The following is a 288358-nucleotide window of genomic DNA, read 5'->3' as shown; positions in this document are numbered from 1 at the left end:
GTGGAAGAATTCTTGAGCTGATTATCAGCCCGTTGAACCGTATTATGAAGGCCCCTTCCATGGCCAACAAGTCCTATCATTAGTGAGTTTGGCACAGCCATCTCCCTCCCTCCCGTACACTTCCCCCTGCTCCGGTGTGATGTCGCACCAGTGTGAATCACAGCTGCTCTATAAAAATCTAAGCCAGGCCCAGCAGTAATGAAGGAGAGTGAGGAGATGAGTGCAGCAGGGGATTTCTCAGCAGCTGCCATATTGCAGGGTGGAGTGAAGGGAATTTGCATGGGTGTTGGGGTTTGGGGGAGGCTTGTGTCCGTCAGGGGGTCTTCAGGTCCAGGTTACCACTGGCTTGGGGCACCTATTCCCTAGGCTGCGGACCAATCCCAAGGGATTTTGTATGAGATTGTCTACCAACCCCACGAATATCACTCTGGTTGCCCTACTATCCATCAGCTGGATAGGCCCTGCGGCTGACTCCAGACTTCACATCCAGGCCTCACTAACAGTAACAAGTTCTGTCAGCAATTTCCCCAATCAAAGGAGCTCTGCAGGTGTTAACGGGGCTCCTCACACTGCACGGATTCTAGAGTGTTACCTCAATGGGAACCCATCCCGTGATAGTCACACAGCTGCCCTGTCCCTATCTGAACTGCAACACATACCTGGAAGGCAATGCACCAGACATCCAGGTGGGTGCACGCATACATATACCTCAAGAGTTTGCAATGGGGACCCCTCACATCCACCTTTATGCTTGCTGTGCCTGCCATGGCAAGGATGTGTCAATGGTAGACAACCCATTGAGGTGGTACATGGATGACAGCTGGATGGTGTCAGTTGTTAGTGTCCAGGCTCATGAAGACACTTATTGGTGAGAGGGGATGAGGGGCCTGGAATGAATAATCTTGCTAACTGGTTCTCTCTCTCTCTCTGTCACCTTCTCCCCCTCCCCCCACCTCTCCCCTTGAAGTGCTAGTATGGATTTTGGATTGGCAGCAATAGTGATGGCAATCTTTGTAGCAGCTGCTGAGGAGGAGGCGGAATGAAATATCTGGCCACTGCAAGACCAGCCAGGGCCAGAGGGTCAAACGACCTCTATCGCGCAGCACGACATTCTGTGCCTCTATGTATAGTTATATATATGGGCCATAGTCATCTCTGTGGGGGGAGAATCGCATACAGATAATTCACAACTATGGGGTCATCTATAGAGTCACAGAGTCATAGAGTCACAGAGGTTTACAGCATGAAAACAGGCCCTTCGATCCAACTTGTCCATGCCGCTATTTTTTTAAACCTATGAGCTAGTCCCAATTGCCGGCATTTGGCCCACATCCCTCTATACTCATGATACCCATGTAACTGTCTAAATGCTTTTTAAAAGACAGAATTGTACCCGCCTCTACTACTACCTCTGGCAGCTTGTTCCAGACACTCACCACCCTCTGTATGAAAAAAATTGCCCCTCTGGACACTTTTGTATCTCTCCCGTCTCACCTTAAACCTATGCCCTCTAGTTTTAGACTCCCCTACCTTTGGGAAAACATATTGACTTCCTTGCTGACCTGTGCTCCTCATTATTTTACAGACCTCTATAAGATTACCCCTCAGCCTCCTACGCTCCAGAGAAAAAAGTCCCAGTCTATTCAGCCTCTCCTTATAACTCAATCCATCAAGTTCTGGTAGCATCATAGAATCATAGAAAAATGACAGCACAAACAGGCCCTTCAGCCCACAAATTGCGCCGATCTTATCTCTACCTACTAGGCTTACCTATAACCCTCAATCCTATTAAGTCCCATGTACTCTTAAAAGACCCTAACGAATTTGTCTCCACCACCATCGACGGTAGCTGATTCCACTCACCCACCACTCTCTGAGTGAAAAACATACCCCTGACGTCTTCTCTGTATCTACTCCCCAGCACCTTAAACCTGTGTTCTCTTGTGGCAACCATTTCAGCCCTGGGAAAAAGCTTCTGACTGTCCACTCAGTCAATACCTGTCATCATCTTATATATCTCTATCAGGTCCCCTCTCATCCTTCGCCTCTCTAAGGAGAAAAGATTGAGCTCTCTCAATCTATCCTCATAAGGCATACCACCCAATCCAGGTAACATCCTTGTAAATCTCCTCTGCACCCTTTCAATGGCTTCCACGTGCTTCCTGAAATGAGGCGACCAGAACTGAGCACAGTACTCCAACTGGGGTCTGACCAGGGTCTTATACAGCTGCAGCATTATCTCCCGACTCCTATTCCTCGATTGATGAAGGCCAGTACACCATATGCCTTCTTAACAACATTCTCTATCTGCGAAGCCGATTTGAGAGTCCTATGAACCTCGACCCCAAGATCTTTCTGATCTTCCACACTGCTAAGAGTCTTACCCTTAATATTATATTCCTTCATCCCATTTGACCTGCCAAAATGTACCACCACACATTTATCTGGGTTGAAGTCCATCTGCCACTTCTCTGTCCAGTCTTGCATCCTATCTATGTCATGCTGCAACTTCTGACATCCCTCCAAACTATCCACAATACTTCCGACCTTCGTATCATTGGCTTACTTACCAATCCATCCCTCCACTCCCTCATCCAGGTCATTTATAAAAATCACAAACAGCAAGGGTCTCAGAACAGATCCCTGGGGCACTCCACTGGTGACCAACCTCCATGCAGGAAAAGACCCATCTACAACCACTCTCTGCCTCCTGCGGGCAAGCCAGTTCTGGATCCACAAAGCAACGTCCCCTTGTGTCCCATGCCCCCTCACTTTCTCAATAAGTCTTGCATGGGGGACCTTATCGAACACCTTGCTGAAGTCCATATAAACCACATCCACCGCTCTTCCTTCGTCAATGTGTTTAGTCACATTTTCAAAAAACTCAACCAGGCTCGTAAGACACGATCTGCCTTTAACAAAGCCGTGCTGACTACTTTTGATCCTACTATACTTCTCTAAATGTTCATAAATCTTGTCTCTCAGGATCTTTTCCATCAACTTACCAACCACTGAGGTTAGACTCACCAGTTGATAATTTCCTAGGCTACCTCTATTCCCTTTCTTGAATCTAGGAACCACATCCGCAATCCTCCAATCCTCCAGAACCTCTCCCGTTTCCATTGATGATGCAAAGATCATCGCCAGAGGCTCTGCAATCTCTTCCCTGGCCTCCCTCAGTAACGTGGGGTACATCCCATCTGGTCCCGATGACTTATCTATCTTGATGCTATTCAAAAGTTCCAACACATCCTCTTTCTTAATGCCCATCCTGGTAAATCTTTTCTATACTCTTTCTAGTTTAATAATATCCTTTCTATAATAGGATGACCAGAATTGCACATAGTATTCCAAGTATGGCCTTACCAATATCTTGTATAACTTCAACAAGTTGTCCTAACTCCTGTATTCAAAGTTCTGACCGATGAAACCAAGCATGTCTACCTGTGACTCCACTTTCAAGGAGCTATGAACATGTACCCCTAGACCTCTTTGTTCTGTAACTCTCCCAAATGCCCTACCATTAATTGAGTAAGTCCAGCCCTGGTTCAAGCTACCAAAATACATCACCTCGTAATTGTCTAAATTAAACTTCATCTGCCATTCGTCAGCCCACTGGTCTAATTGGTCAAGATCCTGTTGCAATCAGAGGTAACTTTCTTCACTGTCCACTATGCCACCAATCTTAGTGTCATCTGCAAACTTACTAACCATGTCCCCTATATTCTCATCCAAACCATTAATATAAATGACAAATAACAGTGGACCCAACACTGCTCCCTGAGGCGCACCACTGATCACAGGCCTCCAGTTTGAAAAGCAACTCTCTACAACTATCTTCTAGCTTTTGTCAAGATATTGATGAAACTAACAGTGGAATGACATGAAATGCTGATATTTATCAGTGCTATAAAACAGATACGTGGGATTCTAAATGTAACTAGTGCAGTCCTTCACTCTTATCTGCTTGTTATCTGATCTTATGTTAGAAACTCTCAATCTTATGTGGCCTACTTCTTTGTCTAGGTGCCCCCCTCCCCCACTTGATGCACATCAGAGGTGGAGGCAGTCAGCTGTGCTCCAAGGGCATCACAAGCCACTTTATAGCTTGTGATGCCCTTGGTGGGCATCCTGCAGGGTGTTAAGACCTGGAGGGCTCTGGACATCTTTCGGATGACACTGATATAGCCATGCTAGTCTGACAATTCCACTGTCCTTGAGATGCTCCAGAATCAGAAAGGGGGTATTTGGAATGTGTGGATATCCAAGGTCTCCAGGCTCGAAAATCCCAGCATTGGCTCCAGACATTCCTCCTCCCTCGGGGTGCCCATAGGCCCGGGGACTCTCCATGGAATAGCAGGGCAACTGGAGTGAGCTCCAGAAGCCTCAACATCACCTGATTCTGCCAGTTCTGGATTTGCGTGTTCCCAATGGCGTTCGATCCATTGGCGCTGACCTTCTGAGATGGGGCCAAGCTCTGGAGCTCTGGCCAGTGTTGTCTCCAAAATACCTCCGAGACTCCTGGCCATGGCCCATTGCCACTCCAGAATGCCAGCGACACCTTCAGTCATGGCTCATTGTGTCACCGCTGTGGTCCACTGTGTTGTCAAGATGTCCTGGACCCTGTCACCCATGGGAACCAGTTCCTGTCCCAGGCTTTCCACTGTGGATGCCACCTTTGTTGACCTGGGTACAATGTTGTGCTGGCATCACCTCCTACAACAGAAGTCTGTTGGACTCCTCCAAACAGCCTTGCAGTCAATGTATAGTTGCTGACAGACCCTCCTCCATTTCCTGGCTCTGTTAGTACATCTCCAGCAGCTTAGGGATGACCGATCCCAGAGACCTCACACCTGGCTGGAGGTCTGCTGAATCAAAGAACAAAGAACAAAATCAGCCCGGGAAACAGGCCCTTCGGCCCAACGAGCCCACGCCACCATCTCAACACCACCAGTCCCCCTCTCCACCCACGACCCCTGTCTAATGTTTTATGGCCATCCAGACTGAGGGAAACTGATTTAGGGACAATTTATTCCTGCCAATCAGCCTAACAGCACATCTTTGGGGTGTGGGAGGAAACCGGAGCACCCGGAGAAAACCCACGCAAGCACGGGGAGAATGCGCAAACTCCCACAGACACCGGCCCAAATCCATGTGTCTGCACAGCAATCAGCGATAGTCACTGAGCTGTCGTCTTGCCCAGTATCTTGTCCAGTTTAGGCACACACTAACGACATGAAGCACTAGGCCAATCTCGAACAATCAAGAGCAGCCCCAGTACGACCCATCGAGTGTATGCCCCTCATTAGACACGAGGTGGACCGACTTAAAACCTGTGAATGAAAAGAGAAAAAACATTATTATCATACCATACCCATTTACATTACCAGGGACGCCCCAATGCTAATGACCTTTATTTAAAACAATCTCCTATATCCACCCATCTCCAACCCAGTCATGAGCCTAAGTTACTCTTAAAGGACTCTAGCGTGTTTGCCTCCACCACCTTACTTGGCAGAACATTCCATACCCCCACTACCCTCTGTGTGAAAAACCTCCCTCTAATACCTGTGTTGTACCTCTCCCCCCTCACCTTAAGTCCATGGCCCCTTGTCCTACGTGTCTCTATCATAGGAAATAGCTTACCTCTGTTTACTCTATCTATACCCTTCATAATCTTATATACCTCTATTAGATCCCCCCTCAGTCGGCGTCTTTCAAGGGAAAAGAGCCCCAATTTCTTCAATCTTTCTTCATACCCCAGTCCTTCCATACCAGGCAACATCCTGGTAAACCTCCTCTGCACTCATAAGAACGTAAGAACATAAGAAATAGGAGCAGGAGTAGGCCATCCAGCCCTTCGAGCCTGCCCTGCCATTCAATAAGACCATGGTTGATCTGTCGTGGCTCAGTTCCACATTCCCGCCCTCTCCCCATAACCCTTAATCCCCTCGCTTATCAAAAACCCATCAACCCGTGTCTTAAAAATATTTAGCGAGGTAGCCTCCACCACTTCAACGGGCAGAGAATTCCAGAGATTCACCACCCTTTGAGTGAAGAAGTTCCTCCTCAACTCCGTTCTAAACCCCCCCCCCTTTATCTTGAGGCTGTGCCCCCTCGTCCTACTGTCCTTTCTGAGCGGGAAGAGCCTCTCCACCTCTATCCTATCCATCCCATTCATCATCTTATACGTCTCAATGAGATCTCCCCTCATTCTTCTAAACTCTAACGAGTACAAGCCTAGTTTATTCAGCCTCTCCTCATAGTTCAACCCCCTCAACTCCGCTATCAGCCTAGTAAACTTCCTCTGCACTCCATCCAAGGCCAAAATATCCTTGCGTAAGTGTGGCGCCCAAAACTGCACACAGTACTCCAGCTGCGGCCTCACCAATGCCCTATACAGCTGCAGCAAGACCTCCCTACTTTTATATTCAATCCCCCTCGCTATGAAGGCCTCTCCAGAGTCTCCACGTCCTTCCGGTAGTAAGGCGACCAGAACCTCCAGCAGAACGCCACATGCCTGAGGCCTCGTGTGTTCCTACCTCCACCCCATGTGCATCTACAGCTGTGTCGTGGGCACCTGTAAGTGATCTAGAAACTAATTTGTCGCACCAAAATGATCATATCTGCACTGTGTGGTGGAAGCCTGTGTCGAATGGACGGTGCTGGCCTTGGAGAATTCCTCTGGAGCAACAGGGTAGTCAGTGACTCCATATGAACTGGGTGCATCAGGGTCATTTCCTGCAACAAAGGACAAAAGATGCAGTGCAAGGGAGGGGCAAGTGTCTGGGCAGCAATCCACTTACTTGAGATACATCACACGAATGAATGTTTTGCGGATGTTCACTTCCATATCGCATTCCAACCTGGCTGAGATTCACATTTCTACCCTTGCCCTCCCCTGCCAGCTCAAGTGCATGCTCCTCAAAGATGGTGAGGAGAAACAGCTTGGTGGAGATTTAAAAGGGATCTTAGGGATAACTTCTTCACCCAGAGGATGGTGCATATGTGGAATGAGCTGCCAGAGAAAATGGTTGAGGCAGGTTCATTAGCAACATTTCAAAAGCATTTGGATAAGTACATGGATGGGAATGTATTCGAGGGATATGGGCCAAATGTGGGTAATTGGGATTAGCTGGGAGGGCACCATGTTCAGCATGGGATGGTTGGGCTGAAAGGCCTGTTTCCACGCTGTATTGCTCTATAATTCTATGACCCCCCCCACCTTTGGTATTGCTCTGTGCCCTCCTGTCATGGGTCCTCTTATCTTGCAAGACAGAAAGGAAGATTGAAAGTCTGATGGCTGGAAGGGCATGGGTGTCAGGTGTGGCATTGGCTGGGCCTGTCCCTGCTGTGCCTTGGCAGGTAGAGGTTGTGATAAAGGTTGCAAGAGTGGTTGGAGGAAGGCACTGAGGGAGCGGTTGTTGGAAGGCTGCAAGGTGTCAGGGGGTAGGTCGACATTGCAGGCTCAGCATATGGGACAAATATCAGGACGGGTTGGACACTCACCCTTCCTGGCTGAAGGAGGTCATTCACCTTCTTCCAGCATTAGCCACTGGTCCTCTCTGCCTGTGCACAGGCACTGACAGTTGTTGCCACAGCCTCCCTGGCTGATTCCAGCCTGACTCGGGGTCACCACCCATTTGGGGATAGATTATTGCCTGCCTCTACTCCACAGTGTCCAGCAGATGGCCCAGCTCTTCCTCACTGAATTCTGGGGCACTTCTTTTGGGTGCCAAATTCCTGGCATGACTGCCTGTGTGGCTATCATTAGTGCTTATATGCAGCTCTCACTGGTTAACTCTGTACAGCTGCAGTCACTTTGAGCGAGTCCTGCGCTCAGATGGTCCATCCGGTGACAATACCTGGCAGCTCTTTCAATGCATTAAGTGTAAAAAAGATGAGGAAGTGGCATGTTGAAAAAAAAGCATGATAAAGCTCCTGTTTTCTCACTCATTCAACACTTAGAATTTGTGTGGAAAGATCACACCCGCTGCGTCAGCTCTGACTCAGTGGCAGTTTCTCACCTCTTAATCAGAGGTTTGTTGGTTTGACTCCAGAATCTTAAGCACACAATCAAGGCTGAGACTCCAGTGGGGAACTGGGAGAGATGTCACGAAACACTAAAGTGAGACCTGGTTGTTCCTCTCATTTGAATGTAAAAGGAGGGTTTATGCTATGGATGATTTAACCTAAACTGTCAGACAGCTGGGCTCTGCGTTATAGAATTAGTAAAGAGAGACCAGAACCTTTGCTCTCCACCTCTGGGTTTTAGGGTGGTGCTGAGGGACTTATAAAATTCAGTCTGTGGCCTTCCACCACCTACCTGTCCATCCCCAACCTATATGAAAATTCATGGAGGCACCAGGAAGCTCATACACTCATATGCCAATTGAAACCCTTATGTGGCCAACTAATGGGATGAATGGGATGGCCACATAATTTTTCAGTTGCCTGGAAATTACGCAAGAATTTTTCCTGTAATGGCTTTTGGAAATGTATAGAGAGCACCAATAGATTGTCCAGAGCTACAACTTTTATAAAAGCTCAAAGCCCTCTCCATGTGGAACTGAGCCACACCAGGTTTTAGTCCAACCGTTTTGTTTGATGGTGCTCGCGGGCTTTCGAGGGGACTGCCTCTTCGTCAGGTGAATGAGGGGGCGGTCCCCTCGAGGGCTTGTGAGTGTTGTCAAGTGGGGCGGTTGGACTAAAACCTGGTGTTGTCAGACTTTTTACTGTGTTTACGCCAGTCCAACGCCGGCATTCCCACATCAGAACTGAGCCACGACAGATCAGCCATGATCTTATTGAATGGCGGGGCAGGCTCGAAGGGCCAGATGGCCTACTCCTGCTCCTATTTCTTATGTTCTTATGTTCTTATAATGGCCACATAATGGCCGTGTTCTACCTCCACCACTACTGTAACAAGGAGAGGTCCCACATCATATGGGAAGCATTGTAGTTTTAGCTGTGTGGACCTTTGTGGGGCAAGGGGTTATCATTTAAGCCCCACGTCCATCAGAGAAAATCCCCCCCCGCGATCACACTTCCCTTGTTACCGCCCTACATAGACTCTTAAACTCACACCACCATCCCCTCACCAAGGCTGGTCAGCCTGACCCCAGTGAGGCCAACCTCCCTATCTTAGAGTCTGGTCCCAGTGATATTCTTCATCTGGGACTGCCGAGATTCCGAGCAGTGGTCAATGCTCCCTTCTGGCTCTGCTGGGGCGATAGATCTGTCAGCCATCTGAGAGGTTGGCATCTCACTGAGGCTGGACTTTCTCTCCCTGAGGGGGGATAATCTAATTTCAGAATATTAATGGCTGTTAAATTAATGTTGGGCAAATGCTCTCCCTGGACATGCTCCATACTGACTTTTCAGTCCGGGACAGGGAACATTGCACCCCATAAAATCCAACCCAAGAATAAAAGTGAATAAAGTGAGATTGTTAAGTATAGGGAAAGTTGTAGTCTGTATTCGATAAGGGCAGACTAAGGAGAACTATGAGGTTGCAAAAAGATAGAATTACAATGCCTGTATGTAAACACACAAAGTATAATGAATAAGACTGGTGAGTTACAAGCACATATAGCACTGTGGAAATATGATGAAGTGACAATATCAGAAATTTAGCCTAAAAACAGCGATGACTGGGTGCTTAATATTCATGGATACTAAATGTTTAGAAAAGATAGTGAAATAAATAAGGGAGGTGAGTTGGCAGCACTCGTTAGGTTCTGAATATTATTTATTATTATTATTGTCACATGAATTAGTATGCAGTGAGAAGTATTTTTTTGTGCACTATACAGACAAAGCATACCGCACATAGGGAAGGAAAGGGAAGGATGCAGAATGTAGTGTTACAGTCATAGCTAGAGTGTAGGGAATTTATGATTTATTATTGTCACATGAATTAGTATGCAGTGAGAAGTATTTTTTTGTGCACTATACAGACAAAGCAAACCGCACATAGGGAAGGAAAGGGGAGGGTGCAGAATGTAGTGTTACAGTCATAGCTAGAGTGTAGAGAATTTATGATTTATTATTGTCACATGAATTAGTATGCAGTGAGAAGTATTTTTTTGTGCACTATACAGACAAAGCATACCGCACATAGGGAAGGAAAGGCTAGAGTGTAGAGAAAGATCAATTTAGTGTGAGGGAGGCCCATTCAGATGTCTGATAGCAGCAGGGAAGAAGCTGTTCTTGAGTTAGTTGGTATACAACCTCAGACTTTTGTACCTTTTACCCGACAGAAGAAGGTGGAAGAGAGAATGTCCGGGTGCATGGGGTCCTTAATTATGCTGGCTGCTTTTCCAATTACTCCGATTTGTAGTGTTGGAAAGAGAGGGTGACTTTGAAGGGCAATAACAACATCTATTTGGTTAGAGTTGAGAAGCAAAAAGGAATGATCATTCTCAGGGCATTTTATGGATCTCCAAATAGTGAGAGAGAAATAAAGGAGAAAACTGCCAGGAAGTCAGAGAGATGTTCAAGGACTATACAGTGGTGATATTGGGGGACTTCAATCACCCAAATGTCAATTGGGAAATGTTAGCATAAAGGGTAAAAAGGAGGAGGAATTAAGAACTATGTCAGGAGCATTTCCTTCACCAGCAAGTTCTTGCTTCAGCAAGAAGGAGGCAGTGCTGGATCTGGTGCCAGGAATGAGGCGTGCTTTGGCATCTGGTTAGATGAGAGCTTTTGTTCTCTGGATGTTTGCTGAAAGGCTCAATAAGCTACATCTCCATTTCTGAATGAGTGCACGCGCTAACATCACCTGCATACCAGAGCTCAATGAATGAAGCTGGAGTGATTTTGGTTTTGGATTGAAGGTTGAATAGTTTCCGATCTGTTCTGTAGATTATCTCCATAATTGTGGCTAATTTGCTGGAGGTGAGGGTCAGTATTGCAGTGAAGAAATCTAAGCATAAGTATCAATTCAGTTAATAAGAACATAAGAAATAGGAGCAGGAGTAGGCCATCTAGCCCTTCGAGCCTGCCCCGCCATACAATAAGATCATGGCTGATCTTTTCACTTTACATACATTATTTAATGCAGCCCACACCAAGTTCCTCTATCAAACCAGGCTGCCTGTGCAAAAAGTGATTGGCAGCCCTGTTTCAAACAGGCCTGGTCCTGATGGAGAAGAGGGTTGGTATGAGTACACAAACTTTTTTGACCCCAGTCTTTACTGAAAGTGAGTCTGTGGTGCTTCTGCTGATGAGGATCACGGTTTGCATATCATCATGGAGTAGGCAGAGGATAGCTATAGAAGGCAGCAACATTTCAGATGAATTTTCCATCCACATCCACAGTTGACAGAGTCATAAGGTGGGATTTCTTTGCTCACCCCAAAACCAGAAAATCACCCAAGGTCAGCAGACTTTTCTTTGGTCCGCTCCTTGCCCAGTCCAATTCCCGTGGCTGCAGGCTAGTAAAATTCACCCCATATGATTTCTTGAACTGAAAAATGTCCTGCATAATCTACTGTACTGTTCCTTGCATTTTTCTTGGCCACTCTGCACAGTGAAGATCATGTCCATGGCTCCTCTCAATGGGTGAAAATTGCAATGTGAAAGTCCAGACTATTTTCTGTATCTTGGGAGCCTCTTCTCAACAAGGGGAAACATAGATGCTGATATTTATCATTGCCTTCAATGTGCCAGTTCAGCTCTAGCCAATTGAGGAAGTGAGTATTTGAGGACTTTTGATTTTATTTGTTATTATCACATGTATTAGCATACAATGAAAAGTATTATCTCTCGAGTGCTCTGCAGACATAGCATACCATTCATAGGGAAAGAAACGAGAGAGTGCAGAATGTAAGTGTTACAATTTTAGCTAGGGTGCAGAGAAAAATCAACTTAATGCAAGGTAGGTCCATTCAAAAGTTTGACAGCAGCAGGAAAGAAGCTGCACTTGAGTCGGTTGATACGTGATCTCAGACTTTTGTATCTTTTTCCTGATGGAAGAAGGTGAAAGAGAAAATGTCCAGGGTACATGGGGTCCTTAATTATGCTGTCTACTTTGCCAAGGAAGCGGAAAGTGTAGGCAAGGTCAATGGATGAGAGGCTGGTTTGCATGATGGTTTGGGCTACATTCATAACCTTTTGTAGTTTTTTTGTGATCTTGGGCTGAGCAGGAATCATACCAAGCTGCAATACAACCAGAAAGAATGCTTTCTATGGTACATCTGTTAAAGTTGGTGAGAGTCGTAGCTGACATGCCAAATTTCCTTAGTCTTGAGAGAAAATAGAGGCATTGGTGGGCTTTCTTAACTACAATGTCGGCATGGGAGGATCAGGACAGGTTGTTGGTGATCTGATAACCTAAAAACATGAAGCTCTCGACCCTTTCTACTTTGTCCCCGTTGATGTAGACAGGAGCATATTCTCATCTACGCTTCCTGAAGTCAATGACAATCTCCTTTGTTTTCTTCACATTGAGGAAGAGATTATTGTCATTGCACCAGTTCACCAGATTCTTCACTTCATTCCTGGACTTTGTCTTGTCATTGTTTGAGATCTGTCCCATTACGATGGTGTCATAAGCAAACTTGAAAATCGATTTGGAGGGGAATTTGGCCACATAGTCATGGGTGTAAATGGAGTATAGCAGGGGGCTGAGAATACAGTATTGTAGGGCCCCAGGTTGAGGATGATCATGGAGGAGGTGTTGTTGCCTATTCTTTCTGATTGTAGTCTGACAGTTAGAAAGTTCAGGATCCAGTCACAGAGGGAGGAGCCGAAGCCCAGGCCATGAAGTTTGGAGATGAGTTTTATGGAAAAAATGGTGTTGAAGGCTCAGCTTTAGTCAATAAATAGGAGTCTGACATTGGTGTCTTTATTACCTAGGTGTTTCAGGGCTGACAGGGCCAGGGAAATGGCATCTGCTATGGACCTATTGAGTTGGTAGGCAAACTGTAGTGGATCCAGGTAGTCTGGGAGGCTGGAATTGATTTGTACCATGACTAGCCTTTCAAAGCATTTCATAATGATGAGTATCAGAGCCACCGGACGATAGTCATTGAGGCACACTGCTTGGTTTTTCTTCAGTACTGGGATGATGGTCATCTTCTTAAAACAGATAGGGACCTCAGATTGTTGGAACAAGAGGTTAAAGATATCTGCGAATACCCCCGCCAGCTGATCCATGCAGGATCTGAGTGCTCGTCTGAGTACCTATCTGGACCAGTCGCTTTCTATGGGTTAGCCTTCGAGAAAGCTGCTTTTTCATCTGCAAGTGTGATCTCAGATCCAGGATCATCCAGGGTGGAGGGCATGCTCTCGCTGACCCTTGCTCAAAAACTGAGGCTAGGGTTATGTTTTACTGGGCATCAGTAATCATCAAGCTCTGATATGCTTTAGAGATTTAGACAACCGTTATAGGTGGCATCTCAAAGCAATAGACAAGAACGATTAAAGTGGTGCCTATGAAAAATCCTCCAAATCTGGGGGCAAAAATGGCGATATAGCAGCAGCACTCTCTCCCAAGCCAACAAGCATCAAGGCAGTGGGCATTCAAACACGGCTCCAGTGGGCAGAACATATTGTTGGTATGCCTGACATGAAGCTCCCAAAGCAATTGCTCTACTTGGAACTTGGTTGGAACAGGGTATTTCCATAAGTAAAAAGTCTGACAACACCAGGTTTTAGTCCAACCTATTTATTTGATAATATTCTCACTAGCTTTCGAGGGGACAGCCTCTTCGTCAGGTGAATGGAGAGTTCTGGCCTCAGACAGAGCATATAAAGCACAGACAGTTTAGAGATTACTGATTAAAATGCGAATCCTTACACCTAACCTGCTGTTCAAGACCTGAAGTGGCTGACAATGTGAGTGGTAGGAGCACTGATCACAGTTTAAAGAGATGTGTATTGTCTCCAGACAGTACAGTAAGTGAGGTTTTGCAAACCCAGGCAAGTCACGGGGGTTACAGATAGTGCGACATGAACCCAAGATCCCTGTTGAGACCGTCCTCATGTGTGCGGAACTTGGCTATCAGTCTCTGCTCAGCGACTCTGCGCTGTCGTGTGTTGTGAAGGCCGCCTTGGAGAATGCTTACCCGAAGGTCAGAGGCTGAATGCCCGTGACCACTGAAGTGTTCGCCAACAGGAAGGGAACAGTCTTGCCTGGTGACTGTCGAGCGATGTTCATTCATCCGTTGCCGTAGCGTCTGCATGGTCTCCCCAATGTACCATGCTTCGGGACATCCTTTCTTGCAACGTATCAGGTAGACAATGTTGGCCGAGTTGCAAGAGTATTTACCATGTACCTGGTGGATGGTATTCTCACGTGTGATGATGGTGTCCATGCAAGACTGTTCCCTTCCTGTTGGCGAACACTTCAGTGGTCACGGGCATTCAGCCTCTGACCTTCGGGTAAGCATTCTCCAAGGCGGCCTTCACAACACACGACAGCGCAGAGTCGCTGAGCAGAGACTGATAGCCAAGTTCCGCACACATGAGGACGGTCTCAACAGGGATCTTGGGTTCATGTCGCACTATCTGTAACCCCCGTGACTTGCCTGGGTTTGCAAAACCTCACTTACTGTACTGTCTGGAGACAATACACATCTCTTTAAACTGTGATCAGTGCTCCTACCACTCACATTGTCAGCCACTTCAGGTCTTGAACAGCAGGTTAGGTGTAAGGATTCGCATTTTAATCAGTAATCTCTAAACTGTCTGTGCTTTATATGCTCTGTCTGAGGCCAGAACTCTCCATTCACCTGACGAAGAGGCTGTCCCCTCGAAAGCTAGTGAGAATATTATCAAATAAATAGGTTGGACTAAAACCTGGTGTTGTCAGACTTTTTACTGTGTTTATGCCAGTCCAACGCCGGCATACCCACATCATATTTCCATAAGAACAGAGGAAATACTTTAGAGATGCCCTCAAAACTTCCCTGTTGGCTTACCTCTTTCCATTTATTATAATTCATTGCGCTTCAAAAGTTACTAAATCTGTATATTTCTTTGGGGTATTTTGAGATTGTGAAAGAAGCTATTGAGATGCAAGTTTTGTATTTTCTATTTGATCAAAGGGGATTACAACTGTCGTTGTCTTTCTGGCATTTATAAGATTGTTATCCAGCCATCAAAACAAGGCATCTTTGAAACAGGGCTGTCAATTGCTATTTGCACACATCGCCTAATTTGATATCCTGGAACTGAATGTGGGCTGCATTCAGTAAATAATATAAAATTAAAAATAGATGAAGATTAATTAAATAGACATTTACATTTCACATTCACTGCTACTGGTATCTTGCACCACCATTGCCTGTATACGTCACATCCAACAAGTTATCCTACACCTCTTACTTTGAAGCACTGCATCTGCATTTGCAGTGAAAGATTAGACTGAGGTCAGTCCTGGATAAAAATATGAAAATAACTTGTCACTACAAAACTTCTTTGCTTCAATCTCTGACCCTGGAAATGAATTCCACAAGTTCCCAACTCCTGTATAAAGAAGTTTCTCTTAATCATTGTCCTAAATCACTTACATTTAATGTTGCTTTTATGACTCTTCATCGATTCCTGGAAGCAACTATTTCTATTTAACCCATCCCACTTTCTATCATTTTTTACTTCTATTGTATCACACTGGAATGTAGTTGAATATGAGGAGGAGATGTCCTAACAGAAAGGAAACAATGTTAAAATGAGCATAGGACTGAGTCCTCTACCTTGCTGTTTTAGAAACACTTTTGTCTCATTTGATTTCCTGTGTTGTTGAATTTAGGCAACCACAATCGCTGACTTAGTGATTATTCACTGTAAACCAGAAGCACAACACACTCAGCTGCGCTCATCTTGTAAATATTATTTCTGAGTCCTCTACAGTGAAGAGGAAAGCTTCAAGAAGATGGGACCAGAGCCCTTCCCTCCCTTGGTAATCTGTGTGTTTTACTTTAATATTGAACTGTTCAAATAAAGTATCTCCCTTCGAGCTTTCATCATGGTTTCTGTGGTAGTGTGGCCCCTTTAAGGGGATGATCCTTTGTGAGCTTATGACTGGCTGGAGCCAATGCAGAATGAGAGCATGAACCTGGGCCAACGGAGAGTAAGGGTGAGCATTCCTGGGCTAGCAGGCTCTGGTTGGAGTCAAGGCATTGTTAGGAGAGGACCTGTATAGTTGTGCTGTTAAACCCTTCACTTAATATAGTTATTCTTATCAATGAATCCTTTCGTTAGTTACTTGCCACATTGAGTTATTAGAGTTTCTTTGGGGGATATTTTGTCCTCTGCCTTGGATTGACTCTTGCCAGTTGAGCTGCATCACCAGTAACATTGCAATGTTTGTTGAAACCACCACATATCCTGAATTTCATTAGTTACACTTTACAATTTAAGGCTGGTTATTATTAGTTAGGACTGTGTTAGTTGTTGGGGATGAGTAGTCGGGGTTGGAGACTAGGATTAAAAGAGTGAGGATTATGGCTGGAATTAAACTTTAGAAAGCACTGGTTACAATGGCATTATCATCAAATGTGTCCTTTCTCATTTCATGTTTAACCTCATGCAGACAATTCACAAAACCAGCTCCTGAATCGATTCTCCTAGACCAAGTCTGATTCCCTTTGTTCGTATCTGCACATTTCTCACAGTAAAAATTACCCATACAAACATAGAGATTATGAGCAGGAGCAGGCCATTTGGTCCTTTGAGCCTGTTCTGCCATTTGTTATGATCATGGCTGATCATCCAACTCAGTGTAACCTATTCCATTTTCCCCCATATCCTTTGATGCCTTTAGGCCCAGGAGCTATATTTAACACACTCTTGAAAAAATATATGGGGCAAAGTATCAGGGTCTGATTGAAATTCAGTACATTCCTGTCCAGAGGAGCAGGCAGGTTTTCTCTCCAGATTATCTCACACTCTGTCAGAAAAAGCCAAGTGGGTGATTTCAAGCTGTCATTGTTGAGGGGAGGGGCCTAAACAAGCTGCTAAAGCCTGGCTGCACTGAGAACAGGGTACTGGTTTTATAAGGCACCACGAGCAAAGTGAAAAGTAACCTCCCCGTCACCCCAGCAAAGGAGGTCTCAGGGCCCACCCATCACCCGATCAGAACGCGCATTTCCCTCTACTTCACTCCACCATCCACCCTGCCCCACCGCCCCCAACCCGGTGAAATCAGGTTCACTCCTATTATGGGTATGAAACTGACCATGTTGCTGGTGAGATTTCTGATTTCCGGGTTTCACCAGATCTTGAGCCCCTGTCACCAACCCTGCAGATAAGATGGTTTGAATCCAGGACATTAGTCACTGGAACAGGCAGGTTGAGGTGTTGTTCTGGCTGTATTCAGTCACCGGGCAGCTTGACAAAGGTTGCTCATAATAACCCATCACCAGTTGCTAACAGCGTTTGTTTCTACTATGATCTCCTCACACATTCCCCCTCTCTTTGCCTTTCCTGGTCTTCGTTAGAACTGAGGTGGGACCTTCCAGCCCCGCCCTCCACCAGGAATGATTGGTCCCACCAAAAATCAAAGGGCGTTTAGCTGGGCTTCTGAATCTCCTCTGTGGGTCGCACACGACAAGGCCGGAAAATCCGCTGACCTTTCCCCAGACTGAGGTTTTCTGGTTCCCATTTTACTGGCTCAGGGGAAATATTCCCTGAATTTGGGCAGAGATAGGTAGCTCATTCTCTCCACCTTTATTACCCCAATCTGTCAGCTCCCCCTTCCCTGCTCTGCCTTTTATTCTCACATCTCTCCCATTTCAAAGGGCGTTGATCTGCAGATCCAGTTGAAAGCAGTTGGAGGATGGCTGCCAGATGATCGCCAAAACTCTCAGAGAAAGCACAAGCAGCAGCAAAAAGTGTGAAAGGGGAAACCTGTGATTGGAGACTCAGAGAGCAATGCAGGAGGATGAGCAATTTGTTTTTGGGAAGTGATGTCACTGCCTGTCTCTAATTGCCCTTGAACTGAGTGACTTGCTATACCATTTCAGAGGGCAGGTAAGAGTCAATCATATTGCTGTGGCTCTGGAGTTACATGTAGGCAGACTAGGTAAGGATGGCAGATTTCCTTCCCTAAAGAATATTAGTGAAACAGATAGGTTTTTATGTCAATCAACAATTGTTTCATCATTAGACTTTTAATTCTAGATTTTTCCTGAACTCAAGTTCCACCATCTGCCATGGTGGAGTTCAAACGTGGGTCAGCAGTCTTACGCTGGGTTTCTGGATTACTAGTCCAGCGACAATACCACTCCGTTACTGCCTCCCCCATGGGGTAGGGTCAGGGGAAGAGAAACCGTGATCAGAGGGGAACAGAGTGGAAGGGGAGGCTGATTGGGAAATGAGAATCCCCACCAATTCCCCTGCCCAGAGTGAGAGAACAGGGAGAAAGGGGAGCTGTGATTGGAGACTTAGTCATTGCAGGGGAGAGAAAGCTGGATTGTTGGATCAGGGAGCACGGAGAGAATAGGGAGCTTGTGATTAGAATATCACTGCCAACGCAGAATATTTACAGAAGCTACAGAGGTAAGGAAAATGCTCAGATTATTAAGAAATGACTTATTGTGGCTTCATGCTGGTACAAGAGAGAAAGCCAGATCATGAGACATTGCACATCACTTCATGATGTACACTGTCTCATTAGCATGTTGCACAGTTTGAATTAATCCCTCACACCACAGTGATTGGTGGATCAGCGAGAGGATGTGGATGTGGTAATTGGCCGTTTAACAAGCATGCATAAGGACTGGGAAAAGGCTGTTTTGAGGAATTCTAGTATTTTGGATTCATCTATGGGAATATTGAACACTCAAAGGAAGTTCCTCATTTCAATCATCGACTCTGGGAGTCAGATTCTGCTCCCAGGCACTCTATTACAACCTGTCAAAGCTTTTCATTTCTATGTTGCTGTATATTTCTGGATGTTTATTGATGACATTATCAGTAAAACTGAATTTGTGGCAATGACAGAGCTTGACAACGAGTAAGAGTTGAATCATCCTCACAGGAATGCAGCCATCGACCTTCCTGTCATTTATCAAAGCATATACTAAAAAACGGATACAGTGGATGCTGGGGATTGGAAATAAGAACAGAAAGTGTTCAAAATACTCTGCCAGTCTGGCAGCTTCTGTGGAGAGAGAGTTAATGGCTTTAATTTTCACAAAAAATGTCATTTTGGGCAAGAAAACAGGTGAGAGTCAAAGTGCAAGCATCCCACATGCAGTCATTTTCTGGGAGACTGGGGAGCTTTGCGTCGCTTCTGTGAGGGACAGCATAAACGCACCAGTAAACCTGGCTGCAAAGCACTCGGGCACCATATTGAAAGGGTGCCCTGATCTCTTAGCGCACTGGGAAAACCTTTCCCTCCCCCCCAGGGAGATTGGCATCACGTCCACACCCTCATCAGCAGCATGTTTCCCCACCCCATCCCCAACATGGATCTCCTGCAATGAGGTCCTCCCAATGGGCCCCCCTTCATGAACTGTAATTGACATGCCCCCTCTTCAAAGGACCCTTCTTCATAGTCACCTCATTATAGCCTGCCTGTTATGCCCCACATCATCATGACCTCACTTAGGTTCCACCCCCCACTCAGTTCCTACCTCTACTCAGGCCCCAGCTCTTTGGCATTGCCCTGGCACATGGCAGTGCTTATCTGACACTGTCAGTGTGCCACGTGCGCACTGTCCAGCCATGTCCCCAACCACCCAGAGTTTCAATGGACTCCGAGCCCCCAGTGTGGTCTTTGCGCCTGATCTCCGCTGTTGGAGACCAGGACTGATTTTCACAGGGTTATCACTACACCCAAGGGCTGGCAGATCCCAGGAACTGGGAGAATCCGGCTAAGCATGTTTAGATGCTACTTTGAAAATGTTAATCAGCCCCAAGGGTGCAATCTGGTTTGCGTCAGTAGAAATGGTCCAGGATGATTGCAAACTGTTTGGTGCCAAGTGCAAAATCTGTTTATAGGATTGGTGCAAGCTACGCAATCTGCCCTTGGCACATAGAGACTAGAAAATCCTGGCCAATAACTGAAGAGAAATAGAAATATGATGCATCTTGCTTTCATGACTACATGTCCATCCTTGGGCAACTGCAATGCTCCAGTGAAGACCAATGCTAGCTGGAGGAGCAACATCCCACGTAGACACTTTGCAGCCTTTTGGATTCAATGCTGAGTTCAACAACTACTTGTGACTTTTCTCCTCCATCTTAAACTCCCTTTCTCTCTCTTTTTTTTAATATTCCAAACCTATGTTGCCTCAATGTAAACCTACCTCCCCCCCACCCCAGAGTATATATTTTTGTTCTTAAAGTTACTACTTTTTGTTGCAGTATCTACATTCTCCCTCCTTTCAGTTCTGGCAAAGAGTCAAAAGACTTGAAATAGTGACACAATGGCATAGTGGTTAGCACTGCTACAGCACCAGGGACTCGCATTTGATTCTAGCTTTGGATGACTGTGTGGAGTTTGCACGCTCTTCTCGTGGCTTTGATTTCCACCTACAGTCCAAAGATGTGCAAGTTAGGTGGATTGGCCTGCTAAATTGCCCCTTAATGTCCAAAGATGTGTTAGGGGAATTGGTGGGTAAAGAAGTGGGGTTATGGGGATCGGGTCTGGGTGAGATGTTCTATCGGAGAGTTGGTGCAGACTCGATGGGCTGAATGGCTTCCTTCTGTACTGTAGGGTTTCTATGATTAACTCTGTTTCCCTCTGAATAGATGCTGCCAGGCCTGCTGTGCTTTTCCAGCAGACTTTGTTCTTGTTAAAAATAGTGGCTTTATACTTCTTGCAATTGCAGAGGAAGGTGCTATGGGCAGGGGATGAGGAATTGGTAGTAATGGAGACATGGACCAGGATGTTGTGAAGGGATCAGTCCTTTGGAATGCTGATGAGAGAGGATGATGTGTTTTTTTTTGTGACTTCACAAGTGGAGATGGCAGGAATGGCAGAAGGTGATCCTTTGGATTTAGATGTTGGTGGGGTGGCAAGTGGGAATCCTATCGCAGTTCTGGGAAAGGAAGGAAATGATGGGAATGGAAGCGTGGGAATAGGTCAGACATGCTAGAGAGCCCTGTTAACCAGTGTAGTTAACGTGGACTTACAGGAAGCAGGGTGTGAGGAAGTTCAGTCCAGAATGCTAAATATCAGTGGGCTTAAAATGAATATTTGTTGACAGTCCTATTCCCATAAATGCAGACAGAGGAGTTGAAAAGATGTGCCCATAGTGGACCATGTGAAGGTGTAAAAAAGGAGGAAATTAGAAGCAATGGTGGAATTTTCCAGTTACGAGCGACAGCAAGAAATGTCACCAATCCAGCTGTCAATGATGAAGAGTTGGGGAGGATACTTGAGTAGGACTGGAATGAGGAATGTTCCACACAACCAACAGCAACACTTTTTATTTAGAGGAAGTGAGGTGAGTAAAAGGAGGCTGATGCCACCATTCTCCATAGCTCAGGAAAAAGACAATGGAAATGAATAAACTGACAGCTCTTAAAGCAGCTGAAATGCCCTTGCAGCTATTCAATTTGCACAAGAGCTCTAGCTATTGGCCTTGGATTGTACATTTCTCTGAAAAGACCTGTGCTAGTTGGAAGGACATGTTTACCCTGTGGCCCCTGTGTCTGTGTAACATTTGCTGCAGAGAAAGAATAACCTCCTTTGCAATTTGACAGAGATAGAAGGTGAATGCAGTGCAAAGAATTGTGTGTCTGCTTCGTGAGCTCGCAGTTTTAATTGAAATTCCAACAATCGGTAGAACAGGACACTTAGAAAACAACTTAAAATATTTGCACGTAAAGGCATCTCTCAACCACTGGCAAAGTGCAGGCACCAAGTGTTCCTATCAGCAAAGAGGAACATTCCCTCTCCCTTCAGCCTTTCATAATAAATTGTGAGATCCATTAAATGACATTTCAGCAGTTGAAATTACAAGGAATATTCGGCCAACCTCTGGATTTTTAACAATTCTGGATGAGAATGATAATCAGGAATACTTCAGACAGATGATAGGTCTGGAATCCAGTCAGACAATGCAATTCTGGCATTAATAGCAAACATATAGTGAACCTCTGATCAGTCACAGTAACTTGATGTGAAGGGGTTGGAGACGTGTAAGTCTCACTGGGAAACTGATGTTAGATACAACTCGGCAGATTCCACTGGCTATTGATCAGCCAATCGTCATCTGATCAAGACCTCCCCTCAGCAGTGACAATAACTCTGAAATGCATCCAGTCAACCCCAGGCAGATTCAAAAGCTATCCATTTGTGACAAAATGGTGTCAGAGCTCTCATGTTCTGGTTATTCTGGTCTTTAGCAATGCTTATTGGTGCAATGCTTTACCATGAGCAGAATGGGGGTTTCAATTTTTCCAGCCTGTATTGAGTACAATCAGATGCACCACGTTGATGGGTTTCACACAGCAACTCATAGGTAGGTACCCATTCCTCCGAACCGGAATCAAAAGTTGCAGGTTGTTAGTCTAACTCTGTCAGAGATATTAAATTTAAGCTAATGCAAAACAAATTCACTGCATGTGAATGAAGCCCATTACGTTAACTTCCTCTGGCATTTTCCTTGAAGATAAAAACCTCAGGCCACAATTTCCCCCAAAAATATCAAGTCTCATAACAGAGGGAATGCAGGAGTGATCTGCACTAGTCTCTGTGCCGTGATCCAGATTGCAATTATCCCACGCTTAAGGCACTGAAAGGACTCCACTGAAAAACATAGCAGTATGGAGTCCTCCAGGCATTGACTCAGCCAAAATGGCTCACAGCTGTACACTGTTAACAAGGGGGAGCTACATTTAAACTTTTCCGTTTCACTCACAGCCAGTCACACCAGGAAGGTGGCAGACCAGCTCTGTGCTTTATGGAAGCAGATCTTGGAAGGCTTCCAGATGCAGGGGAGGAGGGGCGCGCTACCTGTCAGTGCCCACAGTCTGACACTGAGGACTGGCTCTCAATGACACAAGAAAACGAACGACAAGATTCGACCTGCAAGGGTGACCCAATCCTGACATCGATCCCATCTGTCACACATGGAATGCCCACAAAAATTCTCTCTGTGACACCGTGCAGCAGTGATCGTGGGGCATGCAAAACCAGAGAATTCCGGTTTAGATTTATTGGGCCACAGGAAATAGAATAGGCAAACAATTGGATAATGGAATTTAAGAGGAAGAAGTACATGGTGATGTATTTTAGCAGAAAGGACTGGGAGCTACAATATAGACTTAATGGCAATGGGACCAATGAGCATTTGAATGTGGCAGGACATATTAAGAGAGTAGCTAGTAACATGCGATCTTGGGTTTCATAAGTAGAGGTATAGAGTAAATGTTGCTGATGGTAGCTCATCATACAATGACTACGGGACATGACCTTAGAGTTTTAGGCAAGAAATGCAGGGGAGATGTGATGAGAAACATATTTACGTAATGACGTTAAAATCTTTGTTTAAGAGGGTAGTGGAAGCAGAGATGGTCGATAATTTTAAAATTAAATTGGATGCCCACTTAGAGCAAATAAACACGCAGGGGTTCAAGGACAGAGTACAAGAATGGAACAGACTGGATTCTTTACAGAGAGCTAACAGGGACTCAAAGGACTGAACGGCCTCCTCATGTGTCATTATACCTGAGACCTTTCTTGGTCAAATCACCAACATGTGAGCCGTGTTCCACTTGAGTGTTCTTTTTGCAGCAGGTGCCTTCATTCTAAAGTTTGGGTCCAACCTACTTTCCATAAATACCCATTTTATTTTTTTTCATTAATTCATTGGATGTGGGTGTCACTGGCTGGTTCAACATTTATTGCCCATCCCTTATTGCCCTTGAACTAAGTGGCTTGCTAGGCCATTGCAGTAGGCAGATATGAGTCAAACATGTTGCTGTAGGTCTGGAGTCTCACATAGGCCAGATCATGTGAAGATGGCAGATTTTCTTCTTGAAAGGATATTAGCGAACCAGATGGGTTTTTACGACGATGATTAATTCCTGATTCTAGATTTTTAAAAGTCTGTAAAGACTTGCATTCTAATCAGTATTCTGTAAACTGCGTGTGACTTTATATGCCCTTCTCTGATCAGAACCTTCCACACACCTGACGAAGGAACTGTGTTTCCGAAAGCTTTTGGGATTGCTATCAAATAAACTGGTTGGACTTTAACCTGGTGTTGTGAGACTTCTTACTGTGTTTATCCCAGTCCAACACCGGCATCTCTATATCATGGGATTTGAACCCGGGTCTCCAGAGCATTACCCTGGATTTCTAGATTACTAGTTCAGAGACAATACCTCTATACCACTGCCTCCCCGAAAAGCATTGTCTCCCCAGCTTTGAACAGAATTCCCCCAAGAGGTAGGTTACTTGCTGGTCTTCTGGATTCTTGTAATGGAGTGTTCAAAGCTAGAAATCGCTGTTTTTGCTTCTGTAACATAGGTGCAGCAGAATAAAACCTATACCAGGCCACAGATCTGACAGTAGCACCACAGATCCCAGCAAATATTGTGTATTTTTCAGTAGCAAGGCCAACATTTACTTCCCATTCCTACTTGCTCTTGAAAGATGCTACTGGGCTTTTTTTTGAACCACCACAATCCGTGTCCATTCTCTACTGTTGCTTTGTCCCTTTGGTTTCCTTTCCAACTTCTTCTTTTTCTTTCCAGTCTTACCTTATCAGTCTGGCATTTGTCATATTCACTCTTTTTTCTGCCTCATCCCACCTTTAACTGCATCATTCAGGGAGTTCTGGCCTTGGGTGTCCTCCCTTACTTCCTTGCGGGAATGTAACTGGACTTGTCCAAGCCAACCCTCTCTTTAACAACCACCCATTGCTCCAGTACATTTCAGTCTTCGACTCCAATTTACCCTGGCAGATCCCTCCTCAACTCTTAAAAATTAACTCTTGACCAATTATGTATGTTTATTCTAGATTGCCTCTTGTCCTCCGTAATTAACTTCAACTTGATTTTATTTTTGTCACTATTCCTGGGTTGCTCTCCCATTATGACACTATCCACTTGACCCACATCATTTCCCACAACTAGATCCAGTAATGCTTCCCTTCTCATTGGGCAGGAGACTGACCAAGGAAATTTTCCTGCTGGCACTTCAGAAATTCCTCCTCTTCCTACCATCTCCACAACCATTGCCTCTTTCAATATTGGGGTAAAGATTCCTATTATCACCATTGTTCTTGAACCTCTTTGCAATTTCCCAGCAAATTTGCTCCTCTATCTCCTTCTTATGATTTCATGGCTTACAAAGTCCTCCAGTGTGCTTGGCCAAATGCCTTTGAGGTGTCATCACCCACATCAATGTTCAATATTGAATATTAGTTTGGGAGTGTCCCATAGGGTGGATTCCTGCAATCCCTTGAATTCCTACACTTTTAGCTGGCCACTCACTTGCCACTCTGAACTTCATCTAGTCCTGGGGTGGCCACCTCCTAGAGTCTAGAAGAATCCAAGAAAAATACACTGCAGTAAATTCACCTGCCCCTCAACTCAGGAACCCTCAGCTAAAGGCACTTCCTGCAAACATGGGCCTCCAAGACACATGAAACCTCCTGAAGTTGGCATACAAATTGTCAGCTATGAGTCAGAGCTGTCACTTAATTTTAGTTTGGAATTAAAATTAAACTCCATAGACATGAGGAGAAAAACTTTGATGGTATGACCAGTTAGATTACCACTCCATTGTTTTTAGTCTTAAATTAGTCCAGAAATTCTCATTTCTTACCTATCTTTCTGATTCAGGCCTGGTGTGAAAAACTTAGCATACCAGTTCTTGGAATTCTTCTGTATTGGGTAGCAGCATCAGGGGAAGTGAAGCACACTCCCTTTGGCAGCACTAGCTGCTGTAAAGCAGATAAGTTTAAAGGCTCCAGTTACTTTAACAACCAGGGAGAAGGTAAGTGTGTAAGTCAGTAGGATGGGAGGTCAGGTTTGGGTTGTATGGGTCAGGGGGTCAGGTGGTCAGTCGGGAATGGGCAGAGTAGTTGGGCGGCAGTTTGGGGAGCAGGGGTGTAGCCAGGGCAGTGCAGGGAGAGGGGGGTTTCTAGGAGGGGAAGGGGCAAGGGCAAGGTAGTTGGGGGATCGGGAGGGTAATCAAGGGTTATGGGGAATGTCAGAGATAGAAAGATAGTCAGAGGGAATCAGGAGCATAGTCGGAGGGTAGAGGATAGAACATAGAACATTACAACACAGTACAGGCCCTTCGACTCTCGATGTTGCGTCAACCTGTGAAACCAATCTAATGCCTACCTAACCTATACTATTTCAATATCATCCACATGTTTATCCAATGACCATTTAAAAACCCTTAATTTTGGCGAGTCCACTACTCTTGCAGACAGGGCATTCCACTCCCTTACTACTCTGAGTCAAGAACCTACCTCTGGCATCTGTCCTATATCTATCATCGCTCAATTTAAAGATATATCACCGTCCAGGAAAAAAGACTCTCACTGTCTACCCTATCTAATCTCTGACCATCTTGTATGCCTCTATTAAGTCACCTCTTAATCTAACGAAAACAGCCTCAAGTCCTTCAGCCTTTCCTCATAAGACCTTCCCACCATACCAGGCAACATCCTAGTAAATCTCCTCTGTTTCCACATCCTTACTATAACGCAGCAACCAGAACTGTACGCAATACTCCAAGTGCGGCCCCACCAGAGTTTTGTACAGCTGCAACATGACCTCATTGTTCCGAAACCCAATCCCTCTACCAAAAAAGCTAACACACCATATGCCTTCTTAACAACCCTATCAACCTGACTGCCCATCTTCAAGGATCTACGCACATGGGCATTGAGATCTCTCTGCTCATCCACACTACCAAGTATCTTACCATTAGCCCAGTACTCTGTATTCCTGTTACTCCTTCCAAAGTGAATCACCTCACACTTTTCCGCATTAAACTCCATTTGCCACCTCTCAGCCCAGTTCTACAGCTTATCTATGTCCCTCTGTAACCTGCAACATCCTTCCGCACTGTCCACAACTCCACCGACTTTAACTAACCCATCCTTCTGCGCCCTCATCCAGGTCATTTAGAACAAAGAACAACACAGCACAGGAAACAGGCCTTTTGGCACTACAAGCCCGTGCCACCCACTTTAACGCTCAGTGAGTGCCTCTTTCCAATCCTTCTTCGACCTATGACTTTTGTCTACATCTCGTGGACTCCACAATAAAGGGGTGCAAATTTAGGGAATTATATGTGCACCAGATTAAGGGAGATCCAATTTAGGGTCAATTTATTAACACCAACATTTATTAACTTTAATATTAACATTTATGAAAATGACAAACAGCAGTTGCCCCAAAACAGATCCTTGTGGTACACCACTAGTAACTGAACTCCAAGATGAACATTTCCCATCAACCACCACCCTCTGTCTTCTATCAGCTAGCCAATTCCTGATCCAAACTGCTAAATCACCCTCAATCCCACACCTCCGTATCTTCTGCAATAGCCTATCATGGGGAATCTTGTCAAACGCTTTACTGAAACCCATATACACCACATGAACTGCTTTACCCTCATCCACCTCTTTGGTCATCTTCTCAAAGAACCCCATAAGGTTTGTGAGGCACGACCTACCCTTCACAAAACCGTGTTGACTATCCCTAATCAAATTATTCCTTTCTGGATGATTATAAATCCTATCTCTTATAATCCTTTCCAAGACCTTGCCCACAACAGAGGTAAGGCTTACTGGTCTATACTTAACGGGGTTGTCTCTACTCCTCTTCTTGAACAAGGGGACAACATTTGCTATCCTCCAGTCTTCTGACACAATTCCTGTAGACAATGACGACATAAAGATCAAAGCCAAAGGCTCTGCAATCTCCTTCCTAGCTTCCCAGAGAATCCTAGGATAAATCCCATCCGGCCCAAGGGACTTACCTATTTTCACACTTTCCAGAATTGCTAACACCTCCCCCTCATGAACCTCAATCCCGTCTAGTCTAATAGCCTGTATTCCAGTATTCTCCTCGACAACATTGTCTTTTTCCTGTGTGAATACTGATGAAAAATATTCATTTAGCACCTCTCCTATCTCTTCGGACTCCACGCACAACTTCCCACTACTGTCCTTGACCGGCCCTAATCTTACCCTAGTCATTTTTTTATTCCTGACATACCTATATATAGCAAGCTGTAGGGTTTTCCTTGATCCTACCTGCCAAAGATTTCTCATGTCCCCTCCTGGCTCTTCTTAGCTCTCTCTTTAGGTCCTTCCTGGCTAACTTGTAACTCTCAAGCGCCCTAACTGAGCCTTCACATCTCATCTTTACATAAGTCTCCTTCTTCCTCTTCACAAGAGATTAAGTTTCTTTAGTAAACCACGGTTCCCTCGCTCAACCACATCCTCCCTGCCTGACAAGTACATACTTATCAAAGACATGCAGTAGCTGTTCCTTGAACAAGCTCCACATTTCAATTGTGCCCAACCCCTGCAGTTTCCTTCCACATCCTATGCATCCTAAATCTTGCCTAATTGCATCATAATTTCCTTTCTCCCAGCCTTAACTCTTGCCTTGCAGTATATACCTATCCCTTTCCATCGCTAAAGTAAACATAACTGAATTGTGGTCACTATCACCAAAGTGCGCACTTACCTCCAAATCTAATATCTGGCCTGGCTCATTACCCAGTACCAAATCCAACGTGGCCTTGCCTCTTGTTGGCCTATCTACATACTGTATCAGGAAACTCGCCTGCACACATCGAACAAAAATTGACCCATCTAAAGCTCTCAAACAATAGGATTTCGAGTCAATATTTGTAAAGTTAAAGTCTCCCACAACAACTACCCTGTTACTTTTGCTCCTATCCAGAATCATCTTTGCAATCTTTTTCTCTATATCTCTGTAACTTTTTGGGGACCTATAGAAGACTCCCAATAGGGTGACATCTCCTTTTCTGTTTATAACCTCAGCCCATACTATCTCAGTAGACGAGTCCTCATTAAATGTCCTTTCTGCCACTGTAATACTGTCCTTGACTAACAATGCCACACCTTCCCCATGTAGCCACAGATGTTTTAGGGTAGTCAGGCATTAGGAGGATAGTCTAGATGGGTGGGGTGAAGGGCAGTCGGTGAGTCTAGTGGGTGGGGTGAAGGGATCATTAATCTGGTTACCCAGGAGTTTTAATCCTTCTAATCTTTCCTGGCTAACTATTCTACACAGTAAGAAGTCTCACAACACCGGGTTAATGTCCAACAGGTTTATTTGGTAGTAAGTGCTGCTAGCTTTCGGAACACTGTTCCTTCGTCAAGTGAGTCACCAGACTTCTTACTGTGTTTACCCCAGTCCAACACCGGCATCTCCACATCATAACTATTCTGCAAACAGAGTTAGAACTGTTAAAAGTCTCTGATTTAAGTCAGATTATTGGAAGGTTCCCAGTGCAAGGTAACTGTGCATCAGAACTTGCATTTTCCAGGAAATTCCCATGCAGTCCTTGTTTTGGGATTTCAGGGGATCCTAGCATGTCGTCTGGGGTGCCTCCCAGGTACAATCCATCTGGATACAACTCACTTGAAATTGGAAGTTCGGGATAATTCATATAATTGCTGTTAAATAGATCGAAGCTGTACTGCTCTATTTCGTTATTCAATCTTCAATGCAAACTACTCAAAACTAATTATTTACTCAAGTACAATAAGAATCATTGAGATACTAAACACAAAGAACCTTGAAATTTAATTACTTCACCTGGCTACTGGTCTTAGAACCTTTGAGTTCTAAAGCCCAGAGAATGATTCATTGAACCTTGCAATACACAGAGAATATTCAGCTCATCCCTCCTGTCTGGAAGATTGATTGTACTATCCAATTAATTCCATGCTCCTGTTCTTTCCCTTCAACCCTGGAAATATTTTCCCTTCAAATATTTATCCAATTCCTTGTTGAAAGACCACTTCGAACCAGTTTCCACTATCCTTTCAGAGAATGCAATCGAAATAATAGCAACTTGCTGTGTAAACCTTTCTCCCTACATGTTGTGATTGGTCCTTTTCCTAATTACCTTAGATCCTATGGTTAACAAAACAGTTTATCCTTACTTACTCAAACAAAATCCTTCATGATTTTGAACAGCTCTATCAATTTTTACTTAACCAGCTCAATTCTAGGGGGAAGAATCCCAGTTTTTTTCATCTCTCCCCATAACTGTACTTTTTTATCTCTCATATCACACTGGCCAGAAAATTAAAAGCTCATAGGATACAAAGGAAAGTGGCAAGCTGGGTCCAAAATTGGTTCAGTGGCAGGTACAAAGGGTTACAGCTGAATGGTGTTTTTGTGATTGGGAGGTTGTTTCAAATGGAGCTCCAATACTGGGTGCCTTGTTCTTTTTATTATGTATCAATGATTTAGGCTAAAACGTAAGTGTCATGATTAATTAGCTTATAGATGGTTTGAAAACTGGTTTTGTAGTTTATAATGAGGAAGAAAGCTGGACACTGAAGAAGGATATTGAAAGCCATGGCAGATGAAACTCAGTCCAAAAAAGTTTCAGGTATGTTATTGGGGAAGGCAGATAAGGCAGGGGAACAAGCAATAAATTCTGAAAAGTGTGGAGGAAATGAGGAACATTGGAGTGAATGTCCACAGATCCTTGAAGGTAACAGGGCAGTTAAAAAAAGTGGTAAAGAATTCACACTAAATCTTTCCTTATTATTGGGGTCAAAGAGTATAAGAGCAGGGTGGTTGTGCTTGAAATATATAAAAAGCAGCTAGCGTACAGTGGACAGTTCTGGTCACCACATTAGAGGGAGGATCTGATCACACTTGTGAGGATAGAAAGGAAATTTATGAGGACATTGTCAGGAATGGATAATTTAAGCTGTGAGCTTTCACCATTCAAATAAAGAGGATGTTCCTCACATAATTTTCAACTTTAATGTCACTAAATCCCAATTTTACAGTGGTTTTGCAGGCGATGTATAATGTAACGCAGGTGCATGATACTTTGAGTATGATCTAACCAAGATTTGATAGACATTTAACATGGGTTTTTGTGTTTTGATTCCATCCTGCTTTGCTTCCATCACTGTTTGCTGTGCAGATACATGGATTTGGGCCAGTGTCTGTGGGAGTTTGCACATTCTCCCCATGCTTGCGTGGGTTTTCTCCGCGTGCTCCGGTTTCCTCCCACACACCAAAAACATTCTCTTTGGCTGATTGGTGTTAACAAATTGTCCCTAAATTAGGTGTCCCTCAATCTGGTTATAATTCCTTTATTGTGGAGTCCAATAGGCGTAGACAAAGGTCATAGGTAGAAGAGGGGCACTCACAATGTTAAAATGGCGGCACGGGCTTGTGGGCCAAAGGGCCTGTTTCATGTGCTGTGTTGTTCTTTTGTTCTTTGCTAGAAACACCCCTGAGCTTTGTTTGCTTTTCAATGGTTGTTACTTTAAATGATCTATGCATTTGTATTTTTTTTTGCTATTCCATTTAGGCACTTATTTTCCAAAAAATTATATGTGACCTCCTAATTCTTCCCACCAAAATATGCCTTCATAATTATCTGTATTGAAGAGAACTTGTCAATGAGACATCTATTCTTCATAAAAGCAAATTACTGTGGATGCTGGAATCTGAAACCAAAAGAGAAAATGTTGGAAAATCCCAGCAGGTCTGGTAGCACCTGTAATGCGAGAAAAGAGCTAATGTTTCAAGTCCAGATGACCCTAAAAGGCATAGAAAGTGGAAGATATTTATACTGCAGAGGGAGGGAATGAAAGATGAATCATATCCATATAAACCAGGAGAAAAGACTGCTAATGGCTGTCCATAGAGAGAATAAAGTGTATGAATGGCCAAACGGCAGAGAAGCTGTAAGCTTTGACAAATGGAAAACGTGCTGCCACCACCAAACACATCTTCCCTTCATTCCCTCTGTCAGTGTTCTGCAGAGACCGTTCCCTCCAGGATAACCTAGTCCACTCCTCCATTATATCCAACACTTCTCCCATCACTCATGGCACCTTCCCTTGCAATTGCAGAAGGTGTAACACCTGCCCCTTTACCTCTTCTAGGCTCACCATCCAAGGTCCAAAACATTCATTCCAGGTTAAGCAGCATTTCACTTGCACCCCTTTCAATTTGGTGTATTGCATTCGCTACTCCCAATGTGATCTCCTCTAAAGTGGACAGACCAAGTGTACACTGGGAGATCGCTTTGCTGAGCACCTTCAGTCTGTGTGCAATCAGGACCTTAATCCTCCAGTTGCTTGTCATTTTAACACATGATCCTGCTCCCATGCCCACATGTTGGTCCTTGGCTTGCTGCAATATTGTAACCTGGTGTTGTGAGACTTCTTACTGTGCTTACCCCAGTCCAACGCCGGCATTTCCACATCATTGCTGCAATGTTCCAGTGAAGTTCAAAGCAAAGTGGAGGAATGGCATCTCATCTTTCGGCTAGGCACTTTACAGCCTTCCGGTCTCAACATCGAATTCAACAACTTCAGATGATTTGCTCTACCCCACCTCGGCCTCCTTTGTTTTCATTCTACTTTATTTAATTTTTCACTCCTCTCTTTTACTTCTTTATTGTATTTCTTCATCTTTTTCTTCCTCCCTTCCACTCTTTTCCCCTACTTTATCCCTTACATTTTCTGCCCCCCTTGCCACTTTTCTATATTCCACCTCCCTCCCCCTGCTACCATCACCATCACCACCACCACCAGCCGCACCGTTCCCCCCCCCGCAAACCGAAATATCTCCATCTGTCACAGCTTACAGCTTCTCTGCCGTTTGGCCATTTGCGCCTGTTATACTCTCTGTGAGCAGCTATTAGTAGTCTTTTCCCCTGGCTTCTATGGTTATGACTCATCTTTCATTCCCTCCCCCTACAGTATAAATATCTCCCACTTTCTATGCCTTTTAGCTTTGACAAAGGGTCATCTGAAATGTCAGCTCTTTTCTCTCCTTACAGATGCTGCCAGACCTGCTGAGATTTTTCAGCATTTTCTCTTTTTGTTTCACCTATTCTTCATGTTTATTGATGTCTTTCTGTGTTGTGTCACATTATTCAGAATTAACTCCATATCTCGGTGCTGGGTCCACTATTAAGTAACACTCACACCACACAAGTGCCAGGCAATTACCATCTTCAGTAAGAGAGAGTCTAATCACCTCTTCTTGACATCCAAAATAGCAAGACGGAATGATAACAACACAGAACCAAGCCATTCAGCCCATCATGCTCATGCTGACTCTCTAAAGCAGCAGTTCACCTAATGCCACTCTCCCACAATCTCCTATAGCCACTTCCTTTTCAGGTAATAATCTAGTTGCCTTTTGAATGTCTTGACTGATTCTGTCCCCACATACACATTCCAGATTCTAACCATTTGCTGCATGAAGATGCCAACTTATTTAAAGAAGAATACACTAGCATTGGAGGCAGCAAAAGTTCATTTGGCTGAATCCTACCCCACCCCCTCTTATACAGTATGAGATCCATCACATTTCTCCCTCTTTAACTCTGAAGAAGAGTCACATGGACTCAAAATTCTAACTCAGAAAAGAATACTGGTTTTTGAGTGGGATGCATCCAGGGCACTATTGCAGTACCTGCCTGTTTCTTTTTGACAGTCTGGTGGTCACCTAACCTGTCTCTCCTTGCACACAGTTAAGGTGCAGAGTGCCCATATCTATAAATGTGTATCCAAGATGTCCTCAAGTTCATGTATTCACTGCAGTGAGGCCAGCTGTTGACCTATCACTGAAACTTGGAGCTTGAGTGGTGCAGCTGACGCTACTTTTTGTTATTCAGGACATGGGAGCTGCCTAGAGCGCAGAATGTGTACTCAAGAACTGTCCTGCCATCCCCCTATCTGTTAGATAATAAAGCATCCTGATAAATATTACTACTTAAAAAAAGAGAAAGGCTCACCAGCCATTCATTTCCCTTGTGCTATCATCACTTAAATATTGGAGAATAGAATGTCTTACTTAATCCTTTTTTACTTTAGCTAACACTCTAAATTTGGAGAAGGGGAAACAAAATGGCAATAATTACCAACCAATCAACTTAAAGTCTTCCTATAAAGCCACGGTTTGATTTTTGTCTTACTTTTTCAAACTCTGCTGCTCCTCCCAGTCTGCTCCAGCACCTGATTCTCTTTTCAGTAAAGTGATAGACACTGAGCCTGGGCCTCAATTTATTCACAGCCTGGGTTCACCCAATTCCTGTTGGGTTAGCTCCTGCTGCTGGCTTTCTCCTCAGTTAAATGATAGCGACATTACAGAGGATGGCACGATGGCACAATGGCTAACACTGCTGTCACACAGCGCCAGAGATCCAGGTTTGATTCCTGGCTTGGGTCACTGTCTATGCAGAGTTTGCATGTTCTCCCTGTGTCTGCATGGGTTTTCTCTAGGTGCTCCAGTTTCCTCCCACAGTCCAAAAGATATGCTGGTTAAGTGCATTGGCCACGCTAAATTCTCCCTTAGTTCTCCTGAACCGGTGCTGGAGTGTAACTTCCAGTAACTTCCAGGGGGTAATATTGACAAGAAACCTAACTGGATGAGTTGGACAAATGCTGTAGCAATAAGAGCTGATCAGAGTCTGCGTATTCTGTAGTTAATAACTCACCTCCTGATCAATGTTCTCTTTAGTTCCACTTAGCTGTGAACAGCCCATAATTTACACTGTGTGGTGTCTTTTAGCTTGCTGCGTGGTTAAACGCATATGTACTGTACAGGACTATGGATTTTTTGCAGCCTTTTTATTCCCTATGTGATCTGTTCCAACCACACACCAGCAGAGCTGAGAGAGAATGCCACTCCCAGCTCTCTAAAATGCTTCCACCATCTACAAATCATAAATTAGGAGCATGATGGAATATTCTCCACTGAGTGAGTGCAGGTCTAACAACATTCAAGAAGCTCAACACTATCTACGAGAAAGCAACTAACTTGATCAGTACCCTATCTACCACCTCCAGCACACTGCAATAGCAACGTGTAAGTTATATGGAAATATATTGTTGTTCCTTCACCTTCACTGATTCAAAATCGAACAGAACTGGGGTTAAACTCTCACCACATGTAGAACTGCAATTCAAGAATACAGCTCACCACTACCTTGTCAAGAGCAATTAGGAATGAAAATTAAATGCTGGCCTTGTCAGCGATGTGTCCATCCTTCAATAAGAAAACATATGATTTAAGAATCAAACAAGTACAGTTACTTAATCAACTTTGAGCTTGCATGTTTTGCCACTTAATCAAACAACCACTTGCAGTTGATTTCCTGTTAACTACCATTGACCTTTCAATTTCATTTAAGTTTCCAGAGACCAGCCCAATTTCAATCTGATACCACTTACCCAATAGCTACTTACCTAATACCCACCAGTGAGTTCCTGCCATCACTAAATCCTTCAGCTTTCATTGCACAACTGTGATTTGCCCAGCTTTCTTTCCCAGGTCTGTGCCAAGTTTCTGAAATCATGGAAATAAACAGCAAGAAGCAGCTTCAAAATTTCTCTTGAAGTGCATCACATTGCAATCAAGTCATGTGTGATCAGTGATCAAGGACCGTGCTTCTGGAGCAGAACCTGGGTTGCTAAGCAATAACCAAGTTAGCAGCTTAAATATTCAGTTGTACACTCAATAAAAGTCCCAAATGCCTGATTGAGGTCGACAGAGAGATGACTACAGCTCGCACAAGTGATAGCCTAAGACTGGCACATCTGGCTGTTGTATTATTTGTAATTAAGGAGCCCTTTAGGGTACCCAATAAAGATTAGAATTAGAACAAAAAAATACCCTGCAGGAACAATCAAATGTAATGTGCTTTCTCCTGGGAAAGCTGGGCAACAAAGATTTCAACTGTTCTCTTTCTGTCCAGTTACTTAGAACCGATGAGAGAACAATAGGTTTACAAGGTAGCATCACTCACAAAGCCCCTGCAGCATTATTTTTGAGATGCTTGCTTTTTCAGAACTAAATAGCTGATACTGCTTGTTGGATGTGACTATGACTCTTTAATAGTCCAATTTATTTTTCAGTCTATTTCTATTGATTTTGCGAATATTTTCATTTAAGCGAATGTCAGTTGCATCATCCGAACATATTGATCAGCGAAAGTTACTGAGTCCAACACCATTGAGGATTTCAATCATTGAAGCTACGTTCATCAACCATGAATTGATTTAGCACTCATTATTTTTAACCATGTATATTAATACAGCTGCCCCACACTGTTGGGATCACTCCAAGATGTGTTTCACCAGTGGTTCCTATCAATCTATTGCCTGTTGCAAGGGAGGAAAACAATATTTCATTCAGTCATAAAGATTAGAGTCAAGTGACAACTCACCTTTTGCAGTTAATCCTTACATTCCATTTTGTGATCATTCCATGGGCCTCAATAATATTTATTTAAAACCCTTCTCAGAAATGTCACAGCTTCATAAATAACACATCCTGTGACAAAAAAAGCCTTAAAAATCTCCCCAAAGTGCAGAATCTAATTATTTCAGAGCTGACAGCTTAGAACAACCATTGATCAAAAGGACCAGTGTTTGAGATTAATGGAAGGGAGTTAAGGATTGCAGGTCAATTCCAGGTCCTGATGACATTACAAACTACAAGAGGTTCTTGTAATTCCTGGAGGAATTCCAAGACTGAATTAAACTTTTACCTGCCTGTTGACTTTCCATTGTATATTTAGATACATTGCAAAGAGACTCTGAATGCATTGCTGGCACTATGGACTTCATTTTGGCACAAGTTCTTCAATTGTGATTTCACATGATGGATGCTCACTTCTTTGAGAAAAAAAGAAGCAGCTCTTTTATTGAAAATTCTGCTTTTCATTTCCAAAGATGTTCTGGATTCTTCTTAACAGTCTGAGCTCACAGTTCTGCTTGGATTGCATGCTTTCCCCTAACTAGAGGTTGTATTTCCCCCTCCACTTATGGGTTCGAGGATTTGTGGGTGACTTGTCTCTACTGTGTGCTGTGATTCCCAAGAAGAGGCTAACTCCTTTCATGGTCTCTAACTTTCATCACCTGTAGATATGAGTCATGGCCCAGACTCTAATACTACAAGGCCATTGAATCAACACTCCTCTAGAGACCTAGGTACATGACCTTAGCTAATATACCAGTGCAATGCTAAGGGAGTGCTGTATTATCAGGAGGTACAATCTTTTAGCTGATCAAATTGGATATACATCACAGAAATAAAACATTCAGCAAGTATGCCAGTGTTTATGCCCCACAAGACTCGCCCCCATCTTTCCTTATCTAAATCAATCATTCTATTTTTTTCTGTTATGTATTGAAGTTGCAGATTGCTTTAAAGTTTGATCACATGATTTGATGATGCTGTCATTAGGGTGCTGTTTTACTTTCAGCTTATACACTGTGCAAAGACCATCTCTTTCAATAAACCTTTTCTTGTTATTTTGACTCCACATGTGCAAGCCACATCTTTTCTTTTTGTTTAAAACCCACAAACCCGAATATGGTTAGGACATTTTCTCATGTACTTGTCCATCTCACCCTTACATTTATCTATACTATTCAAAGCAAGTCATGCAATGTTGCTCTGAGGAATTGGATGATCTCATAGATTCATAGCACGCTACAGTGCAGATAGAGGCCCTTCGGCCCATCGAGTCTGCACCAACCACAATCCCACCCAGGCCCTACTCCCATATTGTTGCATATTTTACCCACCAATCCCTCTAACCTACGCATCCCAGGACACTAAGGGCCTATTTTGTCATGGCCAATCAACCTAACCAGCATATCTTTGGACTGTGGGAGGAAACCGGAGCACCTGGAGGAAACCCACGCAGACACGAGGAGACTGTGCAAACCCCACACAGACAGTGACCCGAGCTGGGAGTCAAACCCAGGTCCCTGGAGTTGTGAAGCAGCAGTGCTAACCACTGTGCTACTGTGCCGCCCCACCTACCTCCTATGGGACTGCTTAGAGTCCGTGGACTGGTCAGTATTTAAAAACTCTGTGACCAGCCTGAACGAATATGCCACTACAGTAACTGACTTCATTAGTAAGTCTGTAGAAGACTGTATGCCAAAGAAGCAAACCTGTGCATTTCCCAGCCAGAAACCATGGATGAATAGGGATATTCACTGCTTGCTGAAGTCTAGGTCTGAGGTGTTCAAGTTAGGTGACCCTGCCCTACGCAAGAAAGCCAGATACGATCTAAGGAGATCTATCAAAGGTGTCAAAAGACAGTACCAGACCAAGCTAGAATCCCAGGCTAGCAACACAGACCCCCGCTGACTATGACAAGGCTGCAAAACATAACAGACTACAACATGAAGATATGTAAAATCACCAGCTTCAATGCATCCCTCCCTGATGAGTTCAAAGCATTCTATGCCCATTTTGCGTAAGAGGTCAGTGAGAATATGCACTCCATCCTGGAAGCCTCAGATAAACCTATATCTGAGATCACCATTGCAATTGTCAGAGCAGCTCTCTCAAAGGTCAACCACAGAAAGCGACTGGCCTGATGGGGTAGCTGGATGAGCACTCAGATCCTACAGGGATCAGCTGGCGGTGGTATTCGCAGACATCTTCAACCTCTCTTTACAACAATCTGAGGTCCCTATCTGCTTCAAGAAGATGACTATAATCCCAGTACCAAAGAAAAACCAAGCAGCGTGCCTTAATGATTATTGTCCAGTGGCTCTGACATCCATCGTTATGAAGTGCTTGAAAGGCTAGCCTCCTGGGCTGCCTGGATCCACTACAGTTCGCCTACGGCCACAACAGATCCACAGCAGACACCATCTCCCTAGCCCTGCATGCAACCCTGGAACACTTCGATTACAGAGACTCCTATTATTGACTACAGCTCAGCCTTCAACATAATTATTCCTATGAAACTCATTTCTAAACTCTGTGGTCTTGTCTTGGCTCCTCTCTCTGCTCCTGGATCCTGAATTTCCTAATCCACAATCAGTAAGGATAGGCAACAACACCTCCTCCATGATGATCCCCAACACTGGTGCCCCAAAAGGCAGTATTCTCAGCCCCCTACCATACTCCCAATACATCTATAACTGTGTAGCCAAATACCCCTCCACCTCAATTTTCAAATTTGGTGACTTCACTACCGCAGTGGGTCGGATCTCAAAGAATGATGAGACACAGTACAGGAATGAGACAGAGAATGCTGTTTAGCTTTGACAAAGAGTCATCTGGACTCGAAATGTCAGCTCTTTTCTCTCCTTACAGATGCTGCCAGACTTACTGAGATTTTCCAGCATTTTCTCTCTCAGTTTCAGATTCCACCATTGCAGTAATTTATTTTTATTTTTATAGAGAATCTGCTGAACTGGTGCGGCAACAATAATCTCTCCCTCAATATCAACAAAACAAAGGAGATTGTCATCAACTTCAGGAAGCACAGTGAAGAACATGCCCCCTGTCTACATCAATGGGAACGAAGTAGAAAGGATTGATAGCTTCAAGTTCTTAGGTGTCCAGACAACCAACAACCTGTCCTGGTCTCCACAATGCCGACGAGATAGTTAAGAAAATCCACCAAAGCCTCTACTTTCTCAGAAGACTCAGGAAATTTGGCATGTCAGCTACCACTCTCACCAACTTTTACAAATGCATCATAGAAAGCACTAATTCTAGCTGTATCACAGCTTGGCATAGCTCCTGCTCTGCCCAAGACCACCAGAAACTACAAAAGGTCATGTATGTAGCCCAATCCATCACACAAACCAGCCTCCCATCCATTGACGCTATCTATACGTCTCACTGCCTCAGCAAAGCAGCCAGCATAATTAAGGACCTCACAGATCCCAGACGTTCTCTCTTCCACCTTCCATCAGGAGAAAGATACAAAAGTCTGAGGTCACGTCCTGACTGACTCAAGAAAATCTCTTTCCCTGCTGCCAACAGACTTATGAATGGACCAACTTTGCATTAAATTGATCTTTCTTGACACCCCGAGCTATGACTGTAACACTACATTCTGCATTTCCCTCTCTATGAATGGTATGCTTTGTCTGTATAGCACATAAGAAACAATACTTTTCACTGTATATTAATACATGCAACAATGATAAATCAAATCAAATCAAAACTATTCATTCCCTGTGGTAGCGAGTTCCACATTCTCACCAGTTCTTGTGTTTTTTTTCTGAATTCCCAATTGCATTCTTTGGTGACTATCTTTTGGTGGAGATCCGTCCTCCTCCATCTGCACAGAGTTTCTCCTCTCTCTAATGTCTGCTCCACCTAACTGCTATGCTGCAGGCAAGATGTAGTGTAACTAGAGTCTCATATCTTTTAAAGACTTGGTGTGGGCATACCTTCTTGCTTCCCTAGTACAGGTGCATCAACTCACCACAGCACCGATAAAAACACCCCACAAATCTTGCTGTAGCAGTCAATAGTTAGAAACATCTCATCTCACCAAATGAATGGCTCTTTAAATTGCATGAGAGATAGGGGAGGTCATAGAAACACAGAAAATAGAAACAGAAATAGGCTATTTAGCCCTGTGAGCCTGCTCTGCCATTTTGATCATGGCGCATCACATTCAGTCATGCCTTTCCTCCATATCGCTTGATCCCTTTAGCTCCAAGAGCAATATTTAATTTCTTCTATAGAAACATTCGGTATTCAGTGGACCTGGTTAGATAAGTTTCATACCTATGGCTAGGATTCTCTGATGTTGTCCATACCCACACTAGTGCATGTAGGGATGGAGAATTTGACACTCAGTCAAAACTCCACTCACTGCAGTAGCACCGGAGAATCCCAACCCCAGACGAGATTGGAGTGCATGTGTCATATTAAGTGAATTTAAATGAGGAGCTCCCTTAGCCACATGTGTGTAGACAATGACTCCATGAATCATGGAACCCCTACAATCCCACTGCATCTTAAAACCTATTGTCTGGTTGTCTCTGTCAAGTGAAATGTAGTCATTTCTCAGAGGTCTGAAACCCCAGAGATCATCCTCCGCAGATGTATAGTGAGGATTATGAAATATGAATTATATCAGCTGTGGCACCCTGAGAGGTCACACTAATACAAAAATAGGTGCTGTTCTGATCTTGAGCACCAGGGGCAATAAATGTGTCACAGTGATCCTTATGGAATGAATCTTCACCATAATTTCAAAGGAACAGCTCCCCAAAAGGAAGAGGAATAGCCTGAACCAAAAAGCAAAGTACAAAGGAAACTTAAAACATCAAATTAAAATGTGATTCTCAGGATCTATAATACACCCAGCCACTGCGGTGCCCAGTGGGCACAAAAGGCATCAACTGTGCCCCTGGACATTGCTTGCTCCCTCTCTAGGGATACCTGGCTGTAAATATAGCCACGGTAGAGGGGCAGACAGTCAGGCTGGATGATCCTGTCGAACACCCGCTGTCTGGATCTGTTGATGGCACGCCTCGTGAAGCCCAGGGGCAGGTTCACGTCAGGTAGCTCTTTTGCATACCGAACAAGTAAACAAAGTCAAATTAACTCAGGGACAAATTAAAAGGGGCAGCCCCCCAAAAAGGAAGGGGGAATGGCCCGAACAAAAAGCAAAGCACAAAGGAAGCTTAAAACATTAAATTAAAAAGTGATTGTCAGGGTTGATAATACACCCCAGCACCTGCGGTGTCCAGCAGGCGTGAAAGGCATCAACTATGCCCATTGACACCGCATGCTCCCTCTCCAGGGGCACATGGCCACAAATATAACTGCGGTAGAGAGGCAGAAAGTCAGGATGAATGATCCTGTCGATCACCTGCCGCCTGGCCCTGTTGATGGCTCGCCTTGTCAGGCCCAGGAGTAGGTTCACATCAGGTTCATCATGTTTAGTTAGAATTTAGAATTGAGTTTATTAGTTATTGAAGATGTAAAGGAGTTGAAGGGGAAGGATGTGGTGATTGTCCCTTTAAGGGTACACAGCAGAGTAAATGTCACCTGGTTTGGGTGACCAATGGGGTCTCAGAATGAGAAATCACCCCAGTGGTTGGTATTTTCTTAGGCAAGGAGACATTTGGGAGTTAGTAACAATAATTCAGCTGCTGTAGAATTCTTATTTGTGAATACTTTTCGTGCTCACCAATGAAGCCTGTGAAAGTGCATCTTTACGTTAGGTACGTCACTTACACTGAATGACTTATATCCTACGTTGCTCAAAGAAGTGAGAGTGGAGATAATGGAAGGGCTTACCACAATCTTCCAATCTATTCTCAACTGAGGAAGATGTCCAAGAGTGGCAAACGTGACACGAAAAGCTATTAGGTCATTAATAATTGCAGACCAGGCAGTTAATATCTATGGTCAGTATGTGTTTTGAAAAAAAATCGGTGGGGGTGGTGGTGGTTGGTGAGATGGTGGTGGTATATGTGGAAAGTTTAAGTTAATTAAGGAGGGCTAGATGGATTTCTAAAACGTGGGCTCTACTTAGTTAGTCTAACTGAATTTTCTAATGAAATAACAGAAAAGATTAATGAAGGGAAAGGAATGAATGTTGGTTATGTGAATTTTAAGAAAGCATTTAACAGACTGCTTCATACAAGGCTGATTTTCAAAAGTAAGGATTATGGAATAAGATGATCAGTGTCGGCTATATATTTCTAAAAAGATTGCTAAAGGGCAAAAACCAGTAAGTCATGGTGAATGGTTATCTTTCAGACTGGCAATGAGTTGCTTTCTTGAACTGTTGCAGTCTATGTGCCTTAAGTACATCCATAGTGATTTTAGGAAGGTGTTCCCATGTCGGAGAGGATTTTGAACTAATGACAGTGAAGTAACAGCAATATATTTCCAAGTTGGGATGGTGTGTGACTTGAAGGGAATCTCACAGGTGGTGGAGTTTGAATGTTTTGCTGGTGGATACGATACCTGTAGAATGGGCTGCTTTGACTAGAATGGTGTAGAGCTTCATAAGTCTTGTTTCAGCCATGCTCATCAAGGCAAGTGGAGAGCATTCAATCATACTCCTGACTTGTGCCTTGCAGATGGTGGACAGATTCTGCAAAGTTAGGAGGTGAGTTACTTACAACAGAATGTATAACCTGTGACCTGCTCTTTGGCCACAATATTTGTGTGGTGGGTCCAGCTAAGCCTCTGGTGACAACACTGCTCCAGAAATGTGATTGAATATTAAGGGCAGAATTCAGATTCTTTCTATTCTTGGAGATGATCATTGCCTGGTACTTGTGCGGTATGAATGTCACCTAATATTTATCAGTCCATGCCTAAATATTGTCAAGGTCTTACTGCATGTGGGTATAGTCTGATTCATTATCTGAAAAGTTATGAATGAAACTGAGCGCAGCGTAAACATCCCGATTTTATGACCTTATAGTAGAGACGTGGTTATTGATGAAATATCTGAAGATGGCTGAGTCAATGATAATTCTTAGATCTTTACTGTTCTGAATAAATAGATGTTTCTGAAAGTTCTTCCTCATTATGTGAGGTTAAATTTTCTCAACAAAACTCAAAAAAAGGCATGCGAATGGTTAATTAGCTTGCTCATTTTTGGCACATCTGCTCTGGGCTGGAGATGAACTTGCAATGGGAGGGAGAGGACCCGTTTGTCGTGATCCGTGTAGGTACCAACAACCAAAGATGAAGATTCTGCATAGTCAGTGTGAGGAGATTGGCACCAAATTGAGAAGCAGAACCTGAAAATAATCTCTGGATTATACTTGAGCCACATGCTAATTGGCACATGGCAAATCAGATTTAGAGAGCTGAATGTATGGCTCAAGGACTGGTATGGGAGAAAGTGAGGCACTGGCACCAGTACTGGGGAATAGGATCCATTGGGTCTGTCTAAACCTGAACAGAGCTGGGATCAGTGTTCTTGCAAGTTGCATATCTAGGGAAATAGAAGGTTTTAAACTAGGTAGTGGGAGCAAGAGGTTAAATCTGGGAAGTGTGGTAAATTACAAAAACAAAGTGAAAGAGAAAGGCGTTATTAAAGAAAATGAAGAACAGACCACGCTAGGAAGGGATTGAGAGGGCTAATCTAACAGTAAATCAACAAAATGAAATTCGACGTTATCAAATGGATAAAATTAAAAGGTCTGTATCTGAATACATGAAGCATTGGAAACAAACTCAGTGAACTGAGAGTGCACGTAGAAATAAATAAATACAGTTTGATAGTCATTATGGAGCATGGCTGCAGGGGATCATGGATTAGGATCTAAATATTGAATGATGCAGGATATTTAGGAGAGGCAGGAAGTAAGGAAAAACGTGTGGTGGAGCTCTGTTAATTAATGATGGCATTAACACAATAGAGAGGGATAACTTATGTTCGGGAAGCCAGGATGTGGGAAAGGATTCATGTAGAGCTGAGAAATGATAAAGGCAAGAAGTCACATGTGGGAATTGTATACATACCCCTAATAATAAATACACGGTAGAGTGGAGCATAAAGGAAGAAATAATTGGAGCTTGCCTGAAAGGCACAAGTGATTTTAATCTCTATGTGGACTGGAAAAGCCAGGTAACAAAGGTAGCCCAGAAAAAGAGTTCATAGAATGTTTCTGGGATAGTTTTTTAGCCATAATGTTTTTCAGAACAGCAAGTTCTGGAGCTAACCAGGGATCAGGCTATACTGGGCCTGGTGTTGTGCAATGAGAAGGCATTAAATAATTATCTCTTTGAAGGTGTCCCTAAGTAGCAGAGACCATAATATGATTGAATTTTACATTCAGTTTGAGGGAGAAAGGAGTGGGATCATGACTAAGTTTTCAACTTAAAGGAGGGCAATTATGAGGACACGAATGCAGAAATGGATAAAGTGAATTGATCAATGGAGATGCAGTGGCAAGGCTGACAAGTGCCCAGGTCCTGACAGACTTTATCCAGGGGCTTAAAAGATGTAACTTTATAAAAATCACTGGATGAAGGAGCAGTGCCCCGAAAGCTCGTGATTCCAAATAAACCTGTTGGACTTTAACCTGGTGTTGTGAGATTTCTTATCTTAGTTGTACCTTACCAGTCCAAAGCCAGAAATTCCACATCATGGCCCTTTATAAGAGAGCAGTTTCACTGCAAATAACAAAATTTGCAATAAATTGAAACTGTCAATCCATGGGCCAGATTTTCGGCCTTCTCCATGGCATTTTTCCTGTGGTGGAGGTGGCTTGCCATTGGCAACTGGCGGAATCTTTTGGTTCTGTTGATAGGAAATCCCACTCCACGTTTATTCAAATCAACATCAACAATTTTCACACATTTCTTGCAGGTCTTTCATTTGCTTCATTGATCTTGTTGTCCTACCCATGTCCCCGCTGGCTCAGCCCATATCCTTGTTTTTGCCCACACTTTGCTAGCTCTGTTGCCGTAAAAAATCTGTGACGGATGGAAATGCAGGGGGTGACTGTGTTGAATGGGTGGTGAGGGAGGTGAGTAGGAAATATCTCAAATGTGTCACAGAAATATTATTACAGTGAAGTTAATCAACCTATTTCCACACTGAATTGGCAGTATATCCAAATGGTTTTTATTTCATCGCTGAACCTCGAAGTGTGAGAATCTAGTCACATTGGTGCTCTTCTACCTTTCTACTCTTTCGGACTCAGTATTTGGTAAGGTTTCCTTCTGTAAACTTCCATTAGAGAATTTTCCCAGGAGGTACACATTGTTGTACTATTTAAAATGTTGAATTTGAAGGTGTGGCAACATTTGAGACTGAATATTTAACATGTTGACCGGAAATTTCCAGCTGTTCGTGTTGATGGGATCTTCTGGTCCCGTTGACAGAGCATCCCTGCCACAGGTTTCCCGGTGGTGATGATGCATTTCACAGGAAACCCTGACAATGGCAAGATCAGAAAAATCCCACTATCTGCCAACCGCTGTGAAACACTATGAAAAATCCTGCCCACCGTATACCTGTCTTTGATCAAGGTAGAGATACAAACACATTCAAAGTCAAAGCTAATATGCATTTTAGATGGCTACATAGTGGTAATGTTCCTCGGCTCTAATCCAGAGACTCGAAAGCTTTGAGGATGTGGGGTTCAAATCTCACTACAGGAGCTGATTGAAACTGAAAGCTTGTCTTAGTAATGGTGGTCAAGGAACTTTACTGGTTTGTCATATTCCATCTGGTTTATGAGGGGAGGAAATCTGCCATCCTTACCTGGTCTGGCCTATTTGTGGCTCCAAATACACAACAGTGTGGTTAACAGGGATACGCAGTGGCACAGTGGTTAGTGCGGCTCTCTCACAGTGCCAGGGACCAGGGTTCAATTCTGACCTCAGATGACTGTCTGTGTGGAGTTTGCATATTCTCCCCAGGTCTGCGTGGGTTTTCTCTGGGTGCTCTGGTTTTCTCCCACAGTCTAAAGATGTGCAGGTTAGATGGATTGGCTATGTTAAATTGCCCCTTACTGTCAGGGGATTAGCAGGGTAAATACATGGGGATAGGGCCTCGGTGGAATTGTTGTTGGTGCAGGCTCGATGGGCCAAATGGCCTCCTTTTGTAGGGATTCTAAGACTCTTACTTGTCCTCTGAAATGATCCTTCAAGCCACTCAGCGCAAGGGCAATTGGAGATGGGCAACAAATGCTGGCTTTGCCAGTGATAGCCTCATCCTACAAAATGATTAAAAATATGCACAGAAGATTAAATTACAGGGAAATAGTGATGAGTCAAACTCAGATGATGCAAAAATCTAGTTATGTCGAAATTAATCATTACCTCAGGCAGAGGAGAAAATCCCATTGAACAGTGACTGTGGTAAGCCAGAATCCTGTTCTTGTCAGTTAACTCCGGATTAGTTAAACTTCACGTTGACCAACCAAGTTAGATCAGTTGTGGAGGCTAGGTAAGACACTATTTGATCTACCTGTGAAAAGGGAGGTGCAAAGTCTGAGAGTTTGACTAAAACTGTAGGAAAGTTAAAAGCATTGTCAATTAGAGAAGAGGTGAAGTTGATGCAAGTGGAAAATCGTGGGGTGAAATGGAAAGGGAACATTGTGAAGGAGGGGAAATTCCACTATCACGTTTGTCCACCATTATGAAATACAAAGCGAATATCTTAAAACAGTTCGACGAGTGGACATTCTCTCCAGCAAGGAAGACAATGAGAATGCCTGCCTATCCTGATGTTGAAGAGACTCTGCTAATGTGATTCAAGGCAGCTTGCTCAGAGAACATTCCCATCTTTGGTCCAACCTGCAAGAAAGGGGAATCACCTGAGCGTAGAAGCTGGGTCACGCGGTTAACTGCAGTGATTGGAGTCTGATCCAATTCAAGACAAGACGCAGCATTATCTTCTTTGCAGTAAATAGTGAGTGTGCAGCACTTACAGCAGGAATGACAAGATTAGCTCCAAAATGGTCTTGCCTGGTCTTGAACAAGTATTTGCCAAGAGGCATCTTTAACGTCGCAGATCGTTTTATCATATTTCACCAGTAAGGTATGATCAAAGTTAGTTCAAAAAAATTTGAACATATTTAATCCTTTTAATGTGTTTTCACTTGGCACTTGAATCTGTTTTTGACAGGCTGTGTTTGGAGGCATGTCAGGTTACATAAAGACACAATCATGTGGGAATGAAATCTGCTCAGCTATTATGAAGCTTTGCTTAACACAAATTTAAAAGCAGGTCCCCTGGAATTTGACTCATTGAGGTTTCAATTAAAATATTTGTTTGCTATGATTCTAGTTGCCATGCTCTAAAACCAAATAAAACATTTTTTTTTACTTTGAATTTCTTTACATCTGTGGAATACAGTTTTGATTCCAATTGAGGCTGTTTGGTAGCTGGTTCACCTCTGAGCTAGAGAGGATTTGATATTCTTTTGTGGGATTAAATCCTGAGATTGGAGTAGCTAATTTGGATTGACACTCCAATGCAGTATGGAGGTAATACTGCATCATCAGTGTTCTATTCTTGCCAATTCGTTCAAATTAATTGGCAGCCAATCCAATGCCATCTACTTTGTACCCACTCCCAAGATAATTTTCTACCTTGCCATTTTTTGGGTGAGATTTTAACTGAGGCTCCATCTGCTTTCTCTCTCTTTCTCTCTCTGTCTCTCTCTCTGCTAGATGTAAATGATAACATTGAAGGAGAGTTCTCCTATATACAACTTTGGATAGAGTGAGGAAATTTTAAATATCTTACAAAAATCTAATATTGTTTTGTATTTATGTTCAGCATTTAACTGCAAGTGTTGTTTAATGTGTAAATGTCATCCAGGGATCTAAAGGGTAGAGAATCTGAAAGAGTTAATTAATGAGGGAAACTGGTTTGAAATGGCCTCTGCTGCACCAGGAATTGGCTAATCCCTTTGTTTAGGACATACCAATTCAAAAACTCTCTGAGCAATCAGCACTGAGTGCAGCTTTGGATAGGATGTGGACATTTGAGAGGAGAGAATGAGGAAGGGGAGCGAGTTTCTAACTTCAGCCTGTAGGAATTGGTTTCTGCTGTTCCACAGGGGAGGAGGTGAGCTGTAGTGAGTGTCTGGTGAACATCCAGTAAGTGGTCAAGATCTATTTTCCAAAGTTTATGGTAAGATTAATATTGCAAAGGAAATAATTAAATGAAATAACTTAGCAATCAGTTAAAAGTCATTTGGCAGGACAGGTTAGGTTACGTATCAAGGCTGCAGTGTGTGGGAGCTCCTGGATAACATTATGACTCATGGCAAGCACATTAAAATAGACAAGTCCCCAGGGCCTGCTGCAAGATACCCCAGAATACTGAGAGAGGCAAGGGAGGAAATTGCTGGGGCCTTGAGAGAAATCTTTGTATCCTCACTGGCTACAGAGGAGGTACACACAGTAAGAAGCCTCACAACGCCAGGTTAAAGTCCAACAGGTTTACTTGGATGGACTTTAACCTGGTGTAGTGAGACTTCTTACTGTGTTTACCCCAGTCCAATGCCAGCATCTCCGCATCATGACTACAGGGAGGTCCCAGAGGATTGGAAAATAGCCAGTGTTGTTCTTTTGTTTAAGAAGGATAGCAAGAATAAACCAGGTAATTGATGGCCAGTGAGCCTTACATCAATGGTAGGGAAATTACTAGAGGATTCTTCGAGACACGATTTATTCCCACTTGGAAATAAGTGGATGTACTGGTGAGAGGCAACATAGTTTTGTGAAGGGGCGGTCATGTTTCACAAACTTGATCGAGTTTTTCAAGGAAGTGACGAAGATGATAAATGAGTACAGCATTGGATGTTGTCTACATGGAATTCAGTAAGGCCTTTGACAAGGTCTCTCATGGTAGACTGGTGCAGAAGGCAAAATCACATGGGATCAGAGGTGAGCTGACAAGATGGATATAAAACTGGCTCAAAGGAGACAGAGGTTAGTAGTGCAAGGGTGCATTTCTGAATGGAGGGCTGTGACAAGTGGCGTTCCTCAAGGATCAGTGCTGGGACCTTTGCTATTTGTAATGTACATAAATGATTTTGAGGTAAATGTAACTGGTTTGGTTGGTAAGTTTGCAGACAACAGAAAGATTAGTGGATTTGCGGATAGCGATGAGGACCACCAGGGGATGCAGCAGGATATAGATTAGTTGGAGACTTGAGTAGAGAGATGGCAGATGGAGTTTAATCCGGACAACTGTGAAGTGATGCATTTTTGAAGGTCTAATATCTAATACAGATAGGAAATATATAGTAAATGACAGAATCCTTAAGAATATTGATAAGCAAAGGGATCTGGGTGTACAGGTACACAGGTCACTGAAAGTGGCAATGCAGGTGGAAAAAGTCATCAAGAAGGCATACGGCATACTTGCCTTCATTGGCCGGGGCATTGAATTTAAAAATTAGCAAGTTATATTGCAGCTTTATAGAACCTCAGGCTGCACTTGGAATATAGTGTTCAATCCTGGTCGCCACACTACCAGAAAGATGTGGAGGCTTTGGAGAGGGTACAGAAAAGTTTTATCAGGATGTTGCCTAGTATGGAGGGCATTAGCTATGAAGAGAAGTCGGAGAAACTTTGTTCTCGCTGGAATGACAGATGTTGAGGGGCGACCTGATAGAAGTCTACAAGATTATGGGCCAGACTTTACCATTGCGTCACGCCCATTTTCGGAAGTGAAAATGTGATAAAGTCGGGTGCGAGGCCATTAACGCGATCAGCGCCTGTATCCGCATAGGTTGCCACTTTACCAAAACCCGGGAATGGAACTGCTCGCCCAACTTTATCAGCATTTCCCCCTTTGGCAAACGCAATGGTAATCTGGAACCACGCCGTAATGGACCTGCTAAATAAAAGTCTGAATTGGACGCTCCAGCTGCTGAAGAGCACATTCAATGTTTCTAACGGCTCTCTGACTCAGATCAGTGGTGTGTGGGGGGGTGGGGGGGGGAGGAAAGTGGGCCTGATCATTCTTTGGTTGTGGGGGGGAGGGGAATGAGGCAAGATCATTGTCTGGTTGGTGGGGGGAGGAGGAGGAGGAGGCGGCTCAGGTCTCTGGTTGGGGGGGGGTGGCTGATTGTTATCTAGTGGGGAGGGAGGAGGAGGTGATTCAGATGTTTGGCTGGTGGGGAGTGAGGTGAGACCAGACCATTTCTCTGCGGGAGGGACTGAGGCCAGGGGGGAGAGGAGGGACACCCGATCACTCACTGGTGGTGGGGGGGTGGAGGCAGGTGGATCTCCAGTGGGGAAGAGGATCAGATGGATTTCTGGCGGGGGGCTGGGGGTCCGCTGCCGCTCTGCGGGCGATCGGTGGAGATGGGCAGGGGTGGCAATCGGACTGAGTAGTGGGGGTGGTGGATAAGGGGTCATTGATGTCTGTGGGTAGTGGGGGGTTGGATAAGGGGGACAGCGATGTGAGTGATGGTGCACACACACACACTCCCGTTTTTCACTCCTGGGCCGCTTTCTCCACTTTCTGTGGCCAGAAGCAATCTGACACAGGCGTGCTTCTTCAAATCTTTTTTTCCAGCTGTGCATGTGCAGTTCAGAGCTCCGATCGTTTCAGCCACGCTAAGCCCCACCCACAGCGCAAATGGGACTGGGGATTTTTTTTCAGGCTGCGTGTGTTTGGGGGCATCTGAAAGCAGATTTATAAGTTGGATCTGCATTACCTCCAGATTCAGCACTTAGTGTCTGATTTTACCATTTTCGCTCTGAGAGGCATGGACAGAGTGAATAGTCAGAAGCTTTTTCCCATGGTGAAGAGTCAATTACTAGGGAGCATAGGTTTAAGGTGTGAGGGGCAAGGTTTAGAGGAGCTGTACGAGGCAAGTTTTTTTACACAGAGGGTGGTGGGTGCCTGGAACTCGTTGCTGGGGGAGGTAGTGGGAGCAGATACAGTAGTGGCTTTTAAGGGGTGTCTTGACAAACACATGAACAAGATAGGAATAGAGGAATATGATCCCTGGAAGGGTAGGGGGTTTTAGTTAAGTCGGGCAGCATGGTCGGTGCAGACTTGGAGGGCCAAAAGGCCTGTTCCTGTGCTGTATTTTCTTTGTTTTTTGTCTGCTGTGAGTGCGTGCGACTTGAGGAGCTTTGGCTCAGAGTTATTCCAGCTGAACTACAGGCACTGACACATTAGGGTGGGAAAGAGTTACCTGGTTGCTTTGTTTCAGAATGCAGCCACACCTCTTTAGGATAGAACCTTTTGGTTTGGAAGGCAGTCGGGCAGGAAGATATGGCTGCAGCCGAGGCAGGTAAGGGGACCCAGAGGACAGGAGTGTCAGCCTCTCCAATTGTCCAACAGGTTTGAGGTTCTTTCAGCTTGTTTGGATGAAAATGGGGGCTGTAGGGTTGATGAGCTAACTGACCATGGCACTGTGGTATAGGAAGTTCAAATGGTGATGGGGGCGGGGGGGGGTAAAATAAAGAAGGTGATAATGGTAGGGGATGGTATAGTGACAGGGATTGACGTTGTTCTTTATAGCAAAGTGTCAGTGTCCAGATGGCTGTGTTACCTGCCCAATGCCAAGGTTTGGAACATCTGCTCTGGGGTGGAAATGAATTTGCAGTGGGAAGGGGAGAATCTGATTGTCACAGTCCAAAGATGTGCAGGTTAGGTGGATTGGACATCCACTATTGTCCCTTAGTGTTGAGGGGGTAAATATGTGGGGTTAAGGGATTAAGGCCTGGGTGGGATTGTTGTCATTGCAGTCTTGATGGGCTGAATGGCCTCCTTCTGCACTGTAGGGATTCTATGTAGGTACCACCGTAAAGGTAGAATGAGGAAAGAGATTCTGCAATGAGAGTTTAAGGAGCTAGGCACTAAATTAAACAACAGAATCTCCAAAATTAAAATCTCTGGACTACCTGAGCCACATCTAATTGGCATAGTATACATAAAGTTAGGTAAATGAATATGTGGCTCAAAGACTGATGTGAGAGAAGTGGGTATCAGTTTGTGGGGTCCTGGGGAATTCAGGGGTTGTACCATTTGGATAGCCTACATCTGAACCAAGATTGGACCAGTGTTCTTGCAAAACAGCATAATCAAGGCAGTAGAAAGAGCTTTAAGCTGAATAGATGGAGAGATGGGTCTAGAGACAGGATATGTCAGCTTATAAGGCAAAAGCATATGGCAGCTATTTAGGTAATAATACCGAGAATGTCCAAAGAAAAAAAAATACATACACATAGGGTCAAAAAGTGAAAAAAAAGGCAAAATTAATGGCTTTTTACTTAAATGAATGTAGTATTTGGCACAAAATTCAGTTACAATAATAGGAGCTGGCCAAAGTTGATTGGGAGAGGAGCCAAGCAGGAAAGACAGTGGAACAGCAATGGCAGGAGTTTCTTGGAGTAATTCGGGAGACACAGCAAAATTTCATCCCCAGGAAGAGGAAGCATGGTAAGGTGATCATGACTGAGGGAAGTCAGGAACAGCATAAAATCAAAAGCGTACAATATTGCGAAGATAAGTGGGAAGCTTTTGAAGATCAACAGAGGACAACTAAAAAAGAAATAAGGGGAGAGAAGATGAAATATGAAGATGTAAGCTAGCCATTAAATGAAAGATAATTGCAAGCATTTTTTACATAATAAAGGGTAAGAGAGGCAAGAGTGGACAGTGGACCACTGGAAAATGATGATGGAGAAATAATAATCAGGAACAAAGGAATGGCAGAGGAACTGAATATGGACTTTGTGTCACTCTTCACAGTGGAAGACACCAGAAACATAGCAAAAATTCAAGAAAGTCGGTGGCAGATATGAGTATGATGGCCACTACTAAGGAGAAGGTGCTAGGGAAGCTGAAAGATCTGAAGGTGGATAAATGACCTGGACTGGATGGATTACACCCCAGAGTTCTGAAGGAGATAGCTGAAGAAATAGTGGAGGCATTGGTGGTGATCCTTCAGGGATCACTGGAGTCAGGGAGGGTCCCAGACGATTGAAAAATCACTAATGTTACAGCCCTGTGCGACGGAGGCAAAAGACTGGAAATTACAGGCCGGTTAGTCTGACCTCAATCATTGGTAAGATTTGACGGTCCATTATTAAGGATGAGATTTTGGAATACTTGGAAGTGCGTGACAAAATAGAGCAAAGTCAGCATGGCCTCATCAAGGGGAGGTCATGCCTGGCAAATCTGTTAGAATTCTTTAAGGAGGTAACAAGCAAGTTAGACAAAGGAGAGCCAGTGAATGCTATCTACTTGGGTCTCCAGGAGGCCTTTGACATGGTGCCACATTGGACACTGCTAAATAAGATAAGAATCCATGGTGTTAAAGGCAACAATAGAAAATTGGCTGACTGGCAGAAGGCAGAGAGTGGGTATAAAAGGGTCCTTTTAAGGATGGCAGTCGGTGACTAGTGGAGTTCTGTGTTAGGACCACAATTTTTCCCTTTATGCATCAAAGATCTGGATGAAAGAACTGAGGCCATTGTGGCTAAATTTGCAGATGATACAAAGATAAGTGGAGGGACAGGAATGTACTGCCTGATAGGATGGTGGAGGCGATTTGCCTCACGTCCTTTAAAAAGTATCTGGATGAGTACTTGGCACATCATAATATTCATGGCTATGGGCCAAGTGCTGGCAGATGGGATTAGGTGGGAGTTCAGGTGTTTCTAATGTGTTGATGCAGATCAATGGGTGAAGGGCCTCTTCTGCGTTGTATGATTCTGTGGCAGGTCATATTGAGGAAGCGGCGAGGATGCAGAAGGACTTGGACAAGTTAGGAGAGTGGGCAAAGAAGTGGCAGATGGAATATAATTTGGGAAAGTGTGAGGTTATGCACTTTGGAAGAATAGAGGCATACTTTTCTGAATGAAGGGCTGTGACCTAGTGTTGTTCCACAGAGATCAGTTCTGGGACCTGTGTTCATAATATACGTATAAATAATTTGGAGGAAAAGGTAGCTGGTCAGATTAGTAAGTTCATAGATGACACAAAAATTGGTGGAGTTGAGGATAATGAAGAGAATTGTCAGAGGATATAGACCGGTTAGAGACTTAGGTGAAGAAATGGCAAATGGGGTTTAATCCGGACAAGTGTGAGATAAGCATTTTGGAAGGTCAAATGCATGAAGGAATTATACAGCAAATGGTAGAACCTTTGGGAGTATTGACAGGCAGAGAGATCTGGGCGTACATGTCCACCAATCACTGAAAGTGGCAACGCAAGTGGAATAGGTAGTCAAAAAGGCATATGGCAAGCTTGCCTTCATCAGTCAGGGCATTGAGCATAAAAATTCATAGGTCATGCCGCAGATGTACAGAGCCTTAGTTAAGCCTTATTTCGAATATTGTGTATAATTCTGTTTGCAACCCTACCAAAAGGATACGGATGCTTTGGAAAGGGTACAGAAGAGATTTACTTGGATGTTGCCTGGTCTGAGGGGTATTAGCTATGAGGAGAGATTGGGTAAACTCAGTTTGTTCCCACTGGAGGTTGAGGGGTGACCTGATAGAGGTCTACAAAATTGAGTGGACCGAGTGAATAGTCAGATGCTCTTTCCTGGGTAGAAAAGTTAAGTATTAGGGGACATAGGTTTAAGGTGTGCAGGGAAAAGTTTAGAGGAGATGTGTGAAGCAAGTTTTTTACATGGAGGGTGGTGAAAGTCTGGAACATGCTGCCGAGGGAGGTATTGGGAGCAGATACAATTGCAGCATTTAAGAGGCAGCTAGACGAATACATGAATAGGATGGGAATGGAAGAATATGGACTCCATAAGTGCATCTGGTTTTAGTTTAGGCAAGCATCATGATTGGCACAGGCTTGGAGGGTCAAAGGGCCTGTTCCTGTGCTGTAGTTTTCTTCATTTACAAAAAACAATTTTCTAAGTAGAGAGAGAGTTCAGAAATGGGAAGGACAAAGGAAGTTGGGAGTTCTGGTTCAGGACTCTATTAAGGTTAACTTGAATGTTGAGTTGGTAGCTAGGAAGGCAAATGCAATGTTAGCCTTCATCTTGAGAGAGCTAGAATACAAAAGCAGGGATATATTGCTGAGGCTTTATAAGACTCTGTCCAGACCACATTCAGAATATCGTAAGCAATTTTCAACCCTGTATCTAAGGAAGGGTGTGCTGGCCCTGGAGAGAGTCTAGAGGAGGTTCACGAGAACGATACCAGAAATGGAAAGCTTGACATATGAGGAGCATTTGAGGACTCCGGACCTGTACTCAATGGGGTTTAGAAGGTTGAGGGGGGATTTCATTCGAACTTACAGAATAATGAAAGGCTTGGATAGAGTGAATGTGGAGGAGATGTTCCCATTAGTAGGTGAGACTATGTAAAGGGATGACCCATCAGAACCAAAATGAAGAGGAATGTCTTCAGTCAGAGGGTGGTGAATCTACAGAACTAATTGCCACAGAAGGCTGTGGAAGCCAGGTCATTGAGTATATTTAAGACAGAGATAGATAGGTTCTTGATTGGCAAGAGGAGCAAAGGTTACCGGGAAAAGGCAGGAGAATGGGATTGAGAAACGTATCAGTCATGGTTGATTAGGGAGCAGATTCGATGGGTGGAATAGCCTAATTTTGCTTCTATATTTTATGGTCTTAATGTTTAAAATAATTGAATTAGTGGCACAAATTGAGATTAAATGTATGATCTTTCTTGCCATTACAGAGACGTGGTTACCAAAACATCAAAGTTGAAAACTAAATGTACGTGGTTATTTGACTTTTCCTTAAAATGGGAAAGTGGAGTTGAGGATTATCACATCATACCCGATCAGTTGTGATCTCACTAAACACAGAGCAGAATCAAAGAATAGCTCATTGTTCTCAGGAGCAGTGTACTTGATGGCTGTGGCTGTGGTGAGTACCTGATTTAGTTGGAATCGCTTTGTGACTGTACTTCCGGTTCGCGGGGTTTGTGAGAGTGTAGTTTACTTCCGTACCGGAAGTTAGGCGAGGGGATTGTCAGGAAGGGGGAGCGGGGGGTATAAAAAAGGAGGTAGCGGCATACAGCGGGCAGCGTCGGGAGCGGGCAGCGGAGTGAGTGGGAGCTGAGTGAGAAGGGCTTTGGCTCGCTGGGCTTAGGTGAGAGTAGGCTTAGAGAAGGGAGTTGCAGTTTTCTACCTTTTGCCACATACAGGAGGTTGGGACATGGCAGGGGCTATGGGGAGGAACATAAGCTGTGTTAGCTGCCGCATGTGGGAGATCTTGGTGACGTCACGTCTCCCCAAGGTCCACATCTGTGCTAAGTGTTTAGAGTTGCAGCGCTTGAGGGCCCGGGTCAGGCAACTCGAGGGGCGTTTGGAGGGTGCGTTTCTGGTCAGGGAAAACGAAGAGATAATGTCTAAGAACCATGAGCAGGAAGAGGTCCTAAGGGTTGAAGAGCAGGAAGGGTGGACGACTGTTAGGCGGAAAAAGAGGAAGAAGAAGAGTAGTCAGGATCCCCCGGCCTCCCCAGTGGCCCCCCAAGATTCATCGACAGGGGCACAAAAGGATAGGCAGGAGGGCCAGAATGACTTAGAGGGACAGAAGGGGGCTGGCAAGGTGATAGTGGTAGGGGATGGGAGGGTCCAAGGCATTGACAGGAGGTTCTGTGGGCAGAGGCGTGACTCCAGGATGGTGGTCTGCCTCCCTAGAGCAGGGGTACAGGACGTAACAGAAAGGGTAGAGGGAATTTTGAAAGGGGAGGGGACCCAGGCAGAGGTAATAATACACGTAGGGGAGGGGGACATAGGAAGGAGGAGTCGGGTAGATGTCCGTAGGCAATTTAGGGAGTTGGGGTCCAAACTGAAGAGCAGGACCTCCAGGGTGGCATTCTCTGGGCTGCTGCCTAGTACCAGCAGGGCTAGAAATAACGAGATCGTGCAGCTGAATGCATGGTTGAGGGATTGGTGTAGGGTAGAGGGCTTTACTTTTGTGGATCACTGGGAGGTATTTATGAGAGAAGGGCAACTGTACAGGAGGGGTGGGGAGAATTTGAATGGGAGGGGGACAAGTGTCTTAGCAGGGAGGTTAGCTGGTGTGTTTAGGAATGGTTTAAACTAATAGGGAGGGGGGGTGGGGATGTGGCTGGGAGAGAGTTGGGTGAAAGGAAAATTATCAGGGAGAAGGCGGTTCCGAGGGACACTGGTGGGTTGAACTGTGTCTGTTTCAATGCGAGGAGTGTGACAGGAAAAACGGATGAGCTTAGGGCCTTGATGTTTGTGAGGAAGTTAGATGTGGTGGCTGTAACGGAGACATGGTTACGTGAAGGGCAGGACTGGCAGCTAAATGTTCCTGGGTATAAGTGTTTTAGGTGTGACAGAGGAGGGTTGAAGAGAGGTGGAGGGGTGGCACTGTTAGTAAAGGAGCACATCACAGTAGTGCAGAGGGAGGACAATATGGAAGAGTTAGGGATTGAGTGGCTGTGGGTGGAGTTGAGGAATAAAAAGGGAGAGATTACGATGCTAGGGGTGTACTATAGGCCACCCAACAGCCCGACGTCAGTGGAGGAAGGCATTTGCAGGGGCATTTTGGATAGGTGCAGGAAGAATAGGGTGGTTGTAGTGGGTGACTTTAATCTTCCTGGAGTGGATTGGAGGGGGCCTAGAGCTGGGGGTACGGAGGGAGAGGAGTTTGTGAAATGTGTTTTGGAAGGGTCCCTAGAGCAGTATGTAAGTAGCCCGACTAGGGAAGGGGCTATACTGGATTTAGTGTTGGGTAATGAGCCGGGGCAGGTGGTTGAGGTTGAGGTAGGCGAACATGTGGCTAACAGTGACCACAAGTCCGTCTACTTTAGGATAAAAATGGAAAGGGATGAATGCCGGCCAAACGGGAGGGTGCTGAACTGGGGGAAGGCGCGCTATAGCCGGATTAGGATGGAGCTGAAGGACACTGATTGGGAGGGATTGTTAGCTGGAAAGTCCACAGTTGGCAAGTGGGAGGCTTTTAAGGGCAAACTGAAAACGTTGCAGGAGAGGCATGTTCCAGTTAAGCGGAAGGATGGGAAAGGTAGGATTAGAGAGCCGTGGATTACAGGAGGTATCGAAGACTTGGTAAGGAAGAAGAGGGAGGCGTATGTTAGGTCGAAACAACTGGGTACGGACAGTGCGCTGGAGGAATATAGAGAGAGTAGGAGGGAGCTAAAAAGGGGAATTAGAAGGGCGAAGAGAGGGCATGAAATGGCTTTGGCTGGTAGGATTAAGGAAAATCCAAAGGCATTTTATTCCTATATTAGGAGCAAGAGAGTAGTTAGAGGGAAAATTGGTCCTCTTAGGGACAAAAGTGGGGAGTTATGTATTGAGTCAGAGGGAATGGGGGAGATCCTGAATGAATACTTTGCATCGGTATTCACGAAGGAGAGGGGTTTGGTGTCGTGCAGTGTCTTGAAGGGAGCTGTGGATCAGTGGCAGGAAATATCTATTACGAGGGAGGAAGTGCTAGGGCTTTTAGGTAGCGTAAGGACGGATAAAGCTCCGGGGCCTGATGGTATTTATCCCAGGCTGCTTAGGGAGGTGAAAGATGAAATTGCTGGGCCTCTGGCGCAAATCTTTGTCTCTTCGTTGGACACAGGTGAGGTCCCAGAAGACTGGAGGGTAGCAAATGTGGTACCGCTGTTTAAAAAAGGTAGTAGGGATAACCCTGGAAATTATAGACCGGTGAGTTTGACATCGGTGGTAGGGAAATTAATGGAAAAAATACTTAGGGGTAGGATGTATGAGCATTTGGAGCGTTGTGATCTGATTAGGGATACGCAACATGGCTTTGTTAGAGGGAGGTCTTGCCTTACGAATCTGGTAGAATTCTTTGAGGAGGTGACAAAAACGGTTGATGATGGGAGAGCCGTTGATGTCATCTATATGGATTTCAGCAAGGCGTTTGACAAAGTCCCTCATGGTAGACTGGTAGAAAAGGTTAAGGCGCATGGGATACAAGGACAGGTAGCTGGGTGGATTGAGAACTGGCTGGGCAATAGGAGACAGAGGGTAGTTGTTGAGGGGACCTTTTCGGGCTGGAGGCCAGTGACCAGTGGTGTGCCGCAGGGCTCAGTATTGGGACCTCTCCTCTTTGTAGTATACATAAACGACTTGGAAGAGAGCGTACGTGGTGTGATCAGCAAGTTTGCGGATGACACCAAGATGGCAGGGTTGGCGGATACTGAGGTGGAATGTCAGGTGATACAGCAGGATATAGATAGGTTGGTACATTGGGCAGATAGGTGGCAGGTGGAATTTAATCCTGACAAATGCGAGGTGATGCATTTTGGAAGGAATAATGCAGAGAGGAACTACGTGATAAAAGGTAGACAGATTAGGAGTATAGAAATACAGAGGGACTTGGGAGTGCAGGTTCACAAGTCTATGAAGGTTGCGACACAAGTGGAGAAGGTTGTGAGGAAAGCTTATGGAATGCTAGCCTTTATAGGAAGGGGTATAGAGTATAGGAGCTGCCGTCTAATGCTTCAGTTGTACAGAACGTTGGTTAGACCACATTTGGAGTATTGCGTCCAGTTCTGGTCACCTTACTACCGGAAGGACGTGGAGACCCTGGAGAGGGTGCAGAGGAGGTTTACCGGGATGTTGCCTGGCATGGAAGGACTGAGTTACGAGGAAAGGTTGGAGAAACTGGGAGTTTTCTCCTTGGAAAGAAGGAGATTGAGGGGAGACATGATAGAGGTATATAAGATACTGAAGGGAATAGATAGAGTCAATAGTGAGAGACTGCTCCCTAGACTGGGTACAATTACGAGAGGTCATGATCTAAGGGTGAGGGGGGAGAAGTATAATTTGGATGTGAGAGGAAGGTTTTTCACACAGATGGTCGTGGGGGTATGGAACGTGCTACCGAGTAGGGTGGTGGAGGCAGGAACGTTGGACTTGTTGAAGGTTTGCTTAGATAGACACATGAGCGAAACGAGGATGGAGGGTTATAGTAGGGGGTATTAAATAGGGTCAGAGCCTCGGGAGACACCGGAAATGCAGATTTATATGTTAACGTTTTTGTCTTTTTATTCCGCAGGTGGAGGTCCACCTTGTTGTCAAACAAGGGGCATGCACACGGTGGGTCATGCGTGGGCTGCTCTTGGAGGTTCCGGGAGTGGCCTAGTACTTCGTGCCGCTGTGTGTGCTTGATCCTGGACCGGTAGACGGGCGCCGCAACAGCTCAGTGACTAGCACTGCTAGCTGTGCAGATACATGGATTTGGGCCTGTGTCTGTGGGAGTTTGCGCATTCTCCCTGTGGTTGCGTGGGTTTCCTCCGGGCGCTCCGGTTTCCTCCCACACCCCAAAGATGTGCTCTTAGGCTGATTGGTTTACCAAATTGACACTATTCTCCCCTGAATCTGGCTAAGTTAGGGGTTCCACTCGCAGACACGCAGGGCAGGGTAGGTGTAGGAGGATGCGGCGGCGCGGGCTCTTTGGGCCAAAGGGCCTGTTTCCCGTGCTGGGTTGTTCTTTGTTTTTAACCAAATGGCTTTCTTCTGCTCCTATGTCTTATGGTCTTGTGGTGGCCTGGATAATATTTATCCTTCAAGCAGCATCACAAAAACTGATTAAATAATCATTAACTATTTGTGGCTCCTGCTCTCCTGCGTGACTACAGTTCGGAACAGCCTTGTTGGCTTCAGATAGTTTTGACACATCCTGGGGCAGGGCGGATGATGGCATCGTGGCAAAACCTCAGGGCTTAATCCAGACACCTCTGCTAATACTTCAGGGTCAAGGATTCAAATCCCTCCACGGCAGCTGGTGGAATTTAAATTCAATTAAATAGAATTTGGAATTAAAAGCTAGTCTCAGTAATAGTGACCAGCAACTATTCTCAGTAATAGTGACCAGCAACTATGTTGTCATAAAAATTCATCTGCTTCACTATAATGTCCTTTAGGAAAAGAAGTCTGCGTGGCCCACATGTGACTCTGGGCCCACAACAATGTGATTGATTCTTAACTGCCCTCTGAAGTAGCCAAGCAAATCACTCAGTTCAAGGCAATTAGAGATGGCCTTATCAAGGCATCCACCTTCCATATAAGTATAAAAAATGCAGGACTTTGTTTCGCTTTTAGCTGTTCTGTTGGTGATCAATGATGTGAGTACACTGCTCTCAACTCCAGGAGATATATCATTGATTAACCCGTAAGGTGTTTGCGGCATTTTCCAAGTGATTATAATATATATTAAGGAGTATTGTCAGACTAAAAATGGTATTTGACATGCTGCAAAATTTAGCAACTGAAGCATCGATTATATACGTGGCACATAACAGGAACAGGTCAGGACCGAGGAGGAGGAAGTGGTCAGTGAGGGGCAGTGAGTACAGGAAGCCAGACTGGTGTTGCCATATTGAGGTCTGATAGGAGCTGCGTACATGACAGAACTGCAACCTATTTCCTTTTAGCTTGCTTTTTTTTTGTTCCTTTTGGTTTGGAGTATTATTAGGTGGTGTTGTCTGCTTTTGCACAAAGAGATGGTGGTGTGGTGTTGTTACTGCTGGAATAGTGATCTAGAAACTCAAGTTAATATTCTGGGCTAAAAGTACTAATAGAATTTTATTCATAGAATCCCTACAGTGCAGAAGGAAGCTATTCAGCCCATCGAGTCTGCACAGACTCTCCCAGCAATCCCATATATTTACCCTGCTAATCCCCCTAACTTACAGATCTTGGGACACTAAGGCTCAATTTAGCATGGCCAATCCACCTAACCTTCACATCTTTGGACTGACAGAGGAAACAAGAGTACACGGAGGAAACATGCAGAGACGGGAGTGAGGGGAGAACATGCAGAGTCCACACATACAATCACCCAGGGCTGGAATTGAACTTGGGTCCCTGGCACTGTGAGGCAGCAGTATTGACCACTATGCCACCATGCAGCCGTGACGATGAACATAAAACCATTGCCGTAAAAACCCATCTGGTTGACTAATGTCCTTTAGAGAAAGACACCTGCTGTCCTTATCTGGTCTGGCCTACATATGATTTGAGATCCACGGTAATGTCCAACTGCTCTTGTGAATGACCTAGCAAACCACTCAGTTGTGACAAACTGCTAAAATGTCTCAAAGAAATGAAACAAGATGGACCATCTGGCATTGACCTATGCGCTGGAAATAGGGAAGGCAAATTTAACCTTGTCAATGTTGCAAAGTCCTCTTTACTAATATCTTGTGGCATGTGCCAAAATTGGGAGTGCTGTATCACAGAATAGTCAAGCAACAGACTGATGTTGTCACACTCACAGAATCATACCTTTCAGATAATGTCCCAAGCAACATCGTCAACGTTCCTGGATTTATCCTGTCTCGCTGGCAGGACAGACCCAGCAGAGGTGGTGGCACAGTGATATGCAGTAGGAGGGAGTTTCCCTGGGAATCCTGAACATTTACTCTGGACTCCATGAAGTCTCATGGCTTCAGGTCAAACATGGGCAAGGAAATCTCCTGTTGATCACCATATACTGCGCCTTTTATGATGATGAATCTTTCTGCCTCCATGTTGAACATCTCTTGGAGGAAGCACTGAAGGTAATAAGGATACAAAATATACTATGGGCCAGAGACTTCAGTGTGCATCACAGAGTGATCAGTAATACCACCACAGGCCAAGCTGGTTGGGTCCTAAAGGACGCGGCTGCTAGACTGGAACTGTAGCAGGTTGTGAGGGAACCAACATGAGGGAAAAACATGCTTGACCTCATCCTAACCAACATTCCCCAGATGCATCTGTCCATAACAGTATTGGTCAGAATGATCACCACGCAGCCTTTGTGCAGACAAATTCCCATCTTCACATTGATATCCTCTCATTCTGTTGTGTTGCCATCGTGCTAAATGGGATAGACTTCAAATACATCTAGTAACTCAAGGTTGGGCATCCGTGAAGCACTGTGGGCCATCAGCAGCAGAATTGTACTCAACTACAATTTGCAACCTCCTGGTTCAGCATATCCCCCACTCTACCATTTCCACCATGCCAGGGGAGTTCAGGAGACCTTTCCTAGAGCAACACCAGACATACTTAAAAATGAGGTCTCAAGCAGGTGGAGCTGCAACAGGAGTACTTGCATGCAAAACAGAATAAGCAACAAGTGATAGACAGAGCTAAGTAATTCCACAACTAATGGATTAAGTCTAAATTCTGCAGTCCTGCCAGATCAACCCATGAATGGTAGAGGAAAATTAAACAACTCACTAGAGGAGGATACTCCACAAATATCATCTCAATGATACAGGAGCCCAATACATCAGTGCAAAAGATAAGGCTGAAGCATTTGTTACAATCTTCAGCCAGAAGTGTCAAGTGGATGGTCCATATTGGTCTCCACCTGTCCCCAGCATCAAAGATGCCAGTTTTCAACCAATTTGATTATCTCCATGTGATACCAAATAATAGCTGAAGGCACTGAAAACCACATAGGATATGAGCCCTGGTAATAGTACTGAAAACTCTCTGCATTCCAGAACTTGCCACAGCCTTAGCCAAGCTCAATGTGGAAAATTCTCAAGGTATGCCCTAAATACAGAATGCAGGAAAAATCCAACCCAGCCAATTATCAGCCTACTCTCAAGTATCAGGAAAGTGAGCAAAGGGATCATCAAAGGCACTATCAAGCAGCACTCACTCAGCAATACTTTGTTCACTGATGCTCAGTTTGAATTCTGCCAGGGTCGCTCATCTCCTAATCTCATTACAACCTTGGTTCAAACATGGATGAAAGAGCTGAATGCCAGAGGTGAGGTGAGAGTGACAGCCCTTGACATCAAGGCAGAATTTGAATGGGACATCAAGGAGCCCAAACAAAACAAGGAATCAAATGGAAAACTCTCCACTGGTAAGTCACAACTGGCACACAGGAAAGATGGTTGAGGTGGCTGGAGGCCAATCATCTCAGCTCCAGAGCCTTATTGTAGGAGTTCCTCAGGGTAGTTAGTGTCCTGGGCCCAACCATCTTCAACTGCTTCATTAATGACCTTTCCATCATAAGGTCAGAAGTGGAGTTGTTCACTGATGATTGCATTATGTTCAGTACTACTTGCCGCTACTTGGACACTGAAGCAGTCCATGTCCAGATGCAGCAAGACGTGGACAATATCCAAGCTCACACTGACAAGTGGCAAGTAACATTCACGCCAGGCAATGACCATCTCCAACATGAGAGGACCTAACTATCGCCCCTTGACTTTAAAGGCATAACCCATCACTGAACTGCTCACTAGCAACATCCAAAGGGTGACCATTGACTAGAAACTGAACTGGACTAGCCAGATAAATACTGTGGCTACAAGAATAGGTCAAATACTTGGAATCCTGTGGTAAGTAACTCGCCTCCTGACTCCCCAAAGCCTGCCCATCATCTACAAGGCACAAGTCAGGATTGTGATGGAATACTTTCCACTTCTCTGAGTGAGTGCAGCTCCAACAATACTCGAACTTGAAAACATCCAGAACAAAGCAGCCCTGCTTGATTGCTATCTCTTCCACACTTTTTCTCTCCACCACTGGAGCTGCTGCCATGTGTGCCACCTACAAGATGCATTGCAGCAACTTGCCAAGTTTTCTTGGGCAGCACCTTCCAAACCCATGACTATCTAGAAGGATCAGAGCAGCAGATACCTGGGAACACCACTTTCACGCCAAGACACTCATCATTCTGACTTGGAAAGATATTGCTGCTGCTTTTTCACTCATTGGGTCAAATTCTTGACACTCCCTCCCTGACAGCGCCATGGATGTAACTACACTAGAAGGACTGCAGTGGTTCAAGAAGACAGCTCACCACCACTTTCTCAAGGGCAGGTAGGGATGGGTATTAAATTATGGCCTGGCCAATGAAGCTCATATCCCTTTTGGATGAATAATCAAACAAGTACTCCTGAGGCTGGAACAGTGTGAAGTAGACCATGAGCAGAGGGGGGAGCACAGTGTGAGGCAGGTGGATGGGGTGCAGCGCTGGCTGAGTGGGGCAGTCTGGGATCAGATCAAACTGTGACCCATAAGTCTGAATCAAACAGGAGGGGGGCAGGCAGGAAAATAATCACAATGTGATCTCACAGAACAAGGAGTCACTTGGAACTAGTATACTTGTAAGTTTTGAATTTAATTCTGTCAGCCGTAAAATAAGATTCGATCGATTAATCGATTTAAACGAAAAGCTAAAACCAATTTAATTTATCATATAATTAACATTAGTGCTCAATTAATCAATCAGATTGATAAAATAAAAGTAAAATTAAGTAATATTAAATCTGAAGAAGTCCAATTTTTCAATCAGTTAAAATCTAAGAGTTTTTAAATAATAGCTGAATAAAAGCATTTAACCACTATTTGAAATAAAATGATGTCAACGCTGCAGAAGCAGCAGGGGGCTGCTGGTGAGGAGAGCGAGGGAGCTGATAAATCTATTTGGGTAGTAATTTTAAGAAGAAAGAGACATGGCAGGAGAGATCTTATCTGTGCAGTGCTCATTCTGTTCCATGTGAGAATTCCCAGATGCTACTACTATCTAGGACAACCACATTGTGCAATAAGTGTTGTCTGTTGGAAGATCTCCAGTTCCGGATTGCAGAATTTACACAGCAGCTGGATGTACATGCACATAAATGAGAATGTTCTGTATGGTACACTTATAGCTGTGAAATGGTGGAGAAAAGGGTGGTGAGGAATGAACAGCCAGTAGTTGTGGTCCACATCGGTACCAGTCAGTAAAGCAGAAAAGAGGATGAGTTACTGCAAGCAGAACTTTGGTAAGCTTGGGAATAACTAACAAACTACCTCAAAGATAGTAATTTCCAAATGCTGGTGAGTGTAGAAGTAAGAGCTTGGAACAGATGAATGTGAGGCTAGAGTAATGGTACAGGAAGAATGGCTTTAAATCCAAAGGACATTGGGACAAGTTCTGGGGGAAATGGGACATGCACAGGATTGCAACTGAACAATGAGAATAATGTCCATGTGAAGTGATCTGCTAATATTATTGGGAAGGTCTAAACAAACTTGGAAAATGTGTGAGAATCAGGTGTTAACTTTAGAGCAGAAAATCAAAATAGAGAATTGGGAAAGACAGCTTGCACTACAGAAGCTATTAAGTGGGATGAGAGTGAAAGAGAATATATTAAAGTCTAAATAAGTTTTACTGTGTATGTACATTAATGAGTAAATCAAGTTAGGGAGCTGATTGCAGTGATAACCACATGGAAGTATAATGCTGTGGCAATAACAAAGACCGGACTCAAAGGAGGACGGGACTTGGATTTAAATATTCCTGGTTACAAGTGTTTAGAGAGGAAGAGAATAGAGGGGTGGTAGTATGAATTAAGGAGAGAATGGTGGTGATAAAGGATGTCTTAAAATAACTTAAGTGAGGTCAAGTACAAAATTTATTTAGTTAGAGCCAAGAAACAATTAATGTAACATTACATCACTGGGTATGTTATCTAGGAGACTGAATAGTGTAAAAGTTGTAGCGGTTCAGATATACAAAGAAATTCCACAGAAATGCAAGAAACATAGAGAATTATGAGGTTGTGCGGTTGTGGGGGTGTGGGGATGGCCTTGGCGAGATGTTCATCTTCATCGATGACATATTGAAGGCTCCACAGAACCTCAAACAGACCACTGTCCGCAGCAAACTGCCCAGCCTTCAGGAGAACAGTGACTACGACACCACACAACCCTGTCACAGCAACCTCTGCACGATGTGCTGGATCATCGACACGGATGCCGTCATCTCACGTGAGAATACCATCCATCAGGTACATGGTGCATACTCCTGGCCAACGTTGTCTACCTGATACACTGCAGGAAAGGATGTCCCGAGGCATGGTAGACTGGGGAGGCCATGCAGATGCTACAAGAATGGATGAATGAACACTGCTCAACGATCACCAGGCAAGACTGTTCTCTTCCTGTTGGGGAACACTTCAGTGGTCACGGGCATTTGGCCTCTGATCTTCAGGTAAGCATTCTCCAAGGCGGCCTTCACAACACATGACAACGCAGAGTTGCTGAGCAGAAACTGATAGCCAAGTTGCGCACACGTGAGGACGGCCTCAACTGGTATCTTGGGTTTATGTCACACTATTTGTAACCCCCATGACTTGCCTGGACTTGCAAAATCTCACTAACTGTCCTGTCAGAAGACAATACACATCTCTTTAACCTGTTCTTAACCCTCTCTCCACTCACATTGTCTGCACCTTTAAGACTTGATTAGCTGTAAAGGTTCGCATTCGAATCATTATTCAGTAAACTGAGTTTGTGTCTTTATATGTCCTGTTTGTGAACAGATCTCCCACTCACCTGACGAAGGAGCAGCGCTCCGAAAGCTAGTGGTGTTTGCTATCAAACAAACCTGGTGTTGTGAGGCCTCTTACTGTGTTTACCCCAGTCCAACCTGGCATCTCCACATCAAACCTAAGAGGCCAATACAATAAAAATCATCCTTATTCTCTCAGAAAGGTGGCTGCAAATATAAATATGAAAGCTTTACACTTGCACATATATAAAGACAAAGAAACCGTCTGTTTGCAAATCATATGAAGTTAAAAACTTAAGACATTTTCTTTCCTCATTTCGGGAGAGCAAAGTCATTGATGATGTCTTCAAATTATAAGCTATAATGTTTATCACTGCCAACTCACATTGCTTAGGGCAGATAGCTTTCCTTGCTGCACTGTTGTCCACTGTTCATTCTTGATGTTTTTCAGTTGTAAAAGTGACCTTTCCCCTGAGCAGTTTGTTAACGTTAGATTTAAAAAAAAAGCTGCAATGTTGTTTAAATTTTAGAGAATGGCGACTGAATCTTAGCTTGGATCATGATTTAATTAGGCCCTGGAGGCTTAAATGTCCTTCATCTGCATAATTTTCATTAATATAAATATGCTTTATTTCTCCAATGATGTTAACATCAACATCTTCAGGGTAATATTTCACATAGGTATTTTTCCAAGGCATTTCAATCAAACAAATTTGAAATTTGCGTGTTTTTGGAAGTGATTGCTCTATTTTTCAATTGGTTTTAAGGGATAAGGGAATTCATCTGAAATTTGTCATTTGATGAAATTATGTAATCAGAATTAGGTGCATCACCATCAATGAATTGATTCTCATCCTTTTCCATTTATTTACACACTTGTAGTCTACATGAGGCAGGACTTCTTTTGTTTTGAGTTTTGTTGAAACTCCCACATGTTTCTTTTAAGAATTGAGGTAGTGACGTGTAAAGTTTTGCATGTACAAAAGGCTATCTGTGCAGCCAGTCAGGTGGAGCTAATTCATAGAATCGCAGAAGAAGGCCATTCAGCCCATTGAGTCTGCACTGACCATAATTCCACCAAGGCCCTATTCCAGTAACCCCACATATTTAACACCCCTGACACTAGGGTCAATTTTAGCATGGCCAATCAACTTAACCCGCACATCTTTGGCATGTGGGAGGGAACCAGAGCACCTGGAGGAAACCCACGCAGACACGAGGAGAATGTACAAACTCCACACAGATAGTCACCCAAGTCGGGAATTGAACTCAGGTCCCTGGCGCTGTGAGGCAGCCATGCTAACACTGTGCCACTGTGCTGCCCAAGAAAGTACGTTGTGAAGAGGACACAGGAAAGTTTTTAAAAAATGATTAGCATCACAAGTAGGCTCACCCTAACAGTGCAATGAAGTTACTGTGAAAAATCCCCTTGTTGCCACAGTCGGGCCAGCACCTGTTCAGATACATTGAGAGAATTTAGAATGGCCAATGCACCTAACCAGCACATCTTTCAGTCTGTGGGAGAAAACCGGAGCACCCGAAGGAAATGCACGTAGATACAGGAAGAACGGGAGATACGAAGAAGTCAGGAAGTTACTTGGACAAATAAACTGGAAGGAGGCGTTCTTAGGGAAAAGTATCGAAGGAAGGTGGCGGATATTCAAGGAATGTTTGTCTGGAGCTATGCGTGACAACGTTCCAATGAGACAAGGGGGTTTTGGTAGGTCGCGGGAACCGTGGTGCACGAAGGCTGTGTTGAACCTAGTCAGGAGGAAAAGGAAGGTGTACAAAAGGTTCAGGGAACTCGGAGAGGTTAAGGATCTTGAGGAGTATAAGGACTGTAGAAAGGAGCTTAAAAGGGAAATTAGGAGAGCCAGAAGGGGTCATGAGAAGACCTTGGCGGGTAAGATTAAGGAGAATCCCAAGGCCTTTTATAAATATGTGAAAGGTAAAAGGATGAGAAGAGAAGGGATAGGACCTATAAAAGGTGAAGGGGGTAAGGTCTGTGTGGAACCAGAAGAAATGGCAGAGGTGCTTAATGAGTACTTTGCCTCAGTATTCACGGTAGAAGCTGATCTGGGAGATTTTGCCTCTGATTTGCAGCAGATGGAAAAGATTGAGTTTGTGGATATTAAGGTGGAGGATGTGTTAGAACTTTTGAATTCTATCAAGATTGATAAGTCGCCGGGACCAGATGGGATATACCCCAGGATACTGCGGGAGGCGAGGGAAGTGATTGCAGAGCCCCTGGCGATGATCTTTGCGTCGTCAATGGAGACGGGAGAGGTTCCGGAAGATTGGAGGATTGCGGATGTAGTTCCTATTTTCAAGAAAGGGAACAGAGATAGCCCGGGAAATTACCGACTGGTGAGTCTGACCTCAGTGGTTGGTAAGCTGATGGAGAGGCTTCTGAGGGACAAGATTTACGACCATTTGGAGAGGTTTGACATGATCAGGAATAGTCAGCATGGATTTGTCAAGGGCAGGTCGTGCCTTACGAGCCTAGTTGAGTTCTTCGATAATGTGACTGAACACATTGACGAAGGAAGTGCCGTGGACGTGGTGTACATGGACTTCAGCAAGGCGTTTGATAAGGTCCCCCATGCAAGACTTCTTGAGAAGGTGAGAGGGCATGGGATCCAAGGGCCTTTGGCCTTGTGGATCAAGAACTGGCTTGCCTGCAGAAGGCAGAGAGTGGTTGTGGATGGGTCTTTTTCTGAATGGAGGTCAGTCACCAGTGGAGTGCCCCAGGGATCTGTTCTAGGACCCTTGCTGTTTGTCATTTTCATAAATGACCTGGATGAGGAAGTGGAAGGATGGGTAAGTAAGTTCGCTGATGACACGAAGGTCAGTGGTGTTGTGGATGGTCTGGAAGGATGGCAAAAGTTGCAGCAGGACATAAATAGGATGCAGGACTGGGCGGAGAAGTGGCAGATGGACTTCAACGCGGATAAATGCGTAGTCATCCATTTTGGCAGAACCAACGGGATGAACGAGTACACTATCAAGGGCAGGAGTCTTGGTAGTGTTGAGGAGCAGAAGGATCTTGGGGTCCGGGTCCACAGGACTCTTAAATCGGCCTCACAGGTGGAAGAGGTGGTCAAGAAGGCGTATGGTGTACTGGCCTTCATAAATCGAGGGATTGAGTTTAGGAGTCGGGAGGTAATGCTGCAACTTTATAAGACCCTTGTCAGGCCTCATTTGGAGTACTGTGCGCAGTTCTGGTCGCCTCACTATAGGAAAGACGTAGAAGCTATTGAAAGGGTACAGAGGAGATTTACAAGGATGTTGCCTGGACTGGGAGGCATGCCTTATGAAGTTAGGTTGAGGGAACTGGGTCTCTTTTCCCTGGAGAGACGTAGGTTGAGAGGCGACCTGATAGAAGTTTATAAAATGTTGAGAGGAATAGATAGGGTGGATTCTCAGAGGCTATTTCCCCGGGTTGAAATGGTCGCTATGAGAGGACACAGGTTTAAGGTGCGGGGAGGAAAGTACAGAAGTGATGTTGGGGGTAAGTTTTTCACTCAGAGGGTGGTGAGTGAATGGAATCGGCTGCCGTCAGTGGTGGTGGAGGCGAACTCGCTGGGGTCTTTTAAAAGACTTCTGGATGAGTATATGGGGTTTTATGGGATTGGGGGTTATAGATAGGTGTTGATGTGATCGGCTCAACTCGTGGGCCGAAGGGCCTGTTTGTGCTGTAGTGTTCTATGTTCTATGTTCTAACGTGCAGATTCCGCAGACAGTGACCCAAGGTGGAATCGAACTTGAGCCCTGGCACTGTGAGATAGCAGTGCCAACCACTGTGCTACTGTGCCTTTTACAACTTGTTTTGACATGTTTCCAGAGTTCTAACATGAATGCAAACTTTTCCTCTACTCTCTTCAGTAGAATGCCAGCTTTTCTCCTTGCATCATTTTTTTACTATCACCAATATGAAGATGATTAAGAGCATCAATAATTGACCCATAACTATCAGCCACAGCCTTTGCTTCAGAGCCAAACATGTTGAACTACTGAATTTACCTAAATATTCAATAACATAGATACATTTTGAAAAAGGCAGAGGGAATGTTGGTAACACTCAGACTGAGGAATAATGGGCTGCCATACAACTGGAGCCATTGAGTAATAAACGTAGTGTACAAGTTAAAATGTCAATGTGGGGCATTCTTAAGATGGAAATAATCATTCCATGGGTAGCAGCAGGGGAATCCTTAATTTTATTTGGCTCTGACATTTTTCAATGATTTTCACACAATTTTGAAATGAACTCCTGCACAAATATCCTTTATCTATAAATTCTGCATTGTTTTGTTGGTGAACATGTCAATATCCTATATTTATTATTCAGTGAGACATCTTAACTTTCCTGCCATTTTATTTACTTTAAATGAAACAATAGTCTAAGCCAGAGCTAGTTAATGTAAGTTTATTTGCAGTATTTGTAAACCAATATTATCTGAAATGTAATTGGTCCCAAGGATTTTGGATAAAGAATACTCCTCTGCCTGTTTTGTTGTATCTGCGCAAGTTTTTATAGACTCAATATGACTAGTAACTGGTGGCTATATATTTTTGTCATATTAAATCAAAAGTTACATATTTCAAGAATTGTTTTCTCATATTATCTTCATTTAATAATCAATTATGTTAGCTTGATCTTGAGTCTATTTGTTTTCTTATTTAGAGGCTCTTCGTTTTGTGAAACGCTCAGCTGTCGTTTAATTAGTTCAAGTCTAAATCCAGCACTGACATAAATTTGTGACGATATCATGAAACATTATATTCAGCAATGCTGCTGAAATATCTTCATAACTTACTAACATATCTCCACTCACATTTGCACTTGACAGCCACTTTCATAGAGCGCTTAGCACTGAATCCAAGATCTGGCTGTATGTATGTTACTTAGTAGATCTCTGTGATCTAAATGGCACAGCCTCCGATCCAATTTTCTGTGTGTTTGTGAGTCTGCCGACAGTGCAAGGAAGTAACACTTACCAATAAAATCCAAACTGAAACAACTCCAACTTGACAGCAGTTTCTGACAGTTATGTGTCAAACTAAAATAATTGTCAATAGTCTGAAAGTATGCCTTTGTTTAGCTTACTTTTGCAGAATGATCATTTAGATCTGAAATATTAGCTTTGTTTCTCTCCCCGGATGTGGCCAGACCTATTGAGTTTATCTAGCATTTTGGGACTTTTTTTCAGACTCCAGCATCAGCAATATTTTGCTTTGATTTTAGCTTGCTTTGTTCTCTTGGTTGCAATCATTGTGATGAACTCTTTTTAAGGCAAGTTCTGCTTTTGGTCTTTGCCTTGACTGAACTGAACTTTCTTCATATATTTTTGAAATCCCAAAATTCCTTATTTTGCATAAAATAGCCAGCACCTGGAATCCAGACTGCTTATCTTGGTTTTAGGGAGATAAAATCATGATCAGGTCGATATTGTTATGTACTTTATTGAGTGTTTCATGTCATCGTGATGGATTGGTTCTGGAGCATCAACTACCTTGTTGACATAGAAATGATTTGCTTATGCCATCTTGTCTTGCTTGGAAATAGAGACAATTATTTGAATTGACCAATCATAAACACTGGGCAGAATGTTACATCTCCTAGAAGCAGGCTGGCAACTAGGTGGGATGTAGAATTAGGTGCCATGGTGATGTGCCATACCTGTCCCCTATTCAGCACCACAATAAGCAGTGGGTCTCTGGGCTGTGCTTTAACCTAAGTAATCAGTAATTATAAAGAATATACGGCACAGAAACAGGTCCCAATTAGTCAAAGGATGACAATTATTCTGGTGCATGAGGAAGCCATTTGGCCCATTTGTATGCAATGAGTCTCCAAACAAGCATCATGACTTAGTGCCATTCTCTGCCTTTTCCCCATCTTTCTGAACATTGATCCCATTCAAATAATCATCTAATGCCTTCCTGAATATCCTGATTGAATCTGCCTAAACTGCACTTCCAGACAGTGCATTGCAGATCTGAACCCTTGAAAAGTTTTTTCTCATATATTTGCTTCTTTTGAAAATCACTTTGTATCTGTGCCATCTCATTCTTGATCCTTTTATGAGCAGGAATGGTTTCTCCCCTTTTCTACTCTGTCCAGCTGCCTATCAAATCTCCTCTCAGCTGCCTTCTCTCCAAGGAGAATAATCTCTCCAAACTATTCTCATAACTGAAGTTTCTCACCCCTGGACCCATTCTTATAAACCTCTCCTGCATTCTCTCCAATGTGTTCACATCCTTCCTATAGTGTAATGTTCAAAGCATTCACAGTATTTCAGCTGAGATCCAAATAGAACCTTGTATAACTTCAATATAACCTCCTTGGACTTGTACTCTATGCCCTTGTTAATAAAGCCCAGAATATGATATGCTATATCAGCTGATCTTTCCACCTGCCCTGCCACCTTCAATGATCTAAGAACGTATATACCCAAGTCCCTCGGCTCCAGCACCCCCTTAAGAATTGTACCCCTTATTTTGTATTGTTCTTCCCACCAAAATGCATCGCCTCGTATTTCTCCAAATTGAATTCATCTGCCCACTATTTTCCCACTCCACCAACTTATGTATGTCCTTCTGATGATCTACATTGTCCTCTTCATTGTTTACAATATTTGCAAGTCCATACTGCTTACATCATTTGTGTTTTCCATGGAATTTGGAGCAAAGAAGGCAGATGGCTCACCCAACTCTCTTCACTTGCATATTTATGTAAAATTAATCAGTTTGATTACAGTTTTACCTCATTTCAAAAAAGTACTTTTGATCTACCTCCTGTAAAGATGGAAGTGTGATACAACAACTGCCATATATAGAAAGGGTTCTATGTTAGTGTCTCCTGGTCATTCCATATCAGGAAGATTATTTAGAAACAAACATTAACTCTGTTTCTCTCCACAGATGCTGCCAGACTCGCCGAGTTTATCCAGCATTTTCTGTTTTGATATGCTTATGTTGTAATTATGTATAGGGCAATAGATGGCACACTCATGAGAATGTGAGGTCCACTTATTGGAGTGACTAGTGACGCTAGATCCAAGTAAAGGTCTAATGCAAAGCCTGTGGTATTTATTTGGTAATAACTTTTCTTCTATAACAGTTTTCTGTGTATTGAATACTAATTGCTCGTGAAAAGAATAATGTGTGTAGGATTAATAGGCATCCGACAGTGAAAAGGTTAATGCAAGGTATTGTGTGTGTGAATCCAAGCATTGCACGATGCACTTTCTATTTACGTTGCTAGATTATAGGGTCTGAATAAGGACATTGTTGCAGTTCGTGCCTACTGTGTATTAAGCCACTGTGCTTCCCAACTGCATTTCAGTATCTGCCCCATGGCTAGGCCTCCTTGTGAAATCAACAATTTATTTTCCTTTGTGTTCTGTTTCCCACACATGACTTCACCAACATGGATGAAATATTAGAAACAAGTCTGTTTGATATCCGAGCAAGAAATTTTCTTGTCTGGCAGGTTCAGATGCCAAGCTAACCTTTTCAGTTGTAGAAGTCTCCTGCATCAGCTGAGGATTTGGGCACTGTGATTGCTCTTTTGAATATTTGGGACATTTTGCAACTCCAAGGGTATCATCACAAAACCTGACTTCGACCAACAAATGTTGATTAAGTCACAAATCTGCACAGTCCCCAGCCCATGTGCTGATTTTCTAAGCGCTTCAGTAGTTGCTGAAGAAATGATTCACAATGATCAATGAGTCTTGCTGCTGATTAGCTCCTCAGTTGTACATTAGCTACAATCTTGAAATCCGCCTACAACACTACAAGCTAACAGGTTGTAATACATGGAAATAGAGGTTAAAGTCAAGATCCTCACCCTCGCCCAAGTAATGATCTTAAAAGCAATCTTTCTCCCACAGAGAAATCTAGAAGCTTGATGCATATTGGGCCATAAGATTCCAACAACTCATGTTTTTAATTGGCTTTGCCACTTTTTCTAGATGTTAAAAGTGGAATCCCTGAGCTCGCTTTTAGTTTTCTCTCAAAGTTTTCTTGTAGTTTTTGGATGATGAAATAACTTTCAAGGGGATTTGGAGAGTCTAAGTGGGTGGGCAGAAATTTGACAGATGGAACACAATGTGGAGAAGTGTGAGATTATCCACTTTTGCAGGAAAAACAAATACGGAGTATTCCTTAAATTGTGAAAGATTGGTAATTGTATTTCAAAAGGATTTGGCCAAGCTTATTCATGAGTCACTGGGAGTGAACATGCAGACAGGCACAGCAAGCAATTAAGAAGGCAAGTAGCCTCTATAATGGGAGGCTTTGAATATAAAAGTAAAGATGCCTTGCTGTTATTATAGAGGGCTTTAATGAGACCACATCTGGAGCATTGTGTGCATTTTTGGTCTCTTTACCTGAAGAAATATATACCTGCCACAAAGGGCATGCAATGAAGGCTCACCAAACTAATTCCTGGAATGGAAGGATTGTCCTTTGAAGATAGATTAGATGTCTGAGCTTTTATTATATATGAGCAAGGACTTGAACTTTAAATTTGAAAAACTTTATTTTTTGAGTTTAGAAGAATGAAAGGTGATCTAATTCAAGTGTACAAAATTTTTACAGAGCTGGATGCAGAAGGATGTTCTCCCTGGTTGGGGTGTCTAGAACACAGTCTCAGAATGGAGCAGGCCATTTAGGACTGTGATGAAGGGGAATTTCTTCACTCGGAAGGTGGTGAATTTTTGGAATTCTTTGCCCCAGAGTGCTGAGGCGGCTCAATCATTGAATATGTTCAACACTGAGATCGATGGTGGGTCTCTGCATATTCAAAACGTCAAGGGAAAATGTTATGAAATAGAAAGTCAGTCACAATCTAAATGAATGATGGAATGGGCTTGAAGGGCTCAATGGGCTATTCCTGTTCCTGTTTTTTTTTTATGTTCTCATCCTATCAGTTCCAAAATACAATTACTACAGGTATTAAATTTCATTAGATTTTTGTTGCTGCACCTCTATAACTTTGGTGGAATTGTAGGGGAAATGGGAATTTTGACGATGCAACAGCAGGCATACAGGCCAGCAATGCTGTCTATTCATTGGTAAGATGCGTAGTAACCTTCCCACAGTGTCGCCGATGATTTGCTGCCCATTTTGTTTTTGTGAGCATTGTGTTCTGGCTCTCTGATATGCACAGTCACCAGGTGGGGTTCCCAATACATTCTCATCAGATCTTTCTCTGCATCCTCTGAATTGTCTACTCTAGTATCATCAGTGTGGACAAATGTCAGCATCAATATCAATTAATAAAATAAAAAGCAACAGAATCCAAAAACTATCTGTTGAGGAATCCTTGCACAAGAATAAACTCCACTACGTCCCACTCCCTCCCTCAATCACTATCCAGTTTCAACCCTGATAAGTTGGTGTTTCACTTTTGGGTCAGAAAGTCATGGGTTCAAGCCCCACCCCAGGAAGCTAAGCACAAAATCCAAGCTGACCCGCCAGTGAAACATCACCACAGTTCCAGATGACCATAGGCTGCTCTTCTCTTTGAGAGAGAGCTGACCGGTGGTGACTTAACCTCAGGATCACCTCACCTCAAGCGAGGGGTAAGAGTAAGAAGGCAGAAAAGTTCATGAATAACCTCAGTTGGTTCAGGAATTGAACTTACGCTGTTGTCACTATTCTGCATCACAAATCAGCCATCCAGTCAACTGAGCTAACCAACTCCATTCTCCAGTAGAATATCCTGGAAGTGCTAGCTCATAGATGAGCCATTAAAGTAAGATCCCATCTGTCTTCTCAGATGCAGCTTAAAGATGCCGAGATATCCTATCGAAGAAGAGTGAAATTCTCTCGGCTGTCTTGGTCAATGTTTATCCCTCAACCAACATCATTAAAACAGATGATCTGGTGATCTTTTTGAGAGCTTGCCTTGTGCATCCTGGCTGTTGTATTTCTTGCATTACAGAATTGACTACAATTCAAAAGTACTTCATTGTCTGTAAGGCACTTTGGGACAAACTGAGAAAGTCCTCAAATAGAGGCAAATTCTTTCATTTTCACATGTGGTTGTCCAGAATTTCAGCTTTTACCGCCCAGCAAAGGCAATTTAGCATTGATGAATCTTTGGAATCTGCATGATCTGGAGCTCTTGGGAGTGTAATGCCTGAGGTTGCTGGCACTGATCAATGTTGTGTTACGGGAGGGTGAACAGATCTTTCAAGGAGTTACAGATCAATTTGCTTACCATTTGTTATCTGGAAATTACTGGAGTCTATAATTAAGGACAGAATATCTGAACACCTTGAAAGTTTTCAGCTGATCAAAGAGAAACAGCGTGAATTTGTGAAGGGTAGGTGATGCCTGGTAAACTTGATTGAATTTTCTGAATAGGTGACCGATGCTCTGGACAGGGGAATGTTGTTTAGATGAATCTCTAGAAAGCATTTAATAAAGTCTCTCAAAAAAACATGGCAGCTAAAGATGATTCTCATGGAGGCAAAGACTAATTATTGGTCTGGTTAGGAACTGCCCGAGTGAGAGAGGAAGCAAGAGAGAAAGGATAATGTGCACATACTCTAATTGGCAGGTGTGTCTGACGTTCACTAAGATTCTGTGTTGGGTCTTCAATTGTGAACCTTTTTTTTAGCTGATTAGATAAAAAGCTACATATCCAAGTTTGCAGATGACACAAACATAGGTGACATTGCAGACAGTAAGGATGATCACATAATATTTACAGAAAGATAATAGTACATGAAGTAAATGGATAAAACTGTGGAAAACGTATTTTAGTATTTACTATAGGTCACTTGCTTTGAAGCAGAAGTGACAAAACTGAAAATTTTTTGAATGGTGAATAGTTAGAAACAGTGAAGTTCCACAATGACTGAAGGGTTGATGTACCTAACTGATTAAATACAGCTAGATACATCAGAACCAGAATCCAAGGTGCAGAATCTAACCTTGGTCAGATCACACCTGAAGCATTATAAGCAGTTCTGGGCAGTACACTGTCAGAAGGACATAGGACAGTAGAAGTTGAGAATTCTTTTCTACAAACAGCAGTTAATATAGACAAATGTTAATTTTGTTAATCAAAAATATGAAGGGAAATGGGGCAAATATGGACATAGAATTAAGTCATAGATCAGCCATGGTCTCATTTTCCTCTGGAAAGGACTAAATAGGACCCCCCAATTCCAATCTCCTTGCCTCATCTGGTGTTCTTCATTATGTTCACAACATCTCATTAAGGATTGTTGTGCACATGTGGCACCTTTCCTACAATCAATGATGTATTAGCCACTTCTGGTGCTTTTTGTGGATTGTTTGATAACAATTTGACTTTATATAGCATCTTTGATGTTGTTAAACATCCTGGTGTACAACTTACGAGTGTTATGAACAGACTTTGGCACTGACATAAGACAATATAAGAGCAGTTGAACAAATGACTTGAGAACAAATATGCTAGGATTTTAACATCTTAAAGGAAGGAAGAGAGATATAGTGGGTATAATGCCAGATTGGGAAGGAATTTCCGAGTTTAGGGCCTTGACAACTGAAAATACATCAGAACAAGGAGTAGGCAAATCTGCCCCTCGAGCCGGCTCCGCCATTTAATATAATCATGGCTGATCTCATCATTGCCTCAACTCCACTTTTCTGCCTGTTCACTATGGCCCGATTTGCTAATTAAAAATCTGTCCATGTTTTCCTTAAATTTACCCAAAATCCTATTATCCATTGCACTCTGAGGTAATGAATTCCACAGACTCATGACCCTTTTGAGAGAAGTAATTTTTCCTCATCTATTCTTTAAATCTGTCACCCCTTATCCTAAAACTATGACTTCTTGTTCTAGATTGCCCTACAAGAGGGAACACCCTCTCTACATTTACTTTGTCAACCCCTCTTATCATCTTCACACCTCAAATAGATCTCTATCATCAACCCTTTGATTTGGAGTGAATAAAACCATTGATGCTCAAGGGGCCAGAATTTGCAGAGTGCAGATATCTCAGACGGTTGTGAGGAGACAGTGAATTATTGAGATAGGGAGGGATAACATCATGGAGGGCTTTGATAAAGAGAATGAGAATTTGGAAAGCGAGGTATTGCTTATAGAACTCAATGTATCAGCGAGCACAGGGGTGATGGGTGAGGAGTGATTTGTAACTTGTTTTGAGTTAGGACATGGCCAGCAGAGTTTTGGGCGAACTCAGGAGGATATTATATGGAGATGCTAGCATTGGACTGGAGTGGGCACAATAAGAAGTGTCATAGCACCAGTTTAAAGTCCAACAGGTTTATTTTGAATCACAAACATTCCACTCACCTGAGGGAGGAGCAGCACTCTGAAAGCTCGTAATTTCAAATAAACCTTTGGGACTTTAACCTGGTGTTGTGAGTCTTCTTACTCAGGAGGATGGAATGTGGGAAACAGGAGGAGCTGAATAAAGTTAAAATAAACCGAAGCTTCTCTGGTCCATAACTAACTGTATGAGGGTGGATAGGTGATCAAAACTAATCCTGTAAGTAACCATGTGTGAGATGTTAAAATGTAACCAGTGATAACATTGGGTCTGTTGTAATGTGACCAATGGTAACAAGTAAGGATCAGCTGACCCAGTAAACCATGTAACCAAAGACAGAATGATGTGATGATCAGCTGACTCAGTATAAATAAGAAACTTTTGGGAATTGAGAGTTTACTTGGAATGGCCCAGGATCAGGCTCAGGTTTGGAGTAATGAAGTTTCTTTATTAAACCTTTTCTTTGATTTATAAGTTGGAGTAAATTTTGTTATTTTTTATTGTCTATACTGGAAATGTTCCTTTGGATCAACATGAGAGAGGATTTTATTTTTGTAAAAATATGTTTTATTCTTAAGATATCAGATGGAAACCTTACTAAAATATTTTGCATTGTCATAACAAGAAAATGCAATGATATTCACATTTACTCCAGAGATCAAGATACACTCTGGGATATTTCAATTCAGTAAGGAGAAATTACAAACTTTTCAATATTTTGAGTGTACAGTTCTTTTGAAATGATTCACATTGCTTATGATGGACTCTGCAATGCTTCAACAGTTATATACAGTTGGATTAAGTACACGGTGTGAGGGGTTTTACCCAGTTACCATCCTTTGGTGGCACCAAGCTTGAGTGTGTCCCTCAGCATGTAGTCCTGGAACTTGGAATGTGCCAGTCGTGCAACACTAAAACCAACTAGTTTCGGGAAGACCAAACAGCATCTTTCACCGAGTTGATGATTCCCTAGCAACATCTGATTTTGACTTGGTGGGCATCAGGATGAACTTGATCAAAAACCCACTCTTCTCCCTCCAGACCTTTTTCGCACAAGCACATACCACAAGGAGGTGTCTGATTGCCCCCCTCTTCCCCTCCTACATACCCCATAGCCACTTTGAGGGCAGCGTGTGGTGGTGCAGAGACTCGGGACATGCATGAAGGATCTGACGAGGAGGGCCTTTCTTACCACCAACTAAGCTTGGGTTGGTGCTTGTTTGAAAGTTCTGGCAATGAGGCATGTGCCAAATGACTCTGACAATCTGCTCTGGGAATCATCTGACAAGATTCATCATCTCCTTTTCCCTCAGGGCTCTGAGGACATTACATGCAGAACACTGCTTGATTGCCTTGTGGTCAAAGGTGTTTTTCTGAACAAGTCTTTCCATGATGGACAGGTGGTGTGGCACAGTCCAACTACTTGGAGCTTTCCATGGCAATGCGGCTAAACCCATCCCTCACAGCACTGGGGACAGGAAGAACCTCAATACGTAATAACACTTGGTGTTTGCATACAAGGATCTATGCATAGCTTAGTGCAGGCACACATAAACATGGCCAACAGGATGAGAGCAACATTGGATATGTTACTCCCTCCCTTATCCAGAAATTTGTACATGATATCCCTTCGGACATGGTCCATCTTTGATCTCCAGATGAAGTGAAGATGCTGGGTGAATGCTGTGGCCAAACAGGCCATCTAAAATGGCAATTTGCAAAGCACTCTGGGACAATTGGGCAAAACTAAAACGACAGACTGCAGTTTAAAGACAAAGACAAACAGGCTGCAAACCTGACGAGTGAATAAACAGGATATGGGTCATCTCCAGGATGAAAGAGACTTTCTGGTCACATTGGGTTGTTTACCAGACATGAGGATGCCATGGCCCCTTGTTGGGAGAAAGGTGTGAACTCTGTGCCTCCAGCACCTACAGGCATGGCCATTGGGTAGACACCCAAAGATCAGTGTGGCAGCACCCGATTGGACTTTATCGATCAGGGTGATCAAGTCCTGATCGATTGATTGGCAATGGTCAAAAGGGGCATGAAACCCAATGGGTATAAAGGGTGCTGCACAACCAGGAATCTTCTCTCTCTCTCTCTCTCTCTGACTCCACAGACGAGCTACAACAACGGTGAACATCACCAGCGACGACCAGCACGAGGTGAGCCACCTCACCTGAGGAGGAAGGAAGACCAGAGCCAGAGTGGCAGACCAGACTAGAGGACCAGAGGACGACCAAGACCGATGTACAGGTAAAGGCCAATATCTGCTTGGGTATTTGCCAGTCATGCAAAGCTAAGTTAAGGTCTTGTATTGGACTTGAACTCTAGTATTTGTAGGATAACTAATTATTGGTTGGGTGGGTGATTATTGATTGTGTGGGTTTAAATAAATATTGGTTGTACTAACAAGACATCTACTCAGTTATTTGCCCACTGTATAAGGGTCAAAACAGACTGTGTGGCAGGCACAACAGTGCTGAAGTGCAGGATCGGGAATGGTCCAGACCTGCGCCATGTACAACAACACCAAGAGCACCTCACACCTGAGATTTGTGTTTGGCTTTGTGGGATGGGATTGGCCTAGATCTACTGAAAGCATACAACAGTCAGGATCCACAAGGAAAGGCATCATGACCTTTATCTAAAAGTGGAAGGCGGAAAAGGAAGAAATGGCATTTGATGATTGAACATAGATTACAAAATTCTAGCTAAGGTCATTGTCAAGTTTGAAGTGTTTATTTATTAGTGTCACTAGTAGGCTTACATTAACACTGCAATGAAGTTACTGTGGAAAATCCCCTAATCACCACACTTTGATGCCTGTTCAGGTAAACTGTGGGAGAATTTAGCATGGCCAGCATGAATTTTGGACTGTGGGAGGAAATGGAGAACCTGGAGGAAACCCATGCAGACATGGGAGACCATATAGACTCCACACAGACAGTGACCCAAGCTGGTAATCGAACCTAGGTCCCTGGCACTGAGGCAGCAGTGCGAACCACTGTGCCATCCACAAAACCTACTGCACCTGGTATTTCCAGGCAGTCTCCCATCCCAAGGCCTGAGTCTATGTAGCTTCCGAGATCAGATGAGATTGGGCGTTAATATGGCTGTCAGCTGGGTCAAGTCTACTCGGCGATCCATCCTGAACAGATCTGTGCTGTACCCGGCAGGGAGATCTCTGATAGTTTTGTTCAATCAGGGATATAATCATCTCTGTGCAGGACAGAAGGATGGATATCTGCCCCATTAGCCTGGGCCAGAAGAAGACATTTGACAGAATTTTGCACAGCTACACGATGGGTATGCCCTCCAAAACTGGGTTTGGGGAAGGAATCCGCAGTTGGAACCAACTGCTCTACACAAACATCAATAGCGCGGATCCAATCAATGGGTGAGAGTTGGAAAGCTTTCCAATTAAATCTGGAGTCCGGCAGAGCTGCCTCTTCTCCTCTCCTGTTTGTGTGGTGTATTGAGTCCTTTGCCAAGTCCATCAGGAAGGATCCAGGCATGAGGAGTGACGATCCCAGGAAGTGAGGGAACGCAGATCAAGACCTTCCCGTACATGGATGACATCATCATCTTCTGCTTGGATCTGATGTCAGGATCCTGAACAACTGCGATCAATTCGAACTGCCCTCAGGAACCAACATAAATCATGGCAAGAGTGAGGCCATGTTCTTTGTGAACTTGGCTGACCGATCCTTTGCCCCCTTCAATGTCAGGTCGACTTACCTGAATGTTCTAGGTATATAGTTAGATGTGGCTGTAGTATGTCAAAAACTGAGGGTGTATTGCCAAGGTTAAGCAGGAACCCTGTGTGTGTGTGTGTGAGAGAGAGAGAGGTTAGGTGATCAGGACTAACCCTGTGAGAGTGGTCAGAACTAACTCAGTAACTAACTGTGTGTGAGGATAGGTGAGCAGAACTAACCCTGTGCGAGTGGTCAGAACCAAACCAGTAACAACCCTGTGTGTGAGGATAGGTGATCAGAACTAACACAGTAACTAACCCTGTGAGAGTGACCAGAACTAAAACAGTAACTAACCCTGTGACAGAGAGAGGATAGGTGATCAGACTTAACATCTTGTGTCAGATCAATCTGATAAAAGTCTGTTATTCCCACTGTCAATGGGCTCTCTTTCCTATCTCTCCAATGTTTTACTGATCGGATCCGCTTTTGGTTATATCTCTGACGGCTAGGACATGCAAATGATTGCTTGGTCCCCATCACATCCGCATTTGAGTGATGCAGAGAGAGAGGGAGCCTGCAGTCAACGTGAGACTCAGAGCTGTTCCTGAGCCAAAACAAACTGCAACGCGTGTGCCTCTCCCTCTGCAGTGTCCGCTTTCAGCTCGCCTTCCTCTTCATGCTGCTATCGGAGCGGCTGGAGGGCAGTCCCGGATCCCTGCACCATGGCTGGGAAACTGCACCCAGACATGTGCATTTCCCGGGATAACCGCGAGTCCGTTTCCTCGCTGGACTCAGACAAGTCGCTTCACCCCGAGGTGGGAGAGGAGTCCTCGGACAGCGATGGAGAGCAGGAGGGTCCCCAAAAACTGATCCGGAAAGTGTCCACCTCCGGCCAGATCCGCAGCAAGGTAGGTGACCCTGGGGCGTGAATGTGACCCCAAGGGGACGAAGAGGTGAATGTGAGTCTGGGGGCTGAACGTGACCCTGAGAGCTGAAGGCGACCCAAGGTTGAAGGCAACCTTGGGGATGAAGGTAATTTGCATTCCCACTGCTCTGGCTCTGAGGTTGGATGTTCAGGTGTAAATTGTAAATGGGAAGCTTATCCCATGTGGAATTTTTCCCTAGTGTCCAGCATTCCAGAATTGCAGCCCCTACCTCAGATTCTGACTTGCAGCCCAGACATTGGTAAATCATTTCAGCCAATTGGAGCAAATGGTTTTTGAAAATGAGAAAGAGAGAGAGGAAAGAATGGATGTAAAATATATGGATGTGAGCGTAAGTAAAAATATAAATTGCGAGGAAAGAAAGAGGAAGCAATATATAGGGGTTAGAGAGAGAAATAGAGAGACATGGCATGAAGACAGACAGGGGAGTGGATAGGTGACAGAGAGGTACAGGGAGAGTAGATAGAGCAGGCGTAGAAAATTGTAGAGATTGGACAGGGAATAGAGAGGGAGAAATGCAAAGGAAAGAGAGAGTAAAGAGCAGTAAAGATTAGAGAGAGCACAGGAGAACTCCAAAGACTGACAGGTTGGGTTAAAAGAGAAGACAATAGGGAGAGAGAGGGTAGCCTGTGAGTGAGCAAAGAAAATAAAGAGGGGGCCAAAGAAATACAAGGAGGGTCTCAAGAGACAGGAAACAGGGAAAGAGAAATTGTGTCAGAGAGAGAGAGTGAGAAAATGGAAAGGATGGAGGAAGGTGAGCGAAGGTTTTACCTGACCAATGTCCAGAAATGATTTAGTAGCAATTAGGCCTGTGACCTAGAGTCAAGGACTAGCTGGCAAAAGGATGTTTGCATGGTCTATATATCTTGGGGGTAGGGGTGGGGAGAGTGCTTGATGGGGTGTGTACGTGTGTGGAGGTATGTGTGCATGCAGCTGCGTCTGAGCATATCAGTTCAATTTGGGAAAATGTCAGTGGGGCAAAGATCTCACAATACAATAAACAATAGCATTGACCTAATAATAAACCACTTGCATTAATACTGACCCTAACAACCCACTCAGACTGACCCTAACAACCCACTCAGACTGACCCAGACCCTGATAACCCACTTGCACTGACACTGACCCTAGTAGCCCATTCGCATTGACCGTAACGACCCACTCGCATTGACCCTAACAACCCACTCTCGATGACCTTAATAATCCAAACGGACTCATCCTAATAACCCACTTACACTCATCCTGGCCCTAAAAACACGCACACACTGACCCTAATAACCCACTCATACTGGCCCTAAAGACATGCACACATTGACGCTGACCCCAATAACCTACTCTACTGACATGGACACTAATAACCCATTCACACTGATTCAGACCCAAATGACCTACTCACACTGACCTGAGCCTAAAACCCCACTCACATAGATCCTAAAAACCTTTTCACATAGATCCTAATAACCCAATCAGACTCACATTGACCCTGGCTCTAATAACCCCCACACAGATCCTAACAAGCCACTCACCCCGACCCTTGTAACCCACTCGCGTTGACCCTCGTAACCCACTCGCGTTGACCCTCGTAACCCACTCGCACTCAAATGGACCCTAACAAGCCACACACAGAGATGCTAATAACCCACTTAAACTGACCCGAATGACATACTCACACTGACTCTAAAAACCCACTCACACTGACACTGACCCTAACAACCCACTCACACTGACACTGACCTTAACAACCCACTCACACTGACACTGACCCTAACAACCCACTCACTTTGACCCTAATAAATCACACACACTGACCCTGGCTTTGACGACCCACTCAGACTGACGTTGACCGTAATAACCCACTGATAACTGAATAACCTACTCACACTGACCCTGACCCTGGATGACCCACTCACATTGACGCTAGAGACCCTATTAAACCACTCATACTGATTTTGACCCTGATAGCCCACTCATTCTGACTCTGACCCTGATAGCCCACACACACTGACCCTAGTAACCCACTCACACAACTTAATAATCACTCATACTGACATTGACCCTAATAATCCACTCACACTGCTCCAAAGATGAGCCTAATAACCACTCGCATTGACATTGATCCTAATAATCGACTCGAGCCCACTTGCACTGACTCCAAGAGCCCACTCACACTGGCACCGACTCTGGTAAGCCCCTCGCGCTGACCCTGGTGCCTCGTTTACTGTGACTCTACTAATCTGCTGACACTGACCCTGTTGATGCAATTTTGAATGAATACTGACCCAGATACAGTCTTGATTGTTTTGATGACAAATCCTTTTCACCGAATTTGGTCATCCATCTTGACCGGGTTGCCATTTTGAATCAAAAAGCGATGGGGTGTGGAGCCATCCCTCTAGCCCCACCAGATCGGTTTAACCCACTGGATCTCAACCCAATATTCGGTGTCTATAAATCCTCATCCCGGGAATCTTTGGCGTGGGGATCAAACATTGCAAATTCTGACTCATTGAGATGGCAAGGCTACTACTGAGCCAAATCTCACTCCGATACTGATTATTACTCACTCGTAATTATAAGCTGCAGATATACTGCATTTAGTAACTGCATTCAATAGAAAGCACTTGCGTTGAGAGGTGAATCACTTCAATGCTGACAGCAGCATGTGGCCATGTGAGCCCTACACTTTCCATCAGTGTAGCAGAGGAATGTGCTGACATTAAACAGCCTATCAGGGACTTATTTATTTCATTGCTCTTACAGCTAAGTATCAATTTTAAACACAAGTTTCACTTTAGAAATAATGAAAGTAATTATTAACTGTTAAGTATTGACACTTGCAGGGGTGTTCAGTTCTGGTTATAGACAGTAATAACTTTGGGAAAGACAATTATGGAACATGGCTGGACTAGTGACCTATCCTTTGCCAGAGCTGTAGTCCAACTGCTTTCAGTGTGTAGAAGTAGCAAGGACCCCTCCAAGTGTAGGAGCCTGCACTCTGTGTGATGCTGTGAATCATCGTCTATAATGAGAATGGATTGGATAGGGTTGGAGCTAGGGCCTGTGAGCTTTCATGTTAATACCTGTGAACCTGCAGTGTTTAATTTGAAGCAAAGTTTGTTTGTTGGCAACATGTAGTTTAGCAGCTGCAGCAAAAGCAGCCACAGGTTCTGATATTGAGTGAAGAAGCAGCAGATTCTGGGATTGTAGCATACCAACTATTTGAAAAAGCACCCAATTACAGGGTTTCAGGGTGGCAGTTATCACCTTACTAAATAATCAACTTGCCATAGAATATAGACAGTGATTGGGCTGTTCTTGAGTGTGTAAAGTTTAGAGGGAGCTTTACTCAGTATCAAACCCCTGGGACTGTTTGATGGTGACAGTGGAAAAGGAGCAAACTATGTGTTGTACCTGTCCTGGGAGTGTTTGATAGGGACAATGTGGTGGGAGTTTTACTCTGCACTTTATCTGCCTTGGGAGTATCTGTTATGACAGTGTAGAGGGAGATTTATTTTGTGTCTCAATCACACTGTAGATACTCTTGGAATTTTCGATGAGACAATGTAGAACATTGTAAACTGAGCTCTATTTTGTATCTAACCAATGTCTTAACTATCCCTTAACTTTATCCTTGTATACACAAGGAGCTTGGGCATGCCTTCACAATTTGACATGAGATTTTTGTAGAACTTGGAGCCCACCATTTTCTGTTTAAGCATGGTGACTGATCCAAAGCAATTGTGGACCCAACTGCAGCATCTGACAGCCAATTTTCTAGCTTCCATCGTAGCAAAACAAAAACCACTCAATGCTTGATGCTGCAGTGAAGCTCAGGCTGAAGCTCAGCTTATTGCTATGGAAGATCGGATTGCTCTCATGCAAGCAGTGCTTGTTGCCATGGAAGCTGAGAACATTACTATTTTGACCATGGATACCAGGTTCAAAGGGGCTTGCAGGTTGTCACAGCAGTTCAAATGATTATTGATTCCAAATTTCAAAGAATTGCTGAGGAGCTGACTTGGGAGTGTGGCAGGGGTCCCATGGAGCAAGAATCTGCTGTCCTCTGATAGAATAGTAAGAAGTTTCACAACACCAGGTTAAAGTCCAACAAGTTTATTTGACACTAGCTTTCGGAGTCTCAGGCTCCTTCATCAGATGGGTGAGAACTTGTGTTCACAAACAGGGCATATGCAGACATAAACTCAATTTATAAGATAATGGTTGGAATGTGAGTCTTTACAAGTAACCAAGTCTTAAAGGTACTGACTATGTGAGTGGAGAGAGGGCCAAGCACAGGTTAAAAAGATGTGTATTCTCTCCAGCCAGGACAGTTAGTGAGATTTTGCAAGCCCAGGCAAGTTGTGGGGATTACAGATAGTGTGATATGAACCCCCAGCTTCTGTCGTGACTCAAGGACTTCCTACAAAAACTCAGCGCACATGGAGCAGTTGAACCAGGAGCACTCCTGGTCACAATGGATGTCTCAGCACTCTATACCAGCATTCCTCATGATGACGGCATTGCTACAACTGCCTCAGTACTCAACGCCAACAACTGCCAATCTCCAGATGCAATTCTACAACTCGTCCGTTTCATCTTGGACCGCAACCTCTTCACCTTCAACAACCAGTCCTTCATCTAGACACACAGAACTGCCATGGGGACCAAATTTGCACCTCATATGCCAACATCTTTGTGTACAGTTTCAAACAAGATCTCTTCACCACACAGGACCTTCAACCGATGCTGTACACTCGATACATCAATGACATTTTCTTCCTTTTGGACTCATGGTGAACAATCACTGAAACAACTATACGATGACATCAAGTTCCATCCCACTATCAGAATCACCATGGACTACTCTATGGAATCGGTTGCATTTTTGGACACACGCATCTCCATCAAGGACGGTCACCTCAGCACTTCACTGTACTGCAAGTCCATGGATAACCTCACGATGCTCCACTTCTCCAGCTTCCACCCTAAACATGTTAAAGAAGCCATCCCGTACAGACAAGCCCACAGGATCTGTTAAAATGCGGTGCATCGCAACAGACACCTCCAGATGCTGAAAGACGCCCTTATAAGAACAGGATATGGCACTTGTCTCATCAATCAACAGTTCTGACGTGCCACATTGAAAAACCACACCAACCTCGTCAGAAAATGAATACAGGACACAGTGGACAGAGTATCCTTCGTCGTCCAGTACTTCCCCTGTGCGGAGAAGCTACGGCATCTTCTTTAGAGCCTTCAACATGTCTTCAATGAAGACGAACAACTTGCCAAGGCCATTCCCACACCCCCACTTTTTGCCTTCAAATAATTGCACAACCTCAAACAGACTATTATCCACAGCAAATTACCCAGCCTTCAGGAGAACGGTGACCACGACACCACACAACCCTGCCACAGCAACCTCTGCAAGATGTGCCGGAACATCAACTTGGATACCATCATCTCGTGTGAGAACACCATCTACCAGGTACACGGTACATACTCTTGCGATTTGGCCAATGTTGTTTACCTGATGTGCTGCGGGAAAGGATGTCCCAAGCATGGTACATTGGCGAGAGAATGCAGATGCTGCGACAATGGATGAATGAACACCACACGACAATCACCAGGCAGGAGTGTTTCTTTCCAATCGGGGAACACTTCAGCAGTCACGGGCATTCAGCCTCTGATCTTTGGGTAAACGTTCTCCATAACTGATAGCCAAATTTCGCACACATGAGGACGGCCTCAACTGGGATCTTGGGTTCATGTCACACTATGTGTAACCCCCACAACTTGCCTGGGCTTGCAAAATCTCACTAACTGTCCTGGCTGGAAACAATATGCATCCCTTTAACTTGTGCTTGGCCCTCTTTCCACTCACATTGTCTGTTCTAAGTCTTGCGTAAAGACTCACATTCTAACCATTATCTTGTAAATTGAGTTTGTGTCTGTATATGCCCTGTCTGTGAACACAAGTCCTCACTCACCTGATGAAGAAGCCTGAGACTCCGAAAGCTAGTGCCAAATAAACCTGTTGAACTTTAACCTGTGTTGTGAGACTTCTTGCTGTGATTACCCCAGTCCAATGCTGGCATCTCCATATTCTCTGATAGAATGATAGCAGTCATTATGTCAGCAATGCCACTGGCTTGTGGTTGCATCTAAGCCAGCTTGCTGGCGCCCATGCTGAGATGGTGCCACAAGATGCCGAGCCTCATGGGCCAATGCTGGCTATAGGTCCTGTACAGTCTTCTTCCACTGAAAACCTTTCACGTACTATCCTGCAGCCACAGGAACAGGCAAAGGCACATGGAAGATAAGCATTGAAGGTTGTTGTATGCAATATGGCGTGTTTTGATTTATACACTTAGTTTGGAATGTTTATTTTGTGGTGACCTTTAGCTTTGCATTGTGGCCAAGCAGATTCTGCAAATGGGACACCCAGATATAAGGTGCAATGTCTGCAGCCCAATCTACTAACTCCTTATTCATCTCAAATAAATCCAATAAGTTGGTCAGACCTGACTGATCACTCATAAACCAAGGGCTGTCTGTCACTAATTATCTCAATCTTGCAAGGAGATCTATCATCATTGGTCAAAGGTTTCTCCAGAATTGAGGCTTGGAGTTGAACAAATTAACAGTTGATCCTGGTCCCATTTTAAAAAGAAATCATACTTTTGAATCCTCCGGGATGTAATCTGCATTCACAAAAATACATGGAAAGGCAAGTTGCGAGAGCCATACAAACAGTTTACCAAGAGATATTGATAAGTAAGAAATAACTGGGCAAAAAGTTGGCATGTGAAGTATAATGAGGGAAAATGTGAAGTTGCTTATTTTCAAATGGAGAGCAAAAGAACAAAAGAGTATTATTTAAATGGAGAAAAACTGCCGAAAGCTGCAACACAAAGTGACTTGGAGGTACTTGTGCAGAATAGCTTTTGATCAGTAGGGGAATCAAGAGTTATAGGGAAAGGGCAAGAAAGTGGATGTAAGGAATGTTGGATCAGCCAGGATCTTATTGAATGGTGGAGCAGACTCGAGGGACCGAATGGCCTCCTCCTGTTCCTATTTTTTATGGTCTTATTCTGTTGAGGGAACTTGCAGTCCATTTAGCCAACTGCTTTACTGGCATGTAGCTATATCCACCTTTTGACCTCGGCAACCTCTTTAGTATAGTCTCCCTGGTGATATTAAATGGTTATCTTCACGTCTCCTTTTGGATCCTGGACAGCCATATTTATTTATTTTGTGTCTACATAATAACACAATCAATTGCTTTATCAGTGATTAGATGGAGTTTTTAAAGTTCTTCAAGTTTAGTCAGCTCGCACATCTTAACAAAATGGTCCTGCTTCCTGCCCATCATATTAACTCCCAACACTAGCTTGGCTCAACATCTCCCAAACCCTGGTGAAATTTCCCTGTTTAAGAAATGGAAATGAGGAAAAGCATGCATTTCTACAGCTTGGTTTGTGACTTCACAACATCCCAAAGTGCTTAAGTCAATAAAGTACTTTGGATGTATTGTCATACTTTTATAATGCAGCAAACATAGCAGTCAACTTGTACACAGCAAGATTCCACAAACAGGAGTTGCAGGGCCAGATAATCTTGACTGAGAGATAGTTGTTGGCCAGGGCAGTGAGAAAATTTCCTGCTGTTCTTGAAAGCTTTATGGAGGTGCCATATTTCTTTAGATTCATCAGGGATGAGAGACTAGGCCTCAGTTTAACATCTCCTCTGTTAAATGTGTAGTTCTAGGGTATCAGGCTAGATAAGTGGGCTGTAATGTCAAGAGTGGGATTTAATCCAAACCATTCTGATTGAAAGGCAGGAGTGCAGCAAACGAAATCAGTGATACCTATCAGTGGATCTCTATGTAGAATCCACTCGAAGGGGCTAACTGCCAGCAGTCATGTAAAGTAGAGTTATCTTCAAGAATATTTCCTGTCATTCTGAGTCTCGGGTTCTGTTTGAGTTGTGCATATTTCTTGTATTTGTTACCTTTGTTGGGTGGCTAATTTTTTGGCCGGGCCAAACGCGATGGACCAAGTGGCCTCTTTCTGTAGGATGTTTCCATTCATAGGGCTGACCAGTTGTATCTCCAGCAGTGGGGGTATCAAAATCCCAACCATAGAAAGGAAAATTAGAAATCATTTTCTCAATACCTACCCTATTTAAACCCCTTCATCAGGTGCCCTCTTAGTCTTTTTCAGAGAAAGGAGCCACCAGATCTTCCACTCTGCCCTATTCCTGTAACCATGAGCAGTTAGTGTGGCTAATCCACCTAACAACTTTGGGAGGGAACTAGAGCACCCGGAGGAAACACAAGCAGACATGGTGAGAACATGCAAAGACTCACAGACCCCACCAAGTGGGCATGGGTGCTGATGGCAAAGCTCTTGCTTTGCACACATCAGGGCAGGAGAGCCAGAAGCAATCGTTGTTCACCAAAGCACGTGATAACATCAGCATTTGCCGCAGACCACTAACTGAAAAACAAGTTCCTTTAGAGGAGATAAGAGTTCAGAAGCTTGGCTGATGAGTTTTAATTACTCCCTTCTACCCCCAGTCTCCCCAAATAAGTGGTTTGTAATGGTTCAGTTTCTGCTTACATTTTACGTTCTCTCATTCGTTAAATTTTTATAAAATGCTATTTTGGGAACATCTACTAATTTCTCTCAGAAGTTGGTAAAAGAACTGCAGTAAAAAGAAGCACTGCTTAAGTCAGATAAAGGACACCTCACCAATGCCACCACCGAGTTACATATTCACCCCACAGCTCCTCACCTTCTGCTCCAGTGTTTTTTGCTTTTAGGTCCACAATTTTTGTCTTTGTTCTCCTGCCCTTGGGGTGCAGAATTGTAGTGGGGTACACCTTTTATATTGAATTATATTGCATCGTACAGCACAAAAATAGGACATTATTCCATTGTGTACACTCTAATAGAGATGCCACCCATTCTATTTAGTTAATCCATTCAACCACTCCTTCAAAGTTAGCACAGTGGCATAGTCGTTAACACTGCTGCCTCACAGTGCCAGGGACACGGGTTTTATTCCCAGCTTGGGTCACTGTCTGTGTGGAGACTACACGTTCTCCCCGTGCCAGAGTGAGTTTCCTCCAGGTGCTCTGGTTTCCTCCCACAGTCCAAAAGACGTGCTGGTTCAGTGAATTGACCATGCTAGATTCTCCCACTGTACACCTGAACAGATGCCGGAGTGTGGCGACTGGAGGATTTTCACAGTAACTTCATTGCAATGTAAACATACCTGTGACATCAATAATTAAACTTAAACTTAGGATACCGAAGTCCACGTTCAAACCTTCTCTGGATAAAGACATTTCTCCTGAATTCTCTAATGGATTATTCATGGTTACCTTATATTTATATCCTAGCTTTGGAGTCCCCACAAATGGAAATATCTTGCATAAAGAAACTTAACGGCACATGAAGAGGCGCTTGGTCCATTGTGTCTATGCTGGCCAAAAGAAAAGAGCCACCCAACCTAATTCCACTTTCCAGCAATTATGGAATCCTAGGCTGGGATTTTTTGGCCTGCCACCATCAATAACTTCTGGTCCCACCAAAATTCAGTGGACTTTTGCCTGGCCAGCTGTATCTTAGCGATGGGGTCCCACCATGAAAATCTCAACCACAGAAAGGAAAATTAGAAATCATTTTCTCTATGTCAACCCCATTAAACCCATTCATCAGGTAACCTTTGTCTTTTCTAGAGAAAGGGGCCTTGCCTGTTCAGTCCTCCCTCGCCATGAACTTGTTGATACTTTGAGCCTGAATAGTCAATGTTAGCAGGCTCTTCAACCATTATGTTTCACAGCCAAGGCCCATCCTATCTGTCCACATGTGCCCTTCCAATAGAAAGTAAATATATCTTTCTGATGTGTGTTCAAATTCAGGACTAATGAATTGTGTCTAACCCAGTGAATTAGTTATTGTCTCACAGATGAAACAAAGGTTCATTGACAAACCAAGTGGTCAATAGTGCTATTGGCAAAACCCCTGAATTCAGTGGCTGTGTCCCTTCTGCAGAACCTATGTTCAATTCCAGTGCAGATTAAAGGATGACGGTGAGATAGTACTCGCTCCGTTCTTTCTGAATCATCCTCAACCTTCTTCATTGGGCAACGAATTTGTGTTGCATGGCATCCTCCCTTGCCTACTCAGAAGCAGTTGGTTTAAGGGGGCATTAACCTGGCAGTACCATGGTCAGCTGATGTTAAATAGGCACAGCAATCTTAAGTTGAAATCACGGCTCACCTTGAGGATGTCCATTGAGATCAACAGCTTCAGCAGATAAGACCTAAATTGGAGCAGAGGATGTTGACACCATGGTCTTTTCCTCTGCAGGGATTCACTTCTACATGGCAACCCTAGAAGTCATGGTGAGTGGGTGGGTGAGCGAGAATGAGAGAATTCCTGCCAATTGGAGGTTCCACCCCCATTACGATCTGCATGTAGCTGGAGGGGAATTTGTTTTTTATTCTTTCATGGGATGTGGGCATTGCTGGCACGGCCAACATTCCCTGCCCATTTCTAATTGCCCTTGAACTGAGTGAGTGGCTTGCTAGGCCATTGCAAAGGGCACTTAAGAGTCAATCACCGAATGGTGTATGGCGGTGTACACAGAAGAGTGGAAAGGAAATCCGAGAAGGGAAGGTGAAGCAATCACTGTGCCTCACCTTCTGAATGTTTCCTCGCTTTCCACTGCGATCTCAACCCATTTTGGGAGCGGTTGTAGAGGTGAATTTCTGATCCTTTATCTAATATTCCCTACCTGCGAGTACATGATGCTTGAAATTGAAAAGGGTTAAAAACTCCAAGTAGTAGACAAATGAAAAAGAGAGAAAAAAAATCTCCGTTTTTTAAAATAATGATGATTCTGATTCTGGGTTAAATCAAATTACAGAACCTCTGATAGTATCTCCCTATTATCCAATGTATCTTCAGTGAAATAGCTGCTGAAATACTGGAAGAGAGACAAGGAAACCCGTCAGATATTCAATCTGTCTCCCAAGTTATTAATATTATCTTGTTAGGCAGCTTTTCCCTCTCCGCATTTGCAAAGCTAGCCTTCAGATTGCTCCTGGTACAAGGTAATTTAAGCAATCATCTCCTTTTATATGTGCACATGTATCACATAATAGGCCACAATTTCCTGCCTTCTAGTAGTGAATTAAGCATAGGTGTTTTAAGGTCAGTTGCTCTACGCACCACACATAAGAGACACAGCTGGATCTGCTATGTTTCACTCTAGTTCTTTGTGATTCCTCTTGGACTCTTCATGTGAAGAGGTGAGCCGTACACAGTGATGACATCACGAGAATGACATTTGAGAGCAGGCATTTGTTTAACTGGTATTGTGGGTGTGTAAAACTCATCTATAGCTCAGACAAGTATAGCTCTGAGGGAGTGAGGTGCCCGGCTATGGCTACCATGTCAACTTGTTCCATTGGATCATTTTTGACCAATTTTCCTCCCCAGCATATACATCAATAGGATTATCTATTGTAGAATGGTTGCTGTGATTGTCTATGTAGCCACTTTCAATCCATCTATGAATTACTTCAAGATATTTAGATATAACAAGGTGCACTATAAATCCCAGTATTGTAGGGTACATCCATGCTGCACATACAAGGCTGTTCTGTTCATCTGTTCTGGGATTCTAGCTTCACTTGGTATGGAAGGCTAATCTAATTGGGGTTAGAGATACAGAGAAGCATTTCTTTTGCTTGGGGAAATTGAAAAGTAAATGGACCTAATCTCAAAACTAGCACCAGGCTGTTCAGGGTTAAAACTGGGAAGCATAGTTTCACACAACTGGTCATAGAAATCTGAAAACGTCTCCTACAGAATGGTGGAACTTTTAAGGTCATGATAGCTTGTACGGTAAGATGACCAAGTAAGGCGGGAAAATGGAGTTAAGGTGAAGATCAGCATGATCTAATTAAATAGCTCTAATTGAATGATGTACTCCTGTTTCTATTTAATCATGAGTGGCTGAAAGTGACATCCAGGTTCTCACTTTACATTGAAGCTAATCAGTTGTGCTTGTGACTGAGATTGTTGGTATTTAATACCCATCTTAAAATAAATTTCTCTTGTACTTTTTATAGGGGCGTTTTACTCTCAGTTTCAGGTTTTGCAGCTGTATAACCAGCCATATAATGGGGAGGTGCAGGTACATAGAACATAGAACACTACAGCACAAACAGGCCCTTCGGCCCACAAGTTGCACCGATCACATCAATACCTACCAATCCATAGACCTATCTATAACCCCCAATCCCATTAGATCTCATATACTCATCCAGAAGTCTTTTAAAAGACCCCAGTGAGTTCGCCTCTACCACCACTGACGGCAGCCGATTCCATTCACTCACCACCCTCTGAGTGAAAAACTTACCCCTAACATCACTTCTGTACTTGCTTCCCTGCACCTTAAATCTGTGTCCTCTCATAGCGACCATTTCAACCTGGGGAAATAGCCTCTGAGAATCCACCCTATCTATTCCTCTCAACATTTTATAAACCTCTATCAGGTCGCCTCTCAACCTACGCCTCTCCAGGGAGAAGAGTCCCAGCTCCCTCAACCTATCTTCATAAGGCATGCCTCCCAATCCAGGCAACATCCTTGTAAATCTCCTCTGCACCCTTTCAATAGCTTCCACGTCCTTCCTATAGTGAGGCGACCAGAACTGCGCACAGTACTCCAAGTGGGCCTGACAAGGGACTTATAAAGTTGCAGCATTACCTCTCGACTCCTAAACTCAATCCCTCGATTAATGAAGGCCAGTACACCATACGCCTTCTTGACCACATCCTCCACCTGCGAGGCCGATTTAAGAGTCCTGTGGACCCGGACCCCAAGATCCTTCTGCTCTTCAACACTGCTAAGACTCCTGCCCTTGATAGTATACTCGTTCATCCCATTGGTCCTGCCAAAATGGACCACTACACATTTATCCGCGTTGAAGTCCATCTGCCACTTCTCCGCCCAGTCTTGCATCCTATTTATGTCCTGCTGCAACTTCTGACATCCTTCCAGACCATCCACAACACCACCGACCTTCGTGAACTTACTAACCCATCCCTCCACTTCCTCATCTAGGTCATTTATGAAAATGACAAACAGCAAGGGTCCTAGAACAGATCCCTGGGGCACTCCACTGGTGACCGACCTCCATGCAGAAAAAGACCCATCCACAACCACTCTCTGCCTTCTGCAGGCAAGCCAGTTCTGGATCCACAAGGCCAAAGCCCCTTGGATCCCATGCCCTCTCACCTTCTCAAGAAGTCTTGCATGGGGGACCTTATCAAACGCCTTGCTGAAGTCCACATACACCACGTCCAGTGCTCTTCCTTCGTCAATGTGTTCAGTCACATTTTTGAAGAACTCAACTAGGCTCGTAAGGCATGACCTGCCCTTGACAAAACCATGCTGACTATTTCTGATCATGCTAAACCTCTCCAAATGCTCATAAATCTTGTCCCTCAGAAGCCTCTCCATCAGCTTACCGACCACTGAGGTCAGACTCACCGGTCGGTAATTTCCTGGACTATCCCTGTTCCCTTTCTTGAAAATAGGAACTACATCCGCAATCCTCCAATCCTCCGGAACCCCTCCCGTCTCCATCGATGACGCATAGATCATCGCCAGGGGCTCTGCAATCACGTCCCTCACCTCCCACAGTAACCTGGGGTACATCCCATCTGGTCCTGGTGACTTGTCTATCTTGATAGAATTTAAAAGTTCTAACACATCCTCTTCCTTAATATCCACAAACTCAATCTTTTCCATCTGCTGCAAACCTGTAGCAAAATCTCCCATATCAGCTTCCACCGTGAATACTGAGGCAAAGTACTCATTAAGCACCTCTGCCATTTCTTCTGGTTCCACACAGACCTTTCCCCCTTCACCTTTTATAGGTCCTATCCCTTCCCTTCTCATCCTTTTACTTTTCACATATTTGTAGAAGGCCTTGGGATTCTCCTTAATCTTACCCGCCAAGGCCTTCTCATGACCCCTTCTGGCTCTCCTAATTTCTCTTTTAAGCTCCTTTCTACAATCCTTATACTCCTCTAGATCCTTAACATCTCCTAGCTCCCTGAACCTTTTGTACACCTTCCTTTTCTTCCTGACTAGGTTCAACACAGCCTTCGTGCACCACGGTTCCCACGACCTACCAAAACCTCCTGTCTCATCAGAACGTTGTCGTGCGGAGCTCCAGACAAACATTCCTTGAATATCCGCCACATTCCTTCTGTACTTTTCCCCAAGAACGCCTCCTTCCAGTTTATTTGTCCAATTAACTTCCTGACGTCTTCGTATTTCCCCTTACTCCAGACAAACACCTTCCTAGCCTGCCTGATCCTATCTCGTTGCAATGCAATTGTGAAAGAGATAGAATTATGATCACCATTCCCAAGATGCTCTCCTACCGAGAGATCCGTCACCTGTCCCGGTTCATTCGCCAGTACCAGGTCAAGTACAGCCTCTCTTCTTGTAGGCTTATCCAAGTACTGTGTCAGGAAACCTTCCTGAACACACCTAACAAACTCCTCCCCATCCAAACCCCTTACCCTTGGGATATTCCAGTCGATGTTTGGGAAATTGAAGTCTCCCCATCACGACAACTCTGTTATTTCTACATCTCTCTAGGATCTGTTTCCTTATCTGCACCTCAACTTCCCTGTCACTATTGGGCAGCCTATAGAAAACACCCAGCAAAGTTTTCGACCCTTTGCTGTTCCTAACTTCCACCCACAGAGACTCCGTAGACAGTCCCTCCACGGCATCCTCCTTCTCTGCAGCCATGACACTGTCCCTGATCAACAGTGCCACTCCACCACCTCTTTTGCCTCCCTCCCTGTCCTTCCTGAAGCATCTGAATCCTGGCACCTGAAGTACCCAGTCCTGTCCCTGAGACATCCAAGTCTCCGTAATGGCCACCACATCACATTCCCAAGCAGCAATCCACACCCTAAGCTCATCTACCTTATTTACTACACTCCTGGCATTAAAATATATACACTTCAGCCCCTCAGTCTGGACATTTCCCTTCTCCGCCACCTGTCTAACCTCCCTCTCATACTGCCTGCAGTCCTCCCCTACCTGGGAGCTAACCTCCTCAGTCCCAGTCTCCCCATCACAATTCCCTCCCCCCAACCTTTCTAGTTTAAAGTCCCCCCAGTAGCCCTAGCCAGTCTTCCCACCAAGATATTAGTCCCCCTGGGATTTAAGTGCCACCCGTCTTTACTGTACAGGTCACACCTGCCCCTAAAGAGGTCCCAATGATCTAGGAACCGAAATCCCTGCCCCCTGCTCCAGTCCCTCAGCCACGCATTCAGCCTCCACCTCATTCCATTCCTGTCCTCATTCTCCCGTGGCACAGGCAGCAATCTTGAGATTACTACCTTCGCTTTCCTCTTCCTCAGCTGCCTACCCAGTTCCCTGTAGTCCCTTTTCATGACTGCCTCCCTCTTCCTGCCTACATCAGCAGTACCTATATGCACTACAACCTTCGGTTCCTCACCCTCCCCTTTCAGGATGTCTGGGACATGCCCAGAGACATCCCAGATCCCAGCTCCAGGGAGACAAACCATCATCCGCGACTCACGTCTACGTCCACAAAAATGCCTGTCCGCCCCCCTCACTGTGGAGTCCCCTATTAGTACTACCTTTCTGCTCTCTTTTTTAATTTTTTGACATACTGGCTCAGCTCCAGAGACCTGGCCACTGCTGCCTCCCTCGGATGAGCTGTCCCCCCCAGTAGTACTCAGGCAGGAGTACTTATTTTGAAGGGGGACATCCACCGGCGTGCTCTCCATCACCTGAGGTTTCCCCTTCCTAATAGTTACCCACGTGCCTTCTTCCCGTTGCCCTGGTGTGACTACTTGCTGATAGCTCCTGTCAATTATCTCCTCACTCTCTCGAATGAGCCGAAGGTCCTCGAGCTGCATTTGCAGCTCCTTAACCTGGTTCCGTAGGGTCTGCAGCTCCACACACCGAGCACAGGTGTGGATGTCTGGTAGACCAGGAGCCTCCAAGACCTCCCACATGTTGCACTGGCAACAACATACTGGCCTCACACCCATACTTGCCCCTTTTTAGTAACCCAGAGGAAAAAGTGAAAAAAAACTTATAACTTACCTTGCCTCACCCTTATCTCTTTGGCCCTGTGAGCCAAAGCCCTTACAGCACACTCAAAAACAAAAACAAACTTACCTGCTCTCAGTCAGAGCCCTTCTCTCTCTTTTTTTTTAGGTAGGCCTCAGGAAAAGGGATAATAGATTAAGAGAAATGCCTTTGCTCAAAGGCTTGTGAATTTTTGGAATTCTCTATTCCATAATGTTGTGCATGCTACATTGATGAATAAATTTAAAGCTGAGATAAGTAGATTTTTGATCACTTAGGGAATCAAGGGATATGGTGACTAGACAGGCAAATAAAGTTTAGACAGAATATCAGCCATGATCCTACTGAATGGCAGAGAAGGATCCAGTAGCTGTATGGTATGTTCCTAATGGAGGTACCTGGGAGGTGAGGTGGGACAGTCTCCCATTGAAAGTTTCCTTTCAAAACACACTTCCTTCACTTCATTCCCACAAGTCCATATTGTACCATCCCACAACAACGCTCATCTGGCATCTATCACACTGTCAGTTTTCTGCCCAAGCCCTTTGATCTTCCTCACTGCAGTTACAATCTTGGTCAACATTTTTGATCTGTGCAATACAGGTTTTGTTTTGTGAAAGGACACGCTGATTTAACAGTGGATCTTAGCAACCATGTGGTTGGATGTCACTTGTCAAACAATTGATCACTGGATTCCATCAGTGTGCACAATAGTGCTTTGTTCAGGAGGTGGCAACACATTGCCCCGACTCAATAACAGTTTACGCCAGTTCTTGCTCATCTGGAACTGTGTTAAAAAGCTCATCAACTATTTAGTTGACTCACCTCAGCTGCTAATAATATTTACTATCTCTGGACTGGTTGTCAGGCAGGTAACAAGACATAGCATTCATTTTATTTTCTCTCTCAGATCTCGGCTTTAATTATTTTCAATGATGTAGCATCCATAACATTCTGAAATAGAAAATTCCAAAAATTCCAAACAGCAAAGCAATCAGATATAAATATTTTTTCTGAAAAAAAATTGGAAAATATTGTGTATATTTTCTGTATAAAACGGGGAGTACTTTAAAGATACAGGCTCAATCTCCCAATATCATACCCTTTATAACAAAATCAGCAAAATAATGTGGATGTTGGAATCTAAAACAAGAACAGACGATGCTGGAAAAACTCAGCAGGTCTGGTCGTGTCTGTCAGGAGAGAAATGGGCTGGAATATTCCGACCGTCCACACTGGTGGGATTCTCCGATCCCACTGCAGTCAACGGAGATCTGACTGAGTGTCAAATTTTCCATCCTTGCTTGCAGCGACAGCAGGGCATGAGAATTATAGAAAGAGGCAATTTTATGGCCCTGGTACCCGTGCACAGATCATGCTGGGGCTGGAGAGGGGTCTGGAGCATCTAACACCAGCAAGAAGCCCCTTTGGGATTCTCCCAGCACCCCCCTCCCTCCCCACACTTCCCCCGCCCCCCCATCTCATTCCCGCCCAGCTAGCGTATGAGCCAGATTAGTATATTTAAAAATGCTTTGTCTGTGTCAAGTTGGATTCTTCCTGATCGGGGGCAGAGATAATTATGCCAATGAGGAGGTGGGGGGCATTCCAATGTCCTTGGGGGAAGGCAGGGGATGTTCATTTTCATGTTGAGATTGGAGCACCTTTTGAAAATGGCACCCTGATTGCTCTGCAAAATTGGGTTTTCTGGCATGTTTGTGCTCCACCCCTCTCTGAACTCACCCCTTCCCAAGAAATGACAAAGTACAGGGGGATTGCACTGGTGTTCTTGTCTAAAATAACACTTAGTCGTTTTTTGGAAAAGTTCCACCCAAAGATAAGTTCGACAAAGGGTCCGTGACTCGAAACATAACTCTGGCTGGAATTTAAATATGCTAATCTGGTTCATTAGATGGGGGGGGGGTGGGTAGGCAATGGGGGAGAACCCCAAAGGGGCTACTTACTGGTGTTAAATGCACTAGGCCCCTCCCCTATAATTCTCTGGCGCCAGCACGATCTGCGCATGAATGCCAGGAGTGTAAAATTGCCCACATCTATAATTGTCAGCAATATAGTTTGGCTACTCTGTTATGTAACTTTCAGTTAAATTGTCTTTTGCTTTTAAAGCAGGATTGAAGAATGTCAAGTTGATATCAGAGAGCATGCCCACATTTTGTTAAATGTGTCAGAAATTCCCATTGCATAACTGGTAAATGCTTTCCTCGATGTGAGACAGAGCCTTACATTTGAGGAGAGCCTCAAGCTCTGCTATTGGTCTGTGCTGAGTCAGCTGGGACATTAATGGTGGAGTACTGTGATTAAGCTCTATTCCTTATAGTTGGCGAAGTTTATTTAGTCAGTTGAGTCGATTATGAATGCTTCACTGACTTTCAAAGTCTGTAGAACCACTTATTTCAGCAGGAGGTTGTGTATGCAGTTTGCTTGGTATGTTTGAGTTTATCAAAGGGTTATCTGTCTTCGATGTGGTTCTAAATAGATGTTTGTTTTCAACAACTGAATGGCCACTTGAGGGAACTTCAAATCCAGTGAAAAATGTTATTTGGTTGAATGTTTATGATTTTGAGTGACAATCCTATTGTATTACTGGAGGTCTACCTTCAACTAAGAGGAACAGCTTCTTCCTATCGATCCTCTTCATTCCACTCATAACCTTGTACACCTCAATCAGGTTGTCCCTCAGTCGTCTTTGCTCCAATGGAAACAACCCAAGTCTGCACAACCTCTCTTCATAATTTAAATGTTCCAGCCCAGGCAACATTCTAATGCACTTCTCCTGGCACATCCCCTCCAGTGCAATCACATCATAGTGTGATGACCAGAACTGGACACAACAATCCACCTGTGGCCTCACCAAAGTTCTATCCAACTCCATGACCTCCCTGTGTTGTGGGCTTTGATGTCAGCCTTCTAATTGATCACAACTTTACCCTTTGAGTAATCAGACAAGTGACAAAGTTCTCTTAAACAGCTGTTTTAATACAAACTATAGCAACGATGCTGGGAAGCTATGGTTCACAACCCTGTAGCTAGCCAGAGTGGCATATTCCAAAGTTTTCAAAATCAATTACAAGTGAAAGTTTGAAGTTTATTTATTAGTGTCACAAGTAGGCTTACATTAACACTATAATGACGTTTCTGTGAAAATCCCCTAGTTGCCACTCTCAGGCATCTGTAGAGGCATACTGAGGGAGAATTTAACATGGTCAATGCGCCAAGCCAGCACACCTTTCGGAGTGTGGGAGGAAACCGGAGCACCTGGAGGAAATCCATGCAGACACGGGGAGAACGTCCAGACTCCTCACAAACAGCGATCCAAGCCCAGAATTGAATCTGGGACCCTGGTGCTATGAGGCTAACCACTGCCACCATACCATAATGATTAGCATAAACCAATCATAATCACTTCATTCTTCGTTCATTATAGTACCCAAACAGTGTGAAAATTTCATAGTACATCTCTTTTTGTATCTGTGGATTACTCCCATTTTTCAGTACAGATGTCTGTTTTGCCAGGCCAATGGCTTGGTGTCTGCCTGTGAAGGCTCTTAGAAGAAGATCTTTGTTTTTCAGCCTGTATGATTTCTAAACTTGTGTAACTATTAACCCTTTCACCTTGCTTTTATAATCTATGCCTCGATTGATCAAGGCAAATGCCCCAGAACATGCTGTTCTGCCTTCAGAGATATATGGATGAACATGCCAAGTTCCCTGTGTTCCTCAGAACATCCTAGTATCATGCCATTCACTGAATATTTCCTTGTCAGATTACTTCCTCCAAAGTGTATCACTTCACACTTTTCACAGTAAAATGCGATCTGTTACTTATCTCCCCATTTGACTATCCCTTCCATATCTTTCTGCAGCCCAAGGCACTCAGCCTCATTGTTAACACCTGGCCAATCTTTGTTTCTTCCACAAACTTACTAATCCTAACCCCCACATAGTCATCTATGTCGTTTATATAAATGACAACTAATAGTGGAACTAGCACAGACCCATGGGCTTCCTGTCACTCGAGCAGCCTTCTGTCATCACGCCCTGACTCCTACAACTGAGTCAATTTTGAATGCACTTTATCAAATTACCCAGTACTCCATGTGCATTCATCTTCTGTATAAGTCATGTATATTTATTAGTGTCACAAATAGGCAATAAAGTTACTGTGAAAATCCCCTATTCTCCACACTCTGGTGCCTGTTTGGGTGCACTGAGGGGGAATTTAACATGGCCAATGCACCTAACCAGCACGTCTTTCGAATTGTGGGAGGAAACCGGAGCATCCAGAGGACACCTATGCAAACACGGGGAGAAGGTGCATCGGTGTCCCAAGCTGGAAATCATGACAGCTTTGCTCAAATCCATATAAACTACATCAACTGCCCTACCCTCATCTACACACCTGGGCACCTCCTCAAAAAAATTTAATCAAATTTATTCGGCATGACCTCTATGCTGACTATCCCTGATCAAACCTTGCCTCTCCAAGTGGAGATAGATTCTCTTCTCCAGAATGTTTTCCAGGAGCTTCCCTACCCCTGTCATGAGTTTTATGGATTATCTCTACAATCTTTCTTAAATAGCTGAACCATATTAGCTGTTCCCCAGTCCTCTGGCACCTCCTCTGTGGCCAGAGAGGAATTAAAAATTTGGGTCAGACCCCTTGCAATCTTCCCCTTGCCTCCCACAGCAGCCTGGAATACAATTCATCTCGACTTACAAATTTGTCCATTTTTAAGTTTGTCAACCCCTCCAATACTTTGTCGTTCCCTGTGTCAATTTACTCAAAGCCTCTCTCCCTGAATCCCATTGCTTCTTTTTTGGTGAAGACAGATGTGAAGTATTTGTTCAACATGATGTTGGCTCAATGTTATGGAGAGTGAGGGCCAATGTCCCAGTCAGCTGAGACAGGTCGTCTAACGAGCGTGCCTCAGCCCCCAATCACCTTTGGCATTGTCCCAAGAGCTGAGAAACCTGGACGTGCTGCCGTATTCCAGGAGACAAAAATATATCAGGAATGAATAGAGGTGCCAGGGTGGGGTTTCTGAAGTTGCAAAATGGCCTGGCTCTCATTTCCTAACCCAACTTGAAAATCCAGCTGTTAGAACATCAGATGGGAAATATTGCCTGGGAAGAGCAAGTGGGCTTAAGTAAGAGAAAACCAGCATTCAGTTGGCAGCTTGAGGAAATAACTAATCTGCATTTCAGGTGAGGTAATATAAGGCTACAATGGTCAGGAATAACATTTAAAAAAGAATAAGGAAACAACATGAAAAAAATAGTATTGAGAGAACAATAGAAATGAAACTGAAAGAATTAGAATATTGGAAAAAGTTGGGGGATTGGAGTAAGGATGTTGTGGGGGGGGCTGAGGGGTGCAGTGGTGGAGATTTGACGGGTGGTGATAACCAAAATAACGAACACTATCTGTAGACAGTAACCTCAGAAAAGTTTGTACTCTCACAGTTGGGAAGGAAATGGATTGCATACGTGTGAAATGGCAGAGCACACTGGCTTTAAGTTTGACTATATTCCCTTCACTTCTCATGACCCAGTTTCAGGTCTTTTCCCCCACTTTCCATTCCTAATGGGTTCCATCCATCATCTTGCACACCATTTTTTAGAGAGAAAATGTTTGCACCAATATAATTTCTGTCTCACCTCAAGGCTTCCCAAATCAGTTTACCGGCAAAAAAAAATGGACTCACTGCTAACAGTGTAGCTGACACAGAAATTGGTGCACAGAAAAATCCCACAAACAATGATGAGATGATGGGAAGGCTAACCTGATTTTGCGATATCGATTGAGGGACAAACATTGGCCAGGACACTGGGGGAGCCCTGGATTGATTCCTGGAATGAGAGGATTGTCATATGGTTGGTTGAGTTAGAGTGAAGCTAGAGTTTAGAATTGGAAGTATTCTTATTGAAATGTGTGAGATTCTGAGGTGTTTAGACATGGTAGATGCTAAGAGGATGCTTCTCCCTGGTGTGGGGGGCTGTGGGGAGAGGGATAGTGGGGGAGGGAGAGAGAGCTAGGGGGTGAGGTAAGGGGTCAATCATTTAACATTGAACAGTGAAAGAAAATTCTTCACTCAGAGGGTTGTGAATCTTTGGGGTTTCTTCTTTTCCAATGGACTGTGGAGGCTCAGACAAAGGCTAAAATGAATAGATTTCTGTACTCCAGGGAATGAAAAGATTACAGGAATTTGGCAGGAAGGTGAAATTGAGATCTGACATCGGTTATGATCTTACCATTATCCACACTGGGGGGTGGGTGGCAGACAAATTTAACATCCCATCTGATCTGCAAGTCAGCAACTTTGAGTGTAGCATTCTCTCACTACTACATTGGGTATATCAGCCTGGATTGGGTGATTTGAGCTTGGATTAGATGACTTGAGCATGAATCCACAACCTTCTGACTTACAGACAAATGGGAGGTTACCAGCGAGTCAAAGCTAATGTGATTTATAGTTCCCTTTCTTAACTTACTGCAAGATGTAAGAAAAAAAACTGAAATGGAAAATAATACAAACTGAATATAGGAAGTATAACAGGGAACTGGAAAGGCAGATTAGAAAGACTAAAGTAGTAGATAGTATGCAAGGAAATGATATGCACTTTTACAAATATTTAGAGGGCAGAGTTAAAGTATGGTTATGACTTCTTAATGATAAAGTAGATAAGCTAGTGAGGAATGAAGGCACTGTGAATATTTTAAATATTTTACATCAGTTTTTGCAAATAATTGTGAGTGGAAATATAGATGTACTAGAGGCTGTAGAGTATGCTTTGGACATAGCTGCAGCAAAGGAATTGGTTCTGAAAATATTAGTAGAACGAGTTATGGGGATGCATCCTAGCCTTTGAATAGCAAGTCCAGTAAAATGATCACTGCACTTGCACAACTCATTCTTTGTAACCAACAAACAGTATTGTCACAAAAGCAGAAAATGCTAGAAAATCCCAGCAAGTCTGACAGCATCTGTGGAGAGAGAACAGAGCTAATGTTTCAAGGTGTTGCAAGTACCTGCTCGTGTTGACATTATTTGGGAACAACAGTGTTCTGCACAACAGATACTCTCTGATCATTAAAGTGGTCCATGGGAGCTTGCTGTGCACAGATTGATTTTGGTATTTCTTCTGTTACAGTGGTGACTATGCTTCAAAAGTACTTAGTTATTTCTATAGCTGTTTGGGATGTTGTGGGTTATGGAAGGCACTCTGGGAATGCAAGTCTCTCTTTCTCTGTAACTTATCTAATAATCATCATCTACCCCCTTCTCCTCTCTAAGGTCCTTGAGCACACTATTGTCTCTGTTGTCTGCACTGTTGTGCAGATTCTCTGCTGTGTTTCCTCACTGTTGTGTTTACTTCTCATCCTCTGTTTTCTGCCTTTCCCACAGAATGAAAACACCCCGACCAAAGTCCCAAAAGGCTAGGCTTGTAACTGCATTGAATTACTCAGCTTTGTTCTCTTCATATTCTCTGTAACCTTGAAGTATTTTACCACAAAATCAAACTCAGTATCTCCCATCATTGTCCAGCACAAAGGGACTGCTCTTGTTTAATGTATAAAAGTGAAATAGGAGCAAGAATAAACTATCGAGCTCACTCCTCCTGTTCCACTCTTATCTGTTTGATTATAATCAGAACATTGCTAACAATGGTTTCTCTCTGGAAAGTAACTTTGAGGATTGTCCAATGTTTTACTCTTCCCATTCTTCCCTTGCCCCTTAGAAACACCATCCATGCACACGGGCACGCGCACACGCACGCACACACACACATAAACTGAACATCACTAATGTGAAAGTGACTGCCCTTGACATAAGCCAGCATTGACGTGTATGGAGCATCAAGGAGCATGAGCAAAACTGGAATAAATGGGATTCAGGGGAAAACCCTCCGCTTGTTGGAGTTATACCTGACACAAAGGAAGGTGATGTTGGTGGCTGGAGGTCACTCATCACATCTACAGGACATCACTGCAGGAGTTCCTCAGGGTGATGTCCAAGGCCCAATCATCTTCAATATTCACATGTATGCCATATAGACCACAATAACTTGGATGTTGCAGTTAATTAAGTTAACAGAAGATGTGGAACTGAATAGCATTTCAAATTCAAAAGATGGAACTCTGGAATGAGATGAGGCAGGTCAGAGAAAAATGAAGTTCAATATGAACAAACACCAGCTAAAGAACGCTACCTATTATATATAAATATGGAAGATTCACCAAGGTGGGAGAGAAGGTGACAGGTTGTTATTGAAACAAAGTTAGCTTTGGTTCAGTGATGGTACTCTCATCTCTGAATTATAAAATGATGGGTTTAAACCCTACTCAACAGTCTTGATCATAATCTGGACTAATGTTCTGGTGCAGCACTAAGAGTCCTGAACTATCACAGGGCAGTGTAAAACAATGTTTTACTATGTTTGAGGCACTATATAAATGCAATTTGTTATTACTGTGGATGTAATGTTAAACCAAGACAGTGTCTTCATGGATCAATAATAGCAGAAATAATCAGCAGGCCAGGCAATATCTATGAAGAGAGAAGCTTGTTGCCAATGAACATTTTCAGTTTGTATTTCAGATTTCAGTGTCTGCTTTATTTTACTTTTGCACTAAAACACCCGATCTGATCATTACTACATTGCTGTGGTTGGATCTTGCTGTGCGCAGATTGGCTGCTGTGTTTCCTACATCACATCAATGACGAAAATTTAAATTTATTCATTGGCTGCAAATCACTTAAGGGATGTCTGGAGATCATGAAAGATGACCTTTCGACAGTGTGAGCCACTAATAAGGAAGTGAATAGGAATTCAGAATAGAATAGAACAGAATCCAATCCCTACAGTGCAGAAGGAGGCCATTTGGCCCATTGACTCTGCACTAACTCTACAAAAGAGCATCTTAACCAGGCCCCCACCCCCCGTTCTATCTCTGTAATCCTGCACATTTACCATGGCTAATCCACCAAACCTACACATTTTGGGACACTAAGGGATAATTTAGCATTGTTAATCCACCTAAACTGCACATATTTGGAGCACATATATGAGAGGAAACCAGAGCACCCAGGTTAAACTCACACAGACGTAGGGAGAATACACAAACTCTACACAGTCACTCAAGGCTGGAATTGAACCCAGGTCCCTGGCACTGTAAGGCAGCAGTGCTAATCACGTTTGGAGTTCAAATCCTCAATCCCGGCCATCTTGTATTTACGGCTTAGCCCAGATTTGCCACAGCTTAAAGCACCACATAGGTCAAGAGTACAAGATGGCTGTTCCATAGCTTATAGATGATCAGCGAGGAAAATGATTGGCAACAATTTGTATTCATATAGTTCCACCAATATACAAATCAGGAGTGAATATTCTAAGGCTCTACATCCTTAAAGCAACATCTCCAAAGAGATACAGAGGTTTCTAAAATACTTAATTGGATAAAGAAAGTACAGCCAGAATATTTTCATAGGGCATGAAAGCACAGGATCAGGGTTGTAAAGGCTATATTGCAAACAGTTTGTAGAAATTTTTTTGTTATACAAAGTGTCATCAACAGTTTTCCAGAAGAGCGATTGAGCACAAGGCACTGAGCAAACAGCTGGATGCTGTCAAGGGGAAATGATAGGGTTCGTATTGCTGAAGGACAAAGTCAATTGGGCTGAAGAACCTTCGTTATCTGAACCAATCTTGTGAGCTTGTTGAGATGTTGAATGTTACATACAAAGCATTGTGATTGCAAAGCTGCAATTGCTGCCCTTATCATCTGTAATTTATCTCAAACTTAACATGAGAGATGTTCAGGAATGAAAGTATTATTTTTGGCTTGGATTTCCATCCTTATTTTATCTCAGTCTGTCTTCCTGTAAAATTGGCTGAATTGTCCTCATAATAAATGCATCCATCAAGCATGCAATTGCCAACTTTGCTGTTCCTGCCAGATAGATCATTGGCTAACTGTGTGAGGTACTTGGTGCTACCTCCAGGAAGGTTCTGGAAATGGAAAGCCTGTGTTATTTTTGGTGATTCTTTATCAGATTTGCTTGGGGCAGAATTCTGCGGCCCCTTCCCCTGATATGGTCTCCTGTGAACGGACTTTTGAATGGCTTGCTGTGTTTTATGGCCCCATCTCCGTCATGACAGGGCTATAGAATTCTGTATTTGGTTATGTTGTGTGTTTTGGAGCTTCGATTTGTGGTTGCTACAGAAGAATTATTCTTGGCTGTGCCTCATGAGTGAAATGAATTGACTTTCATCAGTCAGAAGATGACTGATGAGTCTGAAACAGAATCTGCAGACCTTAAGATATGTAAAACATTTGTTATCATGTGAGATACTCTGCTCCATTTAGCTCATGGTGTGCTTTTCCAGCTGTCACTTCTTCATTTTGCCATCACTGGGTCTGAAAATGTTGGGATCCTTCCCACAGGCTCTGCTGCGATCTGGTTCAATCCAAGATTTCCCAGGAGTTAAAGTCAATGTTGCATTTCTTCATGGTGGCTTTTAGTATTTTCTTGAAGAGCTTCTTCTGTCCTCCTGAGGTTCATGTGTCAGGAGTCCACTTGGAGAAGACTTGCTTTGATAGCTTGTTATCTGATAATCAAACTTTATGACCAACCCAATGAAGCATAGCCTTGGTGCTTGTGAGACAGTGCTGATGTTGGTGTGTCTGCCCTTACACCTAATATGTAAAATCTTCCACAGGAAACGTTGATGGTACAACTCCAGAGCTTTGAACTGCCTCTGCTGTACAATGTCCGTGGTTCAGTCCCACATAGAAAGGAAGGGTAGACCATGAGTTGCTTTCAGTTTTGATGTCACGATCTTCAAATACTCATTTTCTCAGGTGGCCATAGGCTGCACTAGCAGATTTCAGGTGCAGATGGATTTCTTCAGTAAAATCAGCCTTCTGTGAAAGCTAACATCCAAGGTACTGGAAGTGATCTACATTTTCTAGGCACGTCATGAAGCCTAATCAATAGGACTGGGTCTGTGCTGTGTACATTTGGAGCTTGCTGATGGAAGGCTGTGGTCTTTAAAATGTTGAGTACAAGTCCCATCTTCTTGTACACTTCAGTAACTGATTTTCTGAAGGTCTGTTTCCAACACAACACTTACGGCAGTATCATCACTGTATCGAAACTCAATAACTGAGGCTGAGGTGGCCTTAGTGTTTCATTGGAGTCATCACAGATGAAATAGTTCACCGTCCATTTGGTAAATAAGCTGCAGTGCAGCTGGAAGCTGGTCAGATGGAGCATGGCTACGAGGGAGATAGATAAAAAGGAGCTCAAATGATGATATAACCTTGTTTTACTCCTGTCTTAACCTCAGAAAGGTCTAGAATGGATCCATTGTTGGGGATCACCGCTCGCATATTGTCATGAAGCTGGCAAAAGATGTTAATGAATTTCGGAGGACATCTACATTTCAGCAGAGTGCTTCACCATTGATTTGAGTCAAAGATCTTTGACAAATCAAAGAACACTGAGAGGTTGATGCTGTTTGTAGCATTTTCTTAAAATTGGCGAGCTGTAAAAACTCATGTTGGCCCTTGGTTCTTGATGATCCAAACACACTGATTCAGTCTTTGACAAGTTGAATAATTGATTGAAAAGGAGTCCTATAATATTTCCCGCAATAGAAAGCAGGGAGATACATTGCAGGACAGGAATATTCTTGAATTAATCCCCCAAATCAGATATACGGAATGAACCTGCCTGTGAGGGTTGCTGCTGCACTATTAGATTCCAGGGAAGGAGAGTTGGGAGGAAGGGGTCAGAGAGCAGAAGACAGAGACTTTGTCCTATCGTTCTCAAACTCTTTAGCATTCATGGCCGAGCAGCAAAGTTCATAATTTGCAATTACTTAAAGGTTTGATTTTGAAATGTTGCTTTTTAAAGAAATGTCTTTGGTCAAAGTAGAACAGATCACCGATAATGGCAGATGATGGTTCAGAATACCTTACATTCTCTTATTTAATAGTCATATCAATTAACAGGCTCCGGTTCAAGTTCATCTCCAGAGACTTTGAATACAATTCAGGGTAAGGGGGTGCTGCACTTTAGAGGTGCTATCTTTCAGATGTGGCATTAATCAAGACCTTTGGAAAAATCCCATGACACTATTCAAAGACAAGCAGAGCAATTCCTCCTAATGTCTTGGTCAGTAATTATCCTTCAACCAACATCGTTAAAGGGAAAACACATTACCGGCTCATTATCACATTGCTGTTTTGAGATTTTACACCACAATGTGGCTGCTATGCTTCCTACAGTACACTAGCGACTATACTTAAAAAATACTTTTATTTTGCTGTGGGTGCTTTGCAATGTCCCAAGGCTCTGAAACAGATGACAGAAATGTCAATCTTTCTTTGCCGCCTTTCTACATTAATTCCCTCAAAGGAAAGTGAGGAGTGAGAATAGATTGTGATTGAATACATGCTGCCATACTGCCACAGACTGAATGTTCAAACAAATCAGTGTCTAATTCAGAAGCAGGAAACAATTTAGGAACTTAATGGAATTTTAAAAAGGTGATGGCTAAGACAAGTTTTCACTGTTTCACTCCAGCTGTTTCACAGTTAGGACTGTAACTTGACAGCTCAATAAGGAACTGGGTATGTTTGGCTGGTTCAGCCAAAACAGAGACATCAAAATGGGTACTAAAGTTGAAACAGTGTTATCTCCATAGACAAGTCTCTAAGAAATGGAAGAAATGCATTTATATGGCATTTTTTATGATGACTGGACATCTCACAGCGCTTTACAAGCAATGAAATACTTCTGAAGTGTAGTCATTGAAGGTAGCACTGGAAGTCACATCTGTGGACAGTTTCTGCTCTGCCTTAGTCCATTTGCTGCTAAAACCCTTGTCCATGTTTTTAATAATTCCACACTTGACTATTCTAACACTTTCAGACCACCCTCTCGTTTTATGTCCTATTTAAATCTAGATCATCCCAAACTTTTGCTGCTTGTTTGCACCAAGTCCTATTTACTCATGACCCTTGCACTTGCTGACCTGTATTTGCTCCTGATTTGACCGCCCCACAAATATAAAATTCTGACCCTTGATTTCAAACTACTTCATGGCCTTGCCTCCTCCAGCCCTACAATCTTCCATGAAATTTGTGTTGCTACCTTCTGTACATATCTTTTTCTGTGTCATTCCTCCCACCATTTGGAACATTGGATGCAACCATCTTGACTGTGGAACTGGGTGCACAATTCACATTGCTTCTCAACTTCTCCTCCTTAAAGTCCTGTCATGAAACCTTTGATCATGTAATTGATCACCTGTCCAAATATCTCCCATCTATAGTTCATTGTTAATATCAGTCTGAATACATTTCTGTGAAATGCCTTGGGATGGTAAAGGATGCCAACAAAATCTGCTGGAGATACTTTTTGCTTAAAGAGAGCTCCAGTTAATGAAGTTAACGTTTGGAGGCCCTAGTGGCTGAAGATTTTCCTCTAAAAGCATAACTCACACTTTAAAAGTGGTTTTGATGATCAGACTTATTGCTCGTGGTCAAGCTTATGGTCAAGTACTTCTGTTAAGGATCCGATCAGAAGTTAGCATATTAGTCTAGATCCCAAAAATTTTTTTCATTTTGCCATTAATCTGAGGTTACAGTAGTTCATTCCACATGTGATTCCATTGACTCAAAAGGAAGCTTTAATTAAAACAAAGTTAACAAATCAATTTCTTAAACTTTTACCAATTGAAATACTTAAACATGGTGAGATTCTTAACTGCTAACCTATCTCAGAGTTTCAGTGGAGGCATTATTCCTCCTGAACTGAAATTCCTCTTGAAACCCAGTTAGCAAACAACACAGGCTTTTGTGTTTTTACTTGTGAGGAATCCTAAAACCTTTGCATAGTTCTGGACAGAGAGAAACCGAGAGACACCTCTCTTCTGACAGTCAAACAGAAGCGTCCAGAGGGGGAGAGAGAGAGAAACCTCTGGTTTCTTTCAGGATCAAGCAGACACTCTGCCTGTAAGCTTAGTCCTTCCATTCACATGACTCTGTCTCCTGTCAATCAACCTAATCAATCCTACTCTGAAAATCCAGGGGGCGGGGGCCAACCAAAAATAAATAAAAGTGCATTAGCTCAGATTAAAACAAACACCCCATTATCTAGGATCAATTATTCTCCTACATTCTCAGCATGGAGCTGCTGGCTTGCAGACAGATTGGCACCAGGTAAACAAAGCTGAATTATAAACATGCCCCTCAAAAAAAATGATATAAATACATTTCTTAAAGGCACAGTATTGCCACACTTTGCTTAGAAATGGTCCTGTTTTGCTCTTTAAAATGAATTGCTATTGCTGAGGTTCAATGTACAAAATTCCTATCATATGATTTGCATTTAGATGGGGTAGATTTGCTGATTGCAAGATCCAAACTATCAGATTTTGTTGTGATTCATTCAAATGCATCAAATTTACAGAAGGTTGCATTTAGCTTCATGGAATCAGCCATGGGATGGTTATTTTGTTTGACCCTTTTTACCTGTGCTAGCCTTCTTTCAAGGCAAATCAGCTCGACTCACTGCCTCATTTGTTCCCTGTAGCCTTGCAAAGTTATTATCTTTAGATAATGATTCAGTTGCCTTTTGAAAACTCCAATTGAACTTGCCTCCATGACACTCTCAGGCAATGTATTCCAGTTCCTAATTATTGAGTGTGTAAAAAAAAAACTTCTCCTCAATCACCTAAAATCAGTGCCATCCATTTCTTGATCCTTCCATCATTTGGAACAGTTTCTCTCCATCTATTTGGTTCAAACTCATTTTGCATTTGAATACATAAATTCCTCTTAATCTTTTTGTTATCATTCTTATTCACCAGTTTAGGGAAAAACAACAACACATTCATTAACTGGTAAAGGTTATAAAGAGGCTTGCAGCCTCATGGCTGCAGCCAGTTTCCAAGAACATTCCGGAACAGAAACCTGAGCTCATTAAGATGATTCCCCATCTTGATTCCAAGGGTCATGTGACCTTTACTCTGTGGATTGATCCTTAAAAGGACAATCATGACACTTCTTCTCTGAAGTGAAAGGCACCAGCTTCTCCAATCTATTCACATAGCTGAAGTCCCTGATCTCTGGAATCATTCTCGTAAATCTTTTCTACACCCAGAGCCTCCACATTCTGCCTAAATTGTGGTGCCCAAATTGGACACAATACTCTAGTTGGTGCTGAACCAGTGTTCACTCTAACTTTCTTGCTATTGCCTTCGATGCCTCTATTTTAAATAACAAAGGTCCCCGGACTGCCTTATTAACCAATTACTCAAACTGTCCTGTTAACTTCATTGATTTGTGTACATATACTCCTGGGTTGCTTTACTGCTGTACCACCTATAGAATTGTATGCTTGGTTTATATGGCTTCAATGTAATCTTCTGAACAAATTGTGTCACTTCTCTGTATTAAATGTCATCTTTCACGTGTTCACCCAATCCACCAGCCTGTTTACCTCCTCTATCACAATCCTCATCAATGTTCACAATACTTCTTAGCTTTGTGTCACCCACAAAATTTGAAACGATGCCCTGCACAGCTAAATCTTGATCATTAATATGGATCATGAAAAGGAGTGTTCCTGCTATCAGCCTGTGGAGAAGTCCACTTACATACCTTTTTCCAGTTCAAAAAACAACCATTACTCTCTATTTCCTGTCACTCAGCCAACTTCATTTCCATGTTTCAACCGTTCCTTTTATTCCATGAGCTTTGAATTTACCGAATGCCATTTGAAAATCCGTGTATCTCTCATATCAATTTTATTTGCCTCATTACCTTATCAATAAACTCAGTCATATTAGTTCAATAATTATATTAGTGAATTAATTGTTACAAATTCATGCTGGCTTTCATTAATTAATCCACATTTATCCAAATGCCTGTTTATTTTGTTCCAGATTGTCATTCATAGAATCATAAAATCCTACAGTGCAGAAGGAGGCAATCTGGCTCATTGAGTCTGCACTGACTCAGGACCTTACCCAGGCCCATACCTCCCACCTGTCCTATCCTCATAACCCATACATTTATCCTGCTAATCCATTTAGCCTATACATCTTGGGACACTAAAGGACAATTTAGCATTGTTAATCTACCTAACCTGCTCACCTTTGGACTATGGAGGAAACTGGAGAACCCAAAGGAACTTCACAGACACTCAGAGAATATGCAAACTCCATTTGACTTGATTTGTTTTTGTCACATGTATTAGTATACAGTGAATGGTATTTTGTTCTTATGCGCTACAGACAAAGCACACTGTATATAGGGAAGGAGAGAGTGCAGAATGTAGAGTGCAGTGATAGCTAGGGTATAGAGAAAGGTCAACATAATGCGAGGTAGGCCCATTCAAAAGTCTGATGGCAGCAGGGAAGGAGCTGTTTACGAGTCAGCTAGTACGTGATCTGAGTTTTGTGTCTTTTTCAAGGAAGAAGGTGGAAGAGAGTACGTCTAGGGTGCATGGGGCCCTTGATTATGTTGGCTGCTTTTCCTAGGCAGTGGGAAGTGTAGACAGTGTCAATGGATAGAAGGCTGGTTTGAGAGATGGACTGGGCTTCATTCACGATCCTTTGTAATTTAGTGCTGTCTTGGACAGAGCAGGAGCCATACCAAGTTGTTATACGACCGGAAAGAATGCTTTATATAGTGCATCTGTAGGCGTTTGTGGGAGTTGTAGCAGACATGCCAGATTTCCTTAGTCTCCTGAGAAAGTAGGGGCATTAGTGGGCTTTCTTAACTATAACTATGGCAGGTTCTTGGTGACCTGGACTCCTAAAACTTAAAGCTCTCAACATTTCTATTTCATCCCCATTGATGTACAAAGAACAAAGAACAAAGAACAACCCAGCACGGGAAACAGGCCCTTCGGCCCAACGAGCCCGCGCCGCCGCATCGCCCTACACCTATTCTACCCTGCATGTCTACAAATGGGACCCTACTCAGTCAGATTCAGGGAAGAAATAGTGTCAATTTGGTGGAAACCAATTAGCCTAAGAGCACATCTTTGGGGTGTGGGAGGAAACCGGAGCGCCCGGAGGAAACCCACGCAACCACAGGGAGAATGCGCAAACTCCCACAGACACAGGCCCAAATCCATGTATCTGCACAGCTAGCAGTGCTAGTCACTGAGCTGTTGCGGTGCCCGTCTATCGGTCCAGGATCAAGCACACACACCGACATGAAGTACTAGGCCACTCCTGGACTTCCAAGAGCAGCCCACGCACAACCTGCCGTGTGCATGCCCCTCGCTTGACACGAGGTGGACCTCCACCTGTGGAATAAATGTAGACGTGGGCATGCCCTCCACAGCACTTCCTGAAGTTGATGACTATCTCTTTTGTTTTGTTGATATTGAGGGAGACATTATTGTCTGGTACCAATTCACCAGATTGTCTATCTTGTTCCTGTACTGTCTCTCATCATTGTTTGAGATCCAACCCACAACAGAGGTGTCATCAGCAAACTTGAAAATCGAATTGGAGGGGAATTTGGCCATACAGTCAAAGGTATATAAAGATATATAAACAGGGGCTGAGGACAAGGCCTTGTGGAGCACCAGTGTTGAGGATGATCGAGGAGAAGGTATTGTTGTCTGTCCTTACTGACTGTGATCTGTGGGTAAGGAAGTCTAGGATCCAATTGCTGAGGGAGGAACCAAGCCCCAGGGCATGAAGTTTGGAGATGAGTCTCATAGAAATAATGGTGTTAAAGGCTGAGCTATATCCATGAATAGGAGTCTGACATAGGTCAGTCACCTGAGGCTGGAATTAAACCCAGGTCCCTGGTGCTGTAAGGCAGCAGTGCTAACCATTGTGCCACCGATTGTTCAAAGCTTTCCTACCTTCAAAGTTAAAAAGACTGGCCTGGAACTGTGGGATTTATCTGCACTTTTTTGTAAATAGGGGTCCTTTGGCACGCACACTCTTGAACGAATGATGATGCTGCATGGTGGGCATTCTGTGCTTTTAGATTGAGCATCACCTGTGAAACAAAGATGTTTAAAATCGAACAGGCTTTCTCATCAGTTGAGACCTCATGGCCAGCTGCTTGTTCAGTCTTGCTGAATGTCTTTTCAATCGGTGCTAATTCAACAGACTGTTTGCTCCTCAGTTCTCAGATGACCATTCAGATTTTAGAATGGTCCCTCGAGTCATGTGAACTTTTTCAATGATTTTGAAGGGATGTTTATCTGGCATCTGAATCTGGTCTTCATCTTATGGCTGGTAACGTTCCTCAGTTCTTAGCCTCTGGAAGTGTCATCTTGCCTGAAGATCTTGCTTCAGGGAGCCATTGTCTGGGCAGACCTGGACTCTAATAGAGAGGTAAACTGATCAAAATGCAAATGATGTTCATTGCCCTCTCAATGGTTCCTTTTTGAAGTGGATTTGGACAGACCCAGGATGGGTTATTAACAACTCGGCAGGAATAACAAGTCTAAATCTGAGGGCCTCCTGATTTCATGATTATAATGTCCTTACAATGAGATGTGAGATTCCGTAAGATGAATATCCATAAGAGGCAAACTTTTATTTGTGTAATCTGTTGGAAATCTGGTGACCAGATTGGCTAGATGATCAATCCTGTGAGTCATGTAACTGGCAGCAGTCATCGTTTGGTGCATCCTTGGATGCATATCATCTGGTCCTTGTGGTATATTAGCTTTAAGTTCAACCAGCCTTTCAGATACCTCATCTTTATCATTTTTAACACATCCAGTGTCTCAACTGCTTCACTTTCATCATGAGTTTACAAGAATCTTCCTTGGTAATGACAGATGCAAAGTATTAATTTAGTACCCAGTCATTGTCTGGGTAGACTTTGTCGGGTGAATTTTCCAATTCCACCCGCCACACCAATCATAACAGGTCAGCTGGGGGACCGTGGGAAGATCCATTGACCTTGGGTGGAATTTTCCAGTTCCAGGGTGAGCACAGCCGGAATATCCTGCCTGTGACTCCACTAGAGGAATATGCTGTTTCCCAGCGTAAATTACTCCTGTAAATTGCTCCTTTTTAGCAACTTTTGCTACACCCATTTTACTTTTATATGCCTATATATAAAACCCTTGGATTTTCTTTTTTAGCTACAAATCTCTTCTCATACTTTCTCTTCACTTCCCTTGTTAGTAATTTATTTTTTAATATTTTATGAATGTTCTTATTCAGCGTGGTTCTCATCTGTGTTAGAAACCTGACGTTTGTTATCTACACCCTATTTTCTGCTTTGTTTTATTCTCTATCTTTTTCATCATCCAGGAAACTCTGGCTTTATTTGTCCTGCCTTTCCCATTTGTAGAATATATCCTGGCTGTACCTGAGCCATCCTGTTTTTAAAGGTAGCCCATCATTCTGCATCTGTGATTTTAATTTACCTGGGTGAATTGGGTAATTTACCTGAGCCAGATAATTTCTCATCTCACTGAAATTGACTTTTCCCCCCAATTAATTACCTTAATCCTGGATTGGGCTTTATTCTTCTCCCAGCTAACTAAAAATGTCCGATGCTACAATCAATCTTTCCCCTACAATCACTCGATCCACTTGACCCACGTCATTCCTCAGAATCTGATCCAGCAATGGCTCCTTCCTAATTGGGCTAGAAACATACTGATCTAGAAAACCCTCCTGAACTGCCACCCTCATTGGCAACATTTACAACATTGCTTTCTCAGTCTATTTTAGGATAAATATCCATTATAACTACTGTTTCTGCACCTCTCCATAATTTCTTTGCAAATCTACTTCTCTATATCTTTTTCAATGGTTGCTAGCCTACCAATACACCCATAGTATAATGTTACTGCTATTGTTTCTTCACTTGACACGTCTTGGACATCATTCCTATCCAACATTATAATGTTCTCCTTAATCAATATAGCCAAGCATCTAAGATCACAACGAGTGATGAGGTAATATTGATTGAGTCCTGGATTTATCACCACTAGCAGCAGTGGTTAGCACTGCTGCCTCACAGCTCCCAAATTTAGGTTTTTCAACTGTGTGCTCTGGTTTCTTCCCACAGTCCAAAATACGTGCTGGTTAGATGGGTTGGCTATGCTAAATTGTCCCTTCCTGTCCAAAGTTGTGTAAATCAGGGGGATTAGCCATGATAAATGCATGGGGTTATGGAGATAGGACAGCAAGGGTGGTTCTGGGTAAGATGCTCTTTCAGAGAGTCGGTGCAGATAGGCCAAATGGCCTTCTGCTCTGTAAGGATTTTCTGTCAGACTTTTTACAGGATTTTCTAAATCCATACCTCCTCTACTCTGGCAGCATTGTCTAGTAGTGACTTATCTCCCTGCAGATATATATCAGATTTATGTAATTCAAAGGGAACATCATAACGACATAAGTTCTGTTGCTGCTTTGCATTGTGCCTCAGTGGTTTCTACCTGGCTTTGCCACATATTCTTTATGTCAGTCACAGCTGCTGATGCTGGTCTGAGGTTTCCATATTCTTTGAAGTCCCTGAAAAGAATGTGTGCTGATAAAAAGAACTGCGACTTCCCAAAAATGTGACAAATCGCACATAAAACCATCTGTGTGTGTCACGTCCCAGCAATGGTTGAACAGCAACTGACATTGTGGCACAATGGTTTCGACATAAGTACTTTCTTGCAAGGTGGATTGTAACAGCTGCAGGAGAAAAGGGTTCATTCAGGGCCGCCGACTGGAAAGTTGTAGGACTTTTAGAAATAGATGTTAGATTTTATGCTTGATAATTAAAAGCACTGTGATCATGTAACAGGTAATGGTGTCCATTGCTGCCATTTTTGTTCACTGTCCAGCTCTGGTCTGACCAGAATTTAAATAATTTTAACAGGATTTTGTGTTCAGTCATTCTTATTGATTTTCTTAGTTTTTTTGTGGGTCTGAGAAAATGGAATGACCGTAATGGGGCAATTCATTTTAGTATAGTTTACAGGGAGATTGAGCTGGAGACCTCCAGATATTAAACGAGCAGTGAGGTATCACTTTGCCTCTGACTTATGACTTGTTCATGGATAGTTACTGTGTTCCAAAGATTAGAGAGTATGTTGGGATCAATATAACAATTGCTGGATCATTTTCTCAGTACACAACATCACTTTAGACATTTGCCTCCATAGATTCTTTACAAGTCAGAAGGAGACTTTCTGGCCCATTGAGTCTGCATGGAGTCTCTGAAAGAGCATTGCACCCAGGCCCTCCCCTCTGCCCTATCCCAATAATCCTATACATTTACCATGACTTATCTACCTAATCTACACATCTTTGGATGCTAAGAGGCAATTTTAGTATGGCCAATCCACCTAACCTGCACATCATCTTTGGACTGTAGCAGAAAACCCGGAGGAAACCTATGTAGACACAGGGAAAACATAAAATCTCCACACGGTCACCCAAGGCCGGAATTGAACCTGGTTCTCTGGCTCTGTGAGGCAGCAGTGCTAATCACTGTTGCTCCACAATACTGAATTGTGGAAAACTTAATTGATGTGAAACAGGAGATTCATTGCTGATGTATCCCAACTTCTTCATTGCTAGGATAGAGCCCTTCCCCATTTAATCCTTGGCTGGACATGGGAACGGGATAATTTTAAAGATGGTTTAAACAGAAGAAATTGGATTGATCACCTGCCTTTTCTCTCAATGAAAAAGTGCCAAAGTTAACATTAGCACAGAGAGAAAAGGCATCGACTAAAGCAGAGAAACAGGGACCATGACACATTACTCGATATCACTGCAGCTTTTTTTTCAAATCTACCTATGGTGGAGCTCAGGGAGAGCAATGGTCCATTCTTCTTACCATATGTGAAATAAAATCTTTGATTTTTCAAAAGGCTTTTGGATTTCAGGTCAGAAATCGACAGTGGGTTGGTCCAGTGTACCATTGTAGCTACACCTAACCCAAATTGTTCCAAGTTAACGTATTGAACTGGCTTAGTGCATCTAAAAATCCTATAAGGGCTGAAGGTTTTGCACATTACCTGGATCCAGTACCACCAATAGAAAGTCAGAAATTGCAATTACGTAGCACTTGTTAAAAATGTTTCAAAGTGTTTCACAGCCGATTACACACTTTTCAAAATGTGGTTGCTATGCTAATGTAGGGAAATGAAACATTCAATTACAAAATTGTAAGCTCCTACAAACAGCAGTGAGTTTACAACCAGATATTGTGCTAGTTTGGGGATAGATTTGAGTTAGGATACGAGGAAAACTCAACTCTCCTGTTCTTCTTCAAATAATGCAATAGATGTCTTAATACCTTAACGTCAATATCTTCTTGAAAGGACAGGTATACTTTTAATTTGAAAGAAGGCACCTCCAACACTGCAGCACTCCCTCAGCAATCCCCTCTGCAGTGCAGCACTCCTTCAGTACTGACCCTCAATAGTGCAGCACACCCTCAGCACTGATTCTTTGCAGTGCAGCATTTCATCAGTACTGACTCTCTTCAGTGCAGCGTTCCTTCAGTATTGACCTTCTACAGTGCAGTGTTCCCTCCGTACTGACTCTATGCTGAACAGCACTTCCTCAGTAGACCCTCTGTGGTGCATTTAATTGTACCAACTTGCAACTCAGAGGTGAGAGTTTGACCCTGTGATATCTAACGAGTGTGATTCCACTCCCATCGATAGGTGTATCCACTCCTGTACTATCAAATATATAAGCTTAGAACCTCGGAGCTTGAATTTCTCTGCCAAAGCCTGTACAAAACCACATCAAAATCAGTAGCAGACGCTTAAATGGGAACATAAGATGTTTGAAACACTCAACATGTCGGACAGCATCTGTGAGCAAAAGGCAGCTCAATGTTTTGCGTTTATGCTATTATTCAGACTGGTAAATGATTCAATCTGATATAATTACCTAATAGTTCCTTATAGTCAGCTGGATAAAACAGAAGCTGAAGATTCATTGTTAAATTCAATTTAATGTTCTTCAAAGAAACAGTAACCTTGACCTGTGCAATCAAAAATCTAATTTTGCAAGAAGGTGATGGGGGTAGAATCATAGAACCCTACAGTGCAGAAAGTGGCCCTTCGGCCCATCGAGTCTGCACCAACCACAATCCCACCCAGGCCCTACCCCCATATCCTTCCACACTTACCTGCCAATCCCTCTAACCTATGCATCTCTGGACACTAAAGGGCAATTTTAGCATGGCCAATCAACCTAACCCACACATCTTTGGACTGTGGGAGGAACCCATGCAGACACGAGGAGAATGTGCAAACTCCACACAGACAGTAACCCGAGCCAGGAATCGAACCCAGGTCCCTGGAGTTATGAAGCAGCAGCGCTAACCACTGTGCTACTGTGCCGCCCAACTGCCATGGGGTAGTTGGGGACGAAGTGGAATGTGAATTTGCTGAAGTATAATCGCTGAAAAAATCATCTGCTAATTCAAGTGTAAATCTGTGCAGTTCCACAGAGTGTACCTCTTACCCTACTGAATAAACAATAACTATATGCCTGTATGGTGAGTAAACATTCATCCGAATAATCCAACTAGTTATATAGTGAGTAAATCACTGATTACCAAACTCTCTGAATTGAGACTCCAACATTCTACTATTAATTATCCAATCCTCTGGAGTTCAGTAACCATCTGTTCTAAATAATGGATTGCTCTGAATGGGCATCCATTTTGTGCAGAGCAGGAGCTGGCTTAAGGCTTGAAGTATAAGTTCTCTGTTTAGTGAGGGATGGATCATTTATAAAGTGGTAATCCCTTTGCTCTGCCCTGCAAGAATGTCAGAGTGTTTACCTCTTGGTATTCCAAAAGTAAATGGTAACAGAGCAAAGAGAGTTTTTGTCTGATATGAAAAGTTCTGCACAAACAAAGATAAAATAAACTAGAATAGGAAGTTATTTGATAACAGGAGGGGAGTGCGTAACAAATGAAACCACAGAAGGTATTATTGAAACGCAGGCAATGTTTCAGACGCCGTCTCCTGTTTTAGCCAGGATTAAAGGCATTTGCAGAGGAGGATGCTCAGGAAAGTTCTTCCAGAGAGGTTACTTCAGGACAATGCTCCCTCCACAAATGCTTGGATTTGTTTCTAATTATTACTTCACTGGTAGAAACCAGACTAAAGGATTCACTTAGTATCCAGTACATAGGGGTACATTTTGTGTTCTCACTGCTTGGACAGCAATCTGGTAAAATCAGTTACCTTGTTGTAATGGAACCCATGCAATCTTTCTTCTGATTGGATTATCAGACAGAATATGTGAACTCTAAAATCTACCACAAAACCCTTGAGCTCAAACAACAGTAATTTTTTCCTCTAGATGCTAAAATTGGGGAAGAGAATGATGGAGTCATGGGAAGAAGCAGATCAGGATGACATATGAACTCCCAGGAGCAATAGGAACTCCTTCTCATTTTGTGCTGGAGAATAAATAAATATAAAAAACTGAGTGAAATCAGCCTTCCAATTTTCCTCATTTGGCACCTTCTCTCTGACTTGGTCAGGGTGCTGCTAGCTATCTCGATGGTCCATCTAAACCACCGGCCTATTGACCATGAAAGAAACCACATTACCTAACTTGTACAAATGTTGGGACAAAGCAGTTCTAAATGGACAGCTTATCTGATTTCTTCTCCTAAATGGTGATGTCCCGACTGGTGTGCTAGTTGACATCAACTCACTCAGATCAGAGTTGTAACCTGGAGCCTTTTCTGAAATGAATAACTCAAAATCAGACTACCTTTGCACTAAATTATTCAATAAGCCTGGCCTGATCTCAAAACAAAATCTTGAAAGAGGAACCAAAGGTTAAGAACCCAGAATGCAGATTCTAAAGCTTGCTTGCACTCTGACACTATGCATAATGTAAGGCTAAGGCCTATCCAAAGTTCACAAAAATCTTTCTCCATGGTTAAAGCTCCGGGGCCTGATGGCATTTATCCCAAGCTGCTTAGGGAGGTGAAAGATGAAATTGCTGGGCCTCTGACGCAAATCTTTGTCTCTTCTTTGGACACAAGTGAGGTCCCAGAGGACTGGAGGATAGCTAATGTGGTACCGCTATTTAAAAAGGGTAGTAGGGATAACCCTGGTAATTATAGGCCGGTGAGTTTGATGTCAGTGGTAGGAAAGTTGTTGGAAAAAATCCTTAGGGATAGGATGTATACGCATTTGGAGCGTTGCGATCTGATTAGGGATACGCAGCATGGCTTTGTTAATGGGAGGTCTTGCCTTACGAATCTGGTAGAATTTTTTGAGGAGGTGACAAAAATGGTTGACAAAGGACGAGCCGTTGATGTCGTCTACATGGATTTCAGTAAGGTGTTTGATGAAGTCCCTCACGGTAGGTTGGTAGAAAAGGTTAAGGCTCATGGGATACAGGGACAGGTATCTAGACAGATTGAAAACTGGCTAGGTAACAGGAGACAGAGAGTAGTAGTGGAAGGGTCCTTTTTCTAGCTGGAGGTCTGTCACCAGTGGTGTGCCGCAGGGCTCAGTATTGGGACCACTTCTATTCGTAATATATATAAATGACTTGGAAGAGGGCGTACGTGGTGTGATCAGCAAGTTTGCAGGTGACACAAAGATGGCAGGATTGGCGGATAGTGAGGAGGAGTGTCAGGCTGGTATATTGGGTAGATAAATGGCAGATGGAATTTAATCCTGATAAATGCGAGGTGATGCATTTTGGAAGGAATAATGCAGGGAGGAGTTACATGATAAAGGGTAGACCAATTAAGAGTATAGAAATGCAGAGGGACCTGGGACTGCAAGTGCACAAGTCTCTGGGTGGCAACACAGGTGGCGAAGGTTGCAAAGAAAGCTTATGGAATGCTAGCCTTTATAGGAAGGGGTATAGAGTACAAGAGCTGGCGTCTAATGCTACAGTTGTACAGAACATTGGTTAGACCGCATTTGGAGTACTGTGTCCAGTTCTGGTCACCTCACTACCAGAAGAACGTGGACACCCTGGAGAGAGTGCGGAGGAGGTTTACCAGGATGCTGCCTGGTATGGAAGGACTAGGTTATGAGGAAAGATTGAGTAAACTGGGGCTCTTTTCCTTAGAAAGACGGAGATTAAGGGGGATCTGATAGAGGTGTATAAAATAATGAAGGATATAGATAGAATAAACAGTGGCAGGCTTTTTCCTAGATTGGAGACAAATATCACGAGGGGCCACGGGCTTAAGGTGAGGGGGGAGAGGTATAATTTGGATACTAGAGGAAGGTTTTTCACACAGAGAGTCATGGGGATATGGAATGCACTACCAAGTAAGGTGGTGGAGGCAGGCACGCTGGACTTGTTTAAGGTTTACTTAGATAGACACAAGAGCGAAACAGGGATGGAGGGTTATAGGAGACTGTTTTAAATAAGGATCAGAGCCTCGGGACGTCCCTGGAAATCTGCTGTTACATGTGTTGATGTTTTTGTCTCTTTTAATCCGCAGGTGCGTCGGTCCACCTTGTTGTCTAACGAGGGGCATGCACATGGCGGGTCATGCGTGGGCTGCTCTTGGATGTTTTGAGAGTAGCCAAGTACTTCACGTCGTTTGTGTATGCTTAAAACTGGACCAGCAGATGGGCACCACAACAGCTCAGTGACTATCACTGTTAGCTGTGCAGATACATGGATTTGGGCCAGTGTCTGTGGGAGTTTGCGCAATCTCCCTGTGGTTGCGTGGGTTTCCTCCGGGTGCTCCGGTTTCCTCCCACACCCCAAAGATGTGCTCTTAGGCTGATTGGTGTACCAAATTGTCCCTAAATTATTCTCCCCTTAATCTGGTTTCCAATGGGGGTACCATAAGGATAGACATGGGTCAAGGGTGGAGGAGGAAAAACACATTGTTAAGATGGCGGCGCGGGCTCGTTGGGCCAAAGGGCCTGTTTCCCGTGCTGTGTTGCGTTGTTCTTTGTTCTAAACTGAAACAGTATAATGATTATTTATTTTGTAACATGATGGTATAATTGACCATTTTTGTACTGTATGATGGGCATTTTGTAAAAACCAAATGAGTTTATCTTTGGATATCCTCTGTTGAGAGTTAGCAGTAAGCGGGGAAACTTTATTCTTTGCAAAATGTCACAACAACAAAGATACTTGCTCCAAAGTTACTTGCCCCTTGCCCTACTATTACTAGAAACCCACTGATTTTAATTTAATTTCTCCTTAACGAACTGTGTAAAGCAGTGGTGGGCAACCTGTGCCTCGGGGCCACATGCGGCCCATCAAGGTTCTGAGTGCAGACCACCAGACATTGTGTTGATCGTTGTCCATATGTAGGTTTGCCACATTCCACTGACTTCCATCCACATAGTTTTTTTCCCAATAGTATGACTGAAGTGATATGCACATAAAGCAAGGGCAAGTGAAGTGAGATGTGTGCTGATTGCAAATAAGATTGATTGTGAGAGCTGCGCACTCCCTCTGCATCTATAGTATAAATAGTTATTTTGTTTTTGCCTTTTGAAGTTGATAGTCTCGTAGTATATAAATGATTAAACACTTTCTATAACTTATGACATGTTTGGCATGCATTAAATATATTTAACCTTATTTGCGGGGTCATAGTTAGTGAACTAGGCCGACTTCAACCTTATGGCTCATTGAGATGATGGAAGTCTACTCTTGCAATCCACTCAGTAGCCTAGGTTGCTCATCACTGGTGCAAAGTAAACCTGTGAAGTGTATTTTCAATTGTGCTAAAATAAAAAAAAGGGACCACTCTACTTTCTGGTTTAGAGTATAAGTTGCCTCCAAAAATAATGGCCAGAATTTTCTGAACTTGCTTGCAGCTGAGACTCTCTTGTCTTGCTGTAATGGAGGGAGTTTTGACAGAATGCCAAATTCTCCATTCTCGCTGGTGGTGTGAATGAATTTGGAGAATATTGGCTTGTGTTTAGTCAATAGTGCTTTTAATTTTTGTGCAGTAAAGGTCTTGAAATGTGAAATTGTTGTAGTGTCCTTTCAGTTATTAACTGAAAGTTTAAATTTCTTTTTAAAAGTTATCCATTTCTGTAGCGATCATAACAATAGTGAATCAGTAAAATCATAGAGACCGAGCTCTTCCTGAATTATACATGCCTGGAAGTGTGAACATTATCTATACAAAATAATTTTCCGTGTAATTTAGTGAAATGACATTTAATCACTGACTTTAATCAGACATCTGTCAAATTCTTATTCCTCAAGAAAACGTCCAATAAATAACCTAATACAGACAAAAATACGTCATTTTTGCGATAGATAAGTCAGTGGAATTTTTATTTAAACATTAGGTTATATTATGTTGGTGTATTTTGCAGTGATTAATGATGTTTCTTGATAGATTGTACCTATTTTGACCAGGCTTATTTGTGTAATCTTAATATTGGTAATATATTGTATCATTGGGATTTTCAGCTGTACTTTTAGGTTCTATTGTTGGTGCATTTGATTGTGATATTTGTTTGCATTTGTTTGTGACTTTGTCCAATTTGGCTAGTTTACAATGATGGTTTAACAGTGTATTTTGAAAGTTTTGTTGGCTAGCCTTGGTTGGGATTGTTGGAATATTTTAATCAGATTAGTTAGTGAATTTGAGCAATTATTTTAGTGTGTCTTTCTGTTAATTTTTGTAGCTTTAATTTGTGTAGGTGTATCAGCTCAAGAAAAAATGAATTTGCCCATCCATTTTCATTAAAAAAAATAAATTTTTGGAGTGTGGCATCACAAGCAAGGCCAAGATTAGTACCCCTATAACCACTTACCCCCAACCCTAAGACCTTTGTGAAGCGGGGGAGTAGGCCTTTTTCTTGGACTTTTGTGGCCTGTGTGGTGTAGATTCTCCAAAAGTGCTGGAATGTTCCCAAAGTTTGGCCAGGGTGATGAAGGTATGGTGATATACCTCCATGTCGGAATGGTGTGTGACTTGGTGCAGAATTTACAAGTGACGGTGTTTTGATGTGCTAGCTGTCCTTGGCTTTCTAAGTGGTAAAGGGCCTAGGTTTGGGACATGCCGATGGATGTTAATGCAGGTTTGTTGTTCAGGGAGTGGAAGTTCTGAGATGAGTAGTTCACCTCAAGAACCCCGTATGCTACTTCACCATCTTTAGGGTTCAAGTCAGGAGTGTGGTGGAATACTCACCAATTACTTGGCCAGATCAATTCTCAAAAGCTCAATAAGATGAGAATTTTAAAATCAAGCCATTGCTGGACTAGGACCTAGACCAGCTCAGCAAGAACTGGGTAATAGTGAACATGAATTAGTGGGAGTTAGGATATGAACAGCAGAATTTTGGATGCTCTCAGGTTTATGAATGGTGGAAGAAAAGAAGCTAGTCAAGACAGCATGGGAAAAGTCAATCTACAGATAAAAACAGGCATGGGTAAGGGTCCCAGTTATATGGTCAAAGATGGACAATACTAAAGAGACCGATGTCAGTAGTTTTGATGATGGAGCAGAGATGGGACGGAAAGTTCATCTCAGGTTCAAACTCTATGCCAAGGTTCTGTATAGTCAGCATTGTAGAGTGGCCATGGCAGATTCAGGGATTGGTGGCTAGGGAAATAGTCTGCGGTGAAGTCCAAAGACACTGACTTTTGAATATTTAGTTAGAAAAAACATTTGCTCATTTAGTTCTGGCAGGCAACTATCAAGGCACATGTCAAGAGTGTGATCGACTTGCCTAGATGTCTGCAGGGCTGTACTGTAGAGGTTCAATACCACCTAGGACCGTACAGCTCATTTAATCAGCATCCCATCTGCAGTCTTAAACATTCACTCTCTCCACCACCTTCACTCTGTTGATGCAGTGTGGACTATCTATAAGATGCACTGCAGCAATCGGCCAAGTATTCTTCAACAGCATCTCCCAACTCATGACCTGTGTTATGGTTCAGGTCAGAAACTCCACAGGTTTTATGAAGCCCATCTGTGTTATAAGTTTTGTACTTTGAATTTGGCTAGGATAAGCATGAGATGGTTCACCTCAGGTATGATTCAAATGACCCACTAGGGAGCTTTTATTAAACAAAGGTTATTTAAGGATATAGTTAACATACAAGGTAAGAAAATTAGCAATAACTTTTATCAATTACAAACAAAAACAAAACAACCATGATAATGTATAACCCTTAACAAATATAATTAAGATGTCCCAAACAAACAAAACTTCATTTAGACATAAAATAACCTTTTCACAGGTTTAACATGGCAAAGACAAATGCTCACATGATACTGGAACTGAGTTCTTTAGTTAGAGAATTGAAACCCTGACTTCTCAGACTTGTAACTGCCCTTTGGATACACTCAACTCAGTTTGAAGTCAGAAAACCAGGGAGAGACACTGGTCAAGCCACCAAAGAAGATTCTCTACTCTAGGAAGGCATGAAGCCTTGTTTTCAGCTAACCAGCAGAACTTCCAAAACAAGGGAGAGAAAGAGAGAGAGAGACTCCTTTTCAGCTTGATGTTCCTTCTAAACTAAACTGCTGCTAGCCAAAACAGAAAATGAAACCATAAATTCATGAGGGACCTGCCACCAGTCTCCCTCCTAACAATACGGTGGGGGGGGTGGTCATAAAAGATCCCAAAGCAAAAATAAACAAACCCATTTAAATAGCAAAAAAAGGACTTCTACAGAAAACTCAGCAACACTGAGAGCTGCAGAGAACATGATTTTTAAAAAAACTCTTAATGTCACACCTGCACCAACTAAAGTGATAAGGTGGTACATGGCAACACCACCTCCAGATTCCCCTCCAAGTCCGACATACCATCCCAACTTGGAAATACATCACTGTTCTTTCAACGTAGCTGGGTCAATCACTTGAGGCTCCCTCCCTAATAGCACATCGGAAGTACCTGCACCACATAGACATGAAGCAGTTCAAATGGAAGGCTCACCTTGACCTTCTGAAAGACACAGAAAGTTGATCAGCAAATGCTGACCCTTACCAGTGATGCTCATAATCTGAGAATGGATTTTTAAAAAGTTCTGCTCCCCAGTCGTAAAAGTTAAGATTGCGTACTCAACAAGCTACAGTTTACAAGCTGCAGTCACTGCTCATTCCATTTCTGTAACTATCACTCCCAGTTTTGTCTGCAATTGAGATATTTATCCAACTTGTTTCGAATGATTCAATAAAAGAACTTTGAGCTTCATGCATCCACAGCTCCTTCTGGCTGTGTTTGATCCGTATTTCCTTCCAGTTCAAAGCAACTCGAGCGCTTTCAATCCACTTCAATCTTTTATGTAGGCACAACAAAGTCCTTGAAGGTTGAGGAAGAAGGGTTCATCTAACAATAGGAACAATTCTACTTGCTTACATCACTTGTTTGAAATGGTCTACTTTTGATTTCAGAACATTGCTGTCACAAACTCATTTATCAATATTAAAGGGGATGTTGCTTGATGAATCCATACAATATGCTGAGTGATAATGTTATAAATTAACGTCTCCTGGGTTCACATTTACGAGGCTTGACATAAGATACATCGGAGTGCAGTTTTATTTGACATGCTATTATTGAGATTAAGACAAATGTTTGCGGCTCCCCCTCAGAAATGTGCATTTTATAGAGCTCACAGGAACGCCAGACCCAACTCTGGATGCACTTAGTATCAGAGATGCTCAATGTTTCTTCATTTGTTAATATCTTTTGCGTTCAGTGCTCTTGGAACTTAAAATATATGAACACTGAACTAATTTGTAAAATAATTGCTGGAAAGCATGTCAACTAGTGTTTTACAGGGAAATTTAGATTCTGGAGCTGATGACAATAGAAAATTAACCAGAATCCCAGTGTGTTTCTACACTGGCATATCAATATATTAGTGCTGATAGCCAGCAGAGCAGAACAATGTTCGTAAATGGTCACATCAGAGTATAGTACAGGAGGAGATTATTGTCCATCATATAGAAACATAGAATCCCTGCAGTACAGAAAATGTCCATTTGGCCCATTGAGTCTGCACCAACTTTCCAAAACAGCAGTCAAACAAAGCCCCTTCAAAATTGAAAATATCCGATTTATGTCTTCCCTTAGCCCTTTCAGTGCTAGTGAACCTGTTCAAACATCTCATGTCTCAACAAATTGAAAACATTTCGACATTAGAATACAAATGAGCAGCAAAACCAACATTTTTCCAGCATTTTCTGTTTTTGTCTTACAAATCCAAAATATTAAGAATGTATAGTAACAAGACATTTTTTAGTATTGAGGAGAGCTGTGTGCTAGTTACTGGATCACAGCTGAATAGACTCAGTATCTTTGTGACTCAGGCTGAAATGATTGTGTAGACATAAAGATCCAAAATTACACTGTGTTATGAATGCGTGAATGGTTCTGACATTTACCTCATTCTTTTCTGCACTGGTTTGATCAGAATTACCGCCCTATGTTTCTAAGTATAACTGGCTTCAGAAATTCACTAAATGGTGAATTGCTGCATTGTCTATTTGAGGTCCACCTGGAAACATGCCAGTCCTTTGCTAGTCCTGGTCTTTTAATAACCTTCTCTCTTCTCTATTCAAAGCTTGTACATCCTGCAGATCGTTCAAGATTACAAATAAGGTTAATTGGAGAACAATCTCATCATGCTCAGCTTTACAACTGCAATATTTAAAAACAACTTATTACTTTAGAAACGAGATCCCAGAAAAGATCATTCGCTGATGAAAACTCGACATTAGTGCAATAATAAGGATAAGGCACTTAGTATTTTGTGCATCAGAATCAAGAGTAACCACAAGGAAAGACTGAGCAGATGGTGTTTTTATCTCTGAAAAGAAAACATTTAGAGGAGACTCACAAAAGGTCTTTAAAATTATGAAGATCTCAATAGGGTGGGCATAGCATTTTGACTTGGAGGTGATTTCAGAACAGGGGGCATAAGAAAAAGATAGCGCCTGACATTTTCTGCATCATTATGTCAAAGTCCTTAGCAATGGCCCTCTGTGTCTGGATCCAGCTCTGGACCCTTTTAGTAATGGCCTTCTGCGACCATGCTCTCAAAGTCCTCAGCAATGGATTTCAGAGACTGATTCATTCCTTGAACTCCACACTCGTGGCTCTGACATTCTGACTCAGGCTTTGTAGCCATCACCTTTGCAGTATTGGTTTGGTTGCCATGCAACGCCAGCAGCAAATACTGCAACAGAAGGCTTTGGGACTCCTCTATTCAACCTTGCAGTCACAGGCATGTTGCTGACAACTCATCCTGATACTCCTGGCTCTGCCTTTGCACTTCCTGCAGCTGAGGGACAAACGTGTCCTGAGGCACAGCATCTGCCTGGGGCACAGATGTGGCCTGGGATCCAGCACAGCCCTGATTGTCTGATCCCTGGGATATTCCTGCCTCCACCCGATATGAGACAGAAGCTGTGTGGTGCTCACATACCTGCCCACCAAAGTGATTGTCTTTGCAATGATGAATAGTGCAGGTGATCAACGTGAGTCCTCTTTGGTGTCTTCCTCGGTGCTGTCGAGGGCTGCGGGAGGCAGGGAGGGAGGTGCGCTCTGATCATTGATGGACCCATTTATTGGATGGTGTTCCTGCAATACTTGGGACCTGGTTTCAGTAAATGGCATGGACAAGAGTCTGGGCATATAACAATTCACTTGAGACAGGTGCTGTGGATCCTCACTTCTCTGGTGTAGGCAAACTTGGCTCTTAGTCACGATTCACTCCTAGCCCTCTCCTGAGAGCTCCATGGCCCTTTCCTCTAAGGGAGTGAGAATTTTGAACTTCGGCATCCCCGTGCCCATCTTCTCCCTTCGCCTTCTTTTGTGAGATATCTTCTCGTGCAGCAACACAAGGAGCTGGATGCCTGGTGTGTCGAGGTTTGAGAAGAACTGGAATGTGTGCTGAAGCAGGAAGGGGTTGTGATGAGGAGTGCCAGGGTGTTTTGCGGAAGATGCTGTAAAGTCGGGTTTTGGGAGGCCATGAATTGCCAGTAAGTGGATTAAGGGTGACACTGTGGGGGTGACAGATGGGAATAATGCCGGGGGAGGCAGGTGGGAACTTACCCTCGCAGCATATAGGAGGTCACTAGTCTTCTTTCGGCATTAAACCTCCGAGCTCCTGGTCTCGCTGCTTGCACTTACTGTTGCCGCAATCACCTTCTTGACGGGATTGGTGACATTGCTCCTGCTAACACTTGGGTGTAATGTGGCCCACCTCTCCTCCACAGTACTGACAATCTGGTGAGGGCTTCTTCCAGAAATCTAGGCACAGATCTTCTTGCTTCTATCCTCCTGGCTTTAAGAGACTGTGTGCTGAGGAACCCCTGCCACTGCACCCCTCCCCCTTCCCTGGCAGGCAAATCAGATGCCTGGCAATTTGGGTATTTTAGAAGAATGAGGGGAGATCTCATTGAGACATATAAGATGATGAATGGGATGGATAGGATAGAGGTGGAGAGACTCTTCCCGCTCAGAAAGGACAGTAGGACTAGAGGGCACAGCCTCAAGATAAAGGGGGGGGCGGTTTAGAACGGAGTTGAGGAGGAACTTCTTCACTCAAAGGGTAGTGAATCTCTGGAATTCTCTGCCCGTTGAAGTGGTGGAGGCTACCTCGCTAAATATTTTTAAGACGCGGGTTGATAGGTTTTTGATAGGCAAGGGGATAAGGGTTATGGGGAGAGGGCGGGAATGTGGAACTGAGCCACAACAGATCAGCCATGATCTTATTGAATGGCAGGGCAGGCTCGAGGGGCTAGATGGCCTACTCCTGCTCCTATTTCTTATGTTCTTATGTTCTTATGTATGGGATGTTTCACGTCACGGAAAAAAAGTGACCAAGTGGCTGAAAATCACGATGCAGATTGCGCCGCCAATAAAGGTGCGAATAACGTCAATGTTTCTGCCCGTTATGTTTTGAGTTTTGCATACATAGGCTGGTTGGACACAGTGAATACTTTGCCTGTTGCACGGTTGTGAGGGTTGTGCTGCTCGACACAATGCACCAGTCAATGGGATGTACAGTCCGTATTTGAACAGAAATTTCTTTACACAAAGTGTGGTAAGAATGTGGAACTCTGCCGCGTGGAATGGTTGAAGTAGGTAGTATTGATACATTTATAGCAAAGACTTAAGCTCATAAAACCATGATTGAGAAGGAAATGAAGGGACACAGGGGGAAGATCATCTGGGGGATGAATGCCAGCATGGACCTAATGGGCTGAATGTCCTGTTTCTGTGCTCCAACTTAAGTATAATAGAATTAGTACTCAGGAACTGAGAAGCCTGCGGAGAAATGTTGGACTTGACTTTTTATCGTGATCATTCAGTTTGCCATTAGATGGACAAGTTAGGAAACACCAAGCCCTTTTGCCCTTAAATAGATAGCTCTGTTGTGATCTTTCTATATCACCTCCTGTAAGCATAGATATCACAGAAAGTAGCACAAGTGAGGCACTGCACAGATGACCTACATCAAGGCATCTAGCGAAATGGATGTTGACGCAACTTTTAACACTACAGTGTGCCAAAGAGGGTGGTTTGACAAATGATTGAGAACATTTATTGTAAACATCCTCATAGAATGAGTCAAAATATCTTATCAGATTAACAATGAACCTTAGTTCTGGTCACGTTTAGCTAAACTGCTAAAGCCCTGGTTAAGCTATTTTCTATATTTAACCTCATGTCAAAACCACATTTCTGTTGTTTAATGTTTGTTTCTTTTTGTGGAATGAGTGGCTTTTGCACACAGTACATATTTTATAAATTCATGGTGAATAGTAAGGCTCTTTGCTTTTATCTATTCGCCGATTCAAACTATATTGCAGCATTCAACTGCTGAATCCATTTTACTGACCCCATTTCAGACCTGGCCTCATAAATGACAATCTAATAACTCAACATTTTGCCTTTTGATCCGTTGATATTCACAGGTCTCAAATAAGAGGCCATTTTCACTCAAGATAAAGAATCATAGAATTGTTACAGTATAAAATGAAGCTATTTGGCCCATCCTGTCTGCACTGTATTTTCCGAATGAGCAATTTTCTTGGTGCCAATTCCCCAGCTTTTCCCCATAATCCTGCACCTGCTTCCTTTTCAGATAATTCCCTATTGAAAGCCTCAATTGAACCAGCCTTCATCACACTATCAGGCAGCACATTCCAGACCCTAATTAGTTGCTGTGTGAAATCATTTTTCCTCATCTTGTTATTTTAAATCTGTGTCTTTTCATTCTCAATCCTTTTAGTCGAGGGAATGGTTTCTCCCTGTCTACTCTATCCATGCCCTTCATGATTTTGAACACCTCCATCAAATTTCCTCTCAGCCTTCTCTTCTCCAAGGAAAGCTGTCCCAGCTTCTCCAATCTTCATCACTGAAGTTCTGCAGTTAAACATGGCATTTATGTTGATCTCCCTTTACCCTGAAGAATTGGTGGTTGACCTTGTCCTGAAACTGCTGTAGCTTCTGAGGTGATGGCATTCCCTGACACCATGCTTTTTGTTAGGGGTTCCTGCAATGAACATTGAAGCATCTCCATTGAAGGAACAGCAATTTATCCCCAATTCAGAAAACTGTGTGGCTCGGAGGAAAACGTCCAGATAATGATGTTCCCACAATTTCATTACTTATGCTTCCCTGCTCTGTATATCACAGTCCCACACCAGACTATTTTTCTGCTCTGTATATCCTAATCTTGTATCTGACTGTGTCCTCCTGCTCCGTATATCCTGGTCCCATACTGAACAGTGTTCTGCTCTGTATATCCCAGTCCCAAACCGGACAGTGTTCTGCTCTGTGCCCCACTGAGCAATATTCTCACTGAGACTAAAGTGGTATTGTGGGATGGTTAAATCACAACAATGCCACTTGGTAAAAACTCAAGAAATCTGAAACATCAGATAAACTATTTGGATGGATAAACACCTTCACCAGGGTCACCTATCACTTGGCTCTGAGTCTCTGTGTCAGCCTCCTCCGATAACGATTATGGATGAAAGTTCCTTCTGTGTATTGAAAGATCTCACTAACGATGAGTCATTATCACAGGAGGGCTTTATCCATCTGTGATGACTGGATTAACTGGCTTATACTCCACATTGTGTCACTCGCATGAACCAGCCATATGGAGATGAATCTTGATGGGGTGTGAACCACACAAGCTTTCTGTCTGCTTCTTTGTGTCAGGGTATTTTTTGCTCTATATTTGGCCCTCATTTCTATCCTCCTCTGCTAAATGTCTCACCCAACCCCTGCCATCACTGTCATTTTTTATGCATTTGAAGGATGTGGTTGCCATTGTCAAGGCCAGCTATTTTAGTCCGTCTCTAGTTGCCTTTGGGATGATACTGGTGGGCTATCTTCATGGCTTGTATATTTGGAGGCAACCATATTCCTTTAGGTTGGAAGTCACATGTTTACCAGATCCTTCCCTTAAGGACATTAGTGAACCTGTTGGGTTTTTAGGAAACACAGATTTATGTTCACTATTAATGTTGCTAGCTTTTTATTCATTATTTATTGAACTGAACCTAAATTCCCAGAGTTCCAAAGTGGAATTTGAATTTATGTCTCTGATTAATAGTTTAGGAGCATAACCACTGTGCCCCATACTAGATACGCTTGTCAGTACAGTATCAGGAGAAGAGTACCTTTCTCTGATCACTCTATGGGTGACTCTGTCAATTTGTTGCCCCCCCTTCCATTCTGTTATGCTCATCTGGGTGTCTCTCACTTAGCTTCCTTGGGAATCTTGTCCCTTCCTAGTGAAAGGAATCTTGGAAGTCCAGTACTAGTGAGTGAAATCTCAGGAATCCAATCTCAGTGAGTGCAATCTCAGAGCCTGAAATCTGGAAAAATCTTATTCTCTGGAATGCATTTTCTGGGAATGTATTCCTGTTGTGTTGAATAGCAGAGAAATGTGCAAATGTGGTGACTGTAGCTGCAGGGAATCCAATCTAGTTAGAATATCAGAACCAAATTTTAGAAACATTAGAGCAACTTTGAAATATCAAAGGCCAATTCTGCATGCTTGTCACAAAGCTTTGAGTGCCAGGACTGAACAAAGCTCAATTAGGCAGAAGACTAAAGCTTCAATGACAGGGCTGCCCTGAGTGTCTGTCCTTGGGTAAGGCCTAGCTCTGGGAGTACAAAGTCGAACGCACCTCCCCCAAGACACCTCAATTTGGTGCGCTCCACCTGTCTGATAGCCTGCATGTCGTAACAGCCATTAGAGAAAATGCAGGGATCCATGGCAACCATCGGCCACTTGTTGCTATGGTGAATGAAGTATGACTGGTATTGCTCTGCAGTGTTAATCTCAAAGCCTGGCGAGTTAACAGCTATGAAGTAAAATGATCAATATCGTACCCAAAAACATTCATGAGAAGACTGCAATGAAGATTCAGCACAGTAATGAAATGCAGCAATTATACATTTTATTGTGATGATATTAGGAGAAATACAAAAAAAACTTTTCCTGGAGTAATTGCCAACTGGGTCAGGTTTCCCTTTAGTCCTTTAAAGCTGACCTACTGTTTAACAAACTGAGAAATGCCATTCCTCCAGTCGATTATAATACGTATCAATTGAATTAGTCCAGGCCCAGCGTTTAAATGATCGACTGTAAGCCTAACGGATATTGAATTCCATAGTTTTCAAATCTAGTTCAACATTGAAAGGCTTTATAAAGTATTACAAAATTTAAAAATATTAAAGCAAATCTTATTCTTATAGTTTTCTCTGAATCGTCATCATGTTTTTGTTACCTTCAGACTGTGTTACTTCCATGCACTCCCATCCAGCTATCCATCTTTCTATCATTCACAAAATTTAGATGATTTAAAACTCTGCTGTCCATGTCCTCACCCTGATCAAGTACAGTTGACTTGTGCTCACAGGTAAGCAATGCCTCGCTGTTAAAATTCTCATCCCAAATTTTCCAGAGCCTCACCCCACCATAATCTCCCATGGCCCTACATGCCCCTTGATACATGTGCTTTGTCAAGTCAGGTTTCTTGATCATGCCTGATTTGAGTTGCTTCACTATCAGCAAGCTGCCGACAGTGACCGAGGCCCTGGACTTCTTTCCATCTAACACCCTGCCCCTTTACATTTCTTTTGCCCTTTAGAACATTCCTTAAAAACCACCTCTTTCATCAAGTCTTTGGTCAGCTGACCTAATGTTTCCTTGTGTGATTTTGTGTCAAATTTCATTCCGTGAAACACCTTGTGGCATTTTATAAAGCTAAATACACAATACCACTCCAAGTTTTCGTTTTTCTGAGTGTGATATATCCACTAGTATGATGCTCTGTATCAATAATATACATACAGGACTGCCCCACTGTCAGTGGGGTGAAAGAGATCAAAGGATATGGGGGGAAGGCAGGATCAGGATATTGATTTTGTTGATCAAAATGAATGGTGGAGTCAGTAATATACACACACAGGACTGTCACAGTGCCTGTGATATATTCATCTCTACAATCACTGTGTCAGTAATACATACACAGAACTGTCTCACAGTTAGTGTGATATATTCACCAGTACAACTCACTGGCTGACATAAAATTCAACCCATATTGTAGTTTGCAATGTGTGTGATAAATGCATGATATAATCAACTGTAAATACTATAAGCACATCTGTACGTGTATCACACTAAGTGAGTCATTGTGTGATTGTAATATGCATTCAAATATGGATAGATATTCTTCACCCACTACCAACAGCACCTTCCCATGCAATCATAAAAAGTGCAAAATCTGCCCCTGCTCACCATCCCAGGCCCAAACGCTTTTTTTCAGGTGAAGCAGCACTTCATGTACACCTCCTTTAATCTGGTCTATTGCATTTGCTATTCCCAATGCAGTCCGCTCTAAATCAGGGAGACCAAACGTAGACTGGGTGACCGCTTTGTAGAATACCTTCAAACAGAATCCAGACCTTGCTGTCACTTGCCATTTCAACACACACACTACCCTGCTCTCCTATCCACATGTCCATCCTTGGCCTGTTGCAAGGTTCCAGACAACCCCAACAAAATGGGGGAATAGCAATTTATCTTCCAATTAGGCACTTTATAACCTTCTGGACTGAACATTGAGCTTAACAACTTCAGAGTGTGACCTCTCCTTCATTTCCATTTATTTCATTTCTTATTTTCATCTTGTAACTCTATTTTGTTACTTTATGTTCTTTCTTTTATTTTTTCACTTCTAAAATCTTGCTTTCCATCTTGTTTCACCACCCCACTAGGGCCAACTGCCACATTTCAACACTCTCTGCCTTTGTTCTGCTATTTACACATTCCAATTTCCTAATAGATGCTCTTAGCACCATTCTCAGCTTTATCATCACCATTTACATTCCCTTTGTTTATGCTATCCCTATCAATTACAGCGCCCCCCCCTCCATTCCACTCATCCTATAGTACAAATCTTGCCCTATTTTTCTTGTCTTTAGCTCTGATGAAAGGTCAGCCTGCCTCAAAATGTTAGTTTTATTCTCTCTTCACGGATGCTATCAGTCCTGCTGAGATTTTCCAGCATTTTCAAACAATTATCAAATTTTCAGATTCCAGCATCCACAGTAATTTTCCTTTGTGGATAGATGTGTGTGTTTTCCACTGTATGAAAATAATAATTATATGGGTAGGATTATGATTGTGTAATCGGAGTTCTGGTTTAATAAATATGCAGGTGTGGTTTGCGCTGTGAATGTGGGATTCAGGAGTGATACATACACAGGTGGATTCACTGCCTCACTGTGAGACATTGGGCTTTATGTGTGTACTGATGCGATTCTATGAGGGTGATATATGATGTGATACTTTGCTTTGAGTGAGTACGATGTGATGATTTGCTTTGAGTGTGAAACAGGCACAGATGTGATACACTCTCTGAGAGTAATACATCCATTGACATAACTTATTGTGAAATGTGAAGATTAATAAATACGGATGTGATCTATGTATGTGATTTATAATGTGGGTGTGTGATGCACAGGTGTGATTTACTGTCTGTGTGTTTCAGTTCCAAGTGTGTGACTTCTGACATGTGTTCTCATCTTGGCTCTGGATCTCTAATTGTTCTGCATATTACCCACCAATATTTTCCCTTGTTGGTGAAAGTCAGCGTTTCACATTCTCTCTGTGAACATGGTCTCAGCATACATGTTTATTGTCTGTGTGATAGCTGGGGTGTGTGTGGAGATATGGAGTGCTGCAGTGGCATTAGTTGGCACTGGGTGACAAGCAGATTTTGTCTTCAATTTGCAAGCTTGTCCAGATAGTGTGATGTAAAAGAAAAGTCTGCATTTGTGTTGTGCTGTTAGAACCTTTGCATGTCTCAAAGCACTTTACAGGTAATGAAATGTTTTTGAAGTCATGTCACTTTTGTCATGTAGGAAACTTGCATTAAGCTGCAGTTATTGTTGGATCAAGCATTGCTAAACAGAACTTACTTAAAATGGTGGAAATCGCACCAAAAGAATTGGTGAAACTCTAAATGTCCTAGCTGGCTTGGGGCTGTACACTGCTTGGAATTAAGTTAATCGTTTAATCTATATTATCTATCTTATTATCGTCACATTTTTGAATCTGTCACAGTGAGCAATGTATCATTGTGCACTTCAGTTGTTTCCTACAAGTGTTAGATGTGTTCAGAGTGCCGAACATTTAAAGTATTGTCTCTGTTTACACTTCTGGAAGGATCTTGGGATGTTTTTCAATATTAAAGATCGTATATAAATGCAAATTGTTGTTTTGTCTCTCTTGTGAGAAGATTTCTCTGTTTTGTTGATTCAAGGAAAAAATGATGTAAGTGATGAAATATGATCCTGAAAGATGTAGAAATGTTGAACTTTCCTTGTAACAAAGCAGAACTTCACTTGCCCTGAAGATATCAATAGCTAAAGGACTACATTTAGGCATGAGGTTGAATTAATTATTATTGGAATTACCAATTTGTTTTGTTTTTTGGGGCAAGGGGAATAGATCAAGATTTTAGGAAATTTATTGTGGAGTTTGTACACACAGAGAGATAGACTGGAGGAGAGAGGCTACCAGAAGCTGCTGGAAAGCTTAATCTAAGTGTAACTTTTGAAATAAAAGCCATGAGAAAGGGGATTGTCTAAATAATTGTAATAAACGTCAAAGGATTTTTGGGTGGGAGCCAAGGAATAGAATCTGAGTAAACATCTTCAGTTATAGGGCTGGCACCAGTTTGGTAACTTGCCCAATGGCATCTTTCATGTCACCATGCTGTTCTGCTGTGTGTAGCATCGCAGCTCAGCCCGATCTTACTCTTGGTCAATGCTGCCCTTATCCTACAACCATGAGAGTGCGCATTCCAGCAGGATTCCTGAGACAGTGATCAGGAGGAAGGATATTGTGAATGTTACTCACCCTAAGCCTAGCCACTTTCCAGCTCCTTCACTTCATCTGACTGGGATTGCACAACCTGCAAATCAAAATCAAACTTGCCAACCACGCATATTCCTACTGAGTTCTGAGGGGAGCCATACGAGGTTTAATTTATTCACTGTGAGATTTTTAATTAAACCCATCCGGGGTGTGATCTTCCACAACTGCTGCCTCTCGATTCACAGAGGTGGCGATGGCCCACCATTGGTTAGAAGTGGCACATTTTGATCCTGCTGTTGTGAATGGGGTTTCCTGTTGTACGCACCCTCACTGGGAAACCTGCGGCAGGGATTTGCTGTCAATGTGGATTAGAAGATTCTGCTAGGCAAACAGTCAGAAAATTCCAGCCTAGTATTTGAGGTTGATGGTCACAGTTCAGGAGTTCAAGCCCCACTTCATGTACATGAATGTGTATTACATGCTGCCATGTTGGTGCAGTACTGAGGGAGTGCTGCACTGTTGGAGGTGTGGACTTTTGGTTGAGACTTCAAACTACTGCGTTCTCCTGCTCTCTCAGATAGATGAAAAGAATTCTATAGGACTATTCACAGTGGAATTCTCCCCAGCCACCAGGACAATATTTTATCCTTCAGTCAACATCATTATAATCAGCTGGGCTGGCATTGATTGCGTTGCTTTGTTTCCTGTATTACAACAGTAACCCAATTCAGAAGTGCTTAATGAACTGTAAAAATTATGGGGGGGGGGGGATGTAGCGGGGAGTGAGTCGGACGATGATTGTCACAGTTATAGAAATACAACTCTTTCTTTCTCCTGAAGGTTTCTCATATAGCGAACCCAGGTTAGTGAGAGAGTTGCACACTTGCACTGGCAGGGATTATCCTGAGCTACCTATGTATGCTCTTCACTTGGTTAAAATTTAAAAAGTGCATTTTTAAATTGATATCTTGGTATTAAAAATTTGACAGAAGACTTGCCCAATCCTTGAGGGAATTATGTGTGGCCGGCTCTCAGTTCCTTCCCCTTTTTTATATATTGTGTTTGACATGTCATTCCCCTTCCACTTCTCTCTAATTCTGTTGAATACAACACAGCATTTCCTCAATGATATTTCTGTTTGCTAAGATATCCCCTGATAGGCCAGGCTTAGTCCTGCAGCTCCAGTCCTGAACCACAAACTCCGTTGTTGAGATGATTTATCAGATCGAGCATCTGTTGTCGCGTTCTTCAGTGGTTGCCCTGCCTGTGCCTTCACTGTTCTTTTTGCAGTTTAGTCAAATGCACTCCTGTGTTCGGATTCAGGAGGTGATGAACAGCAAACAGTAACTGCAGGGAGAATCATAGAATCCTTATGGTGTAGAAGAAGCCAATTATAAGAACATAAGAACATAAGAAACAGGAGCAGGAGTAGGTCATCTAGCCCTTTGAGCCTGCCCTGCCATTCAATAAGATTGTGGCTGATCTGAAGTGGATCAGTTCCACTTTCCTACTTTCTCCCCATAACCCTTGTCTATCAGAAACCTATCCACCTGTGACTTAAATATATTCAGCAAGGTAGCCTCCACCACTTCAACGGGCAGAGAATTCCAGAGGCTCACCACCCTTTGAGTGAAGAAGTTCCTCCCTTTGAGTGAAGAAGTTCCTCCTCAACTCTAATCTAAACTGCCCCCCACTTATTTTGAGGCTGTGCCCTCTAGTCCTGCTATCCTTTCTAAGCAGGAAGAATCTCTCTGCCTCTACCCTATCTATCCCCTTCATTACCTTATATGTCTCTATAAGATCCTCCCTCAGCCTTCTAAACTCCAATGAGTACAGACCCAGTCTATTCAGTCTCTTTTCATAGGCTAACCCCCTCATCTCCGGTATCATCCTAGTGAACCTTCTCTGCACTCCCTCCGAGGCCAATATATCCTTCCACAAGTGCGGTGACCAAAACTGCACACAGTACTCCAGCTGCGGCCTCACCAGTACCCTGTACAGTTGCAGCAAGACCTCCCTGCTTTTATATTCTATCCCCCTCACGATAAAGGCCAACATTCCATTTGCCTTCTTGATCACCTGCTGCACCTGCAGACTGGGTTTTTGCGATTCGTGCACAAGGACTCCCAAGTCCCTCTGCACCGCACATGCTGCAGCTTTTCGCCTTTTAAATAATAATCCCTCCTACTATTATTTCTACCAAAGTGGATAACCTCACACTTGCTAACATTATACTTCATCTGCCAGGTCCTCGCCCACTCACTCAGCCTATCCAGGTCTCTCTGCAGACTTTCCACACCCTCCATGCAATTTGCTTTTCCACTCACCTTCGTGTCATCAGCAAATTTTGTTACCCTACACTCAGCCCCCTCCTCCAGATCTCCTATGTAAATGGTAAACAGTTGAGGCCCCAGCACCGATCTCTGCAGTACTCCACTAGTCACCAACTGCCAACCAGAATAGCACCCACTGATACCAACTCTCTGCTTCCAGTTAGATAACCAATCCTCTAACAACTTACCCCCCCAACTCCGTGCACCATAACCTTCTGTAGCAACCTTTTGTGAGGCACCTTATCAAACGCCTTTTGGAAATCTTAAAACACCGCATCCACCGGTTCCTCTCTGTCTACCGCACTAGTCACATCCTCGTAGAAATCCAATAATTCGTTAAACACGACTTTCCCTTAACGAATCTGTGCTGCGTCTGCTCGATCAAACCATTATTTTCTAGGTGCCTTGCTATTTCCTCTTTGATGACGGATTCAAGCATTTTTCCAACTACAGACGTTAAACTAACCAGCCTATAATTCCCTGCCTTTTGCCTGCTACCTTTTTTAAACAGCGGCGTAACATTACCCGTTTTCCAATCTCCCGGCACTTCCCCGGAGTCCAGCGAATTTTGATAAATAATTACAAAGGCATCTGCTATCACAATTAGGCCCTTCCAGTCTGCACTGACAACTTAAGAACATAAGAACTAGGAGCAGGAGTAGGCCATGTGGCCCCTCGAGCCTGCTCAGTCATTCAATAAGATCATGGCTGATCTTTTTGTGGACTCAGCTCCACTTAGCTGCCTGCTCACCATAACCCTTAATTCCTTTACTGTTCAAAAATTTATGTATCCTTGCCTTAAAAACATTTAATGAGATGGCCTCAACTGCTCCACTGGGCAGGAAATTCCACAGATTCACAGTCCTTTGTGTGAAGTTGTTCCTCCTCAACTCAGTCAACTTCCCTGCTTCTAACTTATCAATTCTCTTCATAATCTTATATGCTTCCATAAGATCTCCCCTCATTCTTCTGAATTCCAATGAGTAAAGCCCCAGTCCACTCAGTCTCTCCTCATAAGCCTCCCCTGTAAAGTCTGGAATACCACCCTGGCCCTATCCCAATTATAGAATCCCTAGAGTGTAGAAGGAGGTCAATCGGCCCATTTGAGTCTTTACCAGCCACAATCTCACCCAGGGCCTATTCCCATAACCCCAAGTATTTACCCTGCTAATCCCCCTGACACTAAGGGGCAATTTAACATGGAAAATCAAACCTAACCTGCACATCTTTGGAGTATGGGAAAAAACTGGAGCACCCAGAGGAAACCCATGGAGACATGGGGAAAAGGTGCAAAGTCCACACTGACAGGCACTCAAAGGCAGGAAACGAACCGAGATTCCTGGAGCTGTGAGGCAGCAGAGTTAACCACTGTGCCACTTCACTCACATTAGCTTGTGACCCTCCAACATGTCAGGGTTTAGCTACATGGATCAACACTCTGCTTGCTTGCTCAACAGTGGGTAAGTTGCACCTTTCAATGGGAAATCCTGCAATGCTTGCATCTTACGAAGACTTCATCCATCCAGCCATTGACACAAACGTTCACTGATATTCAAGATTTGAAAGAAAGAATGTGAGTATCTATAGCCCCTCTCATAATTTCAGGTCAAGAGTTTTCTAGTCAATGAATGTACTCATTCTTGTGATATAGGAAACACTGCAGCTGACTTTCACAGAACAAAGTCCCCAAACAATCATAGTATAATAAGCAGATTATTTGTTTCTTGTCTTGTGGATTGAGGGATAAGTAGAGGCTGGGGAGAAACCAATTGCTCTTTTTTAAAAATTCATTTACAGGATGTGGGCATTGCAGGGAAGGCCGGCATTTATTCCCCATCCCTAATTTCCCTTGGGTAGGTGGTAAGCTGCCTTCTTGAACTGCTGCAATTGCTGTGGTGTAGGTATACCCAGAGTGCTGTTAGGGAGGGAGTTCCAGGATTTAACCCAGTGACAGTGAAGGAACGGTGATGTATTTCCAAGTCAGGATGGTGAATGGCTTGGTGGGGAACGTCCAGGTGGTGGTATTCCCATGTGTCTTTTTTTTCAAAATATTGCCGTGGGATCTTTCCTACTGACCTGAAAGATGGCACTTCCAACAGTGCAGCAGTCCCACAACACCACGCTGGAGTGTCAGTCTGGATTACATACTCCAGTCTTTAAAGTGCCATTTGAACACATGATCTTCTGATTCTGAGTGTTGCCCAGTCACTTGCATCTAGTTTGTTAGTGTATGGCAGTCATCAACACCAGTGTAGTTGGGAAATGCAGCCATGTAGGGACTTTGGAGACCTGATCGATGGTGCTTAGTCACAAAGGTGTTAACAATGCAGGTTATGCCGACCAATTCATAAGGCTACCATTTGATTTTTTAGAAGCACACCGGCTGATATCACTTGTTTCCCAGCTGTACAGTGCAAGCCAAGCCAATGTACAAAGTCCCTGTCCCTATGTTCCTTCCAGTGGAGGTCCATCACTCTCATTCAAAGGCATTTGTTGTTGGTTACTGATAAGCAGTTGTACAAGTGTTGCAAGCAAGGGACAGGATTACCCATCTCTTGTTAATGGCGCCACGTCAGAAGGGACATTAAGTATTGCTGATGGAAGCAGGATGTTGCAAGGGAGCATCAATAGATGAAGAGAAAGAGGAGAAAAAAATGTCAGATGGAGTCCAATGTGGAAAAGTGTGAGTTGTGTAGTGAAGTTGGATAGATTGGTGTATTTGCTAAATGGTGAGAAACTGGGAACCATAGAGAAGCAAATGAATTTAGGTATACAAATCATTAAATAGTAGACAGGTACAAGAAGTGATCGAAAAGACTAATGGAATGTTAGCCTTTGTTACAAGAAAACAAAAGTCTGGAAGTTCTGCTACAGTTCATAGAATCACTGTATGGTTATAGAAGAGAAGGAGACCATTCAGCCAGTTATCCCTACAAGATCGACTCTATTATTTCCATTTCCCTCAGCCCCTTTCCCCATAACCCTGCATTTGTTTCTCCTCAGATCCTTATCCAATTCCCTTTTGAAAGCTACAATTGAATCTGCGTCCACCACACTCTCAGGCAATGTACACCAGATCTGAAAAACTTGCTAGATTTTAAAAAAGTTTTTATTTCTTATGTTCCTTATTGTTCTTTTGCCAATCGCCCTAAATCAGTGTCCTTTGATCTTCAATACTTCTGTCAAGTGAAACACTTCCTCCTTTTTCACCATGTCCCGATCTCTCAAGAATTTGACAACCTCTATTAGATTTCCACTCAATCTTCCTTTCTCTAAGCAGAATACTCCAGCTTCTCCAATATATCAAAGTCACTCTCTATGTTAAGCCTGCTTCTCGTGTGCATTCATCAAGCTGACATCTGTCATAAACATGTCTTTTCTGCATCACCTTACTCTTCATCTCTTTCATCATTCAAAGCGCCCTGATTTTGTTGTCCTACATTTTCCCTGAGGCAATGTACCTTAACTTGACCTGAACCATCTCATTTTTAAAGGCAGCCCATTGTTCCTTCACAGTTTTCCATATGAATCTTAAATTCTAGTTTACTTGGACGAGGTTTGTTCTCACCCCAGTTAATTTGACCTCCTCCAAGTAACTATTTTTTACTCTAGATTGTTCCATGTCAGAGCCAAAGAGGTATACAGCACAAAAAGTACCCTTCAGCCCATTATGTGTGCCCAGGTCAAAGATAAAAACCTTAAAAATTCTAATTCCATTTCCCAGTACTTGGGCTCATAGCCTTGGCATCACAAATACACATCTTCCCACTTGATCTACTCCATCAGTTCTGATGAAAGGTCATGATCTGAAACTGCCAAACCAGCATTGTCTGTTTTTATCTCAGATTTCCAACATTGGCATTACTTTACTTTTGAAAGTTGTTGTAAAAAGAGAAACAAGCTGCTGAAGGTTTTTTTCCTTGCATTCATCAGGACGAAGCAAGAATGGCAAATTTTGAGCAATTGCAACAATTTATATCAAGTGAAAAAAGGATGCTGATTGGTTGGCATTGAAATAGCAAAGGGGATCATAAGTTCCTCTACTTGAAGAATGTATAGTTCCCCTTTGCTTTCTCCATGGCAATATCTCAGCCAATCAAATTGAGTTGGCAACCATTCAATACCCCTTCCTCCTGTAGTATAAATTATGATTGTTTGAAATTTGGCATTCTTGCATTTGTTCTGATGAGTGAAAGATGAAAAGCTTCAGCAATTTATTTCTCTTTTCAGTAATATTTGAGTATTTTGTTTTTGTCATTATCTCTTTGACTCACCTCGATGTCCAAAACCAGATCCTGCAATGCCTCCTTCCTCACTGAGATGAAAACATATTGAACAAGAGAACACACTTCAGAAACACTTACTGCTCTCTGCGCGTTACACCAATATGTTCCCTTTATATATCAGAATAATGAAAGCCCCTTGTTATCATAGCTTCATAGGTCTTGCATCACTCTGAAATTTCCCTAAAAATACACTTTCCTATATATTTCCCATTAGTTTGTGAACAATTGATTACAGCCAGTAGTGTAATAATACATTATTGTTCCTCAACTCTAACCAAATAGATACTGTCCTTGATCCTCCAAAATGACCTCTCCCTCTAACATTATCCTCAATCAACGCTGCCACCTTTCTTTCCTTGCCTATTTTTCCTAAACTCTTTGGGTGAGATTTTATGGTCTAACTGAAGTCAATGGAGCTTTGAACAGTTTGCTGAATTTTATGGCCACACCTCCATCATGATCGTGCTGCAAAATACGGCTTCTTGTGTCCAGGAACATTTAATACTCAATCCTTCCCCTTTTTGAGCTGTCGCTGTTATCACCTTAACATCATGTTCCCATGAAACTTTTTAAGTTCAAAGTTTATTTATTAGTGTCACAAGTAGGCTTACATTGATACTGCAATTAAGTTACTATGAAAATCCCTTAGTTGCCATACTCCACAAGGAAACTGGAACACCCAAAGGAAACCTACATAGACACAGGGAGGACATGCAGACTCTGCACAGACAGTGACCCAAGCTGGGAATTGAACCCAGGTCCCTGGTGCTGTGAGGCAGCAGTGCTAACCACTGTGCCACCATGAAAATAGAAGCAAGAGTAGGCCATTCAGCCCTTCATTATACTCTGCTATTCATTGTGATCATAGCAGTCCATGCAATTCAATAGCCTGATTGTGCCTACCTTCCTGTATCCTTTGAACCTGTTGCATCAGGAACATCCTTCTTGAGTATACCTGGTCTAGTCCCGTTAGAATTTTATAAGTTTCTATGAGGTTCCCTATCATTCTTCTGAATTCCAGCGAATACAAACCTAACTGATTCAATCTCTCCCCATACATCAGACCCACCATCCCTGGAATCAATCTGATAAACCTTCTCTGCACTCACTCTAGAGAAAGAACATCCTTCCTCAGATAAGGAACCAAATGCACACACTACTTTAGGTGTGGCCTCACCAAGGCCCTGTAAAATTGTGGTAAGACATCCTTGCTTTTGCACTCGAATCTTTTGCTGTGAAGGCCAACACACCACTAGGCTTTATTAACTGCCTTCTGCACCTGCATGCTTACCCTCAGAGACTGATGGTACGAGGATACCCAGGTCTTGTTGCACATTCCCCTTTCTCAATCTATTGTAATGTGGCTATTTGCACCTGCAACTCACCAGCTGTATTTACCACGCAGTGTGCTTTTACAACATCGGCATTGTAAACTAATTTAGAATTTATTACATTCTTTCCTACTGAATACCTTACAGTTCCATTCAGCTGTACTGATTGGAGTTGTGCCATTGTATGGAGCCTTGATCAGAGCCCAGCTGGAGCACGGCATTCAGATTACAAAACCTCATGAAGGAGCTATTGACCTTTGAGTTGATGCAACTAAAATCCACCAGAACCATATCGAGCCTGAGTAAAGACAGGCTCCAGCAGCTTTGATTGTATGGGAATTGAGGGGTGAGGGGTGATCCAACTGAAGTGTTCAGGATGTTAAGAGGGTTTATTAGGGCAGATGCAGAATCACCGTTTCCTTTGGTGTGGAAGGTTGGGGAATGGGCAGGGTGGGGTTTATAGGTCACGTTCTTAAAATGAAGGTGAGGACTGATGTGATTGTCCATCTCAACATTTTTCCCTTATTAATAAATTCCCTTTGTGATTCTACACAGAGTCTTAAATGGGGCACAGGGGCGTTAATTTGATCAAATTTATTTTACTTTCTGTGACAACCTATCAGTTCTTTAAAGAATTTGTTTCAGAATAGCCCCACTAGTGGCTGGTTATTAATAGTTGCTGTCTGAATAAATGACCTAAATGGAGGTATTGAGAAGCATTACACAGATAAGAATTTGTTCAAGTTTTTGAATTGAGGAGAACAAATCCCTTAAATGACATTGAACTGCACTGTCAGAATTGGCTCAACACTGGTAAATGGCAATTAACCCAGATGAATGTAGTCTTAGAATACTTACCCTTTCGGTATAGCAGTGCTGAAATGGGCTGAGAGAGGGCAAAGGATCTTGCTGTGATGTTCATATTGCTCCAATGCTAAATGTACCTGGTTTTGTTAAAAGGAATATTCAATATAAAGCAAAGTAACCTTGTTGTTCATAGACTCCCTGCATAGAATCCTTACAGAGCAGAAAGAGGCCATTTGGTCTATTGAGTCTGCACTGAGTCTGACAGAGTATCTTTCATTTGTTTTATTATTGTCACATGTGTTAGTATATAATGAAAAGTATCGTTTCTTGCATGTTATACAGACAAAGCATACCGTACATAGAGAAGGAAAAGAGAGAGTGCAGAATGTTGTGTTACAGTCATAGTTAGGGCGTAGAGAAAGATCAACTGAATATGAGGTAGGTCCACTCAAAATCCTGATGGGAGCAGTGAAGAGGCTGTTCTTGACTTGGTTATTACGTGTGCTGAAGCTTTTGTATCTTTTTCCCAAACGGAAGAAGATGGAAGAGAGTACATTTGGGGTGCATGGGGTCCTTAATTATGCTGGCTGCATTTCCGAGGCAGCGGGAAGTATAGACAGACTCAATAGATGGGAGACTGATTTGCGTGATGGACTGAGCTTCGTTCATGACTGTAGTTTTTGCAGTCTTGGACAGAGCAGGAGCCATACCGTATTCTACCCAATCCCTATCCCCTGCCCTATCTCCATAACCCCACACGTTTACCATGGCTAACCCATCTAACCTACACAACATGGGCCAAGTTAACGTGGCCAATAACTTGTATATCTTTGGACTAGGAAGAAACCGGAGCACCAGGAGGGAACCCACACAGTCATGGAGAACGTGCAAATTCCATACACTGACCCAAGGCCAAATGGAATCTGGCCCTGTGAGACAGTAGTGCCTATTCTTGAACAAGTGTTTGATTAGACCACAGTCATTGATTCTTCCCTCATTTTTATGGAGGGTGATGTAAACATCACTTCTTGCACTAAGATCAAGCGCATGATCAAGTGCAATGCCTAATCTTGTCAGCTTGCATCTAGTATGTCCCATGTGTGGGGACCATGAATTGGATTCAATTCGGAATTTGAATTAGTTTTTGGAGTGAGCAAGGAGATAGATTAACGGATTGCCCAGTCCACTCTGCACAATGCTTTTAACTCTGGGAAAGGAATAATTCTTTTAAAAGATATAATGATTGAATTGAGGCTAGATAAGAGTCACAAGAAGGGCTGTTTTAACAACTGTTTTAATTAACTGTTACTCTGAGAAACTTAAAGTGCTGATCTATTTACTTTAGAGATGTATTTGATTGAGGTTTATAAATTAGTTGGAGAATTGATTTTCTGCTGAGAGATTGTTAGATTGGGGAAGAGGTGAAGCTGTGTGTACAAGTTACGCCAGGTTTGAGCTAGGTTAGGCAGTTCTTTTTTTGCAGATGAGAATTGACCAATGGAAGTTCCTGATTGGTGTGGCAAATGTTGACCTTGAGTGAACCCCTAAAGAAGAACTAGTTTCTGCATAACATGGAGATCACATCATATCAAAGAGAAATTTGATGTGAGGGCCTTGCATCAGTACAATTGGCCAAGTCACTGCTAAAGATGGATAAATTTTAAATAGAAATGAGTTCTGCATGAAACTCACTTGAGCTCGGGTTTCTGTGATTTTAACTCTGATTTAAAAGTCAGTGAACCCAAAGCTAAACACTCTCACAAACTGGCCGCATATATTTTCATTGAGCCAGGTAATCTGACCATAGTCCAGTGCTATCTCCAAACTGTTTCCAATTGTCCAAGGGACTTAAAGATGAACTTCGAGATTTCCCTCCCAATTGACCTTGGGCTTTCTTCTAGGAGATCCTGTGGCTGCTGTTCTCAGAATGTTTCTGGTATTAAAACTGTAAGAAGCACGCCCGATGAAACAGATAGATAGTTGTTTCCGGATGTCATTTTCATATTGTCATATATTTACTAAGCACTCACTTTATGTAAAACAGTTTGATTTTCCCCCAGTTTTACAATCATGCGTTTTGAACACTCCCCATCCTACTTTTAACACTGATTTACTTCAGCATTTCCTCAACTGTGTCAGTATTTGCAGTGGGAGTCTGTATGGGAATATGTCATTATGCCACAACAACTGACATTTATGTAGTACCATAGAACCATAGAAAATTATAGCTCAGAAACAGGCCTTTTGGCCCTTGTCTGTGCTGAACCATTTTTTACCTAGTCCCAGTGACGTGCACTTGGACCATATCTCTCCACACCCCTCTCATCCATGAACCCATCCAAGTTTTTCTTAAATGTTAAAAATGACCCCGCATTTACCACTTTATCCAGCGCAGCTCATTCCACACTCCCACCATTCTCTGTGTGAAGAAACCCCCCCTAAAATTCCCTTTAAACTTTTCTCCTTTCATCCTTAACCCATGCCTGCTGTTTTTTTTTTCTCCCCTAGCCTCAGTGGAAAAAGCCTGCTTGCATTCACTCTATACCCATCAAAATCTTATGCACCTCTATCAAATCTCCCCTCATTCTTCTACGCTCCAGGGAATAAAGTCCTAACCTATTCAATCTCTCTCTGTAACTCAGCTTCTCAAGTCCCAGCAACATCCTCGTGAACCTTCTCTGCGCTCTTTCACCCTTATTTACATCCTTCCTGTAACTAGTTGACCAAAACTGTACACAATACTCTAAATTCTGCCTCACCAATGCCTTATACAACCTTACCATAACACTCCAACTTTTATACTCGATTCTCTGATTTATAAAGCCAATGTACCAAAAGCACTTTTTACGACCCTATCCACCTGTGAAGTCACTTTCAGGGAATTTTGTACCTGTATTCCCAGATCCATCTGTTCAACTGCGCTCTTCAGAGTCCTACCATTTACCCTGTGCATTCTACTTTGGTTTGTGCTTCCAAAGTGAAATACCTCACTCTTGTCTGCATTAAATTCCATTTACCATTTTTCAGCTCATTTTTCTAGTTGGCCCAAATCCCTCTGCAAGCTTTGAAAATCTTCCTCACTGTCCATTACACCTCCAATCTTTGTATCATCAGCAAATTTGCTGATCCAATTTACCACATTATCATCCAGATCATTGATATAGATGACAAACAACAATGGACACAACACTGACCCCTGCGGCACTCCACTAGTCACAGGCCTCCACTCAGAGAAGCAATCCTTCACAACCACTCTCTGGCTTCTTCCATTGAGCCAGTGTCTAATCCAATTTACAGCCTCGCCATGTATACCTAGTGACTGAACTTTCCTAATTAACCTCCCATGAGGGACCTTGTCAAAGGCCTTGCTGAAATCCAGGTAGACAATATCCACCGCCTTCCCTTCATCCTTTCCTGGTAACCTCCTTGAAAAACTCTAATAGATTGGTCAAACGTGACCTACCACACACAAAGCCATGTTGACTGTCCCTAATAAGTCCCTGTCTGTCCAAATATTTGTAGATCCTATCCCTTATCACACCTTCCAATAACTTGCCAACCACTAATGTCAAACTTACTGGCCTATAATTTTCCAGATTTCTTTTGGAACCTTTTTTAAACAACGGAACAACATGAACCACCCTCCAATCATCCGGCACCTCCCCTGTGCATACTGACATATTAAATATGTCTGCCAGGGCCTCTGTAAGTTCACTACAAGCCTCCCTCAAGGTCTGTGGGAATACCCTGTCCGGTCCTGGGGATTTATCCACTCTGATTTGCCTCAAGACAGCCAGCACCTCCTCCCCTTTAATGTGTAAAGGTTCCATGACCTCCCTACCTGTTTGCCCTATTTCCGTAAACTCCATGCCCATTTCCTCAGTAAATACGGGTGCAAAAAACCCATTTGGTATCTCCCCCATCTCTTTTGGTTCCATACACAGTCTACCACTCTGGTCTTCAAGAGGTCCAATTTTATCCCTCACTATCCTTTTGGTCCTTACATACCTATAGAAGCTCTTTGGATTTTCCTTCACTCTGTCTGCCAAAGCAACCTCATGTCTTCTTTTAGCCCTCCTGATTTCTCTCTTAAGTAGCTTCTTGCACTTTTTGTACTCCTCGAGCCTCTGATCTGTTCCTTGCTGCCTGTACATTACATACAACTCTCTCTTTCTCTTAATCAGTGTTACAATCTCCCTCGAGAACCAAGGTTCCTTATCCCTATTTACTTTGTCTTTAATCCTGACAGGAACATACAAACTCTGTACTCTCAAAATTTCTCCTTTGAAGGCCTCCCACTTTCCATTTACATCCTTACCAGAGAACAGCCTATGCCAATCCACACTTCCCAGATCCCTTCTCATTTCATCAAATTTGGCCTTTTTCCAGTTCAGAACTTCAACCTGAGGATCAGATCTATCCTTATCTATGATCAGGTTGAAACTAATGGTATTATGATCACTGGATCCAAAGTGTTCCCTCAAACTCACATCCATCACCGGCCCTAACTCATTTCGCAATAGGAGATCCAGTATCGCATCCTCTCGCGTTGGCACCTCAATATACTGATGTAGGAAATTCTCCTGAACACATTAAACAAACTTTACCCTGTCTAAACCTTTAACAGTATGCGAGTCCCAATCTATATGTGGAAAATTAAAATCCCCTACTATCACAACTTTCTGTTTCTTGCAGTTGTCAGCTATCTTTCTGCTGATTTGCTCCTCCAATTCTTGCTGACTATTGGGTGGTCTACAATACAACCCCATTAATGTGGTTGTACCCTTCCTGTTTCTCAGCTCCACCCATAGGTCTTCTGTAGACAAGCTCCCTAATCTATCCTGTCTGAGTACCGCTGTAACATTTTCTCTGACTAACAATGCCACCCCCCACCTTTTATCCCTCTGCCTCTATCACACCTGAAACATTTAAAAGTACCTTTTAATGCAGCAAAACATCGCAAACAAAATTTGGCTTAGTGTTACACAAAGGGATCTTAAGACAAATGATCAAAAATGTATTCCAAAGCTCGGGTTTTAATGAGCATGATAAAGGAGAAGAAAGAGGTAGAATGAGCAAGCGTTTATGAAGAGTGAATGAGTAAGGCTGAGAGTGAGAGCATTGGAAAATCCAGTTTGAACTCGGCAGCAAATATCTGAGGTAGGGACAGATTTGAGTGATGTTCTTTACCTGGAAATAAGTGGCCCTGGTGATGAAGAAGATAGAGGGTGAGAAAGTCAGGGAAAGGCAATGAAGGCGTGGACTGTCTCGTTTAGCTTCAGGTAGGGTGAGGGATGGAGTGGATGCCTCAGGAATAGATTTCTGGTAGAACCCTAGATTATAGCTTTGGCCTTCCCAATGCTTTATTGAGATATGTTTCTAATCATTCAGAGGCAGCCATGGCGGCACAGTGGTTAGCACCACTGCCTCACAGTGCCAGGGACCCAGGCTCAATTCCGGCATCGGGTCACTGTCTGTGGAGTTGGCACTTTCTTCCCATGTTGGCGTGGGTTTCCTCCCGTGCTCTGGATTCCTCCCACAGTCCAAAATGTGCGGGTTAGGTTGATTAGTCATGCTAAATTGACCCTAATGTCAGGGGATTAGCAGGGTAAATTGGGAATAGGATCTGTATGGGATCGTGATTGGTACTAACTTGATGGACCAAATGGGTCCCTTTTGTACTGTAGGGGTTCTAGTACTGGAGGCCAGATGAGCAGCACACTTAAAGTTCCGCCAGCTTCCTCGGAAGTAAACCCACCTCTTCCAGAGCCCATGGAGGCAATGTACTTTTTTGGACCTTATCAAGTGTGCAAAAGAGTTAGCCGGATCCTCTGCTATTGAATCTCACATCAGTATCCTTTGTATTTCTGTGATCCATGTACCACACCACCACTTTCTGAGTCAGGATGGTCTCCTGTCTCCCAAGTAACATTGTGATCTTCAGGAAGACTAAAATCTGAGACACTGTCTCTATTCAGCTTACAGCCCATTTTGGTCCGTATCCAGTAGATGGTTCCTTTACTCGGGATCATTCTCCATCTGTGACAGCTATGGCCTTTTGTATTTCACTTACTTCCCTCTTTCTAATGAGCTCCTTCCTGTATGAAGCTTTACTCTGTATGTAACCCCATGCTGTACCTGTCCTGGGAGTGTTTGATGGGGACAGTGTAAAGGAAGCTTTATTCTGTATCTAAACCCCTACTGTACTTGACATGGGAGTGCTTGATGGGGACAGTGTAGAATGAGTTTTACTCTCTGGGTGTTTCTCCTGCCCTGCCCACCGTGGGAATCGTAGCGGGTGGGACAAAATTTGGCAGACCATGCAAAGGTCCGTTGACCTTTAGGCGAGCGCAGCCAGAAAATCCCATACACCATCTAACCCAGTGCAGTATCTATCCTGTGAGTGTTTGATTAATCTGGTGTTGTGAGACTTCTTATAGTGTTTGATTGGACAGTGCTACTGCCATTGGTGAGGCAACATACTGTGTACGTGGGTACATCACTTTGAACTAAAAGAGGAATAAAAATGAGGTCACAACTTCCTTAATTGTTGTACAGTGAAATTAGTAAAAAGGAAATTTGAGTGAAATCAGAAAGGGATCCATTCATTATTGATTGGGATGGCATGAGACACTCCTGAATTGGGTTCTCGATCCTGTGGAATTTCTTGTTTTCTTGTTTGTGAATCTCTTAGTAGCACCAAATGTAGGAAAGCAGTGTACAGTTTATCACTATTTTTCTCGGTTTCCCCATGTTACAACAATGATGTCTATTTATGTAACACCTTTAACATAATAAAATTCCCCAAGGTGCTTATTATGAGCATTATAAAACAAAACACTGCACATATAAAGGATATTGGGTTAGATGATGAAAAAAGAGGTAGGTAGGCATTAAGGATGTGTGCTGTGATCTCAGAGGTTTGTGCACCTGGAGAAGGTTACAGAGGTAGGGAGGTGTGTGGCCATGGGTAGATTTGAAAACAAGGGTGAAAATTTTAAAATCTAGACTATGGCATCCATCTCTGGTCACATCACAAAGAAGGATGTGAGGGTCCTTGAGAGGATGCAGGAGTCATTTACTAGAATGGTTCCAGGGATGAAGAATTTTAACTACAAGGTTGGTTTGGCGAAGCTGGGGTATTCTCCTCTGAAGGAATTAGATTGACAGAGATTGGATAGAGGTGTAGAAGATTATGGCAGATTTCAATAAAGTATATAAGGAACTCACCAAGGCTCCTTAGGGAGCACCTTCCAAACCCATTACCTCTAACATCCAGAAGGACAAGGGAACCAGACACATGGGAACACCACAACCTGGAAGTTCCCATCTAAGTCACTCACCATCTTGACTTGGAAATATATCACCATTCTTTCACTGTCAGTGGGTCAAAGTCCTGGAATTCCCTTCCTAACACCATTGTGGGTGTACCTACACCACATGGACTGCAGTGCTTCTAGAAGGCAGCTCACCACCACCTTCTCAAGGGCAATTAGGGATGGATAATAAATGTTGACCTAACCAGTGATGTCCACATCCCGTAAATGAATTAACAAATCTGTCCCTATTAACTAATAGTATAAGGACTGAGGGACGCAAGTTCAGTGTTTTGGGTAACAGATGCAGCGAGGGGGGTGAATGTGCGAACGAACTTCCTTAAATAGTGACTGATAATGACCTGGAACCCACTGCAATGAGATAATTGGATGGGCACTCAAAGAAATTAAACTCGCAGGATTACAGGGATAGAGCGGAGGAATAGGATGATTAGATTTTTCTGCAGAGTGATGGCATGGAATCACTTGCCTGGGCATCTGTATAGGACAGCAAGCACAGGTGTGATGGGTGATAAGGACCTGGCATGAATTAAGCACCAGGTAGTAAAGTAGTTTTGGATTAACTTATGTTTTTGCAGGTGGTTGTGAAGTGTGGGTGATCATTCAGGAATCAAGTCTAGAGACAAGACCATGAAAGAAACAACAGCTGAGCTGAGGCAGGAGACAGATGGAGTGGCGCAGTGGTTACAAGACCATAAATCCATAAGAAATAGAAACAGGAGTGAGCAATTTGAGCCTGCTCTACCATTCAATAGTAATGTGGCTGATAGGAAGACATGTCTCACATCCACTTTCCTGCCCTTTCCCCGTAACTCTTGATTGCCTTACTGATCAAAAATCTACCTATCTCAGCCTTAAATGTACACAAGGACTCTGCGCCCACAGTTCTGAGGTAAGAAGTTCCAAAGATTCACAGCCCTCTGAAAGAAGAACTTCCTCCTCCTCGCAGTCTTAAATTGGTGCCGTTTTATTCTGAAACTTTGCTCTCTGATCCTAGACTCTCCCTTGAGGGTAAAATCCTCTCAGCATTAACCTTGTCAAGCCTCTTAAGAATCCTATGTGTTTCAATGAGATCACCTCTCACTCTCCTAAATTCCAGTGAGTCCTAACTTTCCCCATAAGACGATCCCTCCATACCAGGGATCATCTGAGTGAACCTTAGCTGAACTGTGTCCAATGAATTCTTAAGGGGCTTGACAGGGTAAATGCTGAGAGGATTTTTTCCCTCAAAGGAGAGTCTAGGATCAGAGAGCAGAGTCTCAGAATAAAAGGGTGCCAATTTAAGATTGAAGGGAGAAGGAATTTCTTCTTTCAGAGGGCTGTGAATCTTCGGAACTTCTTACCTCAGAGATCTGTGGGTGCAGAGTCCTTGTGTATATTTAAGGTTAAGATAGATAGATTTTTGATCAGTAAGGGAATCAAGGATCGCAGTGAAATGGCAGGAAAGTGGATGTGAGACATGTTGTCAGGTCAGCCACTATTGAATGGTAGAGCAGGCTCGAATTGCTCACTGCTGTTTCTGTTTCTCACGGATTTATGGTCTTGTAACCACTGTGCTGCCCCACCCTTAAATAGGGAGACAAAAACTGCTCACAGTACTCCAGTTGTGGTCTCACCAGTACCTTGTACAGGGATAGGGTGAGGAGAGTGGGGTTGGTGAACCTGAGTAAGATGCTCTTTCAGAGAGTTGTTGCACAATTAATGGACCAAATGTCTCCCTTCTGCACTGTAGGGATTCTACATGCTCTATGTAAGGGGTGAATTCAAGTGACATTACCAAAGTGGAAATGAAATGTGGCATGAAACGTGGCTGAGAGTTCTTCAGAGGGTCAAATCAAAACCAAGCTTGTGAACTGTTAGTTTAATTTCCAGGAGTTGTGAGGAAGAGAGATGGGGCCGGTAGTTAGGAGAAAAATTTTATTTTGGGTCAAAAAATACTGACTTCAGTCTTCTCAATATTTTATTAATTCTTTCATGGGATATAGGCAATGCTGGCAAAGGGGTGGGCATTTGCCCATCCCTAATTGCCGTTGTGTTGATTTAACTTGCCACACTATTTCACAAGGCAGTTAAGAGTTGAACACATTGCGGTGGGCCTGGAGTTGCATGTAGGCCAGGCTAAGTAAGGACAGCAGATTTCCTTCTTTCCTTTCTAAAGGGCATTATTGGATCAGATGTATTATGATCCCTGAGGCTAGCTTTTCAATTCCAGATTATTAATTTAATTTAAATTCCACAGCTGCCATGGTGGGATTTGAACCCATGTCCCCACATATCATTAGCTTAGGCCCTCTGGGTTACCAGCTGGTGACATTACTACAGCACCACTGTCTTCACAGAAAGATGGAGTTGGATAGTCAGCGCCTCAGTGGAAATAGAATTGATGGAGCAGGCAGTGATTCCAATGGACAAGATGAGTTCAGGGAGGATATTGGAGGAGGGAGAAAGGAAAGAAAGATACAATTCAGGGCTAGGGAAGTGACATATGAGGATGTGGTTAAATTAAAAACAAATTTAAGCATATCTTGTGAAACTGAAAACTTGTATGAGCAAGTTGCTGAGTTCAGTAAAAGTGATCCAACTTATGCATATATACGTAATATATATAGAGAGAGAGTAAGAATCTTTCGCAACTTCAGGACATCTTGAAGAAGTTAACAGCCAACTAAGTAATTCTGAAGTGAACCTTTTATATGGGAAATGCTAATGTACACACCAAACTCGCACACCAACAAGGAGTCACAGGTGGACAGAGTGGTGAAGAAGGCATTGGTCAGAACATTGAATACAGGAGTTGGGACGTCTTGTTGAAGTTGTACACGACATTGGTAAGACCACACCTGGAATACCGTGTGCAGTTCTGGTCACCCTATTATAGAAAGGATATTATTAAACTAGAAAGAGTACAGAAAATATTTACTAGGATGCTACCGGGATTTGATGGTTTGAGTTATAATGAGAAGCTGAATAGACTGGGACTCTTTTTCTCTGGAGTGTAGGAGGCTGAGGGATGACCTTATAGAGGTCTATAAAATAATGAGTGGCATAGACAAGGTAGATAGTCAATATCTTTTCCCAAAGGTAGGGGAGTCTAAAACTAGAGGTGTAAGGTGAGAGGGGAGAGATACAAAATTGTCCAGAGGGGCAATTTTTTCTCACAGGGTGGTGTGTGTCTGGAACAAGCTGCCCGAGGTAGTAGTGGAGGCAGGTACAATTTTATCTTTTAAGAAGCATTTAAATAGTTATAGGGATAAGATGGGTATAGAGGCCTTTGGACTAAATGCAGGCAATTGGGATTAACTTAGGGGTTTAAAAAAAAAGGGCGACATGAACAAGTTGTGCTGAAGGGCCTGTTTCCATGCTGTAAACCTCTGTGACTCTTGACTCTATCATCATAGAGTCAGCTAGCTCAATTGGCTGGATAGCTGTTTTGTGATGCACAACGACACCAACATCATGGGTTCAATTCCCATACTGGCTGAGATGATCCATGAAACCTTCTCATCCTTTCCCCGCTCATGAGGTGTGGTGATCCTCAGGTTAAAATCACAACCAGCCTGTGGTCATTTGGGACTATGGCGCCTTTACCTATGACTAGACAATCTCTTCAGTGATATTGTTTTAGGTATAAGTCATTGGATCCCTACAGTGCAGAAGGAAACAATTTGGCCCATCGAGTCTGCACCGATCACAATCCCACCCAGCCCCATTCCCGTAACTCCTCATGTTTAATCCCCCTAACACAAGGATTAATTTAGCATTACTACTCAACCTAACCTGCTCTTTGGACTATGGGAGGAAACTGGAGCACCCAGAGGGAACATAGATATGAGGAGAATGTGCAAACTCTACATAGACAGTGACCCAAGGCTGGAATTGAAGCCAGGTCCTTGATGCTGTGAGGTAGCAATGCTAACCACTGTGCCACTGTGCCTGCCCCAAACTTGGGCACTGGGAAGATCAACCTTGCTCTTCTTTGAATAGTACCATGGAATGTTTTATTTCAACCTCAGAGGGCAGATGGGATCTCAGTTTAACATCTCATCTGACAGTCAGCACCGCCAACACTACTGCACTCCCTCAGTACTGCAGTTTATGCATAAATCAACCCAAAATTTAGGGAAAGGAGAGCTCCCATTGAACTAAGGCTGACACCTTCGGACTACCTTAGTACAACCCAATGGGTCTGTGGAAGAAAAGGGTTAGGAAATATTATTGCAGCAGCTTCACACTTATGTAAGAAGCAGAATGAGTCAGATTTGCTGTTATCAATGTAAAAGTTTAGAAGGTTACAATCACAGCTCAGAAATCATATTTAAATTGCATATATAAAAAGGCCAGTTGTTTCGTTTTATTTTTTACTATATCCATAAGTACCTTACAATCTTCAAACATGTCAACACACAACAATTAAATTCTAAGTGACCTCGGGTAGTGTTTACTTAACAGCAATTAGACTTTGTGGTTTGAAAATGATAGGACAAATGAAAATAGAGCTCCACCCAAGTTTTTTTTTCATTCTTTCATGGGCTGTGACCATTGCGAGCTAGGCCAGCATTTGTCTCCCATCTCTAACTGCCCTCAGGAAGGAGATGGTAAACTGTCAGCTAGAATTGCTGCAGTCCTTGTGGTGAAGGTGTATGCACAGTGCTGTTTGTGACAGAATAACTCTGTTGGTGCTGCAGCCTGTGGGGTGATGTGTGGGAAATTGGGCAGGGAATTGTTCTGATGGCTCTTTACTGACCACAGCCATACCTCTAGAAATGGTAACAGCCATCCTGAGTAGACAGCACCATTTAAAGTAAGCATGTGATGTCCTCATGTTCTCCAACATGATCACGTTGCTAGTAATGCCAGTAGGTTACAAAGCTGTTGAGCAAAACCCTCCCTGTCCATGCCCACCTCAGACCACAGGCAATTCCTTTGCTTGTTTAGTTTGACTGCAACAGTGCCTTATCCTTACAATATCCTGGAGCCAGCTGGCCCCACCCACTGCTGGATGTGTCCGGTGGTGGATTTCCTGGAAGCCCAGAGTGAAGTAAGGTTGAAGTGTTATGTGTGGTTGAGTCTGTCTGAGGTCGCTCAGTTTGATGAATGTCAGTTTCAGTGGCAAAGTCACAGCTGATAAAATTCTGGGCCATAATATCTAGCAGCCTGACTTAGGGACATTTGAATTGGCGAGCCTGGGCGATTCAGTTAGTGCATTATCCTGATCCTTGATCTATCCTTATAGTTCTCTCCTTCAAACTTCTTCCCTTTTGAACATCCATGATATGGAGATGCTGGTGTTGGACTGGGTGGGCACAGCAAGAAGTCTCACAACACCAGGTTAAAGTCCAACAGGTTTATTTGGAATCATGATTGCTGCTGCTTCATCAGGTGAACATCACTATTTATCTGCTCGCACCAGTTTTCCAGGCAGCGCGTTTCTGATCATGACAACTTGCTGTATAAAAATGATTCTCCTCCTCTCGTCGCTAGTTGTTTTGAAAATTATGTTTGTACCTTCTGATTGCCAACCCTACTGCTCGTAGAAACAGTTTCTCCTATTTACCCGGTCAAAACCTTCTATGAATTTGTAAACGTCTGCAAAAATTCCCCTTTTTTTGTATAGGGAGAAAAGTCTCAGACTTTCAGACTTATCTAAAGTCCTGTATCCCTGGCATTATTCCAATAATAAATCTCCACTCTACCCTTCCCTGGACACATTTTTGAACACAGCTAGCTGAGGCCTAGCCAGTGATTTGTGAAGATTTATCCTAACTTCCTTACTTTTGTATCTTATACCGCAATTAATAAATCCCAGGATCCTGTCTAATTTAACAGTCTTCTCAACTTCTCTCATCCTGTCTGTTTCAAAGATTTCCAAATGGAAACTTGCACTCTCTCTGTACCTGAATCCCTTTTTAAAATTATACCAAACAGTCCTGTGGATTCCTGTTCTGAAATGTCTGAATTCCTTGCCTGAAATTTAATCTGCCATGTCTTTGCCCATTTCACTAGTCTATGTCCTAAAATTATATAAGGCACTAGTTAGATCACTAAGATAAAAGCAAATTACCATGGATGCTGCAATCTGAAACAAAAACAGAAAATGCTGGAAAATCTCAGCAGTTCTGGCAGCATCTGACGAGAGAACAGAGCCAGCATTTCAAATCTAGATGACTGTTTGGCAGAGCGCACCTATAGTGCGTGAATCGTTTTGGTCCCCTTATCTAAGGAAAGATATGGATTTTCTTACGAGGAGAGGTTGAGTAGGTTGGCCTGTAGAGTTCAGAAGAATGAGAGGTAACTTTATTGAGACATGTAAGATTCTCAGTGGTCTTGATAGGGTAGATGCTGAGAGGTTGTTTCTCCATGTAGGAAAGTTAAGATCGGAAGGCATAATCTCAGAGTAAGGAGTCACCCATTTAAGATGGCTATAAGGAAGAATTTCTTCTCTGAGGGTGTGAATCTGTGGAATTCTTTACTGCAGAGAGCTGTAGAGGCTGGGTCATTAAGTATGTTCAAGGCTGAGATAGACATTTTTAATCAGTAAGGGAATCAAGGGTTATGGGGATAAGGCAGGAAAGTGAAGTTGAGGATTATCAGATTGAAACAGTCATGATCTCATTTAATGGTGAAGAAGACTTGATAGGCCAAATGGCCACTTTCTGCTCCAACGTCTAATGGTCTTATGGCCCACTTGAAGAATGAGATTATTTCATTCAGTGATTTATTGAGAGATACATGAGCATAAATAGTGTACAAGATTATATAATACTAGGATGTAATAGAGACAAAAGTGCAATTGAGTTTGTTACTGTAGTTAGCAAATAAATCAAAATGTAGGTCAGTCATACATAAATGGAACATAGCAAAGATGTATACACTACAATGCATATGGAATACAAGTGTATATAAGTAAATATGTGACCAGCATGGTGGCACATGGTTAGCACTGTGCTAGGCGACCTGGTTCAATTCTGGCCTTGAGTCACTGTGTGGAGATTGCATGTTCTCCCTGTGTCTATGTGAGTTTCCTCCCAGCGCTCTGGTTTCCTCCCACAGTCCAAAAGTGTGCGGGCTAGGTGGGTTAACCACGCTAAACTGCTCCTTAAAGTGCAAAGGTATGTGGATTGGCCAAGATAATTGTGTGTGGTTACAGGGATAGGAAGGGCAGTGGTCCTGGTTGAGATGCTTTTTTTTTGAGAGATGGTGCAGACTCGATGGGCTGAATTGCCTCCTGCTGCAGTGTAGGGATTTTATCCATCGCAGTTCATATGAGAGAGTAAATATATGTAAGGATTATATTAAAACTTGTGTTGGCTGAATATTGCATTTAAAACTGTTTCATAGATATTTCCTATGCAAATTCCGATATTAAAATATGCTTACAAGCATGTTACATTGTCACTTGTTATTTTTCCTAGTAACACCAGTAGGTGGCATTCGAATAGAGATTTGAATTGTAACCTGATCCCCATAACACCACCAGGTGGCGCTGAATTGCCTTTTCCCACCTTTCTCAGGAACTGACATTTTCTGCTTTCCAAAACTACATTGCAAATATAATAAATTGTTACATATTTTTGTGGTAACATGATTGAATTGTCTGTTGTTTCTTTAGCTGACTTATTTTGGAAACAGCAGCGCTTGTATGAATCTCAGTCTTGGAATTGGCATTTTTGACCAGTAGCTATGATTTCAATCGTTGTGTTCAGTTTGTGAACTCTTCCCCCCTGTCAAAGCAGTGCTTCTAATTTCGCAAGATGCTTCCACTCTTTTCAATCTCCTCCAATCCTACCCCTTTGCTTTAAGCACTTTTTTCTTATTTTTCAACGCTATTATCCCCATGAAACTCATCTCCAAACTCCATTGCCTGGGCCTCGGCACCTCCCTCTGCGACTGGATCCTGAACCTCCTAACTCACAGACCACAATCAGTAAGGATAGACAACAACACCTCCTCCACAATTATCCTCAACAATGGTGCCCCACAAGACTGTGTTCTCAACCCTCCTATACTATACTGTTTATATACTCCTTCAATACTCCTTATACACCTATGACTGTGTGGCCAAATTCCCCTCCACTTCGATTTTCAAGTTTGCTGACGACACTACTGTAGTGGGTCCGGTCTCAAACAATGATGAGACAGAGTACAGGACTGAGATGGAGAATCTGGGGAACTGATGTGGCAATAATAATCTCTCCCTCAATATCAACAAAACAAAACAGATTGTCATCAACTTCAGGAAGCGTAAAGGAGAACATGCTTCTGTCTACATCAACGGGGATGAAGTAGAAAGGGTCAGGAGCTTCAAGTTTTTAGGTGACCCGATCACCAACAATCTTCCTGGTATCCCCATGCCGACACTATAGTTAAGAAAGCCCACCAATGCCTCTACTTTCTCAGAAGACTAAGGAAATTTGGCATGTCAACTGCAACTCTCTCCAACTTTTACAGATAGAAAGCATTCTTTCTGGTTGTATCAAAGCATGGTATGACTCCTGCTCTGTCCAAGACCGCAAGGTACCACAAAAGGTCATGAATGTAGGCCAATCTATCATGCAAACCAACGATTGACTCTGTCTACACTTCCTGCTGCTTTGGCAAATCAGCCAGCATAATTAAGGATCCCATGCACTCCGGACATTCTCTCTTCCACCTTCTTCCTTCAGGAAAAAGATACAAACGTCTAAGGTCATGTACCATCCGACTCCAGAATAGCTTCTTCCCTGCTGCTGTCAGATTTTTGAATGGACTTACCTTTCATTAAGTTGATCTTTCTCTACACCTGAGCTATGACTGTAACACTACATTCTGCACTCTCTCGTTTCCTTCTCTTTGAGCAGTATGTTTTGTCTGTATAGCATGCAAGAAACAATACTTTTCACTGTACATACAAAAATAAACCAAATCAAATCAAAATAAAAAAAAATAAAGAAAAGTTGGATTTCAGAAGCTTTACTCGGGTTTGAAATCAAGAATTTTCTCCGGACTGTCTCCAGTTTGTTGTTAGAGCTCTGCCAGACTCGGTCAGAAATTTTGTTCACCTGTGAACCGTACAGGAGGAAATTCCAGGCTCGCATGGATGTATTACATTGAGCGAGTGTGTGAGGGAGATAATAAGAGTGTGTACTGATGAGACAACTATTGTGCTTTGGTTTGTGATGTATAAATTTCAGAAATTACATCACAGCAAGTGTGTTACTTGTTATCATTACAGTAATTTGAAATTTTGAAGCAAAATAATCACCATTTTCTTCCCCCATGTTTTGTTGAAAGTTATCTACATGTATAAGAAAAAGAAAGACTGAAGGAATGCAAAGGTGGAGGAAGACACATGGTGGGATTTTGAGATCAACAACAATTTGTATTTCTGTATTGGCCTTGAACTTGAGAAAACTGCATTGCCTTTACAGTACTTCACAGCTGGCATTATCGAACAAAACCTGCACAAAACCACATGACAGGATGCGAGGTCAAATGACCAAATGTTGTGTCAAAAAGGTAGATTTTAAGAAGCGTCTTAAAGGATGAAAAGTAGGTCAAGAAAAGGAGAGATTTAGCTAGGGAATTCTAAAATGTGGACCTAGGCAACTGAAAGCTGGCTACCTATGGTAGAATGGTTATAATCGGGGATGTTCAAGAGGCCAGATTGGAAGGAGAGGAGTTACCGTGGGATATTATTGGACTGGAGAAGATTACAGAGATAGAGAGGAGAGGGGATTTGCAAACAAAGATGAGAATTTTAAAATTGGTGTTTCTTAATCATGGACCAACATAGGTTAGTGAACACAAGGATGATGTGCAAACAGGACTTGGCATGAGTCAGGAAGTGGGAGGCAGGGTTTAGGATGAGTGTAAGGTTATAGAGTATGGAAGCCAGTCAAAAGTGTGTTTAAGTAGTCAAGTCTAGAGGTAGAAAATGCTTGTGTTTTAGCAGCAGATGAGTTAAGACAAAGTCAGATTCAAGCAATGTTGCAGTATTAAGAAGAGAGTTCCCATGATTTTGACCCAGGGATGGTGAAGGGATGATGATAGAGTTCCAAGTCAGGGTGTCTTGGAGGGGAATTTTCAGGTTATGGTGTTCCCATGTTTGCTACTGCTGTCCTTCTAGTTAGGAAAGGTTACAGGTTTGGAAGGTGCTGCTGTAAGAGCTTCTTCATAGCCGAATCTTGATTAAATAGACCATTGCGAGTTGTGCTCTGTATACCCTCTAATTTTATCTTTTACTCTCATTCTATGCTTCTAAAACTCTATTCTAACTCTTTTAAAATCTCTAACAATGCACTATTACAATCTTACACTTTAGCAATGACTGCACCGCTACATTCTGTACGGTTTCTCTCCTGACAGATGCTGGCAGACCTGCTGAATTTTTCCAGCGTCCTCTGTTCTAGTTTCAGTTTCCAGCATTGGCAGTATTTTGCTTATTTCTGAAGTATCCTACCTGAGTCAGAGCTAGATCACTTGTGAGTGAAGAGAAACCTTTCCTCTAGATTAGGCTAGCAGATAAGCTATGAAACATGGTGGCAATGATTTAGTGCCATTAACAGACACTCATGGAGAGAAATTGGATGGAGAATTTTTCAAAGGAATAATCATCTTGGCGAGAAGCACACGGAGAATTGGTAGCAATGTTCGTACTGGTTCAGCAGTCATTGTTCCTTGTGCATTTGTTCAAAAACCTCAAAGACCCACAGAGAGCCAGTGTTGCGGTTTTTGGAACAACACTTACTAAAGTATCAAGCAGTGTTTACATGCCAAGCAGCAGAAGCAAAAGGTTAGTCCATTCCTCTCTGCTGTACAGCCTATCGCCACTGATGATGTCCTCCTCAGGGGTAGAAGGGACATCTGCAGGCTTTAACTGTTCTAAAAGCATTCAACGCAGACTTCAGCCAAAAACTGAACCTTGTAATCAAGCAAGAAGTGTTCAATCAGGGATCCCAAAGCCCAAGGGCAACTGTGGAATTCTTTCCTGCAGACCTGTATAAGCTAGCTGTTCATTCTTTGGTATAGTTCATTGAAAGATGAACTTACTCACACTCACATTTTTTGCTAAATAGATAAAAGATGACCTGACAGTTGATCAAGCAGTTTAACAGACTAGGCAGGCCTAAGTGTGTTGTGTTTACATGTGAGGGCTTGTCTTCCTTCTGGATGACAACAGCCCTTATATGTAAGCACAGTTCTCCCTATGAGAGCTGAGAACACTGTGAAAGATTGAATCCTTTAGAACAGTAATTTGAAGGGGACGTGTGGGAGTTGGACAGAATTTGCAATGGCAAAGAAGGTACAGAAGTTGAAAAAGAGTTGTAAATAGGCTAGGATATAATATAACATTTTTATTAATAAAGTTGACATTATACTTAAGAGGGGAGGGGATTTAGCATGATGAGTTAATAATTGTGATAATGAGTGTGATGTACATTATGATGGAACAATGACAGTCATGCTAGAGACTATACAGGAGATGTACTTTCTAAGTATATATGTATGATGTAAATAAAGTAATTTAGAAGTCAGACCTAAGTCATTCATGAGTAAAGGGAAACCTTCCCAGCATAGATTAAGCTATGAGATAACTCACAAAAAAATAGAGATGTCAAATCTGGAATTGCTGGTAAAGCAATATTGGTGAAGTGTATCCTGTAGTTGGTACATACTGCGATCAATGTGCTGGTGATGTAGAAATGGTTAATGAGTTTGGTAGCTGAGTTATGTGGAGCTTTTGAGTATTGATTTGGTTTCACTGATTGAGTGACAATTGATGAGTGTTCCTTCATGCCTCTGAACTGAACTTTGTCAGTGGTGAAGTGGCATGGTGAATCACTCACGACAGCATACAAACCTTTACTGGACAGGTCAAGCTTCTTGTCGGAAATAACAGCAGAAATGACTGGATAAACTCAACAGCTCTAGCAGCATCTGTGCAAAGAAACAAAAGTTAATGGGTGGGATTTTTTGGCCTCCCTGCAGCATCTTATTCGTGGTGGGAGGTGGCATACTATTGGCTGCTGATGGGATCTTCTGGTTCTCCCACTATCAGTGGGATTTCTCATTGGAAGGTGCTGCGGTAAGAGCTTCTTCATGGCCCAATCTAAATTAAATTCAAATTCAACGGAATTTTCCATTGACTCCACCCTATTCCATCAGGAATCCCGCAGCAGGGCATGCCATCAGTGGAACCAAAAGTTTCCACCAGCAAGAAAGTTCCGGCCAATGTTTCAGGTCTTAATGACCCTTCTACAGTGTCAGTGTTAATCCCCAAGAATTCCTCCAATTCTGGCCCCTTTGTGTGCCCCTCGCATTCTTCACCCAACAGATGAGCTTAAACCATCCAGATCATCCAAGAATCATCCAGAACCCATGCCCAGAGTCTCAGTGTACACAAGGTGTAGAATAAGTATGGGGTAATTTTTCAAAACTTAATGTACTTGATGTAATGTATATGCGCTGATCCTTGTATTCACATTTTGAAGTTCAGTACTTAAAACTTCATTTTTATATTTGTGAACACTGCATTATAGAATTGGTAGGGGGTAGAAAGAGGCTACTTGGCCCATTGTGTCTGAATGGCTTTCCTAATGAGTCATTCATGCCATTCCCCTTCCCTCTCCCTCTCCCCCTCTCCCTGCCTAGTCTCCTGTCTCTGCACATTCTTCCTTTCCAACTAACTTTTCAATGACCTTTTGTATGTCTCAGTTGAACATGCTTCCACCACACACTCAGGCAGTTTATTCACTCACCATTCATTCATGGCGTAAAATGTTTTCTTCTGCTATCTCTTTTGCTTAATTTACTAATTACTTTAAATCCCTGACCTCTCATTTGTGTTCCTTTCACCAGTGGGAACACTTTCCTCCTATTTATTCTCTCCAGACTTCTCAGGATGCTGGATACCATTGCTGTTCTGCTCACCACATTACACAAAGGATGGTGAAAGACTGGCACAGTCTGGCTGTGTCTCCTCTCTTGAAAAAAAGAAGCCTGATGTAACTTTGAAAGTTTTTGGTTGAGTGGATGCAGAGAGAATGTTTCCTTTTATGGGGAAGAGCAAAACTCGAGGCCATCAAAATAAAATGGTCCCCAATCAATCCAAATTGGGAATTCAGCAGGAATTGTCTTCATCCAGACAGTGGTACAAATCTGGAGCTGAACACTCCAGTCAGTGGTTGAAGAGAGTAGTATAGTTACATTTAAGGAAAACCTAGACACATATATGAGAAAGAAGGGAATAGAGGGATACAGTGATAGATTTATGTGAAAAAAGATGGGGGAAACCTGGAACATAAACACCAGCATTGACTAATGGGGCCAAATTACCTGTTTCTGTGCTGTATATAGAGTCATAGAGGTTTACAGCATGGAAACAGGCCCTTTGAATTGTCCATGCCGCCCTTATTTTTTTAAACCCCTAAGCTAATCCTAATTGCCCATATTTGGCCCATATTCCTCTATACTCATTGTACCCATGTAACTACTAAATGCTTTTTAAAAGATAAAATTGTACCTGCCTCTACTACTACCTTTGGCAGCTTGTTCCAGACACTCACCACTCTGTGTGTGAAAAAATTGCCCCTCTGGACACTTTTGTATCTCTCCGTTCTCACCTTAGACCTATGCCCTCTAGTTTTAGACTCCCCTACCTTTGGGAAAAGATATTGACTATCTATTTTGTCTATGCCCCTCATTATTTTATAGACCTCTATAACATCACCCCTCAGAACATAAGAACATAAGAAATAGGAGCAGGAGTAGGCCATCTAGCCCCTCGAGCCTGCGCCGCCATTCAGTAAGATCATGGCTGATCTGTCGTGGCTCAGTTCCACATTCCCGCCCTCTCCCCATAACCCTTAATCCCTTTGCCTATCAAAAACCTATCAACCCGCGTCTTAAAAATATTTAGCGAGGCAGCCTCCACCACTTCAACGGACAGAGAATTCCAGAGATTCACCACCCTTTGAGTGAAGAAGTTCCTCCTCAACTCCGTTCTAAACCGCCCCCCCTTTATCTTGAGGCTGTGCCCTCTAGTCCTACTGTCCTTTCTGAGCGGGAAGAGCCTCTCCACCTCTATCCTATCCATCCCATTCAACATCTTATATGTCTCAATGAGATCTCCCCTCATTCTTCTAAACTCTAACTAGTACAAGCCTAGATTATTCAGCCTCTCCTCATAGTTCAACCCCCTCAACTCCGGAATCAGCCTAGTAAACCTCCTCTGCACTCCCTCCAAGGCCAAAATATCCTTGCGTAAGTGCGGTGACCAAAACTGCACACAGTACTCCAGCTGCGGCCTCACCAGTGCCCTATACAGCTGCAGCAAGACCTCCCTACTTTTATATTCAATCCCCCTCGCTATGAAGGCCAGCATCCCATTTGCCTTCCTGACCACCTGCTGCACCTGCAGGCTGGGTTTTTGCGACTCATGCACAAGGACCCCGAGGTCCCTCTGCACCATCGCATATTGCAGTTTTTCGCCACGTAAGTAATAGTCCTTCCTACCATTATTCCAACCAAAGTGGACAACCTCACATTTGCCAACATTAAATTCCATTTGCCAGTTCCTGGCCCATTCGCCCAGCCTATCTAGATCCTTCTGCAGACTCTCCACACCCTCCGTGCAATTTGCCGTTCCACCAATCTTGGTGTCATCAGCAAATTTCAACACCATACACTCGGTTCCCTCCTCCAGATCATCTATATAAATGGTAAATAGCTGAGGCCCCAGCACCGACCCCTGGGGCACTCCATTAGTCACCAACCGCCAATCCGAATAGCACCCATTGACCCCCACTCTCTGCCTCCTATTTGACAGCCAATCCTCTATCCACGCCTCCTACACTCCAGAGAAAAAAGTCCCAGTCTATTCAGCCTCTCCTTATAACTCAATCCATCAAATCCCGGTAGCATCCTAGTAAATCTTTTCTGCACTCTTTCTAGTTTAATAATATCCTTTCTATAATAGGGTGACCAGAATTGCGCACAGTATTCCAAGTGTGGCTTTTCCAATGTCTTGTACAACTTCAACAAGACATCCCAGCCCCTGTATTCAATGTCCTGACCGATGAAACCAAGTATGCCGAATGCCTTCTTCACCACTCTGTCCACCTGTGACTCCACTTTCAAGGAGCTATGAACATGTACTCCTAGATCTTTGTTCTGTAAGTCTTCCCAGTGCCCTACCATTAACTGAGTAAGTCCTGCCCTGGTTCAATCTATCAAAATGCATTACCTCGCGTTTGTCTAAATTAAACTCCACCTGCCATTCATCAGCCCACTGGCCCAATTGATCAAGATGCCACTGTAATTGGAGATAACCTTCCTCACTGTCCATTATGCCACCAATCTTGGTGTCATTTACAGGCTTACTAACCATGCCCCCTATATTCTCATCCAAATCATTAATATAAATGACAAATAGCAGTGGGCCCAGCACTGATCCCTGAGGCATACCGCTGTGTAAGTTTATGTAGGCCTAACCTTGCTGCCTCTTTCTTTTCCTTTAAGACCCAGACCATCTTTAAAATGCACCCTTTGACCCACTTTTTGACTGCCTGTCCCAATCACTCCTTCATTTTCTCAGCAGTTGTGTGATTAAATTCCTGTAATCATTTTTTCTGCATTAAAGGTGCTATATAAATGCACGTTGTTGTTAATAGTGGTATGAGTGAAGTTCATGGAAGGATGACTGGGCTTTCTCTTTTACGGCAATAGCCATTACCGACCACTAATGTGGCATGATAATTTCCTAATGCCAGAATATTGACCCTGGTTTAGGTTACACCATTATCAGAATAATTGTTAAAGAAGTTGAAAAGACAAAACCATTACCGAGCCTCCTCATTAATTAAAGTAAAATACAGAGGAGTGGTGTGGGCCTCACAGCTCTCTGTGACTAACTGACTATTTTTAACTCCACTTGACAGAGATCACTGATTGCTGCTGCTGCTGCTTTCTGCTCATGAGTTGTAACCACAGCACGTTTTATTTGTGAATGATTACAAGCCACTTAATGAAATTGGAAGCTAAGCAGTTTGATGTTCTGGGCAAAGGATGTGGTTTTATTTAATCATCTCCACCCTGTGTTCTGAGAGCTCGCTCCCCACTATAATACAGAACAGGTTTGTGAACTGTTACTTGTTTAGCAGTGATGCAAGCATTGTGGGAGATCACCTTTCAAATAAGCTTTCTCACACAGGAGCTGCATGAAACAGTGCTTTAACATCAACTGGCTCATGCATATCAGCACAAAGCAATACAAATTCAGGATAAGTGATGTAAACTCTGTTCAGTATTGTTCAGTGACAAACAGATTAGCTTAACCACACCTTCACTTTCATCTCTGAAACTCTTATCCTTAAAGAATTCTGGTCCTGATCATTCCCAACGGTGCAACCCTTATCTCAGCTTCTCGAAGTCCAAGGGACACAGACTCGAATGTGGGATCAGAGAATCGTGAGCTTAAAGGGTCAGGAGGACTCTGAGGGTTGGTCCGGGTGGGGGGAGGGGGGGGGGGTGTATAAGTTGGTGTCGGAAGGTCATACAAACATATGAATTAAGAGCAGGATAGGCCACTCGGACCCTCGAGTCTGGTCTGTGATTCAATAAATAAGCACAATCCAACATTCCTAATGACTGCCAATAACTTTCATCCCCTTGTTAATCAAGAATCTATTTAGCTCTGCCTTAAAATATTCACTGCCTTTTCAGGAAGACTCATGTCCCTCTGAGAGAAAAATATTTCTCCTCATATCTGTCTTAAACGACCTGACAAAGGAACAGCATTCCGAAAGCTTGTGGGTTTACTATCAAATAAACTTGTTGGACTTTAACCTGGTGTTGTGAGACTTCTTACTGTGTTTAAATGACTGACCCCTTATTTTTAAACAGTGACCCCGAGTTCTAGATTCTCCATAAAGAAGAAACATCCTCTCCACATCCACCCAGTCAATACCCCTCAGGCTCTGAAAGGTTTTTGATCATGTCGCCTCTTACTCTTCTAAACTCTAGTGGATGCAAACTTAATCCCTCCAATCTTTCCTCATAGGGCAACCCACCCGTTCCTGGTATTAGTCTAATGAAGCTTCCCTGAACTGCTTCTGATGTAGTTACATCTTTTCTTAAACAAAAAGACCAATATTGTACACATTACTCCAGATGTGGTCTCGTCAATACACTGTACAATGAAGCATATCTCCCTACTTTTGTGATCAATTCCCCCCACAATAAATAATAACATTCAATTAGTCTTCCTAATTTTTGGCTGTCCCTGTACATGAGCCTTTTATGATTCATGCACTAGGACACCCAGATCCTTCTGCATCCCAGAGCTCTGCAATCTCTCACCATTTCAAAAATAAGCTTATTTATTATTCTTCCTGCCAAAATGGACAATTTCACATTTTCCTAGATTATACTCCATTTGCTAGATTTTTGTCCACTCACTGAACTTACCTATGTCCCTCTGCAGCTTCCTTACATCCTCTTCACAACTTACTTTCCTATCTTTGTCTTGTCAGCAAATTTAGCAACCACACCTTCAGTAATTTATACAAGTTGTATATTGGGCCAAGTGGGAAGTCTGTCTAAATTTTCCTGCATAAATATCCAAGTATGGGTGTCAGAATTTCTCAATGTCTCCAACTCCAATGCACTACTGGAGATGTTTTCAAAGTGTTCTGGATGCAGGGGAATTTTATCAATGGAAGTTGAAATTTCCTAGCCAATTTCCACAGAGATCTTGCACTGGGACTTCTGAGGGATCCTGTAGCATATTTCCCATAGTACCTCTGGGATACAACCATCCAGAGACTCGAAGATGAGGGCCTATGGATGGGATTTTTGGCTCTCCTTGCCAGCAGGATCGTTTGGTCCTTCCAAAGGCAACTAATAGCACACACACACACACACACACACACACACACACACACACACACACAAATAGCGGGTTCCCCAGCAGCGGGATAGGCGAGACAGGTAAAATGGCGTAGATATTGGTGGGACCATAAAATCTCACCGGTCAATGGCTATCACTGGAAAGCATGGCTCAGAAACGGGTCAGAAAATTCCACCCACTATCTTTATCTCCCCTCAAACTTTACAACTGATATCATCGATTAACATTACACAGCTCTTCCTGCCCCCTTGCCTACTGATTTCACCCTCGTAACTAACAACTGCAAGGATTCTTCATCTGATTTTACAGATATACAAGCTGAAGCTTGTTGGACAACCTTGTCTCTGCATGCATAAAAGATAGGCTGGAACTAGACATTTAATTTCAAATTTTGGACTCCAACTTTTATTCCTTATAATCTCTCTTTCTCTTGCTCTGCCTTCACCCATACATCGTACAGATCTTGTGGGATGTTTTGAAAGAACATGTTCACACTGTGACTGCATGGTCACTACCTGCCCTGCTAAGACTGCCATGCTCTCACTGCACTCCCCTTAGAAGTTATCTCACCCAGCAAGTCTCTGCATTCTTTCTGAGCAGTGTCTGTGCACTTCCTGAAAGCCTATCCCTGATATTTCATTCACTTCCTCGTTACCCAAGACTTAGGTGCATAGACCCAGCCTACTTTGCTTCATGTGGAAGCCAATTGGTTGAGACATCCAGGGCTGGGAATTTTGTAAAGTATTCTTTTCAATTCTTTGCACAGCACCCTGCTGACAGAGTCACAGACAGAAGCTTACACACCCTCTCTCTCTCGGTCCCACACAAAAAGCTTACACACTTATACACACAGTCTGCCAACAGATAAGAGTCACTTACACACTTCCCTCACATTTACACAACAACCGTACAAATCTCAGGCACGCACCCACTCTCTCTCACTCTCCTACACATTCACACGCTCTTAAACAAGAGACAGTCTGGATTTAACCCAAGCACTGCTGACTGAAGGATTATGAAAGGAAGGCACATTTCTCACTGATGTCGGAGAACTGCTGTCAGCCCCAGAAAAGACAACGTATTATCTCTGATTTACAGGTTTGACAATTTAATTTTCTCTGGGAAGGAATATTTAAATGAAGGAAAGGAATTGAGCCATTTCCGAAAATGATCGTAGTTGCGACAGGTGCCCGTGGTTGATAGATTGAGAAAGAGGTATGGGGGAGTATAAGAGGCTGACTTTTCATTTTTGTTGTTTTATAACAGTGCTCAGGTAGGTTTACAAATATTCCAAGATAAAGGAAGTAGAAAAAATATGAAAGGTAGTGTATTTTGCCGGATTAAGGGTGATCTTTAAATCATGAATTCCAAGTTTGCTGGAGGAGAATAGATGAAATTATATCAACGTACGAATATGTCTGAATGGATTGTTTATTGATGGGCATCCTCGTCATCTTTCTTGGAGAACATTGGAATTTGTGTTTATCATTGACTTGTAATGTCAAAGGTTTTGGTGACAGAGACTCCACATTTCCCAACTGATCTTTCAAATGTGGAAGGTATTTTTGTCTCACTGACTGACCTGTTTATTTTCTGAAGTGACATTGAGGAATTTGAAGCAGTCAGTTAGCAAGAGCATATTTGAAGGCTGTAGTGCAGACACGATTCCTGACTATCTGACTGAACTGGAGCTTGAGCGTTTTCAGTCACAGAACAGCGATCCTTGCCTAATCCAAATCCCTGTGATGACCTTTAATTTTATGATTAACATAGCATTATCATCAGGTTCAAAACAAGCCCTGGATAAATTTGACCATACTGTTTTCTTGCCATTTACTGTGTGTATGGGACACAAGGAGATTTCTCACAGTCCAGATTGGAGTAATACTGCAGTGGCTGTGAGTGACATAGAACTATAGAATCCCTACAGAGGCCATCCAGTCTGCATTGGTTCATCCCACTCCAGCCCTCCCCTCCACCCTACCCTTGTAACCCTGTGCTTTATCACGGTTAATCCATCTAATCTATACATACATCTTTGGTAATTAAGGGGCAATTTAACATGGCCAATCCACCTAACTTGCACATTATTGGACTGTGGGAGGAAGCTGGAGCTCCCGGAGGAAACCTGCACAGACACGGGAAAATATGCATACTCCACATAGACAGTCACCCAAGGTCAGAATCGAACTCAGATCCCTGGCGTTATGAGGCAGTAGTTCTAACCACTGTATCATCCTTGCTGGTTGTTGAGGTAGGTCAGACACTGTCATTAGAGTGATGTTCCACCTCCCCTGTTTGCTCACTGGCTCAGATTGCACCTTGACAGTCTATTTGACCCTGAGGTGAGGCCGACCACATCACCTGGATCACCTGCTCCGACATGTGGAAAGGTTGAGAAACAGAGTTTGCCAATTTAAAGCGAATGGCAATAGAACCAATGGTGATATGAAGAACTTGTTAATGCAGCAAGTGGTTTGGGTCTGGAATGTACTATGTGGTAGAGCCAGGTTCAGTTGCGATTTTCTAAAGGCAATTGGTAAGTATCTACCGAGAAAACGATTGTAGGACTGTAGGTGATGAATGGCAGTAGCTGTATTGCTCTTGCAGAGAGCTGACATGCATCTAGTGGGCTGAATGGCCTCCTGTGCTGTAACCATTCCGTAAATCTGTATTTGTGTAACTTTGGCCTCAATTTGTCAACTGCTGAATCCTTCATCGGTATTTTTGTACCCTCCAGTCTGGCTATTCTGACCCTCTCATGGTAAGTTGCTCATCGTCCACTCACCATTAACTTGAGATCATCCCAAATTCTTGCTGCCCCCATCCTAACTCACACAGAGTCCCATTCCTCTATCTGACCACACTCTCTGACCTCTAACAGCTCCTCAAATTAGGCATTTAATTCTGCTCTCATGAAATGCCTTTGGACATTTTACAGTGTTAAATATGCTGTTTATTTGGTTATTTTGAATTTCTCCAATTTACACATCATAACAGGTTATGGATTCAAGATCAAATACAGCTTTTGAGCACATAAACAGTGCTTTAGTTACATACTGAAGTAATGCTGCACTGTTGGAGGTGTCAGCTTTTGGATGAAATGCTGAGGCCACATCTGCCCCCTCAGGTGGATGTAGAAGACCCCATGGCATTTTTCTGAAGCAGAGAATGGGAGTTATCTCTGGTGTTCTGGTCAATATTCACCCCTCAATTAACTTCACAAAAACAGATTATCTGGTTAATGTCACATTGCTGCTCAGGGGGAGGGACAGGGGACAGGGGTCTTCCTCTGTTAAGATGTTGCCATTTTTCCCCACATTGTCTCAGTGACTCATTGGCTGGGAGCATAGCAAAGACTGGTAATGTGTAGTGTGCTTTAGTGGATACGGTGTATAGTGTGATACAGTATGATATGGTTAATATATGGTGTGATAGAATGTGATATCGTGGAGGGTACAGTGTGTGATGCTATGCTTTTGTTGATATGATGTTGTATGATGTATGGCAACATAGTGTGATATTGAGCTGTGTGATGTGAAATAGAGGGCTGTGGCATGGTTTGCTGTGCAGGGGTATAATTTTGCAAGGAGTATGGTGTAGGTTAGTGTGATTACTTACAGGTGGAATAGTTTTGTACACTCTGGATTAGGTATGTTACAGTGCAATATACAAGGGTATAGTGTACATTGTGAGGCACAAGGATATGGCGTGATATAATGTTATATTGTGTGATATTTTGTGAAATTAGTTTGAGCAATGTCGGCTTTGCTGGCAGGTCAGCATTCATTGCCCATTCCTTATTTCCCTTCAGAAGGAAAGTGGTAAGCTGCCTTCTTCAACCTTCTTCTGCAGTCAACAGTGCTGTTAGGGAGAGAGTTCCAGGATTTTGACCCAGCGACAGTGAAGGAACGGCATTGTTCCAAGTCAGTTGACTTATTGGGGTATTCCCATGTATAAACTGGCCTTCTAGAGGGTAATGGTCATGGGTTTGGAATACACGATCTACGGAGCTTTGGTGATATTATGCACTGCATTTTGCTATTGTCCGTCAGTGGTAGAGGGAGTGATCGTTTGTGGAAGGGGTGTGAATTGAGTGGGCTGCTTTGTTCTGGATGTTGTCGAATTTCTTGAGTGTTGTTGAAGCTGCACTACCCAGGCAAAGGGAGAGTATTCCATCATATGCCTTACACTGCCTTGTAGATTGTGGACAGGCTTTAGCTGTCAGGAGGTGTGTTAGCCATCACAGAATTTCTAGCCTTTGACCTGCATTGTGGCTATTATTTATATGGCTAGTCCAGTTCATTTTCTGATCAATAGTAACCCACAGGATGTTGATACTCAGGGAGTCAACAATGATAATGTCATTAAATGTCAAGGGGACGATTGTTAGATTCTTTCATTGGAGATGGTCATTGGCTGGCACTGTCCCCAGAGTATTACCCTGGGTCTCTGGATTACTAATCCAGTGACAATACCATACACCACTGCCTACCTCATATATAGTGGTATGATGTGATACATGTGATATACAGTGGAATGATGTGATAAAGTGTTATATACAGGAATATGGGATGATATAACATGATATGCAGGGATGTGGTATGATGTAGTGTGATATACAGGGATATGGTGTGATATAATGTAATATACAGGGATATGGTGTGGTATAGTGTGATATACAGGGACATGGTGTGGTATAGTGTGAAATACATGGGTATGGTGTGATATAGTTTGATACATGGATATGGTGTGTTATTGTGTGATATACAGATTATGGTGTGAAATAGCGTAGTGTACAGGGTATGGTGCAATATAGTGTGGTGTGCAGGGATATGGTATGATATAGTGTGGTGTGCAGGGGTGTGGTGTGTTGTAGTGTGGCTTGAGAGGCAGTGTGTGCGCGCCAAAGGGTCACTCATTGATTTGTCGGTGTCTGGCTCACTTTTTGCGGTGCCATCTCTTGTCTCTCCTCTTTTCACTCCTACCTTCATTGTTGTCCACCAACTCCACCATTCACTGGCAGCTTGCTCCCAATGCTTGTGGTCCATGTCGCAGAACTTCATGTCACATTTGCAGATGTTTTTGAAACAAAGAGATGGGCAGTGAGTAGGTCTGATATTGGTGGTGAGCTGGCTGTACAATATGCCCTTGGGGATTGTGCCATGTGACTCACATGTCCAACCCACCTCAAATACTGCTGGTTCGGTACGGTACGCTACTTGGGACATTATCTACCTTGTGGACTTGGAAATGCAGTTCTGCCACCTGATGCCAAGGGTTCGTCAGAGGCAGCAAAGACGGAATACATTGAAGCATCATTCTTGGTTGACGTTCATTGTCCAGGCCTCGCTGCCATAGAGCAGAATACTGAAGATGCAGGCTTGAAGCACTCAAGCTTTTGTGTTTCATGTGAGTATGCCATTTCCTACACCCTCTTAGTCAATCTGCACATGGCAGCAAACTCCTTTCCAATGTGCCTGTTGATTTCTGTGTCAAGAGATAGGTTGCTGGTAATGGTTGAGCCCTTTCAGATTATGGCCACTAATGTTAATAGATGGAATATTTCTGATGTCCCATAATTTTTATTTTCTTGAGGCTGATGGTTAGGCTGAATTCATTACAAGCAGCACAAACCTGTCAATGAGTCCCCACAGACACACTTCCGTGTGGGAAATTAATGCAGCGTTATCAGTGTAGAGAAGGTCCCTGATGAGGACTTTCCATACTTTCATCTTCACTCTGAGGTGGACAAGTTTGAGTAGGTTGCTAGCTGATCATGTATGGAGGATAACAAAGAAGGTGGGAGTAAAAAGAGGAGAGACAAGAGGCTGCACTGCAAAGAATGAGCCAGACCCTGCCAAACCAATCAGTGACCCTTTGGTGTGTGCACACCATTTCTCAAGATTGGGACGCCAAAAAGATGACGCATCATGCACTTTTATAACGGGGCACTGCGCGTGTGCTGATTTCCTTGTTGACAGATTGGTGCATGCTCAATGTGCTGATACTGGCCTCTCCGGTGGGATTAGGCCTCCCCCCACCCACTCCTGCCACCGCCTTACCAGCGTGAAGCTCCTGGCAGTCTCTGTGAGTGCACCCAAACAATGGGTGGGAAAATCTCCCGTTTTCCTGCCCATTCGACACTCAGTTTCTTTCTGGGAAAATCACCCTGATCTTTGGTAATAGACTGAAGAGACCACATCTGTTGATGAGGTTAAAGGTTTTGATGAGATTGATGAAGTTGATGTAGAGGGGCATTCGTTGTTCAAGGCATTTTCCTGTAGCTGGCAAAGGGAGAATAGCATGTCAATAGCGAATCACTCTCCAGGAAAGCCGTACTGTGCCTCAGGGTAGACATGATCAGCCAGCATCTGAAGTCTGTTTGTAATGGTTTGGGCAAAGGCTTTCCCTGCTGTGCTGAGCTGTTGCAGTTACTACGGTCACCCTTGTCCTTGTGGAGGATGATGATGTTGGCATAGTGCAGATCCTGTGGTACTGCTCCCTCATCCCAGCATTGGCAAAGTTGTTCATGGAGTTTTGAGAGTATAGCTGGCTTGGTGTCCGTGATTATTTCAGGAGTAATGCCGTTCTTTCCTGGTGCCTTCCTGCTGGATAGAGAATGAATGACGTTACTGAGCTCTGGTTCTATTGGCTGTTTGTCTGACTCATCCATGCATGGCAGAAGCTGAACTGCATTGAGAGCGGCATCAGTGACAATGTTTTCCCTGGAACGCTGCTTGTAGTGCTCCACCCAGCAATTCATTTGCTTGCTTTGGTCGAGGGGTGGTCATCTTGATTGGCCCAAAAGCTTTCCCTATGCTGTCGTAAATTTCTCTGATGTTTCTAGCATCACAGGCTGTTTGGATACGACCGCATTGGTGTTGCCAGTAGTCATTTGCACAGTGCTAAGCTGTTCTTTGCACAGTGCTTCTGGTGGCTTGAAGTGGTGAGGATGTTTTCTCACTGGGGGCTTACTTGTAGTTCAACAGTGCAGTACCCTTGGCAACTATAACTTGTTCCATCTTCTCAAAGTGAGCTTGAAACCAGTCTATATTCTGCTTCTCACATTTGCGAAAGGTGGTCATTGCTGAGTTATAGATGAAGTCTCTAACATGGACCCACTTGGTCTCTGAATCCTCTAAAGGAGTGCTTTGAAGGGCATGTTCAAGAGAATGGAGAAGCTCCTGTACCTGTGATAGTGTTGATGCACAGATGACAATTTTGCTTGGAATCATATATGTTCTTTGGCTGAAATCTAACTTCGCTGCATGCCATGGAGTGGTTGCTGTTGCAGTCTGCACTGTGAAATTAGAATACTGTTTATTGAGGCTTGCCTGATGATGATGACGTCCATCTGTTGCCATCTCTGCAATCTTGAAATCTAGCAACAGAGCATAAGTTTGAAAGGATAAGTTGGTGACGCAGAGGTTGTGGTAGAAACACAACAACCCCAGTCTTTATCCATTCCAATTCATTCTTCCTATGCCATGTCTACCAAGGCAGGAAGGTCATGAGTCATGGTTGGTCCCAACACTGACATTAATGTTCCTTAGCAGGAATGGATGTTTGGTGTTAGGGATGCTGCTGAAGATGTCTTAGTGTTTCTTGTAAAACTACTCTTTAACTTCAGGTGAGGAACAGAGTGTTGGAGTATAGATACTGAGCAGGTATACTGGTCCAGGAACACAGCGTTGGGATTATAGATACTGAGCAGATATACTGATCCAGGAGCACAGTGTTGGGGTATAGATGCTGGGTAAATATACTGGTCAAGGAACATAGTGTTGTGTATAGATACTGAGTAGATATACTAATCCAGGAGCACAGTGTTGGGTACAGAGACTGGGCAGGTATATTAGTCTAGCAACACTGTGTTGGGGTATAAATGCTGAGCAGGTATATTGATCTAGAAACACAGTTTAAGTTTATTTATTTGAGTCACAAGTAAGCTTACATCAACACTGCAATGAAGTTACTGTGAAAATCCCCAATCGCCACATTCTGGCACCCCGTTCGGGTACACTGAGGGAGAATTTAGCATGGTCAATGCGCCTAACCAGTATGTCTTTTGGACCCAGAGGAAATGCGTGCAGACATGGGGAGAACGTGTAGAGTCCACACAAACCCAAGCTGAGAATCGAACCTGAGTTCCTGGTGCTGTGTGGCAGCAGTGCTGACCACTGGGCCACAGTGCTGCCATGCAGTGTTGGCACATAGATTCTCAGCACGTATATTGGCCTAGGGACATAGTGCTGGGACATAGATGCTGAGCAGATATTCTCATGTAAGAGCGGCAGATAATCAGATGGACAATATGTGTTCTGAGCCATTTATGGGCAGTTCTAGCATACTGAGCAAGGGGTTTTTGATTGTGAAGCCAACTCCATGCTGTCTTGACTCTTCTGGGTTTCTAGCCTGCCAGTAAAAAGTGTAATCTTGCTTCATAAGAACATAAGAACATAAGAAATAGGAGCAGGAGTAGGCCATCTAGCCCTTCGAGCCTGCCCCGCCATTCAATAAGATCATGGTTGATCTGTCGTGGCTCAGTTCCACTTTCCCGCCCTCTCCCCATAACCCTTAATCCCCTCTCTTATCAAGAACCCATCAACCCGCTTCTTAAAAATATTTAGCGAGGCAGCCTCCACCACTTCAACGGGCAGAGAATTCCAGAGATTCACCACCCTCTGAGTGAAGAAGTTCCTCCTCAACTCCGTTCCAAACCGCCTCCCCTTTATCTTGAGGCTGTGCCCCCTAGTCCTACTGTCTTTTTTGAGCGGGAAGAGTCTCTCCACCTCTATCCTATCCATCCCATTCATCATCTTATACGTCTCAATGAGATCTCCCCTCATTCTTCTAAACTCTAACGAGTACAAGCCCAGTTTATTCAGCCTCTCCTCATAGCTCAATCCCCTCAACTCCGGTATCAGCCTAGTAAACCTCCTCTGCACTCCCTCCAGGGCTAAAATATCCTTGCGCAGGTGCGGCGCCCAAAACTGCACACAGTACTCCAGCTGCGGCCTCACCAATGCCCTATACAGCTGCAGCAATACCTCCCTACTTTTATATTCAATCCCCCTCGCTATGAAGGCCAGCATCCCATTCGCCTTCCTGACCACCTGCTGCACCTGCAAGCTGGGTTTTTGCGACTCATGCACAAGGACCCCGAGGTCCCTCTGCACCGTCGCCTGCTGCAGTTTTTCGCCACGTAAGTAATAGTCCTTCCTACCATTCTTCCTACCAAAGTGGACCACCTCACATTTGCCAACATTAAATTCCATTTGCCATTTCCTGGCCCATTCGCCCAGCTTATCTAGATCCTTCTGCAGACTCTCTACACCCTCCGCACAATTTGCCTTTCCCCCAATCTTGGTGTCATCAGCAAATTTCGACACCCTGCACTCGGTTCCCTCCTCCAGATCATCTATATAAATGGTAAATAGCTGAGGCCCCAGCACCGACCCCTGGGGCACCCCACTAGTCACCAACCGCCCTTAGTGACCTGCTTGCAAGGAGACACGTCTGTACTGCAATGTCCACATTAAATCGTTGTCGACAAGCATCAGTCTGTGCAGGCCCGGATATATAGTTCTAACGTTCTAAGTTGCAAAGCGAAAGGCTGGAATCCTTTTTCCTAAGCTCTAAGCATCCAGTGGAGCAGGTGGTACATTACTGACCATGGATTGCCCAGCTTGAGGTGGGTGGTATTTGTCCAATGAGTTGTGCAATGATCTCTCCCACCGTCGCAGGCAGCCTGTGGCACATGATCGCCTTATGGAGCTCCACTCTGGACTTTCTGTTAGGTTTCCTCCCTTACCCTTAGTCATTCCCAAGATGTCTACAAGGTAGTGGAGTTTGTATCATTGAGCAGTGCCTCTGATTGCGTACTGTAAGCCAGAGCAGCTGAGCCCAGGTCTCGTGAAGGCAAGGTCAACACTCGTGAAGTAGCTCACTTCATAAGGACTACCCCCCACTATGTGGTGTGAAATATTGTACTATTCAGGGTACAATGCGGTGTAGTGTGATATACAGGGGTATGGTGTGGTACAGTGTGATATACGGGGGGTATTATGTGACATAGTGTGAAAAACAGGTGTTTGTGGTGTGATACAGTGTGGCATATGGGGATATTATGTGATATAACATGACATAAAGTTTATTTATTCATTAGTCACAAGTAAGGCTTGCATTGAAGTTGCTGTGAAATTCCCCTAGCTGCCACACTCCAGCGCCTGTTCGGGTCAACGCACCTAACCAGCACGTCTTTTAGACTAGGGAAGGAAACCGGAGCACCTGGAGGAAACCCACGCAGACTGTGACCCAAGCCAGGAATCGAACCCCAGTCACTGACGCTGTAAAGCAGCAGTGCTAACCACTGTGCCGCCTCTAAATAGCGGTACAGTGTGACATGCAGGGGTATGGTATATTTTGATATGACAGGGTTATATTATGGCATTGTGATTACAGGGTTATGGTGTGATATACTGGGTATGGTGTCATATAGTATGATATAAATGGATACTTGTGTGATGTGGTGTTATAACATGGAATTTGTGATGTGATATCATGTGACATATGGGGGTATGGTGTGATATAAGGATTATGGTGTGATATAGTGCAATACATAGTGACGTGGTGTTATGGTATGATATACAAGCATATGGTGTGATACAGTGTGATATACAGCGATATAGTGTGATATTTATGATATACAGGAGTATAGTGCGATAGAATATGAACTGTAGGGATATGTTGTGGTATATTGTGACATGTGGTATAGTGTAATATAGTAGTCTGTGGTGTGATTAGCGTGAACATGGATAAGTTGTGATATTGTGTGATAAACAGGAACATAGTGTGGTATACAGGGATGACATGGTGTGATTTAGTGTGGTACACAGGATTGTGGTGCGTAATAGTGTCATTTGCAGGGGTATAGTGCTGTATACTATAATTTACAGGGTTATTGTGTGGGACAGTGTGATATACAGGAGTATGGTGTAATGTGTGATCTACAGAGATAATGATGTGATATAGTATGAGATGCAGGGATATGGTGTGACATAGTGTGATATACAGGATTATCGTGTGACATAGTATACAATAAGGGATATTTGTGATGTGATAGCCTCACACAATGGCAGATTTCCCTGTCGTATTTGCGAATAATTCTGGACCAGAATTGACAGTGGGTGCTTGATGGAAGGGCATTGATCTGCAGGATCTGTTCCATTCTGTGAAAATGAGCAGAAGGAGCCTGAATTGGGAAAGAAGCCATTCGCTGCAGCTCGTCCATGATGGGATCTACTTCCCTCACGAGCCAGTAATGTTGATTATTATTACTCACCCAGTTTTTATATCTGTCAAAGGCTTTTCCTTTCTCCAATTATTCACCCTGATTTTAAATGGATCTTAGGGAATATCAGCAAAGAAGGGGGCCTTCAGTGTAATATGATCACTTCTAGCTGTCTATCTTCTGTGATCTGAGCTGTCTGGATTCTACCCTTTGGAGTTCCTCTTGGTGTCTCTCTAGCTCCTTCTTCGAGACCCTCATTACCCATCTTGATATATTTGATCCTCTATCCTACCAGTCTTTATGGATTCCAGTGAAGCTGCTCAGGAAGGTTTGCTATAACAATGCAGGCTGTTGTCATCACAGTGAGCGCACAGGCATTCCTTGAGTGTTCTCATTAGGAATGTATTAACCCTCTCATTCACACATTTAAATATCAACCTTCAGGATGGCAGGAAATGGGAATTTAAAAGGGAGTGGATTTTTTCAAGGAATAATTTCTGTCATCTATTTTGGGACAGGTGTCAGCCTGTGTGTACAGTGTTATTTGTGGTCAAGTTATTTTTGGACATTTCTGCCCAAGGATATCACATTTTTAGTCACTACAATTATATTTAAAAATATACAGCATTAAAAGCTGGTCAGACTGCTTCACCCCACCCAACCTTGTCCAGAGAACAAGCTTCACAGCCAGACATTGCTCTCCTGCTATGCTGGGAGGGTAAACGCTTTCAAAGCCATCACTTCACTCAGGAGGCTATTACAGGACGCTGCACTTAGCCGTCTCACCAGGGATTACAAGTCTGTCACAGCACTGGAACTTCCTTTTCTTTGCCTATGTTCTGAGCTGACAAAGGGAAACAACAGCTCCTGCTGTTGTCCAGGGCGACCTTTTTAATCACCCGTGGCCTGGGCAATTTTGCTGTCAAATGAGGGAACAACAAATGATTTATTCTGACTTACAATCTCAGTGTGAATGAAAGAAAGGATTTGTATTTCTGCAGCACGTTGACACCAACCTCAGCACCTTGCAAAGTATTTTACAGTCCTAGAAGTATTGTTGAAGTGGATTCACTGTTGTAATGTAGAAAATGCATCAGCCAAGCACAGACTCCAAAAGCAAATCTTAGAATGATGAATCGTAGAATCCCCATAGTGCAGTAGGAGCCATTCGGCCCTGCACCGACAACGAAACCACCCAGACCCCACCCCTGTAACTCCATGTATTTACCCTGACACCATGGGGGGGCTTTAGCATGGCCAGTCAACCTAACCCGCACATTTTTGGAGCATCCAGAGGAAACCCACGTAGACACGAGGAGAATGTGCAAACTCCAAGTAGACAGTCACCTGAGGCTGGAATTAAACTCGGGTCCCTGGTGCTGTGAGGTAGCAGTGCCTGCCACTGTGCTGCCTTATGAATTAAACAATCAGAAGAATCGGTTTGTTTTAGCTGTTGATTAAAAGATAAATATTTGCCAGAACTCCACTGTTTCTTTTCAACCGCAAGATTTGCTGCATCTGCACTCTCAGCTAAAAGATGACATCTCCAACAATGCAGCACTCCCTCCATACTATTTCTGGAGTGTCAGCCGTACACAGGTTGAAGGAAGAATGGTGCTGAATAGATCGTTTATGGTGTGGAAAGATATGGATTTCCTGCCATCATCTACTAATCCCACTAGAACTATGCATTGTTCGTTTTTTTGAAAAAGCAGAGAAAGACTGGTTAAACCTGCCCTGTGAACACTGAGTGAACCCTGACGTCAGGACTGAAATATGCAGCTGCCTGCGAAATACTGAATGAGGCATCTGGAACTTCCTGTGAAGTGCCTGAAACTCACGGGGAGCTGCTTTGTCTTTGGGGTTGAGGGTGCATGCACACTCCAACAGGAAGAAAGCTCTGTGGCGGAGAAACTGAATTGAAGTTTATGGTATCATGACCCCGAATCCAACCAGTGATCTCAGTCAATGTGTCTTTCCTGTCTGGAGGTCTTCCAAATCATGTCAGATTGTTGGACAGAGCACCACTGACGACTTGCATTGAGTTCGTGACATTCTGTATCCTGTGGTAACAATGAAGTTGGTAAAACTTAAGTGCTGGCTTTGGCCTCACCATCGTCACTGTATGGATTCAAACCCCACTCCAGAGAGGGAGGAAGCACATCATTTAGACTGATACTTCAGTGCAGTATTGAAGGGGTGCTGTCAGAGGTATCCTTCAGAAGAGGTGCCCTCTCATGTTGAGAGAAAACATCATAGAGTTAGGGTTTTCTCATCCTGCCTGCAGCAGAAATCGATGCAAGGATGGAAAACGTGCTGAACTAGCTAGAGGTCCAGGACCAGAAACTCTGAGCCTGTAGTGCCATTTTGAAGACAAGCAGTCTTATTTTATTCTTTCATGGTGGGTGTCGCTGGCTGGGCGAGCATTTGTTGCCCAACTCTAATTTCCCTTAAACTGAGTGGCTTGTGAGGCCATTTCAGAAGGCAGTTAAGAATCACCTACATGAATCTGAAGTCACATGTTGGCCAGATTGGGTAAGGACGTTAGTGAACCAGATGAGGTTTTCACAGCAATTGATGACAATTATAATGGTCATCATCACTGAGACTAATGTTACCTTCCAGATTTCTGAATTGAATTGAAGTTCCACCAGCTGCTCCGTTGGGATTTGAACCCATGGTTGGATTTTATGGCTTCGCTGCAGCATGTCTCCCCTGGTGGATGTGGCCACTTATATCTCTATTCAGTTCAATAGGACTGTAATTTTCCACAGGGCGTAGGTGTTGTAAAATCCTAGCCCATGTTCCCAGAGCACTAGCGTGGATCTCTGGATGATAGTAACATTATCACAACACCATCATTTTTAGTGTCACAAGTAGGCTTATATTAACAGTGCAATGAAGTTATTGTGAAAATCCTCTTCTCTCCAACATTATTCAAACAGATAATCTACTCATTGCTGTGAGTGAGAGCTTTTTGACTGCAGTGATTATAACTATGTTATAACTTAAAGTACCTTTCAAAGGGGCTTCATTGGTTGTGATGTGCTTTGGAAAATCCTGAGCGAGTGAAAGGCATTATAGAAATGCTCATTCTTCCACAAGTTAGTCTGAATTGCAGTGACTGGAAGTGGGAACTGTGGTGTGATTGGATGACAATGTGCAGCACTCTTCATTGTATCAAATTAATGAAATGTTCAAGTATCCCCAATTGTTGTCTGTTGTGTCTGGTTGGAGACTGTGCCTTAGGGGAGAATAAAATTAGTCAGGGACATTGATTATCAGCACTTAAACAAAGTCTGAACTCAGCCGCACTTCTTCAGACAAGTGAATTGTACAACAGTCATTAAAACTGTATACTTTTTAACTTTTTTTACTTGTTCATTAGTTCAATCCCGTGCAAGGTTGTAGCGATAGACCTTGACTTTGTGTGTTAGTGATGCTGCTGACTCACTATCACTCAGTATACACTAACGTACAGTCAAGTTGTATCTGTGTGAGTGAATCATTTGTTGATTACACCAGTGTCACTGTGAAGTCAGTCATTAACCCCAGTGATGAGAAACATAGCCCGAATGTTTTACTTTAACCCCGTCTGTCCCTCCAATCAGCACCTTTATTGTGCTCTGGCAAAGAGCCAAGGCCATGTTTTATTTCCCATTGCCCTGCTGATGTCATCGCCTTTCTGTGCCTACTCCATTTCTCCGGAACAATCTGGTGGATTGGGACTCTCTTCCAAAAAGTGAACGTGGCAGCGTGACAGAACCAGAAATTTATTTTGGGGTGAGACTGCTTAGCACTGTGGCAGAATGTAGCCACTGAACAGCTCATAGCAGGTAAATGGGGTAATTTTCCCTTGTCCAGCACTGTGGGTCTATGTCTCAGTATGTGTTAGACTCTATGTAATGTGGGTGACTTATCCATGTGCCAGTTGGGGTACAGCAAAGATTAACTTTTGAATGTAGCGTTATGATAAACTAGGCTATATGAAAGTAACCAGTGGCTTAACAGTAAAATACAGCTAACCGATTTGATCAGTTTAATTGTTTGTAGATCTGATGCAGAATATACTCTGATAAATGTGGAACAGTACAGACAGTGAGACAAAAGGGGCAGAATAGTTAGATATGGGATTGCACAAACTTTAATAAATATGTGATCTTGCCTCTGAATGGGGAGGTTGCAATTGCAGATTCCTCTCCAGAGAATTGGGCATATAATCCAGGTTAACCCTCAAGTGCAGCACTGCTGCAGATAGTCTTTTGTATAAGATTTGAAACCATAAGACCATAACCATAAGATGTAGAAGCAGAATTAGGCCATTCAGCCCATCAAATCTGTTCCCCTTTCAGCCACGGCTGATAAGTTTCTCAACTCATTCTCCTGTCTTTTCCTTGTAACCTTTGATCCCCTTACCAATCAAGAATGTATCTATTTCTGTCTTAAATACACTCAATGACCTATCCTCCACACCTTCTGTGGCAATAAATTCCATAGATTCACCACCCTTTGGCTGAAGAAAGTTCTCCTCGCCTTGGTTCTAAAGGTTAATCTCTTTACTTTGAGGCTCAGATCCCTGTCTCTTTCTCTCTCTCACACTACTGGAAACATCTTCCCCACATCCACTCTATCCAGGCCTTTTAATGTTCTGTAAGATTCAATGAGATCGCCCCTCCAGGGTACTCTCTGTTCTTTTAGTTGGACTTCTACGATTCCATTGCATTATTTCCAATGAAACAATAAAGGCATTCTCCTTTATCAATATTTATCCTGCAAGCAACATCTCTGGACAAGCAAATAACCTGATCGTTACTGTTTCAGAGATTTATTATGAGTAGTATAGATCAAAGTATTTTCGACATTAAGTACTATCTATGCTTCAAAAGTAATTCATTCACTGCAAAGCACAGTGGGATGTCCTGAGTTTGTGAAAGGTGTTACATAAATGAAATTTCTTTTCTAAAGGTTTGAGAACAGAGTACAGAATAACAGCAAGATTAAAAAAAAAGGGGAATCAAGGAGTAACTGCTGTTAAGTTTGGACTTTAAGGGGAGCGAAGGCTAAGGGAGTTGAGTTGCACAGTTCTCAGGCCCTTGGAGTAAGAGTAGGAGATTGTGCAAGAGATTTAAACACAGTGGAGAGACAGAGCAGTGCACAGGACGGAGGAGGCAACACTGAAGCAGAATGGGAGAGTAAGGTTCAGACTAGCCCTGATCACGGTAACTCAATAAATCTTAACATGCAGAGTTGGAGGAGTGCCGAATTCTCGGAGGTTTGCAGTGCAAGAAGAGATTACAGAGATAGGGAAGGGCAAGACACTTGAGGGATTTGGAAACTTGGATGAGAATTTTAAAATTGCAGCATTGTCGCACCAGGAGTTTTTATAGGTCAGTGGGCAAGAGGTGAATGGGACCTGGTGCTAGTTAGGATAAAGGTAGCAGAGATTCAGATGACCTGAAGTTTATGTAAGGCCATGCTGGAAGAATATTAGAATAAATATATGGGAACATACGAATTAGCCATTCAGTCTCTCAATCCTGTTCTGCCTTTTGATAAGATCATGGCTGATGTGATTGTGGTCCGTTTGGCTTGAACTTAATTTTCCTGCCTATGCCCAGATACCCTTTAATGCCCTTATTAGTCAAAAATCTATCTACCAGGCTTTAAGAGATATTCAGTGACCCTATCTCCACTACTTGCTAGGGAAGAGACTTGCAACCCTCTTCATCTCCACCTTAAATGGGAACTAAATGGAAATTTCAAAATAAGAACAAAGAAAGGTACTGCACTGGATCAGGCCCTTTGGCCTTCTAAGCTCATGCCAATCATGATACCATAACTAAACATACTTGGACCGTATATTTCTATTCCTTGCCTATTCATATATCCATCCAGAAGCCTCTTAAATTTTATTAATATGTCTGCTTTCACCACCTCCTCTGGCAGCGCTTTCCAAGCACCCACCATCCCCACACATCTCCCCTAAACTTTCTTTCTCTTACCTTGAACTTATGTCCCCTTGTAATTGACACATCCACCCTGGGATAAAGCCTGTGACTATCCACCCCGTCTATACCTGGTCTCCCCTCAGCCTCTGTCTTTTCAGTGAAAACAATCCTCCTTTATTTAACCTCTCCTCAATGTCAACACTCTTGAAACCAGGCAACATCCTGGTGAACCTTCTTTGCACTCTCTCCAAAGCTTCCACGTCCTCTGGGTAGTGTGGTGACCAGAACTGCACACACACTCCAGTTGCAGCTGAACCAATGTATCCCCTGGTTCTAGTCTCTCCCACAAGACAAAACACCCTTCTAGTATCCACGCTATCAAGTCACCTCAAGATCCCATATGTATCAATAAGATCACTGCTCATTCGTCTAAACTTCCGTCTAGGATTCAGGACCAGCCTGGCCAACCTTACCTCGTAAGACAAGACCCCACTCTTTCCCCCCCCAACCCCCCCCCCCCCCCCCGCAGATTCTAGGAGTCAGTTGAATGAATCTTCTCTGAATGGTTTCTCCTTTCTTAAATAAGTAAACCAGAACTGTATACAGTACTCCAGCTGTGGTCCCAACAATTCCTGTACAACTAAGGCAAACATCCCCACTTTTATATTCCAATCCATTTTCAATAAACAACAACATTCCATTTGCCATCCAAACCATTTGCTGCACCTATGATTAACGTACCTGATCACCTGTATCCCTCGAAACTTCTGAGGTCTGCAATAGCTTTCCATTTTGATAATATACTGCTTTTCTATTTTCCCACATTATACTCCATTTGTCAAATGTTTGTCCGCTCACTTAACCTACCCATATTGAGGATTAGATAGGGTGGACAGTGAGAGCCTTTTTCCTTGGATGGTGATGGCTAACACAAGGGGACATAGCTTTAAATTGAGGGGTGATAATTATAGGACGGATGTCAGAGGTAGGCTCTTTACTGAGAGGGTAGTAAGGGCGTGAAATGCCCTGCCTGCAGCAGTTGTGGACTCGCCAACTTTAAGGGCGTTCAAATGGTCATTGGATAGGCATATGGATAACATTGGAATAGTTTAGGTTAGAGGGTCATTAGATTGGTTCCACTGGTCGGCGCAACATCGAGGGCCGAAGGGCCCGTACTGCACTGTAATGTTCTATCTTCTATATCCATTTGCAGACTCTTGGGGCGGGATTTCTCCCAGCCCAAGACCGGAAAATGGATCTTTAAATGGTGTGTCAAATTTTCCATCTGGCTTGTCATGATTTCCATGGTGGACAGGACTGGAAAATGTACCTTATGACATCTTCATGTTATTTTGCTATCTATTTTTGTGCCACTAGTAAATTTAGCAACCTACCTTCAACTCCTTCATCCACATCATTGATACTGTTGGAAATAACTGAGGCCCCATCATTGATCCCTGTGGCATCCTACTTGTTACATCTTGCCCAATGTGAAAATGATCCACTTCTGCCTATTCTCTGCTTCCTGTTAGCAAATTAATTCTCTATGTTACCCAATACACCATGAGATGTTATTTTGAGTAGTAATTCTAGCTGAGTTTGGAGCCAACAAAGATGGATCAGCAGATGAGCTGAGGTTCTCGAATTCCTACCACAATATTCAGCTGCAATAAGAGATCTAACATTGCAGCATTAAGCGTTGCGGAACTGCATTCTTAAGAGTCATAGAGTTGTGATATTAAGAATCCCAGAGTTGTCGTATTAAGATTCCTGATTTGGAGTATTAAGGGACTCAGAGTTGCTGTATTAAGAGTCCTGTTTTGGAGGATTAAGGGACTTGGGGTCGCACTATTAAGATTCTTGATTTAAGGGGCCTGGAGTTGCCATTTTATGATTCCTGATTTCGAGTATTAAGGGACTTAGAGTTGCTGTATTAAGATTCCTGATTTGGAGTATTAACAGGCCTGGAGTCACAATATTAAGATTCCTGATTTGGAGTAACAAGGGACTCGGAGTTGCACTAGAATGGGACCCAGAGGTGCAGTATTAAGTGACCGAATTTGTAGTATTAAGTGCCCCAGAATTGGCAATGGGAAACTGCAGCAGTACTTTGCTAAGCCTTTTTCTAACCTAATGAAAGTCCAATGCACTGTGAGGGTATGATACCTGAGGTGGGAGGAGTAATTTTTCTGATCGGTGAATCCAGGTTTGCAGATGTACAAATGGGCTTTGCTATGAAAACAGGGCAATGTCATTTCCGATTACCTATTTCCCACTGATTAGTTGCTACTGAAAACCATCTTTCAGCACTTCCTTGTGACTGTGAAGTAGCAGGATTTTTAATTGATCTAACAACTCTCATCTGGTGTTGATTTCAGCTTCAGTACTCCTTGCACAATTACAAATCTTCAGCCAAAAACAAAACCTAAGTTCTGATCACCAGCAGGCACATTTTTACAGTCAATCAATGTAGGTTTGATTTGATAGTGTAGAGGGAGCTTTACTCTGAATCTAACCCCATGTTCTACCTGGCCTGGGAGTGTTTGGTGGGGACAGTGTAGATGGAGATTTACTCTGTATTCAACTCTGATGCACCTGCCCTGGGAGTGTTTGATGGGGACAGTGTATAGTGAGCTTTATTCTGTATCTAATCCCATGCTCTATCTGTCCTGAGAGTGTTTGATGGGGACAGTGTACAGTGAGCTTTATTCTGTATCTAACCCCATGCTTTATCTATCCTGGGAGTGTTTGATGGGACAGTATAGAGGGAGCTATATTCTGTGTCTAACCCTGTGCTGCACCTGTCCTGGGAGTGTTTGACTGGGGTAATGTCAAGGGAGCTTTAGTCTGTATCTAACTCTGTGCTGTTTTTGTTCTGGGAGTGTTTGCTGGAGACAGTGTTGAGATTGTTTTGCTTTATCTCGGGTTTCATGGAACTCAGCTGTGTGTCATTTTAACTGGGTCATATCTCTAAATATAGATTCTTTGTTTGAATTGAAGCCAGCAACCGATAGGTGCTATAAATATCTCAGAATACAATTTTTCATTTCCTCTTTGATGCACTAATCTCTGCTCTTATTGGATTCTACATACATTTATTTACTTTGTTCACTTTTATTTATAATGGAAACATTGTACAGATTTGGGATTGGCTGCTGCCTCAGCCACCAACGTAGTTGGCCCTTGATCGGTTGCTCTCACCCACCAACATTGCTGGTACGGGATTGGTTGTTCTCTTCCCGCCAACATTATAGGTTTGGTATAGGCTGCTCTCTCGTTGTTTCTCTTTATTTGCACATGCTTTCCTTTATATTTCAAGGGTGAATGAATGAGAAATATTCCAGTTGTTTAGTCAGGGTTACTCTGAGCTTGACTTCTCAGCTTCACACTTCCATGCTGTGCATTGTTCTGTGTCTCCAGCCTCACTGTGTTTGAATTGTGATTCCGCTCACCATCTCCTAATCCGTGCACAAGGGCCTGAGAACTGTGTGACTCAATTCCCTACATCTTCCTGTCCTTTAAACCAAAACTCAATGTCAACTAATCGTTGCTCATTGATGTCCTTTGACTTCACCCTTTTTAATCGTGTTGATATCCAGTACAAAATACCTCAGAAGTGTAAAGTAAGCATTTGTGTTTCACAACTCAGGAGAGTTTTTCATCCTATCAAGCACTTTTGCAGCCAATTTGTGCACACAAATAACATTGACTCAGTAATTTGCTTTACCTGAGCTGAGTGCTGAATATTGGCCACAGGAGATCAGGGAGAGTAGCTCTGCCTTCCAGCTGGTACTATGAAATATTTTCAGCTGACTGAGAGGGCTGACGGTGTCACATTTTATTAACTCCCCTGAAAGAAAGCACCTCTGACCAGGTAGCACTCACTCAGTACTGCATGGAGAGCGTTAGCGTGGATTATGTGTTAGTTACAACTCGGAGGATACAGTTCTGCTATCTATATCATGGCTGACTGATTTGGAAACTTTCATGAGCCACCTACTAATTTAAGCACTGGGTGCGGTGAGCATGATGTGGTTAAGGGTACTCGACACTCTGCTGTACAGTGAGAAATGAATGAATAAACCACAAATATTTCCATTCCTTACTGATTCAGCTCTGATAACATTTGAATGTAAATTTCTTGTCATAACTTGTTTACTGAGTTGATTACACTTGTCTCTGACTTCTCTATCACTGAGCATGAGTGTGGGGCTAGGGTCAGGGTGGGGTGGGGAGGTGAGGGAACGGAGGTGCAGTGTGGAGGTGGAAGTCTTAGGACGGAGATCTGGGTGTTGTCACCCTGTGTGGCTCACCCTCCCCTGGCAGGAACACCACCACACCATCTGCTTGTGAGACTAAAATCAGAAGATGTGTGCAGGGGGCTGGAAGCTAAACTTTCCCCACTCAGTTGCTCAGGGTGATTGTCTGCTGGCCCTCAATACTGTGAGTAGTTTCTAATTTCCAACATATTTCAGAAATGAGTTAAATAGCTGGTGCCCAGTATCTAGAACAGTGTCGTGGTAGCAATAGTTCTGAGGTTAAACAGCCACTTCAACATCTGAACATTGGCCAGGCGAACCACTTCCAGCCCTGGACATGGACTGGGAAGTTTAAGAGGTCACAATCTTTAATTAGAGCTTGACCCTACTAGTGTCTACAACTATATCAAAGGGCAGCTCCACTAAACAGGGAATTACAATGCTTCCTCCTATTCCACTTACTCATTCTGTTGTTTAACTAGGTCCCACGCTCTTTATTACCATCTGAGTGAGAGCTCCGGCTTCCTCCGTGTCAGCTGCAGCTTGGCAGATAGTACTCTCACTTCTGAGTCACAAAGTTGTGGGTTCAAGTCCTGCTCCAGAGCTAGGCTGACATGCCAAAACAGCACTGAGAGAGTGCTGCATTGTTGGACATGCCATTTTTCAGAGACCCTGGCTGGGATTTTTCACTCCTGTCTGTGACAATATTGTGAAAAGTGTGAAGTTGCGTTTCATGTTGACATAGACACATGACATAATTGCCCCCTTCCCCCATTAAATGTTGGGGTGCATTTCCTAATATTCAACATTTAGTAAATCAACGTTTCATTATCAGGCCCCTACGCCGTAATCATCCATCAAACAATGCATCCATGTCGGTACATGGGCAGCATCACCACTGGTCCCCCAAGGCATGCACCTAGTGAGCAGATTTTCCAGGGGGCTCAGGGAAGAGGGGCTCATTCCTGGGTGCTGCCCTGGCACTACCCAGAATGCAGTGGGTAGTACCCAAGCAATGTTAGGTAGCAGTGCTGGACGATTCCGGGGGTGGGTGGGGGGGTGGGGGGGGGGTGCGGTGTGCGGTGTGCGGGTTCCAGCATTAACTGATTGCTGTGTGTTGGGGTAGTGATTAAAAATGATTCCCCATTCCTCACATTTCTAAATTGTTGGCAGGGTGGGTAAAGGAGAAGCGGCCCTGCCAGCAATATGTCATGGGATCTGACTTTTGACGTTTATTTTTCAAAGTACTGCATTGGATTGTGGAGAAGGTTTCAACGCTGCTTTTCCCGTCTGTCATTGGCCTTTGTCAATTTCCAGGCAAATCTCACCCCCCAGTCTGCCCTCTGAAGTGGATGCATAACTGTTGAAAGAAGAGCAGCAATGTTTAACTCCGCATTCTGACCAATAGTTGTTGTTCAATTGACATCACTAAAACAGCTGACCTGGTCATGATTGCATTGCTGTTTGTGGGATCTTGTTGTGCACACATTGGCTGTTGTGTTTCCTTCATTACAAGGGTAACAACACTTCAAACGTTCTTTGACTACAAAGTGTTTTGAAGACATCCTGGGATTGTGAAAAATGTTAGTAAAATGCAGGTCTTTATTTCCATACCCACCCCCACCTCCCCCAAATCCCCCAGCACACAATAGTGAAGTGCTGTGTGTGTGTGTATGAAATGACTGTGTATCCCTGCTTGCTATGACTTCCCTGGGCGAATGTAAAGTGTAAATGATAAGGCAGCTATATAATTGCATGCTTTATATATAGAACAAATACAGGACATTACAAGGAGGGATGTAAGTTTGGGCTACGTAGATCAAAGGGAGTGTGTGCAGGAGGACAGGCAATAGCTGAGGCTGACATACATGTCAACATTCTGGGAGTGTTTGTTGAGGGCTGGCTCTGAAGAAAGCATTCACCCAAGCGCTCTCATCTATTTTTGAACAGAGCTGCTATTTTTATAACAGACGCTCTGCATCTGTGTTTATAGAGTAGTTTATTATGGTCAGGTAACCATTCAGTCTGCTGTATATTTATACCAAACCAATGTAAACACAATTCTGAAAATATCCTGACGGCTGAATCCTTGTGCTTACCCTATCCTTAGCGGCCTCAGAAAATGACATCCAGAGCACCCAGTAAAGGTCTCAGCACCTTCTGCATCCAACTGATAATTGATTCACCCTGTGTACACATTCATTCTGTGTGCACAAAGGTAGGGGTCCTCATTGGAGGGAGAGATGGGGTGGGGAGGGTGTGGTTCTATGGGAATAATTCATGGGGTCTGCCAAAATAAGGTTCACATAAATTGAAAGCTGCTGCTCAGTCTCAGTGATGGAACCCCAATTAGTACTGCCACCCCATGGCTCCCACAGTAACTGCAGAGATAACAAAACCTGAACTTTGAGCAGAGCTTTGCTCTCTGATCTATTCACTGTGACAGGGTCTACGAGTATTATTGACAAGTAACCTATTCACAGGCAACTCCTCTTTAGTTTGCGACCTATATGATTGGTTTGCTGAACAAGCAGGAACAAATTAGACTGTGGCCCATTTATCATCCATTTATATAAAAGTAAATTACTGTTGATCGTGGAATCTGAAACCAAAAGAGAAAATGCTGGAAAATCTCAGCAGGTCTGACAGCATCTGTAAGGAGAGAAAAGAGCTGATGTTTCGAGTCCAGATGACCCTTTGTCAAAGCTTTATGTATTAATGTAAAGCTTCTTTCTGTGTCTGTGTGGGATCCCTCTGGGTGCTCCGGTTTCCTCCCACAGTCTGAAAGGTGTAATGGTCAGGTTCATTGTCCATACTAAATCCTTCGTCTGTGTACCTGGTGTTGTCAGACTTTTTACTGTGTTTACGCCAGTCCAACGCCAGCATACCCACATCATACCTGAGCAGGTGCCAGAGTGTGGCAAATGGGGGGATTTTCATAGTATCTTCATTGCAGCATGAATGTAAGCCTAGTTGTGACATTAGTATATAAACTTAAAAGTTGAACAGAAGCCTCCAACCCCATTGGCCCCTTGGATTCCAAAACTGTATCCCCTGCAGACAAACCCTGTTAACCTGGCTGCAGAAGGTTGAGGTGCAAGGGTTACTAGTCCAAGTGTCCCAATGGAGATTACCCAGTGTACAGGGGCCACTTCCCAATATAGAACACTGGGAAGGTTCTCACTGGTTCAAATCTCCACATCTTGAATGAATAATAAATTTTGTGTTTAATTGGACAGCTACTTTTGTCTAGATGGTTGTGTTATGGGGGGAAGGGGGCCGGGTGCAGTGCAGCAACCTCAGGAAGAAAGAATTTGAGAATCTGTGTGTGGAGACACTCTGGGCCAAGGTTCATGCCACTTGCCTATCTTCTGAACTGCCAATTTGTACATTTCCTCTGGCACCTCCCCCCCTCCCCACACCTCCCCATCCATTTCCTTTGACCTACCATTGGCAGGCGTCTCCTCATCTTCTATACCCTAAGCTATGGAAATCTCTTTCTGATCCTCTCTTCCCTCGCTCTGTCTCCTCCTTTCAGACGTTAATGAAAACCTGCCTGTTTGGGTCCAATTATTTAATATGTTCTCACATGGCCTAAAGCCAATATTTACTGCATTAGGCTCCTGTGAATTACTAAGGGTCTTCTCCAACATCATAGGTGCTATATAAATGCAAGGTGTTGTTGCTAACAGAGGTAGCAGTTTTTAGCCTCATGTGGGTGTTATTTTATTAAAAGTGGGTTTTCTCTGAATTTGATTTGCTGTATGTTGAAAGCTCTATTACACCTGTGGCTGAGAGTGCACCATCAGGAAAGGGAGGGAAGAAAATCTGTCTCATTGACCAATCTGTCTTGAGCATTATAAGGCAGTCATTTTAGTTCACTAAATAGTGAAGCTGCCCCATCATCCTTTTGGTATAGCACCACTATTTTTGTTTTTTTAAATTATAATTTAACTGCTGAAAAAATAGATTCAGTTCTCAAGAAATAGGAATGGTTTAAATTCCAGAAGTTCTCTTTTGAAAGCCTTTGGCCAAAATTATAGCATGTAACTTCTTTAAATAGAGCCTACCTTTAATTCTGTTTAGATTCAAAGGAGATGGGCATGAAAGGAGTTTGGTGATGCAGTGGAGATCTTGGCTTCAATCCAACTGAGACTGTTGAAATGTCAACACACAGCCTACCCATTATCTCAACCCCACTAATCACTCCAGTGCAAGTATAGTTCTAGCATTCAGAACATTCAACATAACAAGGCTTCTGGCACACTCTCAACATTAAAGCAAGGAAGTATTGAGATATATTCAATCAAATATGATGTTACACGTCCAGCACCACACTCTCCCTGATATTGGAATGGTTTCAGGGGCTGAGAATAGCACTGAGTTGTGGAAGTGAAGATCAGCTGCAGGTAATCCAGATGTTGGATAGACCATGAAGTCTCGAGCTATTGTGACAACAGATTAAGAATCTGGGAGTGGAATAGGAGAGTCTTTGAGTTACACATCTTTGAGTCAGCTGAAGCAATTCCAACTCAGTGACTGATGGAAGTAGGAGATTATCTAAAGCACCAGTCCAAATGTTATGCAAGTGGTGATGTCACACAAAGTGTCTGGTGTGCGGAATTTGTGTAAAAAAATGCGTATTCATCATGTAAGGACAATTCTTCTGTCTTGTGGAATTAAGCTTCATGATATATGTGCTCTAAAGATGTTTCATGGGACAGAGGCTTTATTTTGAAACTAATTTGTGCTGTACGTGTCTTAAGAGGTTTTGTCAGGACAGTACAGAAAGTGTTTTATCCTGTACCTACCCCATAATGTTCTTGCTGTGAGACAGCTTGGTGGAACAAAGTCGAAGGAGTTTTATCTTGCATTGAATTGATGCTGAGCCTCCCTTGAGAGTGTTTGATGGTGCATTATAAAGGAAGCATTAAGCTTTATTTTGCATTTAACCTGTACTGCACTTGTCCTGGGAGTGTTTGTTGGGACATTGCAGAAGGTTAATCTGTATCTAATTTGTGTTGAAACTGCTCTGGGACTGGTTAATGGCTCAGAATAGCAGGACCTTTACTCTATATCCTGCTTTATGTATCCCTGGAGTGCTTGATGGCACTTGGGGTGTGCATTCTATTCTTTGGCGATGTAAATGGCACCTTGGTGAGTATAAAACAACAAGAAGTAATGAGAGGGTGAATTTGAGCTCCTGGATCATATCTTCCATGGAACAGGATTTGGTTTATCAAAGAAAAGACAGAGAGAGACAATGTCTCTGGTTGACAAGGTGCTGAGACGTATGCTTAAGATGTTGTGAATACAAAAATGATTGATGGAAATGGACACTAAATTAACTGATGTCAAACATGGTTTTAGACTGGAGAAAGCTTTTTTCTCTTAAGTTGATGTGGTACAGACAGCCCAGACTGAATTGAATCACATTTTTAAGAAAGAGTGACAAAATATCATCGCTTGTTTTGATTTCAAAACTGCATGATACAGGATAAAACACTTTCTGTACTGTCCTGACAAAGCCTCTTAAGACAGGTACAGTGCAAATTAGTTTCAGAATAAAGCCTCTGTCCCATGAAACATCTTTAGGGCACATATATTATGAAACTTAATTCCACAAGAAGAATTGTCCTTACATGATGAATATGGAACTGGATTTGGCAAAGTACCTCTCACCCTCCAAATGTAAAACAAGATACTTTGAATCCTGAAATATTTCATCCAGTCTGTATTGCACATCCAACAACACCAGTGAACGCCCCCGTTCTACCCCCAGTTTCTTAATCTGTCATCACAACAGCTCCAGATTTCATGGTCTATCCAACATCTGGATCATCTGCAGCTGTTCTTCACTTCCACAACCCAGTGCAGTTCCATGTTCCTGAAAACATCCCAATATCAGGGAGAGTGTGGTGCTGGATGTGTAACGTCACATTTGATTGAATGTATCTCGAAACTTCCTTGCTTTATGGTGAGAATATGCTAGAAGCTTTGCTGTGTTGAATGTTCTGAAGATTCTGGAACGATACTCACACTGGAGTGATTAGTGGGATTGAGATAATGGGTAGTCTGTGTGTTGATAAATACTGGTAAATGGCACCTTGATAAGTATAAAGCCACACTAAGTGACAATCAGAGGGTGACTTCAGGATCTTGGGTCACAAGGCCCATGGAACAGGACTTTGTTATCAAAGCACCAGGAGATACGATGATAGCGATCTTACCAAAAAAAATTGAAGTTCAGGATGGGCGGGAAATTGGGAGAGTTTCTCACTTCTTTTGGGCGAGTTCAAATCCAAACTTAGTGCATGAAAAAATTGGCTAAACTATTCCTTGCCGGTAGGGGAAGGGGCAGGGCTTAAATCACCAGCCAGCCAGCCAGCTGTAGCAGCAGAGGGTGCCATTGCGCATATGCAGACCTCTGTGACTGCACATGTGCAATGGCAACCGTCAGAGGCCTGACAGATCTGAGAGAGACCAGTCAAGCCTCTGCTGCTGCAGCCAGCCTCGACCCAGCACACCACCGCCTCCACCTCCCCCCCCGCCCCCCCGCATCCCTGTCCTGCACTGGCCAGAAATATTCTGCCCCCCGCCCCATCAACTTGCTGCCTAGACCGACCACCCCTTGCTCCCTCCCCACTAATCTTGCTAGATATCTGGTGCTGGTGAGTTTGCGAGAGGTGAGAAATCAGGCGGAACCTGATTTCCCGGCTTTCGCGCAATCTTACCAGCTCACCCCATCCATGGTAAGATGACCCCCGATATATCTCTAGCAACCAACATGCTAAGAGGATACAACAGAGAAAGTGAGACAAACATTACAGGTCAGACAACCTGCCAGAGGAAGATTTGCGCAGTTGAAATTTCAGAATCTGTCTTTTCCCTCTGCTAATAATGACCAGCCTCGCAGTGAGTTTCCAGAATGTTCCATTGTCCTGTCACATTTAAAGCATTTGTTGACAGAAACATGGGGACATAAAAGAAGGAATAGGCCATTCAACTCTTCCAGCCTGCTCTCTCATGATCAATAAGACCATGGGTGATCTAATTGTGTTCCAACTTCACTTTCCTGTCTTCCAACTATAACCTTTGACCACCTTGTCTATCAAAAAACAAATGCCTAACTGTGCCTTGAATGAATGACCTAGCCTCTTTTGCTCTCTGGGGAAGAGAAATCCAATACCAACTACCCTTTGAGAGAAAAGTAACTTCTCTTCATCTCAATCTTAAACAGTAGACCTCTTATTAAATTCTATGCCCTGATTCCAATCTCTCCCACAAGTGTAAACATCCTGCTGATATCCATCATATCAAATCCCTCAGGATCGAACTTGCTTCAATAAGAGCACCTCTCATTCTTCTAAAGTCCAATGGGTATAGCTCAAGCCTGGCCAGCCTTTCTTCAGATAAACCCTTCATCCGAGGAATGAATCAAGCAAACCTTCTCTGAACTACTTCAAATGCAATTCTACTTTTTTTAAAGAAGGATGCCAAATCTTGTATTTGTTGAACCACCCCTGCATGGAACAGACTGTATCTGAAATATATACTCGGCCTCACATAGCTATCATATGTAATTAATTTTCTCCTTCAATCTTACAACAAGCCTACTCCACAGAATTGGACATGACTGTTCTATAGGATTGGGTATTGTTAAATTTGCATCATATGTATGGAGACAAATCTGGGTGTGACCTTTGTCTGTTATTTTGCATGGCCTAACAAATGAAGGGAGCAGGCTGAAGAGCTCATATATCTGCTGAACAAAGACAATTTGAATGGATTCCACTGCTGTTTCTTTAATACAATTACGCAGCTGTTCATAGAACATAGAACACTACAGCACAAACAGGCCCTTCGGCCCACAAGTTGCGCCGATCACATCTATACCTACTAAGCCATAGACCTATCGAAAACCCCCAATCCCATTAATTCCCATGTACTCATCCAGAAGTCTTTTAAAAGACCCCAGCGAGTTTGCCTCCACCACCACCGACGGCAGCCTATTCCAGTCACTCACCACCCTCTGAGTGAAAAACTTACCCCTAATATCTCCTCTGTACGTGCTTCCCTGCACCTTAAATCTGAGTACTCTCGTAGCGACCATTTCAGCCCGGGGAAATAGCCTCTGAGAATCCACCCTATCTATTCCTCTCAACATCTTATAAACCTCTATCAGGTCGCCTCCCAACCTTCGTCTCTCCAGGGAGAAGAGTCCCAGCTCCCTCAACCTATCTTCATAAGGCATGCCTCCCAGTCCAGGCAACATCCTTGTAAATCTCCTCTGCACCCTTTCAATAGCTTCCACATCCTTCCTATCGTGAGGCGACCAGAGCTGCGCACAGTACTCCAAGTGGGGTCTGACAAGGGTCTTATAAAGTTGCAGCATTACTTCCCGACTCTTAAACTCAATCCCTCGATTAATGAGGCTTGAGGCTTTTCCCTGTTTGTCTTTGTAGCCACAAAGCTGTAAAACAAAATCTTTTCATTAAAAGCTTACATCTCACTGAAGAGGCTTCAGCACCATTAACATCCATCAACCTGCTCTGAAAAGTCTGCTCACACTTTGACAGTTGTGACAAATCCCATCCCAGCAGCTGATGTAATCCAGACCATTCTAAAATGATCATCAACATCCTAAATAAAACAAACCTCTAACATTCTAAAAACAAAAGTCAATTTGCTCTATTTCCCAATATTAGTGGATCCTTGAAAAGAGCCCCAAAATCCGGATTCAGATCTTCTCCAAAAATTAATCAGTTTTTCTATGGGCCATCCCTATCTGTGTACCATGTTTCATTGAAATCGGGTAGCACAGTGGTTAGCACTGTTGCCTCACAGCATAGAGGATCCAGGTTCGATTCCTGGGTTGGGTCATTGTCTATGTGGAGTTTGCACATTCTCCCTATGTCTTTGTGGGTTTTCTCTGGGTGCTCCAGTTTCTTTCACAGCCCAAAGCTGTACGGGTTAGGTGGAGTAGCCATGCTAAACTGCCCCTTAGTGTCAGGAGGAGTAGCTATGGTAAATGCATGAGGCTGTGGGGATAGGGCCAGGATGGGATTGTGGTCAGTGCAGACTCGATGGACCAAATGATCTGCTTCTGCACTGTAGGATTCTGTGATTCTATGAAATCTATCCACTGGTTTTTGAAATACATTGTCTGCAGACGAACAGACTAACAAACAGGAATGAAACTTGCAGTGACAAAGGTCAACAAAGAGCAATAAAATTAACTGCCTGATAATTCACCGAATATAATCCATTGAACTTCCAGTGACTGTATTCTTTAACAAACAGTATAAAAATCCATTGCATTCCACGCTGTGCTACATCTTTCCTCAGATTTACTCAGGATGTTTTTTTTTAATATTCCTCTTTTACAGAAAAGCATAAATGAAGGATTATTACTGAAGCAGACCAGCTCATTTCAAAGATGGAAGAAAAGATACTTTAAGCTCAGAGGGCGAAAGTTATACTGGGCCAAAGACTCAAAGGTAAAGCAAGCAGGACTGGCACTGGGCATATCTTTCAGCTACAGCGAGGTGATGAGGCATTTTTGTTCAGTATTTGCTCATGAACTGACAAGGAATCTCACTCATACTCAGAATTCCTTCACTAACACTCTGAGCTGCACCAAATCAATTCTCAATAAAGCAATAATATTTCTGCATTTGGACCACCTTTTTGTCATACCAGAATTATCACAAACAATCTTCCCCAAATGGTTAATGACCTGGGATGCTGTGGTGAATGTTGTGATACAGAAAAAGCACAGGAACAGTAATGGGATGGAATGCTCCTGTGGCGATTGAGTGAGTAAAGTTGTTCAGGACATTAGGAAAACTCCCCTTTTTTTCCTCTAATAGTGACATAGGATCTTATTGTCCAGCAGAAGCAGCTGACCAGGCAGACTATGCACCACCATAAAGTCTCTCCCACAGGATGATATCTCTGACAATGTTGCACTCTTCAACCCACATAGCGCTGCAATCTTTCCGTATTCTTCAAAGTGATATCAGTCTTAAACCACATCTCTGGATCAGAGTGGTGACAACTTCAGGACAGCACCAAGGGAGTGCTGCACTGTCAAAAATACCATCTTTCAGATGGAACAATAAACCAAGACCCTACTTCCCCTCTCGTACATGTAAGAGATCTCACTGTGATTAGAAGAGCAGAGGAGTTCTCTCGATGCCCTACGCAATATTTAGCTCTCATCAAACATCACTAAACAGATCACCTTGTTGTTATTTGAACGATTGGATGCTGTTTTGTTGTGGACGGAATAACAGTCACACCTCGGGAAGTGGCCCTCTACTCTGACCTACAGAGAGCTGGAGAGAGGGCAGCACCAAGGAGGAATAAGATTACAAAGTGTGGGTGTGAAAGATGATGGACGGAGGAAGCTGCTCTGAATGTGTAACTTCTTGTTTTTTTTAGAGGTAGCAAGGAGCAGGCGAAGAACAATTTCCCTGTGTGTGGTGCTGCCTTCAGCAACTGTCAGATGAGCGTGTGCTTTGTTTTGAGATGCAGGCTATTTGAACGCAGACATGAGGAACAGAGTTAGCACAGCACTGGCCAAAGTTCATGTGATGAAGTGTCAAAGTTAAAGTTAAAGTTTAAAGTTTACTTATTAGTCACAAGGAGATTTACATTTACTGTGAAAATTCCCTAGTCACCATACTCTAATGCCTGTTCGGATACACTGAGGGAGAATTTAGCATGGCCAATCCACCTAACCAGCACATTTTTTGGACTATGGGAGGAAACCCACACAGACACGTGGAGAATGTGCAAACTCCACACAATCATTGACCCAAGCCGGGAATTGAACCCGGGTCCGTGGCGCTGTGAGGGAGCAGTGCTAACCGCTGTGCCACCATGTTGCCAAATGGGGAATGCCATCACTGACAAATACTGAAGCAACAGAACTAGGTTTATTCAGAAAGATAGAAATAAAGACCAATCCTGGCAATCCCATTGCTGATGATATCATTATTAATCTAGTATTAGTCCCGATACTATCTTTGTTGACATTATTATTCATGACTATTAATTCTCATATTGTTATTCCTGATATGATTCCTGACGTTATCATTCCTGACATTTTTATTCCTGACAATATCCATAAAATAGAATCCCAACAGTACAGAAGGAGGCCATTTGACCCATCGAGTCTGTACTGACCAGAATCCCACCCAGGATCTATTCCCATAACTCCATGCCTTTACCCTAGCTAATCCCCCTGACACTAGAGTCAATTTAGTTTGGCCAATCAACTTAACCTGCACATCTTTGGACTGTGGGAGGAAACCAGAGCACCGGAAGGAACCCCACGCAGACACGGGAAGAATGTGCAAACTCCACATAGACAGTGACCCGAGGCTGGAATTGAACCTGGGACCCTGGCGCAGTAAGGCAGCAGTGCTACTCACTGTGCCACCCTGACATTATTCCTGATAACATAATTCCTAATAATGTAATTTCCTGACATCATTATTCCTGACAATATAATTTTTTACAGCACTATGTTTTCAGATTCCTGGTTCAGCCTGTATTCCAACGTAGCCAGTATTCCAATAGCCTGCATTCAGACAAAGCTTGTATTTTGAGGTAGCTTGTATTTCAATGTCTCTGTATTTTGATTTAGCCTGTAGTCTGATTCACCTGTACCCTGAGTTCTGCACTTGGTACAGCCTCTACTCTGATAGTTCTTTTTCTTTCATTCCAGTCCTTAATATTCGATGAGGTGGACCTGTCTAATGCCAGTGTCGCTGAGACAAGCACAAAAAACATTAACAACAGTTTTACTGTAAGTTGCTGCTTATTCCTAGCTTGACCTCTCCCTTGAGTATTGACTGCTGTACTGTCATAACTCATAACTTGAAAGGCATCATCAGGCATGCACGTCAAAGCCCCTATCAATCTCTTTCTAAAATAAGGTCCTGTATACAATAGTAAAGTTATTTTGTGTCTGTTAGAATGATCCAATTCTGTGAGTCACATCTGTGTAAACCTCTGGCACATACTGTCTCAGCCAGGCTTGTCTAACCTTTACATGCAGGGGACCATGTTTCAATTTTCTTTTCACTCAAGGGTCTGATGGGCAAATTTTTTAAGAAAATAGGGTTTAGCACAACATTAAACACACATTTCAATAAAATGTAGAGCTGTGAAGAAAATAAACAACTTGTTGAGCAAAAATAATGCAAGTCACAGCAATAAATTGATCATTTAAAATAAAGAGCATTTAATAAAAATGCCCATTCGAGTGTGAGAGGGTCCAAATTGTGTTTTACCAGCTCCCCATCAATCTCAAGATACTTATTTACTCATCATTACCCACTGTGTGCGTCGATTGGTGAGGGTGAGCGTGAGTGCAAACCCTGAGACTGGATGCACGTACACACGCACATGCATACACGTACACACGCTCATGCATACACGTACACACGCACATGCATACACGTACACGCACATGCATACATACGTACACACACACTCAATGCAATCTCTTCTCCCTATGATGCTGCCCTTATTTCCCCCCATCCAGCAGCCAGACTCTTTCCCCTTCCCCCTGTCCAGTAATTGCTCGCATCGACGTGTAAATAAATGCTCCGTCCCCCCGCTCAGCAGCCACTTTTCCCTCCTCCGATCAGCAGGCAGTCCGGGGCGGATATTTTCCCCTTGCCTAGCAGCCACTTTGATTCTTCCTCCCTCCCCAGCAGACTTTCCATTGCCATCATGCTATTCTTTCAAACCTGATGCTGAAGAAAGCTGCTTATTCAATCGGAGACTGGCCATCATCAATGTTTGCTGCTGATTGGCTCACTTAACGATTCCAGCCACAGCAAACATGGGAGAGAGATGGCCCATGATTGAAGGAGCGATGGTTTGAAGAATAGTTGAACTCATTATTTTAAACATGGAGTCGTGGGCTAGATAGAGAGGCTGGGTGGTGGCCTGCAGGCTGTGTTCAACAAGCCTGATCTAGCGAAAGTCAAACTGTTCAATAAGCATCAGGAAGATGGCACCTCTATTGGTGAAACAACCCCTCAGTACTGCACCGGGTGTGTTAGTCTAGATTATATGCTTATGTCTCTGGAGTGGAACTTGAATCCATGACTTTCTGATTCAGAGATGAAAAGGGTACTGAGTCATAACTGACAGCACAGCCTGGTGTTCCAGCAACCTGTGCTGGAACTAATGATCATTTTGAATCAGTCATTCCAGCACTGCCTCTATTTAATAGATTCTATTTGCTTTGCCTCTTGATAATATTCCCTTCTCTGCGAGTTAGGAACAGAGCAGTCATAATACAAACTTCTAACACCGGAAATCTGGATTCAAATGAAGGCCAGCCAATCAGATTTGCAACAGCTGTCCATTGCTGGCCTTGGCAAGTTCAGACTCCCTTCACCTTTACCCAACTTCCAGAAATATCAAGGCGTCTAACATAATTTGCTTCATTTGTTTTCCTTTATTTCTCGGTTTTCCAATCTAACCTCACAGACTGCTCTGTTCCAGTTGTGTTCCCAGTAGATTGTTTTACAATGTGCGATGACTTTGAGTTTTCCCAATTCTCATAGATCTTTCCAGCACAGAAAATGGCCCTCTGGCCCACCATGTTGGCCCTGACCATCAAGCACCTATTTTTAATCTATTTGGTCTGTAGCCTTTTATGCTGTGGCATTTCAAGTGCTCATCTAAATGCTTCTTAAATGTTGTGAGAGTTCCCACCTCTGCCACTCTTTCTGACAGCGAGTTTCAGATTCCCACCACTCTTTGGGTGAAAACCACCCTCTGGGTGAGAAAGCTTTTTACTCAAATGCCCTCTAAATTTCCTTAAACTTTATGGTCCCTAGTTATTAATCCCTCTAATAGGGGAAATGTTTCTTCCTATCTTCTCTAAGTCCGTCATGATCTTGTACACTTCAGTCAAGTCTCCCCTCGGCCTTCCCTGCTCTAAGGAAAATAACTCCAGCTTAACCAGCCTCCATCTCTGGGCCCTTGCTGTATATTGAAAACTCCATTGTTACAAAATGAGAATCATAGAACATAGAACATAGAACATTACAGCGCAGAACAGGCCCTTCGGCCCACGATGTTGCGCCGACCAGTTACAAAAACAATGACCCACTAGCCTATACCAATCCCTTTTCGTCCATAAACCTATCCAGAGATCTCTTAAACGCCCCCAAACTAGACGCATTTACAACTGCAGCAGGCAGGGCATTCCAATCCCTCACCACCCGCTGGGTAAAGAACCTACCCCTGACATCCGTCCTGTAGCTACCCCCCCTTAATTTAAAGCCATGCCCCCTCGTGCTAGCTTTCTCCATCCGAGGAAAAAGGCTATCACTATCCACCCTATCTAAACCTCTAATCATCTTATATGTTTCAATAAGATCCCCTCTTAGCCGCCTTCTTTCCAACGAAAACAACCCTAAATCCCTCAGTCTCTCCTCATAGGACCTCCCCACCATACCAGGCAACATCCTAGTAAACGTCCTCTGCACCCTCTCCAACGCCTCCACATCCTTCTTGTAATGCGGGGACCAGAACTGCACACAGTACTCCAAGTGCGGCCGCACTAGAGTAGTGTACAGTTGCAACATGACGCTGCGACTCCTAAATTCAATCCCCCTACCAATAAACGCCAAGACACCGTACGCCTTCTTAACAACCTTATCTACTTGATTCCCAACTTTCAGGGATCTATGTACACATACACCTAGATCCCTCTGTTCATCCACACTATTCAAAGTCCTCCCGTTAGCCCTATACTTGACACATCTGTTGCTCCTACCAAAGTGAATTACCTCACACTTCTCCGCATTAAATTCCATCCGCCACCTCTCGGCCCAGCTCTGCAACCTATCTAAGTCTCCCTGCAGACTATGACACCCTTCCTCACAATCTACCACACCTCCAACTTTGGTGTCATCAGCAAATTTACTAATCCACCCAACTATACCCTCATCCAGATCATTAATAAAAATTACAAACAACAGTGGCCCCAAAACAGATCCCTGAGGCACACCACTCGTAACTGAACTCCATGATGAATATTTACCATCAACCACCACCCTCTGTCTCCTATCTGATAGCCAATTCCTGATCCAACTTCCTAGATTACCCACAATCCCATACATCTGCATTTTCTGCAGAAGCCTACCATGGTGAACCTTATCGAACGCCTTACTAAAATCCATATATACCACGTCAACTGCCTTGCCCCCATCCACCTCTTTGGTCACCTTCTCAAAAAACTCAATAAGGTTAGTAAGGCACGACCTACCCGCTATAAAACCATGCTGACTATTTCTAATCAATTCATTACACTCCAAATAACTATAAATCCTATCCCTAATAATTTTTTCTAAAACCTTGCCCACAACAGAAGTAAGACTCACCGGTCTATAATTCCCGGCAAAGTCTCTGTTCCCCTTCTTAAACAATGGGACAACATTCGCTATCCTCCAATCCTCCAGGACTACACCAGAGACCAATGACGACCTGAAGATCAGAGCCAGAGGCTCTGCAATCACCTCTCTAGCCTCCCAGAGAATCCTAGGGTAGATCCCATCCGGACCAGGGGACTTATCTATTTTCAGCCCCTCAAGAATTTCCAGCACATCCCCCTTATCAACCGTAATACTGTCTATTTTACACCCCTGCAACCCAGTGTCCTCCTCAGCTATATTCATGTCCCCAATATTCATTTCTTGTCATTAGACATTTGTTAGTTCCACATGGTGTCTATGGCAATGAAACTAGCTATAGTGCCTATTCCTATATTCCGTGACATCCAGACTAACTGTTTCTAACTCCTGATGTAATAGGACAGAGATACCTCGGATTAACAGTAGACTGCTTCAGGAAAAGGATTCTTTATTCTAAATTGAAGGTTCTTTTCAGGTAATAACACCTTTCAGAAAATTAATTCTGTGTGCGGAAAATAGAAAGGAGATGGAAGATTGGATCACGGCACTGAAATCTGTTCAGAAACTGGAGAATTATGAGGTAAAGAGTGTCAGTTCTCTTCACACGTGTGTGCATGCATGCGCATGTGCTCACACGTGCATTAATGTGTGTGTCTGTCCATGATAGGGTAGAATGTCCATGAGCTGTGGAAATGAGATGAAATATGTATGGCATAGAGTTGATGATAGACGGAATGCACACAGACCGTCAAAGCCGATTAAATATGTAAGTTCAATTAAATATAGGAGAGAGTGTATATGAGCTGTGAAAGAAATTTAAATAGTTGGGAAGAGTCCATCTTCGGGGAAAGGCTGTGGAAGAAAAAGAATGGATGAATGAATGCTCATTTATGTTTCAAACCAGCCATATAAAATGTTGAGTGTCTTTCACGCACCAAGCGATGTTACTTAGTCACTAGCTCATTCACCTTGTGCAGGGCAGTGACTGGTTTTGCTTCACCTGATTGTTCATTTTTCATCTTTCCATTTGGCAGCAATTTTTGACATTCAAACTCAACTCCTTTGCCCTTCCTCTTCCTTAGGCAAATCAGCTGAACATGGAGCATTTCTCAGGGATGCACAATTGGTACGCTACATCCCACGCCCGACCCACCTTCTGTAATGTGTGCCGGGAGGCCCTCTCAGGAATGACCTCTCACGGGCTATCTTGTGAAGGTAAGTGGGATTCACTGGGACATTGCTGTAAGGTTGAGTCAGTTTGGAAAGAATGAGTAAGTCCAGCACGAGACTGGGGTTGTGATTAGGGCATAGATGTATTATCGGCATTAAGAATTAAATTGCCTTAATTATTGAAACATGAACATCATTAAACATTGCAACAGCTGGAAAAGAATGGATCTATTTTAACATTTCTGTAGCCTGCAGCTACTGATAGTGAAGGCTCCCATTTCTTTCCATCACATGGCTGAACAGGAATCTTTCCCACTCTGACTGCCTACCATATATTGGAAAGACATTTTGGATCCACCTTTGTTGACCATCAAGTCCTGGAATGGGATTGAATCTAGAGCTTTGGCTTCAGAAACAGGGTCTCTACCCACTGCCCAATCTCCATACTGATAGATGCAGTGTGCCAGAAGTGTCAAAACAATCCACTCAAAAAACAGTTAGCGCAATCCTCGACAGTGTAAATTGTAGGATGAATAGAACCATTCTCAGTACAGATCAGTATGACTCGATTTGGAATGAACGTAAGAATTTATATCCCTGACATTAGATATCAGTGGTTAGCCCTGCTGCCTCACAGTGCCAGGGACCCTTGATCAGGCCTTGGATGATTGCCTGTGTAGAGTTTCTCCAGGTGCTCCAGTTTCCTCCCGTAACTCAAAGATGTGCAAGTTAGATGGATTAACCATAGTAAAATGTGTGGAGTTATGGGTATTGTGGGGGGAGGGGGAGGAGGAATGCAGAGGGTTATGAGTGTTGAACTCACCATATTGATTCACCAGTCATTAAGGGGTGGGGAGGGGTGGAGGAAGTGGGAGAGGGTAAGAGTTGGTTGGAGGCAGAAAATCCTTTAATGTCTCCCAGAGTTTGGTTTCAATAGAGCTGATAACCTGAACTTATTTATAGTACTTGTGTTCATCAACCTTAACATTCCTTCATGTAACTTGACATCAGATTTGGCATTATAAAGCTCATGTGAAGTGTCTTTGGGGCTTTTTTTTTATCATGTTAAAGGCATTGTATCAATATCAGCTGTTACTGTAGAGTCAGATTGACTGTTGAGGCTATGATAGTTGGTGGCCATGAGCATGTGCTGGCGACGCTGTGAATACTGTAAATATGTCAGTTTAATACTGCCTCGAACCATCTGCAGCCTCGGACCGTGTGTGTCCTCAGACTGCATGTGACCTCAGTGTGTGTCAGATCTCTGGAGTATGGTTCTTAATATGAAACTGATTATTTGGTGAGTTCGGGCTTTAAGAGAGTTCTCACTAATGAGTGCCTCTTTTTAATTGACAGTGTGTAAGTTTAAAGCTCATAAGCGATGTGCTGTCAGAGCAATCAACAACTGCAAGTGGACCACACTGGCCTCTGTAGGAAATGACATCATTGAAGATGAAGAAGGGGTAAGTCAAATTGAGAGTTTATTATTGGAGAATTTAAAATAGAATGCATGAGAAGAGGGGCTGCTTACTATAAATAGACTCTCTGTTTTTAAATGATGCATCAACAAAAATGATATGATAATATAAGATCTTGATTACCTCACCTTCCTAACCATTTCTCCTTACATCCAAACCACATAATTTTCATCAGACCTATTCTATGTAGCTATGAACAGCCAGTGTCCCCAGACATGACCATAAAACCCAGAGTGGTATGGACAGAGAGATGGACCAGCTACACTCCCCAGCTAGAAATGAAACACTATGCAAGTTGAGCAGAAAAAGAGAGAAATGGGGGAAAATATCCAGGAGTTGAAACTCCTCCCAGATTATAGAAACCTCCACATTGACTTTGAATTTTAAAACCTATAAACAAAGATATTTAAGTACAGTATGCACATGGGGCTTATCTTCCACTAATAACTATGTCAATAGATCAATTAACAAGGAGGTGACACATGAATACCGTGGAGAGGATTACTGGGCTGCATTAGAGCTGTAACAAATGTCCTGTAATGTGTTGATTACAAGCCTGCTGATGCTTCTGTCACTTTTTACTCATAATTAATTAATCCAGGGATATGTAGTGTGCACTGGTTTGACTGAGGTTCCCAGCTATGGCATTCTTGAACTTGCTGCAATCTCTCCTCTGTTGCAGGTTGCCATGCCTCACCAGTGGCTGGAGGGGAATCTGCCAGTCAGTGCCAGATGTGCCGTCTGCGACAAGGCTTGTGGGAGTGTGAGGAGGCTGCAGGACTGGAGGTGTCTGTGGTGCAAAGCAATTGTAAGAGTTCTGTATTGTTCTGATGCTTTCACAGGGCAATGTGTGGGCATTTTTAATAATACAGACATTCACATTTGTGATTAACTCTATTTTTAAAAATGGTAATTACAATGATTGACTTTGACAATTTATCCGGGTGGCTCTGTGTGCATAGTAAACAGAAATATATTGGATAGATTTTCATCTCCCTGGGAATCAAGTTAGAACAAACTTTTGTGTGCGTGTGTCAGTAGAGTGTAGGCATGTGTTCCTATGTGATTGTCTGTATGTATGTGTATGAGACTGAGTCTGTGTTTGTATGTGTGTGTGTGCAGGTACACATGCATGTGCACATGAGTGGGCTTGTATGTGTGTGCATGTCTATCTTCCTTCAGGACATCCTTGATACTGCCAACTTGTGCACAACAAATTCCCACAAACAATCTGTTTGGAGTGATGTTGGTTAGAGGATCAATTGGCCAGGACACAAGGGAGAACTGCCTGCTCTTCAAAATAGTGTAGCAGGAACTGTTCATGCCTCCGCTTAACATCGCCTCAGACAGTGCTGCATTCCCTCAGTGTTGCACTTGGAGGGTCAGTATAGATTATGGGTTCTAGTTTTTGGAGTGGACCCATGAACTTTTGACTCAGAAATGTAAGTGCTGCCAAATCTTTGAAGAGCCCACGGTTTGGCATGGATTTTTATTAACCTTATATTAACATGAATAAAAGATTAATTGAGGAGGCTCTTCTATGGTCTTGCGAACCACCCCTCCTGATATTTCTCTGTCTGCTCAATCCATAAGATTCACTATGCCCATATGCTACAGGTTTGAATTGCTTAGGCATCATTCAGTTGATGGACTTGCTTCTGAGAAAAGCAGGAGAAAGAGTCAGAGAATCATAAGGATTGAATTGAAATTGGATAGCTGGCCCCTGACTCAGAAATTGATTTAATTGTCACCCTAACTGGGCTGGATACACAGCCTGTGCTCAGATGGAGGTTCTCAATCTGTGTAGTAGCAGCAGAAAGTATATAATTAGATGGATACGATAGCATAGTTGTCATGTTACTGAATCAATCATCCTCAGGCCTGCCCTAATGATCCAGAAACATAAGTTCAAATCCCATCACTGCAGCTCAGTTAATTAAATACATTTGAAATAAAAAGCTACTGTCATTAATGGAGACCTAGGGCACAATTTCATGTGCAATATGCAAACTTGATGGGTGGAATTGGAAACGGCTGCGGTTCCTGATCCTGTCTGAGATAATTCAGAATCACGATATTACGCTGATATTACTTAAATAGCTAGCCAACATAAATTTCAGCTGCATTGGGCTATCGGGGTCAGTGTGATGGGCACGCGGTAGGCGCCACATCCAGTGTTGGTCTGCTGCAAAGTTTAAAGGTGACATGCAGAGCCTACAGAACGGCCAGTGCCGGGCGAGGCTGCAGAACGGCCAGTGCCGGGCGAGGCTGCAGAACGGCCAGTGCCGGGCGAGGCTGCAGAACGGCCAGTGCCGGGCGAGGCTGCAGAACGGCCAGTGCCGGGTGAGGCTGCAGAACGGCCAGCTCCGGGCGAGGCTGCAGAACGGCCAGTGCCGGGCGAGGCTGCAGAACGGCCAGTGCCGGGCGAGGCTGCAGAACGGCCAGTGCCGGGCGAGGCTGCAGAACGGCCAGTGCCGGGCGAGGCTGCAGAACGGCCAGTGCCGGGCGAGGCTGCAGAACGGCCAGTGCCGGGCGAGGCTGCAGAACGGCCAGTGCCGGGCGAGGCTGCAGAACGGCCAGCTCCGGGCGAGGCTGCAGAACGGCCAGTGCCGGGCGAGGCTGCAGAACGGCCAGTGCCGGGTGAGGCTGCAGAACGGCCAGTGCCGGGTGAGGCTGCAGAACGGCCAGCTCCGGGCGAGGCTGCAGAACGGCCAGTGCTGGGCGAGGCTGCAGAACGGCCAGTGCCGGGCGAGGCTGCAGAACGGCCAGCATCGGGCGAGGCTGCAGAACGGCCAGTGCCGGGCGAGGCTGCAGATCGGCCAGTATCGGGCGAGGCTGCAGAACGGCCAGTGCCGGGCGAGGCTGCAGAACGGCCAGTGCCGGGCGAGGCTGCAGAACGGCCAGCATCGGGCGAGGCCATGAGAGGAGTTCTAGAGTCCAACAAAAAGACAGCAATGTGCTGAGAGCTCCACACAGTACTGAGCCCAATACAGGAAACACACTCTCTCAAAATCCTAAAACACAAACTCAACTCACTCTCTGAAACTTCCAACACATTATACAGCATTCCCCTTTTATCCCCACCTAGATCCAAAAAATTTGAAAGTGGTTGATTCACACTCCCGTGTTTCTTGTGCACTGAACTTCAAGTCGCTCAGGGACATATCAAATCTTGATGAACTGGGGATTTAATCCACTCAACACGTGGCAAAATTGTTGGTGGGTGTGCTATCAATCTGCATCTGCGTCTGAGATATCAAGGGTGTGAGTGCCCAATCCCCCGATCTCATTCTCCAATCTCCCCCTTCATCTCCAGTCTCCTTCTATTCCAGGTTCCCTCTTCCTGCGTTCTCCAAACATTTCTCCCCCACATTTCAGTCTCTCTCTCTACCCCCCAACGTAATATCAGTCTCAGTCTACCCCCCAACTCAAGCTCCAATCCTTTGATCTCTATTCCTCTGTCTCTCTCTCTTGCTGCCTCATCTCTTCCTTTTTCAACCTTCAGTCACTTGATTGCAATTCATAGGATGATGGAATTCCTACAGTGCAGAAGGGGGCCATTCAGCCCATCGAGCCTGAACTGACAACAATCCCCCCCCCCCAGGCCCTATCCCCGTAACCCCTGTGTTGGCCCTGCTAAACCTGCCTGACACTAACAGGCAAATTAGCGTGGCGAATCCACATAACCTGCACATCTTTGGACTGTGGGAGGAAACCAGGGCAACCAGAGGAAACTCAGGCAGATGTTGGAAGAATGTGCAAACTCCATGCAGTCACCAGAGGCCACCAATCACCTGGGTTCCTGGTGCTGTGAAGCAGCAGTGCTAACTAATGTGCTACACTGCCATCTAAGTTTCCTTGTTCTCTCTGTTCCCCCCAGCACTAATTTCCCCATTCTGTCTCTCCTCATCCTTTAACCTCTAACCTTTCAAGCAATCTGTAAGGATCTGATGTGCTATCCTGGTGTAAAGTAGCCCATTCACTGTCACATAGACCATAGAACATAGAACATTACAGCGCAGAACAGGCCCTTCGGCCCACGATGTTGCGCCGACCAGTTAAAAAACAATGACCCTCTAACCTAAACCAATCCCTTTCCATCCATAAACCTATCCACGGATCTCTTAAACGCCCCCAAACTAGGCGCATTTACAACTGCAGCAGGCAGGGCATTCCAATCCCTCACCACCCTCCGGGTAAAGAACCTACCCCTGACATCCGTCCTATAACTACCCCCCCTTAATTTAAAGCCATGCCCCCTCGTGCTAGCATGAGAAAGACTTTCTGTATCTCATTGCCAGTTCCCCACTCCTCTCCTGGAGAATGGATTAATGGGCCTTTCTCCACCTCATGTGTGAGATTAGACAAAGAGGGAGGGTCAGGGTATCTGAGTGTGGGTGGTCAGGTGAATCACTGCTCTGTCAGTCTTGTCTGTCCTTTGATTATGTCCATGTGCATTCAACCAGCAGGAATCAGGGCAGTGAGTGGGTGAGGTGTGGATGTCAAGCTCCAGTGTTAAAGCAGTGTAGCTTTCCAAATAAACTGTCTGCACAGGATTACCTCAACCACTCACCAAAAATCAGTCGACTTAGTCATTCAGTGAGATCATGGCTGATCTTTACCTCAACCTCAGTTATCCAACTGTATTTCCTATCACTCAACGCCGTAACACAACCAAACTCATATCAATCTCAGAACACTGTCATTCTTCCACCATCCACAGCCTTTTGGGGGTGAGTGTTTCAGATTCCCTCATCCATTATGTGAAAAAACACTTCTTCAATTCACTCCTGTATAATCCAGCTGTAAATTTAAGAATACGTCCCTTTGTTCTGGACCCCTCCACCAGAAGAAATTATTTTACTGTATTAAATCCTTTTAGTACATTAAATATCTCGATCAGGGCACCTCTCAATCCTGTGTACAAGCCAAGATAATACAATTTGTCCTTATAATTGAACATCTTAAACCCTAAGAAAATGCTGGTGAATTTGTAGAGCACACTTTCCGAGACTTGTGTATCCTTCCTGATGTGTGGTACCCAAAACTTTGTGTCTGGCATTTGAGGATCATCCAGGGTGACACTATACTCTCAGGGTCTGGTAACCCAGATTGGAGATGGCATCAACTGTTGCTTTTCTGCTCCCCTGCATCTCGATCAGGCTGCGATTGAGCAGAGACATCGATCTCAATATATCTGACAGCAGTTGCCAAAACAACCATTTCCTTTGGGCCCTGTGTTCACTTAAATGAACATTCAAGAATCATTGTGTAATACAAAGGCTGAGCTGATTCGATCAGTAGATTAACACTGAAAACATGTGGCAGCGCTTTCTCCTGGAATCTCACACTGACGTCACTGCTAGGGCATAGTGCTCAGCACATACACTGCTGAGTAATCAAATAACAAGGAACTCACAAAGCACAGCAGATTGGGTTACGATTCAACTATTCAACTTAAAGCAGCTCCTTTCCAACTGAAGGATGGCCTGTTTTTTATAGTACAGTCTGTGCAGTCCAATATACCAACGCTGGGGTTAGATATAAAATGATGCTCCCTCTACGCTGTCCCCACCAAACACTCCCAGGATAGCTATAGCACAATTTTTTGATTTGATTTTTGATTTGATTTATTATTGTCACATGTATTGGCATTCAGTGAAAAGTGTTGTTTCTTGCATGCTATACAGACAAAGCACACTGTTCATAGGTAAGGAAAGGAGACAGTGCAGAATGTAGTGTTACAGTCATAGCTAGGGTGAAGAGATAGATCAACTTAATGTGAGGTTGGCCCATTCAAAAGTCTGATGGTGGCAGGGAAGAAGCTGTTCTTGAATAGGTTGGTACATTTCGTCAGACTTTTGTATCTTTTTCCTGATGGAAGAAGGTGGAAGAGAATATGTCTGGGGTGCATGGGGTCCTTAATTATGCTGGCTGCTTTACCAAGGCAGTGGGAAGCGTAGACAGTGTCAATGAGTGGAAGGCTGGTTTGAGTGACAGACTGGGCCTCATTCACGACTCTTTGTAGTTTTTTGCGATCTTGGGCAGAGCAGGAGTCACACCAAGCTGTGATACATCCAGAAAGAATGCTTTCTATAGCACGTAGAACAGTACAGCACTTCGGCCCTCAATGGTGTGCCGAGCTCTGTCCGAATACAAGATCAAGCTTTCCCACTCCCTATCATTCTGGTGTGCTCCATGTGCCTATCCAATAACCTCTTGAAAGTTCCTAAAGTGTCCGACTCCTCTATCACAGCAGGCAGTGTGTTCCACACCCCAACCACTCCCTGAGTAAAGAATCTACCTTGGACATCCCTCCTATATTTCCCACCGTGGACCTTATAGTTATGGCCCCTAGTGACAGCTACATCCACCCGAGGAAATAGTCTCTGAACGTCCACTCTATCTATCCCCCTCATCGTCTTATAAACCTCTATTAAGTTTCCTCTCATCCTCCTCTGCTCTAAAGCGAAAAGCCCTAGTTCCTCAACCTTTCCTCATAAGACCTACCCTCCAAACAAGGCAACATCTTGGTAAATCTCCTCTGCACTCTCTCCAATGCTTCTACATCCTTCTTATAGTGAGATGAGCAGATTTGCACACAATATTCCAAATGTGATCTCACCAAGGTCCTGTACAGTTGCAGCATAACCCCATGGCTCTTAAACTCTAACCTCCTGTTAATAAACGCAAACACACTATAGGCCTTCTTCATGCCTCTATCCACTTGAGTGGCAACCTTCAGATAGGAATCCTAAGATCTCTCTGTTCCTCCACGTTCCTCACAACCTTGCCGTTGGCCCTATAATCCACATTCAAATTTATCCTACCAAAATGAATCACCTCGCACTCCATCTGCCACTCTTTGGCCCAGCTCTGCATCCTATCAATGTCTCTTTGCAGTCTACAACAGCCCTCCACCTCATCCACTACTCCACCAATCTTGGTGTCATCAGCAAATTTACGAACCCACCCTTCAGCCCTGTCCTCCAAGTCATTGATAAAAATCACAAATAGCAGAGGACCCAGCACTGATCCCTGTAGTACGCCGCTGGTAACTGACCTCCAGTCTGAAAATTTTCCATCCTCCACCACCCTCCATCTTCTATGAGATAGCCAGTTACTTATCCAATCGACCAAATTTCCCTTTATCCCATGCCTCCTTACTTTCTTCATGGGGAACCTTATCAAATGCCTTACTAAAATCCACGCATACGACATCAACTGCTCTACCTTCATCTACATACTTAGTTGCCTCCTCAAAGAATTCAATCAGATTTGTGAGGCAAGACTTACCCTTCACGAATCCGTGCTGACGATCCCAGATTAAGCTGTATCTTTCCAAATGGTCATAAATCCTATCCCTCAGGACCCTTTCCATAAGTTAACTCACTGAAGTAAGACTAACCGGCCTATAATTACCAGGGTCATTCCTATTTCCTTTCTTGAACAAAGGAACAACATTCACCATTCTCCAGACCCCTGGCACTATCCCCGTGGTAAAAAGTCTGACAACACCAGGTTTTAGTCCAACCTATTTATTTGATAATATACTCGCAAGCTTTCGGGTTAGCCCCTAACCCGAAAGCTTGCGAGTATATTATCAAATAAATAGGTTGGACGAAAACCTGGTGTTGTCAGACTTTTTACTGTGTTTACGCCAGTCCAACACCGGCATACCCACATCATGACTATCCCCGTGGACAGTGAGGACCCAAATGTCAAAGCTAAAGGCTCTGCAATATTACCCCTTGCCTCCCAAAGAATCCTAGGATATATCCCATCTGGCCCAGGGGACTTATCGACCCTCAGGTTTTTCAAAATTGCTAATACATCTTCCCTCAGAACACCTACCTCCTCCAGCCTATCAGCCTGTATCACACACTCATTCTCAAAAATATGGCCCCTCTCCTTGGTGAACACTGAAGAAAAGTATTTATTCATTGCCTCTCCTATCTCTTCTGACTCCATGCACAAGTTCCCACTACTATCCTTGACTGGCCCTGACCTCACCCTGGTCATTCTTTATTTCTCCAATAAGAGTAAAAAGCCTTGAAGTTTTCCTTTATCTGACCCGCCAAGGATTTCTCATGCCTCCTTCTAACTCTCCTAAGCCCTTTAGCTCATCTCTCGCTACCTTGTAACCCTCAAGCGACCCAACTGAACCTTGTTTTTTCATCCTTACATACGCTGCCATTTTCCTCTTGACAAGACATTCAACCTCTGTTGTGAACCATGATTCCCTCACTCGGCCATTTCCTCCCTGCCTGACAGGGACATACCTATCAAGGACACGCAGTTTTTGTTCCTTGAACAAACTCCACTTTTCATTTGTGCCTTTCCTTGACAGTTTCTGCTCCCATCTTATGCTCCCTAATTCTTGCCTAATCGCTTCATAATTACTCCTCCCCCAATTATAAACCTTGCCCTGCCATGTGACCCTATCCCTCTACATTGCAATAATGAAAGACACCGAATTGTGGTCACTATGTCCAAAGTGCTCTCCCACAAAGAAATCTAACACTTGGCCCGGTTCATTACCCAGTACCAAGTCTGATGCAGTCCCATCCCTTGTTGGCTTATCCACATATTGTGTCAGGAAACCCTCCTGCACACACTGTACAAAAACTGCCCCATCCAAATTATTCGACCTATAAAGGTTCCAATCAATATTTGGAAAGTTAAAGTCACCCATAACAACTACCCTGTGACCTCCATACCTATGATGTGGATGTGCTGGCGTTGGACTGGGGTAAACACAGTAAAAAGTCTGACAACACCAGGTTTTAGTCCAAATATAAATCGGTTGGACTAAAACCTGGTGTTGTCAGACTTTTTACCTCCTTACCTTTCCATAATCTGCTTTGCAATTTCTTCCTCCACATCTCTCTTACTATTTGGGGGTCTATAGAAAACTCCTAGCAATGTGACCGATCCTTTCCTATCTCTGACTTTAGTCCACATTACCTCAGTAGGCAGATCCCTTCAAACTGCCTTTCAGCTACCATTAAACTATTCTTGATTAACAATGCTACTCCTCCACCTTTTTTACCACCTTCCCTACTCTTACTGAAACATCTATATCCTGGAACTTCCAACAACCATTCCCGTCCCTGTTCTAACCATGTCTCCGTAATGCCCACAACATCATAGTCCCAAGTACCAATCCATGCTCCAAGTTCACCTACCTTTATTCCAGATGCTCCTTGCATTGAAGAGACACACTTCAACCCACCTTCCTGTCTGCCAGTACACTTCTGCGACCCTGATACCCGCCTCGGTACCTCACTGTACTCAACACTTGCTTCTGGACTACAGCTCGTTTTCCCATTCCCCCTAACAAATTAGTTTAAACCCCCCCGAAGAGCCGTAGCAAATTTCCCTCCCAGGATATTGGTCCCCCTCTGGTTCAGGTGTAAAACGTCCTGTTTGTACAAGTCCCACCTTCCTCAGAATGTTGATGAGAGTCGTAATGGGCATACTGAATTTCCTTAGTCTTCTGGGAAAGTAGAGGCATTGGTGGACTTTCTTAACTATAGTGTCAGCATAGCGGGGGGAAGGGGGAGGGGGGAACAGGACATGCTGTTGGTTATCTGGACATGTAAAAACCTGAAGATTTCGACCATTTCTATTCCATCCCCATTGATGTAGACGAGCATGTTCTCTACTACGCTTCCTAAAGTCAATGACTATCTCCTTTGTTTTGTTGATATTGAGGGAGGGATTATTGTCATTGCATCTGTTCACCAGATTCAATAAAGGTCCCTGAATAAGCATTGGTTAAGCAGAAGAAAGGTAAAATCAACCACAATACCAAAGAAAACATTGAAGAAATTGAGTTACTTTGAGTGGGTTAGTGTTATATCCAGTAAAGAATCCATCTCTGGTGGTTGAATGGATTTATCATAAATCATGTTGTACAAATCGATCGGGCACATAAGATGACCCCATGTTTACAGCTGTAAAAATCATGTCTTTGCAGGTGCCTGGCATATAAGTTGTCCCCCTTATCCCCTTTCCAGCTACAGCATTCTGCACTCACATTAGTTGTCAGCCTCATACTTTCGCCCCATAAATGGGTGTTTAACTTAATGGTAGTTCATTTTAGATATAAGGAATCCAGTAGGCGATATGGACTTTGTTGCAAAGTTGCATGAGCGTTTAAGACATGCCCAGTCTTTGCATCAGATGCTGATAATATTGCCAAATGCTGATTACTCAAGTTGTTCACTTTTATACTCAGCGTATATGATTCTGGAGGGATTTTTTGAGACTTCAGTGACTGATTCATACTCCACTGTCTATAAGATGACCACTATCATCATATGTTTACAAAGGCTATTCAGCCTGATCTATACTGATTTCTCAATGAGCCTCTCTCTATCTTACTTCATTTCATCTGTTAAACATACCCTGAACTAAATAGTTGAATGTCACAGGCAGGAAGTACTTTTTTAAACACGGCACTCTGATGAGCAAGCTTTGAATCATTTCAATCTATCAATGAGTTCTCGCTGAATCAAACACACTGGGAGTGGATTTACTGACGTGCTGTTAATGGTGACATTGGACTCCCATTCCTGGGAGGAATTCTGATTGCAGCGCAATGATGCAAAGTGGCAATCTGTTTCTGCCTCTGAGTAACCCAGGCATTTTCCTGCTGGAAGCTATTGGACGTCAGCATGGGAAATCATTGGTTAAGAATGTGTACCCTTATTTTTCAGGTACACCAAGTATGCAAGGAGCAATTGGACAGAAAGTGCCCACTGGGACCATGCAAGTTGTCCGTCATTCCTCCAACTGCTCTGAACAGTATTGACTCAGATGGTGAGTACGTGAGAGAGCAGCACTCCCGCAGTAACTCTACTCTACTCAACTCTACTCAACTCAGAACAAAACTTGGTTCAGAGCCAACAGAGGATCTTTGTGTAGAATACACTCAAATACAGACACACACAAGCACATACATATAGACATGTAGATATACAAACACAGGCTGTTAAGGACCAAACCAGAAACTTCAAGGTATGTTATGCAGTTAGCCTAGACTCTAACTTTTACATTTGATTTTGGCATGGATGAGAATAAGTTGTTTCATTTCAGGCACGATTCAAGTGACCCACTAGGAAGCTTTTATCAAAAACAAACTTTATTTAACAACACAGTTACAATGTAACAAAAAGAACTAGCATAAATTTTGCCAATTAAAAGACTTAAACATGACAAAGTATAATTCTTAACAGCTGGCTATCTCTATTGTTCCAATTTAACATTTCCCCTGTAGACATAAATCCTCTCTGTAGAACCAGCTGGCACAGAAACCAAAGATACATGATGCCAGACTTCTGGCTTTTTAATTCTTCTGGATAGAGATCCAGACAGTGGTTTTCAGAGAAGGATATATCCTCAAAACTGTAAAATTTGAGAGAGGTAAACCTAGTCTCTGGCAGCTCGCAATCTTCAGACTTCTGAGAGGGGAAAAAGAGAGGCACTCCTCTCTTAACTCAAAATCAGTATCTCAGTTTGAATATTCTGTGTAAGCTGAACTATATCCAGTCAATCATCCAAATCAAGCCCCAGTCTGCCAAATCTTTGGGGGGGAGAAAAGCATTAGTTTAGATCAAAACCAACTTTCTAGCAATTAGAAGCAATTATGCTGCTGCAGTAACAATACAAGATGCCAGTTGTAGACCGAATAGCACCAATAAAATGGAAGAGACTGCTAGAAACATCCTGCACAGAAACATGACTAAAATACATTTCTTAAAGGCAGAGTATTGTCTCACAGACACAAATATGCAGACATGCACACAAACAGACACACAAACACTTGCATACAGACATATATATTCACATACAAGCATACATGCAGACAAAGAGAAACATACACACACATAGACTGATACAGACAGACACACATAGACACACATCCAGACACAAACAAATACACACAAACATGAGCATGAATCCAGACACACACAGCCAGGCAGACATAGACAAATGCAGACACAATCTCCAAAACACATGCATTAATCCAGACATACACATAGACAGAAATCCAGACACAAACTGGGATGATTGGAAGGAGGATGGAAAATGGATTTCGAGTTGCAGTGTTAACTCTTTCACTGGCAAAATTCTATCTTTGAAAGGAATTGTGACGCTGAGATTCCCTTTATAAGCAAGGTTCTGGTTAGAATTCTCTTTCGGTAATGTCATACTTCCCTCGTTATTATCTATTCTTGTACAGAGTGAGCAAGTGTCATTTTATATCATTACACAATGACATCTCTGATTGTAAATTGCTTTCCAAACCTTAATTTCTCATCCTGGATCACTGAGAGAAACTCCAGGACTGCACCATGAATACTCACAAACTGGTTTTCAAAAATTCTTTCGCACTCTGTCATACAGCAGTGAACTATTGGCTCCAATGGTTGCTATGGAAACAGAAAAAGGTGTAGTGAATATATAAATGGTGCAATATATTGAGATTAATCCTGACTGGAACAAAGGAACATTATGATCAGGAGGAGGCCTTTCATTTCCTTCTCCAGTATTCATGTCAAATCATGGTTGCTCAATATCTATCAGCTCAATTTTACCATCTTTCAGCAAATGCTTGTTATTTTCATTGGGAAAGCCCCAACTGTTACCCATTAGGTACAGTCGTTTGAGGGAGGGTGGTGGAATTCGAGGTATCAATGATCCTGCATTATGGAAAAGCCTTATGCCACACAGAATAGGGGATGGAGAGACTTGAGGAGTCACCACCACCTTCTTCAGGACAATTAAGGATAGGCAATGATTGCTGGCCTAGCCAGTGATACCCAGAACCCAGAATGAATTAAAAAAGTTGAGTTACTGCTGATTTCAAAAGATCATTGTTAAGGATCACTCGATATCCAGCAATTAATTGACTCATGAACTTCATCAGAAACTCTTCATAAAGGTGGGGGAAATTCAATTAAAACACGAAGATTAGCAAACTGTTGTACACAGGATGTGGGAGATAAACCAGGAAATCTCAGTAAGCTTCATTTCAGTGGTAAAAAACCTGTTGGAGATTAGTGAGAAGATGAGTAAATGTGCAAATCTCAGGATTATACTTGTATTATTATTACTCTTATTTCTGATGTGAGCAAAGTAAGGCAAGGCTCCCAGAACTCAAACCCAAAGACTTTGATTCTGTACCAAATTGTGAGGAGGGGAGATTGGAATGGTCATTGCTATGGGAAGGGCGGGCCTATCTATGGGCTTCTGTCTTTGAAAGGAAAAGCAGTCCAAACCAGCGCTGCTTAATGTGACTGACTTTCAGCTGAGTAAGTGTCATCTCCTGAGATTGATGACTTTCCCCTACCAAAGGCTTGGAGCCTGCTGCAAAGGCCTCAGTAGAACAACTCCAGGAGATGAGAGCTTCATTGATCTGTTACAAGGGAACTGTCACAGATCCAGCCCAACCCTTAACATAATGAGTGGGGAAAATGATCTTTCCAAGAATTCCCACCATAGAATCAAATTTTGAACCTGCTTTGCTAATTTGACTGGAATTCTGACCCCTTGGTATCAAGAAAATTCCCATCTATTCTATCTATTCATTTGAGTGTTTGTCCTGTTGTTTTTGTTTAGTTTTCAGTCTAAGTAATGTTGCTGAATCATGTGTTCTATCCTTGCCTTTGTCCAGGGTTCTGGAAGGCAACTTGTGCCTCATCCTGCAGCAGTCCTCTCTTGGTCCTTGTGAACTCCAAGAGTGGTGATAACCAGGGAGTGAAGTTCCTCCGGAAATTTAAGCAGCTCCTGAATCCAGCGCAGGTCTTTGACCTGATGATTGGTGGGCCCCACCTCGGGTAAGTCCAGCTTCCATCTGTTCTTCAGCTGTCGACAAAAAATATATCATGGCTTATCATTGCAAAACAGTTCTCACAAGCTTTGCAGGATAATTTACTATATGAAGTGCAGTTTTATATCAAATGCATCAGCTATTTAAAACTAAGAATTAACTGGATACAAGTGAGAAGTGAGTCTAATTTTTTTGGTGCTGTTAGTTGAGGGAGTAGTGTTGGGACATGAGGAGAAATCCCTGGCCTTTCTTCAATGATACTCTGGGATCAAATTCCTGTAACATCTGTCAGTGCAGCAGTCCTTCAGTACTCAATCTCCAACAGTGCAGCACTCCCTCAGTGCTGACCTTTTGTCAGTGCAGTTCTCTTCAGGACTTGACCTTCTGAGAGTGCAGCACTCCCTCAATACTGACCTTTTGATAATGCAGCACCCCCTCAGTACTGACCCTCTGTCAAGGTACACTTCCTTAATACTCAACCTTCAAAAGCACGACGCTGCCTCAGTATTGCCCCTCTGACAATGCAGCGCTCCGTCAGTACTGACATTCTGACAGTGCAGTGCTCCCTTAGTGCTGTCCCTCTGACAATGCAGCACTAGCTTAATACTGCCCCTTTGACTGTGCAGCATTTCCTCAGTACTGACACTGCCTTGGTTCTGCATAGGATATCTGCCTGGTTGTAGGCTAAAGTTCTTAACTTGGACCTAAGATTGAATTGACCTGTTGAGTCTGTCTCACTTGAAAGGGTGAGTTTGGCTAAGATTTTAGAATGATTTTTCTGCCAGGATTACTGAACTTTGTTTACAGTTACACCAATACAATTGCAAATCGTTACAAACAAATTTGCAAAACTACACAATTTATTTGGAACTGTTCGTACTCAATTCCACAACTTCAGCATAACCATCAATTCCTCGTTCATTCCAAAAGGTAGAGATCCTGAAGGGAGTAGTTCAGAGGAGCTGTTGGATTGGGGAGGGTGTTCAAACTTTTGCTGCTGCATTGCTATAATGTTGCTTCCTATTTGATTAAGATTGATCTGTGTTTGTTCCGTGACAGCCTCCGTCTGTTCCAGAAGTTTGCTACATTCCGGATCCTAGCTTGTGGAGGTGATGGGAGTGTGGGCTGGGTCTTATCAGAAATCGATAAACTAGGTTTACACAAACAGGTCAGTGGCAGATTACAATACCCAGTTATTGTGCTGGCTGTTTGCTCAGCATTGGGAGGTGGTTTTAAATTAATTCCTGGGATTTGGGTGTTGCTGGGATGATTCTGAGCACAAACCAAGAAGGGGGTGAGAGGTGGGGACTAAATCCAGACAATTGAGGGGGGCTGAGACTGAATCCAGCCGGCAGGAAGGACTGGGACTGAATCCAGATGGACAGGAGGGACTGGGACTGAGCCCAGACGAACAGGAGGGATTGGGACTGAGCCCAGACGGACAGGAGGGATTGGGACTGAGCCCAGACGGACAGGAGGGGCTGGGACTGAGCCCAGACAGACAGGAGAGACTAGGACTGAGCTCAATCCTCAGGGAAGAAATTGCCTTGAGCAGAGAGCAAGCCCAGAGTAATGCAGTGACAGTCTGATGGTCTGACTGTGAGTTAGTTGAGATTGCTGAAGGTGTTTAACTCTCTTTTCCAGTGTAAGTTAGGCGTGCTGCCCCTGGGAACGGGCAATGACCTGGCGAGGGTTCTTGGCTGGGGCGGATTATGTGATGACGATGCACAACTTCCTCAGGTTGTGGCTAAGCTGGAACGTGCTACAACCAAGATGCTGGACAGGTAAGCGGGGTCACCATCACTTACACGATTCCATATAGCCCATCTTCCTGCCAGGTAGCCACAATCCTTTATTGCTGGTATCACTGGGCAATGAAGGAGGCCATTCAGCCCATCATGCTTGTCCTTGCTCTGTAAAGGAGCTCGCCAATTTGTCCAATTTCCCTTGACTTATCCCATTTCTGACAGAACAGATCACAGCAATTTGCTGCTTAAAAATATTCTCCCCATCTCACCTCCAGTTCTTGTGTAGATTATTTTAAATCCGCTAACAGTGTTTTCTTTATTTAATCAATTAAACATACTGACTTTTTACAAAGAACATAGAACATTACAGTGCAGTACAGGCCCTTCGGCCCTCGATGTTACGCCGATCAGTGGAACCAATCTAATAACCCTCTAACCTAAACTATTCCAATGTTATCCATATGCCTATCCACTGACCATTTGAACGCCCTTAAAGTTGGCAAATATTTTTAGCAAATATTGACAAATTTTTAGACACATATTCCTATCTTCTGCTCCTCTGAATCTTTTATAGCCATTCCCTCTCCCCTCTTTTTATCCTCATGGCTGAATACAGGAGTGTCCGAACCAACTCTGTTTTTCTATCATCCTCCCCTTCCCTCAGACTGCTATTGCTCTGAAAATCTATAAATTAAAACAAACAATTTATGCTGAATAGGTATTTGACCATTCCTTCTGGATGTTGCTCTTGCCCCTTCAGCTGGGTGATACCCTGCACTATAAGCCTCTCCCCTTTGGCTGAATGCCTCAATAAAACACAGACCAAGAGCAGGAACTTCCAGAAGAAGCTGATCGGGTTTTGGGTGTTCCACACTGCCCATTCCTTTCACGTTGCACTGTGACCAACCCTGGATGGGTGGCTCCCTCTGCTGGCTCCAACACTCCAGTGACTCTTCTAGCTGCCCTGAATTCAGCAGTTACAGTGATTGCTGCAGTTTTCCCCTAAAACCCAACATTGCAGACACGGGATAGAGAGCATCCCACCAGCAGAGCCTCCCGTAACTGAGAGAATTCCACTGTCATAGCCCCCAATTACGGGGAGAATCTTACCATCAGAGCTGCCCCCACGTCCGCCCCCCCCCCCCCCCCCCACCCCCACCAGCCATCCACCTTACAGGGTGGCAACAGTGGTTAGCACTGCTACCTCACAGCACCAGGAATGCAGGTTCGTTTCCAGCTTCGGGTCAGTGTCTGAGTGAAGTTTGCGCGTTCTTCCTGTGTCTACGTGGGTTTCCTCCAGGTGCCCAGGTTTACTCCAGGTGCTCCGGTTTCCTCCCAAAGCCCAGAGATGTTCAGGTTAGGTGTTTTGGTCATGGTAAATGTGTCGGGTTATGGAGATATGGTGGGAAGGCTGGGGGTGGGGGGGGGTGGTCCTCGGAGAGTCATTGCAGGCTAGATAGGCTGAATACTGTGATTCCGCACAGTAAGGGTTCTATGACTCAATTGAGAGAATCCCACTATCAGAGCCCCCATTTCTAAGAGTATGTTACCTTCAGTGCCCCCATTACAGAAAGAATCCCACTATCACAATCTCCATTTCTAGAGAGAGTTCACCCTCCGAGCCCAATGTTTTGGAAGAATTTCACCATCTGATCTCCATTTAATTGGCGGAGTCTGACTAGTTTAATAAGTTGGCCCTATTCTCTATGTTCTGTTGTGTACATGGGGATGATTGGGCAATAGTGTGGGACGTTTTTCTGATCTGGGGAGTGAGTCTTCTCTCTTTGTGGGTAGTTTGGGGATATACAGCATCACCCTGACACCCTTGTCTAACAGAATCTGATCAGTGGAGTGTGTCGCTGTGATAACTGACTGGGGTGTTTTCAACCACACAGATGGAGCATCATGACGTATGAAGCAGCAACAAAACCAATTACCATTGTGACAGATGATGAGGTTTACAACTCCCAGGTGCAGGTACGAAAGCTCTGTGGGTTTAAAACTGAGTACAAGACATTTCTGACGATATAATTACTTAACAAACTTTGGTCTACCAAGAAAAGCTACAAATCCTACATTTGAGTATTTTACAGTATTAATTGCACAAAATGAAACCTACACAAATAAAATTTCATTTGAGGAAATTTACAACGTAAGTGGCTGAAATAGAAGTACATTAATCGCTGCATTGCCATCAAAGCGATTAATAAGGAGAGGGACAGGAATTCTGCTTGTAGTCCTTGTATATTCAGAGCCTACAGTCAGCGCCTCCTCCAGTGCCTGCTGTGCAGTCAGCTCCTCCTCCAGTGCCTGCTGTGCCGTCAGCTCCTCCTCCAGTGCCTGCTGTGCACTCAGCGCCTCCTCCACTGCCTGTTGTACATTGCATATATTTTGAGGTGTAATGATTGGTTTAATAATTGTAAGGTTGCTGTTCTTTTTTCCAGGGTCCGATATCTCAGTACGCTGATTCTGTTGTGTATCATTTAACAAAAGTACTTGATTCTGACCAGCACGCCGATGTTATTTCTTCTGCAAAGTAAGTTCCTGTTCTCTGTACAACCTTAATCAACTTTAGTTTGTTGTTGTTGAATGTTTTTAATGAGATTCACACAAGAGCTCAGTTACATGCATGTTCTTCCTGTCCTGAGGTGTTCTGGCTTCCAGCAGTAAGAGCTGTGTTGGAACACCTCATTGACCGTGTAATTTTTCTGCCTATTGTTCGGTTGTCTCCCCTTTTTTGCGTTACTACTCACTGGTTGCCCTAGCCACACGGTTCAGCCCAAAGTGTTAATGATACCAGTGCAGACACACAAATGTGGCAATGCCCTCTGACCTTAAGATTGTAATGGAGGAAAATCAATTGGATCGCTGGGTAAAATCCTGGAATTCCCTCCCGAACAGCACTGTGGGTGTATCTACACCACAGGGACTGCAGCGATTCAAGAACACAGGTCACCACCACCTTCTCAAGGGGCAACTAGGAATGGGCAATAATTGCTGGCTTAGTCAGCAATGCCCACATCCCATGGAATAATTGAAAGAAAGTTTCTCTTGCTAGCCAGGGACTCCCAGTTGAAATGGTGGATTGGAAGATTATGGGTGTGGATCAGCTGTGAAGTCTCAAATCCTCTACCTGCCCAACTGGGAGACACTAACGCAGAATCGGCACTGATCACTGTAGATTCAGATCTCAGGTAAGAGTCAGGACCTTCTGGAGAAGTGAGGAGGAAATATAAAACTAAAGTACAGCACTGGCTTGAGTGAGTGCATCAACTTATCCCAGAGAGAGCAGTTTGAAGGAAGGGCAGAGAGCATGGACCCTCTCTGCCCTGTGACTACAAGGAACCCTGGTATCCAGATAGTGCATTTATCAGTAGACTATCAGCAGCATCCACTGTTTGGATATTAATTTTCTTCAAGAGCAAAGCCATAAGATGGAATTAGTTTTAAAAAGGTCAGATCATTTAGATCTTGTCTGTGTGGTGGAGAATGGTAAGAAGGCAATGATTGGCAGCTTGTCCCTGGACACTAACACTATCTGTTACACCAGCTTTACATAAGACCATTCTTTATAAAATAAGATCTCCAATTACATGATCATGTTAAAATCAGAACAGTTTGCCGTCTACGGGCTGATTATTACAATGCAAACCTACCCTCCTCGATTGAGTCAATGATTGGGCCATGTAGAGCTTGCCCAGAGAGCTTGGTTCATAACATCAGCTGCTCAAATTCAGGAAGGGAGCAATAAACAGTCTGTACATTAACAATGGCCAGGTAGTCATGGGAAGTCCACTCATTGTTCAGTGTGGCAGAGCAGAGTTGAAGGTAACACTACTCCTTGTACTGCTGGAGCCAGAGCTCCTGAAGCAGCAGGTGTCCCACAGGAGGACAGGCCTAACTGGGCCTGAAAACACTCCTTTTATTCAAGAAAAGATGAAGGTCAGTGCTGTATATCACTCCTCTCTCTCTCTCTCTCTCTCAAACACACACACACCTTTGTTTTTGCTGATTTTTCTGATGATCTGCAGGTTCCTCTGTGGGACAGTAAGTGACTTCATCGCTGAAGTTGGAAAGGCCTACATAAAGGCTGAAGAAAACCAGGAAGAAGCAGACACCATGGCCAACAAGGTACTCAATGGTCACAGAAATAAATATTATTCATGTGAGAACTCAGATAGTCAGGCACTGAAGGACTAAACTCTGGAGTTCAGTCCTTCTTGAGGTATAAGTTTTTATTCACACAGACACATATATTTGCACCTTCAACCCACAACCCCTTTTAGTTTACTCATATAACTATGTCAGAACAGCTGAATCCCTAATTCATGCCTATTGTCTGAAATCATTTAAACACCCTTATCTTAGGAAGTGCTGGAGCTGTACCTCAGGAAGAGCCAGACTCCAGCAAAATACACCACTCAGCTGGAAATACAATTTAACTGCTTGACGAGGGTGATGTTTTTCTTTTTCGGTCAGTCTCTTGAAGTGCGAGGGCAGCTTACCACAGAGTCTAGCTGGTGGCAACAACCTGTGCACGACATGGGGAAGCTGTCGCATTGCACATAGTTCTGGCTGACCAGGAAACCCTCTTACTCTTACCGCCTGTCGTAGGCTGTGGGAAGGATTTCCAGGCTGATGATCCCCCAATTTGGCCACATTATGAGCACACTTTCTATTGCCATCCTCAAGTCCTGGAGTGGGATTGAACCTAGAGTTCCTGGCTCAGAGGCAAGGACATTACACACTGTGCTACAAAACCTGCATGAGGTGATGTGACTGTGTTTCTCTCGTCCAGTGTGCAATGTTAACCCAGAAGCTGGATTCCCTGGTCAAGGCTCTCAGCGATGAAGCCCAGGCAGTCATCATTCCTGCTGGCATCTCCCCACCATCCTCTACTGGCCAGGGCGAGAAGCAATGTACTGAAAATGGAGGGGACCAAGAAAAGCTTCCAGATGCAAACGCTGTACCCAAAATATTCAAGTCAAAGGAGCAGCTTATGTTACGAGCCAACAGTTTGAAGAAAGCTCTGAGACAGATCATTGAACAAACAGAAAAAGGTACGATTCATACAAAGATCTCCCACCATGCTTTGCCAGTCAAAGAGTTAGCATGAGATTGGGTCAGGTGGAATTGCAGTTCCATTATAATGCATTAGCATTGAATGGGTCAGACTGAATTGGTTACTAAACTGGTCAGTTATGGAATGGATCAAAAGGTGGCCGGAATTCTCCAATCTAATCTGCGGCTGGGATTCTCCAGTCCTGCTGCAATGAATGGACTTTTGGCTGAGCGCCAAATTCTCCATTCTCACTGACAGTGGTGGCGTGGTGAATGAGATCAGAGAATCGCAGAGTGTGTTTGATTCCTCTTCAGTGGCTCAGGTCTGGACAGGTTACAAGTCTGGAAAACCTTCAACAAACATACATCTGTAAGCGTTTCTCTTGATCTCAAGCCATCTCAGAGCTCGTTATAACCATGAAGTTGTTATGAAATGTTGTAATGCAGGAAATGTTGCAGCCAATTCATGCACAGCAAGATCCCACAAGTAATATATAATAATGCCTGGGTAATGTTGGGTCAGGGATAAATATTGGCAAAGTAACCAGGGTGAAGTCCCTTTCTCGTCTTAAATAGTGTGGTGGAATCTTTTAGCCTCCCTGAGAGAGCAGACGGGACCTTGCGTTTAGAAGACAGCATCTCGGCAGTCTATCAGCACTCCATTGCACACTCAACTGTCAACCCAACGTTACTGAAACAAATTATCTTGGCATTACTGCCTGTGGGATCTTGCTGTGCATGGATCGGCTGCAACACGTCTTACATTACATTTCAAATCTCCTGAGTAGAACATGAATCATGTGACTCAGTCAGGAGAGAAACTGTTTGAATGGAGCCCAAGATGCCGTTGTGGTCACCCCTCAGAAACTATTACTTTCTCTCTCAGTGGTTGATGAACAGAACAGACAGAGCGAGGTGATACGAAGCTCTTCCTCAAACTTCAGCCTTCTTGCCAGTTCACTTGAGGGAGAGTATTCAGAGGAGCTGAGACAGAAGGACACTGAGAAAGGTGAGCCAGAGTCTGCCCTGATTGACATTGAGAGCCACTGAATCAGTCTGACATTGGTTAGGGTGTTAACATTGTACTGACTCCCTCCCCATTGTATAAATGTGTCAAAACTGCTCTGACTCCCTCCCCATTGTGGGAAGGAATATGTTTCAATAAGGTTTCATTGTGGGACCTCAGAGAATATCTGATACTCACAGGTCAGGATCCTTTTCTGTGTATTTCACCAGGATGTGTACCTGCCAGTGAAGCATCCTCACAGGCCGTCAGGGCCTGGTCTGCTCGCAAGACCATCCTGGATATGCTGCCTCTTCCTATACAGAGATTTCTGCTCGGTGCTGAGAGGACCCACTGTCCTTCTGTCTGCGCATCATTAGAAACTTGCTGTGTTGTTCGGGTGAATGCTGGAGTGTCCACCTGTTGCAGTATCCTTACAAATGGAGGCTAACTTTCGCATCGAGATCTAATTTACATCTGTTTCAATGGTGTTGATCACAAAGAAGTGCTGATTAGGTTTACTGACCAGAACGGGCACCAGAATGTGGTGACTCAGGGAATTCCTCAGTAACTTCATTGCAGTGTTAATGTGAGCCTTACTTGTGATTAATAAATAAACTTTACTTTAAAACAGAAGTATTTACAATGAACTTAATTATTAGTACATCACTGGCCTAATTCCATTGACCAATTAAATGTCCTACCATCTCACATCCCAACACAATATAATCACAAAGCATACTCACACCACTTAAACACATTGCATAGCTTTCAGTGAACACATTGTAAAAGGAGCATTTGTAGTAATATTGTGGCCACTCAAACTGACGCTCACTGCGACTGTGACGTGCTCACTGCGACTATGAGACATTCATGTGACTGCACGCAGACACGCTCACTGTGATAGAAAAACACATGCTCAATGTGACAGGGCATGCGGGTGCACTCGCCGTGACAGCGCGCGCGGGTGCACTCGCCGTGACAGCGCAGTGTTCTAATCTGATCTTTTATTGATCCACTAGCAGGGGTAAGGAGAGGCACAGTGACTTCCATGACATCCACCATATTTCTTGATCAATCCAATGGAAGCAGCGCTCTGAGTTTCACTGAGGATCCCTGTTCTTTGTAAGTGAACATTATGTGTTTTTCTCTCTAATGTTACAGAGTGCATCTTTGAAATCATAGAAACCCTGCAGTGCAGAAGGAACCCATTCAGCACATCAATCCCACCTAGGCTTTATCCCCGTAACACCCTGCTAATCCCTCTAATTTACGCATACGGGAATTTAACATGGCCAATGCACCTAACCCGCATATCGTTGGACTGTGGGAGGAAACAGGAGCACCCAGAGGAAACCCACGCAGACACAGAGAATGTGCAAACTCCACACAGACAGTGGCCCAAGCTGGGAATTGAACCCAGATCCTTGGAGCTGAGAGGCAGCAGTGCTAACCACTGTGCCACATTTTCACTGATTGAATCTCAGAATATGGAATTCTCGCATATAGGAATGTCTTATGCTACATTTATTTCATCACTTCATAACAATTGGGATGTGGATGGACATTTTGTTTTAGCTAATGTTGCAGGATGTAGCGTTCCATGGTTCAAGTATTCTGGGATTGACAATCCATGCCTTCTATGCTCACTGCTTGATTCATTAAATCTGGATATAGATTCAGAGTGAAGTAAACAGATATTATTAAAAGATCTGAAAGCTGAACTGGGAGAATTAATGCAGCCATTTTGTGACTGCTCAGATACTTTAAAATCCTGTAAATAAAGCTGGTGCACTCTTCAAAATGAGTGTTCTTTCTGTAATGGTCTGAGGATAAATCAAACATTTAAAATATACAACAATGATATAATCCACTGGAACAGACTGGGAAAGGCAAATTCATTTTTGTATTTGGAGCCAGAAAAATTGAAATCCAAACTTCCTAGACAAGTACAGTGCAGGTTAGATACAGAGTAAAGCTCCCTCCATATTGTTCCCATCAAATACTCCCAAGACAGGTACAGCGTGGGGTTCTCTATGGAGTAAAGCTTCTATCTATTCTAATCCTATTTTCCAGCACTTGATCTGAGCCTTGTATGTTATGGCGTTTCAAATGCTCATCTAAATGCTTCCTAAATGTTGTGCGGTTCCCGCCTTGACCATTTCAGGCAGTGAGTTCCAGATTCCCACCACTCTCTCAGTGAAGGATATATACCTCAATTCTCCTCAATTTCCTGCTCCTAACCATAAATCTTTGCCCTTGGGTTATTGATCTTGCTATTAGGGGGAAATCTACCTTATCTATCTATAATTTTCTACATCTCAGTCAGGTCCCCCTTCAGCCTTCTCTGCTCAAAGGAAAACAACTCCAGCCTAATAGGGCTCATAGAAACTTACAAAGGTCTAACAGGATTAGAGAGGGTAGATGCAGGAAGCAGGTTCCTGATGGCAGGGGAGTCCAGAACATGGGGTCACAGTCTAAAGATATGGGGTAAACCTTTTTAAGACTGAGATAAGGAGAAATTTCTCCACCCAGAGAGTGGTAAGCTTGTGGAATTTCCTACCACAGAAAGCAGTTGAGGCCAAAGCATTGCATATTTTCAAGGAGTTAGGTAATGCTCTTGGGCTAAAGGAATCAAAGGATATGGGAGGAAGGCGGGATCAGGCTATTGAGTTGGATGATCAGTCATGGTCATAAAGAGTAGCAGAACAGGCTCGAATGGTTGAATAGCCTATTCCTACTTCAATTTTCTGTGTTACTAACCAGCCTCTCTTCATAGCTGAAATTCTCCAGGTTAAGGGGAGCCCTAATGTACAGTGGATGGAGTGAATAAAGATATTCAACACTGGCATGGTTTTAATAAAACCAATAAAGAGAATGTGTTTCTCCTGGAAAGTAGAGCAGTGACCAGAAGTCGCTGGTTTAAAATAAGTGACAAAAGAAGTTGTGGAAATGAAGAAAATACTATCTACACAGTAGTTTGGTAAGATGTGGAATGCACTCTGTTGGAGACAAGAAACATACTCCATAGGAATGTTAAGAGGCTTGGCCAACCACTTCATGAGAGCTAATTGGCAGAGATGTACGATAAAAAGCAAAGGTGTGGGATTTGCTCAGATAGCTCTGTAAAAGCAGCAGCTCAATTATGACAGGCTGAATGTCCTCCTCCTGTACCATAACATGTTGTAATGTTCTGATTTTAACTACACCTGTTCTTCTAGATCTTTCTCTGAGAAGTGTGTCATGAACAACTATTTTGGCATTGGGTTAGATGCCAAAATCTCACTGGAGTTCAACAACAAGAGGGATGAGCACCCTAAAAAATGCAGGTATGTGATTTCATTTTCTGTTCCTGGTGCTCTGTGCTTTGTATGTGAAATCACACTGACTGACCCAGGTCTGACTCAATCTCAATGCCCTGTACCTATGATATAATGGTGTGGAGATGCCAATGTTGGGCTGGGGTAAACACAGTCAGAAGTCTCACAACACCAGGTTAAAGTCCAAACTTGTTGAACTTAACGTGGTGTTGTGAGACTTCTTACTGTATATGATATAACACAGACTGAGCTGAGTCTGAGCCAGCCTCAGTGTGCTGTGTACAAAGGGTATCAAAGGCTAAGCCAGGTTTTTATGAGCTACCCTGCTGTGTGAATTTCAGTAATATTGCAGATAGTGTGTGCTGACATTCTGGCATTGAATTGTTTTATTGCATTCAGAAGCCGAACTAAGAACATGATGTGGTATGGAGTCCTTGGTACCAAAGAACTACTTCAGAGAACGTACAAGAATTTAGAGCAGCGAGTCCATCTGGAGGTACAATGTCCATTCATTAATATAAACAGAGGCCTGTGCAATGTTGTTCAGAACACTGCATCTTGATCTCAGACACTGAAATCCAGTGCAGCTCAGTATATGTGGTGGTTGGAAGGCCACTATCTAAGATGAGCATTTAGATAGCTTCAAATTTCTCAGATACAGAAGTGATCAGTATAAGGTTCATAGTTCACCTTTGAGAGAAGTAGAATTGTCTCAATAATTCAAAATCTTTTCAGCGATTCCCTTTGATGTAATATAATCCTACTAATGTTCAATGGGGACTGCATAGAGGGAGCTCTAATCTGTAGCTAACCCCTTGCTGTACCCATCTTGTGAGTGTTTGATGGGACAGTGTAGAGGGAGCATAACACTATCTAATCCCATGCTGTACCTGTCCTAGGAGTGTTTGATGGGGACAGTGTAGAGGGAGCTTCAGTCTGTAGCACACTCTGTAGCGGCACGGTAGCACAGTGGTTAGTACTGCTGCTTCACAGCTCCAGGGACCTGGGTTTGATTCCTGGCTTGGGTCACTGTCTGTGTGGAGTTTGCACATTCTCCTCGTGTCTGTGTGGGTTTCCTCCCACAGTCCAAAAATGTGTGGGTTAGGTTGATTGGCCATGCTAAAATTGCCCTTCAGGGTACTAGGATGCTTATGTTAGAGGGATTAGTGGGTAAAATACGTAGGGATATGGGGGTAGTGTTTGTGTAGGATTGTGGTCGGTGCAGACTCGATGGGCTGAAGGGCCTCTTTCTGCACTGTATGGTTCTATGTATCTAACACCTTGCAGTACCTGTCCTGTGAGTATTTGATGGGACAGTGCAGAGGAAGCTTTAGTTTGTATCAAACCTCTTGCTTTTACCCGTTCTGTGAGAGTTTGATGGGGACAGTGTAGAGGGAGCTTTGCTCTGTATCTAACACCTTTGCGTGCCTGTCTTGTGAGTGTTTGATGGGACAGTGTAGAGGGAGTTCTAATCTGTATCTTACCCCTTACCTTATCCATCCTGGGAGTGTTTGATGGGGGACAGTGTAGAGGGAACTTGACACTGTATCTAACTCTGTGCTGTACTTATCCTAGGAGTGTTTGATGGGGACAGTGTAGAGGGAGCTTTACTCTGTATCTAACCCCTTATTGTACCTGTCCTGGGAATGTTTCATGGCTCAGTGTCAAAAGGACTAATCAAAATTATTGTTACTCCAAGCCCACAATAACCTTTGTATTCTAGCATTTGCTACAATATAATTCAAGTTCAGAATTTTAGAACGAGGATGCCAAACTGTTCTTCAACTCTATTCCATTATTCAATTAGATCATGACTCTCCTGTAACTTTAACTTTATTCACCTGTCTCAGATCCATGTCCCTTGTAATTTTATCCAACAAAAATCCATCAGTCACAGGCATAACTAGCATCCACTTCCTCTTGGGGGAGAGGTCCACATTTCCACTTCCCTTTGTGACAATGCAGCTAAGATGAATGATCTGCCAGCACAGCATGTAAATAGCCCAGTCTTATACATTTATCTAAAAGGCAATGAGGAATTTAAGTACATGGATATCACAGCAGTAACTGTTGAGTCTTCAGATCCTAGGGGCATCAGTTGGATCCATTTGCTTTTTACAGGATTTTTGTTCTCTTTGATGTGTAAATCTTTCCAGATTCTTCAGCAGGGAGATGCAAGAGAGCTAGGCACTTCCTTTTTCATTGGTCCAGAGGCTGAGAGGCTAAGAGGAAAATGGAAACACCTAGTACCATTGGTCACTGGGTCTGGCGTTGTTGATGCAATGAGCTGAGTAGATCAAAGAACACAGAATGATTCAAATGGACATGAACAGCATCACATAATGAATGGGCTGAAGTTGGATATCCCTATAGATCTCTCTCTGTTTTTGTATAACAGTGTGATGGAGTGTCCATTTCACTCCCCAGTCTTCAGGGGCTAGCAGTGCTCAACATCCCCAGTTACGCCGGTGGAATCAACTTCTGGGGAGGAACAAAGGAGAATGATGTGAGTATTTCTGTATACTGTATGAGCCATTGATGGACAATATAAAATGATATTAGAGCACACCACATATGAACACAAGTGGATACTATACACAAATATCAGTGTACATCTCTGTGCATTACTATATGCAGCACATCAACATGATTGTATATTGCTCATGGATGTTAGAACTACTTAATAGGGAAGTTTTCACATGTGCTGTGTACTGCAACAATCGGAGGCACACACACCACACTGCAGTTCCAGTGCCTGCAACACCACCATCAGCAATGGTGGTGAATCAAAGTGTAGGACCATCTGTAATATTGAGTCATGCAAAATATTTAAACAAGTACATCACCAATAAAGAGTATTTTTCCAAACGTTCCTCCAATGTGCAGAGTATTAAATATTGTGCAATCTGACTCTGACAGCCTAATACCATGGTTAATATTTCAGTGTTCACAGCGCACAAGTTAAAAATTCTGGGACCGCAATTGTCATTTGTTCATTGTCTCACTGGCACTGGGTGATGCTTTGGTGGTGCAGTGAACTAGGGGAATCAAAGAACAGAGAATGGTTCAAATGGACATGGACAGCATCATGTAATGAATGGGTTGCAATTGTTCCAGACATTGGTTACTGAATACCAATCAGACATTCCAGTAACCATTAGTTGTTGTTCTAGAATTATGGAGCACCATCCTTCGATGATAAGAAGCTGGAGGTGGTAGCGGTGTTTGGGAGTATCCAAATGGCTGTTTCCAGAGTCATTAACCTGCAGTATCACCGGATAGCACAGGTGAGTCTGGAAGAATGTGGTGAATTATGAGATAGCCCAGGTGAGCCTAGGAGTTGCAAAGAATTATGGGATAGCACAGTTGAGACTGGGAGAATGAAGAGAATAATGGGATAGCACATGAGTCTGAGAGAACACACAGAATTATGGGAGAAAGCTCAGTATTATGTGATGACTACCCACTTATACACACAATTCACTTCTTATTCCCTGAAGAAGATGTGCCATCTAATAATTCAAATGAAACAATTTAAACATTCCAGAGCCTTGGAGAAAGCTCAAATAAACTTCCAATCAACTAGAGTAGGATGTAATCAAGGTTGATTGGCAAAATAATCCCAATACAACAACATTTTGAACAAAGCTCCACAGCAGCTACACTCACATTTACATTCTCAACTGTTAACACTCTCTCCTCAAAGTCAGAAGGTTGTATGTTCAAGGCCCACTCCAAGACCTGAAGACAAAAGTCAAGGCTGGTGCTCCCGTGCTATATTCATGGGGTGTTTCATTGTCAGAAGTGCCACCTTTCAGATAGGAATGTTAAATTGAGCCCCTATCTGCCCTCTCAGATAGACATAAATGACCTTCTGATACTCAAAGCATAGCAGAGGAGTTATTCCCGGTGCCCTGACCAATGACCTGCACAGGTAAGTCTAGGAGAATGCATAGAATTCTGGGATAGTATAGATGAGTCTGGGAGAAAACACGGAATAGCACAAGTGTGTCTGGAAGAATGCATGGTATTATGGGATAGCACAAGGTCTCTGGGAAAACATACAGAGTTGTGTGATAGCACCGGTGAGCCATGGACAATGCACAGTATGCGATAGCACAGATGAGTCTGGGAAAAAATATAGTATTATGGGATAGCCCAGGTGAGCCTGGATGAATACAAAAACATTTTAAAATGTGTTCATATAGCACTTTTCACAGTGATAAGCAGTCAAAGTGTAGCTCCTACAAACAGGAATCAGATAATTACCAAATTATTGCTTTTGTGATATTGCTTAAGTGATAAATATTGGTCAGGGCACTGGGAATAACTCCCCTGCTATGCTTTGAGTATCAGAAAGTCATTTATGTCTATCTGAGAGGGCAGATAGGGGCTCAATTTAACATTCCTATCTGAAAGGTGGCACTTCTGACAATGAAGCACCCCATGAATATAGCACGGGAGCGCCAGCCTTGACTTTTGTCTTCAGGTCTTGGAGTGGGCCTTGAACATACAACCTTCTGACTTTGAGGAGAGAGTGTTAACAGTTAGAGAATGTAAATGTGAGTGTAGCTGCTGTGGAGCTTTGTTCAAAATGTTGTTGTATTGTGATTATTTTGCCAATCAACCTTGATTACATCCCACTCTAGTTGATTGGAAGTTGACTTGAGCTTTCTCCAAGGCTCCGGAATGTTTAAATTGTTTCATTTGAATTATTAGATGGCGTATCTTCCTCAGGGAATAAGAAGTGAGTTGTGTGTATAAGTGGGTAGTCATCGTATTTTCACAACCTGATGTTGAATCCATTGTGGATTCAGGATTCTTCCTTTGATTGATTGTCTGGGAATACAATTCATTCTCTAGTATGTTGAATTTGGAAAATTTTGAATTGCTTGAAAGTGAAAACATAGATGAGTTTCCCCTGATGATGTTCACACACACAAAATAATGTGGCATTAGGGACCATATTTTCTAACTTACGTTATTCAATCTCTTTGAAGTTAATGACAATCTAACTGAAGAAGAGTGGCTACTTGTTTTGATCTTATTGAAACATTTAAGATCTGCATAGGCATGACCGGGTGAACGCTGAAAGGGTGTTTCCCCTCATGGTAGAGACCAGAACAAACAAGTTCAAAACTAAAGGATCTCCCATCATTTAAGACGGACATAGAGATTTTTTTCTTTTGGAGAGTTGTGTGTCTGTAGAACTCTCTTCCCCAGAGAGTGGTGGAGGCAAGGTGAAGGAAAAGTTTTAAGGCCGATTCTTTACTAGCAAGAGAATAAAACGTTATTAGGGATACATAGGATAATGGCATTGAGGTCACAATCAGATCAGTCATGATCTTATTGAATGGCAGAGCAGGTCCAAGAGACCAAATAGCCCATCCTTGACAAAAGAATCACGGGTGTGATGCCGGGGAATTATTTTTGCTATAATCTGGAATTCATGATCTGAAAGGACATCTGAAAGAAACAGGTTCAATAGTAGAGAATTAGGTAGTAGTAGTTCAGGAAGGAACAATTTGTTTGACTGTAAGGAAAATGCAGACATGACTAAATAGATAGTTCATCTAATGAGCCAGCTGAGACACAATGGGCTAGATGATCTCCTTCTGTGCTCTACGTTTTATGTTTTGTATTATCAGTTGTGAATGAAGGTTTATCTAGCATTTCCTGCTGCTTATTGTTGCAGTGCCGCACCGTTAAGATCACCATCAGTGGAGATGAAGGTGTCCCAGTTCAGGTGGATGGTGAAGCCTGGATCCAGCCTCCAGGAATTATTAAAATCCAACATAAGAACAGAGCCCAAATGTTAACAAGGGACAGGGTAAGTGTTCATTACCGTCATTGTCCTGCTTGAGCAGCACTCTGATAATCTGGACAATGGGGCAGCATGGTGGCACAGTAGTTAGCATTGCTGCCTCACAGTGCCAAGGATCCGGGTTCAATTCCAGCCTTGGGTCAGTGTCTATGTGGAGTCTGCATATTCTCCCTGTGTCTGCGTGGGTTTTCTCCCACTATCCAAGGATGTGCGGGTTATGTTGATTGGCTATGCTAAAATTGATCATGTTGTTAAAGGATTAGCAGGGTTATGGGAAGAAGGTCTGGGTGGGATTGTGGTCTGTGCAGACGCGGTGGGCCAAGTGGCTTCCTTCTGTATATAGGGATTCTATGGATTCTATGAATGTTGGCAGTGTCTAGGATCTTTCCTGGTGTGTGCTGAAATGGAATTTCAGCCAAAGTTGCAGTAGTGAGACTTAAAAAGCCACTAATGCTAGATTACCATTGGTTAGAACTGAATTCAAAGATCATTACTGATTTGTGTTTGATATTTTGTTTGAATGTAGTTTTAATTGGATGTAGTTAGAGCTTAGTGCAGCAAAAGAACAAACAAAGAAAGTCTGCCAAACCAGTAAAACTATAAACAGTGAATGGAATGAAATCTAAAGTTGCAGATGCATAATTCTTTGAAGATGACAGTTATTGAGGCTAACCTTGGTTGGAGATGTTCTGGAACCATATGACCTCCAACAACACCACTTCTAGACTGGGTTCGAAAGAAGCAAAGAGGTCTCTGTCTCTCTCTGTCTCTCTCTGTCTCTCTCTGCCTCTTCCTCTCTCTCTCTGCCTCTCTCTCTCTCTCTCTGAACATAAGAACATAAGAAATAGGAGCAGGAGTAGGCCATCTAGCCCTTCGAGCCTGCCTCACCATTCAATAAGATCATGGATGATCTGCAGTGGATCAGTTCCACTTTCCCGCTTTTTCTCCCCATAACCCTTAATTCCCTTGTCTATCAGAAACCTATCTACCCGTGACTTAAATATATTTAGCGAGGTAGCCTCCACCACTTCAATGGGCAGAGAATTCCAGAGACTCACCACCTTTTGAGTGAAGAGGTTCCTCCTCAACTCCGATCTAAACTACCCCCTCCCCTTATTTTGAGGCTGTGCCCTCTAGTCCTGCTATCCTTTCTAAGTGGGAAGAATCTCTCTACCTCCACCTATCCATCCCCTTCATTATCTTGTAAGTCTCTACAAGATACCCCCTCAGCCTTCTAAACTCCAATGAGTACAGACCCAGTCTATTTAATCTCTCTTCATAAGCCAACCCCATCATCTCTGGTATCAGCCTAATGAACCTTCTCCGTACTCCCTCCAAGGCCAATATATCCTTCCGCAAATGTGGCGACCAAAACTGCACACAGTACTCCGGTTGCGGCCTCACCAGTACCCTGTACAGTTGCAGCAAGACCTCCCTGCTTTTATATTCTATCCCCCTCGTGATAAAGGCCAACATCCCATTCGCCTTCTTGATCACCTGCTGCACCTGCAGACTGAGTTTTTGCGATTCGTGCACAAGGACCCCCCGGTCCCTCTGCACCGCAGCATGCTGCAGCTTTTCGCCTCTTAAATAATAATCCCTCCTACTATTATTTCTGCCAAAGCGGATAACCTCACACTTGTTAACATTATCCTCCATCTGCCAGGTCCTCGCCCATTCACTCAGCCTATCCAGATCTCTCTGCAGACTTTCCGCGCCCTCCACGCAATTCGCTTTTTCAGCTCTGCCCCTCTCTCTCCCCCCCTCTCTGCCTCTCTCTCTCCCCCCCTCTCTGCCTCTCTCTCTCTCTCTCTCTGCCTCTCTCTCTCTCTCACTCTCTGCCTCTCTCTCCCCCCCTCTCTGCCTCTCTCTCTCCCCCCCTCTCTGCCTCTCTCTCTCTCTCTGCCTCTCTCTCTCTCTGCCTCTCTCTCTCTCTCTGCCCCTCTCTCTCTCACTCTCTGCCTCTCTCTCCCCCCCTCTCTGCCTCTCTCCCTCCCCCCCTCTCTGCCTCTCTCTCTCTCTCTCTGCCTCTCTCTCTCTCTCACTCTGCCTCTCTCTCTCTCTCTCTGCCCCTCTCTCTCTCACTCTCTGCCTCTCTCTCTCCCCCTCTCTGCCTCTCTCTGTCTCTCCCTCTCTGCCTCTCTCTCTCTCTCTCTCTCTGCCTCTCTCTCTCTCTTTCTCTGCCTCGCTCTCTTTCTCTGCCTCGCTCTCTCTCTCTCTCTGCCTCGCTCTCTCTCTCTCTGCCTCGCTCTCTCTCCCTCTGCCTCGCTCTCTGCCTCTCTCTCTCTCTCTCCCTCTCTGCCTCTCTCTCTCCCTCTGCCTCTCTCTCTCTCTGCCTCGCTCTCCCTCTCTCTGCCTCGCTCTCTCTCTCTCTGCCTCGCTCTCTGCCTCTCTCTCTCTCTTTCTTTCCCATACTGCCTGGCTGGTAGCTAAATTGTCAGCATCTTTGGGGGTATTACTAGTGTTAATAAACATTACTAGCTGCTCCGTCAAGACGATGGAATACCCACTGTCCCAGCTGCTTGGTAATGCTCACAGGCACTGCCAACTTAAAAGCTCAGTCCACCCATGTGAACAACTAAACTTTCCTTAGGCCAGATTCTAAGCCTTTTTCTCAAACAAAGGCACCCACAAGTCCCTCAGTTGGTGAGCTGGAACTCGTCCAACCTCAATGTCTTTGAGCGAGAAGTTCCACAATCCCAGACAATAATATCTTTCCTGACAAAGTCAGGACAACGTGGAGGTGGGATGAGGAGAACTTACTTTCACCCGGCTTTCCTATAAGCATGAATACATGAATGGTTTGGAAATTTTTGATTTGGTTTGACTTATTATTGTCATATGTACTGGGATACAGTGAAAAGTATTGGGTGGAATTTTATGAGAATGATTCTAAGTGTCCAGCTAGTGTGAAAATGGGAAAGTTGCAGATCCATTTTTTAGGTGGGATTTTACACCCGATGTTGTGCATATAGTGCATGAAAAGATTGGCTAGAAGATTTCTAGCTGCTGCAGGCAGTGGGCAAAGCTTCATTTATCAGTCAGCAGAAGAGGAAGCTATTGCACGTGTGCAGACCTCTAATGCTGCACATGCACAACAGCAGAGGGAGAGCACTGTCAGGCCTCTGCTGTTGCAGCCAGCCTGAACATAGCACCCCTGCAAATCATCCCAAGCCCCACATCACCTGGGAATGTAGTCCCCTCGGCCCAAATTGATTGTGCACCCCCTCCCTCCTCCAATCTAATGCAGAATGGTAGCAGGCCTCCCTCCCTCAGCCCACTGATCTGATGCAGGGTTCCATTGGGACCCCCAACTCACCCCACCCATCGCAGGCATAGTGGCAGCGGGCATCCCCTTTCTCCCTGATTGGGCAGACCCTGCACCCCCAAAGGTCCCACCCCCTTAGCCCCATCCCTTTCACCTCACCCTCACAGGCAGTGCCAATGCACTTGTTGGACATTACCAAGGTGGATGGGGCAAACCAGTAAAATTCTGCTCATTGTTTCTTGTGCACTATACAGATAGAATATACGATTCATAAAGTACATAGGGGAGAAGGAAAGGAGAAGGTGCAAAATGTAGTATTGCAGTCATAGCTAGGGTGTAGAGAAAGATCAGCTTAATATATGGTAGACCCATTTAAAAATCTGATGGCAGCAGGGAAGAAGCTGTCCTGAGTCAGTTGGTACATGTTCTCAGACATTTGTATCATTTTCCCAAAGGAAGAAGGTAGAAGAGAGTATGTCTTGGGTGCTTAGGGTCCTTGATTATGCTGGCTGTTTTTCTGATGCAGTGGGAAGAATAGACAGTGTCAATGGATGGGAGACTGGTTTGAGTGGTGGACTGGGCTATATTCATGACCCATTATAGTTTCTTGCAGTGTTGGTCAGAGGAGGAGCCATACCAAGCTGTGATACATCCGGAAAAGGAGTTATCTATGGTGCATCTGGAAATAATGGTAAAAGCATAGCAGCATGCCAAATTTCCTTAGCAGTGGAGCTATCACAAGATTGACCTTCAATTCTTAGAGGATCCAAGTCAATCCTGGAGGGTTGACAACCGTGGTGACAACATGGGCAGAAGAGTACTAAACTAGTTGAGTAGGAGATGGGGCTTTGGACAGAAATTTGGGGTTGAAAAGCTGATTTCATAAAAACTATCATTGGGCTATGTCTGCGGTATTGGTTCAGGTGTTAGACGCCCCATTCCAAAATGAGTTTAAAACCATGCAAAGGGGCTAGGGCACATTCACTCATCATTCACTGAGACCAGCAATGAAACATTATCGCGATGACCGAAGACTCAACAAATTATTATTGTTGGACAGAGAAAACCAATAGAGCTTGAAGTTGACGGACTTTCCTGATGATGAAAGCTTTTAACTTGGTACACAGTGAAAACTTGTTTCCACTGGCTGCTCATACAGGGTTACTGAGAATGATAGGTTAAATGAATCAAGGAATTTGGAGCAAGGGTGATAAAGGAGGTTATGATACAGGTGGGACATAAATGAACTGAACATTGGAAAGGCTGGGGGGCTGCAGATTAAAATCCCCATGTTCCTGCCCATAGAATGAAGGGAATTGTTAGAAGGATAAAGGAGGAAATTGGATGAAAGTTTTCACATGGATGGTAATTAGAAGGTGAAATATTTTATAAGGAGTGATTGAAGCAAAGATCAGAACATCATTTAGAAAGGAATTGGATAAGTATTTGGATAAGGGAATGGAAAAGGAAAGTGGGAATAGAGTAAGTAGATTAATTTAAGGGACCAGCAGTTGGAATCTTCCGTGCTGTAGTTTCATAGTTTTGGAAAAATGTATATGGGAAACCCTGTAAGGGTTCCGTTTCCACCCGTGGATTCTTCACATATTGGCATCTTCCCCCTCAGGCATTTGAAAGCACTTTGAAGTCTTGGGAAGACAAACGTAAAGGAGATTCTCTGAGACAGATGACTCGGCCTCGCCTAAGCTCTCAGCAGTCCATGGAGTTCCTCACAGAGGAGGAGATGGGCGAGATGCAGCAATTTGTGCAGTCAGCAGAGACACTGATCAACAGGTATGAACCACCATCAGGACAGTTCACATCACCTGCCCACCATCATTAACAATATTCATTAATAACCTGCCCACTTTCCTTAATGAGATTCATTAATCACACACTGTCATTAAACAAATTGATTAATCACCCACCCGCTGTTAGTAATTAAATCCACCCAGTATCATTAAAAATATCCACTCATCACCCACTCACTGGTATTAACAAGGAATATGAATCACCCAACTGCTATCATTAAAGGAGATTAATTAATTGCCTATCCACTATCGCCCCCATCTCTGAAAAGCTCTTGACTTCTACCATCCTGTCAAGAAGAAAGAGGCAGATTAGAAGAAGAAATTTGAATGTGGAGTTCAATAAGGTTGTGTTTAGTGTCTGTCCAATATCAGGTTTTACTGATTGAGAACATATGTTCCAGATTGCGTCCACAGAGAGATCCTTTCTGAGTAAATTGGATTTGTTTTTAAATTCAGCAACTAATAAAGGCCAAAAGGAAGCCACTAAAAATTCTGGAAATCTGCAGGGGTAGGCCCAAAATATACGTTGAAGATATTACAACCTGCAGTGGGAAGGTTCAATGCTTAGGGTGCAGGAGGGTGGATACCAGGATCTACGGGACAAGATTCAAGACCCAAAAATGAAAGACCTCGCTGAAAAAGTGCCTTGAGTGGAAAGACACAACCTATGGAATGGTCAAAAAGAGCTGAATTCCAGAAGAGAGGTTAGAGTGACAGCCCTTGGCAGCAAGGCTGCATTTGACCGAGTGTGGCATCAAGGAGCCTGGACGAAACTGGAATCAGTGGGTATCGGGACAAATTCTCCGCTGGTTGGAGTCATACCTGATACATAGGAAGATGGTTGTGGTTGTGCAGGGTGAGTCATCTCAGCTCCAGGACGTCTCTGCAGGAGTCCTTCAGGATAGTGTGTTAGGCCCAACAATCTTCAGCTGCTTCACCAATGACCTTCCCTCTGTCATACAGTCAGAAGTGGGATATTCGCTGATGATTGGTGCTGAACATTGCACACTCACAATTCCTCAGATACTGAAGCAATCCATGTCCAAATGCAACAAAATCTGGACAATATCTAGGCTTGACCTGACAAATGGCAAGTAGTATTTGTGCCACACAGATGCCAGACAATGACCATCACCAATAAGAGACACTCTAACCACTGCCCCTTGACATTTAATGGTGTTACTATCACTGAACCCCCACTGTCAACATCCTTGGGGTTACCATTGACCAGAAACTCAACTGGACTCACCACATAAACACAGTGGCTACAGGAGCAGGTCAGAGGCCAGGAATATTGTGGCGAATAACTCACCTCCTGACTCCCCAAAGCATATCCATCATCTACAAGGCACAAGTCGGGAGTGTGATGGAATACTCCCCACTTGCCTGGATGGGTACAGCTCTAACAACACTCAAGAAGCTTGACACCAACCAGGACAAAGCGGCCTACTTGACTGGCACCACATCTACAAACATTCAATCCCTCCACTACCGCTCAGTATCAGCAGTGTGTACTATCTACAAGATGCACTGCAACAATTCATCAAAGATCCTGAGACAGCGCCTTCCAAACCCATGACCACTTCCATCTAGAAGGACAAAGAAAGCAGATAAATGGGAGCACCACCACCTGCAAGTTACCCTCCAAGCTACTCAACATCCTAACTTGGAAGTATATCGCCATTCTTTGGCAGTCGCTGGGTTAAAATCCTGGAATTCCTTCCCTAATGGCATTGTGGGGCAACCTACGGAACATGGACTGCAGCAATTCAAGAAGGCAGCTCACCACCACCTTCTCAAGGGCAACTAGGGATGGGCAATAAATGTTGGCCAGCCAGCAAAGCCCATGTGCCACGAATGAATAAAAAAATTGACACCACTGAGAAAGGGGCAAGGGCTATGACACAGGACAACACCAGGGAAGAGTTAGGGGTTTAGAGTGCAGGACTCATCTCGGGAAGTCAGTAGTGTCAGACAATACCAGGTTATGAAACATGCCAACAGTGGAGGTGCAGTGCAAGAATTTCGAGTGCAAAAATTCTGTGACTTAAAAATACCAAGAGTGGATGTTTGAGAGCAGCACTGAATATTAATTTTTAAAGACTAGAAAAGGGCAATGGTGAGAGATAGTAACATATCAGCAAGAACATTTTATGAGTTAGTACAGAGCCACATTCAATGAGAAAATTATGTACGTTAGTTCATAATGTTTGCTGCCATCAACTACTGAGTTGAAATGATTACACTCTTGCTGTTGTACAGGATCCATCATGCAGCTGAGAGACACAAGATTATTGAGCAGGAGCTGGCCCACGCAGTCAATGGATGTTCTCATGTGTTAAGTGAAGTCTTACCAAAGCAAAATACTCCTGAGGTAAGTCAGCTTTACTTAGTTTCCTCTTCACTCCTAGAAACTGACCCCTGAGATTCCTCAGATAATGTTCCTTCTACAAGGCAGGTATAGCACCAGTTTGATCCATTGTGGAGCACTCTCAGGAAGGAGGCTTCAAACACTCCCAGGGCAGGTACAGCACAGTGGTAGATACAGAATAAACCTCCCTATACACTGTCCCCTGTCAAAGACTGTTTAGGGCAAGTACAACATAGGATTAGATACAAGCAAAGCTCCTTCTACACTGTTCCCGTCAAACATTTACACGGTGGGTAAAGCACAGGGGTAGATACAGATTATCCATACGAGATACAAGTGAGGTACCAGAGGAAACAAATCTGAGAGACAGGATAAACTGTGATTTACAAAGGCATGGATTGATCAGGATAATCATGAGATCTCACTTTTGTGACCAGTCTGTCATGTGGGACCTGGTTAAATGCTTAAAAAAATCTATTAAGTTAATAAGACATGATCCAGTTGGTTTAGTAAAAGGAAGATCATGTCTTATTGAGTCATAGAGGTTTACGACATGGGAACAGGCCCTTAGGCCCAACTTGTCAATGTCACACTTTTTTTTAAAACCCTGCAGCTAGCCGCAGTTGCTCGTATTTGGCCCACATTCCTCTATACCCATCTTAGCCATGTAACATTCTTATTTCTTAGTTCTACCCATATGGATTCAGTGACCGAACCCTCAGATATATCCCCTCCCAGTACTGCCATGATGTTTTCCCTAATTAAAAGTACAACTCGCCCTCCTCTTTTACCTCCTGTTCGATCTTTCCTATAGCATCTGTACCCTGGAACATTGAGCTACCAGTCCTGTCCCTCCCTTAGCCATGTAGCTCGGCAGACTGGAGGGGCTGATTGTGGACAAGTCCCCAGGACCGGATGGAATGCATCCGAGGGTTCTGAAAGAAATGGCGGAGGTGATAGTGGATGCCTTGGTGGTTATTTTCCAGACGTCGCTGGATTCCGGGGAAGTGCCGGATGATTGGAAAATGGCTAATGTTACGCCGTTGTTTAAGAAGGGTGCCAGGCAAAAGGCGGGGAATTATAGGCCGGTTAGTTTAACGTCTGTGGTAGGTAAAATGTTAGAATCTGTCATTAAGGAGGAAATTGCGAGGCATCTTGAAGGGAATTGCTTGATAGAGCAGACGCAGCACGGTTTCATTAAAGGGAAGTCGTGTCTGACAAATTTACTGGAGTTCTATGAGGATGTGTCTAGGGCGGTGGATAGAGGAGAGCCGGTGGATGTGGTCTTTCTAGATTTTCAGAAGGCGTTTGACAAAGTACCTCACAAGAGGTTAATGCAGAAGGTCGAGGGACATGGAGTTGGGGGTAGGGTGTTAGCTTGGATAGAGGATTGGTTGTCAAATAGGAGGCAGAGAGTGGGGGTCAACGGGTGCTATTCGGATTGGCGGATGGTGACTAGTGGAGTGCCCCAGGGGTCGGTGCTGGGGCCTCAGCTTTTTACCATTTATATAGATGATCTGGAGGAGGGAACCGAGTGTAGGGTGTCGAAATTTGCTGATGACACCAAGATTGGGGGAACGGCAAATTGTGTGGAGGGTGTGGAGAGTCTGCCGAAGGATCTAGATAGGCTGGGCGAATGGGCCAGGAAATGGCAAATGGAATTTAATGTTGGCAAGTGTGAGGTGGTCCACTTTGGTAGGAAGAATGGTAGGAAGGACTATTACTTACGTGGAGAAAAACTGCAGCAGGCGACGGTGCAGAGGGACCTCGGGGTCCTTGTGCATGAGTCGCAAAAACCCAGCTTGCAGGTGCAGCAGGTGGTCAGGAAGGCGAATGGGATGCTGGCCTTCATAGCGAAGGGGATTGAATATAAAAGTAGGGAGGTCTTGCTGCAGCTGTATAGGGCATTGGTGAGGCTGCAGCTGGAGTACTGTGTGCAGTTTTGGGCGCCGCACCTGCGCAAAGATATTTTGGCCTTGGAGGGAGTGCAGAGGAGGTTTACTAGGCTGATACCGGAGTTGAGGGGGTTGAGCTATGAGGAGAGGCTGAATAAACTGGGCTTGTACTCGTTAGAGTTTAGAAGAATGAGGGGAGATCTCATTGAGACGTATAAGATGATGAATGGGATGGATAGGATAGAGGTGGAGAGACTCTTCCCGCTCAAAAAAGACAGTAGGACTAGGGGGCACAGCCTCAAGACAAAAGGGGGGCGGTTTAGAATGGAGTTGAGGAGGAACTTCTTCACTCAAAGGGTGGTGAATCTCTGGAATTCTCTGCCCGTTGAAGTGGTGGAGGCTGCCTCGCTAAATATTTTTAAGACGCGGGTTGATGGGTTTTTGATAAGAGAGGGGATTAAGGGTTATGGGGAGAAAGCGGGAAAGTGGAACTGAGCAGCGACAGATCAGCCATGATCTTATTGAATGGCGGGGCAGGCTCGAAGGGCTAGATGGCCTACTCCTGCTCCTATTTCTTATGTTCTTATGTTCTTATGTTTTAGTAATTGCTGTAATATCCAAGTCCCTCGTATCCCATCCATGCCTTACTAAATAGATTTTTTTTGATGAAGTAACAAGGAAGATTGAGAGAGTAGTGCAGAATATATTGTCTACATGGAATTCAATAAGGCATTTAACAAGGTCCCACATGGCAGACTGGTTAGAAAAGTGAGATCTCATTGGGATTCAGGGGAAGGCGGTAGGTTGATCCAAAATTAGTTCAGTGACAGGAAACAAAGACTATTTGTTGATGGATATTTTAGCAAATGGAAAGTTTCCAGTGGTGTTCCACAAGGTTCAGTGTTGGCTTCTTGCTGTTGTTTTATATATTAATGATTTAGACTTAAGTGTGGGAGGCATGATTGGGAAATTTGTAGATGTCACTTAAATTGTCTGTGCTGTTGATAGTGAAGAGGATAGCTGTCAACTCCAGAGTGATAACAATGGTTTATTTTAGTCAGCAGAGGAGAAGTGGCAAATGGAATTCAATCCAAACAAGTGTGAGGTAATGCATTTGGGGAGGGTAAACAAAGCAAGAGATTAGTCAAACAGAAAAAGAAGTGAGAGACCTCAGAGTGCATGTCCACAAATCCTTGATGGGAAGACAGGTAGATAAGGTGGCCAAGGAAGCAAGGTATGCTTTCCTTTATTGGGTGAGTTTTTCCAAATGCGACCTTGATGGTGAGACACACTCTTTAAAAGGGGCTCTGCTTTCTCAGGAGACTAGGGAAATTTGGCATGTCAGCTACACCTCCCACCAACTTTTCCAGATGCACCATAGAAGGCATTCTTTCTGGTTGTATCACAGCTTGGTATGGCTCCTGCTCTGTCCAAGACCACAAGAAACTACAAAGGGTTGTGAATGAAGCCCAGTCCATCACTCAAACCAGCCTCCTATCCATTGAAATACATTTCCCACTGCTTCGGAAAAGCAGCCAGCAGAATCAAGGATCCCACACACCATGAACATGCTCCCTTCCACTTTTTTTCTGTCAGGAAAAGGGTACAAAAGTCTGAGGTCACATATCAACTGACTCAAAAACAGCTTTTTCTCTGCTGCCATCAGACTTTGGAATGGACCTACCTCGCATTAAGTTGATTTTTCTCTACACCCTAGCTATGGCTGTAACGCTACATTCTGCACTCTCTCCTATCCTTCTCAATGTACAGTATGCTTTGTCTGTATAGCATGCAAGAAACAATATTTTTCACTGTATTTAATACATGACAATAATAAATCAAAATCAATGGAGATGACATTTCCTTCATTGTTTTGAGAGTTGGAAAAATGGAAATATGTAAATAGCATAAAGATGCTCAAAGCAATGTCAGCACATTTTCAGAGCATGTACAGTCATGGATAGATAGTGTTAAACTGGATACTGTGCTTCATCTTATAATAGGCAAACCTTAAGCTTAATTGTAATTGTGATTAGTAGCTCTGATTAGAATGCATGAGCTAATTTCTGAATACTGAACAAAATATTATTATTTAGATTGATAATGAAATTAATGGAAATCAAGGTTGAACTTGCCTTTGGAAACTTCATCTTGCTCTTTCATGTGAATTCAATAAAATAGGAAATGTAGTAAATGAACTCTGGCCTTAGCAATATTTATATGTTTGGAGCCCTAATGGAGACTCAGTGAGATGGCTTTTCCAATTTTCCTCCCTTGCCACTGCCTTCTAAAGGTAATGATATTTTTCTGGGAACCATGAGTCATTTCCTCACTGAGTAGGCATTTGCTTTATCTGTGCATGTACAATGCAGGGCGTCTCCACCTATTGATCATTTTGCTTTGTGTTTCTTTCAGGCCATGACCAGGAATGCAGTTGTTGACATCTTCAGTAGTGTAAAGGCTCTGTGCACAGAGACAAAGGCGCTTCTTGATGACAAGCTACTGGTATGTCAAATAGATGGTCACGCTTTACCAGCACTAACCATTCCTTAACAGGTTATACACGCAAAGAGATTATTCGATCCTTTATCTCAGTTCTATTTGTAGGAGCTTTCTGCGTGAATAAACTTTGCTGCGTTCTTGACATTGCAATGATGACAACACGTCAGAAATATTTCATTGGCTCTGAATAGTTTCAATTGTCCTGAGGTTTTGGATGAACAGAAACTACTTTCAACTAGATAATGGGAAGGCTGAAGTCATTGTCTTCAGACAGAACCACGGATTTCATTCTCTAGCCACTGACTCCACCCCTTACCCTTGCAACTTTCAGAATCCGGACTGTTCACAACCAGGATGTCATATCTGACTGAGCTGAGCTTCTGATCACATATCCTTACATCACTAATGCTGCATACTTCCACCTCCATCTCATCTCCTGATTCCATTCCTGCCTCAATTCATTTGCTGCTGAAACATAATTCATGCTTTCATTATCGCTAGACTTAACCCCTAAACTTGTCCATTCCACCAAACCGCTCCCACCTTCTCCGTAAACTTGGGCTTATGCTCATCAAGTCCTAATCTGCACCAAGCCCTGTTCATACTTCATCTCTGTGCTCGCAGACCTACTCTGGTCCTGGCTTAAGCAATGCCTTGTTTTCAAAATTCTGTTCCTTGTTTTCAAATCCCTCCATAGCCTCACTCCTCTCTATCTCTGTAATCTTCTTCAGCCCCAAAACCCTCTGAGATATCTGCACATATCTAATTCCGGCCTTTTGGCCATCCCTAATTTTAATCACTCTATCATTGGTGGCCATGCTTTCAGTTGCTTAGGCTCTAAGCTCTGAAATCCCCTCTGTAAATCCGTCTGTCTCTCTCTTCCTCTCTTGCCTGATTTAAGACACGCCTGAAAATCTACCTCTTAGACCAAGCTTTTGGTCATCTGCCCAAATATCATGTTTTGGCTAAATGTTAAAGTCAGTTTTATATTGCTCCTTTGAAACACCGAGAGACAGTATATTCCATTAAAGATGCTATATAAATGAAGTGTTGGTGCGGGTGTGCTATCAAATGCAATTTAGTTTGTTCTTCATTTCCTTACTGAATCTTCTGTCTTACCGTGGTGGAACCTCATTGATTCAAACACATTACATGTTAGTGAACTCTCTCTGTGATGGGTTAACTTGCTCCACTGATGCATTCAATTCTGAAGCAACTTGAAGGTGACAAATGGGGCAGGATTTTTCCTATGGGATTTTGAATCCAGCTGTCAGGCACAAATTGGAGTTAGCAGCTCACACGAAGTGGAAAGCAGTCATTTAATGCGATTTTGTTTTTTCCCGGAGCAGCCCGTGAATAATCTGAGGGTAGGCTCTGTCCAATTAAGGAAGGTGGACAGGCTCTTGAAACTGGACAGCCACTCAAAGATCTGCATGCAGGAAAGCCCCCTCTCTCCGTCTTTTGGCCTGTTCAAGCCACCACTGTGTGGGGCATTTTCTCCACAGGACAGCCTATAGCATTTTCTCCACAGGGAGCACCCGATTCAGATTTTTATTTAGCAGGATTCCCACTCACCTGACAAAGAAGCAGCAAGCGTTCTGAAAGCTAGTGGATTTTGCTACCAAATAAACCTGTTGGACTTTAACCTGGTGTTGTGAGACTTCTTACTCTGTTATCAGGACCAGTGGAGCCTCAAAATCGTGGAATTGATAAGTTATATGTTTGACATCACACCTGCAGTATTTTGATAATAGGTTTGAAAAAGGTTGTAAAGAGCCCTTGTCCCTGTTTCTGTACTATGTGTTAACTGGCTCACCATTGTGCATTTGTACAGGAGTTGGAGTCTTCATATGAAGAGGAGCTGCAGACTGCACTGAGTGATGTTGAAAGTGATCTCCAGAAGCTGGTTGAGCTCCACTGGCTGGGGCACACCATCCAGACAACTGATGTGGAGGTGTGTCAGCTCGTTCGACTTAGCTCACCAAAAGAAAGAAGTCAAGTTATCCTTCACAGTTCACAATGTAGAACTCAAAGATCTCAATAGTAACAATTGCCATGTGGAATCCTCCTCCCTCTATGATTTTTGGATGGGAATGCAGAGAAATCCCTCGCTTTTAGCCTCTGAGTGTATGTTAGCAACACTGGTCATTTTACTCCAGAATGCCAGCTCATTAAAGATAAAATTGGAGTCAATCTTTAAACACATTTATCAGGTTTTGTTTTCAGAAATACACATTACAAACATGCACCTCCTAACTGGACGAGTAAAATTTCAGTCTGTTCCTATTTGAAGGACTGCATGTGAATCTCCACTTAATACCCAAACAGTTTGATGCAATTACTATTCAGTTCACAGATTTTGGATTTTCTGACCACATTACCCAACCACCCTAATTTTAGCTTATCTCTTGTCATTATCTTTTACAGAGAGTGACGGTACCAACAACTTAGTGGCTTCCAAATAACATGGTCCACATGATTCACCTTTTGTGTCCTTATAGCTAGCTCCATCACTTCCTCCCTTTAACAGTACATCCTGAGCAAAAGGCAGTGAATCACTGGTCTCCAAATGGACAGCAGGAATGTTCATGTTTTGTGTACCCTGGAACCTGGGCCCCACGACATAAAGTTTAAATCTGCATTCTACATCCCAAGTTGCTTCAAGTAGCAAATTCTGGCATAGGATTTCCACTGGGGAAAATGAAAAAGACCGTAGCTCACTTTGTTGACCTTCCACAATCCTCATAATCTCATCATACAGTGCTAATTGAGCTGCTGACATCGTAATCAATCTTCTAGTCTACAACAGACCCAGAGATAAGGGGATGAAGGTCCCAATGGTGGCGAGCTTTCCAAAGTCGCCTGTTCCTCCTAAGCACAATTATCTTACAGTTTGCCATATACTCTTAAGTTATTTTCTGAAAGAAAGAATTTAGGATTTAATGACCAAGGAGACAACAGTAAAGGAACCATCAGGACTCAGAAGCCTCGTTGCCAGAGTGTGTGGCCTTATACGGCCTGTATGGCTACTCCTGTAACACATCTCAAATCTGTATTGTAATGGGCTAATAGGATCGTAATAGTCATGAGTGAGTTATATCATTTTGTATCAGTAGTTATGTGTTAGAGATTGTAGTGAGGATTTTGCAACTCCTCTGCCATGTGGGTTTTCCAGTGATTGGGTGGGTTGGGGTGGGGAAGGGATGGTGGGCAGTTCATCATTGACTGCTAGCGGGATTTTCTGGTCCTGCCAAAGTAAATAGGCATTTACTCGCTTGGCTGCGCTGCTGGGAAACCCATCACGGAGAGTTGCTTTTGGAGTGACTGGAAGATTCTGCCTGGCAGAAGGACCTGAAAATCCCAGCCTCTGCATGGCAAATGGAATAGTCAATATTCAGGAGAGATGTGCTCATTGTGTATATAATGTACGTAGTGTATATAAACCAGTTTGAAGTAAATATCTGAGAAAGACTAGTATCTCCAGATAAAATAAGCCACACAACCAGTGTGAAATAAATGCATGCATTCTCTAAATGGGATTATGGTCACACATTGGCCCATTCAGCCACAACAGACACATGTATTCATTTTTCAAATAGAATAAATGCAAGAAGAAACAAAATGTCCTAAGTATGTGGCCAATGAGCTTATTGATGTCCTGCTATGCCTGGATGATGAGCAGTGTGCTCAGTTTTTATACCAGGTTAAAAGAGCAAAGGGAATTCAGGCCAAGGGCCTTAACATCATTTCTTTTGTCACGATAAAATGAGACGGTAATGTCTCATTTTAACCTGTTAACCCTGTTAACCAGTAATTTTCTTTTATCCTCTCAGGACAATTCAAAGGGAAGTAACAAGAGCAGCATTAAAATAAGAATAAAAAACATGTCAAGAAAAGAAAAACTCCAGAAGCAAAAATCAAACAGTTCTTTGCTGGGTGAGTTTGGATTCATTAACTGAGTACAATTAAATCATAATCAAATGACTTTTAAGCAGTAAGACCTATTTTCAAGGTCCTTTCTCCTGATCTGTACCAGTCCTGAGAATCTTTGAATATTCTACAAACATTTGGAAAATGCTGTTCCTGATCATTCATCCATCAGCGGATGAAGGTCAGAATGTTGTTGGAGGAATTGTTAAAATTCCAACCTTTCCCCTCCTAGATCTACCCAGTGTGTAATCACCAAATGGGACCATCCAAAATAACTATTCACCGGTTTATAAAGAACACATTTTCACACATGCTTTAAAATTCATATCCTGGTCTTAAAAACAAGAATATTTACTATTTTATTCATTCTCAAGATGTCAGCATTTATTGCCCATCTTAATTACCCTTGAACTAAATGGCACTAGTGAAACCGTTGAGTTTTAATGACAATGGCTTACCTCACAACCCCAGGGACTCAGGTTCGAGTCTGGTCTTGGGTGAAGTTTGCATGTTCTCCCCCTGTCTGCATGGGTTTCTTCTGGGTGCTCTGGTTTCTTCCCACAGTCCAAAGATGTACAGATTAGGATTGACCATGCTAAATTACTTGTTAGTGTCCAAAGATGTGTAGATTAGGTGGATTAGCCATAGTAAATGCACAGGCTTTGGGGATAGGGCAGAGAAAAGGGCCTGGGATAATATACCCTAGAGAGTTAGTACAGACTTGATGGGCTGAATGACCTCTTTCTGCACTGTAGAGCTCCAAGATCTATGATCGTCATTGCACTTCCAATTCCAGCTTTTCTTGGATTCAGATTTCGCCAGACATAAGCCATGAAAACATCCAGGATGCAACTTACTTACCAACTTGGTTTATTCAATCCACCTACTGCCCACTTTCCATGTCAGCACCCCATACGGAGAAATCTCTCTGAGCAAGATCTACCAATAGGCATCGTTTAGACCAAAGCTACTTGTGACACATTTCACCTGTTGATTGGCTTTGGTCTACCATGGCAGGGCTGATCCTTGCTGAGTAGGTTCAGTACAAGTCAAGGCCCTGTGCAGCCACCTCCCTCCCCCAGCTGTGGGGTCTCAGTGTAAACCCCTTATGCACTTGTGGAGAGACTCAAACAATGCTACACATTGTCAAGGCATGTCCCCTCTACAGACTGTGGTGGACTAATCACCTTCAATTCAGCTAATGAGAAGGTGGTCACTTAGCTCTAGCAATCTATATTCACAAAATAAGAACAATCATGTCCACAGTCAAATCAACATTGGAAAGGTGTACTGTATAACAGGGGTTGATCTGCTCCTGCCTCACTATCAAAAGTGAAAGCCTATCCCATTCTTATCAGCTTGAGACAGAAAATGTAAACAACAGATATGGAGCAATTTTTAACCATATACATCTCCACCCAGAGTCTACAGAGCCACAGTAAATATAAATACTTATGAAATAATATTGAATGCGAATTGTGTATTTCTGTTTGCAGACCTATATTGTCCAATGGGTGTGTTTGTCCTAGGAAGGATCTCATAGAAAAATTGGCTTCAGACTGAGGCAGGTGTGGCCTTTATTCTGGCTCGGAGCTCTCAGTGAAATGCTTTCAGGAGACCTGGGGGAGTTCCGAATGTCAATCCTTAGTGTTAAAGGTCATCTCCTAGTCTCAGGACATGAGGCTCCTTGATTTATATCGATCTGCCAAGACATGATAAAGCCAAACTCTTGGCGACTGCTACCCAACCCAATTGCACTATAATGTGTAAAACAGAAGTCCTGATTTATACATGACAGGTATCACATGTCAGGGACTTGCTTATTGCTAAGGTATAAACCCTCAAGACAAGTTATCTGTTCCTGAGCTGACCCCTGGTTGCTTGAAAGTTGTAACTTTAAAAGTCCTGTGTAAGCTGTGGTGAATGAGATCCTCAGCACGATATAAAATCCAGTTGCATGGTGTCCCCTTGTGGATCACTTGTCCAGGACTCAAAACTTCAACCTTTTGCTAAATCTGTGCTGAGATGGTAAGGGTGTCGCACACATGAAAACTGAAAGCCATTTGGTCCATTTTGGACTGGAGACACCAGGAATGTGCTGCTGCCATGGCTAGTATTTATTGTCTGCTCCTAATTGTGAAGGTGGTGTTAAGCTGTCTCCTTGAATTGCTGCAGTCCCTGATGTTTAGGTACAACTACAGTACTGTTGACTCATAAGTTCCAGGATGTATTATGACATATGTTTAAGTCAGGGTGAAGGGTGACTTGGAGGTGATTTGCTCCTAACCTACTGGGTCGTAGAATCATGGAATCCCTATAGTGCAAAATGAGGCTATTTGGTCCATCGAGCCTGCACCAACAACAATTCCAACCAGGCTCTATTCCCATGACCCACATATTTAACCTGTTCATCTCCCTGACACTAAAGAGCAATTTCGCATGGCCAATCCACCTAACCTGCACACCTTTGGATTGTGAGAGGAAACCAGAGCACCCAGAAGAAACCCATGCAGACATGGGGAGAATGTGCAAACTCCACACCAATAATTACCTGAGGCTAGAATTGAACCTGGGTCCCTGGCACTGTGAGCCAGCAGTGTTAACCACTGTACCACTGTGCCAGTGGTTGCACGCTTGGGACATACTGTCAAAGAACAGTGAGTTTTGATGACAGTATACAGTGTAGCTGAAGTGGCAGAAGAGAGTTCTGGACATATATGCTAAAGGAGATTTTAACATCAATGTAGCAAATGTATTTTGAGCAAGTTAAAATCCCTCCCCTAAGATTTTTTTTTCCTGTGAGTTGAGAAGCTGTTGGTAGATTGAAAAAAGGATCCATTTTAGATGAGTATTTTAGAGACCATCACCACAAACCACACTCACCAGCTTGCCAAGCCCTGGGCCAGGGAGGTTCCAGCTTGTTCTTGGTGGAGGGCACAGCTGTGACCAGAGGCTGTTTTACTAGGGCTGGTAGCTCATCCTGTCCTTTACTCTTGACATTGGACATCACTTCCTATGTGTGCTTCTGACAAAGCTTGTGGGTTTGGAGCTTCTTAATTGTCTTGATTTCATAGTCTACACTCGCTGTTAGTTGTCTAGATTCCTTAGTGCATGCACATACTCACTGTCATGGAACATGAGCTGAAGACAAGAAATATTATTAAAGTTTAAACTGACATGATTATCTTTTAAGTTTCATCTTCACCCCCATTTTAAAACCATCGTTGTGACTGCATGATTTGTGATTTCATTTGCATTTATTTGAATATATTAACATATGTGCTGTATTCATCTTGGCTTGTTGAAGGTGTGAATTTGAATAATCAGGACTAAATTCTGATTGGATCCTTGAGCTGAGCAGGAATGTTTGTCAGTCCTTGTCTGGATTGTAAACAATTAATTTGTTTTTCTAATTTTTCCTGCAGTGTTTTCTATAATTTCATAATTCCAGCCAGCCTGTTTTAAGATGCATCCTACTGGGTAAATCTGGGTCATAGACCCCTCCATTTCCAACTTCAAATTAAATGCTAGAAACTCACCCCACTTAGCAGCTGATCAACAACAGCAGTAATAGATGCTGAGCTCAAATCACGGTGACATCCAGTGCAGATGGAGACCATTCAGACTTTGTATCTCTGTCAGTCTGGGCTTGAGAAGTGTACAACTGGCAAGGTCTGTGTCAGACCTCATCTTGTTGCTTAGTGAAGCCGAGTTCCCTTCAGCAAGTCCATCATTACTCAATGCTGTGTGCTTTCGCTATCATGAGGAAATCTTTTGCTTGCTTTGTTCCTGGATTGCTGTGCGTGCATTGTCTTATCAGATACTGGAGTATTTGCTGGTGCTAAGCAGAGCTCTGCCCTTCCCTTTGCAAGTAGAGAGATGGGGCGCAGATGAAGTAGCAGTGTGGCTGGAGTCTCTCAAACTAGGGGAGTACAAAGACATTTTTACACGTCATGACATCCAGGGATCAGAGCTTTTGCAACTGGAAAGGCAAAATCTGAAGATATCATTAAAGCCTGATATTCCTGTTAATGGGTCTGGTAGTCACCATGGGCTAGCCGAACTAAACTACGTAGATGATCATGATTGTAACCTCAGACAGATCATGGCAAATGATTTAAAGGAGCCATGTACAAAATACAAGACCTATTTCCAACTTCATACTGGAACTGACTTGAGTTTTCTGCAGGATAATTTGAGCTTTTCCTCCCAATACCTGGCCAGAGTGGTCATTTGTTGTCCAATGTGAACTGAGCCAACACAACAACCTCCGGCCTGCTCTGTCAGTCAGCTGATGGCACATCTGCACCACAACACCAGTCTCGAGAACTTCAATTGTCCTCCAGATTGAACATCCTCTGTGTGTAGAAGTGCTGCATGACATTCCCCAGAGATACCTCACTCTAATTTTTTAGGATTGTGGCCCTCACTATCTACCCCAGCAAATCCTTTATCAATAGTGGCCATAGCCAGATCTCTTCATGCTGATACTGAACCAGATTCTGTCCTTCCTCACAGTGCACTTTACTATAGGTCAGAAATATGAACCCTGACCCCAAACTCTAGAAGTGAAAATGATTCTTTGATTTTTTTTAAACAAATTTACAACCCTTGAGGATCTTGGCAAATTGATGATAAATTACTACACCTCATTTTTTTGAAGTTTAAGTTTATTTATTAGTTTAACAAATAGGCTTACATTAACACTGCATTAAAGTTACTGTGAAAATCCCTTAGTCACCACATTCTGATGCCTGTTCGAGTACACTGAGGGAGAATATAGCACGGCCAATGCGCCTAACCTGCACGTCTTTGCATTGTGGGAGGAAACTGGAGCACCCAAAGGAAACCCTTGCAGACATGGAGAGAATGTACAGGTTACGCATAGACAGTGACCCAAGTCTGGAATCGAATCCGGGCTTCTGACACTGTGAAGCCACAGTGCTAACTACTGTGCTATGCCAAATGCATGCTGGATAGTCTGTTTCCATGAATTTCAAAATGGTGGCTGTGGCAGCATCAGGAAGATCAACAGGATGGGCTTTATATTCAGTTTCCTTGTGTATAAGATCTAGAACCAGACACTGGCTTCTAATTCCTCAACCGGCTTCAAATAGCAGGTGCACTTTATCTTTTGCTGTGGAGGGTTGGACTGGGGTAGGCATAGTAAGTAGCCTGGTGTAATGAGACTACTTCCTTTGCCTATATCTTATGAGTACATGTCCTTGATCTGTTTTCCAACATGTACTCATGTCAATTATCAAACATTTAAGTGTCAGCCATGGCTCAATGGGTAACATTTCACCTCTAAGTCAGAAAGCCATGAGTAGAAGCTTGACTCCAGAAATTTGAGTCCACTATGTAAGCTGACATTGCATTCCATCAGTGACAAAGTGCTACCTTTCATGTCATCTCATAGAAACCTAAAAAATTCTAACAGGACTCGACAGGGTAGACCGAGGAAGGATGTTTCCGATGGCCAGGGAGTTCTGAACTAGAGATCACAATCAAAGGATAGGGGGTAAACTATTTAGGATTGAGATGAGGAAAAATGTCTTCACCCAGAGAGTGGTAAGCCTATGGCATTCTCTACCAAATAAGCAGTTGAGGTCAAAACATTGGATGTTTTCAAGAATAATATTATTCTTGGGGCTAAAGGAATCAAAGGATATGGGTGAAAGGTGGGATCTGGCTATTGAGTTGGAGAATCGGCAATGATCATAATGAATGGCAGAGCAGGTTCCTGCTCCTATTTTCTGTGTTTCTGTGACGCATTAAACAATGTCTTTCTGGCCTTTGAGGCAGATGTAAAAGATTCCCCATGATATTGTCTCAAGAAAGGGCAGAGGGGAGCTTTCTCTGGTGGTGCTGGTCAATATTTTTCCCTCAGCTAACATGACTAGAAGACGTTTATCTGGTCATTATCATATTGCTGTTTGCAAGAGCTTGCTGTGTCAGATTTGATGCATCATTTCTTACATTACAACTGCAATTGCACCTCGAAAGTAATTTACTAGCTGCAAAAAGCTTTTGGATGTATTATTGTCTTTAAAGACTGCGTTGATTCATGAATAAATTGATTAATTCTTTAATCCTCCCCTCCCTGCATGGACTCCTCCTCAGCCACATGTGTTCTCCCAGCAACTCTCCCCATTCCTCATCAACTGTTCCCTCTGCCTTTCCCCTCACCTTTCACTTCTCCCGCTGTCACTCTCTATGAACCTTAGTCATGGTAACTTGACAACTTTTTACCTTTGTGTCCTGAAATCTTGTCTCCCGTTAGAGTCATTGAGGTTTACAGCATGGAAACAGGCCCTTCAGTCCAACTTGTCCATGCCGCCCTTTTTTTTAAAACCCCTAAGCTAATCCCAATTGCCCGAATATGGTCCATATCCCCCTATGCCCATCGTACCCATGTAACTATCAAAATGCTTTTTAAAAGGACAAAATTGTACCCGTCTCCACTACTACCTTTGGCAGCTTGTTCCAGACACTCATCACTGTCAGTGTGAAAAAATTGCCCCTCTGGACACTTTTATATCTCTCCCCTCTCACCTTAAACCAATGCCCTCTAGTTTTAGATCCCACCTTTGGGAAAAGCCATTGACTAACTAGCTGATCTATGCCCCTCATTATTTTACAGACCTCTGTAAGGTCACCCCTCAGCCTCCTATGCTTCAGAGGAAAAAGTCACAGTCTATTCAGCCAGCCTATCTAGCCTCTCCTTATAACTCAATCCATCAAGTCCTGGTAGCATCCTAGTAAATTTTTTCTGCACTCTTTCTAGTTTGATAACATCCTTTCTATAATAGGGTGACCAGAATTGCACACAGTATCCCAAGTGTGGCCTTACCAATGTCTTGTACATCTTCAACAAGACATTCCAACTCCTGTATTCAGTGTTCTGACCGATGAAACCAAGCACGTCGAATGCCTTCTCTGTCCCCTTGTGACTCCACTTTCAAGGAGCTATGAACATGTACCCTTAGATCTTTTTGTTCTGTAACTCTCCTCAATGCCCTACCATTAAATACTCAGTCAGGGCATTGAAACAGGCCTGCCCTGGTTCAATCTACCAAAATGCATCACCTTGCATTTGTCTAGATTAAACTCCATCTGCCATTCATCAGCCCACTGGCTCAATTGATCAAGATCCCATTGCAATTTGAGATAACTTTCTTCACTGTTCACTATGCCACCAATCATAGTGTCATCTGCAAACTTATTAACATGCCCCCTATATTCTCATCCAAATCATTAATATAAATGACTGATCACTGAGGCACACCACTGGTCACAGGCCTCCAGTTTGAAAAACAACTCTCTACAACCACCCTCTGGCTTCTGTCAAGAAGTCAATTTTGTATCCATTTGGATACCCTGGATCCTGTGAGATCTAACATTATGCAACAACCTAGCATGTGGTACCTTGTCAAAGGCCTTGTTAAAGTCCATGTAGGCAACATCAACTGCACTGTCCTCATTTACCTTCTTGGTAATGATGATATTAATGATTTGGATGAGAATATAGGGGGCATGTTAATAAGTTACCCCTTCAAAAAACTCAATCAAATTTGTGAGACATGATTTTGTTATACTACATTGTTGTAGTAACAGAATCTGATTTAATGTTCTGAAATATCTTGAACAGAAGAGACAGACTGATATAGTTAAATTATTAATGCTTTTTGTTTCAGGACCTGGGGATAACCAAGGTGGGGCACATGAAGCGTATTCTGCTTGGTATTAAAGATATCGATTGGGATACAGTCATCTCCGAACTGTAGCAACCAGACAAGACCAGAGGAAGAAAGCTGCCAAAGTATTTCATGGGTTCTGAAGGGGTGTGTTCCTCTGCTGATTTCAAATCTTCATGGGCTGCTTGCTCAACTTTACTGCCCCGAGAACAGCAGTTAAACTCCAATCTTTGAATGTAAAACAGGATGAAAGTAAACGCCTACACTGCAAATTTCCCTGTAAAGCTTAAGCACTGCATGGCCAGGCACAACTAGCAACCCACCTGTTAATCATAGTCACAGGAATCCCCATTGTTATTGATGTTATACAATGACCAACAGGAGGTTCCCTGGAAGACCTTCCCAATTGCATCAAGTTATCGAGCAACCAGTTGGTGAATGGAACTGATCTTTGGACAAATGAATCCAAAGCATTGGAGCATTGCTGAAGAGATGTGGCTCTCACTGTCCCTGCCCCTGACTGGATCTGTCCCAAAGCACTGATTTCATCATTTACAAGAGGGCAGATTAATCATAAGCCCTCACCTTGTGATCCAGGCAAACAGTGAGCAAAGTGGTGGCACCATGACTGCTCTCTTGTTCAGAATTGTTGGGGAGCAAGCATTAAATGCAACTGTTTAAGCCATGCCTATAAGTTGCAAACTCCTTGACCATGGATAGTGGAAAACCATTGCTATAATTGCATGAGCTGCCACCATTTCAAACCATGCCCTTTAGTGATTGCCAGGTAATAGAGGATACAGCTCTGTTACCTCATGGATTCTGACAAAGAAGGTTCACTATATGTGGATTTATCCTGATAAATTAGCTGTACTATGTTGTGGTGAAAAAGTCAATATTACCAAAGTGTGATTGTTGCTAGGGATGTTATAGTGCCCTGTGTAGTGGTAAATCATATGCATGACCTGGCAAGTTGTTTGGTGTTCTAAGTGTAGAGATCTTGTATATGATTAACAACACAGTTTATATTTGCTGTCTACAGACAGGAGACAACTAATCATTCAGCTCTGCATTCAGGAACCCCTTTCAAAAAGCGACAGTGACTTTCACCTTCACCAACTGGAGCAGATCACCCATCATCTGTAGCTCCTATACATTATGGACCCTATCCTTTGTAGAACACCGAAAGGAGTGTGTGATGGGAACAGTGTAAGGGAAACTTAAAACTTTATCAAATCCATATTGTGCTCTGCCAGTGTGTTTGGTGGGAAAGCACAGAGGGAGCTTCACTCTGTATCTAACCCTGTGCAGTACCTGTCCTGGGAGCGTTTGATGGGGACAGTGTAAAGGGAGCTTTACTCTGTATCTAATTCTGTGCTGTACTTGTCTTGGGAGTTTTGATGGGGACATTGTAAAGGGAGCTTTACTCTGTATCTAATCTCATCCTGTAACTGCACTGGGAGCGTTTGTTGGGGACAGTGTAGAGAGAATTTTACACTGTATTTAACCCTGTGCTGTACCTATCCTGGGAATGTTGGGGAGGAACAATATGGAGGGAGCTTTACTTTGTATCTAACCCAGTGCTTTACCTGTCTTGGGAGTGTTTGATGGGGACAGCGTAGAGGAAGCTTTACTCTGTATCTAACCCTGTGCTATACCTACCCTGGGAGTATTTTATGGGGACCGTGTAGAGGGAGTTTTACAGTGTATCTAATCTTGTGCTGTTCCTGTCCTGGGAGTGTTTGATAGGGACAGTTTGGAGGGAGCTTACTCTGTATCTAATCCTGGGCTGTTCCTGTCCTGGGAGTGGTTGATGGGAACAGTGTAGAGGGAGTTTTACTCTTTATCCACCCCTGTGCTGTTCCTGTCCTAGGAGTATTTGTTGGAGACAGTGTAGAGGGAGCTTTACTCTGTATCTAATCCCATGCTGTACGTGTCCTGGGAGTGTTTGATGGGGACAGTGCAGAGGGAGTTTTACTCTGTATCTGACCCTGTGCTGTACCTGTCCTGGGGAGTGTTTGATGGGGACAGTGCAGAGGGAGTTTTACTCTGTATCTGACCCTGTGTTGTACCTGTCCTGGGGAGTGTTTGATGAGGACAATGTAGAGGGAGCTTTACTCTGTATCTAGTTGTGAATGTTCAGATGTGGAATCAGCCATATGATATCTGAAATCTTTCCACTTCCGGATGCAAACATTCCTCACCCTGATATCCATGGAAAGACATGCAAATGCAATGATGAATATTGATGTCAGTCTTTAAAAATGAACTTTATTGAATGACCAGCTTAGTACATCTCCACTTGTGCAATGGCGTTCACAGAGTGGGTAGCTTGATTTTTTTTTCTGATCTGCAAAACAAGAGATTTGTTCCTGATGCGAGTAATATTGAAAATGTTAGTGTGGCTGGAATTTCCAATATTGTTGAGAGCCAGCTCATTCTGTCCTGCTTCTATAACAATAGCAATGACTTTCTTCAACAATGTAATAATCCCCAGTCACCTTGGTCATGGGAGACCCAACGATGAAAGTTATCTGACCTGCTCCACATGGCGGTCTCCCTGAAAGAGAGATTAACATCTCTGCTTCCACCCATTCACACTCGCACCACTCAGGGCCTCCACCAATCTACACATAAGGATTGCTCTAATGCACACACAGCACAACCCCTCATTAGGTAATGATGAATCATCATGAACCAATCTCTCGCACACTGGATATTTCACTGTGCCAGCTGGGACTCAGTATGTCACTTTCCTGCCTCTGTGTCAGTCAGTCGTGACTACAACTCCCAGTTAGAAGACTTGAATTCATTGTCTAACACTTCCGTTCAGTGCTGAGCAATGAGTTGTTGGGCCAAGGCTGTCTGCTCAGCTGAATGTAAAAGATTCTATGGAACAAGAAATCCTGACCAATATGTATCCCTGATCTAATACCTAAAGCAGATTATCTGCTCATTATCACAATGCTGTTTGTTGGAGCTGCGCATAAATTGGCTGTTGCATTTTCTACATTACAGCAAATTATGCTTTTCAAGTATTTAATTGGCTGTGAGACGCTTTGGGACATCCTGAATCCATGGAAGATGCTATATAAATGGATGTTCAGTATTGAAGTCACATGTTCTTTTACCCTTCTCCCCATATAGAGATGGTAATGTGATTGAAACACTGCCTTCAACACAGCTCAGTAATATGGTGATGAGTAATCTGTGCTTTTGCAAACCCCTGACTGTGCTCTAATTCGTTTACATCTGTATGTAGCACTTTGGTTGTATAAAGAGCAAACCCAGGAGACTTATTTATTGTTTGTTGCATAAGAGATGATTTATAAAGAGATTCCTTTAGTTTTTTTTTGCATATGTGGAGAGAGTTCAAATGTACTTTATTGTAATAAATAAAAACCTCAGAAATTGTTAAAGGAATGTGTTGGTGTGTTTCTTTCTCACTGTCCTGTGGTTGGGGGTGATCTGAGAACAGGCTACAGGAGGCAGGAGTATTTTGCAAGGGTGTGACAGAGGAGGGATGCATGGGGAATGGGATGCAGTTAGTTGTGGAGGGGACTGCAGCAAATGGGGTTATCTGAAGAGAGCAGCAGGTGGTGTTGGCAGGTCTTCCAGATCAGGGCTCCACCCACAGTGTTTAAAGGTCCTGAGAAAATCCAGCTCCATATTTCAAATGTCCACAGTCACTTCAGCTCATTATCATTGCGCTGGAGTGTGAGTTGGAGAGGCTCTGACATATTGTGGGAGGGGAAGAATTTCTTAATGGTCGTACACCCAGGTGAGAAGGAATCAACAGGGTCATTTCTATTCAACATCCTGCGTTGGTCACATCAAAGATTCTTCTTATGAGCATATGCCTTTTCCAAATCAGAACATATTTCATTATTTGAGCTATGAGTAATCAGGAGCCAGACAAACAATGTTTCCTTGAGTCAAAGAGAGAGCAAATTTATTAACAGCTAAATTCTAGAAAAGTAGTAAAAGCATAATGTCAAATATTTGGTCCTGCGCAGTCCTTAGGGCACACACGCAAATACATGCACACTAAAACACATGGACACACACTAAACCGCAAACACATACACCGATGCGCACACATATTCAGACACACAAAAACATGCAAACACATAAAGTCTTGGACACACATAAGTATCAAAAATAAGAGGCGTCTGAGTTCAATAAAAATGTAAATATTGTTGAAAAAGGAGACATGCTATTGAATGATAAATGCAAGAATAGCTGTGGTAACAGGAACCACAATTTATACTGCATTAAAAGAGGCTACTAATTGGTTTGCAAGTGGACTCTCATTGATCGAGATATTGCCATGCAGAAAGCACCAGGGAACATTCATTCATGGTATATTTTCCCATGACAACACTTCTTCCAATCAGAGTCCACTTGCTAAGCAATCAGCTCTCTCCTCTCATGCAGTATAAATTATTGTTCCCTTTGAAATTAGGTACTTTTGTATTTGTCCTGACGAATGGAAGATGAAAAGCTTTGGCAATAAACCCAAATGACTAAAATTGTTCTTGAGATACAGATTTTAACTAATGCATCTGATTTAAGTCAACTTGTTCCTTGGATGCAATGAGTTATAGAAGATGTTGCAAAAATTACAAGATTTCAGTTTGTCGGTGGAGTTAGTGTCTCAAATCAGACAGCATATTATTTCAAAAGAAAAAGGGACGCAGCAGCCTTGAGCTTGTTTCCTCTGCTGAAGCCTTTATGCTACTTACATCACTTTCAATCTCTTTCTAGAAGCTAACAGCCTTGCTTTGAAATACTTCATCCAGTGTCAATTTCCAAGAGATTGCGAGAGAGTCTGTCCGTGGTAGCCATTGTTTCAAAATCCAGTACTTAACATTTTTAATGTCTCTTCCTTATTGTTATGAGTTTTGATGAGTATCTGAATTATAGGAAATCTCTCTCAATCCGTGAGGTACTTTGTTGGTTTCTCACCTCCACTTTGGAATGTGATCTTATATTTTTAATCAGTTTGCTCTGCCTATGTCCAACTTGTAAAATTTCCAGTCAGTCAAAAGTGGAAAAATCATATTTTCAGAAGTAAACAGTGATTTTATCCAAAACCCAGTGACATCCATATAGGAAATGTACGGTACATGGTAGAACTCCTATGAGTATTGACAAGCAGAGAGATCTGGGCGTACATGCCCACCCATCACCAAAAGAGACAACACAGGTGCATAAGGTAGTCAAGAAGGCATACTGCATGCTTGCCTTCACCAGTTGGGGCACTGAGTATAAAAATTGGTGGGTCATGTTGCAGTTGTACAGAAACTTAGGCCTCATTTAGAAAATAGTGTGTGGTGAATTGTACACAATCAGAAGGATGCGGATGCTTTGGAGAGAATAATGAAGAGGTTTACCAGGTTGTTGCCTGGTCTGTAGGGTATTAGCTATGAGGAGCAGCTGGATAAACTTGGTTTGTTCTCTCTGGAAGACAAAAGTTGAGGGGTGACCTGATAGAGATTGAGTGGCATAGACAGAGTGCATAGGCAGATGCTCTTTCCTAAGGTAGGGCACGATGGCAGGGTGGTTAGCACTGCTGTCTCTCCACATCAGGGACGCGGGTTCAATTCTGGCCTGGGGTCACTGTCTGTGTGGAGTTGGCACATTCTCCCTGTGTCTGCATAGGTTTCCTCCAGTGCTCCGGTTTCCTCCCACAGTCCAAAGATGTGCGGGTTAGGTTGATTGGTCATGCTAAATTGCCCCTTAGTGTCAGGGGCATTAGCGGGCTAATTACATGGGCTGATGGGGATAGGGCCTGGGTTGGATTGTGTTTGGTACAAACTCGATGGGCCAAATGGCCTCCTTCTGCACTGCAGGATTGCTATAATTCTAGGTAGAAAAGTCGAGTACTAGGAGACATAGGTTTAATCTGCGTGGGGAAAATTTTAGAGGAATGTGCGAGGAAGTTTTTTTACATAGAGGGTGGTGAACGTCTGGAATGCGCTGCCCAGGGAGGTGGTGGGAACAGGTATGACAGTGGCATTTAAGGGGCAACTAAACAAATACATGAATAGGATGGGAATGGAAGGGTACGGACTCCTCACTTGCATATAGTTTTAGTTTAGGCAGGCATCATGATCGGCACAGATTTAGAGGGACAAAGGGCCTGTTCCTGTGCTGTACTGTTCTTTGTTCTTTAGAGGAAAACACAGTGTCAGGAAATGGAGTGTGTGACTGACAGGGAGCTGGGTACTGGAATTTTGGAAAGGTTAGAAGAAGGTCCTGCAGACAGTGGTCTTGTTCAAGACATAGAAAGCACTTGTTACCTGTGAGTATAATGAGAAAGACCACATTGTGGACAATGTAAACCATGATTCAGGAGGCTAACAGGGATTGGGGAAGTGAAGAGAGAAGTGGAAGCTCAGAATTATAATGTGGTAATGATAGGAGATTCTGGAATAGATAGTGTGCTCCTTAGCTAAGAATGAGATTCCTGAAGGAACCTGTTTCCAGGTTAAAGGTGATCTTGGGTGGCTGGGGAAGAACTTGGAAAAGGGATAAATCATAGTCCATGCTGAAGCAAGCGGCATAGGCAAAACAGTGTGGAGGCCCTAACCTGGCGTTAGAAGTTAAATTTAAAAACAAGTCCAGGAGAGTAATAATCTCCGGATTATTACCTGACTCATGTGCTACATACAAATGGCCAGAATCAAACCTGGGTTCCTGGCACTGTAAGGCAGTAATGTTAATTATTGCGCCATGTGCCATCTTTTCCTTGCTTCCTGCCTTAATATCATTTACCATTCAATAGTCAAGTCCCAATCCAAGTTAACATGTAGCTAGGGTGGTAGGTGACAGATGATTCAGATGGGTGGCAGCTGGGTTAAGCTGGTAGTTGTGTGAATGGGTAGGTGTGTCAGGTGTAGTTGGGGATAGGTCAGAAAGTGTTGTCAGGTCAGAAGCTAGTCAGATTAGGTTGAAGGGAGTTGAGATCAGGGTGGAAATTGGATGGTGAGGATGTTGTTGGATTGGTGTGAATGTCCTGGGTTCAGTGTGGAGTCAGGTAGTGGGGGCTAGGCAGATTAAGTAGCAGGGGCAGGAGGGTGGGTAGGGTCAGTGTGAGTGTATGAGTTGGGAACAGTTATATAGTTACCAAGGAGTTAGGATTTTTCTAGCTCATACTTCCTGGGCAGCCATTCAGTTATGTTGGAACTGACTAAAGTCTTTTGTTTTAAACTTTAACTCAGATTTGGAGACATTGTGGAGGGTTTGGGAGAGTGGGACAATTAGTCATCAGAAGTTCAAGCAGTTCCCACTGAACCAACGTACTGGGATTTCCGAGAGTTCTCGTACTGCATCTTTCGGTCTGCATCTTATCGTTGAGCCTCAGAAGACCAATGTGCAGCCATTTGTGGAAACATATGTTACAATTCACCCTATTCAACACAAACGATCCTCTGTCGCTGATTTGCCGCTGAAGATTTTATTAAATGCCTCTGAACTTGATCCATCTCAGCCGCCCGGCTCCTCAGAATTTGCATCATCTGTCATGTCGAAGCAACTTGCTGAGAGTATAGAATCGACAGAAAGCAGGAAAATCCAGCATTTCATAGGATACAGTAAATTGTCTGATAGCTCACTCTTTTCCTCTTCGATATCTTCACTGTCCTCATCCCTAAAACTGGGAAATGAGGGATTGTGAATGAAGGAAATCACCAGCAGGAGGACGGTTAAAAAAACAAAACCTTCTGAATGTACAAAGTTCAGTTTGTCAAGGCAAGAACAACACCAGAACATGACATATACACCCTCGACTGCAAACAGCCTGCAGAGGTCTCAGTGTTTTTCTTTTATATCTGCTTGTCCAGTGAATCAGTCCCTGTGCCGAAAAGAACAAATGAATCAGTAGTAGGGTCACTGGCCCTACGTATAGATACTGAGGAGCTGAACTTAACATCATGGGATATGTTCCTTGTCATAGAATGCTTCACATATTCAGCCCATCACTTTTGAATTCTTTTATGTTTAATCTCACCATTTCATGTTTTATGAGAAATAAATATTATGTAGAATTGATTGTGTTGAAGTTCAATATTTTGCAGGTTTTATGTTGTTTAAAAAAATAAGGTTCCAAGTTAAAGTCAGACCGATAGCATTTGTACATGTACAAAGGGAGAAGTCAGGATTACAAGAGATCAGCGTGCGTTCACAACATAACAAGAGAATGCTGAGAGAGACATTACATGGGTGATTTTATGAGAGGGAGAAGTTTTTACTTGCATTTCGAAAAGAGAAGAAATGCCTATCAGAATTTTGAGTCACTGTTGCAATTCAGGCTCTCATGTTAGGGGTTAGTGCCATCTGCTGCCGAGAAGGGTTATTGCAGGAGGAAGTGTTAATTTGAGGAACACGATGAATTCAAATACATATTGTACAGGATGGAGTTCAGAAATAATCTGAAAACAGGAGAAGTAATTGTTGGAGTGGTAATTGTTGCAGAAATTCAGTTCATTTTCAGAAATGACATTGACTAAACCCAGATTGGTAGAAAAACCCTTTGAAATACAGTCAATGGAGGTTTCACTAAAAGACCATCCAGGATTGCTTCCAGACTTTGTGATGATAAAATCGCAGGCACACGAAATTAGGCAGAAAGAGGAAAAATCTAAAAAACAGTGGGAGGATGTGGAACCTCAATTGACTGATCTATTTTTGATATGTTAGTCCAGAGAGAATGAGGCTGAGGTGTTCATCTCATCAGATTTGGTGAAGTTATCGCAGAAGAGTCCAGAGTTAACAGAGCTGAGCCAGACAGCTTATTCTGAAACTGAGGCAGAATACAACCCAGAGTGTGATTACCTCAAGGACAATGAAGAAATGGAGACCACCTCAAGACCCTGCAAATGAGAAATGGCCCTATTTCACATCTAGATATTGGAATGAAATTTAAAGGATGGATCATGAAATTCTAATAGCAGGACATTCGGAAGTTAGGAAAACCCAACCTAAACTACAAAAACATTTCTATTGACCTTGCCGACATGAAGAAATAGGGTGTTGTAATAATTCCTGTTCACCTGTTATTTAAATAAATACCACAACATTACCTGACATACAACTAAAATACAGACGCTTGTAGTCTCATGGCTGCCAGTTCAGCTTCCAAGATCAAACTGGCACAGGGACTCATATTGCTCGGGTGATCCTCTATCTTGGATCCTGATTGATTTCCTGATTCACATGACCCTCTCTGCAGACCGCACCTTAAAGGGGACAAATACCACACTGTCCCCCTCTAAATTATTTCATATGTAGATAATAATTTACTTACTCAGTCCCCAATAATTCGAACATTAAACACATTATTCAGTCCATTGTAAATTGACTCTTTCAGGTGGTTTTTGATTTCTAGTGGAGCAGCGTAACTCCTGTGTTGGGGTGCTTCTACTGTGGTGCTTTCTGCAGGTATTTCTTCAGATACTGGTTACTCCCCTTCACTCTTTCCCATGGGGACTACAGGCTTGCCTGTCACAGCCTGAGTTGGTACTTCATTGTTTAGATAGTTACCAATGTTTTCCACTGGTAACATGGGTTCAGGTGGCAGGATTCGCTGCTGGAACAACTCTTGTCTTCTTAAATGATCTGGATGCTTCTGGAAGATTCTTCCTTGCAAGTCCACTTCATAAGACAGTGGTCCTGTTTTAGATACAAAACTCCTGGGACTCAACTTGAGCTGCTTCCAAAATTTCTGACAAACACAACTTCATCCACTCAAAATAATCTTGTTGATTTGCCTGGATCATGATTTTTCTTCTGACTGCACTGACTGGCCTCTACTCACCCCATCAAATTAAAAAATGCCAAGCTTTTTCTAGTCCTAAGACACTGGCCCATCAATAACTCTGCTGGTAGCACTCCTGTTGTCGAGTGCGGAGTGGGTCTACAGTCCAGAAGTATTGATGAGTTTCTAGTTTACAGCATCATGCGTGACTACTTCCTAATACCTGCCTTGAGGATTTGGAATGCTTGTTCAGCCAGTCCATTGGATGCTGGGTGTAAGGCCCAGTCCTGATGTGCTTGATACCAGTGAAGGAGGTGAAATTTTGAAATTCAGCACGTGTGAAAGTTATCCCATTATCTGGTACAATTAATTCAGATACCTGTGGGTTAAAAAACACTACGCAAATTCTCAATTGCAGCGTGCAACATCATAGACTTAATTTGAAACACTTCCATCCACTTTGAATGGGTATCCACCAAGAGAAAAAACATTGTGCCCCAACAATATCCCCACATAATCAACACAAACTTATATCCATGGCTGGCCCGGCGATTCCCAAGGGTGCAATCGGTGGAAGCAGGCAACCGTTGTTATAATTGACACACTGTTCACAATGCATCACTGGATTCTCAATATCGGCATCAATGCCAGGCCAATATACAAAACTCCTGATGTGCATCTTCATCTTAGATATATCCAATGGGCACTTGGAATTTAACTAGGAGCAACTCCTTTACTGGTACAGAGGCAACTACTCTGGTTCCCCAAAATATGTTGCCATCTTCACAACTTAGTTCATGTTTTTGTATATAATATGGTTTTATGCCATCAGAAACTGACTCACTGGCCCAAAGTGGTGCCTCACTTTGGACAACAGCACAGATCCTAGCTGGTCATATTTTTATTTAGTGTAAGGCATCCCCATGCGCACTGTCAGTCAGCTTATTCCAAGCATTCTTTATCTTGTCTTTTGGAACCTCAAATTTATCAAGATTACACACATGGTCTGAAACTTTCTGACTGTTTCCTGTTGACGGTGCACCCAGCCAGTGTGCTTTCAACAGGAAACCCTTTGACATTAGTAGGTCCAGAATATCCTGCTGCTAACAACAGTGGGCTGTGTCCCACCACTATGAAATATGCAGTGGGATGTATGGTGAATCCTGCCCCTAACCTCCGTTACACTCTTCTACATCACCCAGGGCATCTCTTGCTCTTGGCATGCCTATATTCCCAGTTGGATTCTCTATCTGCCATTCCCAACGTATACCAAATGTCATTGTAATTCTTGGCTTCACTTAATAACTACTTCACATGCATTTAACTAAAAACTTTGCTTCTCAGATTTCAAGCCAATGATATCTTGACCACTGTAAATCCCACAATACCAATTTGTAAGTTTTTCAGGTTCAGGAATCACAGATCACAACAGACGGTTGTGACGCGTAAGAAATTTTAAGGTAGTTCATTAAGTATTTTCAAGAAGCAATAGCTTAGACATAATGCATAAGTTATATACGGGGCAGCATGATATCATAGTGGTTAGCACTGCTGGTTCACAGCTCCAGGGACCTGTGTTCAATTCCCGGCTTGCGTCACTGTGTGGAGTTTGCACATTCTCCTCGTGTCTGCGTGGGTTTCCTCCGGGTGCACCGGTTTCCTCCCACAGTCCAAAGATGTGCAGGTTAGGTTGATTGGCCATGCTATAATTGACTCTTAGTGTCCTGAGGTGCATAGGTTAGAGGGATTAGCGGGTAAATATTTGGGGATAAGGGAGTAGTGTCTGGGTTGGATTGTGGTCAGTGCAGACTCGATGGGCCAAATAGCCTCTTTCTGCACTGTAGGGTTTCTATGATTCTAAGTTACATAGTTAGGAAAGGGATATTAAGACGACAAATGGATGTATGGTAGAGTCGGTTGATCGCTGTAGCTTGTGGCAGCAGCATTCTGCTCAGTAGCTGATCTGGGCTGCCCTTGCAGTGCCCGAAATTCCTCCTCCTCCTCTGTAACCAAAATGACCACCACAACAATTGATTCAATAGTAAAGTCCATCTCTAATCTGGAAGGAGGGATGTGTTTGGTTGGAGGAAGTGGGGAGAGAGATCGATTAGATCACTCAGAATCTCCAACCACCTACTCCCCCCATCTCTCACCCCTCAGAGAACCTCAGCACAACTGGCCCCAGCCAGAACTGAGTCCCAGGCCCCGAGGGAAGCAGCGCTGCTGCTTTGGTGCTGCTTCCCCAACCCCCCCGCCCCGACTTTGCACAACCCACACTGCCCCATCTCCACAATGCATCCTCACCATTGTGGCTGCTGGTAATGCGAGGACCCGAGGTCAGCGCTAGGACCCGAGGTCAGACACCATGAGTGCCAGCTAACCCATCACCCTGCCCTCTGCAGCATGGAGCGCTGTAGACAGAGCGACCCTACCTCCTCACTCACCCTCAGTGCTCAGACTTCTATAGAGTCGGTGTTTTATTTGCTAGTTGTAGCTGCCACAAACAAGGTCAGTAAAGTAAGTAAGGTGGACGATTGTGAGTGAACCACGCTAATTATATTGAGATGTATGCAAAAGAATGCTAACTGACATTTCACCCATTTTGGGTGACTTCCAGATCGCGGCCGGCTTTTCTTTTTGGTGAGATGGGAATGGGCATGAACTGGATGCCATTCCCGCTCATCCACTCACTCCCAATTTTACGACCTCACCTCACTGAAAAACAGTGCGGTGAGATTGTAATATCACCCCCATTGTATTTAGTCCCCTCTTTTAAATCATTAATATATATAATTAATAGCTGGGGTTCTAGCCCCATTCCCTGTCGTACTCCACGAGTCACTGCCTGCCATTCGGAAAATGACCCGTTTATTCCTATTTTGTTGTTTCCAGTCTGCCAGACAGTTAAATTAACCATCTTGAGGTTTTATCCCAATCCCATTATTTTAATTTTACACACTAATCTCTTACTTGGGACTTTGCTGAAAGTCTTCTCTACTAGGGTGGCCATTTAAGGAGGAAGGGCATTTCCTGAGATCCACATTATCGGCAAGAACCCTATGGATCATCCCAGCTGGAAGCTGTTCCAATTGCAGGAGAGTCCATACCACAGGTCAAAGAGGGACTCACAGTTAGAGACAGGGAGTTGAGCAGAACAGTTGCCTTTGTAATCTAGTCAGACTCTCAGACCACAACATATAGGAGCAGAATTAGGCCATTCGACCCATCAAGTCTGCTATTCAATCACAGCTAATAGGTTTCTCAACCCCATTCTCCCACCTTTTCCCTGTAACCTTTGATCCCTTTACCAATCGAGAAGTTAACTATATCTGTCTTAAATGCACTCAATGACATGGCCTCCACAGCCTTCTGTGGCAATGAATTCCACAGATTTGCCACGCTAAGGGATCAACCAAAAGAAGACAGGAGCAAAAAGATTTGTTTATAGAGCCTCATTGAACACTAGTGCAGAAAATCTAACTCCAAGATGAAAAATCTGCGGCTCTTGCTCAGAAAGAATTGAACAAGGTTTGTACTGAACAAGTAGACAAGAAACAGGAAGTGTGTTGAAAACGGTGAGGGAAAATTTAAAAACAAGAATGTCAAGAATTTATGTTGGGTTATACTGAGATGATGTTTAAGATCCATTAAGCAGTGAAGGTTTACAATCATTGCAGTGCAGAAGGAGGTCATTTGGTCATTGAGTCTGCACCGATTGGGATGGCATGGTGACACAATGGTTAGCACTGCTGCCTCACAGCACTAGAGATCCGGTTTCAATTCTTGACTTGGACCACTGTCTGTGTGAAGTTTGCACAATCTCCTCATGTCAGCATGGGCTTCCTCCGGGCGCTCTGGTTTCCTCACACTCTCCAAAGATGTGGGGTTAGGTGGATTGGCCATGCTAAATTGTCCCTTAGTGTCAGGGGGACTAGCTAGGGTAAATGCATGCAGTTATGGGTTATAGGGTCTGGGTGGGATTGTGGTTGATGCAACTCGATGGCTTAATGACCTCCTTCTGCACTCTAGGATTCTATGATTGTATCTGACTCGCTGAAAGAGCACACTACCCAGGTCCTCACCTCTGACCTACCCTGTAATCCCACAGATTTATCATGGCCAATCCATCTAACCTGCACATTTTTTGGATTATGGGAGAAAACCAGAGCACCTGGAGGAAGCCATGCAGATACTTGGTGAACACGCAAACGCCACACATAAGGATGGAATTGCACCCAGGTTCCTGGCATTGTGAGGCAATCATTCTAACCATTGTGCTACCTGTGGTTCAGAAGCTGATACGTCCATCGGCCTTCAGATGATTGGTTCAAATGTCCCAGTGCCATGATTAAATACCAGTACAATGCACTCATATCACTCTCTCCAGCCCACTTATCTTCAACATGATATCCAGGCATAAGCTGGAAGGTCACCTCCCTCAAGAATTCCACACCCCACTTCAGTCACCAGGATTTAGTTTAGAGGAGTGCAGGTGGAGAGGCATATCTTGTTCCCAACAGATAGACCAGGAAGCATCTGAATATCACCTTTCGAAGCTGGGACGCCATTGTCCAGGAGGCCAGCATAGCTGGTAACTGCAACAGAAACACAATGCAATGCTGGAAGCAGAGAAATGATCTAATCTGCTCCGCCAGTGTAAATCCTCTCTCAACTTCCTCCACTATCAAACTCTCAGCATGGCATCCTGTACTCAAGTAACTACTTTCTTCATGAACTCATATAACTGAGGGGTACATATCAACACTCACAATCTCACAGATGCTTACACATCACCAACATTTCATCTGTCTTGTTGTTCTCATTCCATCCTCTCTTCCTCCTGGGGAGGGCGCACCACACACAGGGGACATGCATCTCACCCAACATCTGCTCCACCCCTCTGTCCACATGCCTTTCCCTTGCCTCCATACAAGCCGAGCTGTTGCACAAGAGAGAGCGCATCCAGACCAGTGGCTTAAAAGGAGTGATGTGTTAAAACCAGTGCCGTGCTGCATTATCTGACAGATCAGAAAAGGTACAAGTTTACACCTTACTAAACCTGGCAGGCCCTGAAGCCATTGGGAAATTTGAATTGTTTCTGTTTCAAATGGAGGAGGAGAAAGAGGACACCAAAATAATCATTAAAAAGTTTGTAAACTTTTGCCATCCAGTGAAGAACATAATGCTCAATAAGCATATGTTCATCTCAACAAACCAAACCAAAGAATTGATACAATCCTATATGGTAACCTGGAAAATCTTAGCAAAAAAATGGACTGAGTCGTCTGTGGGGTCCACAGTTGTGGACTTTAAGCAGGGCCTTTAAGCAGGGCCATTTATTTGGGCTGGACCTGTTAGGGTATTGAGGTGGGAAGCTGAGCCAATTGAGTGAAAGGACGCCTATCCCAGGTTGGGCAGGATCGGTAGTTGGACCCAGGGAGCTACTAATGTGCAGTCACACAGTTACTCTGTTGGACCCTATTTGTATATCAGTTGATCATTACACCAGCAATTAAGCCTTTTTTTGCTGAAGCCTCATTGAGTCACCCGTGATTTACTACACTGGCAAAGAGGAAAAACTTCACACAGCTACTGGAGAAAAAAAATAAGGAAAAACAAGGTACAGGCGCAATGTTGAAATGTTAAAATGCCTTTGATTGGTAAATTAGGACATTTCAACTCCAAAGTAGAAAACTGGAGGCTGTATATTGAAAGACTATGTTACTTTTTTGTAGTGAATGAAATGACAATTGAAGAAAAGCAGAAGGTTATTCTACTTGTAGTTTGTGGCCCACAGATTTACAGTTCAATTAGAGATATAACATTGCCTGATGTTGTAGACACCAGGTGATTGAGCTGATAATCATTTCAACACCCAATACTCAATCATTATATTCAGGTACAAATTTCACTCAGCAGTCCAATAGCCTGGGGAGACAGTTTCAGGATTCATGGCCAGATTGGGAGGATAAGCAGAGCATTGCAAATTTGGCCCAGCTTTATTAGAAATGTTGAGGGGCCATTTGGTCTGTGGAAACAAATGGCCTGATAGTACAAAATGAGTTATTGGCAGAGACCAAAATTTATCTGGAAAAATTGTGGAACTAGTCCAAACAACTGAATGTGCAGAACAGGGTGTGCCAAGTGAAGTAAACTGCTTGTGGCAGTCAACAACTGTTTTGAAGGGCAACCTGAATGCAGAGGGCATTTTGATAGAAGGAGATAAAAGACAGATTATTATCTTAAAGCAGAGAGATTGCACATGAGTGAAACAGAGAAGAATCTAGGTGATCTAGTCTATGGATCACAAAAAGATAGCAGGCAGGCCCAACAAGTAATGAAAACATACAACATTTTGGCCTTTATTGCAAAAGGGTTGGAGTTTCAAAATAGGGAGATTTCATTGCTTTTGTAGTGTGTTGGTGAGGCCTCACCTGGAATACTACATACAGTTTTGGTCCCCTTACCTAAAAAAGGATGTAGTAACAATTGGAGGCAGCCCAAGCAAGATTTACCAGGCTAATTCCTAGGATGAGAGGGTTGTCCAATCAAGACGGATAGCCTGGGTCTCTATTCCTTGGAGTTTAGAGGAGTGAACTGATTCAAACAGCTCTGATCCTCAGGATGCTTGACAGGATAGATGGTGAGATGTTTTCAGCAGTGGGAGAGTCTTGAACAAGAGAACATAAGTTACAAGGTAAAGGGCCAGTCATTTAAAACTGAGGTCTATAGAAATTTCTTCTTGTGTGATCAATAGCTTCAGCAAGAGTGCAGAGGTGTGTTCTCTTATTTGCTGCATACAATTATACTTTTAAGCATCACCCAGGGACACAAATATCAAGTGCGGATGCATTCAGCAGGTTGTCCCTGCCACAGACAACAGCATCACCAGTTCTGTAAGAGATATTGCTGACACTATATATGATATGACGTATATATACATACATATGACTCCTTGCCAGCCTCAGTGAAGCACATAAGGACGCAAACAGAAAGTGACCCATGATTATCAAAGGTTAAAAAGATGGTGATGCAAGGGTGGAGGTATGAGATCAACAAAGGAGGATGGCGATAACCTGTGTTGTGGGTGGTTAGGGTTATAGTCCCGCTCCAAGAAAGATAGATATTGTTGCAAAAGGTGCACGACTCACATCTGAGTCAAATCAGGATGAAATCACTAGCTTTGTTATGTATACAGGCCAGGCCTGAATGGAGAAATAGGAAGGTGGTTTGTCAATGCTCCATTTGTTAGGCTCAACAGGCTTTGCTGCCACCCGCTAGTCTGCACCCTTGAGAATGGCCAGGGAGACCTTGGGCAAGAATGCATATCGACTTTGCAGAACCCTTTATGGGCCACGTGTTTCTGACAGTAGTAGACACACACTGGAATTGGTTGGATGTCCACCTGTTGAAGTCCAAAGCAGCCACTGCCGCTATTGATGAATTGAAAAAAAATCTTTGCCATTCATGGTATCCCTGAGTCTTAGTATCAATGGATGGTGCATCCTTCATGACAGGAATTTCAGAAATTTGTAAAATCAAATGGCATTCCCCATGTTTGGCAAGCACCTTAGCAGCCAGCATCAAGTTTGTTATTGAGAAGCCTTTATAGATCACCAGCTTTTTGCTGGGCAATGTGACCCCAGTCAAGCTGCTAATGGGG

The 288358-nt window shown here is 43.3% G+C and overlaps 1 protein-coding gene across 2 annotated transcripts; it reads left to right on the top strand.

The window, feature by feature from the left end:
- Positions 1-84318: 84318 nt before the first annotated feature.
- LOC145342102 (diacylglycerol kinase delta) lies at positions 84319-274338 on the top strand. Of its 2 annotated transcripts, none has more exons than XM_080187317.1 (28): positions 84319-84524; positions 207958-208068; positions 210306-210386; positions 214496-214600; positions 215103-215235; positions 216547-216653; positions 217351-217476; positions 227393-227495; positions 230353-230515; positions 231568-231676; positions 232153-232292; positions 234152-234233; positions 234701-234792; positions 236288-236387; positions 237055-237316; positions 238204-238326; positions 239343-239445; positions 241542-241649; positions 242040-242136; positions 244039-244146; positions 244814-244927; positions 247336-247470; positions 252357-252523; positions 254803-254914; positions 259222-259311; positions 261143-261262; positions 263142-263244; positions 270936-274338. In XM_080187317.1, the coding sequence occupies exons 1-28, from the start codon at positions 84339-84341 to the stop codon at positions 270986-270988; spliced, it is 3333 nt and encodes a 1110-aa protein (XP_080043443.1). In that variant the 5' UTR covers positions 84319-84338; the 3' UTR covers positions 270989-274338. The 2 variants fall into 2 exon arrangements, with proteins under 2 accessions (XP_080043443.1, XP_080043444.1); XM_080187318.1 differs by lacking the exon at positions 84319-84524 and adding an exon at positions 177855-178163.
- The last annotated feature ends 14020 nt before the right edge of the window (positions 274339-288358 follow it).

This window comes from Carcharhinus amblyrhynchos, chromosome 4, assembly GCF_965287045.1.
Source record: "Carcharhinus amblyrhynchos chromosome 4, sCarAmb.v2.hapA, whole genome shotgun sequence".
NCBI classification, from domain to species: domain Eukaryota; kingdom Metazoa; phylum Chordata; class Chondrichthyes; order Carcharhiniformes; family Carcharhinidae; genus Carcharhinus; species Carcharhinus amblyrhynchos.
This window is presented reverse-complemented; position numbering and strand designations above follow the sequence as displayed.

Bases quoted from the DNA above. Each gene is read 5' to 3' on its own strand.
- LOC145342102 (XM_080187317.1), top strand. From the start codon at position 84,339: ATGGCTGGGAAACTGCACCCAGACATGTGCATTTCCCGGGATAACCGC. The intron at 237,317-238,203 runs GTACGATTCATA...TTTCTCTCTCAG, and splicing joins CATTGAACAAACAGAAAAAG to TGGTTGATGAACAGAACAGA. The intron at 254,915-259,221 runs GTAAGTCAGCTT...TGTTTCTTTCAG, and splicing joins CAAAGCAAAATACTCCTGAG to GCCATGACCAGGAATGCAGT.